Source organism: Tenrec ecaudatus, chromosome 16, assembly GCF_050624435.1.
Source record: "Tenrec ecaudatus isolate mTenEca1 chromosome 16, mTenEca1.hap1, whole genome shotgun sequence".
Lineage (NCBI taxonomy): Eukaryota > Metazoa > Chordata > Mammalia > Afrosoricida > Tenrecidae > Tenrec > Tenrec ecaudatus.
The window spans coordinates 104368852-104655159 of NC_134545.1; the positions used below are offsets into that span (position 1 = coordinate 104368852).

General features: G+C 54.0%; 1 protein-coding gene and 1 non-coding gene across 11 annotated transcripts; both read right to left on the reverse strand.

Moving 5' to 3' along the window:
• Positions 1 to 33794: 33794 nt before the first annotated feature.
• On the reverse strand, positions 33795 to 33958 carry LOC142430162 (U1 spliceosomal RNA). The gene has a single exon (XR_012780625.1). It is a non-coding gene; the product is annotated as a U1 spliceosomal RNA (small nuclear RNA).
• A 24469-nt stretch (positions 33959 to 58427) lies between these two features.
• FGFR2 (fibroblast growth factor receptor 2) lies at positions 58428 to 181748 on the reverse strand. 10 transcript variants are annotated; one of them, XM_075534921.1, is made up of 18 exons: positions 181312 to 181747; positions 176548 to 176811; positions 150416 to 150682; positions 149413 to 149490; positions 133448 to 133617; positions 117796 to 117919; positions 100395 to 100585; positions 97526 to 97670; positions 95323 to 95519; positions 85942 to 86093; positions 82714 to 82835; positions 79879 to 79989; positions 77410 to 77600; positions 70281 to 70403; positions 68795 to 68865; positions 65148 to 65285; positions 63233 to 63338; positions 58428 to 60102 (listed from the first exon to the last, which is right to left on the reverse strand). In XM_075534921.1, the coding sequence occupies exons 2-18, from the start codon at positions 176711 to 176713 to the stop codon at positions 59938 to 59940; spliced, it is 2517 nt and encodes an 838-aa protein (XP_075391036.1). In that variant the 5' UTR covers positions 176714 to 176811; positions 181312 to 181747; the 3' UTR covers positions 58428 to 59937. The 10 variants fall into 10 exon arrangements, with proteins under 10 accessions (XP_075391036.1, XP_075391035.1, XP_075391040.1 ...); XM_075534920.1 differs by having other exon boundaries at positions 85942 to 86092; positions 95316 to 95519; XM_075534923.1 differs by having other exon boundaries at positions 60058 to 60193; positions 181312 to 181748.
• Positions 181749 to 286308: the final 104560 nt, after the last annotated feature.

A 286308-nucleotide genomic window follows, 5' to 3' on the forward strand; every position in this document is an offset into this window, starting at 1 on the left:
GTTTCCGAGACTGTCACCCTTTACGGGAATATAAAACTACATCTTTCTCCAGAGGAGTGGCTGGAGGTTTAGAACCGCTAACCTTGTAGTTAGTGGCCCAAAGTGTGCCACCAGAGCCCCATTGGACAGCTGAAAGCAGAGGACTCTTCACAGCGGTAGCCCATAATGCTGGGCTGGAGGCTCTGCCAGAGCTGGCCGCTGAAAACACAGGGTGCCCAGTTCATTTCAATTCCAGATAAACAACACGGTACGTTTAGTACTAGTGGGTACCAAAGATTTCAGGGGCATGCTTCTACTTAAAAAAAAAACAAAAACCCAAAAACTAAAGATGGTTTTCTTCTGCTTATCGGTACTTTGCTATCAGAAAAGAGTAACGAGGTTCACCATCAGGGACTGTCCCCAGCCCCTGAATCACAGACGAACTAGGATCGAGAGGCTGCGTGGAGGGTCTTGGCCAGGTGTGCTTGGGGATGACGCTGAGACATCCTGTTTAAAAGACCCAAGGTGCCCTGGCCTCCAACCCTGTTTGAGATGCTAGCTGTCAACATCCTGTCACTTTGGGGTCACAGTTTCTCCAGCTCGTCTAAACAACCCCCACTCCACCCCACCCCATCCCCACCAGGGCAGGTGAGCTAAGCGCTTAGAGGGTAGAAATAACAGAGCCGGAACTTGAACGCTGGTCTTTGCCTCTGTCCGTCCCTGCCGATGGGTGTCCCAGTTCACACCCCCTGGTCCCACGGAGCAGGGCTGGGCAGGTTCTGCTGATTGTACTGCATAGGCGGTGACTGGGGCTGGAAGCCCCCAGTGGGCCCCCAGAGCAGAGGGCCCAGCCCCCGTCATGCAGGTGGTGCCAGGCCAGGTTTCCCTTCAAGGAGAGGTCTGTGTCTCTCCCCCCTCCTTGGTTTTAAATGTCACCACGCAAGGTGCCTGGAGCCCTCCAGGAATCGGGAGGAGACAGGAAGGGGCCTGGGTAAGGGGGCACAGCTAGGAGCCTGAGCCCCAGGCTCAGCAGGCTCCTGCCAGCCCTGGCAGGGACCACAGGAAAGGGGCGGAGGGACCTGGGGTCAGAGAGAGGTAAGACGGCCCCTCCTTCCAGCACTCTGCCAGGACACAGCCAGCCATCACCTCCCTCCACCCACGCCTCCTCTCCCCCATCTTGGTCCCAAGCCAAAGCCTCCACTCTGGGCGGAACGACAGACTTTCCCAAGGAAACCACCGTTGCCTGATCTCACTGGCACACACTGGCGAGCTGTGACTGGGGCACTTCACCATGGGCAGCTCCAGAAGGTAGCGAACCAGGAACCATCAAGAGGTGCCCTGATTTGGCTCTCTGACCCGCCCTTTCTGACCACCAAAGGCCACCTCCTCCAATGGTCAGCCCCACAACAGGGACAAGAGGAGGCCGCAAGGGCTTTGTCCCATCATCACCTCCACCTGTGTGCCCATGCCCCTCTTCTTGCCAAGGGCTCCTGCTTCGAGAGCCGACAGTTGACGTGTTTCTGCACATTGTACAATCACTTTGGAAAGCTGTTCCCGGGCAGCCCAGCTACACGAGGAAGAGCCGTGAAAACGATGACGTCTGGCTGGAAACTTCGGGGGCACGCTTCTGATTGCTCAATAATTCACTTATTAAACCAATGATAAATTCTTTTGAGAGTTTTTCAATTGCAACCAAAATCTCCCTGATTAGTACAAGCAGCTCCTTTCATCTCAGTTCCCTCGGGCTACCATAACACAAGCGAGTGGTTGTAAAGAATCAGAATTTATTTTCTCACAGTTGAAGAGGTTAGAAATCCAAACAGGAGGGGCTGGCTCTAGGGGCAGGCCTTCCTCATGAGAGGCGCCGGGAAGTCCTTGATAAGACTTGGCGTTCCTTCCCGCTCGCTGCCAGCCGGTCGATCCTGACTCAGAGCAGCCCAGTGAGACAGGGCGATCTGCCCCTGGGGGTTCTGAGACTCTGCTAACAGGAGTAGAAATCGAGTCTTACTCCCAAAGAGCCACTGGTGGTTTCAAACTGTTGACCTTGAGGTTAGCAGCCCAGCAACTGCACCACCAGGGCCGGTGTTCCTTGAGGTTGGCCCGTCTTCTCCTTGCACGTCTCTGTATCCATCCGGGTCTCTTAAGGAACTCGGAAGGGATTTGGCTGAGGATCCACCCGGCATACACTGGCTGTTAAGGTGCCACCGAGTCAGCTTCAAGTCACAGCAGCCCTGCGCACAAGAATGAAACGCTGCCTTCGTTACGGCCGCTGGGTCAGTCCAGCTCCTCGAGGGGGGCCTCGTCTTTCGCTGACCCCCCACTTTACCAAGCAGGGTGTCCTTCTCCAAGGACTGTTCTCCCCGGATAATAGGTCCCATCTCACTACCTTTGTTTCCAAGGAGCATTCTGGTTGCACGTCTTTGCAGATTCAATAACTTCCAACTTTCATTTGCTGTAACGATTGTGCTGGAGCGTGACAGATCCAAGGCTGGCTGGACAGCTCAACTGTACCACCCAGCCCCCCTCCCCCCTAGCATGATGCATCTTTTCCAAACAGAAAGGAAGCCCGAACGCCAAATCCTAATACCGTCTAGCCAATCCCAACTCACAGAGACTTAATAGGACAGCGGGACTGATCCATAGCTTCCAAGGTTTTAATGTTTGCAGACTGCCTCCTCTTTCTCCCAGAGTGGCTGGTGGGTTCAAGGCACCAACCTTTCCGTTAGCAGTGCAACACTCCGTCTACTGTACCTCGGGTTCCCTAGACGATGCTACAGGGTCTCCCTAAACTGTTCACCAGGAAAAGGGGCTAGGATTTCCACGACAAGGCCCCGGAAGAACAGAGCGTCGCGCTTGGAGAGGCCAGAAACTGCATCGACCACTTTGGCGATCCCATTATGCTACCTACTTGGAACCAGGGCTAGCATCGGCTGACAGGAAGAGAAAACGCCAGGCAGGTGAATTCCAATTTTCCCCAAACCAGGCTCAATGTTCTCCTTTGCCCTTAAAATAAGATCAGAATGAGCCGGAGGGAAAGGCAGCGGTGTTGAAAACTATATTTGGATCCCCTGGAGCTGGGAGAGGCGAGTGGGTGCCGGAGGGTTAGGCCTGGCCCCTGCACAACTCCATCTGCCCCCAGCAATGAAGTCTAAAAATATAGACCTTTGACAGGCTTCTTTTTCAAATAGCAAACTCCACATATATCATCTCCACTCCTTCCCTGCTACAAATTAATTTTTCATGATGGAGAAAGAAATGACAGCTACACTCTGCTTCAGCAGAACAAGTAAAGGTGACATTCTGAATCTTAGAGCTAGTGTATCCCAGCCGTGTGGCCTTGGGCAAACCAAATCCCTCTGCTCTGGGCCTGCTTCCTCACCTGCACTATGAAGATATGAACATACCTTCCTGTAGGCAAGAGTTTCAAACTGACACCACTCGGTGTGACCATTGCCAATGATGAGGTTCTTGGGGGCAAGTATCATTGACATCCAGTGGAGATGGAACGTGGCCTCCTTCCCATACCCTCCCTCCTAGGTGACAAGGCTCGCTACTTTCAGACTGGCTTCTGCCCCCAATACAGACGTGCCTTAACAGGCCGAGAGGCACAAACCTAGTCACAAAACCTGTTCTATAAACTTGAACAAGTCCCAACTCTGTCCTTTTAGGAAAAAGTCATCCAAGGTCAGTGTGACAGGATTTAACCACAGGCAGTCGGGATTCTCAAAGTACCGCTTCAGTCAGTTCACAACCCAACCTGGGGCTCTTCATGCTAAATGCCCTCTAAATTCTGATATGTGCTCCCATGAGGGGAGGATATCCACATAATCGCGCAAGCCAATCACACACGTTGGACACGTGTTACATGGATGGAAAGTAATGTCCCTCATCCATTATGCTACTAACAAAGCCCTCTGGTTGAGATCAGAGACAGAGACCATTAAGACCTGTGGGAGTCCCCTCTGGAGAGGGTCTCTCCAAACAATCTTCCCGGTGCCAGTTAATCACCTCCCTGCAGATCCTCCGAAAGGAGCAATGGATTGCTATGCTGTGGAATGGACTTGTCTGCAGTGTGGTTCATGCATAGACCGCAACTACCCACCCCCACACTCCTGTCTAATCGTCTAGGCTGAAGTGGTTACATTACATCACAGACCACAACCAAGGAGGCTTGTTGTATGAGGGATAAGAAACTGCCAGCTCACAGACAAGCAGAAAAGACATGGGGTGAGGACACTGAAATCTCCTTCCCTCCCTCCCTCCCTCTCCATCCTCCAATTTCCATCCTGGAATCTAGTTCAGGTCTTCGTCTTGAGTGTGTATTAAACACCCAGGTACAGTAAAGCAAAACCCACCGTCAGTAAGTCTCTCCTCACTCGGGAGGACCTGAGATTTCACCATCACCTGCCTGTGGAAGCATCCGTCAGGGAATCAAAGGACATATCGCATTGAGCAGATGGGCTGCAGGAAGCCTCTTGACGGTGTCAAAGAGCAAAGATGTGTCTTTGAGGACCGACGTGTGCCTGACCCAAGTCAGGGTATTTTCAATTGCCTCGGAAGCTTGTGGCAGCTGGACAGTGATCAGGGGGCCCGAGAAGAACCCACGTCTCTGCATCGCGGTGTTGACCAAGAATCTTGAGAGTGTTGAGGGTTGTGGGAAGAATAAACACATCTCTCTTGCAAGAAGCCCAGGTGCCATGCTCCTCAGAGGTGAGGGCGGCTAGACTGGGACTCCCTACTTTGGCTGTGTCATCAGGAGAGACCAGTCCCTGGAAGAGGACATCATGGTTGGTAGAGCGGAGTCGACACGGTGGCTCCAACAATGGGGCCAGAGATCACTGTGGTGAGGCTGGCACAGGACCAAGCAGTCCTCGGTTCGGTTGTACATTGGGTTCCCTTGAGCCAGAACCAAACCGATGGTGCCCAACAACAACAAGCGTTGACGACAAGTACTGCCCGCAGAGGGGTTGACGGGTTCCAAGTGCAGACTCTTTGAGTTTGCGGTCAAGTTTTAGGCCAATGTACCACCAGGGCTCCTTGAAGTACAGGAAGTCTTCATGGATTACATGTTCTTCCTCCTCCTTAGACACCCTCTGGGGCTCTGCTTGGCTTCTTGTTCAAGGCTCTCCACAAGGGGCTCCAGCTGGATCTCCTCCTCCCCCCGCAGTCATCAACGATCTATCTGAGCCTTTGCTCCTGTCATTTCCGCATCTCCTGTACCCCCGGGGTCCTCCCACTCTCAGATCAGGAATCCACTTGGCCTTCAGATGCTACTTCCTCTGAGGAGTCTTCCACCAAGTCGGTGTGGAGCGCACAGGTTCTTCCACAGTTTGAATTCCCTTCAGGTGAACACTTACCATTGACTTGCTCTCTCCCCTCTCCTGGAGCTCCTCCCACAGGACATACATTCCCTCTATCCTGAAAGGAGCGGGACACTTCTCGGTGTCACTCTTCCCAATCCAACTGTCCGATGAACGCTGCCTCCTCAGCGCTGCTGTGACGGTGCCTCACCCTCGTCACAATCACCATGGCGCCCACTTGCCTCCCTCAGCACACTGTCCGTCTAAACTAAGGGAGACCACGCCCCAGTGATACGTCCCTCCATGGTGTCAAGACTGTGGCCACATTCAGGAGATGGGCCTCTCCTCTCTTCTTCCCACAACTGCCCGGCTACTTCACAAAAGACCCCATCATGGAGCTGACTACACTATGGTAGATGCGCTCACGGGAGAATCCTGGCCCGGCCAAGTGGACCTAACGCCTCATCGTCACACACTGGGTGGGCTCAGGTAACATTTGGCTGCCCTGATCCTTAGTTCTTTCGGGAGTACTTGGGAGACAAGAACTAAAAAGCTACATCGCAAGTAAAAGTGCCTCCTGTCCTGTGGGAAGACCACCCGGGCTCGACAGCCCATGCTGTCTGGAAAGCAAGAGCACCACTGAGGACCAGAACCTGTGGAGTGCACATACGCACCAAGAGATGGAGTGGCTGCTCCTTTCCAAATAATCCTCATGAGTTCCCAAACGGGGGACCCCTGTGGATCCTTGAACCCCAAGGTCAACTCTCACCAAACTCACTGCCATTGACTCGACAACTCACAGGGACGTAACAGGACAGGGTAGAACTGTGCCTGTGGGTTTCCGAGACTGTAACTCTTCACGAGAGTAGAAAGCCCAGTCTTTCTCCTGCAGAGCAGCTGGTGGTTTTGAACTGGTGACCTTTCAGATGGCAGCTCGACTCATAACCACCGCGCCATGAGGACTCCTCAGACATCATTTAAAAGGGTCAGTCTCCAGGAATGGGCACTTTCCCCTGAAGACCTCATGCTGGTTTCCATGAACATCTTGGTCTTGTAGAATCTCTGGACTTACTGGAATTTCTCAGAGGCACTTCAGATGCCTCAGGGACAATGTCAGGAACCTGGAGCTGACTCCCCTGCTCCTCTGCCCCCACCCCGCCCACCTCTCAACCCTGGTTTGACATTAGGAGCACACTGTCAACACCCACCCAAGGAAGGATGACCAGATCAGCTGTTCCTCCCCGCCACCCCCCAACAAGGTCAAAGCAGTGACAGCTGGCCTGGCTGGCCAAGCGGGTCTGCGCTGAGACTGGCTGGGAGCAGCTCCCGAAACCCCAATTGGTCAGCCGCTTCCCAGCTCTGTTCAGTGGCAGGACATGAATAGCTCAAACTTAGCCACAAGGGAAACGTTCACGGGGTCACCTGTTCTTATCACTTGTAAGTCAGCACAAGTAAATGCATGCTTACCTGGATTACTGGGTGGTCCGTGTCTGTCCACACTCCCTCAAGTAGATTCTGACTCACAGCGAACCTACAGGACAGACCAGAGTAGCCCCATAAGACACCCATGCTTAACATCTTGATGAAAGCAGACAGCCCCGTCTGTCTCCTATGGAGTGGCCGGTGGGCTCGAACCACCAACTTTTCAGTTAGCAGCTGAGCACTCTCACTGCACTGCCACAGGGCTCTTCCTGTCTCTGCCAGAGACTGGATACTGGAAAGGAGCCTCGGATTCTGTAGGACGGGGCTGTGGGGTTGGGAGAGAGACCGATGCCAGTCAGACCTAGAAACAGAATCTTGGAAGTGGTGAGGGAAAAAAATGATATGTTTCACTACAGAACAATAAGTAAGCATGAGTCAGCCCATGCTTATGTTGGGTCTTGGGTCATCCGACACTTCAAATACTGCCAAACCAAACTCACTGCCTCCCAGTCTATTCCAACACAGTGACCCTATAGGACAGAGTAGAACTGTCCATGTAGAGGCTGTAAGACTTTATAGGAGCAGACAGGGGTGGCCTGAGACCATATTTCCGATGGTCTTAGGAACCCAGACACCGCTCCTCTATCCATCTCCAGGCGTGTCCGCCCACATGCAAATGTGCCCACATACGGGGTCACCACAACCTGAGGAACTGTATTAAATGGCCGAGGCATTAGGAAGGTTGAGAACCACTGTCCTGGAAGAACTCTGGTAGCACAGTAGTTAAGCACTAGGCTGCCAATGTTAAAAGTTCAGTGGTTCAAATCCATCAGCCACTCCCCGGGAGAAAAGGCTCGACTGTCTGCCTCAGTAAAGATCTTCAGCCTTGGAAACCTGATCGGGCAGTTCACCCTGTGCTGCAGGGTCAACGTGGACAGTTCTACCTTGTCCTGCAGAGTGGGAGTACATCGGAGCCACCCTGTGGCACTGAGTTTGGTGTGATTGGAATCTTAACAGGGCAGACAGCCTCGTCTTTTTCTACCAGAGAGGCTATTGGGTTTGGCTCTCTCACTAGGAACAGATTACCCGATAAGCAAGAATAGCACAGGCTTACCTGTGCTTATTTACTAATGCCGGTTTAAAAAAAAAAAGTGCTTGCCACTGGTTATCAAGTAAGCACAAGCTAGCCCGCGCTTACCTTGCTTACTGTGTTAGACTGGGTTAACTGGGGAAACAAACCCGGGGATACTTGTATATGTGGAAGAGAGAGCTTTAGATCAAAAAGTAACTGCACATTAAAGAAACATCCCAGCCCAGTCCAGCTCAAGTCCATAAGTTCGATAGTTGCTCATATGTCCAATACCAGTCTATAAATTCCTCTTCAGACTCGCGTTGTCACTCACAATGATGCCGAATGCAAGATCACAAGCCAGTGGGTGGAAAGTCTTGTGGATCCAGTGGTGACAGAAGCATCTTGGGGCTGGCTCCTCCTGCTCTCTGAGAGTGGCTCCTCAGCAGGAAGGTGAAGCAGAGAGAGAGCGTGGCCTGCCTCCAGGGAGAAAGAGCAAAGTTCCCAGAATCCTGATGAGAAGGTCCCGTCCACAAGGAGGCATCAGCAGGCTGTGACCCGATTGACAGGCTAGACTCCACCCCTTCACTCTTAATATCCTCAAGTTGACAGAGATTACGTAACTACCACACCTAGCGAATAATCCGACACTGAAGGCCTCTGGGTCAGCAGGCACCGCTCTACCAGGGCTCCAAAGCAAGTCCGTAGGAATAGTTTTTGCCAGGTGGACATCCATCCCTGTAGCAGGCAGTGAGGCTGGGGCAGGAGACAAATTAGGGCCCAGGCAACCCCCCAACACATCCAACCCAGTGGTCACCTTGTAGTGACGCTGTGTCCTCAGAACACAGTCTCTAAATCCTCCATCATGACAGCTATGAGGTGCGGCTGAGTGGACTTCAACTCATAGCGACCCGTGGGCAGCCCACTGAAAGACGGTGTGGTCCAGCTCCAGCCTCACACTGGTTACATTTGAGCCCATGGTGGCAGCCGCTGCACCACTCCATCTCATGGAGGGTCTCCCTCCTGTGGGCAGCCCCTCGACTCTACCGGGCACGGTGTCCTTCTCCAGGACTGCTCCCCCAATGACATGTTCAAATCGAGGTGGGAAAGGGGAGTGTGTACCACCATCTGCCCGAGGTTTGGGCTGGAAGGAGACCACACGGTTGTGGTCTTCCACATTTTCCCAACAGCCAGGCCTGAGCCAGGTCAGTTGGGGGGGAGAGGGGGGTGGCAGGGCAGAGGTGCTGAAGGCAGGCGGAGCTCCTGTGTGCACCCCTGTACAGGCATGTACACATGTAGACATGCGGGCGGACATGCTTCAATGCTGAAGCAGAGTATGTGTGGGCAGGTCAGGGGGCTGAGAAGATGGCTAGATGAAAGGAGATCCCCATCCCCCAGGAAACCATCCCAAGTTCGCACCACATCGGTGATCAACAGAGGTTGGTCAGGTGTTGCCAGGGTAACAAAAGCCAGCAGGGGCCTCAGCTTCGCTGGACGTCAGCCTTCAACAAAATCTCCTGCACTCCTTTGTCTCTGGAACCGCATCCAGCTGCAATGCCCCCCTGCCCCCCAAAGAATCCCCAAACCCAAGCCCATTGGCTGACCTCATTGGGACATATAGTGCATGTGTCAGAGGCAGCAGGGCCTCGTGCTGACTCCACACAGACACTTGATGAACATCCTCTGTGGTTTCGTGACTCTGTGTGAAAGAAAAGAAGTTTCTGACAGCCACGAGAGAACCCTAAACACGCACTGCTGCAAAACACTTTCAGAGAAACGGGGTAGTGACCGCTCCTGCCCATGGTGAGCATCTCTGGAGCCAAGATCACAGTGGACGCTCCTGGCTCAGCTCAGCCTGTAAGCCCAGCCACTCATGCTCACCTTGGCTCACAGTGCTCTGTTCTAGAAAAGCCCGCCGGCCCTGGGCCCACGGGGCTGCCTTCTCCTGGCTTCCACAGACCAGGCCTCTGGGATCTCAGCCTTCCCCACCGTGCACTGGCTCCTTGAGTGGACTCTGCTGTCTACTGACTGACCCCTGTGGTCGTAGGGGGCCACTCAGGCTGTACATTCTACCAGGACAGCCCCCAAGCTAAGTGAGGAAAATGTCCAAGCCACGGGACCGCTGGGGGCGACTTCTTGGGATCCTGCTGACAGCAGAGCCGGGCAGTACCGCACAGCTTGAGAAAGAACGAAGATAAATTCGGGTGCGCCGATGTGAGAAGGGTCGTGGGCTCTGAGGACCTGAGCGTCCAGCAAGAGCTGAGCCACACGGACTGTGATCTAGAGGAGGCTCGCCGGACTGACAATCACACGGTCCTCAGAATCCTCTCTCCTCCCCACCCCCACGGGCTCTCGTGGGCTGGCTTCATTCTCCAAGTGCCTGGGGGATTGGTCCCCTCCAGATCTTCTTAACCCACCTCAGAGACTGCAACACTGAGCATCAGGAACAATCCAGAAACTGTCCCATCTCTAGAGAAATGTCTTGCCCTGGTCTGGAGGGCTCCCTGGTCCTAATGGTTCGACGGTGTGGTGAAACCCATGTGGAATTGTCCACTCTAGATGAGCCAAGTATCACCCGGCTTGTTGGGTGACCCTCCGCAGGAAGACACACGACATAGCTGCTCCTTTGTTTTCTACGCAGTGAAATCCAACAGCCTTCCAGTTCTGAACCTTTGCCCAGTCGGAGGAGCGGAGACTTCAACCGAACTTGATCTCCCACGGGTGAGCAGAGTTGGATCCAAACATAGCCGTCCTGTTTGCCTACCGATGGAGATTGATGACCCACTGACATCCACGTCTGCACTGACAGCGTTTTCATAGTCCCTGTTTCACCAGAAACCATGCCGACCCAGATACTGCGGTTTTTAACAACGTTGATATTGAAAAGGAATATGTTATTTCTCCAAAATTGCTCTGGAATGAGAGCGCACATGTGAGTCTGTTTCTTATAAACAGGGAGGCTGCTGAATGGAATGAGGGTTTCACTCAGCCCCGTCCTTGGGCAAGAGAGGACACATGTCCCACATCACCCTTGTTGGCGGCAAAGGGCAGGAACTGGGTGCCTGCACCGGGCCCTGCTGCCCCAAGACCTGGGTGCTGTGTGGCGTGAAGTGGAGAAGACGGGATGTTCTGGAGGAGAGGCCTGGCAGAGAAGCCACTTACAAGTCCAGCGGGAAGCGCAGGATGGCCCAGGAGTTTGGCATCGCCTGTGCCAACACCCTGCTCCACACGGTGCTCCCAGCAACGTGACAGAGAACAGCAGAAGACTGGTGCTTAGAAGCTCTACTCTGCAGCCCTGGGGTCCCGGCGGACACGGAGGATGCGACAGTTAGCACGCTCCATTGTACACTGAAAGGTTGATGGGTCAAGTCCACCCAGAGGGACCTCAGAAGAAAAGGCCTGGTGATCTACTTGCCAAAAAATAGAAAATAAACCCATCCATCAGCAGCCGTGCAGAGCACAACTCGCTCAGACCAAGGAGAAGACTGCAGAGATCAAGGAATGTTTCCACCAGCGTTCGGTATGTGGGGATACCACCAGTCAGAATCGACTTGCCAGCAAATGGTTTTCCTGGGCATCTCTCATGAGGTGGGCCAGACACACTGGTGCTCCATGTCCATTCGGCTCTTACTGTGTGCAAATGTGAGGTGCCGTGGTTCAACTCAAGTGCCATCGAGTAGATTCCAACTCACAGCAGCCCCTGTGGTTTTCTGAGAGTATAAATCTTCAGGGGAGCAGGAAGCCTCACCCTTCTCCCACGTGGTGGCTGATGGATTCGTAGCTGATGGTTTTGCAGCTGGGGGGTCGGGGTCGGTTCCAACCACTGACCTTGAGTTTAGCAGCTCATAGTGCAAGAGGAGTAGTGACTAGGATGCTGGAAAACTACATTTCCCAGAATCCCCTGTGGCAGATTCTGGGTGTGATGGAGTGTCCACCAATCAGATGCAAGCACATGAATTTGTTGGTGCTGCTGTTGTTTTAGGGGGCTATTTGGTTTAAAGTGATAGCAGAGAGGGATCCCTCCAGTCCTCTGCTGACAAACTTGGCCACAGAGCCCTTTAGCCTCTCTGTAGCCATGTTTGCCCCTGGCTTTGAGGATGCCAAAGGATCCCTGGTGACATAGTGGGTAACTCGCTGGGCTACTAACCACAAGGTCAGCAGTTCGAAACCACCAGTCACTCTACAGAAGGGAGATGATCCTTTCTACTCCTGTCTGGTAGGATTGCTGAGTCGGAATCAACTGGACAGCAGTGAGTCAGGGGTTTCGGGTGGAGGGTGCCAGGAAGCTAGGTGCCGGGTATCTGTTTTGCTGGTGTGGATGGAGCAGGCCTGGCTGGCTGCTGGAGCTGATACAAGCATGCTGGCCCCCTGGGGTGGCCTCCAGCGGGCAGGGGCCAGCAGCTACCTCTCCATCAGCGAGGCCGCCACGTCACGGTTGAGCATCCTCTAGGTTTGGGCCTTCCCCTCCAACACTCAGCATCTCTCCTCTTCCCACCCCACTCCTCCTAACAATTTGGCAAGCCACCTCATCCTCTAAAGTATAAAAAAACATAATACAGGACACAATGAATAAACCATCCTTGGGGACTAACAACTGAGTTGCTTCTATTCTCTGCAGCTGTGACTTGGCTTACACTTGGCAAGAGAGACTGAGTGGCATGACCCAGGGACTGAGACCTCCACCCGGAGCTCCAAACTCGCTGCCAACGCGTCAATGCAACTGATAGCAACCTGACGGGCCAGGGTAGAACTGCTGCTGTGTCCCCAGACTGGAGGGCTCTTCCAAATCTTGTAACAATCCATCATTCAATAGTATTAAGCACACTTGTACATATGTTGCCATCAACATTTCCCAAACAATTTTTTTCTACTTGAGTTCTTGGTATCAGGTCCTCTTTCTTCCCCTCCCACCTTCATGAATCCTTGATCAATTATATATTATTATTGTGATTTCATTCTTGATGGGAGTAGAGAGCTTCATCTTTCTTCTGGGGAGCAACTGGTAGTTTCAAACTGCTGGCCTTGCAGCTCAGCAACCCAGTGAGATTCCCACTATGCCACCAAGGCTCCTTTGACACCCTCAAAGCTAAAGGCTCCACGGCCAAGCTTGTCAGCACAGTCAGCAGAGGGACCCTCTCTCTTTACGTAACTGCTTAACTAGACCGACCGTTTATCTAACCAGCTAGTTTCATCCTTTAGAAAACAGCTGCTGTTGAGTGGGTTCCCGCCCGTGAAGGCCTGCGTGTGCCAGAGCTGAGCGGTGCTCCTGAGGATTTTTACACACACACACACACACACCCTCCTGAAGGTTTTTAGTGGCTGACCTTTTGGAAATAGATCTACAAGCCTTTCTTCAGTGGCACCTCTGTGAAAACTTCACACACACACCACACCATACCACACCATACCACACAACCACCCCCAGCTCTGTTAGCAGCTGAGTCCCGCTGCTGTTTGCACCACTGGGGACTCACATGTAGTCTTTACAGTTGAAAAACCAAGGTCAAAGAGATGACTAATCTCCAAAGCCTCCAGGGAGCTGCTCTGGCCGGTTGGGGCAGGTGAGCTATCCCTTAGCCCCAGGCTGGAGTCAAAGCGGTCGCTGAGGACCCTCATGTGACCATCGGTGCCTCTCTGGCAGCCTGCCTGAGCCTGTGGGGAAGTGTCTGACTTGTTCTGTGTCTCAATTTCCTGGCTTCAAAATGGGGGCACCTAGTTCACCCCCTGCAGGATTGCTGGAAGGCCCCGTTGCTGTGACCGCTCTTATGCGGTGCCGGCAAGTCCATTCCAACTTCTAGCCACCCTGGTGGGAGAGCAGGGCCAGGGCTTTCTCCCCTGGAGCCCCTGAGTGGACCCAAACCACCAACCTTCCGGTTTGCAGCTGGGCCCTAACATGGAGACTGTGAGGGACGCTCTTGATGCCCTCTAAGGATGTTCCCGCTCCAAAGGGGAAAGTGGGTTTTGAGAGTCCTAGGGAGCCTTTCAAGCATGCTATCCCCTGTGACACCTGCCCGCCCCCCCCCCCACCCATCCCTGCAGGCCGATTCCCACTCCTGAACGAGCTGCCCTGCAGGGTTTCCCAGATGGCTATCATTATGGAAGCCACCCACCTCATCTTCCTCCTGGGGTTAGCAGCCCCAGCTTAACCACCACGTCTCCAGGGCTCCAACTTGACCTCCGGCCCCCGTGAAGTTGGCATGAAACTGCGACTGTGGCCAATGAAGGAACTCACCTTGGGTCTGCATGAGTGGATGACTCACTACCCAGAGAACTAACCCCTGCCACCCAACAGGCTGGGCAACAGGTGAAGAAAGCCAAGTGAGAAGACAACATGTCTCAGCTGCCCCCGGTCAATGAGAAAGAGAGGTTTCCTAGACGACCACTGAGAAGCGGGGTGGGGTGGGGCGGGGCTTGCAGAGGGGCTGATTCTGACTCACCCGCAATCCACAGGGCGGGGGCTGGTCTCATCAGGAATTAGAGCACCAGGCCACTTTTCAGAAGGACTTCCGTGTGGACTCACCCTTTGGTTAGCAGCCCAGCATGTTAACCGGGTACACTACCTGAGCATACCACAGAAATTGTACCCCCAAAACCAAACTCACAGCAACCAAGTGGATTTGGACTCACGGGGGTTCTGTAGGACAGAGTAGACCTGCTCCCTAGGATTTCCAAAGCTTTAATTCTTTACAAGAACAGGCAACTTCGTCTTTCTCCCTGGGAGCTGCTGGTGGGTTCAAACTGCTGGCTTTATGGTTAGCAACACAACTTGTAACCCATTATGCCACCAGGGAACCCCAGTCACTACATAGGAGCCACTCAAAGCAACAGGGGGGGATACCTGCACAGCTGTGAGGGTCCATTCCTTACCAGGGCTCATGTTCACTGGGCGGACGAAGAAAATGCTGGCAGCTGTGGGAGGGGCACGATCGCTGGGGGAGGTGCGGCAGGGCTTGAGAACACGGAGTTAGATCAAGGCCTGCTTGATGGCTCAAACAGAAGAACAATTTCGAGGACGGGGCAGGACCAGGCAGTGTTTCATTCTATTGTACACAGGGTCCCGATGGGTCAGAACCAACCCAACAGGGCCTAACAACCCCATGATGGCCAGGGTCTTACCCCATCCCCAGGGCCACCAGCCAGGGGGACCAGCACTCTACCAGAAGCTGAAAAGCGGGTGAGTCAAGCGCACAGCGGTGCCTCAGAACCCAGGACTGGCCATGTTCTGAACGATCCCAGCCATGAAAGTCCCACAGAGCACAGCTCACGCTGCACACGTGGGCCCCGAGTCATCGGAACCAACCAGGGGGAGACGCACAGTGACAGCCACACCAGGGTGAGAACAATGCGCCCTGGCAGGGAGCCAAACGCCCAGCCACAAAGCAGGCCTCACAGCTGGGGGTGTTGAGCCCTCGGCTGGTGCCCCCTCGCGCTCATGAGGGCAGGAGAATCGGGGAGCCCCTCATTCTGAGCTAGTCACTTGCCTCCAGATCCCGCGCTTCTCCTCGGGAACACTGCTGGGGAGAGAGTGACAAGGATCGAAGCCAATTATCCCTGCCGTGACTTTGAGCTGAAATTCGGGTCTGTGTCGGCCCAGGCCTGGCCGCCCTCATGCTACGCCTGCAGGTGCAGGGTGCCTCGTCCAAGACAGGCCCCTGCTGAGTGACTGAGGTCGCCCAAAGCAAGCCACGCAGCAGCCTGTCCCCTCCGTCGCCCTCCCAGCCACCGAGGAGAGAGGCCTGTCTTCTCCCCCTATCCCTTCCTGTCAGCTATCCTGCCAACAGGAAAACACAGCTGGGGCTCTTCTGCACCCTCGGATTCACTCACCCTTGGCTGGTCGATCATCAGGATGGATGGAAAGAAGGAAGGAGGGCAGGAGGACAATCAGCAGTTAAAGCAATCCCTCATCGGCTAAGAGGAGCAAAGGGCCGTGTGCACAGCTCTGTGTTGTGTGGGGTGTATGGGGAGTCATCCTAGAGCCGGTTTAAGATGCAGGGCAGGTTCGATGCAGGTTCCACACTGTGGCCAAGCTACATAAAGGACTCCAGCATTCACAGAGTTCAGACCTTAGCAGTCTCTTTTCTCAGAGGTCCCATTGATACAGAGGTGTGTTTCTCTCTTGTGAGAAAGAAGCTAGGAGTGAGGCCTGCCGCCCGGGCACAGCCATGGAAGCTGGAATGATGTGGAGTCAAATTTTGTGATCAAAGCACAATGCCCCCAGCAGTAGAAATGGACGAAGTAACCCCAAGAGCTGCCGTGGGGATGGGCATTCCATGAGCCCCCAGCTCCTCCCTCCTCCCCCCAGATGTGAGAGAAATCCCTGGAAGAACAGCTGTTCTGCTCCCAGCCTCCCCCGGCGAGAACAGAACCGGTAAGCTTCATCTCTGGGGAGTCACCATGCCCTCAAAGCCATCCTGTTTCCAACCCCCAAACTATCACCGTGTCAACTCTGACTCACAGCGACCCTATAGAGCAGGATAGAACCAGCCTATGGATTTCTGAGGCTGTCACCTTTTAGGGGAGCAGAAAGCCTCATCTGTCTCCCGAGAAGCAGCTGGAGGCTTTGAACTGCTGACCTTGCGGTTAGCGGCCCAGCACTTGATCCCCTAGACCGCCAGGGCGCCTGATTCCGTCCACGGATCCCGGCATCAGTGGACAAGCCCCAGATTATTCCTTTTCCCATCATGCCCTGAGCCTGAGGCTGGTTCTCAAAATCTCCCTGGAGCTGTTGTGTGGCACCGAGAGTGGGAATCTTCTAGAAGACTGGGAGCAACCAGCGCGTTCTTCATAAACCTGTGCTGCCCCACTTGGAGTCTACACTTCCGTGTGGTTTGGAAGCTTGTTTCTCGAGCTCTCCGGCAGCAGCTCCACCAAAATCTCACGGCAGCGCCCGGCTCCTCTTTTGGTAGGGCCGGTGGGCCGCTTCACTCAGCAGCCACTGGGCCTGCCGGGAGCCCGAGCTCTGCGAGGGTCCAGCACCCACCTCATAAGCAGAGGGCGCGCACATTTCTCTTGAAGGGTGCTTACAGCCGCCCGAACTCAGATTTGTGGAGGAGGGGAAGTGCAGGGGTGTTTAATTGGTCTGTTTGTCAAAAGCGTCTTTAAAAACACATCTTCAAAGACCACTCCAATACAGGCTCCCGTCTCGTCTGAAATGCCTCAAATGTCTTTATCGATGCCAAAAATGCGGGGAGGGAGGAGGGCTTTTCGGCTTAATTATTTCTGAAAACCAAAAAGAGGATTCCACGCAGACAGATAATGAGAACTGACACGCGAAATTAAAATGCATGTTGGGGCGAGGGAAGTCAGAGAAAGGCAACCGCTCGCTGCAGCAAGCAAGCCCCACCCCACCCCACTTTCCAGAGACAGGGGCCGGCCCGCCAGTTCCTCATCTCTGCCAACCGGACCTGTCTGCAAACTGGCGCCGATGGGGGTCTCGGAGGCAACTTAGCAACCGGCAGACCAATGGCATTTCGTTTTTAAAATGCCAACATCTGCACTGCATTCGGAGTAGATGTTTTTCCCCTTTAATTCCAAGCCTCCTGTCCGCAGGCAGGAAGACGTTCCGCGCAAGGAGAGAATTAAGCTGCCTTTCCTGGGGCTGTTTCTCCCCATCGGCAGCAGCCCGGGGTGCACACTCGTCTGTCCAGTTTCTGTTGTTTAGGTAGCAGTGAGTGGAGAGGAGGAGGCGGCGGCGGAGGAACTGGGGCCACGTCTTCAGGTGGCCAGGGGCAACACCTACATTCCACTGGAAACACACTGAGAAATGCTTCGAACAGACGCCAAAAGCATTTTGGTCCCCATCTTATGGCAAGCCAGGGTGGCTGCGGATCCAAGTTTCCACCCAGGTCAGATAAGACGTCGGATGTCTCGGTGGACAGCCGTCCCTGGCCGGGGTATTCGGTCCACCCTGTGGCATGATTGGTTTCCAAACGGAAGCTCAAGTCCCCAAGTCGATTCCAAGTGGACAGCCTTGTCTGCCTCCCGAACAGCACCTGGGGGTTCGAATCGCTGACCTTGTGGTTAGCAGTTCAGTGCCTAGCCCACCACGCTACCAGTGCTTAGTAAATTTATTAGCTACATCTGGAGAATTTAAGACGACTTCCGCCCCCAGAAAAGACCTGGACGGCACCCCTAACGTGACGCAGCAGCTAGCAGAGGCGCCCAGGCATCCAGCACCTAAGTAAGGGGTCCCTAGCTGAGCCCCAAGGAGAGATCACGCTTTGAGGACCTTCGACTCCAGGCCTTCAAATTCCACCTGCCTATAAGCCGTGCAGCCTGGCCTGCCTTGGCAACAGCCTCCGCTTCTTGCCACTCTTTAAACCCCCAAGTATCCATATATTTGCATGTTGTTTGGGCAAAACAATGCCATAGAAACTCCCGGTGGGAAATCAGATTGGGAAAGAACAGGGCAAGTCCTGAATAACACCTTTCCTGGAAAAAGTCCCAGTGGTATTGCAAACCGATGCTATCTTTCCACCGGCCTGTGCTTGAGTGAACGCATGAGCCTCCGCTCCCTCCGGCCGCAGGGACAGGTCAGATTACCTGCTGGAACGCAAAGGAAACCCTAAATCATTGGAGGCCAGGAAGAAACCGTTTGAACGAGGAGGGGGAGGGGCGTCAAAAGCCACAGCCCTCAAGTCATTTCACCTGGAGACCCCTCCCCTGTGTTACAGAGGAGAATATGGTGCGGGGAGAAGCAGATTACCAGGCCTTTCTGCCGGGGAGCCTCTGTGTAGATTAGAACCACAAGTCTCCCGGTCCATCTGTGAGCACTGAACCAACTACACTGCCCACAGGGATTTCTGTTTGGGGGCATGGTTATCAGCTATCATCAGGTGCATCCCCATGCAGGGGGACCCCGGATGTTTCAGAGTCCAGGCTGTGCCTCCCCTCTCCCTGAGAATGCAGCGGGGTGGGAGGGGGGAGAAATGCCAGGTATTTCTTCAAGGCATATCTGGGTAGATTCAAATAGCCAACCTTTGGGTTATCTGCGGCTTATGTCACCATTTGTGCTACCCAAGGACCACTGTGTTTTGGGTCCCAAAATCCACCACCGTTGAGTCGATTCGGACAGCTAAAGCAGAGAGGCCTGGTGGCTTGGGGATTATGTGTTAGACTACACAAAGTCAGTAGTTCAAAAACACTCACCCCTCGGAGCTAGGGAAGACCAGGCTTTCTGCTCCCGTAAACAGTCTCAGAAACCCCGGGGGCTGTTCTGCCCCATCCCTGGCAACGATTACAGAGCGGAACAGAACTGCCCTTGTGTGTTCCTGAGACTCTCCATCTTCACCGAAGCACCCACAGCCTCTTCTTTCTCCTGGAGAGTGACCACCGGGTTCAAACCACGGACCCTTCACACCACAGTCAGCCGCATAACCCACTTTGCCACCAGGGCTCCTTCTGCCTGGGCAGGTAACTTCAAAAGGGCTTTCACCAGGAGCTATCCTGGCAGGCAGGAAAACCACATGGTGCTATGATAAAGCACACGACCACATCGCCTCCCCTTTCAACGCAACAAACAAAAACACAAGCACACCCCCTCGCCTGGCGGCATCCGGCCCCAGCCAATTGTGAGGCTTTGGCCATTCCGTGGTGCCCAGAGCAGGAGGTGATTACTACTATCTTCGCTTACATAACTACAAATGTTATCGTTGCTGCCCAACAGATGGGGCTCCGTTTTACAAACACAATGGACGGCAGTGTGTACATTCGCCTTCTCACCAGACGGGCTGGGCTGAAAGCAGAAATTGGGGAAGAATGCAAAGGGGGGCGGGATGGGGCAGGGGACCCAGAGGGCCAGGCCTGCTGAATGAGCCTTTCAGGAAGAATTATGTGATAGGTTGTGTGTGTGCTTTTTCCTTACGAAGCGGCTGCCAGGGCTAAGAATTGAAAAGCATTCAACGGCATCATGTCAGAAACACAATGATTTATTTTGCTGGTACGTTTTCAAACAAGAGCCTTCTCCTTCTTCCCTGAAATGTGTTTTGGGCTCAAATCTTCAAAACGTGGGGACAGAGGTTAGGCAACGAGCCGGGTCTGGTTCAAGATAAACAAGGGTTAGATTATACATATGACAATGGCGGGCTCTGGGCCTCCAAGGAGTCTGCCCAGTCCACAGACTCCATTCAGGATGCACAAGAGGAGGGAGGAGGAGGCCCCTCCAGCACTCGCTGTGCCCCCCCCCCAGACCAAGGCTCTGGAAACTGTCCTCACCTGCAGAGTTGGTGGTCTGGCCATACAGCCCCTCGACGTCCAGTCCACCCTGACTCATGCAGAACTGTTCCTTCCAGTTTTCTCCAGCGGCTTTCGCAGCCGTAGATGGCCAGGCCTTTCTTCCGAGGCGTCTCCAGGTAGACAGCAACCTCTAACCTCTCAGTGAGCAGCCTCTAAGCCAGAGTTTTTACACACACAGCAGGGTGAAGTTCAGTCCTCGACATCGGTGTGTAAGAAATGGGACATCTTTCTTTTCCTGATCCCCATCAGGCTGAAGTTTCATCCTAGACAATTTCCAGTGGGATTTCCACTGTGTCCAGAATTACACCCCAGGTCCCGGGATTCACTAGCACAGGGATGGGAGGCAGCCTGGGGCTGGGACGAAGCCAGAATCCAGTGCCAGGGGTCATTTCAGCACATCCAGAGACAAGAACCCCCCTCGGCCTGGCCTACTATCCATTCCACTCTGGTGTCACCTCCAACCCCCAGGACTGGACAGGGGCAGCTATATATATATATATATATAGATAGATAGATAGATAGATAGATAGATAGATAGATAGATAGATAGATAGAGAGAGATACAATTCACATCCCATCACACTCACCCTTTGAAAGGGACAATCCAGCCGGCTTCAGTAGCTTCACCAAGTTGAACAACCATCCCACTCACCTTGTGTCAGTCTGGGTAGACTAGAGAAATAAATTAATGTGTGTATAAGAAAGAGCTTTACATAAAAGAACCATTGTATACTGAGAAAACATCCCAGCCTAGTCCAGATCAAGTCCATAAGTCTGATATTAGCCTATATGTCTGACACCAATCTAATAAATTCTTCTTCAGACTCACGCAACCCATGCAATGATGCTGAATGTAGGAAGATCACAGGCCAGTGGGTAGAAAGACTGGTGGATCCACTGGTGGTGGCAGCATCTCAGCGCTGGCATGGGTCTCCATGTGGCTCCTCCAGCTCCCAGGTTCTGAAGCCATCATTGTAGCTCCATGTGACTTGTCAACAGGAATCAAGCAGACAGAGTGTGTGTTGTCCCACCTCCAGGGAGGAACACAGGAGTTCCCAGAATCCTCAGGAACAAGCCATACCCACACAGGCCTCACTGCCTATGTCCTGATGGACAGGCTAGTCTGCACCCCTTCACAAGTTGACGGGAGATTATATAACTGCCACACACCTGAACATCAGCATCACCCGTCGACCTTGAGATTCAGCATCTTAGATTCTCTTATCTGAAGATTCCCAAACTGTATATGCTTCACACCCCAAATCAAAACCAAACCCACTGCCGCTGAGTCAATGCCAGCACAGAGTGACCCCACAGGGCAAAGCACTCTACCAACTCTACCAGCTGCCATCTTTGAGGAACCGGATGAGCCCGAGGGTTACCCACTGGGCTGCTGGCCACAAGGTCAGCAGTTTGAACCCACCAACAGCTCCGAGGGAGACAGAGAAGGCTTTTCGCTCCCCTAAAGATTTACAGTCTCAGAGTCCCAGGGAGTATTTCTGCCCTGTGCTCTTGGGTGTCTGCATTGGCACGGTCGGCTGGGTGGCAGCAGTTTGGGTTACTTTGTTGTCTCTATGGAAGCTGACTGTTACATCTTTCTCCCATGGAGAAGCTGGCGAGCTTGAGCACCTTAACAGCTGTGCCACCAGTCTGCCTTCCCTGTAAGCTTCCACATCATTCAAAACTGACAAAGGACCCCACGTCTGGGTTCCAAAGGCTCCCACAAAGCTGCCTTGGAGGAGGCCTGCTTAACATCCCCAACTAGCTCCCCTGGGTGGGAGAGGGCTGGGTCACCTAGAATTCAGACCTCCCTGCATGACCCCACTCCCGAAAAAACAACAACATCAACCGCCTGGTCTTTCTGGTTTGGCCACTCTTGGCCCTGCAACTTTATTTATGATCCTGAGAGGCCCCTTCTGGAAGATTCCAGGAGCCCTGATGGCCCTTTTTTTTTTTTTTCCTTCCTTCCTTCCTTCCTTCCTTCCTTCCTTCCTTCCTTCCTTCCTTCCTTCCTTCCCTCCCGGGAGTCTTCTCCACATCCTGAGAACCTCCCTGGGCAGGGTTGCCCATCTCCTCATCTCATTCTCCTTTTAGACACGAACGACAAGAATTTGGCTCATGTCCTAAGAACAGCTGTCTCAGGAGCACCCCACCCCCACCCCAATCACACCCAGTCATGGAGGCCTAGGATTCCCGAGTCCTGCATGGAGGAAGGCCTGCGAAGTTGAAGAGGTTTCAGCGGAACTTCCAGACAGAGGAAGATGAACTCGGAAGAAAGGTCTGGCCGTCCACTCCCCCCAAATCAGTCAATAAAGCCCTCCAATGGGCCACCAAGCTCCCATCTGAAATGCATCATGGAAACGGAGCCTCCGTTGACTCCCCAGCACTCCCCAGATGGTACAGCTCTTCAGAGGTGGCTCCAGGGGCCAACCGAGGGCCCTCCCATAAGAAGGAGCAGGGCTTGCTGTAAGTCACCTTACTCAACAAACAAATCAAGCCCGGGTCCCCTGGCCCTGGCAACACACATATCCAGGGGGGCAGTGGGCTGGGGACTGGGGGCTGGGGCTGTTTGGAGAGGCCCTGCTTAGAGAATCCGTGGTTTGCTCCCTGGTCGACTCCTATATTGTTGATTTGGGGAGGTTTCCCTTTCTCTGAGCTTCCGTTTAAGAAGGAACCCAACATAATTAGAATTCGTCATCTGGTTGATTCCAACTCATGCCAACCTCAGGCGTGCCAAGGTCAATTATGCTGCACAAGGCTCGCAGGGGCGGCACTTGGGAAGAGACTCCCCAGGCCTCTCTTTCAGGGCGTCTGCCGGTGGATTCGCACCTCCAACACGAGCCGTGCACCCTAACAGAGACCTACAAGCTTAGTTTCAAAACCAGAAGCCCAATCCATTGCCGTTAAATGGATTGCCGACTGACAGTGATGCTCTAGGATGGACCAAGTACAACCGCCCATTGAGTGTCTCGGGCTGCCATTGTCATGAAACTGATGGCTCCTCTTATCCTGCAAACCCTAGCGTCGCATCTCAGTGAGGGGTGAACTTGACTGACGAGCTATTTGGTGCTAGTTTTCCAGAACTTCTCAGTGCCAGCCCTTGGTGAGATCGCAGCTGCCTCGGGGCTTCACGTAATTTATGTTTTCATTATTTCAGCTAATTAAAACAATTGAGAAATGGATGAGACACAAAATAAGACCTGAATTCCCATAGAGTGGCCCAGGCCAGACTCCCAGGGGTCACTTGCTGCCCCAGAAGAAGACTGGCCGAAATAGGAGCCCACCCACATGGACTAGGACTAGCCCAAGCCCAGCTCCCTCGCCTGAGGAGAAAGAGGACGTGTCTTCCCAAATCTAGGCTTTTCCAGGCCAGAGGGGGCAGGCATGGAAATGGAGCCAGTACCAAGTATCCAGATTTAGTGATGGTGATGGATGGTGGGATGGTGATGGTGACCACAATGGTGATGGTGTGATGGGTTTGGGGGTGGTGATGGTGATGGTGGATGGTGATGGTGATGGTGAGACGGTCATGGTGACAGTCACAGTGATAATGATAGTGATGGGGATGAGGATGGTGACAGTGATGGTGATGGTGGATGGTGATGGTGACAGTGATGGTAAAGGTGATGATGTGATGGTGATAGTGGGATGGTGAGATGGTCATGGTGACAGTCACGGTGACAGTGATGATGATGGTGATGAGGTTGGGGATGGGGATGCTGATGGTGATGGTGGGATGGTGACAGTCACGGTGATGGTGATGGTGGATGGTGATGGTGAGACAGTCATGGTGAGAGTCACAGTGATAATGATGGTGATGGGGATGGAGATGGTGACAGTGATGGTGATGATGTGATGGTGATAGAGGGATGGTGAGATAGTCATGGTGACAGTCACGGTGACGGTGATGGTGATGGTGATGGTGATGGGGTTGGGGATGGTGATGGTGATGGTGGGATGGTGACAGTCACGGTGACAGTGATGGTGATGGTAATGGTAATGATGTGATGGGGTTGGGGTGGTGATGGTGATGGTGATGGTGATGGTGGGATGGTGACAGTCACGGTGACAATCACGGTGATGGTAACGGTGATGGTGATGGTAATGGTGATGGTGATGATGTGATGGTCATGGTGACAGTCATGATGACAGTGATGGTGATGGTGGGATGGTGACAGTCACGGTGATGGTGATAGTGATGGTGATGGTGGGATGGTGACAGTCATGGTGACAGTGATGGTGATGGTAATGGTGATGATGTGATGGGGTTGGGGTGGTGATGGTGATAGTGATGATGTGATGGTGATGGTGGGATGGTGAGGTGGTCCTGGTGACAGCCACGGTGACAGAATTGACCAGGACAGTTCATTCCTCACCACCACTCTCACCGAGGCTGTTCCCGTGTGGTAGATGAGGAGAATGTGCCTCGGAGAGCAGTTGAACATTTTGGCTGGGGTCATACAAGTAGATCATGAGGTTGCTAGCCTTTTGGCCTATCTGCCTGCTCCCAGAGACTTGCCCTTAGCCACTACCCTGTGCACCCTTACGCAGGAAAAGCCAAGAATGGGTTTCCCTCTGGTTCCATTGTCCAGAGATGCCCTTCCCAGTCTAGACCAAGCATGTTTGGGCTTCCCTTAGGTCAGAATTAAACAATCGCTGATTTGTTGCGGTGAGAAGTGAAAGACATTCAACCAAAAGCAATGCCCACACTCACACTCAGCTAGAGCTCGACTTCTCCGCGAGATATTCTCAGAAGCATTGCGTTAACTTTTGTACAGCAACCTGTGAATTAAAGCGGCAGAGCAGTATTTAACGAAATACCTTGGGAAGGGGTGTGGCATGTGGCAAGAAAACGTAGAAAATCAGCATTGTTCGCAGGAAGTTGAGTTACCTCAATCATCTCAGGAGTAAACGTCATCCCTACCTCACATCTTAGTAAACGTCATCCCTGCCTCACATCCCTGCCCCACATTAAGTTTTTAAATTAAAAATGCAGGTGTATCAAAGATTCAACAATTAAAATCAGAAACACGCTGTGCTAGTCTGGGTTGACTAGAGAAACAAATTCATAGACATTCATGTCTATATATAAAAGAGTAATTGTATATTAAGAAAACATCCCAGCCCAGGCCAGATGAAGTCCATAAGTCTGATATTAGCCCATATGTCTGATACAAATCTGTAAATTCCTCTTCAGACTCACACAACCTATACAATGATGCCAAATGCAGGAAGATCACAGGCCACTGAGTGGAAAGTCTTGTGGGTCCAGTAGTGGTGGAAGCATCTCAGTGCTGGCGTGGGTCTTCATGTGGCTCCTCCAGCTCCAGCGCTCTGTCTCCATCAGTGCGTCTCCAAGTGGCTTGTCAACAGGAATGTCTCAAAGAGAGAGTGTGTGAGTCTGGCCTCTAGTGAGCAATTTATCTCCTTCCTGCCTCCAAATGGGGTCATCAAGCTGGGACCTGATTGACAGGCTAGACTCCACCCTTCGCAAGGAGATTATGTAGCTGACACACACAAATAGTCATTGTACTGGAATGGGAAGGCTATTCTAAGTAGACACTTAACCCCAGAGTCTTAACAAAGAAAACGGAGGCATTTGATTGCGTGGATTTGAGTTTTCCTGCTAACAACGTTCCTGGTCAGGCTGAACCGTCAATAACAAGCACATTGCACGTGCCGGCCTCATCGGCTTCCCAGATCGCTCCAACGAAGCAAAGACCCAGAATCCAAGAGAAAATGTGGGCAAAGGTTCTGAACAGGTTCTAGCAAGATAAACGTTTCAAAATAGAAGCGGCTCTTGAATTGATGAGGTGTCCAACCCTGCTCACTAAAAGTGAATTCCACATCAAACTGCCTGCCTGATGGGAAGGAGCTACAAGGAGCACCCCTCAGCCTGCCCACCACCCGGCTCCATGGAGAGGAAGCCACCAGGTGAACTTGAACTCCACTACACCACTGTCAGGAACTTAGCCAACAAGCTGTCTGCATCCATATGTAAGGAGTGACTTTGTACAAGAATATTCACGTGTCACTGTTCTCAGTAATGAAAAGATGGAATACCTTGGTTTTCTCAGTGAAAGGTTGGAAACAGCTCAAATGTCTGAGCGGGAATGTGGCTAAATACATTCTGGAACAAAATGCTGTAAAGGAGGATGGCCCCCGTGCACAAGAAGGAAGGTGGACCTGCACATCCCAGGCAAAAATTAACACCTCGGAGCAACTCTCCGTGACCGCAGCGGATTCTTAGGTACGATTCTAGAAGCTCAAACAAGAAGGAGCGACCAGATTCGCTGGCCTCCATCCAAGGACACACTCAACAATGGGGACGGACAGTCCACAGGATGGGAGGAAATGTGTCAATCGTGTCTCTGATAAGGGCGACAACCACAACAAAGTGCAAACAATCCGATGACAAAAACGGGTAGAGGACGAGATTAGACATTGATCCTAAGAAGAGAGTAACCCAGGGTCAATCAACACAGACGGGATGATCAGCCTCCATCATAAGATACGTGCAATCAAAACTACACCATACCACTTCACACCACGAGCCCGCTGCAGGGAGGCTGCGTCTAACTCTTAGCTGCCCTGCAGGAAGGCCAGGGCAGAGCTGCCCCCATGGGGTTTCTAAGGTTGTAAACATTGGCAGAAGCGGATGGCCTCAGCTTCCCCCACGGTGGGGTAGCTGGTGAGTGCAAACCACTAACCTTTCACTTAGCAGCTGAGTGCTTTAATCACCGTCCCACCAGGGCCCCTTTCACATAGAAACTACCAAGTGCAGTCAAGGATGCAGACAAATTGGAACTCCCGCGCATTGCTCTCAACCAAATCCTCTACCACCGGGTCACTTCAGACGCACAGCGGCCCTAAAAGGATGCCTGGCGGCACTTTCAGGTGGGCGCTGACCTGTTTGGTTGTAAGGCTGGCCTTCCGGCAGCTCTGCAGCAGAGATGAGGCTATTCACTCCTAGGAGGATGGACAGACTCAGAAACCCTGCAGAGTCGTCCTGTGCTGGAATTGACTCTGTGGAGTGGATTGGGGGGGGAGTTTAGGCTAATGACCCTGTAGAACAGGGTCCTATAGCGTTTCCAAAGCTTTCATCTTTATAGAAACAGACTACTATAGGTTTCTCCTCCCGAGCAACTGGGGGGTTCGAACTGCTGACCTTTGGACTCCGAGCCAAGCTCGTACCCACTGGGCTCCCAGGGCTCCTATGCACTGCTAGTGGCGTACAAAATAGCACACGCACCGTGGAGCATAATTTGGCGGCTCCTCAAAAAAGTTCAAAGAGAATTCCCTATGAGGCCTCGATCTCCCACTCAGATAGATGAATGTCTTCAGAAGACTAGAAAACAGGCGTTCGACCAATAATCTGTACCTGAGTGTGGTAGCAGCAGTATCCATAATTACCAAAAAGTGGTGACAAGCGGAGTCTGCACCCACGGATGAACGGGTAAATGGAGCGTGGCAGACCTCCACAGGGGACTACTACCCACCAATCAAAAGGGCTGAAATCTGGACGACACAGCTCGAGCTTGAGTGAACCTTGAAGGCAATCCGCTACTGGAAAGAAACCAGATGCCAAGCGGCCTTCACTGGGATTGGAACACACCAGAGTCCGAAGTTCAAGCCCCCCAATCTCTCCACAGGGGGAGGCCGTGGCAGTCTCTTTCTGTAAAGACTTGCACCCCAAGACACCCACTGGATCCTTTTTGCTCTTTCCAATGGGCTCACTACGAGTCAGTCACCATCACCCCCTGGGCCGTGGGCTCTGACGGTATGAGTGTCTTAAATGTCCACCGAAGGCAAATCCACAGAGACAGTCGGAGGAGGGGCTGCAGTGGGACAGATGGGGTTCTCCTTGGAGAGGATGAAGCGTTCTGGAATTAGCTGTGGGGATGGTTGCATGGTGTTGGGACCCATATATAAATCCAATCTAATATTCACACAATTGATTTAAAAGGAAGAAAAGTAGTCCCGGAGACAGCCCTGACTCCTGGAGAGCCCTGTGTGTGGCCCAGCAGATCTGCGCTCCACAGGGGTGTCGATGGCTGATGTTTCTGAAGCAGGTAACCAGGTCTTTCTTCCGAGGCACTGCTGCATGGACTCCAACCTTGGGGTTAGCCATCGAGCACAACCATTTGAAGCACCCAGAGACTCTCCTGTCTTGATAATCACCCCAAACTCTTCTGCCTTGGAGTCCAGCCCTGTAGGACAGAGAATGCCTATAGGACAGGAGAGAGCGACTGGGTGCTAATGGAACCGCCAATCCATGGGTCAGCAGCCTGACGCTCAGCCTTAGCCCCTTCTGCCATCTCTATCCCAACTCTTGCTCATCGCCCGCCGAGAGTCAACTCTAGCTCACAGCCACCCCGTAGGACAGAGCAGAACTGGTCCTGTGGGTTCCCGAGACTGTACCTCTTCACAGGAGGAGAGAGCCTCCTCTTCCTCCCTCGGGGCAGCTGGTGGTTTCCAGCCACTGACCTGGCTATTCGCGGCCCAACGCATCACCACGGGCCCACCAGGGCCCCTTGTACCCTATTTGTCTAAAGGCAGAAGGAAGCTCTTTCCAAAATAGCTATAAATAGTAAGAAAGCATTCTATTGGTGGGAAAACAAGGACCTAAGACGTTAACCCAAGCCAAGTGGCAGAGGCCGCAGCGGGCCTGATTGGACAGCCATGCCCCAGCTCCGCCTGCTGTGCCTCGCTTCCTTCCAATCACAGGCTGACCCAGCTCACCTGCTTCCCAGCCCTTGTGTTAATTTACTTCTCCAATTCACACCCAGTCGGGTCTCTTCTCCTCTAACAGTCTTCTTATCTTCAAACTGGGTTCATTCTTATCTTAGAGCCCCTGGGGAGCGACTGACCGACCTGCCTACACACACACACACACACACACACACACACACACACACACACACGCGCACACACGCGCACACACGCGCATTCACACACGCACATGCAGAGACTTTGTTAAACAATAGATTCTGCGTCAGTCTTTCTTGCTGGGGTGAGGTGAGAATGCAAATTCTCTGCAGGGCTGGAACTGGAAGGAGGCTGCTAGGAAACCTTCCTTGCAAATACCCCAGTTGGGGGGCTCTTCCGATTACACACCCCCTGAAGTGTGTTCCCCGGGGCCCTGAAATGGAGCCTTTGCATGGGCATCACTTTCTCCAGGGGCTCCCCGGGCGCTCCATGGGCAGCTCTCAGCTCGGCCTCACCCCATGGCGTTGGAAATACTGCTCCTGCTCGCCTCCAAGGCGACCCGCGGTTCTGATTATTCTCCTGTCATTGATTTCGTGCTGGGCTTTCTAACTACCCACGACAGAGCCCATGCGTTCATTTCTTTTTCTGCCCTTGGAATCCAAAACATCTCCCCATTTACTACCATCTGCTACCTTAATTAATAGTCTATTTGCCTCCCCTGGAAGACCTTCCCTCCATTCTCCTGGACTCCGTCCCTCACTTGGTGCGCGGCGGCGGCAGGCTCTCATTAGTCTTGGTTTATAATCCAACTTTCAATCTATTTGACAGTTCTCATCTCCAAGCCAATTTGAATTACTTTTTTTTTCCCATGCTATTTCATACGACACAAAATATGCTTTAGTCGAGCCTGGGATGAATTACGCCAACTGCATTCCCTCTGTCCACTCCTTTTATCATGGGAAGGGAACTGAAAAAAGGGGAAAGAACATCCGCCTGGCTCGGCTGATAGAGATTCACCGGTCCTTTCTCTGTCTTCAACGTCCCCAGGCGGCACTGTCATGGAGGATTCCTCTCCTTTGTCCGATGGGTGCCTTCTTCGCCCAAGCTGTCCCTACGCGTCCCCAGCTCACTAGGGTGTGTCCTGACTAACGTGTAACCCTGCCCACATGCATAACCAACAAAATGTAAAGTGAATGCTCCTTGATCCGAGACTGCCAACATCCTTTGCAGGAAGAGGCGACGAATGTGTTGTTCAGACTGGAAAACAACTCATCGTTGGAACCATTGCTGAGACGAGACAGTCGTGGTTGCAAGCATTCCCCAGTGTAGTGCGCATGGTGAGCTTGCTCAACAGCTGGCTGCAAGGTTGGGGGTTCAAGCCCACCCAGGAGCACCTTAGAGAAACAGGCCATCAGCCTCCTGCTGAAAACCTGATGGTGCACATGTTGACCCCCAGGACAATTGCCCATTGGAGCTGACCCAAGCCAATGGGTTTGGGGTGCCTTAGAAGGGAAAGGACAGAGCGGGAGAGAATCGCCTTACCCTGGCAAAGATGTCCCAACCCCCTGTGACCCACAGAGAGGGTGCCTTTGATCAGGGTGGTCAGCAGAGGGGATGCTGAACTCCCTCAGGGTCCCAGGACCCTCCTGTCCAAAGACCAGCTGAGGGAGGCGATCAGAGAGAAAGGCTCCTGGGACAATCCATCCATGTGTTCGATTTGGCATGAGGAGGTCCTTGGGCCCATTTGTCCACCTCTGTGCTTTCTCGGGGTGACTGCTGTCTTCTGTGGAAATGCGATCGTACCCTCCAAATCAGAGACATCAAGAAGGGGGGCTGTCAAAGACGACGACTTCAGGGATGAGACCACAGGCCCGCACCCATGGTGACTGACACAGTACGCTCTCCGTGAAGATGGAGCCCTTGATTCTAAGCGGCCACTTGCCTTAGGTCGACTCTGAACTCTAGCGGCCCCCGGGCATGCAGCGAGGGACTGTGTGCCTTAGGGGCCTCAGGTCTGCGACCTTCTGGAAGCAGATCATTCAGGGACTCCTGGGTGGGTTCGAACTTCCAACCTTTCAGTGAGCAGTGGAGTATTTCAGCCGTAGCAGCACACAGGCCCATCCTGCGTTCCAACAGAATGAAAAAGGCGATGATGACAGGATCCCAGAAGAATCGGAACAGGGGTCCTAGAGACACAGAGGGTTCCGTGTCTAGCTGCGGACTCACCAGCTGTTCGGCAGGAGGAAACAGACAGCTGTCTGCTGCTGGAAGGTCTTACAGCCTCGGAAACTCTAATGAACAGCTCTCCTCTTCCTGCAGGGTCGCCAAGAGTCCCAGATGGCTTGAGTGCAGAGACTGGATTTGGGGTTATGTGTCTGAGTCAGCTTGGTGGCACCGGGTGGGGTTGGGTTTTTCTATTGAACAGGAGCCCTGGTGACACCATGGTCCAAGGGCTGCCCTGCCGTCACAGAGGTGGGAGGTTCGAGCCCACCAGCCACTCTGCTGAAGAAAGATGTGGCAAAGAGCCTGTTTCCGGAAAGACACCCAGCCTTGGGGAGCTGGTGGGGCGGTTCTCCCAGATCTTCAAAAACAAGGCAGAAACATCCTCCAGCTCATGACCATGGGATTGCTTCCAACGCAGAGCGACCTGGAGAGCCAGGTAAGTGCAGCTCCTGTGGGTTTCAGGGCCTGCAGCTCTTTACGGGAATCGAAACCCTGGCTCTAACGGACTCGATGGCAGCGGTTTCCTCTGGGTCGGGCTCTGCCGTCTGGTAGGAGTCTGAGCTCCGCAGACCTTGGGCTAGGACATCCATTCTGGAGGGTGGGAGTGAGCAAGAGAACTTGGCCTTGCAATCAGACACCGCGAGGTTAGTCTAGGCCGGGAAGTGGATCAGCTTTGGGTCTTTGAGGCGGGCCTGGTGGGCTAAGGGATGGTGTGTGCTTTAAATGAGCTGCGGGAGTTTCTGTCTCCTTTACGAGTTAACCGGACTGCAACTCCACTCCGCAGGCTACTGAGCAGCCACGCTGTTCCCAGAGAAAGCGCACGGACTCCTTGTCTTGGCCCAGCGGCCATGGCAGCAGAGCCGCTCCATCCCTCCGCACTTGCTCCCCGCAAGTGATCCAGACCCCCTCCTGTCTGATCGCAGGAGACTCGCTTCTTATGATTTCAAAACATAGCTTGGAAATGTCTCCAGCTTATCTCCGAGCAGAAGCGGTGTCGCCTCCCCTCCCCGCTAGGGCTCCCGCTGAGGTTAAAATACACCTCATCTAGGTCAATGATTAAGTGAAAAGTTATAATATTACCAATTCAGCCTGAGAAAAGAGAGAACCACCCAACACCCGCCCCTCCCCCAACTCCTCCCTCACACTTCAAGAGGGTCCCTGCCCGCGAGAGCCATATCCACCACCCCCATCTCAAAAGTGCAGCCTTCTGGAAGCAGTTGAGAAAAGCCACCCCCACCCCCACCCCGGCCTTGTCAGAGAGGTCTCCCCTTTCAGTCCCAGAACAACTGTGTATTGTCCCCTAAGCATGGTTTGATCTGAGAGGCTGGGCACTCCCAGGCTGTGGAAGAGGCCCGCCTAGCCAAGCCGTAAAGACAGAGCAGCGGTAAGGTGCATGCCGGGAGGAGCAGCCCAGGACCAGCCCTCTCCCAGGCTGTGTGTAGCTCAGGTGTGGCTGGGCAGGTAACGCAGTGGGGAGGCAGATAGCTATCAAGGAAGAGCCCTGCTGTGGGGCAAGACAAGGGGCGGCAGCTGAGGCTGGGAAGGAGAGTCTTCTGTAGATGTCCCTAGGTGCCTCTTGGGCCTCACCCTAGCCTGACCCTATGGACCTTGGGTGCCCCAGGGGTGCCCATCACCTGCCCTGTTCGCCCAGCATGGTTGTGTTTCGGCTCTGACTTGGTGGAGGAGGGTCTCTGGACAAACCAGAGCTTGTCTGCTTGAGGTGGCGCCCGGGGGCCTGCCGTGTCTCCCAACCTATGCCATCTTCTCCCAGCACCTTCCAGCTGATGAGGCGCCCACCAAAGGCAGGCAGGCAGGCTGCCCTGAGCGGCCAGGACAGGAGCATGGCTCCCCTTCCCACCAGCAGGTCACTGGGAACCTTCTTCAGGTGGAGAGAGTGTCTTCATTACGGTAGAAGGCCTATTATCCCTTTGAGGAAGGGCTGATGGTTCTCAAGTAATTAAACAACCCAGGAGTCTTTCAAACAAGCCTCTAATTACTAGTCTCACCCCTGGAATTACACCCTCCAAATCCCGGCTTAAGCTACTGCAGACTTTGGGGAGCTGAAGATGGTGAGACGAAGAATCCAAGGAGACTCGTCTGCGGCCATGTGCCAATGGGTGCAGTGTGGCAGCATAGACAGGGCCAAGACGGAGGGGGAAGGGGACCCCCCTGGGACCCTCCAGCCCCCAGACTACCAAAGACCCTCTGACTAAGGCCCAGGGTAGCTGGGGTGCTGAATGAACCCCGGTTTACTAGAGACCTAGCTAGATCTCTCCTGTTGCCTCGGAGAATGTAATGGTGGTGATTCATTCAGGTGATTGGCTTGCCACCAAGCAGAGCTGACAAGTTCCCACCAAGCCTGGTCAAGAAGCCAGCGTCTGTCCCTCTGGTGCCCCTGGCATGAGTAAGAAAATGCCAGCTATTGGCACGAGGTCTGTTCTCTCAGGTTGCTGTAACAAAAGAGCCACCGTGGATACCTTCCACTAACAGAAAGGTATTTCCTCTCTAGCCCTGAAGGCCAGAGAGGGGAATTCAAGGCACCGGTTCTGGGGGACGTCTTTCCCTCTGGGGTGGACTTTGGGTGATCTTCAGGTGACATCGCATCCATCTGCTCTTGTTGTAGGTCCAAGGTGATTGGCACTGGAGCAGTCTATTAGCATAATAGTAAAGCTGGTCCACAGATGGGGTTATAGCCACAGGTATGGGAGTTAATGTTTGCAACACATTTTTATACTTTATTATTATTTTTATGTCATTTTATTGGAGGTTCTTTCAGGTCTTATAACAATCCACAAATCAATTATATCAAACAAACTTGTACATATGCTGCCATCATCATTTTCTTTTCTTTTTTTCTTCAGGGGAGAGCACAAATTCAGTCCCCCACTAACACCAATTATGCAGGGGAGCTTCCTGCATTTGGGGAAATGGCAGGGGTCAGCGCACCCGCAGTGCAAAGGGTGAGACTTGCCCTGGGAAAACCACCTTCGTGATCATGGTGTCTCCCCTGCCAGGTGAGAAATACCATCATCATTTTCAAAACATTATCTTTCTACTTGAGCCCTTTGATATCAGCTCCTCTTTTTTCCCTTCCTCCCCCATCCTCCCATCCTCCTGAACCCTGAGTAAATTATATACTATAATAATAATAATATGTATGATTATATATCGTATATGTAATTATATAAATATATATATCTTGTATCTTACACCGTCCACTGTATCACACTTTGTTTTTTAAGCAAAACTTTAGTGTGCGTTCAGTGAAAGTTTACAAGCAGGTTAGGCTTCCGTTCAGCAATTTCTAATCCATTTGTCAATAACATTGGTTACATTTTATTTTTCAATCCAAAAGAAAGCAGGACACAATGCAAAATAGGACAAACTGAAGATGAGTTCAAGGTAAACAAAGGTATGGTGGTAAGTCTTGAACCTAACCTTATAACTCACCTTCTGACGCACTGCCCATGGGGAGGGCTTCCCACCTCCCTCATCAATGGTCCAAGGGGATCCGAGGCCGGCTTTTTCCCTGGGAGATCTCTGCAAATGCGTTTTAGGTGTGCACTGTCAGCGTGTCATCTGCTGCAAACCTGGGCTCAGAATGGCGAAGATCCAACCAGAGATCAAATGTCAGAAACCACCAGGCATTCTGCGGGAGAAGATGAGGCTTTCTATTCTCATCAAGAGTGACAGCCAATTTATACAATTGATGTATGTATATGTATGAACTGTGATAAGAATTGTATGAGCCCCTAATAAATTGTTAAAATTAAAAAAAAAAAAAAGAGTGACAGCCAAGGAGTCCAGGAGGGGAAGGAATGTTTGGAAACTGATTGTGGTAGCAATTGTACAATACTGTGTGATGTGATTGAACTATGGAATGATTTATGTATTAATTCTCAATTTTAAAAAAATTAGGCTTAGAAACTCACAGGGGCAGTTCTATAGTGTCCTTCCTATAGGGTCGCTATGAGTCGGCAGCGACTCGATGGCAGGGAGTCGTTTATTAAATTCAATGCTGGGCCAATAACCCGAGAAGCTGGACTCAACGAAGAAGAGCCCAGCACCAGGACCAAAGGGAACCATGACCCAGCCTTGCTTGCTGCAAGAGAGAATCTGAAACGCTGGCTGATAGAAACCACAGGCGGCAGCCTTCCGTAGGGATTGCAACTCAGAGTAGAACTCAGAAGAAACAAGTTCATGGCCTTGCAGTCCACCTTGACCCAGCAGCTTGGCCACACCGCACAGGTCTCACCCTCTGGGTTTGGAAAGCGGCACATTTTACAGCAGTAGCTCTCAACCCTCCCCATGCCACGGCCCTTGAATACACTTCCTCGTGTTGTGGTGACCCCCAGCCCCAACCATAAAATGAGCTTTGTTGCTACCTCATCACTGTCATTTTGCTACTGGGATGAATCGGGCGACGCCCGTGAAAGGGTCGTCAGACCCCCAAAAGGGCCGTGACCCACAGGTTGAGAACCGCTGCTTTACAGGGTTTGAAAGTCGCTTGCGCTGACCCTACATGCGATGGTTGGACACAGTGGCTACAACGGACTCAAGCACACAAACAATTGTGTGGCTGGTGCAGGACAGGGAGGTGGTTCCGTGGTTGTCTACAGGGTCACTGCGTCCAAACCAGCTCAGTGGCTCGAACAAACGCCCTAGCAACAACCCTGTGGTTCAGGGAGCGAGTGCATTTCTTCAAGGGAAGGCAAAGTCCCGATGCGGGTGTGCCCACTCATTTCCAGCGGAGACTTCTTGGGGGCGGGGGTGGGGGGGGGGGATCAGTACCCGGAGCTTTCCTCTGTAGGCACAACCAGAAGATAACCTAGGTCCCCCCCCACCCCCCCGGCTAGTTTGAGACCTGTAATAGGAATGCTAAGGTGTTCCCACCCTCCTAGATGAGCCTCTCTCCTGGATGCGAGCCCCCAGGGGGATTAGCTAATCAGGGCAGGTGCTCACGCCTTGCTGTTTGGCCTCTAACTATGTGCTCCAGAGGAACCCACCAGTGAGCACCGGTTTCTAGCTTTCTTCCCTTCTCTTTCTCCTGTTTATCCTGCAGATCAAGGGCCTGGAAGAGTCAGAATTGACTACAAGGAAGAGAGTTTCTCAAGATTAGGCCCAGGCACTAAAATTTCAATTTGTCTTTATTTTTCCAGTGAGTCCTATCAGTGAGTGATCATGATAGCCCTGATGAGATATGCATCCGCATTCTATCCACCACACAGAGCAGTATAGTAAGGTGTGGCGTCCTTGGGTGGTGAGCAGCTGGTAGCTAGCAGGTGAGGGGTGTGCGTGCACCCTGAGGGGCCTCTTGAAGTAAGGCCGATGGGCTCACACCTGGAAACCCAGCCCGGGCCAGCCCCGTGGAGTAGAGTTTCACTCCGACACACCATGACACACAGCTCACACCCACTGATTTTCTAGGCTTTAATTTTTTTATTGTAATTCATGGGAGTTCACAATGCAGAGCGTCCTTTTGTAGTGTACAACCCTCCGTATGGCTTGCCCTATTCCCATCTCACCCCCTCTTCCCCACTCCCATCTCCCTCTTTTATGATTCTGTCTCTGCCTTCACCCAAGCCTACCCTCCAGTCTACCCCCTTCCCTTTCTCTCCATCCCTCCCATGGTCATTGAGTCAATGCCAACTCACAGTGACCCTCTAGGACAGGGTAGAGCTGCCCCTGTGGGCTCCTGAGACTGTGACTCTTCATGGGAGTAGACGGCTTCATCTTTCTCCAACGGAGCTGCTGGTGGTTTTGAACCACTGGACTTGTGGTCGGCGGGTCCATGCGCAACCCACAACAGCAAACTAGCTTGTTTTCCAAACCAAGCCTTAGACTAGAAACCCAGAGCTGGCCCAGTGTCACACAGCCCTGAAGTGGCAGGGCTGGGCTTGACCTCCACTCCAGGTGAAAGCCATGCCCCTTCCAGGTTGTGCTGTGACTTCGTGCATGCAGCTGTGACTTCAGGAGGAGGTACGCCCAGGGCATGTGGAAAGCCTGTCAGAGCAGGTGCTTTGAGGAGTAAGAACTAGATGGTGGGCCAGTGATCACCAGGGGAGAGGGGTCAGACTTCAGGGACCCAGAGCTGGCTGGGTCCTTGCTCCCTCCCTGCCCAGGGCCTAACTGAGGAGGCAAGGCCCTGGCTCAATCCCTTTCAGCTCCAGCTGCAGGGGGGTGTGGGGGGCTCCTGAGGACACAGGTGCAGCATCCAGGAGAAAAAGCTGGGGCTGGAGGTCTAGGATGAGGGTGACAATGGGTGCACGAGAAAGTTCCTTTGCTGCTACGCCGGGAGGGCAGCCAAGGCCTAGCTGGTCACGTCACTGCCAGGGAATTTTTGAATTCTTAATTCCCAAAACCTTGGGCCAAGAACACGAGAACGCACGTGACACCAGATGGCATCATAAATATGCCCTCCTCCCGCTAATAAACCCACCTGCCAGCAGCACATGCAGGGAAAAAAGAGCCAGGGCCTAGCCTGGGAGAGCGCTCAGCCACCCAGGTGCACACCCACCCACCCCACTGCCTTTGCTCGAGGCCCTCTTTGGAAATCTCCTCCCTTGAGCTCTTTCGCCCCTGCCCTTGGTTCTCTGGAGGCAGGTGCAAGTCCTTGGGGCCAGCAGAAGGCCAGAGAGGAGGGAGCTGCCCGGTTGCCTGGGATAACCCTCTCCTGCAAGGCTTTATGATATACTGGTCTTCTTTCTTCCCCATTAGCTTACATGCTCCCTGCGGGTAGGGTTAGGTTTTCACTCCTGGAAAGAGTTAAGAGCCTTAGAAACACACAGGAGCGGGTCTACCTGTCTAAGGGCTCACTCTGAGTCAGCACAGATTCGATGACAGTGTGTTGGAGTCCAGGAAAGGGAAGAATCGGTACATGAGAATGAGGGTGCTGGCCAAGAAGGCGGCAGAAAGAGCCACGGACTGTGAGGAGAACTGCTCTGTCTCAGAAGAAGGACAAGCCAGAATGCTCCTTAGAAGCAAGGATGGTAAGGCTCAGAACTCACGTTCTTGGGACGCGCTGTCAGGAGAGAGCAGGCCCTGGAGAAGGACGCCATGCTTGGTAAAGCAGAAGGGCAGCTAAAAAGAGGAAGGCTCCCGACAAGATGATGGACACAGTGGCTGCGACCAGGGGCTCGAACATAAGAACAACAGGGAGGAGAGCGATGGACCAACCAGGATCGCTAAGAGTCAGAACCCACCCCCTCGACGGCACCCAAGTGTGCCCCAGGGCCTAGCACATAGCTGCCGCTAGCTACCATGGCGTCTTCCCCAAGCACAACCTAATGGCCGCTGGTCCTGCACCAGACTCCTGCTGTGAGTCACATGCTTGTGCTGTTCATTGGCGGGTTTGGGCAGTAGGCAACCGGGGTCCATCTTCCTTGGGCCACTCTGCAGTGCACACGCCTGCACGGACAGCCAGGCGTTAGCTGAACGTGATGTGCATTGGCTGAGAATGGAACCTGGGCCTCTGGCATGGGAGGCAAGAACTCGACTATTGACCTGCCCCTGTTGCCCACTGCAATTGATGGTTGACGAGCAGAGTGGCCAGTCAGAGGAGCGGCCTGACTGGGGTCCCCTCGCACCCAGTAGTGCAGTCATCAGTTGATGGGACCACTTCGGGTGACTTCCCTTCTCTAGCCCATAAAGTAACAAGGCTGGCATGGTTCATCTCTACCAGCTAGCTCAGCTCGCCCCATGAGAAGTCACCCCAGCTGTGGTTCTGGGCAGCAGAGGCAGAGACTCTTTTTGCCCAGCTCCCTCCTCTGCTGGCCTTCCCTGCCCCAGAGCTTCCAGGCAAGGTCACTGGCAAGACCCTGGTGGTAGCAGGCAGCAGCCTCGGGAGATTCAGGTCTGGGAGTGCAAGGCCAGGCCAGCTGGGTCCCTGGCAGGCACAGGTTGCTGCTCCAGCTCACTGTCACACTGGCCACTTCTCCAACCCCTGATTCAGGGACTGGTCAGCCAAAGCTGCCACATGTACACGCGTGTCCCAGACACTCAAAGGTCACAAGAGGGAGGAGCTTCCCCAATGCCTCAGGGGTCAGAGCTTCCCGGATCCTCACCAGATGCCCATTGCCTGTGCAGCTGAGCTTTCCGCCCCCCACCCACCCCCCTTTGAGAAGTACATCCTATGTTCTTCTTAGAGAAGTGGCCCCTTCCCATTTCTCCAAGGGAAGAGTTGGCTACCTGGCTTGGTCGACCGCACCTCCCCCAGGAAGCGGAAGGGACAAGTCGGGACGTGGTCTAGGCTCCTTGGTCCAGCGGCAGTCCCTGGGATAGCTGACCTTTAACCCACTTGCTCTGGAGGACGCCCAGGCAGTGACCTCCAGCCCTCAGGGCTTAGCTCTGCTACCTGCTTCATGGGTACTTCAAGCTGCCCCTCTCTTCTGAGTCCCTATTCTGGGGTCCTCGAGCCACTAAGCCATTCACCTTCCAAATTCTAGGTCTGCATCACCTAGTAGTAGCTGAGCTAGATCCCCACCTCTGCCAGAGATTACAGACCACCCTGTGTGAGCTCCCGGCAGGTCCTGAGTACCCACTCAGCCAGATCTCTCTCAACCTCGTTTCCTTGGCAATAAATGGGAACCTTTGCCTACCTCAGGGGCCTGGGGTGTGGGTTTCTATGGAAACACCCTTCGGGGCACAGGCAGGGCACTCCAGCACAGAAGGGATGTGATGGCCCTACTGTTGTCGTTATGGACACCAACCCGTCCCTGGGATGTTTCTAAGAATCACAGCCAGTGCCCCTTTGGGTTCCGGTGCATGGAAACTCCCAGCTTGCTTTGCGGTTGCCCCGAAATCATGGTTGCCAAGCAAAGCCTCCTGATGGCCCCTTTCAGGGAAAGGTCTCTTTTTCTCATTTGAAACAAAGAGAACACTCGCCAGACTGCAGCAGCACACCAACCTGAGAGCCCACAGAGCTGACTGGATTCTAATCTTGGCCCAAACTGGCAAGCAAGCGGGGGCAGGGGAGGGGCGGATGAGTCACAGGCTCTCGCCTTGGAGGGGGCAGCCTAATATGGCATTGGGGAGCCGCGCGAGACGACTTCGGTATGCCCAGACTCCAGACTGGAGCCACGGCCCTGGCCAGCAACCAGCTGGGCCCCCCACCCGGTCCCCATCTGCAGGGAGGGAGCCCTGGGGTGTCCAACTCAAACTGGGGGCCCAGACATGGTGGCAGCCACCTTCCTCCCAGCATGCTCTGGGACTCGACAAGTGACTCTGGAAGTAGGATGGAGGTTCCACCTTAGATAAGTAACCTCCAGGGGGAGGATACTTACCCACCCCCACCCTGACAGGGAAGGAAGGGCCCAAGTGGGACTGGAATCATTTCACAACGTACTGAAAACAAACCACTGCAAGAGAGGCTGAGTTCTGGTCCCAGCTGGGCTACCGACCAGCGGTGTGGCCTTGGACAAGTCCCGTTACACTTCCTTGGGCCTGTGCTTATTTTAGTCCTGGGGGTCCCATGAGTAGAGGGGCTGTTGTTCCACCCATCTGAGGGCTCCTTGCTTGATCCCCAGCTCAGAGCTCTCAGTGCAAGTGGTCCCGGGGTTCACGAAGGCCAAATCAGAGCATGAGGTCCACCTCACAGGGTCCCACGTGCATCACAGTAGCATGGTGCTCCGCGAGTTTGGGGGTGGCCGTGACTTTGAGACGCAGATGGCCAGGCATTTCTTCCGATGCCTCTCTGGGAAGATTGGAACTGGCCATCTTTCAGGTGGTTTGCACCTCCAAGGACAGCCTACTCTGGGGATTAAGAACTTGCACATCTGACAAGTCCCCAGGACTCTACGATTCCTCATCTGTATTTAGAGGGAAATGAGAATTGCATTGACCTGTATTCCAGCCAAAGTCCTCTGATGGGGCTGCCTCTGGTCCCATGGCCACTCCTCACCAAGATCTGCAGTCAGAGGGGCTAGAATGTGCTGCTTGGCCAAGGCCAGGCACTCCATGCCTAGCGCCCTAGAAGCACGTAGATCATCACATCAGAGACTGGGGGATGTTGGAAGGACCAAGGGTTATGCAAGGAAGCAAGAGCAGAAGCGGGCCAGGGTGGCAGTTAGCACTTGAACCAGGTGAGGTACCCCTCAGTCCCTGCTCTCTCTACCACATATTCCCATTCCCAAATCAGCCCTCAAGTTCAAAAGTCAATTCCTGGGGGTGTACAGAGCTCATGTCCCTACATCCAGGGAAGAATGGCCCTAAGACTAGCCAGGGCAGAAAGACACACTCCATCCAAATCCTTCAGGCAAGTATGTCATCCTCCCCACTCTCCTGCCTGAAGTTCTTGAGCACAGTGTGCTTCTGCTGGATCATCCCTGAGTAGACCCGTGCCCGGACGCAGGTGTGTGGGATTGCATAGAGTCCACTTACTGACTTGAAGGAGATTCCCTGACGAGGAAAATGCTGAAGAAGGCCGTGATGGTGATGGGGTGGTGGTGATGGGGTGGTGGTAGTGGTGTGATGATTTTGATGATGATGATTTTGATGGTAGTGCTGATGATGTGGTGGTGATGATGATGATGGTGGTGATGGTGGTGATGGTGATGATGATGATAAGGTGTTAGACCTGGTTGTCTAGAGAAACAAATCCAGAGACATTCATATGTGTATAAGAACGAGCTTTATATCAATAAGTAATGTTATAGCAAGAAGACACCCCAGCCCAGTCTAACTCAAGTCCATCTTCCCATGCCAGCGGGGGCCTCTTCAGACTCAGGTAGCTGCAGGCTGATGACAGAGAAAGGTGAAACAGGAAGCAGGAAGATCACATGCTGGTAGGTGCAAAGTCATGTGGATCCAAAGTCAGTGGAGTCATGGCAGGGCACCGACAGCTCTCCGGGTTAGGCAGCCCACATAGGTCCACCCCTGGAGGCAGACAGAGTCCCAGCCAGCAGGAAGGTCAAGGGGCAGTGAGAGGGGGAGTTTATAAGAAGGTCACACCCACAAGGAGGCGTCATCACGCTACCACTTGATTGACAGGTTGAACGCCAGCCCCAGTGAGGAGGGTCGGAGTGACAGAATAGCTCACCACCCCAGGTGGCGATGGTGATGGTCATAATGGCAGTGATGTTGAAGAGCAGGATGATTTTGACGGAGGTGATCAAGATGGTGAGCACGGTATGGAGATGATGGGGCCCATGCGTTTGCCTTTATCCCTAAGAGGCCTCGACATTTACCATGGGCATTGGTTTAGGCCATGAATGTAGGGTTTAAGTAATTATCTCCCAAAGACAGGCCCATAATTGATCAACTTTCCTTCCCAAGTCTTTTAGAACCCTCTGATTCACCCAGGTCCTGCAGCTAAGGCGATAAAGAACAAACACAATTTTGGCCTCAAATCTGAAATGCAGACCTCAGAGCCAGAAACGAATCCTGGCCTACTATGACTTCATCTCCAGGGGTTAACCAGAGCAGTGGAAAACAAAATAATGTAAGAACTCAGCTACCAGGTTCTGAACTTCAGCAGAATCGGATTCGGGCTGTGTGAGCTTGGGCAACTTCCAGAGAGTGTCTCACTGCATTCTCTCACTGGCCAAGTCCATCTTCACAGGGCTTAGCCCTCAAAGATGGTTGTAAAACCTTGAAACAGTGCCTGGGGCACAGTAAGTATTGGCTTTGTTGATGAAATTCCTAAGACATTGGGAGAACACCATCTATGTCAGCCGCTGTCCAAGGTGACATAAATTCAGGGATCATCAATAAAGATGCAGAACTTACCATCAAAGTGGACATCGTTGAAGGGAAGGTGAGAGCCCACGAAGGTGACAGTGTGCTGCTGCTCAGGGGCCGTGGAGCAGGCTGTGGTTCGTGATGACTGCATGTATCACAGAACCAACCTCGCTCAGTGCTGCTCCCTCATCGTGATCGCCCCTGATGATCATGAGCAGCGGCATACACTGAGCACCTTGTGGTACAGATGGTGTCCAACATCTCGTCGAAGGTCTCTCTCACCTCGACCTCAAACATGACCTCCTCTTCTATACAGTCATTCCTAAGGGTGCGTCCAAAGGATGCCGTCCTTGATGCATTGCAAGGATGGAAGTTATTGCTGAGCTCTGAACACGGTGCTTTTTCAATGGGAGAGACCAGAAAACCCTCCCCAGACACGTGTTGCTCGACTCGGGCTTTGATTAAAGAAGTCTGCCAAAGAAAGTGGTCTGAGGCCAGCTTTCTGAGGCCGATCACAGAGCGCTTAGGAAAGGGCCTGGTCGTCCATAGCAGGACGGGCTCAACTGGACAGGACCAAAAAGCCCGGAAGGGGGAAGATAGAAGAAGTAGTGATGGGGGGCCTGGAAAGTGGGGCGGCACCTGAGGCAGCTGAGCTTGAACTTGATTGTGAGGCAGCAGGAATCAACAGACTTTTTCTTCTCCTTTTTAATTTTTATTTATTTATGATGACATTGTGACTCTTTCTGGGCTACAACCGACAGCAGGGTTGAGTGGCCTGCATGGGGAGCGACGAAACAGCAGCTAAGTCAGAAGGCTGAGCTCAGACAATAAATAATGAGGATAAAAACCAAGGCTGCAGGAGCGGAGATGGGATGGATGGGATGGATCCCCAACAAGTGGACAGGAAGTGGTGTCCAACTGGATATGGGAAGGGGGCGAGAGGGAGCAAGAGTCCAAGGCCAACTCTCCAGTCGGCTTGGGAGACTCAATGGAAGGGATTGATTCCAGGGCAGGAAGGATACCCCTGAGTAGACCAGGCTGCGTGGAAGAAGTGCCATATGGGGTGAGCAACGTTCTCATCTTCTGTAGGCTGACCCTTCACCCTTAAAATGCCTAGTCATTCTCAAAAACCCCAAAGAGGACCCAGAGTGCCTTTTCTGAGTTTCCCGACAGCAGTAGCAGGCCCGGAGCTCCATTTGCCCAGGCTGAACCCATCTGAGTGGCCGCAGATCCCTGTGAAGGCCAGGCGGGTCTGGACGAGCGCGGCACACACAGCACACAGAGGAAGGCAAGCCCCTCTTCGCTCACGGTGAAAGCACATCACTGGAGTCTGATGGGTCAAGCAGATCCTGCCTGGGCCCATCTGTACTCCGACTGGGAATGGCGAACAGCCGCCTTCTCTGGCAGCCCTTTTCTGGGAGAAGAGCAGGAAAGCGCCCATTTTAACCACGGAAATAAATATCAGAGGCAAGGGCTACAAAATGAAAGGCTAGGAGAAAAAAATGTCAGGCGGCAAAACCCCAAACCCCAAACGTGGCCAGTGAGCCACAAACCACACATATTTGCACTTCAAGAGAGAGCGCGGTTTTGAAAGAGCCCTGGAAATTAAGATTCTCCAAGTTTCAGCCGGGACGTACCCATTCTTCATCCAACACACGTCTTTCCAGCCCAGGAAAGTGTTCCAAATGGAACTGCTGACCAGTCTCTTCACACAGCGCACCAGGCAAGGCTCAGCTGAAGGAAACAAGCCTTTCCCTCTGCACCTAGTCAACCGGGAGAGAACACCAGCGCTTCTTCTGCAACATCTGGGTTGCCAAGTGGATCCGGCAGCTGTGCTTTCCACGGAGTCCCGCTAGCTGGTGGGGAACAAAGGCACTAAGACAACCAAGGCCCTGTTGTCCAGACCTGTCGTCTGACTTGTGGCAGAGAGTCTGCTGCTCCTGCATAGTCAAGCTCTTCTCAGAAAGTCTGGGGGCGGTGTGTGGGAGGCAGTGGGGGTGGGAGATCAGTGCTGGAATCCTTGCCTTCCATGCAGGAGACCCAGGTTTGATTCTCACTCACTGCACTTCAGGTGCAGCCCCCACCTGCCCTTTACGGGTGGCTTGTGTAGCCATGGAGCTGAACAGGTTTGGTGGACCAGAAAGGAAGTCCTGATCAACCCGTGGAACTTCATAGACTGGGCCATCACCTGGTCTGATCCATAAGTTATCCTGGGAATGGCATGGGGCCAGGCAGCCTATCAAGGCCCCGTGCATGGATCACCATGAGTTGAAGGTCAACTCAAAGGTAGCCGATGACAACTCCGAAATCACAGGTTCAGGTGTCCACTCAGCTCAAGCAGGTCTATCCAGGAGTGAAGCTGACTGGAGGGGGGGGGATGACCAGGTGGTACAGTGTGTCCTGTCTAAAGGGGACAGACCCTAATTCATTGTCATCAACCGTGACCATGTGAGCATGTGGGTTAGTGCCGCCAACAATGCCTCCTTCTACGAGGAGGATCTTGGATCTGCAAAAACCCCGAAATCAGCCATGGAGAAGCCCCTGGAACAGAGATCTCCTCGGGAACCCAAAAGGTCATGCTGAGTCAGAATCAACTTGACCACCACCACTAAGGGCTTGTCTGCCTACAGCTTAGGTGTCAGTGCCTTCAACGGACAGGCAGGACCCAAGGCACGAGGAGGCATTTCGAGGAAAGGAGGGGCAACTTGATTGAGCCCAGCGGCTGCAGCCAGGAACTCAGGCACAGGACATGGTGAGGATGGCACAGGACTGGGCCCTGTTGTGTCCTGCTGGGCATAAGGTCACCACTATGGGTCAGAACCGACTCGATGGCATCAAACAACAACAGAGGCAACTTGACCCAATGATGCATTCAGAAATTCAGGAAGGCAGTACTTCCGACACACCTCTCCCCCCCCCCCCCCCCACTGGATAGAGAACGGAAACACAGGAGTCACACGGCCACGTCGGGGCTCTGTGGCCTACGTCCTCCACGTCTGCTCTCCTGGCTCCTTGGCGTCATCGGAAGGCTGCAAGACTCGCGTGACCACGGTGAGGCACCAGGACCTGCATTTTGAAGTTGCAGAAAGTTGGCCAAGGTCGCACAGCAAGCAGCAGACCCCAAGAAGGCTGGGGAAAACTGAAGCTGGCAGAAAGACCACTGGACTCGGGGCCAGGTCATCCCAGATACCACAGGAAGAACCGGCCTCTCCATGAACGACCTGGCCATTGTCGGTGTCTGTTCCCTCTGCCCCGTCCACGGGCCCCTGGAAGATACTCTATGATCACATGTCAAAGGCTGATGTCCACGGGCCACCTAACTCTGGACCACATCCCTGCTTTAAATGGTGCGAAGGCCATGGAAGAAGCCAAGTGACAACCTTCTCATTGGAAAATACATCAGACCTTTTTCTGAAATGGAAATGGAGGCGCAGGGGATAGGGGGGGGGGTCTTCTTTCCACCCCAGGTGTTAGAGAAGCGGCACTGTCCGTCTGTTTACACCTGAGGGACAGGCCCATCATCCAGAGGACACCCAAAGCACCTTTGTCTCCAAGCCAAAACCAAACTCACCACAATCGAGTTGAAGCCGGCTCGTAGCAACCCTATAGGACGGGGTAGAACTGCCGCTGCAGATCCGAGACTGTAACTCGTGACAGAAGTGGAAAGCCTCATCTTTCTCCCGCAGAGCAGCTGGGGGTTTCAAACTGCTGACCTGGCAGTTAGCAGTCCCAACACATCACCACTACGGCTCCTTGCCCGTGGGGACAGGTGCCCTGTCTTCTGCTCACTGTGCTACTGTTAGGGACCATGGAGTTGACCCTTGCTTCACACAACGGACCAGGGTGAGGGGAGGGACCAAAACACACACGGAAGGCTTAATAGGAGAATAAACAAGCAAACATGTAAATAAAATAAACCAAACCCTCCGGATCTAAACATGGGTCCGAGTGGCTGAAAAAGGGAAGAACAACCTGGATCCGGAGTCTCAGTGACATACGAGTTCATTTCAGATGCATGGAAAAAAGATGTCCCGAGGCCCGGCCAGAATTTCCGGTTGGACGCCCTGCTGGGGAGTTTACCCCCGAGACATGGAATCCGAGTGGACACGTGAGCAAGCTCCGCAGCGATTCTTGCACAATGCAGCCACCAAGATTCCTTGATGGGCCAACATGCAAACAGCACACACCCCCCCCTTTCCACTGCACAAAAGCACCTCCAAGCCAACTTCTCAAATTCCCTCCTCTGACGACTGCAGAGCCTCAGCTGTCTTCTGGCAAGTTCTGGAACCATCTATACCCCATCCCCACCCACCAGCAGCAGGTCTTCTGCAGATGTGGCATCTCGAGATGTCTCAGAGCTCCTAAAAGCCCGAAAGGCCCTGTCCAGTGGGCCAGCAGAGGCCCGCTGAATGTGCTCATTGTGTTGAGAGCTGCCGCCGCTGCACGCGCCCACAGCTACCCGCCTGTCCCTGCCCGGCGCCCTTCTCATGTTATCCTGGGTCCACAGGTGCCGTGTAAATCAGGTCAGGCCAACAATGTCTACCTTTCAAGGGGCATCACTTACATCCTCGCCTCCGCCTGCGCGCGCCCGCCCCAGACCTAGAAGGGTCTAGGCTTTCACCCCAGGGGAGCCGCCCAGGGTCTCCTGGTGTCCCTTTCCAGGGGTTCCCTTCATCGCTCGTCTCCTGCACTTGACTAAACTCACCTGCTTTCAGGTCAGAAAAATAAGGGCTTAGTGCTTGATTTGCTGGAAAGCTCCTTTAACAGGCAAGGGGGCGCCGAAACCAGACCCGGCACTTGGTTGCCAGCCCTCGGACCTGCTGGCATTTATTGTGTGTGTGATGTCCTCCCACCCCCCGCCCCCCTCCAGCTCCGCTCACCTGGGGAAGCAGTAGGTGGAATCGAGGGCTGAGCTGCTCTGCCATTCTGTTGCCTCGGGAACCGAAGCGCCCTGTTGTGGTGTACAGCTGTCCTTGCATTTAGCTGTCCTCAAGTCTGCCCTTGCTCGTGGGGACCCCAAGCACAACCCAATGAACCACTGCCTGGTCCTGCATCGCCCCCATGACTGGCTGGGGATCCGACCGTTGTAATCCGTAAGTTTTCCATTGGCTGATTTTCAAAAGTAGATCACCAGCCCTTTCTTGCTAGTCTGTCTTAGTCTGGAAAACTGGCTGAAACCTGTCGGGCAGGAAGGCCTCCATGGATGGTGAAATAGTCAAGAATCCAAGATGAGAATGATGAGAAAAAACAAAAACCTCAATGCCATCAAGCCGATTCTGACTCCTAGCGACCCTATATCTAGATGGCTTCCAAGGCTGTAATTCCAAGGCTTAACAGCAGCAGAGAGCCTCAGCTTTTGCCCATGGAGCAGCTGGTGGGTTTGAACTGCTGACCTTACAGTTAACAGCCCGACAAGGAACCCGCTATGCCACCAGGGGTTCTAAACTGAGGTTAAAACAAAACAGAGTAACTCACTGCCATCGAACAAATTCCAACTCACATGGAGCCTACAGGATAAGGTAGAACTGTCCCTATGGGTTTCCGAGCCTGCAACTCTTTACAGGAGTAGAAAGTCTCATCTCTCTCCCATGGAGTGGCTGGTGGCTTTGAACTGCTGACTTTGCCGTGAGCAGCCCAACATATAACTACTATGCCACCGGGGCTCATGAGGTTAGGAATATTTCAAATCCCAGCTCCTGGAAGTCTGTTCCGCAACCCCTCCCCCCACTCGCCCCCCCTTTGAAAGAGCCTTCACTGGACACAGAGCTTTGGCCGTTAGGTGTGGAGGATCAAGGAAGCCCTGCCCTTCAACAACCTTCAAGCCTTAAACCCAAAGCAGCTCCTGACTTAGCTTCAAAACCAAACAGCAATTTGGCTTAATGAGTGAAGAGTGTCTGCCTTGAGCACTGTGCTTCTTAAGATCCCTTGGCTTGGGGGTCAAATTGACAACAGCAATGCCAATGTGGGCAGGGACAGCAGGGAGCAGAGCGTCTACAGATGAGGAAGAAAAAACTCAGAAGAGGGCGAGGGTGGGTGGAGGGTCGCACAACTCCAAGCTTGGCATTGCTGTCATGGAAGGGTACGGGTCGAGGCCCGTGTTCTGTTACCTTCTCAACAACAACACAACATGAGATGGATTATTAACGAGACAAACAAGTGAGCCTCCATTAACTCAGTGCCACTGAGTCAATTACGATTGATAAGGACAGAGTAGAACTGCCCCTGTGGGTTTCTATCATTGTAACTCTTTACACCAGTAGAAAGCCTCATCTTTCTCCCTACAAGCAGCTGGTGGTTTTGAACCACTGACCTTGGGGCTAGTAGCCTGGAAGCAATTGTGAAGAGGTTACACAAAGCTGTTGGGGGGTGGGGGATGGAATTAGGAGGTGATGGAACTTTGCCAGGAATTTTTTGAACCCCCTCACAGGCATTGCAGTTACTCGAGTGTCCAGCCTTTCAGCGCATGTGTCCTTGACAGTGCTGTTGCGACCTGGGGGGGGGGGGGAGGAGGTGATCTGTGTCCTTGGAGCAGAACGCCAAGGATGCTGGTGCCCCATCTCTTCCATGGAAAGATGAGTGTTTGCAAGCACCAGCACATGGAAAATTCAACCCGGCCAACCAGACTGCCAAGAGGCTGCCCTGCCCCTGACCTTGGTGTCCCAGCCCTGCGGCGGCTGCAGACAGAAGGTTACAGTACAGGGGTGTCCCTGTGCCAGAGAGATCCAATCCCCTTCCTGCCAAACAGCCGTCACTCACACCCAAATGTTCGCCTCGCATGGCCCTCCTCCTGGAAGCCCCACGTTGTTTATTTAGCCTTTGGTTTGTGGATCTCTGTGGCAACCTGCGCTGACAGGGCCCCGGGCATGTCCCTGCATGGAGCTCCAGGGGAGACGGGGCGCCAGCAGGCTGGTTCAGACAGATCGCACTGGCCATTTCCAATCTCCAGCTCTTCAAACACCCCACTGGGCTGAAGGGCCTTTCCCCTGACTTTCAGTCCCACCCCACATATGCCTCTTCCAAGATAGCCCCGTTTGTGAAAGCCCCACCCAATGCCAGGACCTCATTGTTGGACGCTCTGCTTAACCCAGCCACCTGTGTGGACTCGACATCGGAATGGGACCTCAAGCCAGCGGTCCACAAACTTTGCTCCTGAAGGACATCAGACTAAATCTTGTCAGCTCTACCAAGACTCCACTCTGCCATTTTAGCACAAAAGCAGTCACAGACCAACAGATGTGCAACTGTGCTTGACACACTGGCTGGATTGTGATAAGAGTTGTACGATCCCCCAATAAAATGATTTTTAAAATAGCAGTCACCGAGGATAGCTTATTTATTTATCATAGGCCAATGCTACCACCCACCTGTCAGTCAGTCCGTCCATCTGTCTGTCCGTCCGTCTGTCCATTCGTGCTTGGGTGTTGCTGTGATGCTGGGAGTGATTTCACCAGGATTTCAAATACCAGGAGGGTCACCCATTTCAACAGAGTTCCCAGACTTCAGCAAACTAGGCAGAGAAACCGGGCTGACCATCCATCTACTTCTGAAAAACAGCCCACACAAACCTGTCGATCCCAACAGAGCATCATTTGATTCAATTGCTTTGAACCCGGCAACCAAAACAAAAACAAAACAAACTCACTGCCCTTGAGTCGATACTGACTCCCAGAGACCCTGTAGGACAAGGTGGACTTGACCCCTGTGAGTTTCTGAGACTGTAACTCTTTTCCGGAGTAGAAACCTCATCTTTCTCCTGAGGCGTGACTGGTGGATTTTGAACTTGTGACCTTGTGGTCAGTAGCCCAATGCATACAACATCGTACTAGGAGAAGGGCATGAAGTTCGGCGGCCTAGAGGGTCAACAAGGACAAAGGAGACTCTCAGTGAGATGGATCGGCACTGCAGCCACATGATAGACTCAAACTACAGGGACCGTGTTGAGCATGGAGCAGCCTGGGCAGCCTTTTAGTTTGTGTGGGTGAGATCACGAGTAGGAGTCAACACAGTTTCTCTCTCTCTCTCTCTCTCTCTCTCTCTCTCTCTCTCTCTCTCTCTCTCTCTCTCTCCCCCCCCACCCCCGATACATAAAGGAATACGTATGTCTATGTCCGATGGAATTGTAGATGGACACCAGATTGGAATTTCATGTAATCTTCCTATGTCAAAAATTATTCTTCACTTGCACCGGTTCAATAAAGTAAAAACTCTTCCTAGCAGATGGGCAGTACAAAGGCAGGTGATGAGATGAATTCAGTAGAGCCCTGATCTGGTGATCTCAGAGCAAGCCCCTCTCCATACCCACAGCCCATCCCCCTCGAGGGAACAGATTTAATTTAGCTTTCTCTTTTCCAGCCCTGCCGTCACTTGGGGAAGCCAGTGAGGAGCCAGAAGTTCCTGCATTTGGGGTTAAACACAAACTAAGCACCAGGCCACCAAAGGGCAGAGTCATGGCCGAGTCTGGGCGGTGCAGGAAGGGAAACAGCTGTTGCGACTTTCTCTCCTGCTGAATTAAAGAGTGTAAAGATCCCTCCACCTTGTCCCAGAAGAGCTGCTGGGCTCCAAACATGAGCCACGGAACCCCGGTGCACACCCTCGCAGACCACGCTGGGCTTATACATGCCTCTCCAGCCCTGCCGGCTTCCTGTGCCACGTTCCCAATTCCTGAGGATTCCGCAGCGGGGTGGCGCCTGAGCAATGCACAATCCTAACTCGTGGAGCAGACGGGACTTGGTCCCTGTGGTGCTTCCTTTGGTCGAGGTACCCATTTGCTGACCTAGTACCACCACCACGAAGGGGGCCACGCCTGCTTCCCCTGCAGACACCCCACCAGCTCCTGCTTCCTTTCCAAGCTGCCTCCTGGATCTTGGTACCTCACCCATTCAGCATCTCGGTCTGCAGCCTTCTGAAAACGTGTCGTTGTTGCCTGAGCCCTTACAGGGCATTGCCTGGAGGGTGCTGATGCTTGTTTCAGACCAGTTGAAGAGGATGTACGTGCAAGTTGTGATCTTAAACATTCCCGATCATTTTTCTTCAGCGATATAAAAACTCTTCTTGATACGATTAAATTACTGAGTTGTATGACCTGTGGATGAAGTGCTAAGAAAACTTGTTAAACAAAGCCAAAAGTAATAGTAATAAAATGCATCAAATGCTTCTTTGTTCAAAACTGTCTGAGGGTGGAGAGGTAACTGTGGTAAAAGTTGCAACGGCTTGGCGATTTCAAAACGGTTCTTCACCGGCATTGAACAGATAGATCCTATTTTGTCTTACATCAGTCTCTCCATCTCTGTCTGTCCATCTTTCTAAGGAGCCTTGGTGGAATCAAGGGTTAAACACTGGGGGGGGGGGGGGCGCTCACCAAAAGGGTGGCAGCTCAAACCCAGGCAGCAGCTTCGGAGGAGAAAGACCTGCGGATCTGCATCCCCAAAGATGAAAACAAAAAATCGTATTGCCCTCGCCAAGTTCAACTCACAGCAACCCCATAGCACAGAATAAGGCTGTCCCAGGAGGGTCTACAGCTGTAGATCTTTATGGAAGCTCACGGTCACCTGTTTCTCCCAAGGACTGGCCAGCAGGCTCAAACCACCAGGCAGCCTTTCAGCCAAGAGAGTATCTACTGCGGCATTCGAGCTCCTTCTGTAAAGACGGCAGCTTTGAAAACCCCATGGGGCGGTCTGCTGTGCCACGGGGGCTTACCACAAGTCGCAATCGATGCCACTGCTCTGCGGGCGATCGCCGCAGCCTCTGTGTCCCTCCGTCTCTGTATCTACAGTCTCCTTGACATCAGCTACTCTGTGAGAGCCTTGCAGGAGGGAGTGCTTGGTGCCCCAGATAAAGTCCCATGTAATCCTCACAATCATTCGACGAAGGGACCATTTTACAGAAAATGCCAACCCCCACCCCGCCCCACCTTACTTTTCTTAATTTAGAAACTCACCGAGGTTCTCTCTCTCAAACACGCTGCTCTACGGATTTTGACAGGTACCAGGTGGCTAAGTGCCCTTCCTTGAACAACTGGCTATGAGGAAAATGCAGAGTCAAAAGCTCTGATACCCAGAGGAGCCCATTAGCAGAGGGAAAATCACCTCCCACGTAGGTATCTTCAGCTAGTCTGTCCCCAGCCTGGGCTCACTCATGGGGCTTCCACCGTGCAGACGGGCAGGGACCAGCCGTAGTTATTCCAGGGAGGACGTCTCGGCAGCTGGAGCTGTAGGGGGCACCTGCTTCCCGTAACCCTGGGATGGGACCTGAAGCCATTCTGATCAGCCCATCCAAACCTCCGGAAACCTCAAAGGGGGGTGGGGGAGGGAGGCCTAAGAAAGGCCTTTACAGGACGTCACTTACAATGGGGAAGCATCTGCTGTCCCCGCCTGTGGTGCCCCGCCAAGTCATCTCAAAGCTTCCTGGGATGAAATATGAGAGAAGATAAACTCTGCTTTCATCTTCCAAAACATCAAAAAATAAATAACATCAGAACACAGGCGGGGTACGAACAGCGGCCTGCATGCATACAGAACAGCACATGAGGGGGGCGGGGCGTGCAAGCTCGCTAGGCTTCCTTTGGCATAGAAGGGGGTCTTTGGTATGCATTCGGGGGTCCCAGCCATGGACATTTTTAACCTCTCTTACATCATGTGGGAATGCTTCCTGCTATTTTCCACCAGGCGGAAAGAGATCAAACTGATCCCATCTAAACTCTTCCGTCCCCAGAGGCTTCCTCAGAAGTCTCTCAGCTCTCACGGCATTTTCAAAGGGCAGTAGCTGGGCCCATTACAGTGACGCTCCAATGGGTCCCTTAAGCCTGTGAGAGCCGGAACTTGACCAGGCAGCCTGATTTTCCCAAGCCTTGCAAGTTTTCTGCTTCTGACATTGACAGTTTCGTGTCAACTTGACGGGGCCAGGATTCTAGGTAACCTAGTAAACCCCCATGATGAGCTCTAACACAATGCAATCACCTCTATAATGGGATCTACAAGAAGCAGCAACCAGTCGAAATGATGTTTCCTTGGGGGTGTGGCCTGCTTCCAATATGAATGGATGCTGTGGGAAAGCCCACTTGCCTTTTGCTGGGTCTGGATCTTGTATCTGGCTCCTGCTTCTACTTCTGGCTCTTTAGGCTTGCGCCAATGACTAGCCAGATGGCCCTCTGACCTTGGAGGTCACCAGCAGCCTGACATCTTACCTGTTGACCTTGGATCCGTTTGCCTCTGCAGCCAGAAGCCTGCCTTCTGACCTGATCTTGGGTTCATCGGCTCCCGCAGCTACAGGAGTCAGGAGAAGCCTCCAGCCTGGCATCTGACTTGGAACAGCCCTTCACGGGAAGCTGCCCACTTCACAACCACTTTCTTTAGAGATGGACATGTAAGTAACCTTCACTGGTTTTGCTTCTCTGTATGACTCGGCCTGCGACAGAGAAGGTGCAATCATACCACTTTTGTGTCACTCCTTTGGCGGACACTATTTGCCTTTTCTTTCGCGGATGGATTTCTACCTTACGAGCTTCTGGTTTCACATGGTTTACAATAGTGCTTCTCAACCTGTGGGTCGCAACCCCTTTGGGGGGGAGGGGTTGAATGACCTTTTCACAGGGGTCGCCTGATTCATAACAGAAGCAAAATGACAGTGATGAAGAAGCAAGGAAAATAATTTTCTGGTTGGGGGGGATCACCGCATCACGAGGAACTGTATGAAAGTGACCTCTTGGACCAAAGAGCAAAACACTGCCTGGTCCTGCGCTGTGCTCACTGTCATTCTGTTTGAGCCCATTGTTGCAGCCCCTGGGTCGGTCCATCTCGGGCAGGGTCTTCCGGTTCTACGTTGGCCCTGTACTTTACCAAGCATGGTGTCTTTCTCCAGGGACTGGTTTCTCCTGACAACGTGTCCAAAATGTGAGACAAAGTCTCTTCATCCTTATTTCTAAGGAATACTCTGACCGCACTTCCTCCAAGATAGGTTTATTCTAGAAGTCCAGGATAGTTTCTTTTCTTTTTTTTTTGCAGGATGCAGGGAACATCATAATTCAGAGGTATCAATTATTTGGTAGCTTTCCTTAGACATTATCCAGCTGCCTCATACATATGAGACAATGGAAAAGATTATGACTTGGGTCAGGCACACTGTAAGCCTCTAAGTAACGTCTTTGCACTTGAACATTTTAAGGAGGTTTTGTGCAGATTTCCCCAATGCAATATGTGTTTGATTTACTGACTGCTGTTTCCATAAGCATTGCTTGTAGATCCAAGTAAAGTAAAATCTTTGACAACTTCTGTCTCTTCTCTGTTTATCCTGATGTTATCTAGCGGTCTAGTGGTAAGAATTTTTCTTTCTCTACACTGAGTGGTAACCGTGCTGAAGGCTGTGTTCTTTGGTTTTCATCAGAAAATGCTTCAAGTCCTCTTGGCGCTCAGCAAGCCTGGTTGTACATCTGCATACCACAAGTTGTCAATGAGACTTCCTTCGATCCTGTTGGCAAGTTTTCTTCATATATCCCAGCGTCTCGATTATTTGCTCAGTGTACAGGATACCACCCCGGGGCACACCCTCCTGATTTTAAATCATGCAGTTCAAACAACTGCTTTTGGTCTGTGTACAGGTTCCACATGAGCACGATGAGGTGTCCTGGAACATCCAGTCTTTGCATGTCATCTGTACTTGGTTAAAGATGCTCATACAAAGGTCTTTGAGCTGGCATCAACTCCCTAGGAGGTATCAATCAACCCAGCAAACGGACTGCCATCGAGTGGGCTCAGCTCCTAGAGGGCAAGTCAACCCCAAAAGTTCCAAGATTCACATCAAATCCTACTGGCCAAAAACGAATTTAAAGAAAGGGAGGGAGGGAGGGAGAGAGAGCAAGGTATGTTTCTTCTCGTGGGCTATATGGTTTAGGGTCTCCCCCTCCCCCCCTTTGATGACAAATTCTCAAAATGATACTAGAACTGAAGTGGCAATGTGCAGAGTGAGTAAAACACAAGTAAACATCTGGCATTCTCTGCTTCAGCCAAGCTCTCTGACATCAGCAACGATATGCCTCATGCCACGCATATTCTTCTGAATCTGGCTCGAGTTTCTGGGACCTCCTTACTGTACTGTTGCAACCAGTTTTGAATTATCCTCATTAAGTTCAGTTTTAAATTAAATGAGCACATGTAAAGTTTGACTTGCATGTGCTCCTAAGGATCTCGCTCAACAACTTTCACATTCCGTTGGGTCACCTTATTTGGAATGGACACAAATCTGGTATCTGTCAGCCCGCTGACTAAGTAGCTGCCCTCTACATCTCATGGCTCACACTAGTGAGTGCTTTCAACACAGCATCAGTTTTGGGGAACATCTCATTGGTATTCCATCAAGTCTTTGAGCCGTAGCTTCTGCTAATGCCTTCCGGGAAGTCTCAGATTCTTCCTTCCAGAGTCCTTGATGGTTATGAAAGATTGTCTTTGGAACTTGTTTTGGTTTGAGGCAGTTTGTGAGGGTCTCATGGGCCGCCAGGGGGATGGGCTATGGCCTTGGGGGTGCAGTTGTCCACTTGGGCTTCCATTTCATTGCCAGTAGCCCAGGGTTGAAAGACGTGTTAGCAGGCCCGGCCTACTTGAAACAGCCGTGGATCGGAACAGGACAAGCACTCTGAAAGTAAGAGAAATGGATCTTCTAGCTTGTGCTAGCTAATCAGGGCTCTAGAGGGGCTGGGTCCAGAGGACTCTATTATCGTAGATTAGGAAACTGATGCTTGGCCTGAGGTTTGTAGACGTTGGGAAACGGTCTTGAGCAAACAGGACACGATGGGATTGGACAGAGCTAGATTGCTGTTTTTCTTACAGCCAAGTGCTGATGGCAAGTCACAAACCCTGCCTGGATTTTCCTTCTCTCGACTATAAAGCGGGCTGTCCCTGCCTCAGAGTCTTGCCATAAGCCCAGCTTCTGGAAGATGGTATTCCATAAAGGTTCCTTTTTCTCTTGCTGAGATTGAAAAAAAAACCCAGTGGGTTTTGGTGCAGCCATAAGATTGTGTAACCATCACTACTCTGAGAATGTTTCTCATCCCCCTAAAAGGAAACCCCATACCCCTTAGCACTCTCCCTATTCTCCCTTAAGTCGCCACCACGCCACCCCCTGGCGACCACTAATCCGATCTCTGCCCAAATCAACTAAGGACATTAGTGGGCACGGGATTATGTAAAACGTGCAGTGACTTTGGTGGTTGTTTGGGGGTGAGCTCAGCTCCTTTTGCGTCTTCTTTCATCCAGCATGTTTTAAGGTTTTAGTCGTCTCCTCCATGGCCTTCCCCTCCATGTCCCATCTCACGCACCCCACTTCTTCCTGGTGTTTCCTGACCTTGTCCTTGGGGAAATGCTGCCCTTTTGATCTCATCTGGTCCTAGAGGGCAGAGAACAATGCCATTGCCCCCCCCCCATGTGTTTCTGAGAAGTAGAAAACTCTATCTTTCTCCCACAGGGCACCTGGTGGTTTTTGAACTGTTGACCTTGAGCTTAGCAGTCCAATGCATATCCCTCTAGAAAATTTGAGTCACTGGAGTGTGTTTGAAGAGAGGGGCTTTGGTGGTATAATGATTGTGTATCAGGCTGCTAACTGCAAGGTCAGCGGTTCAAAGGCGCCAACCACACCGAAGGAGAAAGATGGGACTTGCTACTCCCATAAAAAGACAGTCTCGGAAACTCACTGGATGCTTCTGTTGTGTCCAACAGGGTCAGCACTGACTCGATGGCAGTGAATTTGGTTGTTGTTTGGGGGTGTGTTCAGTTCCAGATCTTAAGAGTGAATAAGGGCCTTAGTCTTGGGGGTCTCTCTAGTTCCTGTCTGATCAATAAGTTTGGTCTCTTTTATGATTTTGAGTTTTGTCCCACATCTCTATTCCTACACTGTCTAGTACCTTCTGTTTTAGATCATAGTACTTGGGAGAGGTAGTCAGGTGCCATCTAGTAGTTCTGGTCTCGGGATCATGGAGCCTGATGTTGGTCTATTAGTCCATTGGACTCTTTGTTTCAATGTGTCTTAGATATTCATTGCTCTTCTTTCCGACAAGGGGCAGAGACACATAATTCTTCCTTAGGGGTCTCACCTCATGTACATCCCCTGTGTTTCCAGTCACATTCTCTTGGGTGGCATTATAGCCGATCTGCTCTTCAACCATTGCCATTGAGTCAAGACTGCCTCAAGAACTGTCCCTAGAGTTTCAGAGACGATGACTCTTTACAGGGACAGGCAGAGCGGCAGCTGGGTTAGAACCGGCAACCTTGTGGTTAGCAGCCTGCTGGGCCACAGGGTTCCTTTCAGCCCTGCTCTCCTGGTAAGGAAATGTCAGCCCAAGTGGACAACTGCACCCCCAGGATGATGGCCCACCCTCCTGATGGCCCCTATGAGCTCCTCACTCCCAGTCTTAAACCCACCAAAGGCCCCAAGGACAGCTCTTTATAACCCCCAAGGGCTCCAGAAGGTTCTGGGAGCTTAGCTGGGGTTCCAAAGTCTGTCTTCTCTCTTCTTCTTTCCTGGAATGGAAACGATGAGAACCAAAGTGATCATCCTGAGGTTCTAATAGACAGGCAAGCCAGGGCACGGACCAACCTCTGATTTTCCATCTGACTAACCAGCCCCGGGTACACCTGGCCCCAGCCAAGACTGCTGGTCCACCTCCCCTCTTTGCAGCAAGCTAGGGCCTCTCCCCAGGTGGGGCTTCCACGCCATCACGCAGGGATCCCAGAACTCCAAGCACAGGACACCAGTGGGTAGGACACACTTATTAGAAAAATAAGCTGCATGACGTTTATTTTGTCTTGTTAACATTAATATCGGTAGAAACATTTTATTGTCAGTATAAAAATTAACAGGATTTATTAAATACTTTCTCCAATTTCTGAGACACGTAAAGTCAGTGTATGTGCATTCACGTTGCACGGCTACAGCAAGGTGAGTGAGAGCTTCGAAGCCACACACGGTAGGTACATGGACACAGAACAACGTGGCAACGGTGGCTCACCTGAGGCCATCGATTACCGGCCTGGTCTTTCCAAGAGGCCCTGGAGGAATCTGACAGACACGATCCTTTGAAAAGAGGGGAGGGCAGCAGAACCACTCTGGGTGGGTTTGTTTCCAATTGTGGGTCGTAAAGACCCTTGAAAGGCTTCTCGAGGGACTGAAGATTGGACGCCACTGGTCACTGCTACGAGCCTGGGCCCATCTGATCAACGTGCAAGTTGGGGCAGAGGGCCAGCTGCCAGCACCGGGCACCCCACTCTCATCTCAACTCATCTTCTGAAGAGGACTCGGCGGCTCCCATTGGTCCTGGTAGGAGAGGTCAGCGAGCCCTGGGTCCCAAGAAGACCCACCCTTGTGGGAACGGAGTACCTTCCCCAGATGAGGGCTCTTTCAGGATGGGCAAACTCAAATAGATCCGAGCTACACCCCCCACCCCCACCCCGACCCCGAGCCTGCCAAAAGGGCCAGGCACTATCACTAGCTCTCTTTTCAAAGGATCCGGCAACCAGTTCAGTGTGAGCAACGATTCCCTAGGCCCTGGTACTGCCTGCATAGGAATGCCACGTAATATCATTATTTTTTAAAAACCACCAACCACACTATAAATGATTAATTGTTTTGTATATTACCAATTCATTAATAAATTAATGTTATATTTTTCCCTGAAAGCAAGAGTTGGTTTTTTTTGTTTTTCTTTTTTCCTTCCCACCTCTGCTGGGTGAAAATTAGAAGTTCCGTGTAAGAACGGCATTAAGCAAAGAGCTAGTTTAAAAAAAAACAAAAAACAGAAGCGCGAGACCAATTTCCTAGGTGCATCGGGGCATCCATTTAAAATCAATACAAAAAATAATTCATTGTAAATATATAATATATATTTATACATAATTTGAATATATTTACATACATCCAGCACCTATATACTGCATCTGTGCTCTGAAAGTATGTGCTGACATATATTTTCTCCAATTCTTACAAAATTAACACGGACGGCAGAACTGGCGTTCGCCTGGAGTCCCACGGGCCCCTGGCCAGTGCCTGCGGGCAGCGGGGCAGAGGGCTCACGCGGTGGGCCCACGGCAGTTCAGGGTCCCCTGAACATTCTTCTCTTCCGAGCAGAGGTTGCCTGGCAGAGTTCCCGACTGACTGTATAACTCTTTACACGCACGATGATGATGATGATGAGGAGGAGGAGGAGGTGGAGGAGGAGGATAATGGCGGCGACCGTGCCCATGATTTACTCCTCTGACCCATATATACAAGCGGAGGCCAGGCCTCCCTGCTCAGTGTAGGTGGCTCCCGGTGCCAGCCCGCGTGGGGACAGGAGGACAGTTCCGCTCATGTTTGAACACTGCTGTTTACGTGCGAGCACGGAGGCAGGCAGGGATCATAAGGCATGGGGTCCGCAGAGAAGACGGAGTCGTCTCCTGACGAACAAGAGCTCCTTGTGTCGGGGTAGCTAGGAGAATACTGTTCGAGAGGCTGCGTGAGGTCCAAGTAGTCCTGAAAGAGGGGAGAGAGATGTTTTATTTCATCTCGGGTCAGGATAGCAAGGTGAGTATGGTTCGAGAGGCTGCGTGAGCTCCACGTAGTCCTGGAAAAAGGGGAGAGAAGAGTTTTATTTCAGGCTCTTGGGAAGCGGGTTGAGAGAGCTGGGAATGAGGGAGGCTCCGTGGAAGCTTCAGGGGGAGCCAGCCCAGCTCAGCTTCACAGAGACCTCTCCACGGCCGAAACCTCATCCACCCAGGTGGGTTTTGGAACCCGCTTTGGACCAAGCAGTGGAGAATAAATGCAAAAGAGCCTCGCTGGGCCGTGGGTGCCAGGCAGTTACTCCACGTAAACCCGTTGCTGGGAGCTCAAGGCGACCCTGCCTGACAGTTGAATTGGTTCCTACCGGGTAGTCAATGGTTAATTGTTGGGAAGTAGATCACCAGGCCTTTATTCCTAGGTGCCTCTGCATGGACCTGATCCTCCACCTTAACCACTGGCACCTCCCCACCCCAGCCCCGGGGGAATCCCTGAACTCAGCGGACTTGGACCTGGCCCAACCTGCTCCCCACCCATATGGTCCACGGGTCCCATCCAAACCCCAGCAAAAGCCGACATCACAACACGTGAGGTTCCCAGGCCCCCTGTAAAGAGCCGAGACTCTGAGCGCCATGTTTCTAGGCTAACTCAGGGCAACGTGTCCTCACCAAGTGGGCAAGTGAATGGATACGATTCGCACCTCGCAAAAACTCTCGAGAGCTGAGCATGGAAACAGCCTGAGAAAGGGTCCCCGTGTGTTGAAGTCACAAAGGACTGCCGGGAGACGTAGTTGAGGGAAATGGAGGTTAGGGTGTAAAGTTTTGAGGAACAGAAATTCAGAAAGTCTGCATCCCTGGATGTTGCTGGAGGGGAGTGGGGACCTGAGGGGAGGGTGCTGGCACCCACCAACGAAGGGCAAGGCTCTTGGGGTCCTTAAGCAGGACCACCATATCTGACCTGCTGTCTGAATCACCTGTGAGCCAGGAATGTTTTTTTATATTTTCAAGTGTCCAGAAAGCATCGAGAAAATGACCATGTCAGGGCCCACATGTGGAATCGAATTACAGAACTTCAGAGACAATGATCTGAAATTCGAAGTGCAGAGTCCCAAAGGAGAGTCTTAGACACACACACACACACACACACACACACACACACACACACACACACACACTGCCTGGGGCTGATTGGGGTACAGCAAAGCCCGCCACTCAAGGGTGCTCGACAGGGAAAGCAGGCAATGCCGGCTTCAGGAGTCTGAGATTTCTACGCTGGGGGACTTCTGTGTCTCCCGGGCCCAACTGAGCTGGCACGTTGGGGATGGGGCTGCTCACCCACTCACCCCACCCCCTGCCGGAAACCAAAGATGCGTGGCTTTGCTGGGAAGGGGGCAGAAAGAGTAGACCACAGCACAAAGGGCCCCAGGCTACCAGAGGAGCCCTCGGGAGATTGGAACTAGACATTTCAAAAGCCAGCCCGCTCTTAGGCAGCACCAGGGTTGGCTGCAGAGTCCCTTTCCGAGCTGGGGATGTGTCGGCTCTAGCAGCATCAGCACGACCCGCAGGACTGGGAACAGCACGCCCACATCAAAAGAGCGCATTCTGCTTACAGTGATAAAAACGAAAGGCTGTCCTAAAAGCAGCCGTTGTTAAAATCCAGCATGTGGTAATGGTTTCCAGAAGGAAAGAAACTTCGATCTTTATATCCGTTAGACAATGTGGCATTCTGCACTCTCTCCCGAAGGATGCCAGAATGCAGAAATTCCAGGCGCCAGGGCCCACTTTACGTGGAAACCAACGGCCCCCCGCACCAAACGGGACCCGGGATCCTATTTTAAAAACCGGCAATGTTCCCAAACAGAGCCATCAACTTTCCAATCTGATAGGCTATCGGGGGCTCCCGAGCCCAGTGCTAAAGGAACTGTTTGTGGAAGCATTTTGGCAGGAGAAGAAAGTTTCGGGTTTTGTTTCCCGCTCCCTTCCTTTCCCCTCACCTCTTGAAGGTCCCTTCCCTTTCAACTTCCGAAGGTCGCAGAGGCATTCTCCCCTGGGACCGCACCAGCCGGCGGGACTCACCAGGCTGAGTCTCCTCCGGCCAGATTAAGCGCTCTCTCTTTTCTCTCAATCGCTTTTCTTCTCGAATCTTGGGGGTGGGGTGGGGGGGGTCATGCTGTCAGGCCTCTTGTCAGGGTAACAACTCTTGTTTCGTGGGGGGGTGGGGGTTGTTTTTTTTTGTTTGACGGCCGGCTGATCACCGTGAACACCGTTCCCTTTACCAGTGAGGGTCTCGCTCATGTGGGCCCTTACTGGTCCAGGCGACACTGAGAGTGCCACCGCTACTGGTAGTCCATGCTGACTCGGGCCGGCCCCATACCAGTCCGGAGGAACCAGAGTGCTTTCACTGGCTGGTGTCTGACGTAGAACACCAGCCCATTCTTCTGGGGCACCCTTGGGTGGGCCTGAACCTCCCACCTTCCGGTTAGCAGCTAAGCACAGCCACCCTGTGCGCAGCCACAATGCCCGGGGGACCCCCTTCGGGGCAGCTTTCCCTATCCCTAAAGGCTTGCTGGTGCAGCCACGGAAATGGGTGTGTCCCAGCAGAAGGTAAAGGCTTTCTACTCCCATGAAGAGTTACAGGCTCAGAAACTCCTGGACCGTTCTACCCTGTCCCACGGACTCACCATGAGTCTGCATCGACTTGGCGGCAGGGAGTGTTATCGGAGAGAGAGTGACAGTGAGAGACAGACAGAGCACAGGACCATAGGCCACATCCTTTATCACCCGGAAGTCCTGGGGGCGCATTGCATGGTTTATGAAGACCGAGCTTACAATGTCCGGCTCCCAGTCTGGCAAAGCTGCAGCAGCTTGCACACTTGGGGCCAGGGCGCAGGCACCCTGCTCCCCCCCCCACCTCCCCATTTCTGCCCCCACCCCCTACCCACAGTGCAGTGTACCCCGCACACTCCACCAGAGCCCACACAGGACAGTTCTGAAGCCATCGGGATTGAAAGGAACGTGCAGTTTAACTGACCCCAGGGGGAAATGCGAAAACCCCACCACAGACCCCAATCCGGGGAGGGGGCCTCCCAAGGCCTGTTCTCGCTTACCTCGGTGGTGGTGAGCGTGAGAATCCGATCCAGGTCTTCCACCAACTGCTTGAAGGTGGGTCTCTGGGAGGGCGCCGCGTGCCAGCAGTCTCGCATCATCATGTACCTGGGACAAGATGGACGGTGGCCCAGGTGAGTCCCCTCCTGGAGGTGGGGCCCTTCCTGGAGCTGGCAGGTGACTCTCGCCAGGTTTAACAAGCCATAGGAGGGCGTGCTCAGTCCCACAAAAAGTACCAGAACTTCCCAAGCCAAGATTCCCTAAAGATTCACTGCTGAGTCCCTCCGAAAAGCACTCTGATCCACAAAAACATCTCTTTACACAAAACGCCTTAGGGGCGCCCTGTGCCCTTGAAGCAAGGCGTGTTGGTCAGCTTCCAGTACCTCAGACACGGGGTGACCTCTCCCAATGGGATCCATACACCCACACCTTTTGGGCAAGTTGGGGGGCTCACGGGAAGAGCCAAGATCTGAGCAAGTCCTGTACATCTGCCAATGAGGGTACTGGTATCCCGTAACATTCACACCACGCACCTGCCCGGCTCTTCCTCCTCCTCATTCAGTGTGTACCTCCCAGCATTCGGCAAGGGGAGGAGGGACCCAATAAATAGGTCCCACAGCGGAATCCTCGAGGTAAGATGGGCCTATCTTGCAGACAGAGTGGGTTTCCTCCAGACCACCAAAATTAAGCAAATATAGCAATAAAGTGGGGTGTGGAGATCTTAGCAGGCTGGCCTCAGGTCAACACCCCCACCCCCCCACCTCCAATGTCAATTGAAGCACTTCCACCTTATCCGTCAGACACACTGGGTTTGGTTGGTTCCTTTCAAAACCAACACCCAAACGAAGCTTAGAGGGCACAACGTGAAAGTGCGGCTCCGATGTGTTAATTCCCCATCACCAGGCCCCCAAGGGACTTCCGGATTAACCCTTTGGTGAGCCGCCTCTCCCGGTCTTATCTTGAGCATGGGTTTCGACAGCCTTTCTCTGCTGGAAGAGGCCACTGGAATGCCAGGGAAGACAAAGGGCACCTTTATGTCACACACTATAAAACTTGGCCATTCACCCAACATCCACTCTACATCAAAAACACCCACGGGATTACGGGTATAAAATCCCCATGACCCAAGACACACAATAGGCATTGCCTCCTTGGGGACAATCTCTTCTTCATTAATCCTGGGGTGGGTGTAAATGAATGGGTGTGGGGTGGGGGCCCAGGAAAGCGGACAGACTCCTTCACAGAGCACTGCTGCTACTGCACAAGACACAGGACACACACACACATACACACACACACACACACATACACCAGCACGTTGCCTGGCATGGGGGTCTCGCTATTCTGGAAGGCAGCCTGGAGTTGGGCGCATGGCAGCTGGGCTCAGTTTCAGTCTCTGAGGTGGGACGTTAACCAGGAGGCACTAACTCATTCCCACAGGATACGTGGTTGAGACCAAGCTGGAACGAGGCTCGAGCTCCCGGGGACATCCATTCTCTGCTGGCCATGCCCAGGCTGGGCCCCACACCAAGGGTGGGGGAGTCACTCACTGGTCCTACACCCTAGCAGGGAGCACACTGCACTGCGCCCCCCAGCATGCTCTGACCCGTGTCTGAGGGTCAGCCACGTAGATCTTGATGACAGTCTGGAGATGGGCCAGCTCAGGGTGCGGAGGGGGACCGGGTGCCTCTGACGGGCAGCCAGACGCCCTGCATGAGTTAAAGGCTGCCCCTTCCGCCTCCGCTCGACTCTCTTTCAGAAGAGGGATGGTTGTTTGGGTCCATATCTGCCTCCCTGCTGGGAACAAGCCCAGAAAACCTCCGCCATCCTTCATCCGGGTGCATGTCTGGATAGTTGGGGCTCAGGGGGCCCCAAGGAGCAGAGATAGAAGGGGCGGAGAGGGCTAGGGGTTCTTACAGTTCATTGGTGCAGTTGGCAGGCTTGTCCATGCGGTGCCCTTCCTTCAGCAGCTTAAACAGCTCCTCCACGGGGATCCCTGGGTAGGGTGAGCCCCCCAGAGTGAAGATCTCCCACATCAACACCCCGAAGGACCAGCTGCATGGAGGCGAAAACACCAGTGTTAGGGAGGACATCCCGGTTCAGGAAGCAAACACTGCTGGCTCCTTGCAAGACAAATGTGGCGAGCCTTGTTGACCTCTATACTGTCCCCCCACCCCCACTCCTATATCCCATCAGAGCTCCAATTGGCGAGTCCCAGCCCCAACTTCCGCAAAGGCGGGCTGCTTCTCAGAGGCTTGGGTTTCCAGCTTCCAAGGCTGGACCAGATCCTGTCCCATTCTCCCTTCACCCTGTGCAGCCCCCACTTGGGGTCAGGTGACCACCCACAAAGGTGAGCAGGACTAGCTACGTCAAGAGCGGTGACCATGGTTGGGTGGGCCTCGGGTGGCAGAATGGGTGTCCCCCAGCAGAGGACTCTCATATACCGGAAAAAAGCCTGGGGCAATCCTGGGCTTTGGTAAGGGGATTCACTCCCTTGGGGACCGCAGGCATGGAGTTCCACACCCTGGAAGCCCACACTATTTATCAGGGAGCCCAGGCAGTGCTACGGTGAAGTGCTTGGCTATGCACGGAAAAGCTGGTGATTCCATCCCACCCAGAGGCTCCCAGAACATCTGCTCCCATGAAGATTCTTTAAAAACCCCACCCTACTGCCACCAGTTGTTTCTAACGCACAGCAGGCCTACCTAGGGTTTCTGAGACTATAAGGAAAAAGACGGCCTCATCTTTCTCCTTGAGAGCAGCTGGTGGGTTTGAACAGCAAACCTTGCAGTTAGCAGTCCACAGTTCCCCCAGGACTCCCTCCCGCAAAGATTCCAGTCTAAGAAAAGCCCACCGAGCAGCTCTATTCTGTCACCTGAAGCTGCTGCGTGCCAGAATTCGACGTGACAGCACCTAGCCTCTGGGGGACTGAGAGAAGAGCTGTCCCTGATCCTCTACACAGCAGGAGAAAACCAAAAGACAAAGTCATTGCCATCGAGTTAAACTGACTCCTAGTGAAACTATAGGCCGAGGTTGAACTTCCCCTCGGCGTTCCCGAGACCGGCATTCTTACGGGAGCAGAAATCCTCGTCTTTCTCTAGCGGAAGGTCTGTGGTTTAGAACTGCTGATCTTGCAGTTAGCAGCCCAGCATGTAAACCACAGAAGAGGCAGGCAAAAATAGCCTCCGTGCCTCAGTCTACCTATTCTAATCACGAGAATCACAGCACTGTCTTCCAAGGGCAGCTGACATCTCATTCCCTGCTGATGAGTGGATTCTGACCCATAGCCACCCGATCAGCCAGAGCAGAATCGCCTCTTTGGGTTTCCCATACAGTAAACCTCGACAGGAGCAGAAAGCCGCATCTTTCTCCAACGGAGCACCTGATGGGTTCAAACTGCTGACCTTGTGGTTCGCTGCCCAATTCATCACTCCCTATGCCACCAGGGCTCTAGGCCTATTGAATCAAAAATGGTTCTTCAACCAACATTTTCTTGAGCCCCTTCTTTCGTCCTGTCTATAAACTGTGCACCATAGCATAGAGAGGGGTGCCAGGCACCTCGAGCCGGCAGGCCCTCCCCCAATGTGGACATCGTTCACCCCAATGTCCAATGGAAGCCGCAAACCTATCAGTGCTCTGTGATAGAATCACAGCTCTATATCCTGAAGGCTGTCGAGGACGCCGAGTCGGGGCCAGAAGGGCCAACACAGGGTGAGGGCCCTGTAGAAATCAGCAGTGTGGACCATGTTATAAGTCTGTTCACGCCTGCCATTCAGACCGAGGCTCTCGGTCACTACCATCGATTTGATTCCAACTCACAGTGACCCTGTGCACTGCCAAGACTGTGACTCTTCATGGGGGTCGACAGCCTCACCTTGCTCCTAAGGTGGTTTCAACCCGCTGACCTTTCAGTTTGCAGCCCAACTCCTAACCCTTACACCACCGAAAGAGGAGAAGTACCACAGACTTCCATCAGCCCAGGCCCAGTGTCAGGATTTCTTCTCGACGAGCAGGCCACTAGCCTGTTCTAGCCGCACATCCATGAGTGGGTCTGGATGGGAGGGGCACGTCCGCTCTGGCAGGAGGAGGCTCGCCGCCCCTCCTCCCGTGGTCTTTGGAGCCGGGCAGATTAGTAACAGAGCATTGGGTGCCAGCCTTCCATAAAATCCAGCCTTTCCTCTACTCAAGCACTCCCTCAATGCATGAATACTTTCTTTTATTAAATTGGCACTCTACGATGCTCACCCTCCCGACACAACTGCTGAAGCCAAAGCGGGTGAAAAAGTAAATGTGGTGAAGAAAGCTCATGGTGCCCGGCTATCAAAAGAGATAGTGTCTGGGGTCTTAAAGGCTTGAAGATAAACAAGCTGCCATCTAGCTCAGAAGCAACAAAGCCCACATGGAAGAACACACCAGCCTGTGTGATCACATGGTCCTGAAGGGATCAGTTATCAGGCATCAAAGAACAAAAAATCATATCATTGGCTGCACACCTCCATGATAGGATCGCTGAAGACAAAGGGGTGCATAAGCAAATGTGGTGAAGAAAGCTGAAGGTGCCCAGCTATCAAAAGAGATAGTGTCTGGGGTCTTAAAGGCTTGAAGGTGAACAAGCAGCCATCTGGCTCAGAAGCAATAAAGTCCACATGGAAGAAGCACACCAGCCTGTGAGATCATGAGGTGCCAAAGGGACCAGGTATAAGGCATCATGAAAAAAAAAAATATGTATATGTATGTATGTATGTATGTATGTATGTATACCATAGTGAATGAAGGGGGAAGTGCAGAGTGGAGACCCAAAGCCCATTTGTCGGCCACTGGAGATCCCCTCACAGAGGGGTTTAGGAGAGGAGATGGGTCAGTCAGGGTGCGATGTAGTACCGATGAAGAACACAGCTTTCCCCCAGATACTGGATGCTTCCTCCCCCCAACTACCATGATCCGAATTCTACCTTGCAGGACTGGATAGGGCAGAGGTTGTACACTGGTGCATATGGGAGCTGGAGGCACAGGGAATCCAGGGTGGATGACACCTTCAGGACCAGGGGTGTGAGGGGCAATGCTGGGAGAGTGGAGGGTAAGTGGGTTGGAAAGGGGGAACTGATTACAAGGATCCACATGTGACCTCTTCCCTGGGAGACGGACGGCAGAGAAGGCGGGAAAGGGAGACTCTGGATAGGGCAAGATATGACAAAATAACAATCTATAAATTATCAAGGGCTCATGAGGCAAGGGGGAGCGGGAAGGGAGGGGGAAAAAAAAGAGGACCTGATGCAAAGGGCTTAAGTGGAGAGCAAATGCTTTGAAAATGATTAGGGCAAAGAATGTATGGATGTTCTTTATACAATTGATGTATGGATTGTGATAAGAGTTGTATGAGCCCCTAATAAAATGTTTAAATAAGTAAGTAAGTAAGTAAGTAAGTAAGTAAATCCGGCCTTCCTGAGGCTACCCGGAACCTCTGTGATCTGTGCCAGGGGTCCCTGAGGCCAAAGGAAGACCGAGTGGGAACCAGGCTTCCGCGGCTCGGCCTGATGAATAAACAGGCAAGGAGAGTCACTTACACATCACTCTGATGGGTGTAGACTCGGTCGAAGAGGGCTTCGGGGGCCATCCACTTGACCGGGAGCCGCCCCTAAAGTGTGGGAAAACGGGCAACAGGCAATACATTAGCAAGGAGCTCACTCAGCAGGCAGAACACAGCTGGGGCCCGACTCTCCAAAGTGCCATCGTCCTAATGGGTTTTATTGGTCCAATCAAGCAGAAGGAAAAAAGAAACCATGGCCACTGGGTCCCTTCCGACCCTCCAGGACTGGGTAGATCTAGCGGGTCCCTGCGATTATAGCTCTTTACGGAGTAGAAAGCCCCGTCTTTCTCCTGAGGAGCAGATGGTGGTTTAGAACTGCACACCTTGTGCTTAGCAGCCCAATACTGAACCACTACACTACCAGGGCTCCTTAGCAGAAGAAGCTCCCCTAAACCGTGGCCAGAGTGGGAAACGACTCATAGCAACTCCAGGAGATGGGGGACTTCCAAGACTGTCACCTCCACGGAGGCCGGCTGCCAGTTGTTTGGCACCAGGGCACCTCCCAAACAGGACTGTGGCTTGATTACTGGCTTTCAGAGGTCCTTCAGTAGGGCAGAGAGAAGCTCCCAAAGCTGCAAACGATGGGCAAGGTACGCAGGCTCCCACACCACACAGACAGGAAAAGCCATCGCCCGGTGGTGTCACGGCGCCTTGTCTGTGCAGTTCAGGCACACCCTGACCCACTACTCAGGGAAAACAGGAGGCAAGTAGCCCTCAAGGTCTTAGTCTTTGCTGTGGAAGCCCCCCTGCCAAGAACTGTATGGGAAGCAGAGGCTGCCGACGGTTACATATGCAAGAATGCTTCACTTGTGGTACCCGAAATTCTAGCCTTCCACGCCCGTCTGCCCGATTGATGTCCTGGGGTGGCCTGTACACTGCAGGATGCTGGGGGCATGTTGGCATACACTGGTGTTTAGAATACCAGCAGGGTTGTCACGGTAGACTGGTTTCAGTGGAACTTCCTGACTACGATAGATGAGGGGGAAAGACCTGCCAATCTATTTTGGAGAAATTAGCCAAGGAAAGTCCTGTGGGGGCACGAGGCGATTGTTCATAGAGTGTGGATTCCAGGAAGCACCTCACAGCTGTGGGCTCGGGCACAGCCACGTCGTGACGCTGCCCACGGGCTGGGCAGCACTCTGGGCTTGCATCAAAGCATCAAATGAAAACAGGTAGCCCACACTGCTTACTGAGATGACTATGGGTAATAAAGCCAAACTCCAAACCAAACTCACTGCCTTTGAGTTGATGCCGACTCAGAGTGACCCTGTGAGACAGGGTAGAACAGCCTGTGGGTTTCCAAGGCTGTAATTGTTAACAGGAGTAGAAAGCCTTGTGTGTCTCCCAAGGAGGGGCTGGTGGTTTTGAACTGTTAACCTTGCAGTTCATAGGGCAGTGTATAACCGCTATGCCACGAGGGCTCTGGGAAGCCAGGGCCCCCCGCCCGCCCCCAGCAGACTTACGTTGGTGGTCTTTTTGTAATAGTCTATGTTGTTGATGTCTCTAGCCAGTCCAAAGTCTGCTATTTTCATCACGTTGTTCTCTGTGACCAGGACGTTCCTGGCCGCTAGGTCTCGATGGATGCACTGAAATCGGGAGGGACGGAGAGAAAGAGCTCATTCCAAACTGCTCCGAGGGCCAGGAGGGAATACACGCCCAAGTCAGCACAATGCAAGACGGAACATGCACCCAAAGATGCAAGCAGGTACTTCCTTCCTAAATCAGGAGTGGGGAGCACCGATGAAGTCATTCCTACCAGCTAAGGCCCCACACCTCCCCAAAGAGAAGCAGTCCCAGCCCTCACACTGGGGGGGGGGTGTTAATGCAGTGTTTCCCAGCATAGCCCACAAATGATGTTATCAGTAGCCTAATGGTGCCAGGCAGAAGAAAACCACTCCCTGCCTCTGTTCCCAATGAATAAAATCCAGAGGAATCCAGAGGGAACACATCCCTTCAAGGAGCAAAGGCAGGTGCCATCCCTGGGCTGCTCTCCCGCTGTAGAACACCCCCGCAATGCCGCACCCCAAGGGCATCAAAGCACCCTAAAGCCTTTTCTTTCCATCCTGCCCCTCGACCACTCTCCAAACTCTCAAAGACTTGGCCCACCTCAACTGCCCCCTCGTTTTCACCTCCTGGTCACTTCTCAGGTAATCTCACCTGCTTCCTGCCTCTCACTCTCAAAATGTTCACGAAGCCACCCCGCGGCTGTGGAGTCGATTCTGGCTCGGGGCGACCCCAGGACGTGACCAACTTTTCAGGGAGGCAGATTGCCAGGCTTTTCTTCTAAGGGGCTTTGGGCAGCTGGGAACCTCCGGCCATCCCACTCAGTAGCCAGGCGTGCTAACCATTACCATCATTCAGGGAGGCACCGGAATTACAGAGAAGCCCCTGTCCGACTCTGGGGGAGTCTTCTGAATCTTCATTCCGCTCCACCCCCCCCAGCTCCCAGAGGACGGCTGGCTCCTTGCTTGTTCCTGCAAACTGCCTTTGCGTGATCTCTCAGGCTGGCCCCCTCTCCGGCCTGAGCCCCCTTCATCAGCCTTTAGCTGATCCTCCCTCTCGCCCTCGGTCCTTCAGGTAGTGGGGCTGGGGTCCCTCCCAGGGCCCCTTGACTGTTAATTCCACACAAATCCGTCATAACACTTGTTACTTCGGGTCTGAAACACCACTCCCTCGCCACCCCCGAGTCAGTGCCGACTTCCTGCGACCCTGCCGGGCAGCGTAGAAAAATCCCGGTGACTTTCCGAGACCGTAACTCTGCATTACCACTTTCATTAGCATTCCATCCAAGGTCACACAATTCGGCAATTCAGTCCTCTCAAGAAGACTTGTACAATTATCACCACAGTCAATGCTAGAATATTTTCTTCTGCCCCGTACGCATTGTTATTCGTGTAAATTTTTTTCTTTCTGAATCGTGGCAAAAACATACACAATAAAACATTCTCTGATTATAACCCTTTTGGGGGTAGAAAGCCTCATCTTTCTTCTGTGGAGCAGCTGGTGGTTCTGAACTGCTGACCTTGCAGTTAGCAGCCCAACCTGCAAGCACTGTGCTACTGGAGCTCCAGTCTGAACTCACCGCCCCCTTTTAGGAGACCTTAAGACCTCAAGGACCACACAAATGTCCCCGTCAGACACATGTCCACATGTTATTGAACCAGGGTAGCTGTTACTGAGGACTGCCTTCTGGTGCCCACCTGACATGGCGGAAGCCAGGACAGTCTCAGACAGACACTCCACGAAGCAGCCACCATAGACCGGTGAGCTGGCACAGCATGCTGCATACAAATCATTTCCTCCTGCCCCTCTGGACGCCGGGCTAGGAGGACGCCGTGCTCACGTGCATCTCTGGCCAGGCAGGAAACAGGAGACCCCAGAAGCTGGCATCCCCAGCCGACCGCTGGATCCCACTCTGAGGCCTCTCTGAATGGAACTTCCAAATACAGGCCAGACACCCTGTCAGTGTGCTCCCAGCAGCCTGCTCTCTGTGTCTGGCCAGCTGTGTGGTCGGAAGCCTCTGGCTGCCGGGATGCTGGGCTCCGACCACACATCGAGGCTGAGCAGACAGGCGCCACCGACGTCACCTCCATCATCTTCCTGGGTTCAGCATGGCCACCGTCCACCCAGGGGGCTGGGCACAACCCACCCCCCGGGCTGAACAAGAAGAAACTTGGAAACCAATTCCAAGAAACACAGCCAAGACAGCCTCCTGCCCTCCCCAGAAACCAGAGCTGTTCTCTGGCCCAGAGAAACAATCTGCTTGCACGATGGGGGCCCGGGTGGGTGCCGTCCCATCTCCCCACTAGCTGAAGGCCCTGGGGCCCCTAAAGACAGCAGCCCTGGACCCAGACCTTGGGCCGGGACTCTTCACGCAGTTGAGCACAGTGAACCCCCTTGGCAGCTTTATGAGAGGAGGAAATAGTACACCCATTTTACAGACGGGAAAGCCGAGGCTGGCTTAAAAACAAATCCTGCCCAAGTCTGACTTTGGGGTTTTGTTTTTGTTTTTTAAAGGAACTCAGTGCTGTTGTAAGTTAAATAGCAAAACTCTAACTTGGACAGGACAGGCTCACCTGTCTTCGTGGTCACATGATACCTGGGTCACGCGTACGGACGGCGAGGTGTACAAAGAGGCTTGTGTTTACTGGTACTTAAGAACCGCCTGGCCAGCTTCCGAGCGCTTAGATGTAGATTTGGAGTCTGCCTGCCCAGTCTGGGCAGAGGAGGCCTGGTGGCAGAGTGCATTATGCTCTGGGCTGCACATCTTAAGGTCAGCAGTTTGAAACCACCAGCTGCTTCCGGGGTGAAAGAAAAGGCTCTCCTACTCTTGTGAAGAGTGACCCCCAGTTCTACCCTGTGCTGTGGGGTCTCTAGGAAAATCATCTGGCTGGCAGTGAGGTTTTGTTGCTTTGCTTTGTTTTTTGGTTTGGGGAGGAAGGGCAAATTCTCAGCAAGGGGTGGAACCAGCATGAACTGGGTAAGAGCAGTTGGGAGCAGTTGTGGACAGATACTGCAGGCCCGCCTCTCCGCTCCCAGACTTGGCCAAGTTCAAGGCTGTCCAGTGTGGGGGTGGGGGCTGGGGACAGACCAGGACAACTATGCCCTGAGTCTCTCCCAGCGTCTGTCTTTACTTCAGTGCACCCCCAGAAGCAAACGGGCTCTGCCCAGGAGGAGCCTTCTTAAGATCCGCCTCCACGACCAGTGTAGAGTGGCGCCAGGTGGGAGCTCCCACCTGCCCTTCAGCCAGGCTTTGAACCAGGTAATTCCCTCAGGGCACCATCTGATCACAGCCTTCATCCTGGGCTCTTATGCAAAGTGGCAGTAATGGCCCCACTCCGCCCACATTAGGTGCTAGCACAGTTACCTCACTGCCCTCCCAGCAGCGAGGGGGCGGGATGAGCAACTGCACAAGATGACCCAAACATGCGCTCAATAACACCTGCTGAGACCTTACACCTAGGAGGTTAGGGATTGGGAGGGAAAGCAGCACAGGGCAGGTCCTATGTACTGGCTAACGAATAACAAAAGCCAACGAGCACACGGCAACCTAACATAGCAATGAACAAGTTAGCTTCATCAAGTCTATATTGCAAAAATGTAAGAAGGCAAAACCACAAAATCAACCCCACAACTCACTGCTATGGATTGTTTACTTCCGACTCAGAGTGACTTCCTGAGGACAGAACGGGACTGCCCTGTGGGATCCCGACCCTGGCACCTTTCACTGGAGAAAGCCTGGTCTTTCTCCGGAGGAGCGGCTGGTGGTTTCAAACTGCTGGTCTTGCAGTTAGTAGCCTAGTGAGTAACCCCTATACCACAAAGTTCCTTGGTAAAAAGGCGTGTGTGTGTTTATTTAGACAACTTTATAAATAATTTTATTGGGGCTTGTACAACTCTTATCACAATCTATACATCCATCCATTGTGGCAACCGCATTCATACATTTGTTGCCATCATCATTTTCAAAACATTTTCTTTCTACTTGAGCCCTTGCTGTCAGCTCCCCTCCCTCCCCCATGACCCCTCGATCATTTAAAAATTAATATTTTTTCATGTTTTAAACGGACCGATGTCTCCCTTCACCCACTTTTCTGTTGTCCACCCCCCTGGGAGGAGGTTATATGTAGATCATTGTGATCAGTTCCCCATTTCTCCCCCACCTTCTCCTTATCCTCCTGGTATCACTACTCTCATTATTGCTCCTGGAGGTTTATCTGTCCTGGATTCCCTGTGTTTCCAGTTCCTATCTGTACCAGTGTACATGCACCGGTCTAGCCAGATTTGTAAGGTAGACTGAGGTCATGATGGGGGGTGGGGTGGGGAGGAAGCATTGAAGAACTAGAAGACAGTTGTATGTTTCATTGGTGCTATTTCTGACTGGTTCGGTATTTGGACAATTTAACAACCAGACACACCCCATCATAAAATGGGCCAAGGACTGGAAAAGACATTTCACCAAAGAGGGCAGCCAACCGGCCACCAAATCCACAAAAAGGTGTTCTGTGTCACTATTCTCCACACCACCGCTGCTGAGTCACTTCTTACCCACGGAGACCCTAGTTGGGATTTCCAAGGCCGAAAATCTCAATGGGAGCAGACAGCCTCATCCTTCTCCCATGGACCGGCTGGTGGGTTTGAACCACCAAATTGGGATTGGCAGTCTAATAGTCCCACTTGGGTAGCCATTCAAAACCATAGTGAGATACCATTTCATTCCAACTATTGAAAAAAAATGTTCAACAGAAAATAACAAAAGGTTGTTGAGGGTGTGGGAGAAATGGGACCTGTTGCCATTGCTAGTAGGCATGTGAGGTGTTACAGTCGTTGTGACAAACTGAGGGTTCCCCAAACACCCCAAACACTCGGCAGCAGAGACTCAAACGGAGAGTGCACACTCATGTTCACTGAAGCACGACTTGCAATTCCCAAGGGGGGAGGGGTTTGCCATCTCTACACTGGACAGCAGATGAACGGACACGGGAAATGTGTCCACGCGGAGGAAGGAGAACTCCTACGGGACAGTGGGAAGAAGAGCCGGGATGCCTGCTTGCGCGGAGTTTGAAGGCATCTTACAAACCCCAAACCAAACTGCCTGCCCTGGTGCCGATGGAGACTCACAGCGACCGACGGACTCTTTACAGGAGCAGGGAATCTCATCTTTCTCCCCCTCCCAGCCAGCAGTCCAACTCGTAACCCACTACACACACACACACACACACACACACACACACACACACACACACACACACACACACAGAGCAGGCATACCGTGGGAGGGAAAAGGGAAGGTTACAAGTGACGAGGAATGGGTGGAGTTGCACCACCAATCTTGGGACTGAAGTCACTGAGTTAGTTGCACATCTGCCAAAAATTAAACCGGCAAAAACCGTGTGACAGATACATCTACAACAATGAGCTCCGACAACAGAATTGCTGCAGAGACATCCCCTGATGACGGGATCTGGTCCCTTGAGGTTAGGTCATGGTTTCATGGGCATCCATCAATGGCCTGCGAAAATGTGGAGTGCTTTTGTTCTACCTCCTAGTTTGCTGCGTGGTACCTGGGGTCTTAAAGGCACCACATCATCTAGCCTCTATTCACCTGGGTCCACGGGAGGAAGGGGAGGATGTGGAATGATGGCTGATTGTCTCCATGAACAATGGCCTCGTTGGTCATTAGACCTGAAGAATGGGATGGTGCTGGCTACCCTGAGTGAACATTTTCACCAAAGATCCCATAGGCAGATCCTGAACCAAAGGGGGGTAAATTCAAAAGCAGAATTACAAATCCTCAAGTACTTTAGATTTCTGGAGCCAATGAAGGGGGGAATGCATTCCTGAAGCTATTACCTTGACATCACTTTTCAACCTTCAGCCAAAATCACTGTACCCAGTGACTCCAAACCAGATGGCTCACTGTGTGCCCAGGGATGGCGGTAGATGGTGAGACCATTCCTGGCTTCCACGTGCCAGATCCAACGTACATACGCCTCTCCTCCGTCTGGACAGAACCCCAACCTCACAGCTGTTCTGGGTGCTCTTGGCCTCAGGGACCCACATCCTGACTCCTTGCAATGGTTCTCAACCTGTGGGTTGTGACCCCTTTGGGAGTAGACCGACCCTTTCACAGGGGTCCCCTGATTCATAACAGTAGCAAAATGACAGTGATGAAGTAGCAACGAAAATAATTTTATGGTTGGGGGCTCACCACCACATGAGGAACTATGAAAAGGCCGTGGCACTGACCTAGAACTTCTTGAGTATGGCTTCCAGACCCCGCTCGCCTCCTCCTCCTCTGCCAGGTGGCCTCATCCATTTCTGTGACTTTAAACCAGTTCTTCCCCTTTCCGAGTCTGCAGGATCTCACAGGGCTGCCTCATCAGAGAGGACCTGAGCCTGTCGTCCTCTAGGTGAGGACCCGAGCTTGTGTCCCTCTCAGATTCCGGCAGCCCAGGCCCCGGCTGGGAGGAGGCACACCTTCCCAGGGCTTCCGCCTCTTTGGGGACCAGAGGGTAGCTGACCCTGAGGGAGGCATCTCTAGTCCCCCTGGGTACCTGTGGCGCTGCTTTCCGAATACCTCCCGAGCTCCAAGTTCCATTGCAGAAGCATGCCAGGAATGCACATGATTCACCCCAGGAGACTTGGCTGGCTTCTCGGGAGGGTCACCCAGCCACTGAAGCCAAATAACCTTCCTTGTTCTAAACTCTGCAGGCTTCGAAGAGCAAATGCCAAGTCAGACTCAAAGTCCTCCACACAGACCCCAAGCTCCTGTCCCCCAAACCCAGGAACTACAACACAAGCATGCCAGAAGACCACCAGAGCTGAGGACCTCGCTCCCCCTGCCCCCCACCCATCAGCTCCCCACCTCCGGAGAGCCATCCCAGGAGGCCACAGCCCACCCTGGTCATCCCGGCATTATGGCCATAGGTTGAAGAGGTGGCTTGGCTTTCGAAGAGTTCATGAAGCCCACACCTGGATAAGCAAGACGTATTTTCCAGGTGGTACGGGGCACGCCGGCGCTTGATCTAGCCACCTTTCGCTCTTCCAAGGCATTCTTAGCTGGGCTGCACCTGGCCAAATCACACTCACTTTTTGGGAGGCCAGGTACTCCATGCCTCTGGCCAGCTGGTAGGTGCACGACACCAGGTCCTTGAAGGTCATCTGCTCCTCGGGCACCCGGTTGATGTCGTAGGAGTACTCCATCCCGGGCGGCCTGCGGGCGCGGAGGTACTCGCGGAGGTTGCCCTTGGAGGCATACTCTACTATGACATAGAGTGGCCCTGTGGGAGAGGACACAGGTCAGACATGTTCTAAACACACAGCATGCAGAACAGCATACTTGCACTGTCCCCAAATTGACACCGTGACTGCCTCACGCAAACAAACAAAACTCATCACCATGGAGTCGATGCCCATCATCACGACCCACCCCCTGCCCCCTGGTGGGTTTCCGAAGCTCTAAGGGTGGAAGGGACAGCCCTGTGAGTGGTCTCCAACTGCCCGCCTTGCCCACCGCAAGCAGCCTGACCCACAACCACTACAGCACCAGGGCTCCGGCGGCCTCAAAAGTGCTTAGAAAAGAAAAGGACACGGCCGGGCGTTCTCTTGCCGTCCACTCCATTGTCCCGAGCACGCCTCTCAACAGCAATCCCACGGTCCACTCGAGGCCAGCAGTAAGTTCGTCCTTCGAGGTGGGCCTCGCTAGTGTACATACACGTGTGCCTTTTGAGTCATAGACATGCAGAACAGAGGCGTGGCTCTGTAACGTGTTTCCTCCACCTGGCGCCCTTATGCCACAGTGGCTGCTTCCTTGGGCAGCTAACTGCCAGGTGGGCAGTTCAAAAGTACCAGCTGCTTTATGAGAGAAAGAGGCGGCTTTCTACGCCCAGAGTTTCAGTCTTGGAAAACCAAGGGGGCAGTTTTCCCCCATCTTCCAGGGTCTCTGTGAGCCATCACTGACTCGATGGCAGTTTGAGTACGATCCTTGGGGAACATAGCAAGGTAGACACAAGAAACCCGGCCATCCAACATCGGCATCTTTTCAGCAAATAACGCACGTGGTGCAGGGTTTCTCCAGAATCGCTCAAGCCTGTTTCCCATACGCAAGTTACCGGGAAAGAGAGAATAGAAACCAAGCTTGATAGTTCATTCCCCTCTTCACGAAAACTTCCCGGTGTGGGGTCACAGCCAGCGGTGCCCAGCAGACACTCCTGGACATGTTTCCCCCTGAGAATCTGCAATCATTTCTCCACCACGTGGACAAGGAGGTGACAGTGACTGGCCTGACACAGCCTACTGCCCTTGCTCACAAATTCATAGCCGGGATCACACACCCACGGCCAGTCTGTGGCTGCTTTTTCATCGGCAGGGGCAAAGAGCTCTGACCATGGTGCTCTGGTCTGCTAAACCTAACGGTGGACTAGCCAGAGGAGGTGAAATGGGATTTCTCAATGTGGCTCGTCTCCCCACATCTCTGTAACGGCCCCCAAATGACTCAGTGGGCGATGCAAATGGGGTGAAAGACCAACAGCGGGGACCGTCCCCGTTGGCCTTCCCTTGTTTCTAAGGGAGCCAGCTCAGAAGCAGAAACAGAAATCAAAGTCCCAGGACCAGCGTGTCAAGTTCCAAGGACTGTCAAACTATTTCTCGGCACCAGTGAGCGCTGGGACAAGAGAAGTTGGGGTCGGTCTCCCCCTAAGGAGGAATGACAAGCCCTTCCTACCACCTTCTCTTGGGAGCGTGGCCAGTTTTCCCGTAGCAAGATGCCCACGCCTCGCCCCTCACTTGCAGGGAGGATCCCTTCAACCGAACCACAGGACCTGATGTTGAGGGTCTCTCCCAACACCCATAAAGGCCTTTACAGCCCCGCTGAAGGCCTGGCCTAGAAAGGGCACTCACCCAGAGCCCTCGCCCAGCCACTTTTTGCTCGGGGCCAGAAACGCCTCCAGCGTTTTATTTATTTGTTTATTAAAAGATCATTTTATTAGGGACTCTTACAACTCTTGTTACAATCCGCCCATCGCTTGTATCAGGTGAATTTGTACCTATGATGCCTTCATTCTTTCCTAGACATTTGCTTTCTATTGAGCCCTGGGTATCCGCTCCTTTCCCCCACTTCCCCTCCCCCATGACCCCCTGCTAGATTATAAATTGTTATTATGTTCAAGTCTCACACTGACTGCTGTCTCCCTTCCCCCATGTTTTCTGTTGTTCTCCCTCCTATAGAGGGGTGCATGGTTATGTGTTGAACGTTACCATCAGTTCCCCCTTTCTCCCTTCCTCTCCCCCTCTGGTATCGCTAGTCCCACACCTGTTCCTGGACTCTGTGTCCCGAGGTCCCATCTCTTCTCAATATCTGTGTACATGTTCCGGACTAGTCTGAATTGAGAAGCCGCACTGGGGTCATGGCCGTGGGGGGTGAGGAAGCCTCAAGGAGCCAGGCCTCCAGGGGTTTCTAAAGGAACCGAAAGCGTGCATGGGAGACGCCCAGCACCCGCTGGCTTCCGTTCACATCTAGCCTCGGTCTCGGCGTGGCTGCAGGACCGCAGGTTCACTCACCGTCCTGGGTGCAGGCGCCGAGGAGATTGATGATGTTTTTGTGTTTGCCGATCATCTTCATCATCTCCATCTCGGAGACCAGGTCGGAAAGGTCTTTCTCGGTGGCGTCATCTACAAACCGCGGGGAAGACACAAGTTGGTCCGTGCCCTTGAGCTCAGCAGGAGTCCCTGATTCTGGGAGCCCTCTCAAGCTCAGGACGACCCCATGCGCCATGGGATCCAACCACCTCTGTGAACCACGGGGCTCTCACTGGAGAGACCACCTGGCCTTTCTTCCTCTGACTGATGATCTGGCCGGGATTCGAACATGGGTCTCTACCGGCTCCCAGGCCATCACAAAGCAAATCAAACCATTCCTGCTCCCAGTCACCCTGTTTCCAAGGCTGTGACACGTGCAGGCTGCTGCAGCTTCCTCCCGCGGAGCGCCTGGCTGGTTCAAGATGCCAACCACCGAGCCCTGAGCAGAGCGCCTAACCACTGCGCCACCAGAGCCCTCACCCCCGCCACCTCCGTTAGCTGCTGAAAACTCGGCTGGAACTGTGAGACTGGCGTTTAGCACCAGAAAAGACGCTCCTAGTCCCCTAGTCCTGCCTCCCTCATTTATCAGGAAAGGGGCGGGGCTCCCACTGTAGAGGGTTCTGCCTAAGACCCCTGGGGGTGTGTGTGGGGGGTCTATTCTTTCCAGTGACCTTCACTCATGTGGGCAAGTTTCCCTCTGCCAGGAAAGGGCTCCACCCACGGCAACCCTGAGGACCGTGGTGGGAACCTGTCTGTCAGGACCCATTTCCCCAGGCCCAGAGCCCCTTCAGAGGGCCCCAGGGCCACGCGGGATGTCTACTGGGCAGAAGGGAGGGGGTGCCACGCGTTTAGAGGGGTCAGTGGCTTCTCAAAGGGGCATCTGATCACCCTAAGAAAGGGCTTTAACCCTCTGCTTTCTCCTTGCCACCAGCAATGCCAACATCAAGGGGGCTCATGGTCACCTGGCAAGGCCAGACGCTTCCCACAACCCCCCCCTCTCCCCCGGGGCTAATTCAATATGGACTCTGTCTGGCTGACATTTATAAAAAAAAAAAAGAATGAAGCTGGGGCACAAACAGGAGCCATGTGGGAAAAAAGTGTTTTCAGCTTTACAAAGCAGACACTGATGAGCTTAGGGGGTGAGCCACGCAGGAGGCTCGCTGTGGCCACGACTCCCGGAAGATGGTCCTCTCTCACCACTCTCAGCCACCCCCTGGCTGCCCAAAAGGCCCTGATCTTAAGAGAAGGCAGCGCTGGTACCACAGGGCAGAGAGAGCCCCCAGCCTTCCCTCCCTCCAGGTAGCGCTGAGCTCCCAAACCCAAACCCAAAGTTCTGCCCGGAGAGAAGCAGAGGCCTGAAAGCCTGCCGGTGAGAGCAGGGAACTGCCTCATCTGGGCCAGAGGTGGCCAACATCCAACCCCAAGACGGGGTCCACCTTCAGCCACCCTGGTGCTCCTAGGGAGCCCTGCTAGGTTGGCAAGTGTCATTTTGACGATTCCGCCTGTGACTTCCCATCAGGAAGAGTTGTGACAACTCTCCCAGGAGAGGAAAGGAAGCCTGCACTCTTGCTGCGATGGGCGCCCCACCTCCCACGGGTGGGCTTCAGGGACAGCTCAGCCCAGTGCAGCGCTTAGCTCTCTGCCCAGGGCCCCGGAGCAGGCCTCCCCCCCCCCCCCCCCCCCCCCCCCCCCGGCAGAGGAGTACCGCAGGTGAGAGTGTTCGTGATGACAAGTTCCGCACGGTCCTGGGATGGAAAGGTTAGTGCAGAAACAGTCAGCCTCCCAAGAACGCAGCCTGACATTTACGCTCAGGGGTCGACAGCTTCCGTGTTCCAGAAGATGCTGCCCCAGGCCGGATCCTGCTCGGGCCTTTCGGACCTGCTCCGTGACCCGCCCCGGCCAGTGTCAACCGGCGGAGCTCCTCCAGCAAAGAGACGCCACGCCAGCCTCCCCCAAGCCTCCTCGTAGTAGGCGTTCGCTAAGCGGGGTCAGTGCCGATTCTCGGTGTCCTGCCGTACAACGCGGCAAAGCCCTGCCCGGGCCCGTGGCATCTGCAGCGTCTCTGAGGTGGCAGGCAGGCCCTCCAGCTTTCTCCTCATTCTTCCTGACCCCAACTTGATGAGACACGCTACCCTTTCTGGGCACAGGCCCTTCCTGACGGCGCCGGCCTATCCTCACACGCCTTCTTTTCTTAATCACTCTTTTCTTTGTAAAAAACCATTCTATTAGGGCTCTTACAGTTCTTATAACAGTCCATACATCAATGTATCGAGCATATTTGTGCTTATGTTGCCATCACCATTTCCAAAACATTTTCTACCCGAGCCCCCGGTATCAGCTCCTTTTATCCCACCTCTCTCCTCTACCTTCCCACCACGTGAATCCTTGATCAATTATATACTGTGTCCTGCTCACACTTCTAAGGAACATCCTGGCTGGGTAGCTTCTGAGTCTACAAACCTCCTGGTCTCCCCCTAAACGTCAGCTTTGCCAACTGAGAGAACTGAGTGAATCCCCCGGGCCAGTCCCGACCTGCCTTAGGCAGCTAGACGCCAGTCGGTGCTTCCTAACCATACAGGCTATGGCGGGAAGGAAGATCCGCAGGCTTCCCCCACCAGGAGGGGGAGAGGGCACAACCCACCTTCTCAAAGCTGGCTCCGCTAAGTACAAGCACAAGATGACCCGTCTGCCCAAGACGCTGATTGATTCCGAAAACTTCTCAACCCTGAGGTCAACTATGTGCCCTCTGACCCCTGCCATGCTGGAGATCAGATGCCACAGAGCAGTGCTCCTGATAGGAGGCTCCCCCCAGCTCACCTTTCAGCATCTTCACAGCCACGGTGACCGCTTCCTTGGGCTTCTCCTTGTCGATACCCATGGCTTCGGCCATGACCACTTGCCCAAAGCAGCCTTCCCCAAGGGGCTTTCCCAGCGTCAGCCTGCACGTGGAGAGGGGGATTAGCATACCGATCTGGTGGAGGGAGGGGTGCAGCGAGCGGAATTCCAGGATGGAATATAAAAACCTCCCAGCAGCCTGCCGAGACACGCAGCGTGTGTCATATGGAACCAATGAGACCCCCCACTGCCCACCCTCCGCACGCGTGCCCCAGTGCCTTCCGAGAATGCCAATCACTGGTGGGGCCACTATTGCTTTCACCTACGTAGTCTCCCGCTGTTTTCTTTCGGGAAGGAATGCTTCCTGGCCAGGGGGTTGGTCAGTTTCCCCAAAGGCCAACACTGCAAGGCGTCTTTGATCTGCAACCAGCGGACCATGCATGAAGCGAGGGGCTCCAACAGGAGAGTGATGGGGACCCTGGCCACCCAGACATTTCTGATTCACAGCGACGATTCCAGGACCGATGGGACCTTCTGGGTACACGTCCCTTGCCCAGTGGCATGGCCTGGACCTTCTTCCAAAACCCTTTGCAGGAGCCTGACATTCGTCTCCGGTCATGAAAACTGCAAAAGGCCGGACAAGGAGGACTCGCAGTTCAGAACCCTACAATGACCCAGTGCAGTCACGGAGAAAGCCCGCACCCCACCCTGCAAACGCCCCCCATCTCCCAGCTCAGAAGCTGCATCTGTGTCTCACAAATGGCCTCATGCTGGCTGTCCTAAGGCCCTCTGGAACACCAGCAGAAAGGAGAAGCCTTTGGAATACTTATGACTGCGGATTTGTAACGTAAGCCTAGCCCGGCCCGGCCGTGAGCTGCCATCGGTAAACAGTATTTACGGTAAGCATACACACGTGTGGAGAGGTTCAAGCTCAGGGTGGGAGGGGGGAGGGGGGAGCAGCGTATGCTATGCTGAGGTCATTCCGTTTCTCTCCAGGACGAAAATTAAATTTAACATCTTGGCAGAAAATAAACATTTGCATTGGAAAAATGGCTAATTTATGTCCTACTGCCCTGCTATACAAGCAGAACAATCCCTTCTTTGTGTAACTTTTGCCCCCGATCTAATAAACGGCTTCTAAATAGCCTTCATTCATTGGAAACCTGCTCTGCCTACGTTGTGCTGCGCCGTGTTTTGAAACGTCTAGCACTCAGATTTTCCACACTTGGGGCGCCCCTCGGGTGGGAGCTCCTGGTTTGCGCAGCACAGACAGACGTCCACTGTTGACTGAGATATCACAGGTGGCTGGAGCTACAGGCTGGACCTGGGGTGGCAACAACTCCCCAGTTCAGTCATCCGTATGTAGGGATGTCCATATGAGCTGGCCCTGCACGTGGAGCTGCCCAACGAGGGAGCTGGGAGGCCTCATGAGAAACATTTCTCTTTTCTCTCCAGCTCCCGCAGGCGAAGAAACAATGCCTTGTACATGCCGTGCAAGTGATCTTGGATGGGTGGACAGGTGGATGGATGGGTGGGTGAATGGGTAGATAGATGGATGGATATAGGTGGGTGGATGGATGGATGGGTGGACAAATAGGTGGATAGACAAATAAGTGGATGGATGGATGGATGGATGGATGGATGGATGGATGGATGGATGGATGGATGGGTTGGTGGGTAGATGGATGGGTGGATGGATGGATGGATGGATGGATGGGTTGGTGGATGATGGATGGAAGGGTGGATGGGTGGATGGATGGATGAGTAGGTGGGTGGATGGATGATGGGTGGATGGATGGTTGGGTAGGTGGATGAATGGATGGGTAGATAGGTGAGTGGATGATCTTTTCACTACAGTACACAAACACACTGGAGATCACTTCAATGAACTCCTTCACTGGCTGCAACCTGGACAATAACTCGGTTTAAGCATATGGTGTGTATTCAGATCTCCACTGGTGCCATGTGGATGGGTGTGGTGTTGTGTGAAACAAAATTACAGAGGCCACAACCTACAAGTCCTCTCCCACAGAGCTGGCTGTCCCCAGCTCCAGCGTCTGGGAAAGCTTATCTCTGATTTGCAAAGCTTGTCTCGGAGGTCCTTCTGGAGCCAGCCCTGCACTTCTCTGACAACTGTCAAGGCAAAGTGAGGCGCCGTGGACAAGGGTCCAGAATTTTCTCTGGCTTCTGCGATGCAGTAGTACAGCCAGCATCTCCACACCTGCGACTCTCAGACAGCGGCCTCTCACTCCCACAAGAGGTAGCCCACAAGTGAGTTGAGAGCCCTTGAGTGAACCCCCGACTTCATCTCGGGAGGTCAGTCCACAGGCGTCTCCTACCAGGAGGACAGTGGGCTCTGAGCCAAGATCTGCTCACTGTCTGTGTGAGCAGTGCATGCATCTTTCTGGGGGTTGCAGTCCAGAGCTTCCAAGTGACCGAGACATGATGACAAAGGGCAAAAGAGATGGATGAGCAGAAGCCAAGAAGTGTGCTTGGTCCTGGGAGGTCTGGACCGTGCCCCAAATGTACAGAACTGAGGACTGAGAATCAGGGGTCTCACTCATGACTGCCCAGGCACCAGCTGGCAGAGCCAGGAGTCCAAAGCACCAGGCGTTAAGCCAGACCAAAGCCTCCATAGGCCCCATGACCAACCTCAGCAGAGCTCCCGTGGCCATGCCCAGACTGAGCATCTGGTTTGAACACCTCTAGGTCATCCAATAAGGAAGAGCATGCGCTCATGGAAACAAGGTGACAGGTGACCCCTGGGAAGCTTCCCAGCCCAATATGACCTTGACCACCTTCGAAAACAGCAGCCCTGGGAGACTGTTCCATTTGCCAATATGTAGCCTGGACCGAATTTCTCTAGAGCAATGACCCACTGGTCAGCCACATTTTAATAACCAAGAGGTGGAAAGAATATCACAGCTGGATAATTCCAAGTTCACTCCACGCGCCTGGGCTTGGACGGTCAGGAATTCACAAAAAATGCTAACGAGAGACCAGCCAAGGCTCGAAGCGCTCTTTTAAGGAAGTTATCCACACGAAAGCAATTCTTCCATTTTCTGGGAGCTGGTTATTTCAGGATACAATCTCACTCCCCGCCCTTCACATTGTCCCAGCCAGACGTTTGCCGTTCAACAAAAACTGTCGATTCAATACCCTCATGCATCCCTCAGTCTCCACTCAGAGATGTTCCCGACAAGTACTCACTTATCTCTTGGAAACTCCCATTTTGGATCCTCCGGCAATTCATACTCGGAGACCCCTGCCAGCATGGGGGTGTCCGCCGTGGAGGAAAGGCGTGTCGTTATCCTCACCAACGGGGTGTTGGAGTGCATGGAGGAGCTGGACTCGGCAGACACCTGGATGCAAAATGCAAAAACGAAGATGTAATCCTGGCCCTACCGTCACAGGCTGGAAACCTACTGGGGCCCAGCCAGAGACTCGGAGGCGAGAGCAAGAGGAGGGAGGGTGTCAGCCAGAGTCACGGACACGGGCCCAAAGGACGACCACCCGGAAGTCCACGCAGGCAGTCACAGGATCCATGAGAATGCTGCCGCCTCACGGCCAGCTTTTCAGGAATCCTCTCTCACAGTTCTGGCGCCAAACGTCACTCTCCCTCTTTTAACTCCGCAAGGTGGTCACCTGAGGACCGTGGACAGACCTCCCTGGTCCCATTCCTCCCGTTTCACCTGCACACAAATGAGCCCACCGAATCCAGGAGTCCCGACGTCCATCCTGGACACGAGTCCAGGCCCAACTTGGGAAACGTGGTGAAATCTTTCAGAACACCCGATCCCTGGTTGTCTGTATGTTCCAATGTGAGCAGAGTGCCTGAGGACCTAGCATCTGAATGTCAGAACAGGTCGTAGCTGACCTGCTCTCCCCCAAGTCCTTTCAGTCACACACTGCTGACCTCAAACGGTGTCCCGACACACAGCCCAGACTGCTGGGCTGTCCCCAGTCCTTCCGGGAACCCGTGGGCACCCAGGCAGGGAGGTGAAGATGGGCCACCATTTGTGACTGTCAGCTTCCCACACCAGTGCTTGGAAGTGGGACAAAGAGTTAAGAGCAAGAAACATGCATCCTTATTCGGTTTCCTGGGAGGGCTCCTGCCCACCTAGCAGTACGCGGGAGTCGCTGAGCTATTTTCTCAGATTCTGGGATCTCACAGACGTTTCTGTTGGTCTCCGTGACCCAGTTTGGAGGCAACCAGTCACAGCAACCCTAGGGCCACTCAGCAGTATCTACAAGTGAATCAGTGGGATTTTTTTTGGGGGGGGGGGGTCCTAAGAAGTTAGTTTTCAGTATTAAATACAGAATTTCTATGATCTTTTAAAGGTACCCAAGTATATGTCTGAGCTTTCTAAGCTGCCTGGTACAGGAAATGGCATTGTGTGCCCAGCCCCCAGGTCCCCCTTGGGTGGAAAAAAACCATGGGAACCTGCACTTGGGGATCATGTGTGACAAGACCATGCCAATCGAGTCCAGATCTAGCCAAATGGGGAAGCATCAGTGCCGACAGAGTACAGACCCAACGTGCTGAGGTCCGACACCTGGGGCCCCTCCTGCACCCTGGCAGCGTGGCCCTTAATTGCGGGCAGAGTTTGCAGAACTCCACCTTGCGTGTGCATGGCATTCTGGGATCCACAAAGAGCAGAGGAAATGAACTGGAAGGCCAGAGGCGGGATGTGACCAGCCAGAAAGCAACACCCCCCTCAGTCAATGAGCTCACAGGACGATGCTCCAAGGAAAGGAGCCCCCACCCTGCTAGAACACACACCTTAACAAAAAGTGCCTGAAAGGGGGCCTGGGGTTTAGCAGCAGCTTCCTCTGGGGGAGGTTAGGGGTGGGAGAAGGGGAGAGAAAATAAGAGGAGGCTTCCCCTCTATTATCGTTTAATTCCATTACTCCACAAACTTCTTGAAGCCCACTCCGCTCATATTTCAGAAGTTCCTAGACCCTTTGGAGTCTGGGACGATGTACCTGTAGTCCTGTAGTCCTTTCGCATTGGAGAAAAGAAGCAATTTCTCTAAAAATATGGGGGAGGGGTTTCAAAAACATACACAGGGAAAAACAGGATTAAAAAATGGTGGGATTTCCCCCACGCACGTTTTGGGAAGCCCCCTCACAGCAGTTACCTTCGAAGCTAATAAGGATCTGAACTGAAGGCTGTGATGTCAGGGGCAGGGGAGAGGGGGGTCCTCACCGGGCTGTGAACCACAGGGTCGGAAGTTGCAAACCACCAGCCACTCCTCAGGAGAGAGAGGAGGCTCTCCGACTCTGGTGGAAACACGCTGAGGTCCTTCTACCCTGCCCTGCAGGGTCCCTGGGGTAGGAACTGACTTGGTGGCAGTGAGGGTTTTTGTTTTTTTAATTTAATGTTGAGGAGAGGGGATATGAGAGGGTCTTGTGCTTCACTGGGAGTGAAGTAGACTGATTTCTAAAATGAATGTAAAACTATTAGGAGTTTTCCTTTCACCCTTCCTCCTGGGTCCAGGCAGGGTGCACTGTCCCCTGGTGTCCACCACGTGCTCTCAGGCCAGCTCACACGCATGGTGCCTCACGTGTCACTCAACTCTGCTCCACGGGGGTTTCTGTGGCCCCTCAACAGGACTTTCTTCCAGGGCACCTATGGGTGTCATGAAGCATCAGCCCCCTGCTCGGTTAGCAGCCCATGTGTGAACCATTTCGACCCAGTAGGAAGTTCGAAAGTGGGCTGCAGAGTGTCTTGTTTAACAGCAAAAGGACTTAGTGATCCACCTAAAGGTGACTGCTCTGTAGTAACCTGTGAATCTTTACCCACAAGCCCTGGACAAAAGTTCACCCAGGCACGCTCGTTCCGGAGGGAATGCCAGCCAGGCTTTGGTGTGCACGCTCTTAATAAAGTGGACTGCCTTCACCTTCACAGACTTTGTTATTTAAAATAAGCGTGTTTACAAAAAGGATTACTTAAGGAAATTCTGTTCAGATTAAAAGCAGGGACTCTGATGAAGACTTAGAAATCTGGAAAACACTCTTATAAAAAGCAGAAGGGGGGAGGGGGCTGAAAAAATGCAAAACGTCTAAGGAGCCCCATTGCTCTGTCTACTGAGGTACGTCTTAATTTTTACCTCCACGCATTTTTACTATGCTTTTAAAATCCCCCCTGGGGCTGTAAAACACAACTGGCTCTCTGCTCATGGCCGTCTGCCTCCCAGAGCAGGCTGTTCTGAGGGCAGGCACCCTGCCTCTCCTCTCAGGCAAGGCCTTCGTGGTGGGTGCTCTGCTTCTCTTGTGCCCCCACCAAGCCCCTCTTGCCAGTCCCCCTGCCAGCCTGTGAGACCCCCTCTCTCCCCTTAAGTGCAAAGCCACAGGGTCCCGCCCCCGAGGAGGCCAACTTCACTCTTAGGTCTCCCCTTTTCCCTCCTTTAAAAATATTCCGTTGGTAGGCTGATAAGAGATCGTGAAGTTATTTATAAACACTCCAAGAAACTGTTTTCCCATTTCCAAATCCTAGCAGGCACCTACCCCACCCCCCTCTGGAAGGCACTTGTTTGCTGTCTCTCGTTCAGCTCCTGCACCCTCTGGACTCTCCTACCGGTACCATTAATCAAGCTTTTAACCCCATGAGCTTTCTGTACTCTGCCACACACGGGAGATTAAGCTAGGAAGGGGTTAATCACTCCACCCTGCCCTTAAAGGGCCACAAGTAACAGTTATCTCTCAGTCGGAGATTAGGTTTGAGTGTACCACCCAGAGGGGGGCTTCCAGGGAGCAGAGCAGGCCCAAGCAAGGATGCCTTGGAGCAGGGGACCCCATTTGTAGGCCTATTCCTGAGGGAGGGCTGCCCCTCCCATTCCCCCCCCCCTTGATAAAGAAACCATCTAATGGTTAGGTGGGGAGTCAAGTTCTGGCCTCCTCCCGAAAATGAGGCCCTGAGGTTGACAGCATCCTGCCTTGCCTTCCCCTGCTGCTCGCCCACATCCAAACAAAATACTTCTGTCACCCCAGGCGGGGGGTGGGGGGGTGGGGGGAGAGGAGATAAAGGCCCAAGAGGTTTCTGGGTTAGATTTTTGGGGGCAGTTTATTTATTTTTTTGCCCCATAACAAAATGTAGAGAATTAGTCAAGGCTGTTAACTGGATACTTGCTCTTCTCCACACTTCTTCCCTTCCCCCAGCCTGCCCCCTGGCCTGCCCCTCCCCACCCCCTAGTAAACCTGTGGGGACAGAGGAGGCCCTGGATCAGTGAGGTGGCCTTAGACCATTTGATTGACCAGAACACAGGGGCTGTTCCGAGATCCTCGTGTTCCCCCTGCTCCGTGGGGAACGAGCTACCAGAAGTGGAGCTCTCCTTCCCAGAACGGGGTGTGTTTCAACCCCAGACTAGATCCGTCACCCCGTGTGTTGTGGTGATCATTAATTCTCTGCCCCAGGGCCTGGCTCATGACTCCTCCAGCATCTCTGTCCCAAGAAACACATGCACAGCCCCAAAGACACTGCTATAAAAGAGGACCTTGAGTGCCCTTGGATTTTCTTCCTGGTGTCAGCCTGCCTGGAACTGCAGCCAAGAGAGTAAAACGGAAGCCTGGGGGGGAGGGGGCGGGGGGAGGAAATACCTGTGTACCTGCGGCTTGGGGAAGCAGTGGGCGCAGAAGTGTACGGCCTTCACCACCCAGGAGAAGCATCTGGGCAGAGTGAACATGGGAGACAGGGTGAGCTCCCACCCTGACTTATGGGATCTTCTAGAAAGAAGGAACCCAATGTGTTTGCCGAAAAGTTCATCCAACAAACCCAGCAAGTCCGCATGCCTCCTTAACAACCACCGCCCCTTTTCTCTGCCTACCTACACCCACACACACACGCACACACTCCTGTTTTGTGGAAAATCCAGGAAGATTCACCTTCTCTTTAATGCAATGGACATACCTGTGTAAGGGCTGTTCTATGGTTCCCTGTGGCTGCTGGGTAGCAGCCATGTACTTCGTACAAGAACCAACAAAGGGGGAGTGGGAGGGGCCTCTGCAGGGTGATGGTGACAGCTCCCACTTAACATGCTGTGGGTGGCAAAGGAAGGGAGGCAGGTGATAAGTGCTTCTCCTGGTGCTTGATACCCAGCAAAACAAGCCAGGGGCCCCGCCAAAGGAAGCGGGGCCCAGGTACCGTCCATCCTCCCCTCCACCAACAAGCTGCGTCTCTTTTTCCAAACCCCATAAAAGACATAAAAAATAACCTTTAAAAAAAAAACAAAATTCATGAGGACCGGGAAGTGATCGCAAGGAATTTCTTCTTGGGTACGGGAGAAAAATATTTTTGCTCCAAGAAGGAGGAAGGGAAAAAGACCCATCTGCTGAAATGCTGGCCCGCACTTAGGACACTCAGTGCAGACGAGTGGATGTTAACAGGCACAAGCCCCCGACCGGATCACAAACAAGAACCCCGATGGGCGGGTGGGTGAGAGGCCCCTGGGGCCGGGCGAGGGGCCGGGCCAAGAAGATAGACCTGGGTCGCATCCTGAAGGTGCCCAGAGCTGTCTGTGTAACAGGAGGCTGGGCCAGCCAGGGCAGCCTCCTCATGAAAGAGGAAGCAACCGCCTCCACCTCCCTTCTCCCCCCCGCCCCGCCTCCCCCTGGACATCTGAGTACAGACTCACCTGCCGCCAGGTAAAGGCATGCTAGGCATCCCTGTGGATACTCTCTCTGTCCTCAACGTAGCTCTTCCATCCCAGCCACAGTCCCATGACCCTCTTTGATCTGGAGACCCGATAGGTATCTCCCTGTCCACCCACGGGGCGCTGCTTCCTGAGAGGGGCTCTGTGAAGAAGGAATAACCTGGTCCCTTTGGACAGCTACGAAGACTGTAGTGTGCCAACAGTCCCCCAGGTAAACCAGTCTCCCAGAGACGTCCTTTCTCCTAAGAGTTGGTTTTCTGCCCACTTCCCTCTGCTCTGTTCATAGGGGTTGACCCTCTGGAAACACAAGGCCATCCCACCTCCCGCCTCGGCCCCCGAGAATGCCAGCCTTGGACCAATCCCTCAGTCAGTGAGGGTGGAGAAAGGGAGGCGGGACGGGAAGGAACACAGGGTGCTTTCCATCACGGGGAATGGGAGAGACGTGACCAGCAGAGTGGAGCAGGGCAGTGGAGAATGGCCAGAGGCCAGAGAGAAAGGTAAACAGAGAGGCCAGGGCTGAGGGCAGAGCTTGTAAGGGCCTCTGAATCTTATCTGAGGATAAGTGAAAAAGCATCGCTCTACAGGGTTCTATTCATACCCGGATGGGTTTATCGCAGCCAAGTGTGTCTACAGATGCCTCAGCGACGGGGAGCGGCTGCAGACAAGTCCTCTCAGGCGCACACTAGCCTTGGTCTCCCTCCTAAAAGGCCCTTACTAAAAAAGAGCACCTTGCTACACTTCCAAAAGTTCCGATGGAAACAGTGGCTCCCCAGGGGCTCTGCTGGGCCAGCTAAGGTGCAGGCAGAGGTACATTGCGGAGAAGGTGGTGACTGTGGCTGGAGAGGGCCGAGGTGAACCTCAGAGGACACCGGCTGACCGTGGCAGTGCATGACGGAGCTGAAAGGTGCACTGGTGGGGAAGAAGCCAGGGGAGCGTGTCCTTGGGTGTGCTAGCCCATTCTAACCACGCACCTGTGCTCACTCCTGGAAGAGCATGTTAGGGCTCTCCTAGGGGAATTCCATTGGGAAAGCTTACCCCGTAGGCCCTACAGCCCTGATCTTGCCCCATTCAGACTTATTTCTCTGCCCCCACCCCAAGCCCTCGCCCCACCCCACCCCAACTCAACATGGAAAAGAAACAAGATCCGAGTCCCTTAGGGATGCCAAACGTGGGGTTTTGATGGGGCGTGACTGGAAGAGCGGGGATTCTCCAGGAAGGGATAACAGAGAGACCCGGACAGAGAGCACGTTGAGAAACAAACAGCCTCACGTTTTGATAGTTCTAATGAAAACTTTCTCTACTTGTGCGAGCAATCCTTTTTGACCTGTCCTCTTAGGTGAAGGAGAACGAAGATTCTCTCCTCTGAATGCTGGGCCCAAAGAGAAGGGAAGAGCCGGAAAACTGTAGCGGGCTTGCACGCTGGTGACCGCTGCAGCCCCGTCCACCGTAGCCAAAGGTGAGAACGACCCACGTGGCCGCAGCAGTCCGTCCACGCGAGGGAGCATGACTCCGCCCCAGGGAGAGCAGAAGCCCATGGCGCACCATGGATGGACCTGGAAAACATCCCGCTGCCCACCAGGAGCCAGACCCAAAAGGATGGGCATGTCCCATCCCCCTTCTATGGAAGATCCAGCCCAGAAGTGGATTCCTGGTTGTGGGGGAGGGACCCGGTGGGGAGTTATTGCTTTGGAGGCTGAGTGTGTTTGGGGGACTACACTGTTTTGGAAATGGTGGTTTTAAAGGGGCCGAAAGGGAACGTTGTCCACAGTTGCAAGGGGAAGCTGGGGCGGAGTAGAGCCAGGCTAAAGGGAAGGATTAAAGGACAATGGCCTAGACTAGAGAAACCAAATTACAGGTTAGCTCTAGAAAGCACACCTATTGGGGGTGGTGGGGGGAGGGAGACAGGACTACCACTCCCACTTAGAACTCTCTAAGGCCAGACCCCCAGAGGCAACCAGCCCTGTATAGGGTAGGGAGCAGCATAAGGTCCCAGGCTGATTACTGTCTCCAGACATGCAGGAGAAATGTAAAACGACCCCAGCAGGCTTGGTGGCAGGGCTGGCCCAATGGGACCCCTTTCCCTTGCTCTTAGCACCTGGTCATTCACCGGAGCCTGACGCAGCCTCCCAATCCTCCCTCCGGTTCAGAAAACAGAACGGCTTGCAATATGGCATCAAGGAAACACACAAGGGATGATCCATTCATCCCTGGCTGAAAACCGCCAGCTTCATGCCAAGACCACAGCTGACCACCTGGCCCCCAACCCTTCCTGACACCTTGTCCAGAAAATGTCACCGCAGCCTGAAGTCCCCACTTCCTCAAAGTACTCTGCAGAATCACCCAGGAGCTTGCTTAACACCTGGCTTCCCAGTCCTACCCAGTCCTATCCAGCCACAAGCGCTGGTGCTAGGAGAAAGATTCAGGCTTGCTTATAAACATCTATTAAATCTACCGAGTCCACACGCAAACCAGGCCAAGGAACCAGCCCTCTCTGTGTGCAGCATCCAAAGAAACTGCCTTCGCTGACACCAAGGCCCCAACACTGTGTGACTTTGCCATCCACTGGCTCTCCACAGACAGCTTTCTGGGGAGGATGGGGTTCAGGTATCTCTTCCCCCCTCACCTCGCAGGCTCCAACTGACCCTCATCTATCCATCCTCAAGGGAAAATCCAACCAATCAGGTGCTTGCACACGAGCAGCAAGGCCCCAGCAAGACCCGAGCCCAGGGTTAAACACAATCCACCCCCAGCTCCAGAGAAAAGCCCCCTACTCCCAAGGCACTGCCCACACCTGTGACTCACCGGCCACAGAATACCAGGGGGCGTCCGTGCATAAAAGTCTATTTTTGGAACTGAAGGGGCCGCGGCGCTAAAATTCCACTTCACTTTTCAGAAGTCTCTCTCGGGCTGGTTTTAATTAAGCAGCAGCCCCGGATTCATCTCTGGGGTGTAGCTTTCCGACCTGGATTTTTAAAAGCACAGGCAGACCTCACTTGATCACAGTGAACCTTCTGCCCCTTGCCAGCCTTCTAGATTGCACATCAGTCTGTAACAGATGGATGGTGTGCAGCGCCCCTGTTTCGAGCCAGTGAATGGTGACGATCTTCTAAGGATGCGGGCCCGCTTCCTGTTTCTGGGTCACGCTTTGATCACCCTCACAAGACTTCAGGCTTTTCTGCGACACCATTACACGCTTCACAGAGACCGAATTCACTGATATCCAGTCTGTTCCAGCGCAGGGCCACCCTGCAGGACAGAGTTGAGCCGCCCCTCTGGCTGCCCTGGGCTTTGGACTCTTTAGAGCAGGTGATGGCTCATCTTTCTCCTGTGGCGGGTTTGAACCGCCGACCTTGTAGCTAGCAGCTCCACTGTGCAGCCCCTACACTGCCACGGTCCTTTATAGGCGGCAGCGCTGCGCAAACCTAACTTCCACGCGCACTGGGCACCCGACCCAACATTCATGTGCTTTACTGTGGAGGTCTGAAACTAAACCCACCATCTCCTCTCTGAGGTCTGCCTCCAGGACAAACAGAACTACTGTTTCTGTGTTGGCCGCTAACGGTACCAACGCCACCGGATAGCCCTGCCTGTCTCCAAACACCACCAGCTTGGGTCTCAAGCACCGGACGAAGATGCTTCAGGTTTTGACAAGAGAACCACCCAACATACAAAAAGGCACTTCCAGTCCTGCGGTGGGCTCTGGGCCATTCGCCCTCTGCCCTTCTGGGCTCCAGAGCACGACTCGGACTTCCCATCAGATACACGCCAAGACCTGGCTTGACAAGCTCCCAGTCCGAAGTGGGCGGCCACCCAAGGAGCCCGCTGGAGCTATCAGTGCCACCACAGCTCAGGGGAGCAGGTCAGACCAAAGTGGGAGGAGTCTGGCTGGGTCGTGTGGGGAGGGTAAAGCTCTTGAAACTCTTTATCTACTTTCTGTTACCTGTCTCCTCAGGGGGATGCGCTTGGTCAGCTTGTGCACAGCCGGCTGGCTGCCGAAGTCCGGCTTCTTAGTCGTCGTCTTCATGCGGCACAGGATGACGGTGACCACCATGCAGGCGATTAGGAAGACCCCTATGCAGTAAATGCCTATCTCCAGGTAGTCTGGGGAAGTGGCAATGTCCTTTTCTCTTACGGGAGCTGGATGGCAGGTCACAGGGCAGGGGGGACAGATAAGCAGGCCACAGAGTTAGGACACCGGACGTACACATCACTCCACATCAACAGGGATCGAGGAGACACTGGCCCATGCCCAGGACAAGGTGGGCTTCCCGATAATGCAATGCACTGAGAATGGCTTGGGCTGCAGACCCCTGCCCTGAGCTGCTTCCCACTATGGGCCCAGGGTCCCTCAATGCCCCAGGGCCCTGGGGGCAGCCTCAGTGGGCACCCGCGATCCAGAGAGTGGCTGCCACCACATTACGAAGGCGGGCTGCTGCCAGGTTACTCTCTCTGTTAGACAACAGCGTGGCGTGGACAACAGCCTCGCCCGCAGGCGGGGTAGAACCCTCGTCCAGGCTCGTCATGGGCCCAGATGCACCGAATTGGAAGTTCTACATTTTGACTGGTGCCCACTGAGGTTACAGCGCCTCCATTTTTTCAGACCAGCGTCTTCCCGGCGAAGACGTGGACAAAATGACGTGTAACCCAGATGAGCACATTTCCGCTCCACACGGGCATTCATCTAGCCAGCCCCTCCCCCAAACTGCTTCCGGATTCTTCATCAACTCCAGCGAAACCAGAACGCATCTGGTCTAAAACCAGTCGCTTCGTACGACTCAGAGCGCCCGTACGATTTGTCTTATTTTAACTTCCTAAGGAATAGAGGGATGCCGTGAGGTTAAAAGCGTATGACACTCCTCCATCAATAGGAAGCCGGGCTGTTAGTGCATCTGAGTCTATGGGTTGTCGTCATGGCAACTTTTCTCCGAATGCAAAACTTAATCGGCAATGGCGCCGCCCGTGTGGTATGCTGGCGATTCCTTAAGGCAGCGCATTCTTATAGAAGCGCCCAGCAACGCCCTCTCCTCCGTGCTCCAGGGTCAAGCCACAAGCAGTGTATTTCCAGGGAGCGCGTCTCGGCAAACTGCAGTCTCAGTTAACATGCCAGTCACTGCCAGGCAGATGGGTTAACAAGTGCCAACTGGGCACCGGCAGAGTGCGGCACTGCACGTAATAAAGCAAGCTCAACATAGGAGGCACCGGATGGTCTTAAGCAAATACATATTCACAGTGCAAATTCACAACAGGAGGGGGAAATAAATGAAGGCAATGGTATTCAAGCTGATACATTTTCGTCAGGACAGAAAAACAAAAACAACACACTTGCAGCAGAGCACACAACGCAACGGTGGGTCTATAGGGAACCAGGCGTACAACAGGCATGCAGGGAGGCACTGAACTCGGAAGCGGAGGCCTTCACAGCCGAGCTAGAGGCTGCGACGCAGACCTGCCCAGGAGGCGGCAAAGCGGCAGGTACATCAGAGCAGGCGGCGAGTAGCCAGAAAAGTCTGTTGAGGGCCAAGATGCCCACGGAAAAGCTCAGAGGCAGCAGCGTCTTAAGCAGGAGCGAGCTTTCTCGGATGTTGATTTCCGCAGAAATAACATCCAGCCCGAGACGGCAGGGGCATGCTCTGCGGTAAAAGCAAACCAAGTCTACTCCAAAGCAACATGCACCGATTCCCAAAGGTAGGCAACACACTGCTTCTGTACACCTGCCGGAGAGGTGCTGTCCCAGGCACCTGGACACACCCCGCGCCCCCCTGCCCCACGGAGTCACATCTGGTGACCATGAGGTGGGGGTGGGGGCAGGGGCGGAGGGGGCATGACTACGATGGAGAGGTGAGAGGCGTGGAGTGAAAATGGAATTTGGAGGGAGAAGGTGCAAAGTAATTTCAACTTTCCCTCCTTGAGATCAGGGGTTCTGAGCAATTGACTCGATGGCTCGCTTAAGAAGCGCGAGTCGGCCCCTTTGGGATTCCAGGGTGAAATTGTACGTGACCGTGGACGGGCGGGTGGTGGACTTCTTATTGTTGGCGGGTGGTTTTATCGTTAAAAGGCCCCTTTCTGAGAACAGAAGCTGTGTTCACTTGATAGCAATCAACCAGGAAGAAGGGAGACCCAAGGAGAGGAAGAGCGATATATACCTGGCAGAACGGTCAACCATGCAGAGTGAAAGGATATCCCAATAGAATTACCCGCCAAGCATGTATATTCCCCAGCATCCTCAAAAGTTACATTCCGAATATAGAGAACTTCAATCTCTTTGTCGGTGGTGTTAACACCCGCAGCCTAGAAAACAAGGAAGCAAGAGAAAAGGCTAGACGACACAGGGACGATTGTGGAGGGGGCCGTGGAACCACGAGGCGTCGCACCGGTGGGTGGGGGGGCCTCGGCGGTGCTAGGCCACCAGGAGATTCCGACTGCAGCCCAGCCACAGAGCCCACACCCGAGAGACGCGGACGGACACTGACCAGCTCATCTCCACCAGCCCGTCACCACACTGGCTTCACCACCTAGACATGCAAGCGAGATCAAGGGCATGGAAAAACCAACCACGGAGATTCATTTCCCTTTGCCTCCTCTTGAGTGTTTGGATTGAGGGACTGCTTTTCCGAACGTGGCAGCTGAAGTTCGGTGGGTTCTGGTCCTGTTGGCTGCAGATTTCCACCTTGACGGGAATGGGTGGCCCCGATCGAAAGGGCCGTGTTGCTCATCAACACAGCGGAGGAAAAGCCCAAGTGGAGATCTGGCAGGACCTCCTGCGCCCCGTGGGAACCAACCAGGGTGGAAGGTGGTCTTGGTTATCAGGCTCCGGTCTCTGCTTCCGCCTGGCTCTCTGGCCTCCAGGGCATGGAAGCAAACCAAAGCTAAGATGTCTCAGCAGCCACCAAACTGGACCCGCTTACTCTGAGGGGTTTTTTGGTTTGTTTTATTTTTAATGTTAGCATTTGAAAGAGAGAGGGTGACAGGCCAGGGAAGTCAGACCTTCTGACTATTATTGACTTGAGTGGAGCCCCCATCTCCACGGAAATATCAAAGTCAAGGGCAGGACCCCATCACCGTGTTCTGATGGGCAGATTCCTTCACACCACCTTGGGGGGTAGACACAGGCATGAAGCCTGCTGACAGGCCAGTGTCATGAACGCACCAGGCACACAGATGGACGTTTAAAGCGGTGCTCCTGTGCAGGAAGGATGGGAAATGTGCAGCCAAACAGGGTAACCCAGAACCCGACGCCGTCGCCGAGCCAATCTGGACTCACTGAGACCCTACAGGGCAGGGAGAACTGCCCTGTAGGTGTTCCCAAGGCTGTGAATCTTTCGGAGAGCAGACTGCCACGTCTCTCTCCCGTGGTGCGGCCGGTGGGGTTGATCCGCCGACCTTTCAGGAAATAGCCGGCTGCTCAGCCTCGGCACCACCAGGGTTCCCGGACCCACCAGAAGCAACCACATGCAAACTGGGTGGGGCGGAGCGGACTCCTGATGCAAAGAGCAAGCACTCTGAACGCCGTGGGCATTTTTCCATGGCTGCCGGCATCGCGCCAGCCGCGTCACCAGAGAAAGATGATTGTCGATACACCAAAGCCACCAGAGTTACCCTACAAGCTGCCTGCAGTCTCCCCAAAGCACCGGGCCTTTCCAGCTTCTCTACTCAGCTTTCTTTTAAAAAATAAAATAAAAAATGAGTAAACAAATATGAAAAGAAGCAAAAACAAAAAACATTGTTACCTTGCTGTTTGGGCAGGACAGTGAGCCAGGCAGACTGGTTGGCCTGCCCTATATAATTGGAGACCTTACATATATACTCCCCAGCGTCCGCCTCAGTCACATTGAACAGGGCCAGCACTTCGGCATTGGAACTATTTATCCCCGAGTGCTGGAACAGACACAGGAGAACAATATCAAGGCCCACCAGGAAGGGGGTCCCGCCGTCTAGGGTCCCACCACCAACACACCACAGGGGAACGACTTCCAGGATCTCTAAACAGCAGCAATCAAGGGCTGTGGGTTTAAAAGATAAAGTAAGGCAACTGGTAGGGGATGGACACGACCCAGGGACAGTCGGGGAATGGTGTGGTTGGGGCAGAACGTGTCGGGGGTCCCCCACGATGGCTAGCCTGTGACAGCGTTCTTGCTCAAAAACCATCTTCAGCTTGACTAGAGGGAGGATTCTGCTGGCTGCTGTTCTCAGCTGAGCAACCTGCGATTCTGGCGGGAGGGTGCTTTTTAAAGGGCCTCTCTGTGTGCCCAGAGGTCTAAGGGAGGCAGGAGGCAGCAGGGCTAGGGGGCAACGCAAAGATGTCACTGCTCCTAGATCCCATCATCTCAAAGAGCAAGTCGGCTTGGGGCTGGGTGGAGGGGAAGGGGAAATCGAGCCAGAGAGAGGTTGATGCTACTTCAATGGGGAATTCCAAGGAGCCAAGCAAGAACGACAAGGGAAAGAAAATATTCGGGTTCAAACATTTCGCTACCCCGTGCTGCCTCCACGGAGCGTGAGTGGCCCCAAAGGTGAAGGGTTTGGTTGCTGTTGCTGCTGGTGGTTTCGATTCAGGTTTAGAAACATCTAGATCCTCTCTAAAGGTGGGCAGGGACATGTGAAGCCAAGTGTCATTTTAATCAAAACCAACATCGGAGCAGAGCAAACATCGGCACAGGGCCTAGAGCTTCTTGGACTTTCTCGTGTACCCCATTCTCGCCGGCCCTGTCACCATCCCCACCCAGTCTGGGAGACCCGATCATCATCCCACCTTTTCATAGATGCGCAGCTGAGTCGGATGTCTCCTCCAAGATCTCCAGGCTCATAAGGAGCTGAACTCCTCAGCTTCCAAGCCTATATACCACACCCTCCACCCGCCCCCCCCAACACCCACCCCGAGTCTTCTGGAATATTCAACCAACGGGCCACCCCAACAATGCGACTCATCTCCTCCCAAGTTCAGCAAGAAAGCAAAAACCACATGGCCCTACATTTCAAGACCCCGGGTGGGCTCCTTGGAACCCAGGAAGTGCTCACCTTGAGAACCTTCAGGTAGGGCAGCCCGTCAGGCCCGTATTTGCTGCCATTCTTTTCAACATGCTTGATCCACTGGATGTGGGGCTGGGCATCGCTGTACACTTTGCAGACAAACTCCACATCACCTCCCACCACGGTGGACGCATTTGCTGGCAGTCCGGCTTGCAGGATAGGCCGGTGTGGGGACCGCTCTGATGGAGAGCAAGGAGAAAGGGAGGGGAGGGGAGGAGAGGGGAGAGAGATGAATCAATGAGCTATGCTGTCCAGAGGGCTGTTGGTGAACTCAAGCCAAAATGGCCTGCAGTCTGCTGGCTGACTCCGTAGAAATAACACCGCGGCCCAAAGCATAACAAGGACTTCAAAGGAGACCGCTGGAGTGCTACCCTTGTAAAAAGAGACTTATTTAGAAAATTGAGAAATGCACTTATTAGAACCCAAGCTGGCCGTTGTCCACGGCCACCTAACGAACAAGGGAAAAAGATCTTCTGTTGAAAATCTAGAAGACAAATGGCGGACCGCGCCCCCCCCCCCCCAACCCGCATCCATTTAGTATAACTTCACAGGCTCATGCTGACCTTCTTAGTACTGCAGCCAGGGATATAACTAACGGTCAAGGTCGACCTGGACAACAACACTGGCGCCTACAAGCACAGTGTCTCCCTGAGCATTCCTAAGACGCCCCCAGAAGGCCAGCGGATGTTGTAAAACTACATTAACCGAAAGCTAACCACCACAGCTACGCACAAATCCAACTAACAGTTTGAAGGCTCTCTGGACCGTGGTGTGGTAGTTAGACACGTGTATAAAGTCTGCATGAAGAAGTCTGAGAGTATAGGGCTGGAATACAACCTGTCAATCCAGTCACAGTCGGATGGCGCTTCCTGGGGGAACCTCCTCCCCTCTCCTGCCTGCTGGCCACCCTGAGAGCTGCCGGAGTCCCGCTGTGACTGCACCCACCAGCCCAGCCCACTGTGATCTCTGCATTCTGCACCCGTGCATGTGGCTGGCAGAGTCTGAAGAGGGGCTGATGGGGTGGGATTGGACTGGGCTGGGGTGCCTTCTTGATATAAGCTTACTTCTTGACAGGAGGCTCTTTCTTGTACATGTATGAGCGCCGCTGGATCTCTCTGGTCAGCCTGGCCTAACACCAGTGGAATTTATTCCACTTTGTGTAATTTTGGAGGCAAGAGCTAGGCCGTGTGAAAACTGATTGTATTGTATGAGCCTGCTGCTGATCTTTAAAAACTTAAAGAAAGGAAGAAAGAATGCAATGGTTCCCCTCAGCACAGTTCATTCCCAAATCCCCCATCACTTCGCAATCACCCACCTATTCACACAACAAAGATAAGCATTCCAGAGCCCCCAGTGAAGTCATTCGTTTGCCCCCGAGATCACCCACGGAGGCTGCACAATGAATCCAGACTCCAGGTAATTATGGGCAGAAAGCATCAAGGCTGAGGTCCCTTTGAAGCATCACCAGAAAATCCTCCCCATTTGGCTGATGCCCTGACCCACAGATGGGTCATGGGGAGCCTTCCCCGGGGCTGGCAGCCTGCAAGGCGTCATCAGGACTGGCTTGTAGCTGGCAGCGACCAAGGTCTGGTTCAACCAGGCTGGTCCCATCCACCTGGGAAGGACAATGGCATATGAGTTCTCTCTCTCTCTCTCTCTCTCTCTCTCTCTCCTTTCTCTCCACCAGCCCTTCAACCAAGGGGCTGAGCTGAATAACAGAGCTCTCGGCAGAGTCCGGGTGGCACAGGGGTGTTACACGTCTAACTGCTAGCCGCAAGGCTGGTTGTTCAAATCCAATCACTGCTTCTGGAGAAAGAGAAGTAGCAATCCAATCCTGTCAAGAGGACAACCTCAGAAGCCCGCTGGGGCTGCGCAACCATCCTGTAGGGCATCATGGGCTGGATTCGACCCATCACTAGGTTTGGCGTGGACTGTCTCTTTGTAGCCCACGGGCTACGAAGTTTCACTCCTTCCTGCAAAGAAGGGGACTGCAGGTACCACACCATGCCTTGGCTCAGCTTTCCAGTCTTGCACGGGGGTGACTGTGTGTGTGTGTGTGTGTGTGTGTGTGTGTGTGTGTGTGTGTGTGTGTGTGAAGATAAGTGTGGGCAGCGAACTGTAATATTGATCCAGAGAAACACAGGCGCTGTAAAAAGCCTGCGATGTCCTCCGTCAGGTCACCTGGATCCCCAGCCCCGTCCTTGGTCCTCAGCACACGGGCTTCTCATCCAACGAGTCACAAGCAGACAGCCGGCCTGGATACCAAACAACGATCCCTGAGAACAATGGGTGCTTTTAGGCCCAGCATCCCGGCCTGAGTCAGCCCTCCACGGCAAACTGAGTCACTGGGGTAATCCTGGCAGGCCCGGTAGGTATGGCAGTGCCGTCTTGTTTTACTTGTGGTCAACGTGCTGGGGAATGTGAACTATTAAGTTATTCCACTGCTATCATGACGATTTACACACACACATACGCACACACACGCACACACTCACAGCACCACCTTTGGAAAGGCTTCTGTGATTACATTTGCAAATCACTGCATACCAACTGTTCCCCATGTGCAGTCTTGAATTCATCTTTTCAAACTTTCTCACCTGATACAGAAGAACCCCTTAACCAATGAACGACCCCCAACCCCTGACACACCGCCCCTGGCCCTTTCTCACTTTGGGCACCAAAAAAAAAAAATTTAAAAAAACCTCAGCAAGCAGGATCACCACCCCATAAGAGAAACCTTACACCGTCTCCCCAAACTTATTACAGCTGCCTTCAGTATCAAATGAAACCTTAGAGAATGTTATTTAAAATGTTTTCTAAAAGTCGGTAGGCCTCATGTTTCGTTTTTCCACATCAGGCTTTGATTTCCTCTGCAACCTTATTCCCTGCCCTTAAACAAGTCAGAGAAGGAGGTCTGAGGCATCTTGGAAGGGGTCCCGGCCTGCCAGGGCTCCAGAGGAAGAACCCCGCTCCCCTCCACCAGGCCTTCGTGAGCGGTTTCCCCGGCCCAGTGACCTCTGAGTGAGTGAGTGTGCCCACACCTGGTGTCACTTCTGGAAACTCCCCGGCAAAAGATGGCGGCTGGGCGGCATGGACAATGGCCCCGTGGCCGGGTACTGCCAGCACAGAGCGCCTGTTCAGGCCCCCCGCAGACGCAGACCTCTGGTACGCGACCCTTTGGCCGCAAGTGGATCGAGAAAAAGAACCGTGCGTGAGTTATCTCCGGATGAAAGAAGCAAGCCAAGTACTGGCTCCTCTCTTGTTCTCTGATGTGATAACAAAAAATTCCCTCTTTCCCAGCATGCAGGATTTACAGGTTTAAGCTGGGACTTCTAACAGCATGTTGGACGCTCGGATATTATAGAAAACAGATTGCAAGCGGGGCGTGAGACATGGGCAGGGGATAGGAAAGCTAAGTAGCACGTAGGGAATCTCTGGGTTTGGGGAAATGGTGGCCTGCGCCCACCAGGTTACAGGTGGGACAACCCGAGAAGGGACATTCCGAGGCCCTCCCTGTGTGGACAGATACTCAGTCGCCTGCGAGGTGCAGCTGCTGCCCATGGGCCACCCATGGGTGCTGGCAGGAGGTGGCACCACCTTGAAGCGTGAGAACCGCCAACCGATGTATTTGACCCCCCACCCCACCCCCAACTCCCTTTTGGAAGAACTTATTCCAAATGAGCTCAGTTCACAACACAATGTAGAGGCCCCACCCCGTGTCTCAAGTCCTGCTCCATAGCTGAGCACCCCAAGCCAGGCCTAAGACTTTGGGAAGAAAGCTAACCCAGCTTTGTTCCAATAAGTCATTAGGAGTGAGAGAAAAGACCTGGGTGACAAAGAGGAAATCTTTGTTCTCTGACTACTGCACCCTTATAACCTGCCAGCCGTCCTGCGGATCTGGTCAGATGCTTGCTCCTAACAGATCCACAGCTTCTGCTCTGACACGGCAAAGGCCACTCGAAAATGGGTCTACCAGGCAGTGTGGCCCTCGGCCTGCGGGCTCCTGCGGCCCCAGAGTCAGAGGGGAACAGGCCCTCAAATTACGCCCATCGGGCCATCAGGCCTGGCATCCCTGCCTTTCCCAGCAGACCCGGGGCTCCTAAGGGCATCTCCACCCCAAGGCCAGCTCTGGCCCAAAGGGCAGTATCAAAAGCCGCTTTACATTCCCGGACAGCAGAAACACTGTGTGACTCCAATCACAGCGAGTGCCCAGCGCGGTCTGAAACTGACGGTCGCCGGCTCACAGAAGTGGCGTGGACAATCGCGCCCGCTCTGTCTTTAAATGAAAACCAACATTTCATTTCCCTGCAGCCAAACTGGCACTATCTCAGCGCCGCGGAGGGGCCGAATGGGGCAGGAAAGCTCGAAGACTCGGAACACAAGCAAGAACCACCACCAGTCCTGTTTCCTTTTTCTGAAAGCGTAGCCTTGCTTTTTATCACACCCCCCAAACCCCAACCCTCTCTCGCTCTACGGAGTGGGCGGTGGCTGCTTCCGTAGCGCACGGAACACACTCAACCAGTTAGCAGGCGTGCGGGCATTAGGAGCCAGAGGAGGATCAAAGGCCTGTGATGTCTGAGGAGCCCCATAACCTGCTAAAGACCTCACGCTAATTATAATTAGAATGAGCTCACTGCCCTGCGCAGACTCCGCCCAATGCGCACAAACCAGACAGACCACCTCAGAGTCCAGTCCGAGTTTTGTTGTGTTTCCCGAGGCTTTCTGCAGTCTGTGGGCATCAGCAGGAAAAGAGGGTTTGGGGTGGGGTGGGGTGCTGTAGATGGAATTGGGTCCTACACCCCCGACCATCCAAATATGCTGTAAATTCTAACACCCGTATCTGTGGAAAGGAATCCCGGGGACACAACTGTTGATGGCTCCACTGTTAACTGGAAGGTTGGTGGCTGGGATCCACCCAGCATCTTGGTGAAAGGCCTAGGGGATCTGCTCGCCATCAAAGTTACAGCCTCGGATACCCCAACGCTCACTGTCCTTGAGTCGATGCTGACTCATAGTGATGCTACAGGACAAGCTAAAACTGCCCTGTGGGTTTCAGAGCCTGTGACTCTTCCCTGGTGTAGAAACCCCGTCATTTCTCCTGGCTGTGACAGGGGGGTACTGGTTATTACTAGCAAGAAACCCAAACCCCACGCCACCGCCTCACCGTGGATGTTAGTCTCCTTTGGGAATGGGGTGTTCAGGTTAAGGAGGCCCTCCCCATCAGGGTAGGGGGAGCTCTGGTGGTGTAGTGGTTACACGTTGGGCTGCTAACGGCAAGGTCAGCAGTTCGAAACCACCAGCTGCTCTGCGGGAGGCAGACAGGGCTTTCTACTCCTGTGCAGGGTGACAAGTGCAAAGTGCACAAGCTGTCCCCCCCCCATCCCGTAGGGTCGCTCTGAGACGGCAGGCACTTGGGGCTGCTTTCCATTTGGTGTTGGGTCAGTGCAGGGAAAGTCCGTGGCTCAAACCCACCAGCCGGGCAGTAGGAGAATCTGATGGCGGTAGGTAGACTCACGGGGCCATCCCTGAGATGACGGCTGAGCACCGAGACCCAGACCCTCTCCCCGCCCCCCACCCCCAGCAGCCCACACCTGAATTCGCGGGAGTACGTCTCGTTTGTCACAACCACCCCCCTGGGGACACCTGGGGCCCAGCAGCAGGGGGGGAGGAAGGAGTGCTGCCCTTTCAAAAAGCGCCCAGTGGCCACACCAGATGCTCAGGCTTGTCCATCTTCTGGGACAGACACCCTGGAGTGGCGCTGTCCTCCCAACCTCCCAGCCTTGGCCTCCCTCTCCCTGTCTGACTGTGGTCCCCCTCCCCATGCCGCTGAATGTCAACGGCCCCTGCCTGGAAGCTGGACACTGGAAAGCTCTTGCAGATGTGGGCTGGGTGGGATTCCCGCTTCCTCGGAGATGCCCAAGTCTGTTCTCCGAGGAGCATGAAGGAGGCCGGGCCATGTGACACACCGGAGCAACCCCCACCCAGTCCACTGTCCTTGCCCAATGAGATGGCCAAGCAGAGTGGTCCAAGGCAGTGGAGACCAAGTGCCTCTCTAAGGAACAAACAAGGACCTTCTTTGGCTTGGGGCTGAATGGCTTCCACCAACGGGGGGGTCACTTTGGGTCTTGGGCAAGTGACAGGAGCAGGCTTACACCTCTAGGGCTGAAGACACCCTGGGCTCCCCATCTTCAAAAAGCTTGACCAGAACTTCCGGCCTGGGTGACCCGCAAGCTGCGCCAGTTTGGGGTTTGAAAACACCTCTTCCTTTGCCTTTGTTCAGAGGATACAGGGAGAAGGTCACAGTGTTATTGAGTGAGCGGGCAACAACGGACTCCCAGGGTCAGGAGAGCTGGCCTCCACCATTAGCAACGTCTATTTATCTTGTCCGGTTTCCTAAAGGAGAGCGCTGCTCGCTCCTCAAACAAAGGCCTCGCACCAGACCTCTCCCTGGACTTAGTCAGGGAGTGAGCTGACGCGGATGTCAAACTCAGACGTCAGGCTCCCCAGGCCCCAACCCGCGGAGCTGGGGTAAACACAGCTGAGCCCAGGCCTGCTGGGGATCTGTACCGCAGGCCTCAGCACCCCGCCGGCTGCCACGGGGGTGCAACATCTTTCAGGGACGCAGAATTATCAGCTGGTGCCTGCTCCGTGGGGTTCCCTCCACGGGAAGGGCATGCTGGAAACATTTAAACATAAAATAAAGTCCAGGGACTGTACATCAAACAAAGGCTCACGATAAAGGCTGAGCTCCTCATGAGAACATCTTCTCCTAAATGGTTTGTACAAAGGAAGCCCGCAACTCCCCCCGCCCCCCCCCCCCCCGCCCTCAAGACAGCTCTACTCCCGTACGAAGTTCGTGGGGCCTACGGGGTTCTGCTCGACAAGGGGGCTTCTGGGGAAGTGCGACAGGGACAGACCTGGCAATCTACCTGCAACACATGAGCCACTGACACCCGGCATGACTCAGCCGTGCACTGACACACACACGGTGCCACCAGCTTAAGGCCAAAAAGGGCCCAGCTAGTCTGCCTCAAGAAAGCCAAAAAAAAAAAAATCACACTGATCAATAGGGATCATCGAAGTTGATTTTTGCAGGTTTTTTTCCCCTTCTTCTTTTGCTATTGGAGAGCCAACACGGTGGCCACGGCTTCCCTGGCCACCAGAAGGGGCAGGCTGGGGTACATCCTACTCCTCCCTTGAGCGGAAAAGGCAGGGCCATTAATCAGAGGGTAGCAGATCAATAGACACTGACGCAGAAAGCCGTCCATGGTGATGTGATTGGCAGGCTGCATCAGCTCCAACCGTCTAAAAAGCCTCTCTCCTGAAGGAGGTCTAGAAAAGTCTATCAGGCCAATCTTGGGAGATGTGGTGTGTTGCTCCTGGGGTGTGTGTGTGGGGGGGGGGGGGTTGGGAGGGCGAGGGAGGGGTTCGAGCTGGAGTAAAAGCTTCCAGCCAGTGTAAGTAAACACAAAAAGGTCTCTTTTTGACACAAGCATCATGAGAAATTGGCCCAGAAACTCTTGTTTTGTTTTCTCGGAGACAGAGCTCAGACACTGAATATGCTCAGCCCAAACTCCCTTTTACTGAAGCAGAAGACGCATCTTCCTTGGGCGAAGCTCTTTTTGGTCACCTTAACAGCAGTGCCACCAGGGCTCGTGAAAAGGACAACCAAAAGTCAAAACCAAACTCACTGGAACCGAGTCATTTCTGAGTCACAGTGACCCTATAGGGCAGGGTAGAACTGGCCTGGGAGTTTCTTGATACGATTCACTTTTTATGGGACTAGAAAGCCTCGTCTTTCTCCTGCAGAACTGGCTGGTGGTTATGAACTGCTGACCTCTTGGTTAACAGCCCAACTCGTAACCATTATGCTGCCGAGGTTCCTTCAGGGAGCAACAAGAACTCTGAAAGGTGCCCTTCCAAACCCTATCACAGCATGGCCTTCTCCTTGCCCAGCGTGAGGCAGGGACTGAAGCTGTGGGAGTGTTCTCAGGGGAGAGAAGTGCACAGTCACAACCCTGCGAGTGTGTCCTTTATAGGAGGGAGCCGACAGTGGCCCCTGTGCATTCCCACACACCCTGATGGCTCACAGCATGCTGTGGAGTGACTGGCTGAGTGTGGGGAGGACGCTCCCTGCAGCTCAGTTGCTCCAGAATTTGCACAGGAGCCCTGGTGGGTCTGTGGTCAAGGGCTGGGCTGCAGCCGAAGAGCCAGCCGTTCAAACCCACCCACTGCTCCGCAGGAGGAAGAGGGGGCAGTCTGCTTCGGGAAAGCCCTGGAAGCCCACCAGGCAGTCCTGCTCTCTCCTGAGCTGGTGTCCACTCAACAGTGAGGGTGCTGGTTTGCAAAGGGCCCCGTGCACCAAGTAGAATACCCCAGTGAATGCATTCGGAGCAGAGCCTTGTTCAGTCCGGCCCGGTATCCAGCACTTACCCACCCAGGGGCTAGTGGGAGCAGCCTCTCTTTGCCCCGGTCCCCCGAGGGAACCAGCGCCAGGCCCGGGAAGCAGATCCTTTCCTCACAAAACCCCGTGAGGCATGAAAACGCAGCATCCTCTTTGCCCACCCCGGAGGCTCAATGCCAAGGACTCCACCAGTGAGCACCTCTTAGCCCACTTCCCAGCCACTTCTGGGGCCCTGGTGGCTGAAGAGACGAGGGCCTTCCTCCATAGCCGACAGCAAGAGGAAGGAGGCCTTCTCCCACTACTAACAGAAGGTCAGCGGTTCAAAACCACCGGCCACTCCATGGGGGTTAAACAAAGCTTTCTGCGCCTGTAAAGGGTGGCAGTTCTACCCTGTCCCACAGACTCGCTCGGAGTCAGAATGGACTCATATGGCATTGGGTTGGGTTTGGTTTTCCAGCCTCCTAGGCCAGGGCCCCTGGCAGACTCTGGGGTGATCAAGAATCTTCCCTTCTCCACGCTGGGGCACAGGGCAGTGGGTGACTTGCAGAGACCACGGCAAGCACGCTGATCGCCGCAAAGCACCAACATGTCCCCGAGCAGGCTGCTTTGCCCACTGTGACCCCACAGAGCCGGTACCCCGTGGCACCGCCCGCTCTTGGCCTCCAGGAGGAGGGACATCTTGCTGGGGCCAGGGCTGCAGAAAGTGTTCTCTGCCAGCTGCTCACCAGCCTTTGCTTGCTGGAGCTCTGAGTGTGAAACAAGTGTGAAAAGTGACCCTTTCTGGAAGCTGCCCCAGAGGACGGGCAGGACTGACCCTTCCCCACCGGGGCTGGGCTGAATGCCGCAAAAGAAAAGGCAACAAACAACTCCCTGACATCGGCTCAAATCTGACACGCAAGAGAGTGCAGGTGAGGGCAGCTGCCATTCAGAGGGAGCCCCGCCGGCAGTGTTCAGCACTGGTTCAAAGCCACTCGGCAAGAGAAAGATGCGGCAGTCTGCTTCCAAATGTTCCCAGCCTTGGAAACCCGACAGGGCAGGTGCACTCTGCTCTACAGGTTCACTCTCACGCAGACACTGAGTCCATTCCAACACGTGACGACCCTACAGGACAGGGGAGAATCGCCCCAGTGGGTTTCTAAGACTGTAACTCTGTAGGGGGTGGAAAGCTTCCTGCTTACCCATGAGGGCCTGGTGGCTTCAAGATGCTGACCTGTGGACGGCCCAGGATTGGCGCAGGGTGTAGCCTGAGCCCATCTGTTTTGAACTATAAGAGCGATGAGGCGCATGAGCACGGCAGAGATGGGGGTAGAGAGGCGCCACCACCTAGGAAGACTGCCCGGAAGTAGATGCTGAAGAGACGGGGCCGGCAGTGAGAGAAAGAGCTGAGCTCTGAATTGGAACGTCTAGCCTCCTACTGCAAGCCCAGCGGTTCAAACCCACCAGCGGCTCAAGAGAAAGATGAGGCTGTCTGCCCCCATGAAGATGGACAGCCTCAGACAGTCAAAGGGCCAGATCTACCCTATCCCGTGGGGTCTCTATAAGGAGATGGCAGGGGGGGCGGCTTCCAAAACATGAGGTCTCTATTTCTGTTGGCTGCAAACACTCCCTTGGATATTGCTGGGACAATTCCCATTTCAGGGAGGAGGGAATGGCCTCTCCACGAACAGATAGCTGAGGGGGTGCAGCTCCCTCCATGACCTCCAGGAGCGCTCTCCAGAAGACCAGACACCCTAGAAGGGTTGCCCCACCCCAGAGCCGCAAAAGGAGAGAAGGGATTGGCTTCCAAGTCACTTTCTGCCCCAGGGCTCCATGGGCCCCAGCACGCCCACCTCTAACAGCACTGGCATGGTGCCGTCTGCAACCTGGCAGCCACCTACCTCCATGCTACCCATCCATCTAGGTGAAGGGTATTCTGAAGCCTGCCACCTAGATTCCACAACACTGGGAAATGGCCTGACACGCAGTCAGAGATGGCGGCAAGGAATCCGCAACAGCAAGGGCATGCATCTAAAAACTCAAGAGAGACCTGGCCAGGAACTCTCCCTGTCAGAGAAGCCTTTGGGGTGGGCCCCGCAGGGCCCTGTGGGGCTGACCCCTGGGAGGGCCGTGGAGAATGAGGGAGCAGAGTCACAGGGTTGAGTCCCTGAACAGACAGGCAGCCCTCGTGAAAAATCAAAAACAGAACCAACCCCAGAAGGGTGAAGGAACCCAGGGCAGAGACTGGCTTCCCTCAAGAGCGGGTGAACAAGAATGGTCACGCTGGCAGCTCTGGAACAGAAAGGTGCTCTGGTGGCGATGCGGACTGCTGGTCGGCAGCTTCCCAGGAAAAAGATGAAGCTCCCTCCTCCCGTAAAGAGTGACAGCCTCAGAAACCTACAGGGGCACTTCTACCCTGCCCTGACTTTTGCTTTATGGGGTGGGGGTGGTGTGTGTGTTAAACTTTTGTTTGTGTGTGTGTGTGTGTGTGTTAAACTCACTAGCCACTCTGTTGTCACCTACTTAGATGCTACTTTTGTCAGGCCCAAATCAAAGCCTCGCGGTCCCACACAGAATGTGTGGTTGGCGTGCCTCGGTGACCCCGGCCCCGGACCGCTTAGCTCGGTTCGCCAGCCTCACTGGTGCCTTGGTCTTCCCAGGACGGAGCAGCCCCAACCAGCAAACAATTTACGCAATGTCTCCTCCCACTGGGGGCTGGGAGCCAAAAGCTGGGGGCCAGGTGTCAGCGGCACTGTCAGACTATCAGTCAGGGCCTGGAAGAAAAGGGCTCTCCATTCCTCTGCACACACACCTGAGGGCGGGCAGCAGCCGGGCAGGATTCCTCTGGTGTCAGGCCGTGTCCCGTCATGTCCCAAGCCCTCGGCGCTCAGGGAATCTCAGCAAGTCAGAGCAGATTCATGTCATGGGCTCACCGGCAGGGCCGAGCTGGGCAAGTCAGTGCTGGTAGCCAGGCCGGAGCGATTTCCCGCCCAGCCAGGAGGGATGCCCCCAGCAGCCAGCCCCTGAGCCTCCCTCTGCCTGGTCCAGCTCTCGCGCCTGGGGGGTGGATCTGTTTGGGAAGCCGTGGCCTACTTAGGTAAAGGCTCCGTCTTCACCTCCACTACACTCTGCTCTCTGAAGCATTAAATGTCCGCTTGAAAGCTCAGCCGCAGAGGGTTGAGCACCCCAGAGAAGACGAGGTCTTGAGTCAACATCAAAGGGCCCACGAGTGGGGGAAACCAGCCAGTCTTTTGAACGCCTCCATCCCCATCTCTTTTTCTCTTCGCTCCCCGCCTCTCGTCTGTCTCCCACAATAAAGAACGGGATGGTGGGGCTAACTGTTGTGTCAGTCGCTGCTGGTCAGCCTCACAACAACACACAAATGGAGCATGTAGTACCTGCAGGTTGAGAAACCCCAGGCAGAGGGCCCGGGTGGCTGCAGGGTTTCCCCTCTGCCTTCTGAGCCTGCGATTCCCTCAACTCCAAGAAGAGGGTGGGATCGGGGGGCCAACTCAATGCCCTCCAAGCACTAACACTCTGTGTTCTCCCGTGCGGCAGCCACACCGCATCCCTCTTGGGCAGCTTGGCGAGCACCAGCCATCATCCCACGTGGACACGTGAACGCCAACCACGGGCCAACTTTGTTGGTCTCCAAATGGGACTTGGTTTGTTTCCTTAAACTTCTCCACGCGCAGGGCATGTTACGAAAGATGCCTCTCAGCCACTCTCAAAGGAATGGAGTCTGGAAGAGAGGGAACCAAGCGCTTGGGGCCGGCCATCCAGATGCCAGTGGGGGGTCTCTCTCCCTTAACCTGAGGGAAAGCTCAGGACTCTGGTCATGGGTTGGATGGGGCCCTGGAAAGGTAAGTATTGTGTCCCCACACCCCAGGAGACCGGGAATTCGACCGTATTTGGAAGAGGGATCTTTGAAGATGTGACCCAGTTATACACGCCGAGATGAGCTCATCCCGGGATATCCCAGTGAGCTCCAAACGGCCTGGAAGGTGACAAGCCTCCAAGTAAGAGAAAGGCCATGGAGATGCACGGAGGGAGCGATCATGCTACAACTGGGGAGGCCCAAGCTGAAGGAAGCCACAGGTCACCAGCTCCCTCGGGGCCTTCGGAGGAACCTACCTTGCCAACACCTTGATTTCAGGCTCCTGACTTCCCAGAAATCAAACAAGTGATGGCAGCCCTGGGAGAAGGAGCTAGGAGGTCGCTCCAAGACCACCGAGGAGCAAACGGAGGCCGAAGAGAGCTACCTCCCTGACCAAGTTTGCTAGAAACTCCACGGCATGGCCTGAAAGTCCTGCTACACTTCCCCCAAGACCTCCCTCACACTCACCGTCCACGAGTCAATTCCAGCTGACAGCGACCTCGCCAGGCAGCACAGAACTGCCCCTGTGGGTTTCCAAGACTGGACATCTCTACAGAAGCGGAAAGCCTCATCTTTCTCCCATAAACAAAAAGATCTCATCTGATTCCTCGCACTGTCTGAACCCCACACCAATGTCTCAGCAACAGAAGTAAAAACCGTGGGAGAGTTTGCACAGAGAGGGCACAAGCTCCTCACGCAAAGCAGAGGACCTCCGCCTCGCCGGGAAGGCAGGACTCGGCTCCCACACTGCGGAGGCCCGAGGGCCGCCAGAGAGTCTTGTGGAAGCCCGAGCCCCTTGTCTCCGCTGGTAGAGAAGTACTTTTAACAGCCCTGCAAACCTCACTAGAGGCTCCTGCTTTGGAGCCTTGGTGGCATTAGTGGTTACACAAGGTCAGCAGTTTGAAACCACCAGCATGCTCCAAGGAGAAAGACGAGGCTCTCCGCCCCCATGTCACCATCTCAGAAACTCACAGGGGCAGGTCTGCTGTGTCGTAGAGGGGCACTATGAGTCAGCAGTGACTCAATGGCAGTGAGTTTTGAGTTATCTTGGAGCCCTGGTAGCACAGTGGTTAAGCCTTGGGGTCCACAAGGTCAGCAGTTTGAAACCAGCAGTCACTCTGAGGGAGAAAGGTGAGGCTTTCTACTCCTGTGAAGAAGGGCAGTTCTACCCTGCCCGTCGGGTTTGCTAAGGTCAGCACGGACTTGGTGACAGCAGTGAGTCTGGTCTTTTCAGTGGCAATGGCTGTAGCTCTTGTTCCACGAGGGGGCTGTCGGTTGGCTGCCTGGTGCTCTGCGCCAGCAGGGTTCCTTCAGAGCGCTCAGTAGGGCCCCGACCTAGCAAAGGGGAGAGAATCCCACCCCTCTCTCCGTACTGAGTGCCTTCTACTCCACGGACTCTTGGCTTCTATTTATAAACACGGTCTGGGGCCTGGAGAATGATGGAGGCTGAGCTTTAATGGATATTCCCAACCAGCATTGTCTCATTATTGGCCCACGTTTCGCTGGGCGCTCTCCCAACTCTGTGACATAATCAGACCTCTCTCTGCATCAGTCCATGCGCTCCAAGCTCCCGCCACTCTGCTCCCACTGAATCACCCGCTCTTTCCAACAAAACTGATGGTCAGGGGATTAACATTCGACAGCACAAGTCCATTATTCAGCAGCCCGACTCAATTCCCAACCCCACGCTCAAAGAGAGAGCTCAGGGCTGTGTGGGATGAGCTGCCAGACAGCTCGAGGCGGGTGGGGTGGGGTGGGGGGGGTATTAAGTGTTTTACAGAACCCTCCAGCTGAGACCTGCGGTTAGCGAGAGTCCTGGCTGGAGCGGCCCAGTGATGGGACTTGGTGCTCCCTTGGAAGGGCTCCAGTCGATCGTAATCAATGACTTGAGGAACCACGTGCCCAACGGGCTGATGCAGCCTAATTATTTTATCCCGGCCCTCACTCCGTTGCGTCTACGAGAGAGACTGAGAACTTTTAGCCAAAACGCCAACGTCCTTTGCTTCCATGAAAACATGCTCATGTTTAAGTCACGTGGGGGCCGCAGTGAGATGAAAGCCACGTGATTCTCAGTCGATGGACTCACACTGCATCGCCGCCGAGAGGCCAGAGGCAGCTGCCAGAATAGAACAAGGGGAGACTGTGTGGTTTCATTTCCGGGGTTGTCTTCTCTCGCCATACTTGTTCCGTGTGTATGCTGAGCAAACACACAGTCGGAGGCACTGGACCAGGTGAAGAAGAAGGTGGCAGCAGGCTCGTCAGCAACCTGTGATGTGCAGGTGACACAACCTTGTGTGACACAACCTTGTGTGGTGAAAGCCGAGAGGACTGGAAGCACTTGCTCATCAAGAGCAGAAACAACAGCCTTCACGAGGGGTGGAAAGTCTACTTCAATAGGAAGAACCAAAGTCCTCACTACTGGACCCACCGTTACATCGAGACAAAGGGGGGTGGGGGGTACAAATGAAATGGTCGATTCGACTCAATGGGGACCCGCCATCGATGCCCATGGCAGCGAGTCGTCACAAAAGCAAGCAAGCAACGTTATTACATTGGGCAAATCTGATACAAAAGGCCTCTTTCCAGCGGTCAGGAGCGAAGGGTCACTGTCACCTTGCTCCGTGGGTGGGTCCGACCCAAGCCGTGTACTTTCAGTGGCCGTACAGGCATGTGGGTGCTGGAGGCAGGCGAAGGGGTGCCTTGAGCAGAGGACACTGAGCACACCACAGTCCACCAGAAGGACAAACGAATCTGTCCTGCAGGAAGCCCTAGAGTACTCCTTAGAAGCGAGGTGGTGAGACTTCGTCCCGTGCACCCTGGACATGTTGTCAGCAGGCTCCAGTCGCTCAAGAACACATTCACGATTGGCAGAGGGTCGAGGTCTGAAAAGAACACGACCCTCACCGAGATGGATTGTTGCCAAAAATGGGCTCACACAAAGCGATCTTGTGGAAAAGGCGCCGGAGAGGGCAGTGCTGCCTTCTGCCGACGGCATGGGGTCAGCTGGATGTCCGAACCAACTGGGCAGCACTTAGCGATGGCCACGCCCAAAGAAACGCCGGCCATTGCGTGCTTCTGTCTGAACGCTCCTTCTCTGTAGGTTTGTTCTGCAAAGTAACTGCTCGTGGTAACCCTCACTAACTCTGCACTTGGTAAATCCTCGCTGAACACACCACAAATATCTCTATGAGAAAAGCAGGCTTCATGGCGCCTGGGCATACCCATACGATCCACATCAGACACAAACCTATAAATGTCGCACCGTGGCTCTGAGGGACAGAAGCACAGGATTCCAAAATAGTAGCACCTTTTCCGGGGGACACAAAGCCCATGGCTGCCAAGTTCATCGTGACTCCCAGCAACCCGACTGGCCGGAGCAGAACGGCCCCCTAGGGCTTGCTTCCAAGGCTGTGATCTTGACAAAAGCAGACTGCCACACCTTTCTCCCGTGGAATGGCCGGTGACTGCCAACACCAGCCTTTTGGGTAGCAGCCAAGAGCTTAACCACAGTGTCACCGGGCCTCCCTTTTCACCGAGCGCTGGCGCACAGGGGAAGGAAAGTCTATACTGCGCTTACTAAGTCAGGATGGATTGGGGGATTTAATTTAATTGAACTTGATAGAAAATCAAATTGCTTTTCTGCTTAATTTTCAGTGAACCTAACATTGCACTTAACTAAACCTACGCCATTTAATTAATCAAGCATTTTGGAAAGTTTCTTAATGGCTCTTCGGGTAATTGAAATATCTAGGGGGTGGGGCTCTCTCATCTAAGAGTGTATACTGAACTGAAGGAGAAGAGATGCCCCCGGGTGAAATAATACTTGGGACCCGTGCCTGTGGAATCACAGAGGAAGCCGGCGTTCAGCCGTGCGGTGGGGCGGTGGGCGGTGTGCTTGTGGAGTCACGTGAAGCAGAGTGGGCTCAGGTCTTCTCTCCAGCCAGTGAGCAGACACTGGGTGCAGAAAAGGGCAAACCGCACAGTAACCAGAAGCCAGGGCCCAAACACGGGAGTCCTGGGCGCATGCCTGGCTGCAGGACGGAAAGGGCCTCCCACAGGGAAGCAGTCTTGCCCTACCATGTCTGCGCTACAAAGAGGATCTGCAGCGACACGTCCCGGCACAGCTCTCAAACAAACACCCAAACTCACCGCCATCGAGTCGACGCTGACGCACAGAACCTCCCTCGGGTTCCTGAGACTCTGCGGCGGTTCTGCACCTTCCTCGTGCCGCGACCCTTTCATATAGTTCCGCATGTGGTGGTGACCCCCAACCATCACATTATGTTCGTTGCTACTTCAACACTGGCATTTTGCTACTGCGATGAATCGGGCGACCCCCAGGAAAGGGTCGTTCGACCCCCCCCCCCCAAATGGGTTGTGACCCACAGGTTGAGTAGAAAGTCCAGGCTTTCTCCCTCGGAGTTGCTGGCGGTTTCGAACTGCCGATCATGCAGATCGTAGCCCAGCGAGTTACCACGACACCACCTGGGCTCCGTAGGCATAGCTCTACCTATGTGCTCTTGATCTTCCAACCAGGCAGAGAAACCGCACCTTTCCTCACCCATTACAATGAAACCCATCGTAACAGGCAAGACCCGAGGAAACGATGTAAGCGTACCTGTGTCCGTGTTAGAGAACACGCAGGTAAATTTATTTGTAATTTATATCTTTCCACAGAGACCATTTCCTCCAGGAATGGACATCCTGGGAGCACTAGAGGGTCCCTGGACAGTAAGCGCTTGGTCCACCAGCCACACACTCAGTCCTGACTACACTTTGGCCTTGACTCTTGTGGCAGTATGATACAGTCGTCTCACCTCCCCCAGCACCCACGCACGTTTCTGAGAATAAAATATGGGCTTCCAGGTGTCAGCACAAGTCATCCCACATTCCCCTCACACCGGAGGATACTCGGGAACCCAGGGGCTTGTGCAAAGCACCCAAGATGCTGAAAGTCAGGAAACACAGCCCTGTCAAATGACAGACGCCTCCTTCTCAGGTGACAGCTTGTGTTTACCAAGAATGAAAACGAACCACCCCTCCTGAAGCTCCGAGGAAACACACGGCTCACGTTAGTGATTCCAAGTGAGTCGGGCTGGAGCGGGCCGCCGCACAAAGAAGCGGACACTCACCCACAACATCGAGGTGGTACGTGTGGTTGATGGACCCGTATTCATTTTCCACCACGCAAGTGTAGTTTCCTTTGTCGGACGGGACCACGCTCTCCATAATGAGGCTCCAGTGCTGGTTTCGAACCTGGAAAGACCAAAGCAACGGTGTAGTTAACAACCTCAGCGCACACTGAGGGGCACTGTGCTTTCTAGACTGGAAAAGACGTTTGGGGAACTGGCGTGGCAGACAAGAATCACAAGAGTTCAAATCTCCTCCTAGGAAGTACTCGGCATGGTGACCCAGGAAACCCCTCCTGATGGTGCTGGCGGGCAGGTGACCAGGGAGCTGCCGGCATGCTCAGGGAGGTGGGGCTGTGTACATAAAGCAACTGTCCCTGTCATGCATGGGAGGGTCCCTCCAGGAGAGGCCAGTGGTTGGAGAGCAGGAATCCAGGTCTGGCCCAGAATCAATGTCCTGGGTCCCGTGGCGCCCGACCTCTCTGTTTCCCACGCTGTATGGGAACCATCCAGAACAAAGCACCTTAAACAGCGGGTCGCAGCCCCATGTGGGGGTGTGAAACTGAATGTGGGGGTTGAGACGAATGCAATCACCCCAAATTAATTCGCAATCAAACACGTCCTGACTCAGGTGTTCTGGCAGCACCTGCCCGTGCTTCAAAGTCCTCGGAGAGAGGGGTGGAGTGTGGAAGCCACTGTTTAAGACACCCTGCTCTAGAACACACATTGGACAGTTTGTCAGTGGCTGCCGTGGAAGAGACCATGACTCCCGAGGAGCCCGGGTACCATGCAGTCCAAGGGTACTGGCTCCTGCACCCTCAGCCCCAGATTCTGTTGCAGATGGGACCTTTGTGATCGCATTGGCTTGACTTGGGGGGAGTAGATCACCAGGCCTTTGTTCCTGGTCCTTCTGAGTCCGGAAGTTCCACTGAAAACTGTTCGGCATCACGGCCACTCACAACCCACCACCGACAAAGGCGTGGAGGCTGAACAAGAGGTGCCCTGGCATGGAGGGCAAGCTTCCTGTCCCACCCCGAACAGCCGGTGCCCCCAGAACAAACACTGGTGAACACCGACGGTCTGCCAGGCACAGCGCCCAGCCCCTTCCTTCCATCTCTGCTAATTTTATTGTCTCCCGGAGCCCACAAATTCAGGCCATTTCTGCTCCCAGAGTCTTCCCATCTGAGAGCTCTCCATGTTGCACCCCATGGCCCTGGGTGCTGTCTGGAATCTCAATGGGGGAGGAGAGTCTGCCCCATCCACCTCTGGTGGGGAATGGACAGATACTGCCTGTTCCTGTGAGATATTCCCAGAATTCCAAATATGGGAGAAATGAGCCCTTGCGTAGCCAAAGCTGTGATCAATCTGTGTACAGAGCCCTTGAGACTTTTCAAAGATAAGCGGCACATGTAAAAGCAAGTGACGGGGATTCCTTCACCCAGATTCTGGCCAGACCCTGAGGTACCCGCTTTGCTCTCCGGCCAGCAGGAGGTTCCCCGAGGAGGCCAAAATTTGAGAGCTTCGCCTTCAGGGTTAGGGCTTCGATGTTTCTGTCCAGAGCCAAGTCCTTCAAAGAAGCACAATTCTGGACAGGGCATGCCTCCAAGATGGAAAGAAAACCCACTTTAAGTGACCAGAGCCCCCACGCATCTGAACCATCACTGCAGACAAGCCGACGGCCTTCTGAACGATGCCCTGAACTTTACAAGGGCTTTCTGTCTGGGCCACACAAAACCCCCTAATGCTCGCCGAGCCCTCACAAGTACACGAGTAAGCCAAGGGCCCAAAGTAGAGAATAAGGTGCTCGTGCCGGGGACGCGCCGTTACAAAAACGGGACAGCTGCTCTGTCCGTGTGAAAGAGCCGTGTCAGAGACGACCTTGCAGACCAAGGTCAGAGGCCATCAGGGACCCCCGCAGCACACCTGTCTCCCTATGGGCCGAGCGTCCAGCAAGAGCCGAGACTACAGGCAGGGCAGGCGACTGGCTCAGGGTTCAAAGCCAAGCTCCCTGCCCGTTGCTGGCACAGGGAGCATGAGCTGGCAGGCCGGGTGCTGGCCGGTCACTTAGCTTCAGCTGCTGCCTTCCACCGACTCGCGCGGCAGCCAGGGAGGTACCTCGTCGAGGGTCTGGAGTGGTGGGGATGGTGACAGGAAGGGGATTCTCGTTGCTGCAGGTGAGAAGCATAGTCGTGAAACGAATCTGCTGGATCCAGAGGGAGAGGGTCTGCCCTCAGGTCTGGGAGACTCCCCTTCTGTTGTCGGCTTGGAAGAGACACAGATGGAGAGGTGTAGTGCCCTCTGGGGCCCCTGGGTAGGGCAAAAGGCTTACAGATGACTACCAGTCTAAAGCGGCAGGTTGGTGGTTCAAATCCACCTCCCAGGGCTCCTCGGAGGTGATCTGCTTCCGTGACAATGACCCAAAGAAGCAGTCCCACTCGGTAGCACATGGGCGTCCAGGGAGAGTCTGCATTTTGCTGCCAGGAGCCAGTGTGGTTGGCTTGTTTCAGGGTCCTCTGACGTGGGCTCAGCAAGGGTAGAAAGGGTGTGTGTTAGTCCAACATTAGCCCCTAGGCCCAACAACGGCCTAGAAAGTCCTCCTCAATCTCACAGAACACATGCAATGATGCCGACTGCAGGAGGAAAGCCGAATCAGTGAACGTGTAAGCATCTCAGCGCTGGCAGGGGTCTCCACGCGGGTGCTCCAGCATCCAGGGCTGCATCAGGGTAGGTCCATGTGGCTTCTCCTTCAGGATTTCTTGCAGGAAGTGAGCCTTGCCAGCTGAAGCAGGGAACTGGCTGAGGCAGCTGCACCCTGGTTTGACCATCAGAAAGCAAGAGACCCAAGAACTAGAAAGGCGAGGCTCACAGAGCCATTTATCTCTCTGCCCTTCAGTTAATCCCGCATGTGTTTATCGGCCAGGTTGGCACAATAAACCTTAACTATCTCGGGGGTCTCCTGAAGTCGGCCCAAACCCCAAACCCACTGCTGTGGAGTCCGTTCCAGCTCACAGCAATTTTTGAGGACAGAGTAGAAGGGCTCCCCCAGAGTTTGCAAGGCTGTGGTCTTGAAGGAGGCAGACTGCCTGGCCCTGCTCCCCTTGGGGCAGGTAGTAGGTTCGAACCACTGATCTCTAGTCAGCAGCCCAATACTTAACCCACTGAGCCACCAGGGCTCCTGAAGTAAGTTCAACATTTCCCAGGGCCGGGAAACTTTCGAGCCCCCAGAACGCCACGCCGGAGCGGCTGTGTGCTACAGACACAGAAGAGGAAGGTGTGGGCTCCCTGGTTTGAACCATGCAGATGGGCCAACCACAAGACACTACCTGTCCTACCCCACGCTCTCAGAGGGAACCGCAATAGCACATGGGGCCAGAACTTCTCTCCCCCCTGGGAGTCTCAAGGCCTCTGAGGAACCTGTCACGTGGAGGGTAACTTAGGGATGAAGCCACAGGCACCCAACGTCCCAAGTCGGGTAATCCCGCCTGCAGCCCTGCCGTAAATATTCGGTTCTTTGAGCCCCTGCTCAGATGTCAGGCCCATAAAGCCCTTAATCTCAGCTAGTGCCTGGCCCTGGACCCCGTCCAAACTGTCAATGTCTTTCTTGTGCCTGTTTCCAGTTTTGGCACACGGCATAGCCAAATGGAGCCGAGCCTGAACTGTGCGGGGGCGGCGGGGGGAGGGGAGGGGACCGGCTGCCTAGGCCCCAAACATGCCATCTTGGCCTATTGGCATATGCGGCTGGGGTGCTGCTGCCATGTGGAATACCAGGGCAGAGGGCCAGCTCGCCACTCTCACGGGGGGGCCTGAATTCCACACAAGACCCTCTCAAGGGGACCTGCTCCCACATATTTACAAATATGAGCAAGCCAGCCGAGGACAGTGTTTCGACAGTGAGGAGTTCTCTTATGAAACAGGCCTCCTCTTCTGTCTTTCCAGGGACCTGGGTTCCCGGAAGACCAGCACAGACCCTGCTGTGGACAGATATTCCTGCTCCAGTCTCGAACTCGCTGACACGCAACAGACTGCAAACTCACCTCCAGACTTGTACCTCCTAGCGAGCCTGGAAGACAGGGTAGACCGAGACTGTAACTGTTTACAGGAGTAGAAAGCCTGTCCTCCCTAGAAGCAGCTGCTGGTTTCGAACTGCAGTCAGCAGCCCAGTGTGTAACCACTAAGCCACCATGGCTCCTCCCTGACACACCCAGGAGCTGTGAAACATCCCCCACAAGACCCACTCATGTTTTCATTTCACTTCCCACAAGCCCTGGAAGCGCCTTCCTACCACCAAGCCCCGGTTTTAGGAGCGCTGGCCTTCTCCACATGGATGGTCTCGGACACACCAGCAAGCAGGCTGCTAGATTCCTGCAGCGGCCGCCCTAAACGCAACCTGCTGCCACCAAGCCCCTTCTGACCCAGCGCCCCCACGTAGGGTTTCCACGACTGCACATGGTGGCAGAAGCACGCCGCCTCATCCCTCAGAGCGGCTGGTGGGTTTGAGTGGTCAGCCTTGCGCGTAGTGGGCCAGCACCCGGCCTCTCACCCCTTTACCATAAACCAGTGACTATTCAGCAGGCGCTGAGGGAAGACAGGCGGCATCTCTGTGAAGGTGGAAAACTAAGGTGGGAGAATCGTCTTTCAGGGGCTCTGCTCGGTTCCACAGGCTGATTGCAGATCAGCCTGGAGAAACCACCTTTCCAAAGGAAGCGCGAGCTGTACCAGGGACAGGTTTTCCTAAATGCCTCCGCCTGCGAGGGCCACCTCCCCCCACCCCCACCCCCAGCACTTAATTAGACAAAACACACTCCTGCGTTCAAAGTGGAAGAAATGCAAATGCCCAATAAACAGATGATGGAAAGATGTGTGACTCCATTAAGAAGAGGGGGTATGCAAATAGCGATAATGAGCCACCATGATTCCCAGGCTGATTAACCAAAACCACAGAGGTGCCCAACTTCCAGGGCTCCAGAGGAGGTGGAGGGCGGCTGAGGCTCAAGTGGGAGACAGGAGCTCAAATAGAAAGAAAAAAAACACCTTTGTGTAAAAAGATTTGTTGGTACCTATTAAAACCCAGCGTGCCTTTTCTGCCCATCCCCACTCTCCCACCCCTGTTTCCTTCCTTCCTTCCTTTCTTGGAGAGCCAGCTAATCCCTCTGCAAGAAATGTAGCCCACAGAAAGCACCACGAAACCTTCCAGGCAGAAGAACCAGGCTATTCCCTGAACCACTAGCTGGAGCAGGTGAACACGCAGGGTCAGCAAGCTGTCCCGTCAGCCGGGACAACGGAGAAGTGACCCAACAGACCTCCCCTTATTACGCTTCACAGGGGTTCAGGAGTTTTATTTTTTATTTGGTGGGGGGGGTAAGTGTAACACAACCGCCAGTGAAGGCTGGTGATCGAGCAAGTCTGTCGGTGCCATTTTTCCAACAGGGAGTTTAGGTGTGTCTGTGTCACACTGCAGTCACCCTGTCACTCTAACAAGAGTCTACGCCATTGCATAAGCCTGTTGCACACTTAACTAAGTACAGTCCCCTGAAAATATAACTTTCAGATGAAACAAAAAAATCTGGGTGGCTTGCTTGATTGCAGTGGTCTGGAATGGAGATGTAAGACCTCGGCCTGCTAAGCCGTTAAAAAGATAAGGAAGATTCTCACATTCCTACCTTGGAATGAACCAGTATAATTGCTGGTGAAATAAAACAAACCAATGGAAACCCACTGCCCTCAAGTCAATGTTAAAGCCAAGCGACCCTACAGGACCGGGTAGAACTGCCCTTGGGAGCTTCCGAGACTGTAACCTTCATGGGAGTGGAAAGCCCCGTCTTTTCCTCAAGGAGCACCTGCTGGTTTTGAACTGCTGACCTTGCAATTAGCAACCCAACACATTACCACTGCGCCACCAAAACTCCATGATAAGGGGGGCTGGGTGGATGAAAGTACGTTGAATCCTTATACGTGTGGCCCCCTGGATGAACCCTGAAACCACTGGGCTGAGAGAAGCCAGCCAGTCACAAAAAGGCTATTATTGTCGGATCACAACTGTGTGTTATCGACATCAGGTATATTCAGGCCAAAGCTTACTCACTGTCACCAGGAGTGTGCAAGCAAGGTGGGGGGCAGTAAGGCATGAGGCTGAAGAGCCACTGAGTCGCTGCTGGGGGTGACGGGAGGACTCAGGCCCAGTTCACGGTGATGGGTGAGCCACACAAAGACTGGACTGGTCTGTGCGCGTCAAGATTGCAGCAGTGACGAATGTTTTACCAACGAAACATTCACCACAGTAAAAAAAGAAAACCCCAATAGCAAGAAGAACTTAAAAAAGGAAACCCCACACATTCTTAAACCCCCCATCTGGTCTTCTAACGCTTCACCCAGTTCGCAAGAGAACGTGACATCATCATTACAGCGAAGGAGGCGCCGGGGAAGGGGATGAAGACAGATATGTATATTTGCTCCCATTTCACAGAGAGCACACGCAACACACCTGCCCCGAGAGAGGCAGGCGCACCTGGATCTGTTAGCAAAACTGTGTAAACACAAGCAAAAGCAGAGAGAAGAGATCCCAGACTGTGAACAATGCATCTTTATTCCACTGTCCACGTAGCTTACCCTCTCTCCTTTTCCTGTGGCGAATGCACACAAAAATCACACACACAAACCCCAAAACGCCAAAATAGAACAGCTCCCTGTACATCCACCCAACTAGCAGAAGAGCTGCAAAAAAGACTGGAATTTTCAGGGGGACCAAATGCAAAAGTCAGGAGAAAGAGAGGCCCCAGAGTCGACCCTGTGATCTTTATCCCGTGCCTCCCTGAGCCCAGAGCTTTGTGGCACTGGCCAAACCTTCACCTGCCAGGTCACAGAATTAACGAAGAGGGAGGCTCCCAGCGAGGTCCACTAAAGAGCAGTTCACTACTGAAACGAGCCAGATGCACACGACTAGCCTAGACATTCGCACTTGGAAGGTGCACACAGCAGCTTCCACAAACATTCCACGCCCTGGCAACACACAGACAAATGGCAGCCCAGACAGGTTTCCTCGGAATTCCTGTTACCCGACTACATCTCTAGGGTGCGCGTTCAACCCCGCAGCTACCGACACATGACGAACAGGAATGCGGAGGTCGTCCGTGTGGCGCAGAGAGACACATCGATGAGAGTCACCTGCCTGCCACCTGGCTGCTTCTCTGGTTTCCACATTGCAAGAAATTACAGACCTTTCCAAATACCCCGGTGTTCAGTAACATGTGCAACGCCTAAAAACTGGATGGAAAGTCGTACTTCATGGAGAGCCCGTGGGTGCTCTGGCCATGTAATGGGCAACGTGCTGCTACCGCCGCCGGTGGTCGCAGTTGCTATCCAATCCATTCTGACTCACAGGGACCCGAGTGTACCGTCTCCTGGGGTTTGCAAAGCTGAGAATTTGCAAAGTGGCTGCCAAACAGGTCTTCCAAGGCACCTCGGGGTGAGCCGAGACCACCAACGTGAAATTGATCGCGCGGTTGGCGGTGACCCTCAGAAAGAGCCCTACGCAGTGACAAGCACCCCAAGATTTCCTTACACTCCTTTCCCTCTTCAGGGACCCAGAGCATCCCTGTATGTGCTGGTCTTCCTAAACGCTCCCAGTGGGCATGGGCCAGCGGACCAGTGATCACTAGGTGTCCAATCTTGCTCTCTCATCCCGGCCCCCATGTCCCAGCAGGTTCCTCGAACGGGGGTGGGGGTGGATTCCAAATCACCCCCTTGGGTTGTTTGCACAACCTGTGCTGGCCCGTGTCAAGGGCCGGGCACCTGCTGTTGCTTATCACCACACAGACTGGAGGCAAACACCTGTTAATGCTTAAACTCTACGTCGATAGAAGAAGTTTGCCTTTCAGGAGGTACCCCGAGAGCAGGGCTGGGCCAGCACCGGACCTCTCCCACCAGAAACTTCCCACCACTCGGCACACAGGACCATTAATCTCTCCAGAGGGCTCCGGGAAGTGAACGACAGAAGGCAAGGCAGAGGAACCCCTTCCGAAGCGGCAGGGCCCCACGGAGGTCCACTGCACCCTGTGCCCCGGGCCGGGATCCACATGCTCTTGGGAAGCGGTTCTTTCACAAGGTGCTCACAGAGCAGGTAGCCACACGGGGAGAACACACAGCCAGTGAACAAGGGCTCGAAGTTCACACCAAAAGCACCCAGCGCCGCTCGCCAGCTCCAACACCACTACCACCCCCCCCCCCCGCCCCTTGGCTCAGTCCTGATGTGGGTAAGCAATCAATACACATCAGCTGATAAGAGCATATGTCTGCTTCCTCATCACGTACTGCTTGGGCTGGGACAACAGCTGATAGGTCTTGGCAGAAAAACACCTTCGCAAAGCCTACCTATTCTCATACGCAGGTGAGTCGTGATCTTTGCTCCACCCCCCCTCAAACACACTTGAGAGTTGAGCGTAAAATGTGTCTCAAAAGTCGTTAGAACACCCGGGGGGTGGGAGGGACGGTGTGACTTGCTGTTTAAGGGAATATTCATTGAGCTTCTGTGATGGGAGTCCCGGTGGCCTCTCGAGTTATGCATTGGGCTGCGAACTGCAGTCGGTGGTTTGAAACCACCGGCTGCTCCTCAGGAAAAAGATGAGGCTTTCTTACTCCCATAAAGATCCTTAATCCCAGAAATCCACAGGGTAGGTCCACGCTGTCTTAGAGAGGGTCCTAAAACTCAGTGGCAGTGAGTTTGGTTGGTTGGTTGAACCTCTGAACAGGGTGCCGGAAAACCCTGGAAATGGGGGAGGTTAAACAACACGACCCACGTGATGAAAGCCACAGCACGGTGCATGTTAAACATGTTAAGTGTCCCATACAACTGACATAAACAAACAACCGCTTCTCACAATTTTTTAAAATGTCTTCAGCATGGCATCTAAGAAACCTAAAATCAACACCCAAGCCCGCTGCCATCAAGTGGATTCCAACCCATAATGACCCCAGAAACACTGTCTGAGCCTATAAATCTTTATGTGAGCAGACAGGCTCATTCTCTCTCCAGGGGCCACTGGTGGGTTTGAACCTCCAATGCTGGGGTTAGCCGTCCAATACTCATCTGACAGTGCCACAAGGGTTGAGTAACCTAGAACATGTACATCTCGGGTCAAAGTCGGTTTGGCCTTCCAGGCCTACCCCGGATGTGATCTAGCATAATGTAATCAACTCTGGGATGGGATCCGCTATGGGTCGCCAAGCAATTGCTGGAAGATCATGGTGGAGTGAATCCCCCTGATCAAGTCATGGGTATGGTGTATCCCTATTGAATCCGACTCTTTGGAAAGGCTTGTTTCTTCCTGCTGGCCAGGATCCTGCATCTATCTCATCCATGTCTGAGTCTCCGGCCTTGAGTCAAGGGCCCACGACCCCAGGAAGGATGTGCAGCCTCTATATTCACGGCCAACCTTTGCTTCGTTTGGCTCTGCAGTCACAAGCCTGACCTGCTGACCTCGGCTCTGCTAACCTCTGCCTCCACCAACGTGACCTTCCTGCTCCCAGGTCCACCTTCCTGCTTCGTCAACCTCAGCAGCTACAAGAATCAGGAAAGCCTTCGGGTTAGCATCCGACCCACGGAATTGAACCCCTCTGGACACACCCATTTCTACAACTGTGTGGGTCGCTTTCTTGATAGGAGTTTCTCTCTCTATAGACAGATAAACACCTCTGGTTTGCCTTCTCTAAAGAGCCCAGCCGTGATAGTTGGGTTTTGTGTTAACTTGGTTGGCCCAGGATTCTCCCCTGATAGGTGGTCAAGCCCACGCTGATAGGATCCTCTATGAAGCAGTCCAGGAGCTGTGGGAATAACAGAGTGGAAGGCCACCTCCTGAACCTGGTCACAGGCTGGATAGACTTGAGAGAGGTTTCATTCATGGGCTGACACTGTGCTGGTTCACTTCCGCTGATGGGTCTGGATGTTGCACCTGGCTCGTCAACGTCCTCAAATCTCCTGCCAGCCTTGGCTTCACTCAACTCAGCATCCACCAGTCTGTGGTCTTCCTGCTTCATAGTGGTCAGCCCCTGCAGCTACCCGCGTCAGAGGCAGCCTCCAGCTGACATCTGGCCCCCAGGCTTGGACCCGACTGGACGCACCCCCGTGAGCAGCTGTCTGTGCCATTTCCTGATACAAGTCTCTTTCCAAAGACATATAAGCCTCACACCCCAGCCTCATACATCCAGTGAGCGGGCCCTTCAAAACAACCAGGTCAGTAGAGATTTGCAATGAAAATTACAAATACATTTCTAAAATGGGAAATAAATACACTTGGAAAGGGACCATCCATGCTATATGCTTCCGAGACGTTGCATGGAAATGTAACCATCCACAGAGTGCTCCGCGTAGCTGCCAAGTGGTGTAAAAGGCGCCTGCTTCTCATGTGCTTCCGGCACGGCGACACGGAGTGCATTAGAAAGGGTTCGCTCTTCTTCACATTCTCACTTGTCTGTAGTAACCTGCGATCATCGTTCAGAGCCCACTTTGTTTCTTATTTGTATCCTATTTATTATTTATCTGTGTGTTGCTGAAGGTGAAAGCGCTGCTTACTGGTGGTTTGAGCCCAGTTTTCATAGAGCGAGAGGCCAAGCATGAAGGGTGATGTATTTGGCTTTCTCGTTTCCAGGGTGAGGGCAGGCAACACAGAGGGAGGCTGATACAGACGCCCAGGTGTGTACGAACAATTAAGGGGAGAGCACTCCGGTTAAGTCAAGCGCTGCCGTTCTCAATAAATTTGCCCCCTCCACCAGCCTAGGCCTACATAGCATGAAACAACAGCCCGGCTCTCCATCCTGAGCATGGCTCAGCACGAATTCCTGGATGAATAAGGCAGCTCCGTGACGGCGGTTGGTCATTTTCATCAAAATGGCCTTTCTGCCCCCCCCATTTCATGTGTCCACTGAATTTCATAGAGTTCCACGCCCCTCATCTTCCGTCACTGGCCACGTACTCCTAGCCACTTCAGAAGGAGCTGCAGGGCAGTGGGCAGCGAGGGACCTCACCTGACCCCGGGGAGTGGGGGTGACTCGGGAGACCAGGGAACACAGCAGAATGACAAAGCGGGAGGAAAGGACATCACACATATGTGAGGGAACACTGCAGCCCTTGTTCTCTGGAAAGCTCGTGGGGAGCGGATGGAGCTGGAGGAGAGGGTGACTTCGATGACACCAACCCCCGGTTCTCTGATCGGGCCTCTTCTCCTTCACCCGGAGAACCGAGCGAGGATGCACCATCTGGTTCACAAGGTCCTCCGGCCAAATGCATGTCAGCATCCTCATGCTTTTGGAAGGAGGAAGGAAAACCCAACACATTGGGGACCATATCCCCCAAACTCTGCCCTTTGCAGGCACAGAGAGGCCCTGGAACTGTGAGGCAGGCCCAGCCAGCCAGGGAGCCTAGTGGAGCAGAGGCAGGGGCAGGGGGAGGGTCTCAGCCCCTTCAACCTCCAATGAGTCCATGACGTAGGACACCCGAGGGCTGGTTCCAACAGTCAGCAAAAGGCTGGCAGTTCAAATCCACCCAGATGCCTCCCAGGAGCAGGGCTAGTGATCTACGTGAGACCGGTGGAGCACAGCTCTCCTGAGAGACACTCTCGGGGCCACCAGGAGTTGCGGCTGACTCGGTGACAACTGGTTTGGCGAGAGGACCAAGCTTGCAGTTCTCCCAGCAGCTGAGAAGAGCTCTCCTGTCTTTTTTTCCAACGTCCCAGAAGCCTCTGGGCCCCCATGCAGCGCCTCTGCCGCCTCAAAATGAATGTCAAATGCCATGGCTGTTGTGAACAATTCTTCATCCGGTCCAGTTGGACGAGCTCTCTGCTTCGCAGGCTGGCCCCCAGAGCCACCGCAGCAGGACAAGACTTGCGTGCCTGGTTCCTGCATTCCGAGGTGCAGCGTACCTCCCCACTTTGCACTTTTCCATCTTTTTTTTTTCAAAGCAAAATATGTTTTAGATTTTTGTTCCCACGCATTCAAATTCCATTTCTCTTTCACTCCTGAAACAGCCTGGACACGAAACGATAAAAACACTCAGGGTACCTTGACCTTCTGCAGGGGCTGTCTGGGGGCTTTCTGCCAGAGGCACCCCGTTTTGCTTCTACAATGTGTGCGCCCACTTTTCAGGGGCACGCTGCCACGACTAATCAACACAGAGCCGCACCTGTTAGAAATCAGGCAGCAATTTCTCATTAGGCAACCTCCATTCCCCGCCTCCTTGTAATCACTCGTTCAGATCTGCATAAGCGCCGTCTGATTTGCATCCAACCGTCTCTGAAGGGTCTTTGAGGATCTTTGTACTGATTCGCGAGTCTGACTTAATCGGCAACATGAATTAACCCCCAGGATCTGAACCCCCGTTCTTGTGATGTATGTATGATGTCCTTAGGTGCCATGTCCGTTCTGAAGCACAGCAACCGAACAAAACGCTGCCCGGTCGTGCACCGTCCTCACAACGGTTCTGTCCGTACCCACCGTAGCCTCCCCGAGGGTCTGCCTCTTGCTCACTGGCCTACTCTCCCAAGCAGGCACTGGGCCCTCCTGACAGCGCGTCTGAAGTACGTGCAACAACGTCTCGCCCTTCTCGATGCTGAGGCACGTTCTTGTGCTTCCAAGACAGAGATGGGCATTTAGTAGTTCTTCGCCGGCACCATAATTCAAAGACATCCACTCTTCTCTGGGCTTCCTCATTCACTGTCCGGTTTTCGTGCACATGTGGAGCCGTTGAAAGCACTATAGCTTGAGCAGGGTCCACCTTAATTCTGGGGGACACAGCTTTACTTTGTAACACTTTAAGGAGGTTGTAGCAGACTGGCCCAAGGCAGAGCCTGGACAAAGTCCAAGAGGTAGCTATTTGAGCGGAAAGGGGATACCGAAAATGATCCATAGACAAGCCATTGGGTCGGCATCAACTGGGTGTTCCAGAGAGCACTCGGTGGTGTGAGCCATTCCAAAGGCCACAATTGGAGTGGCCTACTCTTCCTTCCCAAGAATCATTGCTGAAATCCCCCTTTATTTGTTGTTTAAAAAAAGAAAAAAAGGCCAACTGTTACTGATTTAACTGTGTCCCCCCTAAAATCTGCGTTAGAATGTCACGTCTAAGCCGGTGTCTGTGGTCTCCATTGGAGAATAGAGTTTCTGTGTGTGAACGAGATCATACTAGTGTGGGCGTGTCTACAAGTCATTCCAGAGGCCACTTGAAGATGGCCAGTACCCAGAGACACCAGGGCTAGAGACACCGGGGTTGCTACAGAATTTGGGTGCCAGCTTCTTAAACTGGGAGGGGAAAACAAATGGTCTGTTCTTCAAAGCCAGCCCCTTTTGGCATTCCTGTTCCAGGAGCTAGGTAGTAGAGACACCAACCATCTAATCACGCTACGCCTAGTCAGAGGGCAGAGAGGGGAACAAAGAAGCCAATGAGCCCTTCTTGAGGCCCGGAGGACCCCACCCCCACCCCTGAGTGTTTCCTCCACCTGCCTGGCTCTCAAGCACCCTTGCCTTCCCATAGACGGGCTTCACACCACATGCCCCAGGGGTACCTTAGAGGCTCACCCTCTGGGCTGTGCCTTGTAGACGTTCGACTGGACACTCTTACGGACAGAACCCTGGAAGGATGAGTCACCGGGTCAGGGGTTTCAGAGGACGGTTCCCGGGTGTGTGTGGAGAGGAAGGCCGTGAAGCACAGCATCTGAAGTGTCATCTACTCTGATGGCATTACGCTCGGCATTCCTCCAAAAGTCCTTCCAGGAGGCCCACGGTGGCTGCCCACAAACTCCTCCCCCACCTGGTTTGCAAGGACCTGGGTCAGAGCGGGCGCCAGCCTCTCTGATACCCAGTGTGCAAGCCCCTAAGGACGGTTCCCGGTGGCCGCCCATTTCCTGGGACTCATCCCCTTGAGTGTGGGCGAGACTTGCTTCAGGAATAGAATGCATCAAAGGTGACGGGATGTCACTTCCATGACTAGGCGACCAAAGACAGTGACTGGAGCTCATCCTCCTTCATGCTGTGCTGAGCGCCGCCGCCGTGGAGAGCCACACGGCACGAGTGGAACCCTCCGTGGGACAGTCTGAGGAGAAGGGAATCCTGGCCACCACACACCATGGATCCTGGAAGCAGGTCCTTCTCCAAGGAAACCGTGCACATCTCAGCCTCACCAGAAACCTTCAGAAGGATCCTAAGAAGGTCCCCACCCAAGCACACCCGGATTCCTGAGCCCTGCGAACAGTGTGATACAAACCTTGTCATAATAAGCCACCATGTTTTGGAACAATTTGTTACTTGGCAGTAAACAACTAATAGGCCCATTCCCATTCCAATTGCACCAAAGAATGTCACAGGGAATCTTCTCCCAACATTAAATTCCTGAAGTCTGCACCTTCAGCATTTTCAGGACACCTTTCCTTCAAGCCCAGCCCGGAATCTTTCCCTGGCCTTCTGGCCCTCAGTCTCCCAAGAGTCCGCACCACCTGTGAGATTCAGTCCAGGGCTCTGCTGGCTCCACCTACTTCCGTGTCCCCTGCCTGCCAGCGCACTTGCCCGCCCTCCCTGCCAGACTGGGAGTCCCTGCAAGCTGGGGCTGCACCAGCCCTGAGTCCTTGGCCCATGCGGAGGACAGCTCCTGCCACAAGGATACTCAAGCCACACCTGCTGAGTGGGCAGTTTATCTCCATCACAGGCATCTCCATGGGGAGGCTGTCGCGTCCCAGCTCTCCGTGCATGCTGGACAAGCCCCCGGGGTGCAGGCCTTACCCGCTGGGCTGCTAACGGGGAGCAAGGTCAGCAACAGGAAAGGACCAGGCACTCCGAGGGGGCAACATGAGGCTTTCTGCCCCCATAAAGAGTTACAGTCTCAGGAACCCATGGGGCCACCATGCATCTGAATCAAGTTGGTGGTAGTGAGGGTGGTGAGGGTGGTTTGGAGGAGGCCTCGTGGCACAACAGTGTGCTCAGCTGCCAGCCGAAAGGTTGGCCGTCGGAGGCCCCCACCGCAGTTCTGCAGAAAACAGCCGGGGAGCTGCCTCCGCACAGATTTCGCCAAGAAAGCCCCACAGGCTGTTTTACTCTGCCAGCTGGGGTCACTGCAAGTCACAATCAATCCACAGGGCCCCACCGACAAAGCTGCCCAGCCTCCTGTGATGGGCCCTTACACCTCCTCCATGCTGGAAGCCAGGGCATGGCCCCTGACTCTCCGAAGCTCTCCCCCTTCATAAAACTCAGCCTCGTCTAAGGCCTCCCCCTTAACCCCCCCCCCACCCCTAGACAACTTGCCTTCATTGTTTCAGTACATACACACAGAACCCCCCTGACGAGTCAACCGTGTCTAGGTGCCCAGCGTCATGAAGTCAACTTGTCAAGTTGACTGGTCGCTCGGACGGTTCTGCGCACTTCTGCAATTGTGCTCCAGTTTTAGCTTTATAGACGACAGAGCGCAGACTCTCAATGTTCAAGACTGGCGTGACCCAACTCTCCCCTTATCAGAAAGAAGCCCGCTGACAGGGGTGGTACTGAGTCAACAGGCCATGTGGCTGAGAACCCATCAGACACTGCAACTGGTCCCGATCAGATGACTCCAGACACACAGATCCCCCTCTAGGTGCTGCACACCTTGCAGTGCTTCGAACTCACAAGTGACTAAAAAGGCTGGTCCTACCTTGTAGCCGCCAATGCGATGCTCCTGCTTAAAATCCTTCCCGTTTTTCAGCCACCTCATGGTTGGCGTGGGATTCCCACCCGCTGGGCAGCGGAACTTGACGGTGTTGGCTGCGGGGACTGCATGCAGCCGCTTCTCCATCTTCTCCGTGTTGGTCCAGTACGGAGCCCCTGTTTCGGAAAACAACATCACCTTCAACTCCACCATCACCGAAAGGGGCCCCCGTCAACGCCTGGGGAAACTCCACCCGGCAGTGGCAGTTAAGATTTGACTTTGGATGTGCAAGAGCTGACAGTGGGCCCCTCCCTCCCCAAAAAGAACTTTTCTCAGAGGAAGGCCATCCATTGGGTGATGTTTACTAAAGACGCACTTCTGATGCATAGTGACCTCATGGGATAGGGTAGGACTTCCCGGAGGGTTGGGCAGACTGTAAACTCTTCACAGGAGGAAAAAGCTTTCTCGCTCGGAGTGGCTGCCAGATTCAAACTGCTGACCTTGCGATGAACGGCCTACTATAACACCATCAGGAAAATATCTCCAACTGTCGAACCCAGCTGGCTGTTGGCTGGTTTGTGTCCATGAGGAAGGAGTGGAGAGTGTTTGAACCATTCTCTCTCTCTGTCTATTAGCAGCATCTGAGCCCTCTACACCCAACAGCTTCCAATCGCCAAACCCATTAAAGGATCACAGCGACACGCCAGTGTCCCATCAACAAGATGACCTCAAAGCCACCCCAACTTCTCCCCTGGAGCTTAAGTTTACAACAGGCATCAGTGATCAATGAGCATCAATGATCGTCCTCCTAGGATAAACCACTCAAGGGACATCACACACTCCCCAGCACCGTACACGACAAGGGGAGGCTTTCTGCTCCGGGACAGTCACAGTCTCGGAACCCCCCAGGGGCAGTTCTCTGATCCAAAGACAGTTGTGAATGCCACGACCCTACTGCCATGTCCAGACTTGCTCACTTCAGGGGAGGCCACCGATCATTATGCAACCCTGGGGCTGCGGGCTGATACAAAGTCAGCAATGCACATGCGTTTTTGAACAACAGAAGAGTTCAACTTTGAAATCACCAAGAGGGGTATATTTGATCTAAGTCAAACCGCAGCACCCTGTGAAAATACCGGTGAAAGCTCTCGGCTGTGGTTGGGGCCATGGAATCGGTCTGACGCGTAGCGGCCCTCGGTCAACAGGATGAAATACTGCCCGGTCCTGACCATCCTCACCATCAGTCCTCTGAACGACGGGGTCAACGCAGCTCCCGGAGGGGGCGTCCTCTTTTTCTCTGACCCCCTCCACCAAGCGTACCCTTCTCCAGGAACTGCCCCTCCAGAGTGTGTGAAGCCAAGTCGAGTCACCCTTGATTCTAAGGAGCCAGGGCGACCTTCTTCCAACACAGATTTGATCGTTCTTCTGGCGACCCATTACATAGAAGCAATATTCCTCATGGCAGCCTACTTCAAGTGCTTTAGGCCTGCTGCTAAGGACTCAGACGGCCATCACAGACTGCACGCACTCTACTCCCCAAGCTCTGCACTAAGAGTCTTCACGGTTCAACTCGCTCCTCTCTGTGACAATCCAATGAGAATGGCACTATTGGAAGCCCCACTTTACAGCGGGGGAAACTGAGGCTCGGAGCAGTTACCTGCCCAGAAGCCTTGTGGCTTGAAAGAGGGGGTCTGGGGATGGGGGCAGCCCAGATTGGAATGGACTCACCTGGACTCCAGAGCAGAGCCCTCCAGCTGTCAGCCCCACTAATCAGAATCTGCTTCTCCCCAGTTGCAATCCAACGGTGTCCAGGAATGAGCCAGATTCCAGACTGGTGGCTGGGCCAGTCAGCCAACCAGGACCCCAGTCCTCCTGCTGCCCCTTTGTGAGGGTCTAGAACAGTGGTTCTCAGCCTGTGGGTCATGACCCCTTTGGAGGTTGAATGACCCTTTCACAGGGATCACCTGAATTCATAACAGTAGCAAAATTACATTTATGAAGTAGCAACAAAAATAATTTTATAGGTGGGAGGGGTCACCACAACACCAGGAACTGTATTAAAGGGTGGTGGCATTAGGAAGGTTGAGAACCACTGGTCTAGAACTTCAGCAGAATGGCTTGTCAGGTTTTAGTCAACAAACATCAATAGACGAAATCTCTGTATTTTCTAAGGCACCCTCCCCAGGTCCTGGATCCTTCTAGAAATCGGTTCATACTGCCCATGGCGCTGAGGCACACAAGCCCCACAAACCAGAGGGGAACCTGGGCGGAGGCTCCGTCTCTGACTCAGACAGCTCCTTCCCTCCTTTGAAGGAACAGCTGTGCTCCGCATCTGCACTCAACAGGTGGACCTGCAGGGTCCAATTAGGAATGGGAGTGACTGCCTCCCAAGCAGCTTGCCCCACCCTCGCTCCAGGGCCCACTCCCCTCCGGATCCTTGGGCTCCTCGCAGTGGTGGGGATGGTGTCTCTCGGACATCAGGAGCCTGGATGGGGCAGGTGGTTAGTGGACTCAGCTGCTAAGAGAAAGGCCAGTGACTTGCATTCACCCAGGGGCGCCCTGGAAGAAAGTTCTGACAATCTATGTCCCCCACAACCTCTGCCCCCCACCCAAAAAAACATCCACTGAAAACCTATGGGCACAGTTCTACTGGGGCCCACGGGGGTGGGGTCACCTGGAGTGGGACTCCATTCAGGAGCAATGGGTGGTTGGGGTTTCCTGGTGGCACACAGTGGAAAGGGGTGGGGGGAGAGGAGGGAGAGAAGCAGGGGAGGCGGGGAGACTGCCAAAGGGAGCAGTGGGTTGCATTTTCCAATCTCAGTAGCCCGGGCATTGAGTTGGCAACCTACATAGCCATTTGGTCCTGGATACTGAATGCCTATCTACTGACCATCACGGAGCAGACTCTGCAGCTGGGGTGGGGCACATGGGCGGGGGGGGGGGGTGCTGTACGTGGCCTGAGGGGCCATCGGAGCTGCTAACATCACACATCTCTCCACGGAGAAGCAGTTCTAGCCATCACACTGCTCCCGGTCATCTGTCCATGCCTGTTCTGGCCCCTCTCCAAATCGTTGCAATCCAGGCCAGCTCTTCAAAATGCCCCGAGATCATGCTCACACGCTCACTTCTAGTGTATTCTAAAGCACAGAGACCCTACTGGGCAGGGTAGACTGCACCTGGGAGTTTCTGAGACGGTGATCTTTAAAGTAGAAAGTCCCCCATCTGTCACCCGCAGAGCGCAGCGGCCAGTGGTTTCAAATGTCCAACCTTACCATTAACGGCCAGACTCGCAACCGCTACGCCACGACCAGGGCGCCATAGCCACCACATTCCGAAACCAAACTCACTGCCACGGAGTTGATGCGGACTCACAGCGACCTTACAGCCGACACATAAGGGGCGAGTTAATTCAATGTCTGCCCGGACAAAGCAGGCTAACTTTTCAGATGATGATTCTGTATGGCCCTTGAATGGGGTGATATACCCAAATGCCGCCCCGCTCCTGGCAGAAAAAGTCCCCCTACCCCTGCTGTGCAGGGTTTCTGGGGCTGCAAGTCGTTGTGGAGCAGAGCCTCCTCTCCACACACCCCCCACCCCCAGCAGAGGTGACCTGACAGCAGCCCAATGCTTCCATGAAGGCAACACCAGGGCTCCTTGGGGTACCCTTAACTTGATTCCTATCAGGGCCAGCCTCCCGGGTCACCCTCAAAGGTGCTCCAGCCATCTCGGGAGCCTTTCATTTTCAGCGCTTTTTGCTGGGGAAGGCCTAAGCCTTCCACCCCCAGAGCGCAGGGAAGAAGCCATTGAGGGCCAGGAGCACATGAGGATCTTTGTTGCCAAACAAAGGCGCTCAGAAATCTGACCTCAGTGAGAAGCCTCCCTCATGCTGTCAGGTGTCTTTTGTCCTGTCATTTGTTTAAGTAAACACAATAGCCCATTCAGGGGCATTAGCTAAATATTAACAGAGTAACTCTTTTGATAGCATTCATTACAGCTAAGCTGCTCCTTTGCCACCCCCTCCCCCCAGCTTCTCTTTCACAAACAAGAAATCAACATCTATGTGCGTAATCACCATTGCACATGATTTCCCATGGCTGTAAACCATCCCCAAGTAGGAGGACTGGGGAATGTCTTTTGGGAGCCCTCTGGCAGGACTGAGCAGAGAGAGTCTGCACACCGCCCAGGGTCACTCCAGAGCAGCCGGGCTTGTGCGGTCCTGACCCGGGGCCCTGGCACGTTGGCAACCAGGACCTTTGCCTCGGTGCCTGAGGAATGATTTAAGGGCTCAGGTGAAAGAATGCTCGCTGGAATTTCTGGCAGGTCGCCACCTCTCCGCGGCCAGATTTCAATGGTCAGAAAAACAGCACTACCTACATGCAGTCTTGATCACGCACAACAGATATGAGGCCGTGTGGGGTAGAGGTGCGAGAGGGTTATCCAGAAACCCCAGCTCGTGTGGGTGGGGCCAACCATCAAATACAGTCAACAAAGCAGAAACAGATCACGACCATGGCTACAGCTCAAAGCCCCAACTTGATAGCATTCCTTCACCCAAATAGCTGCTATCCAGGCCAAGCAGGCTGAGGGCTTTAGCCTCCCCCACACCCACGACCGCCCCCCTTCTCCATGAGGCAGTGATAGACCACCCCAACCCTCAATACCTTTGCCTGACCAACTCCAATCTCAGAAAGCACTTTTGCGGAGTCAGTTCTGACCCATAACAACCCCGTGCACAACAGAACGAAACACTGCCTGGTCCTGCGCCCTCCTCACGGTTCCTAAGCCTGCGCCCACTGTGGCAGCCAGGCTGTCCACCCAGCTCATCGAGGCCCTTCCCGGGAACCGGCCTCTCCTGACAACGTGTCCCAGGATGTATGTAAGACGGAGTGTCGCTACCCTTCCCTCTAATCTACATAGACATGGGCCGAGCATCCCGGGTCTCCCTTGAGGTGTCAAATGTGTGTGTGTTTGTTTGTTTTTAAATAAAATAACAAGCAAGGTGTAAGAGGAGACGGGGATGTTTTATTATCGTACAATGGCTCGTTCTGAAATATATTAATTTTGATGTGAAGCTGGAAGATTTGTGTTTTTTTTATTAACATTTTCTTAGGGAGGAAGATTTGTTAAGAGCAAGGTTTGCCCTGCAAGCACAGCGCTGCTGCTGGGTCTCCCCCGGGCTGTGCAGAACTGCCCCAGAGGGTTTCCAAGGCTGAATCTTGACCTCAGCAGCCTGCATTCGCAGCAGTCTCCCATGGAGCAGCGGGTGGATTTGAACCAACGACCTTCCAGTTAGTAGACAAGTGCTTTGGTTAATAGACCAGGTCCCTTGATCCAGCTCTCCTACCTCCGGGACCCCTTCATATCCCTGCCCGTGCGCAGCGTTACCAACATCCATCCAGCGAAGGAGCTGGTGCAACAAATTGCTCCGCTACAAGGTGCTCAGTAGATGCTTACTCAGCAGCACTATGTAAACCAGAGCTGCAAGCCAGGTACATCTCAGGTGGAGAGGAGACGCCTGAACGTGTGTGAAGGAGGAGAGAGGGAAGGAGCGGGGAATGGTGTTGCGAACCTCAACAGCATGGGGAAAATGAATTATTCCAAAGCCATTAGCCGCTATGGCATATCACAACACCATTGACCTACATGAGAGGGACAGTCCTTCTGTACTGACCTCTCAGCTCTTCGGGTCAAATGTGTATCCAAAGGGTGCTGTTCTCTTACCCATGAGGTTTAGCTAATCACAAACAAGTTAAAGGAGCGGTAAGATGCGGTCACAATATAAATAAACCCAAATGCAGCATCAAGGGCGTCCTTGCTGCTGTTCGGTGCCCGTTCGTCAGTTCCGACGCAAAGCGAACCTACATGCCGAACACCGCCTGCTCCCGTGTCACCCTCCCAGCCACTCCTCGGCGAGGCCCTTGTTGTAGCCCAGCTGCCGATCCATCTCCCTGAAGGCCTCCTTCCTCTTTTCCACTGACCCTCACCTTGAACAAGCATGAGGTCTTTCTACAGGGATCGCTCCCTGCTGATAACCTGTCCAAAGTCCCTGAGGCAAAGTCCCTGAGGCAAAGACATCACTCTCCCTTCTCAGAAGCAAGCTGAGACATCTCTTCGGACACCGCAGGTTCTTTCTCTGGCAGCGCATGGTACATTTCATATTCTCCGTCAAAGCCCTCGCCCAGTTCTGCAGTCCTCCCCATTCACTGCCCAGCTTGTGCAGGTGGACGAGAGGCTCCCTAGTCATTAACGCGAACATTTTCGACACTGAAGCAGTTACTGCATATGCATGATCATGTTAAGAATCCAGAATCTCACTGTAATATAGCAGAAGTCTCTTAAAATGCAGCTAGTTAGACAGATTTACAACCCCACAGAAACTCCCCCCAACAGACAGGCAGTCCCCAGGTCGTAGATTTACAGGACAACCGTACATGCCCTTAACGTTCTATAAGGTTCCCCTCGCTTTGAAACGAATGAACTCACCCCCACTAGCAACAAATTCTTCATCGCAATCACCTTCACTGGCTGCACCTTCAGCTCTTAAATCATCGAAAAGGTTTCAAGTCCTTCCTTGCACTAACGTCAGGCCAAATAAGAAACATATGCACTGGTTCCAACCTACCCACAAACTCGACTTCAAGACTCAGCTGGGAACAGAAATCCTCTGTAAGCCAAGGGTTGCCGGCGCAGCACCGGGGTCTTCCTGACCTCCTCCTCGCACACACCCCACCCCAATAATGAGCCGCTATTCCTTACTGAGCTGCATTTCGGCATCAGGACCAAAAAACAGTCCTTCCACTGTCTGCTGGTCAACGGCAGGGCCACACCTGCTGGGGCGACTTGGACCATTTTCCATTTATGGAGTCTGCATTAGAGTGTGGGATGGAGGAAGGGAGGGATGGAGGGAGGGAAGGAGGGATTGACTGATGAATGTAAGACTGGTTAAAAGCTTTAGCTATTAAATGAGGATGTCTAACTGAATGTTCTGATGAAGGCCCCTCCAAGGTCTCACATTCTCCCCAGAATCTGTGTTTCAGGCAGATATTGATCTCGTCAACAATTGATAGGCTTGTGGATTTCTCTCACCTCTGTGATTTAAACCTGATGAGAATGCACAGGCTGCTGAGCTTGCTCCCATCAACACCCAGATATAGTCCAATACCAACAGCAAAGGCATATAATTTTGTTTGTTACAGAAGTAGAAAGCCTCTATTTCTCCCTAGGGGTGGTTAGTGGGTTTGAACCACCAACCTTGTGGTTAGCAGCCCAGAAGGTAACCTATGACACCACCAGGGCTCCTTGAAACGGAGGGAAAATCCTGGACTCATGCCACCTTGGTACCAAAAGGAACCTTGGACTGCTGTGACTAATGCCATCTACCCAGGAAGATTAAGTGATCTTATCAAGGTCACGCTGCCAGAGGCAAGGCCACCTGAGGCCCTTGGCCCCAGCTCCTAGGGCAGTGCTCTCTGAGCCACACCAAACTGCCCTTTGAACTCTCCCATGGTCATTAAGTCAAAAGTTCAAGATTTATGTGTGCTTTGGATGTTAGTGACTGCCAATTGTATTTTTATGGATGCAAAAAATTGAAAAAATGAAAACACACACACACACTCACAGCCCGTTTCAGCTCTTAGATGAAGTCTCCCAAACTCCCTAAAGGCCGACTAAGGGCTCTGTCTGAAGTCCATGATTAGGGCTCTTAAAAATATCACTAATCAGGACATTTGAATGCATTGACTCCTGGTTGGAGTGGGGTGGGGGAAGGTTCGGCATCTCTTAGAATTAGCCCCCAGCCTGGCAACAAACCGGAGTTCATCTGTTTTTGGTTTGGGGCAAATGAAGAGAAGGCCTGCTGGGGGTGGGGTGGGGAGTGACGTGTGTACGTGTGTAGGGAGGGGTGGCAGGGGAGTGGTCCTAGGTGAAAAATCCCTAGGAGGCAATGTGATGATGGAGGCACCTCCATGGACCCCACAGGCTGTCCCCGGAGAGGCGCAGTTCCCTGGGGGAGTTCCCAGTATCTCCGCTCACAGCAAGGCCCTCCTCCACTTGTCCTCCACCAGGGAGACTGTACTACCTGCCTGGAGAGGAAGCCAAGATGAAAAGACACCGAAACCAGCTACCCAGAGGGCACCAGGGCTGGCCTTAGGGACCAAGATGATGTTCCCATTACAAAGGAATGTCCAGCAACGCCAGCATCTCTGTGTGCCTCCAACCTCCTCTTCCTCCAAATCACCTTGATTCTGCTGTCGAGAATACACACGGCACAGCATGTACCCGCCCGAGCTCTGTAGCGTGGGGGACACTCCATTTGACACTCCTTTCGCTCTCTGATTTAAGGAGCCCTGGTGGCACCGTGGTTATGGGCTGGGCTGCTAAGGACAACGTCAACAGTTTGAAACCAGCAGCTGCTCCGTGGGAGCAAGGCATAGCCTTTATCCCAGAAATGAGTCACAGTCACAGAACACAACCGCCCCCCCGCCCCCCACCAGCCACCCTGTCCTCCGGGCTCACTGCAAGTCAGCACGGACTTGATGGAAGTGAGTCTGCTTCTGAGTTTCCTCTGATCTAGGGACCCTGGTGGGGTAGTGGATTCTGTGCTGGGCTGCGGACGTAAGTTCAGCAGTTCAAACCCACCAGTCACTCTGTGGGAGAGAGATGAGATTGAGGGGCTCAGCAACCGAGACAGTTCTATACGATGGATGGATACAAGTCAGAATGGACTCTGAGGCAGTGAGCTTGGTTCTCGTGCCATTTGTTTGTTGCTCTGGCTTGTTCTACTAGCAGAAACTCACTGTCTCTACATTCCTATCTAATCTTTGCAGATGTCCATCTGGTCCCACTGAAATAGTGCTTCAAGGTCGCACAAGGCTCAAGCAAAAGCTGTTTGACAAGACAAGCTGAATGACCCTTCAGGGTTAAGAGGACTTCAGGGACTGCTTCTTCGTTTGAACTTTAAAGATTCTCTCAGGACAACCAATTCAGGAGAAATTTGAAATCTGTTCAACATTTCCCCTCTTTTGATCAGGACTCTTCTGTGGTATCACTGATCAAAATATTCACTCATCATATCCAGGTACCCTTCGAGTTCTGGTCTCGTGGCCAAGAAGGTCACTGTTCCCAGAGACAAAGTAATGCCCCATCCATGTCCTCCTCCTCCTCCTCTGTTGATGCAGGTGAATAGAGGCCCATGATGTGCCTTGGATAGCTGCTTGCCAGCTTTGAAGGTCCCAGGTCCCAGGCCCCACACAATGCACTAGGAGGTATAGGTCAGAAGCACGCCACGGGTGGGTAGGCCAAAGACCCGGGGTGGCCCAGGAAACCGTGACCCTAAACCTCCAAACCAAGAGACCAAATCCTTGAGGTGGGTCTTCCGTGTTACACAACCACTATTGGGTGGTGACAGTGGTGGTGGGGTGAGATGAGATTGTTGTAAGAACAATGTCACACAACTTTGGCCAATTCAACTTATGCAGCTTTTTGGCAGTATTCCCAATCACTGGCTGTGCAACCCTACCCGGAGTCTGTTATTTTCTATCACCCTTAACCCCCTTCTCCGCCCTTCCCATTCCTGGTAACGACTCACAGACTTTGGTCTCTGTAAACATAAAAGCCAAACTCGCTGCCATCACACCGCTCACAACTCACGGCCACCCTACAGGGCAGGGCTGAACGGTCCCCATGGGCTTCTGAGACTGGAACTCCGGATGGGAGTAGACAGCTGCATCGCTCTCCCAAGGAGCGGCTGGTGGCTTTGAGCTGCTGACCTCGTAGTTAGCAGTCCAATGTGTAACCACTATGCCACCAGGTTTCTATACATCTGCCCTTTCTTCTCTTTTTATTGATGTGAGTACATACAATCATTTGTCCTTTGGTGACTGACTCCGCTCAGCAAAATGTCACGCCGCTCTCGCCACGTATGGTGTACGTCCAGACTCCTCTCTCCCACCAGCTAAGCACAAGGGTATTGGCTGTACCGACCGCAGTCTGTCTCCAGTCATCTGCTGACGGGCATCTCAGGGAGTTCAACCTCTTGGCGTCTGTGACTCGTCCGGCCAGGGACGTTGGTGCGCCCGTCTCCGAGTCTCCGTTTTCAAGTCTGTTGGGACTACAGCTGGGTCCCTGTGCTTTTCTTATTGTTTCCTATTCCTGGAAACTCAAACACAGCCGAGACACCCACAGTCGCCGACTCGGGTACCATCTCTACCAGGCAGAAATCCCAATTAGAGCAAAGGCGACCGGGAACTCTTCCTATCAGCAAGTTGATCCATGAGATGAGTCTGCAATCTCAGGCTGCCCGCCCTCCTCCTCCCTCATCACCGCCAAAAACAATAGCCTCCCTCGCCCCTGCACGTGGTGCAGACATCTGCAGGTCTCTACGGGGAACGAACCAAAATAGAAAATTACCTTGTCTCTCTCCTCACTCAGTTGCAAGAGCGACTCCAGAAGCCAGAATCGTGATGGGCTGTCCTATGATCAATTCCCCGCAGGAAAGGACTTGTTGTCAATCAAGAGCCCCCCACCCCTCCTCCACAAGAAGCTTCAAGCTCTTCAGAAACACTGCCCGCTGACATGCAAGCTAGAAGGGATTTGCATGCCTCCAACAGAAGCACCTACCTGTTTACAGCCAGGGCCCAGGTGCCCAGGAAAGGCCAGGACCAGCCAGGGTGTAAGGTGCTCTGGTGGTGCAGATGCTTAAGCATTCAAAAGCTAACCCCAAGGTTGGCAGTTTGCATCTGCCTCATAGCTGCATGGTAGAAAGAAGCGGGCCCTCTGCTCCCATACAGATGGTCGCCAAGCAAACCCAGTAGGGGGTTCTGCTCTGCCTCATGGGATCACCTTATGTCCAAAGCCCCTGGAGGGGCCCTAACACCACCGGTTCCCTGATAATTCCCTACATAAAAGCATCAAATCCAAACGTTTCAAAGCCTTCCATCTGGGTGCATTTCAAAACTGAGCACTGGAGATGCCAGCTTCCTGCCTGGAGGAGGGCTTCACTGGGGGCACAGCGAGCAGCACTTCCTGGCAGGCTGGCCAGCCCGTAATGACATCACAGGGCTGTCCCCTCCTCGGGAAAGGCCAGCACATCTAAGGTTGAGGTGTGAGGTCATCGACGAGTCAGTGGCTATATCACATGACCGACCTGAGACTATCCTGCACATCTGGAATGGGTGGACTGGACTTAGACGTGTCGGACGGAAAGAAAGCAGTGCCCAGTGCAGGCTGTCGAGGTGGGTGTGACAGAATGGGCACAGATGCCGTGTGCCACACGGGCCTTTGAGTAGGCACACTTGAATGAGTGAGCAGAGACTAGCTTGCACAGATGGGCCACTACTAGGAACCTCTGGAGGGCACATGGACACAGGGAGTCCCCGAGGCTGGATCACAGAACCCAATAATTTCCAAAAGGTTTAAACCAAAGTTCACTCTGGGCAGACAGTTACCACAGAGGAGCCCTGGCGGGCGCACCAGGGTCACACACTCAGCTGCTCCCCAAAAGGTCTGCATTGGACCCACCTGCTGCAGGGACAGAGGGGAGACAAAGATGTGGCCCGCCTGCTCTGTAAAGATGAAGGCTCTCCAACACTCACTGAAATCTAGTTGACTCTCAATCACCCCCTTGGGACAGAGCAGAACTGCCCCTGTCGCTCTTCCTGGGAATAGAGAGCCTCGTCTTTCTCCCTCGGAGAGGGCTGGTGATCTGAACTGCTGATCTTGAAGTCAGCAGCCCACGTGGAAGGCATGCTGGGGGCACCCATGGAGGATGGTAATGTGGTGGAACCAGCTCCAAGGCCCAGGGCAGGCTTCCTAAGGGTTGTGCTTTGGGAAGCACCTGCTTGCGTTCTAAGCGGGAACATGATCGGAACCATTCCCGGGCAGGGAGGGCGTGCCCATGAGGGCCAGATCTGCTCCCCAGGGGGGGGGTGTGAGCACTAAAATCAGTAAGGCTCTCACTGAGTGCCCAGGCGGGGCCCAACCAGCCACCAATCCACCAATGAACAGACTGCTGGAGAAGGCAGGCCTGAGCTGCCCCAAGAGAGGCGAACCCCCAACAGAAGGGCGGTCACCCCAATCTGGGGCAGTGAGAATGAGGGCATAATCTATGGAGAAGCCCCCTGGGGAGCCGGAGCTGGAGTCCTGGCCGCAATCACCCTGAGCCTCCATTCAGGAAGACCTTGATGTCAGGCTTGGGGGCCAGCAGACCCCGGTTTCAGGGCCAGGACTCCGCACTCCACCACCCTGCCCTGATTCCTGCTCACGATTGCTGTCATCGTCTTTGGCTGCCTTGCTTTCAGGACTCTGTTAAGAGACTCCCAACGTCAAACTGGAACACGCAGACAGGCTGGCTTTCTTGTCTGTAACCATCGAAATTAGAGAAGCTATAGTTTCAAGGCGGGGCCAAAAGAAATAGCCAGCATGGAATCTTGCCGGCCGGCCGGCCAGAAGATGCGGCGCCCAGGTCTCCACCCCCAAATTGGGGACAGTCAGCAGGCCACAGCCGGCCCAGGGCCACCGGGTCACTGAGTGTCCTGGGGGAACATCACACACCCCGGGTGCTCGCCAGGCCATCAGAAGAAGGAATCCATTTGGATACCAAGGTGCTTTCCAAGTGGCTGGAGACGCACAGAATCCCGAGCTTCTGCGATTTTCCCGATTCAACGGGTCAGGCATTTGACACGAGGCGGCAAAAAATTGTTTTAATGGCAACATCCCCTTTCCCGCCTTGCCAATTACCCTGGTCTCGGCATTCCTCGGGCAGAGAGGCCGCAGCTGTTTAATCTCAGCCGGCCCAGGCTGCACCTGTGAGTCAGACCGGCCTAATCACGGGAACAGATGGCAGTGGCCAGAGTCAGCTAAGAACTGCTATCACTTTAAATAGCATCTAACGTTTCACGGACCAAGCCGGGCAGTTCCCGGCAGCAGCATCTCTCTGGTACAGCTAACGCCGGTCTCTAATCGCTGGGAGAGCCAGCACCCGTCACAGGGCAGGGCCAGTGCCACCTAGCAGCGAATTACAAAGAATCATATTTGCCAGGGGGAAGGCCTGGCACCCGCTCGCTGTTGGTCAGCCCGCACTGAAACCCAGCAGGCCGGGGGTCCTGGTGGCACAACAGCGGGGTGCTGGGCTGCAAACCCAAAGGCCAGTGGGGTTCACACCCACCAGTCGCTCTGAGGGAGGAAGATGAAGCCGCCGACTTCTGGAAAGATTGGCAGCCCCAGAAACCCTGAGAAGCAGATCCCTCCTGTCCCACAGGATCACTGGGAATGGGTTGAGTGTTTGGGGCCACCTGGCCCTTCGGCTCAGCAGGATCACCTGGAGAGCCGCAGCAGGCAGGGCTTCTGAAGCCACTAGAGCATCTCCTCACTCGGCCTAGTCAGTCGTTGGTCATTGGCCTTTATACACCTTGCTGCTAGAATTCATGACTCCCCATGTGTCGGGAGGTAACCTACTATAGATAGGGCACTTGATCGGCAGAAGAATCCAAGACTGAACTGGTTCGTTTTGGTTCAGCGCTCTGATAGACTGCACCAGCAGTCACACAGTAAGAAGGCCCTCAAGTGATCTACATTGTAGCAAGAGTGTTGTAAGTGTGTGGGAGAGTGACGGTGGGAGGGGTGATCCCATAAGAATATCACTAGGCGACTTTGTTACAATGTAGATGCTGATTCAGTCCTAGGTGAAAAGCCAGGTTCAAAGCCCCCAAACAGTCCAGTTCCCCGGACTCCAAACCAAACCATGCTGATGGAAGACGATGTCCCCGCCAGCATTCTCACAAACCACACAGCACTCAGTGCCGTCGAGTCAAGGTCAATGCTGGGCAATCCTATTGGGCAGAGTGGGTCACTGCTCATGGGCGGTCACTGCTCAAGGGAGTAGAGAGCCCCGTTTTTCTCCTGGCCAATAGCAAAGGCTAACTGACACAAGCTATTCAAAATCTGAGTAGAAAAGTGGGAACCTTGGGGGGTGGGGGGGGCACAGATGCCACCAGTGTCCCTGAGCGGTCCACGAAGGCACAGTTGAGGTGGCACATGGTTTACTGTGTGTGCCACAATAAACACAGAATAAACTACAGAGCCAAGAGAGCCCACCCGTGAGGACCAACACAGAGCTGAGAACTAATCACAACAGTCCTCCCGAACTCCCCGACCTTCCCCGCCGCCCCCACCCCCACCCCAGGTCATGAGCCAGGGAACAGGCAACTGGTGGAATCATAGTTCCAGTCTTTGCACACCGGGTCACCACTCTCTGATCTATGAAATGGGACCTGCTAGCCTCCCCGCTTCCCTTGTCATTGGGGGTGGGGGGGTGAGGGGAGGCGGGGCCTGGGCTGCACCATGCCTGGTCCCTCCCTCCCCTGCCGGGAAAGAGACTACGAAGACACACCTCTGACCTCCCCGTGTATGACTGCCCCATAATCATAACCTCTCCGGCAGCAGGTTCGAATCACAGGCACACCTTCTCACTCGCACAATGGGCAAGACCCGCAGTGAACGCCAGCCCCGGGCACACAGGGGTCTTGGTGGTGAAGTGGGTTTCACGTTGGGCTGCTAACAAGGTCAGCAGTTCAAACCCACCAGCTCCTCCCCTGGAGAAAAGGTGAGGCTCCCAATTCTTCTCAAGATTTACCACCTGCAGACCCACAGGGGCAGTTCTACTTGGCCCTGCAGGGTTGCTGGGACTCAGAACTGACTCGATAGCAGTGAGTGAGTGGCAGCGTGACTAAGCATTCAACTGCAAACAAAAGGCCCGCGGTTCAAAGCCGCCAGCCCCTCAATGGGAGAAAGATGAGACAGTCTACTTTTATAAAGAGGGCAACCTTGGAGCATATTGGTCACCCCTACTCTGTCCCAAAGGGCCAGGGGTCAAGCAGACAGCAATGAGTTTGGTTGTTCATTATTATTGTCGTCGTTGTTTGAAATGAACTTGTATGTCATTAAAGATCCCAAGTCCACCTCAATTTTCCTTTTGCTTATTTTAATAACAAGCAGACGTATATGAAGCCACGATTAAATGTCCTCACGTGGACTGCAAATGCTTTGAGGAACATGTGGACGCCACACCTCAGCGGAGACCAACGTCCAGTCTACTGAGGACCATCCTTTCTTGTCGCTGGACAAGGACTGGTCCCTGCCTGGCCCTTTCTGTACTGAACTGCCTCGTGCACACACCAGCTCCTCCCTCGGAGCCCCGTCCTCACGGCAGCCCTGTCGGGGGGGGGGGGGGGTCACCCTCAATCTACAGTCGAAGAAAAGGAGGCTCTGAGACTTATCAATTGCCTTACCCAAAGCCATCCAGCTTGACATGCAGGGCAGGATTTGAACCCCAGCCACCCACTTACCCCCCACTGTGAGTGCTCAGCATGAACAATCCTTAAAGACACAACCAGCCTTTTTGGCCGCTTTCGAGCACCCCTACAAGGGAAGACCCTCCCCCCTGCTCCCACGTAGCATGCAACGTGCCTGCCTGAGGAGGTCAGGGTTGTTCAACAATGGCACCACTGACATGTGGAGTCAGACCGTGCTGCTTTGGGTGTCTACAGAAAGGGGTGGGCAAGGTCCAGAGCACCCCTGACCTCTACCCACCAGACACACCCCCTCCATTCTCACAAGCATTACCAATGGTCCTGGGGTGTCGGGAAATCACCCGCAGTTAAAAACCTCCGGGTTACGGTAAGCACCACCCTCTGGTATCAAGAAGAAGAACGTTAGCGGCTTCTACAATTTGTATCCATCTCCAAGTACAGGGAAGGCCAGAGGAAAAGGAGACCCCAGGAAAAGCGAGGGCCACAGACCCGAGAAGGAACGACCATGGAGAGGGAGAAGGGTGCGCAGGAAGACTGCTTTATTCTCAGGTTTGACCGTCAGAGCGCAGACAGTGCAGGCGGAGAGCTCGGCGCGGGGTGCAGACGCACGCGGCGTCCAGAGGAGAAGCCAAGAAGACAGCAGCCGCGCGTCCCTCCACTACTTACTCTTGCTGTCACTGTTCTCACTGACCAAGTCCTCGGGGCCATCGGGGTCATCCTCGTCATCTCCAGAGGAGATTGCATCTGTATTCAAAAGAACAGATTCGTGGGTGTGTGGGTGGCGGGGGCAATGCTACCAGAGGGCAACGATCCCGAGACCTGGGGACCAGGACAAGCCGCCTGAGGCCGCTCAGGGAAGACGCTTCCGAAGGCTGGGATTCCCCTCGGGAAGGAGCCTCAACCAGGGAGGCCCCATGCTTTCTGCTCCGACATCCTTCAAAGGGGCCTTCTCGTTGGGTCCTGGGGCAGCTGAGGTCTCAGTGGCAAATCCTGTTCAAATCCCCGAGTTGACCGATGACATAAGACCCCAAGAGTCTTCCCAACACAGCCTTTCAGCGTTTCTGTGTTTTGTGCTGTTTGGAGGGGAGGGGTGCTTGAGGGTTCCCCTTCAAGAAAGAAATTCATCCCACACAAAACTCGGCCCCCTGTGTGGCCTTCCAGCCAGCGGCTACCATGAGGGGCTTCATAAAAGTGATGGGAACATGGGATTCAAAGATGATGGAATCTCCCCATTGACTTTCCCAAGCATGCCCTCCCCCCCACCCCCTCCCTCCTTTGTATTCCTGAAAGCAAAATTCACAGCTGGCCCTAAAAGAAGGGCGAGGGGGAGGCTTCGCAGCACCCTTCCCCCTGCACGAAGGAAAACTCAAGGAGAGAAACTCCCATCTTAATGAGAAATCAGAAACCTTGAGCTTCCAAATTTCAATGCTACGATAGAGAAGCCAGGGATGACAGTGCACTGAGGGTTGGGGGTGGGGGGGGAGTGGCTTACTCTACTGAACACAAGAACTCAGCGTCTGAGGACACTGGGTCTCCTGGGAGACCCTCGAAGCCAGATCTATAGCATCCTGACAGCTGTGTACCTGGGCCCAAGGGGCTGGTAGCAATATGGGTTCACCCAGAAGGCAGCTATGAAGAAGGGAGAGCAGAGGGCACCAGGCCCACTCACCTGTGACATTGACCATGAAGTACAAGGCCTCACTGTCTACTGTCCTAGCCGCAGTACAAGCATAGAGGCCGGAGTCTCTAGACGTGGTGCCTTTTATCTGCAAGTACTCCCCAATAAGCACTGTCCTATTGTTGGGCCCCAAGTGCACCCCATCCTTAGTCCAACTGATCATGGAGGCATCTTTCAATAGGCAGCGCAACTCTAGCGACTCCCCGGGCGCGGCCACGTGCACTTCCGGTGGAGAGATTTGGTACTTGGTTGGTGGCTCTGCAGAGAGGCGAGAGAGGATGGAGACGGTTGGGAAGGAGAAGGGGGAGAGAAAGTCCAAGGTCAGTGGCAGCCCGATGGCTCCCAGGACAGGCTGTTCTTGTTTTCACAAGGGGCCCCTGCGGGTGTTCTGTCTCTGACCTGCGCCCCAGGAAGTGCCCCTTAGGTGAGGAGCAGACTGTCTGAAAGGTCAGTGGGAGGGAAAGGGATGGGAGGGAAGCGCATGGCCAAAGCGACCCCAGCTTCACACCTACAGGCGGCCTGGCATTTTAAACAAACCACAGCCCGGCTTGGAGAACCACCACCAGGCAGAGCCGGCTCACGAGGCAATGTGCTGTGTCCCTAAAGTTGGGGGGTGTGTGTGTGTGTGTGTGTGTGTGTGTGACAATGCATCATCTGTTGCCCTCCCCATTCAGCATGACTGGTTCTCACACCAGCACATACATGTACACAGGTACATATACACACTCACACATGCATGTCCCTGTGCAGACATGCACACATTTGTGTGATCTATTTAGTTGCTGCTGTCACAAAGCCACGTTTCTGAGAATACACACCCCTCCTCCCAAGGTAAACAAGTGGACACCGACCCACAGTGTAGGAGCCCCAGTGGCGCAGGGGTTAATTGCTCTGCTGCTAAGGGGATGGAAGGGTTGGTGGTGCAAGCCCAGCAGCCGCTCAGCAGGAAGCGGGTGCAGCAGCCTGTGTCTATAGAACTGACAGCCTTGGGAGCCCTCCGGGCAAGCTCTCCTTTCCCGTGGGCCACTGTGAGTGGACGTCAACACCATGGCACTGGTTTGGCCACTTTGTTTCATTCTGGGGGGTTCCTCCGTGGTGCCTGGGTTCTCAGCCGGGGCTCAGGGAGGCGTGTCACTGGAGGGTGAATTCTGTGCTGGTGGGGTTCACTGTACAGCCTGCAGGCTTTGTCCCCACACTTCACAGAACAGGAGCCAGGACACCTCCACCCCTCCCTGCCCAGCGCCCTACCACACACGCCCTGGTCTTCACCACCTAGGGCAGCAGTTCTCAACCTGCCTCACGCCAAGACCCTTTCATACAGTGCCTCCTGTGCTGGTGACCCCCAACCAGAAAATGATGTTCGCAGCGACTTCATAACTGTCATTCTGCTACTGTTATGAATTGTCATGTCAACATCTGCTATGTATTTTCATTGTTACAAATTGATCATCATTAAAGCATAGTAATTCATCACAAAAATAATATGTAACTATATATTGTGAAATATTTATTGCTAATGACAAATAAGTGAAAGTTTGTCTTGAAGCATGGTGTAGCATGGCTAACAGTCTTCATGCAGGGTACTTATAGGTGGGTGATCTGCACATGGGCGGACCCGCCTGGAGATGGAGAGGAGCGGTGTCTCGGTTCCTAAGACCATCAGAAATGTGTGTTTTCCAATGGTCTTAGGTGACCCCTGCAAAGGGGTGTTTGACCCCCAAAGGGGTGGCGACCCACAGGTTGAGAACCACTGACCTAGGGTCTCCTGTGCCTTCCCCTGCTTGGGGGACAGCCCTTCCTCCTCTCCGCCCTATTCAATGCAATCCCCCCTCAGACACCCAGATCCCACCTGGCCTCCTCTGTGACATATCCTCCACCTGTCACGCCCAGAACTCCGGGGGACACGCCACTCTTTCTAAGAGCAGGTTCTATCGTTAATGCCAGGGTCCAAGAGAGAAGGCTCAGGCTGGTTGGTGGCTGGGCCCTACCCCCAGGGCCCAACTGACACACACATAACCCTGTGACCCCTCCAACCAAAGGGAAGGAGAGAGAACCCCCACTCCCACTCACCACCCCCACCAGGCCTCCTCCCCTCGCAACAAGGCTGCGAATGGTACCCAGAGCCCCGGGCTGGAACACAGAGCGTCCTGTCTCAGGGCCAGCTCCAAGTCAGGGCAGCATCACAAGGCCATTGTTGTCCCTAGACCACAGGAGATCAGAGTCTTCTCTCAGTGTTAGCCCCACTGCCGAAGGTTGGAGAACCCACCTCCTGGCACCAGGCCTGCAGGCTTCACCCAGAGAAGCCCCCTCTCCAACGACCCACAAGGCCCAGACATGGAGAAGCCTTCAACTGAGCTGAGGACCCAGAGCATGCGCACAGGGAGAAGCCGGAAGTGGGCTCTGACCTGGCTGTGCCTGTGAGTCACCCCGCCCCCCATCTCCCTCCACCAGCACGTGCTCACGGGAGGAGCACCTCCTTTCTTCCAGCTCAGCGGTTCTCAACCTTCCTGATGCCACCACCCTTTCACTCAACTCCGCATGTGGGGGGGACCCCAACCATAAAATGAGGTTCGTTGCTACTTCATCGCTGTCATTCTGCTACTGTGATGAATCGTCATGTCAATATCTGATATGCAGGACATATTTTCATTGTTATAAACTGAACATCATTAAAACATAGCGATTCATCACAAAAACATGTAATTCTACACTGTGAAATATTTATTTCTAATAACACATCAGTAAAATGTTGTCTTGAAGCACGGTATAGCATGGGTAACAGTCTTCACACCAGGTATTCCTAGGTGGGTGTATCTGCATGTGCGCAGACCTGCCTGGAGATGGATAGAGGAGCGGTGTCTCGGTTCCTAAGACTACACCATCGGAAATACGTGTCTTCCGACAGTCTTCGGCAACCCCTGTGAAAGGGTCCTTCGGCCTGCAAAGGGGTCCCGACCCACAGGTTGAGAACGGCTGGTCTAGCTGCTGGGCAGCAGGCGGGGACCATGGCAGAGCCACAACTCACAGGGGCAGGAGCTGGGCATGTCCAGTGGCTGAGTGACAGTGAGAAATGACAGAGTATTTTCAGTGTCTTCGAGCCACCAGGAAGAGCCTGCCAGCGACAGGGAGCAGGGGCTGGTTCGTGGCAGTCATAGGCAGGGGCTGGGGCTCCATAGCCCAGGCCCCCCTGCAGCCATCCTGCCTGTTTTTGTAAACAAAGCCTCCCTGGACCCAGGCCAGGGCTCACTGTTGACATTTGGCCTGTGGCGGCTCTCTCCTGGTTGCGACAGAGTGCGCAGCCCCCAGAGCCTAAAATCTTTACCATCTGCTTCTTTACAACAAGAAGATGTGGCAACAGGCGCCCAGCAAGCGACAGCCTTGGAAACCATAGGGGACCCCTCCACCCTGCCCCACAGTCCTCATGAATCAGCCACAGACTTGAGGGCAGCGGGCTCTAAGTTAACCTGGTTCTTCTCCCCATGGTCTTTGCTACTCCCTCCCCCACCCCCCAAAAGACCTTGGCTTTCCCAACAGGTCTGGGTAAGAAGGCAGAGGGTGTGGGGAGATAGCAATAGACTAAATGATTCCTTGTCCATGATGGTACACAGGGTAGCCGGTGCTTGCCCCTGCTGGGTATAAAAGCAGCCATCTCGGCAAAAGGTGGGGTCTGACTTCCCTGAAGAGAGAAGCCAGCCGGGGGAGGGGCCCGTGCTCCTGACCCTGCAGCTGGTTCACCTCGCTTTCTGCGGGGCCTCCGGTTCGTAGGCCTCCGGTTCTTGGGACTTGAGTTGGGACCTACCCAATTCAAGTAGGTCCGAGTTCAGCAGCTTCCGAAGCTCGGGGGATGAGGAGGTCCCTCCAAGCTGAAGTCTGAACTTCGGATTTCTGTGACTTCCCACCTACATGAGCCATGCTTCCCTACATGGGAGTTCTGCATGGCCATGGCGGCCAGTTGCAGAAGCCTGGGGGGAGGGGGTGGTGGTGACGGGAGCAGGGATAATGGAACAAGGCAGCATTTTCAAAACATGGACCTTGGTCGGCGGGGAGGGGGACACACTTAACCTCCACCTTCTTGGGACTAATCTTGGATGAATTTTTCCCAAAGGAGTTCTTTCAAGAACCTCTGCCAGGGGACAGCCAAAGAAGTGCAGTCCCTGGGTGGTCACTCACAGAACAAAGTTGCGTTGGAAACTGGGCCGAACAGTTCTCAAGCCGGGTCTCCAGAGCCCCAGAGCAGCCAACCCGAGTCACCCTTCAAGTGATGTGGAAGCTGGGATCCAGAACAGGAAGAGAAACCCAAGAAGGAGGGCATGGGGCAGCAGGATGAGGAACTCCAGTTGGCGTAACATGTGGGCCTACCTCCCTCACCCAGGGCCTTGCTGGATCCCACAACCTCAGCACTTGCAAAGCCCCCATCAGCCACCTGGTCCAAACCCTTTCACAGCTGGGGAAACCAAGGGTCAGAGGTCATTTGGGTCCCACGCCTGTCTCCAGCATCTAATGACAGAAGCAGCACCCACGGTGTGGGGACAAATTTACCTGGGATGGGTCCGAGCCAGAAAATAATTAATGTCACGATTGTGTCAGACCATCAGCAAATCACCAAGAATGTAATGGAATGTGCTTTCCTCTGGGCCAGCATCAGCCACCGAGAGATTACTACACAGCCCAGCTCCCCTCCCTGAGAGCCGAGCCCCGGACCCACAGCCAACAGGCTCTCTACCACCCCACCTTCCCACAGATAAGGGGAAGCCGTGTCATTGTTTAATGGAGCAAGTGGAATGCTCTTAAGACTGGGGGGGGGGGGGAGAGAAGATAAGCAAAAGCATTTGCAATTTCGATGCAGAAAAAACTCTCCACAAAGAGAGTTGAGCCAATGTAACGCGAGGATGCCCCAACTCAGGGCGGTGGGGGGAATGCCCTACAGTGAGGTCTGAAGAGCAGGGCTAAGCAAGAAAGCTCAGGTCCCTCCAAGGGAGAAAGATGGGGCTTTCTATTCCCATAAAGATTGATAGCCTCGGGGTCCCCAAGGCCAGTTCTCCCCTATCCTATAGGGTTGCTAAGAGTTGGAATTACGGCTATCTAGCTGAGAAGCAACAAAGCCCACATGGAAGAAGCACACCAGCCTGTGTGATCACGAAGTGCCGAAGGGATCAGTTATCAGACATCAAAGAACAAAAAAATCTTATCATTGTGTGCTCACCTCCATGATACGATCGCTGAAGACAAATGGGTGCATAAGCAAATGTGGCGAAGAAAGCTGATGGTGCCCGGCTATCAAGAGATATAGCGTCTGGGGTCTTAAAGGCTTGAAGGTAAACAAGCAGCTCAGAAGCAGCAAAGCTCACATGGAAAAAGCACACCAGCCTGTGGGATAATGAGGTGTGGAAGGGACCAGGAACCAGGCATCAAAGAAAAAAATCATATAATTGTGAATGAGGGGGAATGCAGAGTGGAGACCCAAAGCCCACCTACAGGCAACTGGACATCCCCTTACAGAAGAGCAACAATGAAATATACAACTTCCCTGTAGTTCCTAAAGGCTTCCTCAACCCCCCCACTATCATGATCCCAAGTCTACCTTACAAATCTGGCTAGACCAGAGGATGTACACTGGCACAGACAGGAACTGGAAACACGGGGAATCCAGGACAGATGACCCCTTCAGAACCATTGGTGAGAGTGGCGATACTGGGAAGGTGGAGGGAAGGTAGGGTAGAACGGGGAACTGATTACAAGGATCTACATATAACCTTCTCCCTGGGGCATGGACAACAGAAAAGTGGTGAAGGAAGACATTGGACAGTGTAAGATATGACAAAATAATAAGAATTTATAAATTATCAAGGGTTCATGAGGGGGAGGATGCGGGGAGGGAGGGGAGAAAGTGAGGAGCTGTTACCAAGGGCTCAAGTAGAAAGCAAATGTTTTGAGAATGATGATGGCAACAAATGTACAAATGTGTTTTACCTAGTTGACGTATGTATGGATTGTGGTAAGAGTTGTATGAGCCCCCGATAAAGTGATTAAAAAAAAGAGAGTTGGAATCGCCTTGATGGCATTGGGTTTGCTTTTTACAAACATGTTTTGGCCCCGTGAGAGGAGAAAACCTTGAGTTCCAGCCCTGCTTTCTCCCCGCTCGACGTCAGAGAGTGGGAATAGACAAGGGGTCCCGGTGATGGTGGTGCCAGCCAGTCCACGAGAACCTGACCTTCCACGGAGGACAGTGGGCACCCATCCCTGTCATTCCCAAGGTGGAAAATCCTCACTGCCATCTTGAGTTTTGCTGTCTCTGGGACAGCTAGGCCTTGCTGAGTTATCCCGCTCACCGTGAGCCGGATGTATCAGAGTGGAACTAATATGCTCCGTGGGGTTTATCTCCCACCTTTCCTAAAGCCTGGTTGAGAGGGGGGTGGCAGGTCACAGAGCAAGCGAACGGGTTTTCCATGGGATCATTCTGGCAGTCGTTGTCCGGGGCATCAGTTGTGATCGCCCACAATGTAGCTGCACTGTCTTCACCTCCTTCTGTGTCAACGTTTCCACTGGCCCCTCCCTCCTCTCCTTTCTCCCTGGGCAAAGGTGATGGCTCTGAGGAGCGCCAGCATCCCAGTGTCCACGCTCATCGCAGACGTCTGTCCACAGTCTGGACAAAAGTTGAGCTAAAAGCTTCCGTTTCAGGTTTGATGAGCATCGAAGGGCCACAGTTCTCAGGGGTCTGACCACTCAGAGAGCTTCCAAAAGTCTGGAAGCTGACCACCAGGTCTTTATTCCAAGGCCCTTCTGGGTGGGGTTTGAACTTCCAACCTTTGGTGTTCGGGCGTTGGCACTGCCTGGGCCCACCATTTCAGGAGAAATCACAGCGGCATCAGACCTGTGGCCCTGGGGGAGCAGGATGTCAGTGAAGGGCTCCCGTTTCAACGGGTGGAGGGCATGTCGGGTGGAATTTTACAAATGTGTTTTCTTTCCAGGACAACCAGGTCACAGCTGTCATCTGCGGAGACAATACACTTCAAGGAGCGCGAACGGACTCGCAGCACACATCAATAAAGTAAGACGTGCACCCAGAAAGTGGATTCGGGTCCTAAACCAGTCCCCCTCCGCCTTGGGGATTTAGAAAGCAAAGAATGTCCCCCCCAAGGGAGGGGAGGCCTCTACTCTGGCAATACCTCTGGGTCACTTAGGGAGAATCCGGTGCACCTTCGCGAGCAGGGAGAAGGGGCAAATAAAAGCAAGAGGACCGGTCATCCTCATCCAGTGTTCCAAGCCCCACTGCCAACAAGTTGTGTCCCTACAATGTCCACCACCATGGACCGTGAGCAATCTCACACGGTCTCCCAGCAACGCATTCCCTTCTGTGATTGTGATGGGGGCTGGTGGGCTGTCTGGGTTTGGTGTTCTTCGACGGTTCAAGACACACTTCCCACATATTAAGAAAAAATATGTTTAAGCAAACGCAAGGTCACGCTTTCTCCCCAATTGTAATAAAAGGTTAAAAATTAGGAGAGTGTAAAAGAGAAGGCGAGCTCGAAGAGAGACCCCAGAAGAGAGAAGGGATTTCGGGCACTGGAGGCCGGAGGGGGGGGGCTGCGTGGTAAGTGGAGGCCAAAGCCATGACACCCCCCAACCCCACCCCCGCCAAGTCTCCTGGGTAGCCCAGCTCACCGGCACATGATCACGATGTCCCGGGCCAGGGGACCCAGCTCCTAGGTGCTTTGGCCTGAAACCCAATCAGCTGACTCCAGGGAGGCAGCCTTGTCCCTGTCCCTGTCCCTGTCCTTGCTCAGGCAATGCATCCTCTGAAGGGCTTTGTGTTTGAAAACTCAAAATGACCTTGCTGCCGCAAACGGTGCCCCCCCCGCCCCCCGGGTCCTCTGAGCACATCCCCACAGCTGTGTTTTTCCACCTAGTCCCCTCAGGGACACAGCAGTATCCCAACTCCCTGGGCGGCTGCTGAGGCTGCATCTGCTGGGCCGGGCCTTGCCTCCCTCACCTTCCTAGACACAGCCAGTCCCTCCCCCTGCCCCCGCCTGCCAGGTCCAACGCGACAGTTGACGCGGGGCATCCCGTCCCTGGGAAGCTCAGACACTACCTTTTATAGTCATATTCACGTTTCCTGGATTGTTTCCGGGATGATGGCAGGCTTTCAACCTTTCTCCCGCAGAAGTGGGAGACTCACGGGAGTGCGGCGCCCAACGTTTCCCTCTTCTCTTCCACACAGGGAAGTTTCCAGAAGCCACGTTGCTGGCTGCCACCACAGGGAAACGCTCCCACTTGATTTTCATAGTATCAGTTATAATGAAGGGGAAAAGGCAAATTGAGATGAACGAGGCACGGGCCTCTGTGAGTGGCGAGAGGAACCAGTCCTTTCTGGTTGTCAGCTGACGTGGAGTAGGGTCCCATCCCACCTTCGTGGGACACCAGACACCCATCCCGGCCCCAAGACCAGTTGCAGGTTTATAGGGTTTGCACTGGCTGGCCTGTCTTTCTCCTGCGCTTCATGGTCAATTCAAACAACGGAGCTTCCTGCCATGGAGACGCCACCGCCTCTTAGCAAGAGGTAGAGACAGGGTAGCGCTCTCTCTACTCTCCAAGACAGGGTAGCACAGCCCCTGGGAGTCTCCAACCTTGTAACTCTCTAGGGGAGTAGAAAGCCCTGTCTCTCTCCCCTGTGAATGTAGACCCTCCTCTGAAACCTCCTGGGCATCGTGGCCTCTACAAACAGACAGGGACTGGCTGCACATAAGGCCCGCTGGCCAGGAGTCAAACCCAGGTCTCCTGCCTGGAAGGGGCGGCTTCTGCCACTGGGCCTTACCAACCGTCTGTAACCCTATAATCCCTGTTCTCAACAGTCTTGTGTGTGATCCCTGGCCTGGCTGTGGGTGTCGGGAGGGGAGGGGTCCCTGACTGGGGAGAGAAGGAAACTGAGGCAGGAGCTGCCAGACCCTTTCCAAGTCTCTCCATAGATGCAGCAGAGGTCATGAACTCTCGTCCCCACTGCCAGCCCAGGGACGTCCCGACTGCCAGCTGCATTAGAAGTTTACCTCTGGGTCAGTAAGCACAGTGGGAATCTCCTACATGGGAATGGGGCCCTGGGTTAGGGGGGCATGAAAGGGTCCCCAGAATGACCTCACTGACCAAGGCTGTCGGTCAGAAGGCCGTCCTTAGCCCCAACCTCCTGAGGCCCTTGGGAACAGCGGGCTCTCAGAGTGGCCGGCTGTAGCAGTGCCTCAAGGCCGTCACTCTGTATCCTATTTACCTACAAACCTTTCCTGAGGGAAACAGAAGGGGCCTGGGGGGCAGGGGATGCAGAGACTCCTAGTCCACTGGCTTCACAGGACAAGCGGCAGATTCCCGCTGGTCAGGCAGGATGGCCGCTGGTGCCGACTGATAGTCCCGTGGCAAAGTCTCCAAGGGGCTTCCCCACAGTGGTCGCAGGCCAGCGGGCCAGCAGAACAAGGAGGCAGGGGTCACCGAGGGAAGCAGACCCCTCAGAAAGCAGAGGGACCCATCCCTAGGTGGATTTCTGCGGGGAGAGGGAGGAGGGAAGGGAGAGGGAAGAAGGAGGGGTGGGGAGAGGGAGGGGGCGAGGGGAAAAGAGGCAGGTATGGGCTACAAGAATGAACCTGACCCCTCTCTACCCATAGCTCTGAGCTAAAGGGTGGGGGTCAGGGGAACAGGAAGCTAATACAGCATTGGTGGCCAGAGTAGTGGGGTACAAAACCAAGCCCTTTGCCACTGAGCCAATCCCAATGACTGTGATGTGACAGGACCCCCTGTGGTACAGTGGTTAAAGCGCCTGACTATGAACCAGGAGGTCAGCAGTTTAATCCAGCATCTGGCTCTTTGGGAGAAAAGATAAGGCTGTCTGCTTCCCTAAAGATTGACAGCCTTGGAAACTCTGTGGGGTCAGCATCGAGACCAATGGGCAGCAACTGGTCATTATCGGCTTTTTTTTTTTCTTTTGGGGAGTGGCCAATCCACAGTCCTAATGAAAATCCTCACCTCACGGGCACTGAATCGGCCCCGACCCTGCAGGGCAGGGTCGAGCTGCCCCTGTGGGTTCCCGAGGCTGTAGCTCTTCATGGGAGTCAAAAGCCTCCTCTTTTTCTTGCAGAGCGGCTGGTGTCTTTGAACCGCTGACCTTTTGATTAGCAGTCCATCGTGTACGGGTTGCCTAATTAGAAGCTTTGACCGGCAATTACCAAATTTTTCTGTCCAAAGGAACAGAATGCAGAAATGGTCACGCACAGCTTCCCTGAAGGTTCTTTCACACGCCCTGATGGGAGGGAGTCCAGCACAGACCCCGGGAAACTCCGAGATGACACAGGGGCGTGGGCGAGCCAAGCCTCCTGCTTCTGAGGCTGGGGCTCATTCCAGCTGCTCTCAGGCCCTACCCATCCAAGGATTTAAAAGTCCCAGGCTCCCCGTGAGGCCCCTGCTATGGGTGCCCTCCCCTGAGGGGACACACACACACACACACACACACACACACACACACACACGAGAGCCGGCTCTCCCGCCTCCGGCAGCCTCAAAGACCTGTGCAGCTCCCCTGGACAAGAGCTGACTCGCAGAGACGAACTCCTGGCGCCGGGCGAAGGCCTTATAAGGCATGGGCTCTCCGCTCTCCTTGAGGGGAGGGGGCAGGTGGGACGACACTGCGTAATGTCAGGAAGACAGCCCCCGGCCCAGCACGGCTGCCGCTCGGGAGCAGGAAATGGCCTGCAGGCACGGAGCACAAGCCCAGTGTTGGCTGCAGCTCGGCCCTTGGACCCCTTCTCTCTCGGAGCAGTGGCTGGGCATGCTGCACACACCCCTAAGGGTGCCACTCGGGTGCTGGTGGCAGTCTCTAATAGCCACCTCTGCCACCGAAGCTCCCACTGTTCAGAGAGTCTAGACCAGCTCGCATTCCTGCCATCTAATGAGACCATGGCTAATGCTCCCGGTCGGTGATCAGTCCACCTTGTACATACAGGCACAGCCCTCCCAGAGCTTCAGTGTGTCAGTGAGAAGTGCGGCTGGTGGCTCCCTGAGTCGGAAAAGAAACCACGGTGTCGCCCATGAGAAAAAGCCCAAACACAGGGGCAGTCAGGAAGCCAGCCACCTCATGACACGTGGACTTCGGGATATCGTCCATCTCCGTGTGGTCAGCATCCTCTCTCCATTTCCATCCTGACACCACAGACTGTTAATTATAAACCAAAAAACAAAACTTACTGCTTACGACTCACAGCGGCCCCTCGAGGACAGGGTAAACGGCCCCTGTGGGTTTCCGAGACCGTAACTTTTTTTAAAATATATAAATCATTTTATTGGGGGCTTGTATAGCTCTTATAACAATCCTTTGTGTCAAGCACATTTATGCATATGTTGCCGTCAATGTTTTCTTTCTGCTTAAGCCCTCAGTATCAGCTCCTCTTTTTCCCCTCCCTCCCACCTTCATGCAACCCTGATAAATTACAAATTATTATTATTTTCATCTCTTACACCGCCTGCTGCCTCCTTTCGTCTGAGTTACTGTTGTTCATCCCCCTGGGGAGAGGGGGTGGAGTTATCCGTCACTGTAGCTGATTCACCATCCACCACCACCTCCCCACCACTCATGGTACCACACTCCCGCCGCTGTTCCTGAGGGATTTATCTGTCCTGGGTTCCACATGTCGAGAGCTCACATCTGTACCAGTGGACATGCTCCAGTCTAGCCCGATTTGTAAGGTAGAGCTGGGGTCATGATAGGGGGGGAGGAAGCATTAAAGAACTAGAGCAGCGGTTCTCAACTTGTGGGTCGTGACCCCTAAACTGACATGATGAAGTAGTCACAGAAATAATTTTATGGTGGGGTCACCGCCACATGAGGAACTGTATGAAAGTGCAGAGGCAACAGGAAGGCTGAGAACCGCTGCTCTGGAGGAATGCTGGCTGCCCTCAATGCTGTGCTGCACCCCAGCTGCTGAGACCGTAGCTCTGGACGGGAGTAGAAAGCCTCGTCTCTCTCCTGCAGACTGGCTGGTGGCTTCCAACTGGTCACCTGCAGTCAGCAGCCCAATGCATAACCACGAAGCCAAAGGGGACCACCAAGGGAAGGAGGAGCCTCCTGACCAGGCTTTCCGGCTGTGAAAGAGTGGGGTGCTCGAGATGAGGAGAGTTCTCAGCTGGATTTCTAAGACCCCAACACAGGGCCCTGAGCTGACACGCAGTGTGTGCCTGCGTGTGCATGGATGCGCAGGTGCATGCACGCATGTATCTGGATGACCATACGTGTATACATGCGCAGGTGTGTGTGTGTGTGCGTTTCTGTGTGTGAGTCACAGAGAAGGTTGTGGAAGTCCCTCTGCCCTCTGGGGGGCCTCCATTCCCGTGGGCACAAGCAGCATTCCCAGCGGACTCTCCTTGCTCCCTCTGCTCAGACCTCCTCCCTCCCTGCGGCCTCCCCACCCCACACCCCCCCCACACACACACCTATGGCTGCTGACAGCCAGCACTCCTGTCTCTGCTTGTGGGTTCAGATTCCTACCTGCCTGAGGGAACACCTTACTCCCTGGATGTCTATTGAGCTCCTCTCCAAACACCCGCACTGACCTCTACCCTCCACCTCCAGTGCCCTGAAGCTCCTAGCACCCTGAGAACCCTCTCTGCCCTCTGACCTCCCATCCAAGCCTTCACCTGCTGGCTCCCTCCCTCAGGCCCACTCCAAGCCACGCAGCTCCCTGTCCAAAGGACCCCTGGCCCCAGCCCATCCCCCATGCCCGCACATCGCCCATCCCCCACAGGCCTGCAGAAGAACTCCTGGCCTCTGTTTTGGGGAAGAAAGGACACAGAGCAGCACTAATCAAGCCCAGAAGCTACCCACTGCCCGTTTGAGAGTGCTGGTGGCCCGAAGTTCCAGGTCTCTTTCCACTGTGCTCTTCCTGTCCCCCTAGGCTTGCATGTGCCCACATGTGCTGCGCCCTCGGCCTGCAATTCCATGCTCTACCCACGGGCTCCTAGGCTGCCCTCAAAACCCAGCTCACACATCACCTGGTACACACAGTCTTCTTCCACCACCCACAGCAGTACCGCTTCCAGGAGGCCAGCGCACAAGACCGCTCAGACGTAACTGGCATAAAGAGTCCCTCAATGCAGCTTCTCGGGCCCCATTTCAGAAGAGCCAGAGATCATGGGGGCTTGGAGTTGGGTGGAAAGTCTGAATCTTCAACAAAACCCCCGGGGGAAATATACTATGAGATCCACGTTCAAATAAACCGTCCAAGCCGCTTCGGCTTCTGCCACGAAAAGGTCTCCAGGTGCTGCAGTCTGCACTAGATGGCTGGCCTAACGTCTCCAATTCAGACCCACACCACAGTATTGCGGAAGAAAGACCTGGCACCCTGCTGCTGTACCGCTGACAGCCACGAAAACCCTGCACACCAGGGGGTCGCGGTGAGTCAAAACAACAAGGAGTTGGCTCTGGAGCTTTGGTGGTTGTGTGGCTGGGAAGTGTGTCACACGGGCCTCAGTGAGACAAGGAGGCACCTCTAGCCTGCCTGCTCCTGGACAAAGCCGCGAGGAAAACAAGAGAAGGCCTCCGAAGGCCTCTGATCTTCTGTAATCCCTCTGGGCAGCCTACAGCACAGGCGGGGCGGGTGGCAGAGAAAGCCCACCCACCCCCTTGGTCTGGCCCTCCCACTCATTTCGGCCCTGCCCGGACTCCTGCTCAGGAGCTGTTGCTGCTGATACAGCCCACTCTGCGCACTGTTTTTTCCACCTCCTAGTGGCACCATGGGTTAGGCCTTGGATTGCTAACCATAAAGTCATCAGTTCAAAATATCCAGCTGCTTGCTGGGGAAAGAGGAGGCTTTCTACTCCCCTAATCTGGAGAAATTCTAGTCTAGACTCTAGGGTTGCTGGGAGTCAGATCGCCTGGATGAGGGTGAGGTTTTTATTGTTTGGGTTTGGTTTGGTTACAGAAGCCTTTGTGTCCCCTTCTGGCTTTAGAACAAGGTTTTCTTTCAAGAGAATAAATCTGATTTTATATATATATATATATATATATATATATATATATATATATATATATATATATATATATATATATATACACACACACATACATACACACACGTTACCAAAGTAAGGCTTTCTGCTACATCCCCAAAAGGAGGCTCATGAGATTCATCTTGTCCGCCACCCACAGACAACACTAGTCAGGTAATGTAGTCAGAGAAGTGGGTTGAAGCTCATACAACATTCCTCTAGTTCAACTGTTCTCAACCTGTGGGTCGCGACCCCTTTGGGGGGGGTGTCAAACGACCCTTTCATAGGTGTCGCTCGACTCATAACAGTAACAAAATGACAGTGTTTAAGTAGCAACTAAAGTAATTTTATGGTTGGGGTCACCACCACATGAGGAACTGTATGAAAGGGCCGTGGCATTAGGAAGGTTGTGAAACACTGCTCTGGTCCTTTAATACTTCCTCCCCCCTACTATCATGACCCCAGTTCTACCTTACACATTGATAGACCAGAGCATGTACACTGGTGCAGATGAGAGCTCTTGACACACAGAATCCAAGACAGATAAAGCCCTCAGGACCAATAAGGAGAGTAGTGATACCAGGAGGGTAGGGGGCAGGTGGGGGAATGGGGAGAAAAGAGGAGCCGATCGCAATGATCGACGTACAACACCTCTAGGGGGATGAACAACAGAAATGTGGATGAAGGGAGATAGGGTAAAATACGAAAATAAAAATAATTAATAAGTTATCAAGGGTTCACAAGGGTAGAAACGGGGGTCAAAAAGAGAAGCTGATACCAAGGGCTCAAGTAGAAAGAAAATGTTTTGGAAATGATGATGGCAACGTATGTGCAGCTGTGCGCGGCACAATTGATGTGGGCATTGTTAAAGAGCTGTGAGAGCCCCTAATACAGTGATTTATTAAAGTAAAAAAGTACCACCCCAGTGACACACCCCAAACCTCTCCAGAAGAGAGGGACCAGCGGGGCTAGGAGCAGAATGGCCTGTCACCTCCCCCACAGCTTGCTGGGAGTGAGCCCACTAACACTAACCCAGGGGCACACACACTCACAAACCTTGCCATCCAGTCCATGCCCACGGGCAGAACTGCCCTTGCATTTCAGCTCTCTACAGCCAGTCTTTCTCCCACGCCAGGGCAGGGAGCCCCAGGGGCCTGTCTTCAGGCCCTGGCCTCCCCATACCTGGTTACCTGGGGCTGCTGCCCAGAGGGATGCCCCACCCCTGCCCCTCTACACACACAGACACCTGCATTCAGATCCTGGGGAGCACCTTCCTGAGCACCCACTCGCCCTGGAAATCCCTTACAGGTCTGACCGATGCCAGATTCTAGGGAGCTCTCCCCTGGGGCTCAAAGCAAGCCCCTCCCCTCTGCAAGCACTTGCCAAAGCAGTATTGACTCGAAGGCAGTACGCTTGGTTTGTGTTTTACTTACATTCATGTCTTCTCTCTCCCGCCACCCCCACAAACGCACACCAGCTATAAAAGAGAGCCAGTAATAATAACCACAGTGATCAGCCTGCCGTGGGGTAGATGCTGCCTCACGGAGACCCCATCAGCCTGAGCAGAACTGCCCCATGGGGTCCCCCGTGCTGCGTATATTTACGGCAGCAGATGGTCACGGCTCTCTCTCAAGCACTCAGCAGCTGGTGGATTCGAACTGCCAGCCTTAGCAGGCTGTTAGCAGGAAGGCACTTTAATCATGATGCCATTAGGCCTCCTTTATCAAAATAAAGGGGTCAGGCGAAAGGTGAGGAGTTATTCCACCACCAGGGCAAGGCTGCCCCAGCCCTCCTTCAGCTCCCCCCACCTTCTGGGGATATTGTTCAGCAAGTTTACTTAAAGGGCTCAGCCCTTTTACTCCCAGCAGGAGCCCCGCTTTCTGGCTAGCTCAAGGGCTGCAGATGTGTAGGATCATCCCCTCGGAAGCCTCCCATCCAATTGCAAATGAAGGTGCCTCCGCCACTGGAGCTGAAAACAGATGGGGAGCTTATTTGAATGGGTTTGATCTGGCCTACCAAGGCTCAGCACGGTCCCTTGGCCTCCCCAGCTAGGCCAGCAGCTGGCTCCGAGGGTGACCACGGCAGAGGCTCCCCAGAGTGGAGTCCCTGCCGGCCCCCACAGGATGCCCAGAGAGCGGGGCTGGGCCGCAGGGATAGCTTCCCTCTGGTGTTGGGCAAAGAAAAGAAACCCCCACCTTCGGCGAGGCTGTGCCTGTGGACTACAACCCACAGCCGGCCAGGAAATTCCACATTAAGATTCGGCGCCACTGCAGCTAACCTTTCTCCCCTGCCCAAAGCCACGGATTTGAATAGAGGTAAAGGTTGCCCCAAAGCAAACAAACTTTGGCAAGTCCCTCCCTCTCCCAGCGCCCCCTGGGGACCTGATGGAAACCCAGCTCCTCACCCTCAGGGCTCCCTGCGGGGAGGGAGCGGGCACGCGTGCCTGTACACACACACACACACACACACACACACACACACACACATTCTTCATGCAGTCACCTGGAAGGGTCCCATTTGGATATGTCCTTTGGGCTCCCAGAGTCCTCTGCAATAGGCTGCTGTCCCTTCAAGGACCCTTGATGGCGCAGTGGGTTACAAATTGGGCAGCGAACCCCAGGACAAGCAGTTCAAAGCCATCAGGCTGTCAAACCCCCCCCTGACACCCCCCCTGTCAACAGTCAGTCTCAGAAGCCCACAGGGGCCCTGCTACTCTGCCCCCACGAGTCTGAATCCACTTGGCAGCAGTACGTCTGGTTTTTTGTTTGGGGTGGGTGTTCTGTCCTTCTCATTTGGGGGGCTGCTCCCTCAGGGTCTCTGCACACTGGACAGGAGCTCACAGGCACTCGTTCTATGGAATCTTTTCACAAAGGCCGGACTCCCAGCTCCGCAGGACAGACACCAGGTGGTTGGTTGTGTTTGCGGTGGAATCCCCCAGGACCTGGCACGTGGATGTGGTTAGGTTCCGTCGGGTCCAGTCGGACTTGGAGAGACCCTAAGCACAGCAGGACCGGGCACTGCCCCCACCCGTCCTGCACCACCTTCACAACTGCCCTTAGGCTGGGGCCCACGGAGGCCGCCATGGTGTCCAACCAGCCTGGGTCTCCCCAAATGTAGGCAGAGACTAGATGGTGGGATTCTGGTGGCACAGCGGGACTGTGAGCCCAAAGATAGACTGTGAGCCCAAAGAGAGTACTGAGGCTGGATTCTGCTTCCCTGAAGGCCACAGCCTTGGAAACCCCCTGGGCAGCTCTCCAATGCCCATCCTCCCTCAAACCCTACCCACTGTCACGGAGTCACTTCTGACTCATGTCTGTCCCTGAGCCATCGTCAGCAGGTTTACGCTAGTGGTTGGGTGGCACAGAGGGTTATGCAGCCATCCTTGGAAAAGGGCCGGAGGTTCAAATCCCCACCCACCCAGCTGCCTCAGGAAACAGGTTCATCCATCTGCTTCCAAAAGGTCACAATCTTGAAACCCTCTGGAGCAGCTGGAGCAGGGATCGGTCTCACACCAACAAGAGGAGGACGAGGAAGGAGGATCCCAAGGCCACCTCCTCCCAGGAAGCCTGTACAGGATCTCAAATCAGCTTGGAACCTGGTGTTGAGTCTGCACAGCCCAAATTCCACTCCCCACTGGAGCCGGGTGCTCCGTGCCCACTGCCCAGGGGTATTATGCTCACAGTGACCCATTGATGGGGGCACCAGGGCCAAGTTCAGCATCACCAGGCCCAACTGGGGCCAACCGGCAGCATTTCATTTTCCCAGACCATGAAACTGAACTTTGCTTGCGTTCAGCGCGGGCTCCATCCCTGCCCCGTCCCCCCAGGACCCAGGGCTGGAGGCAGAGTGGGTGCTACTGCTCCTGTCCTTCTGTTCCTGGATTTCCCCCTTTTAACCTTTCATACCACCCACTCCTGGTCTCTGCAGGGAAGTAATGGGGAAGCTTGTCATTCCCAAGACCACAAGTTATACACAACCTTGGGGTGGGAGTCTGTTCAGGGGGTCCTGGTATCTCACCCAAAGGCCAGTCGGAAAAGCTGGCCCGAGCACTGAGGGGGCTACAAACAAGGGGTCAACGGGAAGGACCACCCCCTGGGGGCAGACTTCGGGAGGTACTGGGGGACTGGCAAGAACCAGGCCAGCCTTTCTCAGCTCTGCATGACTGCCAGGGACTTAGCCTGGACCCAGTCAACGCCCTCTGTCCTCCTTGGACAGGGACAAGGAGTGACTTCTATCTCTATGCAAAAGACCACTGTCAATAAAAGGAACCAGTTACGCCAGCAGTCCGTTCAAAGCAGAGAGACCCTAGCAGACGGAGAACTGCTCTGTGGGGCTCCAAGGCTGGCATTTCTACGGCAAGAGGAGGCTGCCACATCTTCCTCCCGAGGAGCAGCTGGCTGGGGAGTGCAAGCTGCCAGCCTTCTGGTTCACAGCCAGGTGCCTAACCACTGCACCACCAGGGCGGCCCTTGCCACCATGGGCAATTCAGACAGACTGACACAGGAGGAACGATCGAAACCTTTCTGCTGAAGATCACCTATCTTCACGTGGCTTTAGAGCAGTGGTTCTCAACCCGTGGGTCTCCACCCTTTGTGGTGGCCTGTGAGCTTCCTGCATTTGGCATCATTGCATGTGCTGCATGAGTCTGAAGAGGAATTTATAGACTGGTATCTGACATGTGGGCTAAAATCGGACTTACAGACTTGATCTGGACCGGGCTGAGATGTTTAATCAGTACACAATTGCTCTTTTATATAAAGCTCTCTCTTATACACACGAGTGTATATGTATTTGTTTCTCTGGTCAACCAGGACTAACACATCATCAAAGCAAGGGCCAGGCTAAAGGAACATGGCTCACCCACACGAACACACATCCCTCCCCACCCGTCATGCAACTCGCCCACAAGGCGTCCAAAGGAACCGCTGCCCTCCTTCCCAGTTTTGTCCTGTGGGAGACCCAATAAGCGCTCTGTCCACGTCCACTGGAAGTCCAGTGCTGTGCACGCCCCGGCCCGAAACAGTCAGCAGGTGGACATGACAGCCTCCCCACAGCCAGTCCATCCCCCAACCTCCCTCCCACCACCCTTCATCAACCCCGGCCCCAACCCATCGGGCCCAAACACTGTTGCTTTCCTGCCAGAAGAGACTGGTGCTCCTGTAGGAGGTGTCCCGTGGTGGCTGCAAACTGGAGCTGACTTATCTTCAACAGGGACAAGAAGAAATGTCAATCCCGGGCCATTTGGACAGCAAACCTCAGGGAGGTCTTGAGGCCTGAAAACCAGGAGGGCGGGGCCAAGGCAGGGCACAGCACCTGCTGCATCCACAGCGATATAAATGGCCCTCCTTGGACAGGGTAGGGTAACCTTTCTGTTCCTCCTGAAATCCAGGGGTCTCCATTCGCCATCTGGAGGTGGGGTATGGCTTCAGGGAGCCCCTTCCACAGGCGGAGAGCTGTAGGGGCTTCACCTCCCTTTACCTTTAATCTTAACCCTGACCCTGAGGCATTGAGAGATGGAAGAGGGAGATAGAGCCTTCAGTGACCTCCCCCCCCCCCCAAGGTCGAAGAGCCTGTGGTTTCCTGGAGAGACTCCAAGCTCACCTGCCTCACTCCAAACATCAGGTCCCTTTGGGAAGTGCGTTGATTCCTTTAATAAAAACAATGTCCGCCTCACGGCCATTGAGCCAATTCTGACTCCTAGCGGCCCCTCTTTGGGTTTTCAAAATTTGAAATCTGTAGGGGCGCAGACGCCCTCCCCTTCAGACAAAGAGCTGCTGCTGAGTTCCAGCCACGGACCCCACTCTGCCACCAAGGCGCCTCGGGTCACTCTAACTGTACCCACTGCCCACGAGTTGATGCCGGTGCCGTGGTGACCCTCTAGGGCAGGGCAGAAGTGCCCTGTGAGTTTCCAAGACCGCAAGTCTTTACAGGAGTCGAAAGCTCTTTGTTCCAAAGAGCTGCCAGGGGTTTCGAACTGCTGCACTTGCCGTCAGCAGCCCCACACACAGCCACGAGGCCACGGGGGCTCCTTAAGGATGAAGACAAGATCCTTAGTCTTTAAATAGGTCAGTGATGTCTCGTTTGAAGTGCCGACAGCATCCAGGAGACACAGTTCCGTTGCACTCCGCCCACGGGGCTCCAGGAGGCATGGCAGCACCAAGGGTTACAACTCACCTGACTACGAACTGAAAGACCAGCAGTTTGACCACACCCAGGTACCTCGGAAGCCAGGCCTGGCGGTCAGCTTCAGTCAACACCCCCTCTTGAACAGACCAAAGCCGCGCCAGGCTGCCCTGCGCACAGGAGGTCCCCCAGTCGGAGTCCACTGAGCGGCTGTGGTGGACCGCAGGATGGGAAGGAGGTGGTGTAGCCACAAGGCTTTAGGCTGCTATCTCTGCGGTGAGCAGTTCAAAGCCACCAGCTGCTCTGTGGGGGAAGAGCAGGCACGCCACTCCCGTGAAGAGTGAGGGGCTCCGAACCCCCCAGGGGCAGTCGTTCCCGTCCTGGTCCTGTAGGGTTGCTCAATGGCAGGGAGTGGGGTTGGGTTTGGTCTCCAGGCAGTTCGCTTGTCAAATTCCAATTTGAAGCACGAAGGTGGTTTCGAAAGCTTACACCCTAAACGTGCCCACTGTAAAGATTTGTATATTTCCCAGCCACTAAGCATTTTCTCTCTCTCTCTGTCTCACACACACACACACACACACACACACACACACACACACACACACACGTTGGCCCTTTCCATACCTGGACACTCAGAACTTTAAGACAGTACAACTGGCCACGTAGAAAGAAACGTAACAGGAATCTGCCAGGTGCGATATTAAGCCACGGGGACCTCTAATGTTTTTTTAAAAACAGGTGTCTTAGAGGCACCGTAGGTAAAGCACAGGCATGGCCATCCGTAAGGACAGCAGCCCTGAAACCCTGTCGGGACAGAGCCAGACCCCAGGGCTGAGGGCTTGGTTTGGGGCTGGAAACCATCGTAAAAAGATGCAGTTTGCTTTCCTTGAACTAGCGCTCAGATTTGAGCACATGCAAGACCAGATTCCATCTAACTCCCATTAACAAGGAGCTCCTCCTGTAAGTGACGTCTTCGCCTTCTCATAAAGCACTTCACGGCCTCTGGGGTCCTCTGTGCCTGCTCCGGTCGGGAACGACCTGGAATTTGCCAACGAGAGTTGGGCCAGCTGCTTGGCTCTGGACAGAAAGAGTCCAACGGTTGATATTTCCACAAGGTGGCACATCCACACAGACCGTGGTGCCATTACGCATGCTGGCCCTGGTGGAATCCATGGTAACGGCTCATCAATACCAACACCCGACACCACCCTGCCGTGGGCTTTGGGACGCCCATACCTCATAGCCCCTCGGGCTGTGTGCAGGACAAACCCACCTTGGGCATCAGGGTCTCGGGCCTAACTGCTCAGAAACCCAGCTCTTCAGCCAATGCCAAACTTTGCCGCCGGACACCTGGCTCACTGTGTAACCAATGCTGCCATGACAGCCACTGTTGCTATCCCTCGAAGGTCACAGTCAGGGGCGGCCCCGTGTGGCACTCGGGCCATCTATGGATAAAGTCCTCCCACAAGTAAACATAACAAAAAGACTGAGGAGACTGCCGCTGGGCCCCATGAAACTCCCTGGATCCAACTCATTTGTGGGATAGGTTGAACATTTTTCAAAACCCGTAATTTCTCAAACTGAAGCTAGACTCTGACGAAAGGGTGTCTGTGTGTGAGTGGGGGGGGGGAGTGGCTTTTGACAACCACGCTCACTAAGCAAACACCCAAACAAGCACATCTGTAGATGGATAGCTAAGGGAGGCATCCTGGTAGGGATTCGAACCTACAACAAAACTCGTTCTGTTTAAACCACCCCTACCCCCCGGTTATTTCACAGTGGCCGTGTAATTATTCATTAAGTCGGACACTGGAAACATCTATAGGATTTGCCCTGCTCAGTCTCACCCCCAGCTGAGCCGGAAAGACTTGAGAGAAACACATCTCCGTCTTCGTCTTCTTCACCGTGGACAGGGTGAGGGGGCTTTCTGCATAGTAGGTCCTCAGGGTTTAACTGGCTCAAACACACAGGCCAGGGGGTGGGGGTGGGGGTGGGAAAACCAAAACAAAACCCGACTTGGATCAGAGAGAGCCAGTACAGAAATTACACAAATACCAGTTCTCTGGGCCTGCCAGGTTTTTGTTCAAGAAGTAATATTAAACACAGCTCTTTGTCTATGACTTGTGAAATACTTTATATACTAATAAAGAATGTGTACTTCATTGTGTATTTAACTGCATAAGCCTGCATTTGGCTTAATTGACCAAGAGTAAGTCCTTGTTCCGAAGCGAACGATCAAGTTACAAGTCCACTCCTAAACATTAGCACTCGTGTTGGGGAACCGAGATGCAGATAATACACAACAGAAGATTATTTTTAATCATTCCCTCGTGGTATGCGGATATATTCTTTCTTTCATTCTTCTTGTCCTCTGTTCTTTTAACGTGCAATTAACTACGTCTGGCTGATGGACGAGGCAGTCACAACCCTTGCATCTAAGGACTGAAGAAGGCATTCTAGAAAAATACAGCTCAAGGGGGTCTCCAGGTTCATCCCTCCTTCCACGGGGTCATAGAGACATGCAGGGAACACGGGGCCAGGGCAGCATCATGTCACAGAAAACCAGACAAACTCCTTTGTCCCTGCCTCTCTAGGTTACTGCTTTTTCCCCACTCTCGGCCCCCACCCCACCCCACCCCCGACCCCCTGGGCAGAGTAGAGGGTGGGGGAAAGTAATTAAGGGTTTGGGATTGGAAAAGCCCCTACTGGGTGGGTGTAAACAAAGATGCCCCTTGTGTCAACAATGACTTAATTAACCAGGGTAGGTGACAATTTGGGGGAGGGGGGGACTTGAAAGTAAGAGTCACCTCCTCCTGGGAGTCATCAAGTTTGACTCTTCTTGAAATAATTAGAATGCTTAATAGCATTACAGTTCTTGGCACTGGGGACTGCCCCCACCCCAACAATCCATAACTGGATTGACACGGTTCAGCTGGTCCCCTAAAGCAAGGAATGAACTAACTGACCACGGCCAGACTGAATCTGTGACAGTGACAACTTCAGAAAGCCATCGTCGACGTGGCGACTCAACTTCAGAGACAGTGCCCAGAAGAGCAAGTCTATGCTATAGAATCCGACAGGGGAAAACAGGGCCCCAAGATGAGGCAAAGTCCCCCAAAGAAGGGCCCAGGCTCCTGCTGGGAACCTCTCAGGCCCGTATTTCTCTGTACACATTTCCCTCCGGTCCAGCCCAAAGGGAACATTGCTGAAAGCAGGCTTCCAAAGCAACAAATCACAAAGTGTTCCAAGCCAAGGCCTTGTGTAATAGAAGGTTAAGGTTGAACTTATTGTTAGCTATGGAAAACACACACACACACACACACACACCCCACCCCACCCCCGACTTGTCTGGGCCAGAGCCTAAACCGAAGCTGTCCTAGTTAACTGGTTCTCGATGGTTACATGCTCATCTATAATCGGATCACCTTCCAACTAACCCTGGGCCACAGCAGAGCTGCTGGAAGAACCAGTCTTGGGGCTGACATTCATTGAGTCCTAGATTAACCGTCAGGGGTACAAGGGGAACAGACCCTCAGAGCGCGAACGCACACAGCTGCCTGGGAACAGGCAGGACCTCCTCCGGCAGAAAGCACTGCCTGCTCAGCTCTCTCCCAGAGTGGGGCTGCTCCCTGACATCCTGCAGCTGACAGGGCCAGCCTCCCAAACCGGTAAGGCCTGTGTTCCCAGCAGGCTGGGGAAGGATGGGGATGGGGATGATGGTTACCTACTGGGTGTTTGTTAGGTGCCAGGGCCTATGCTAATCGCCTTTTCAACCTGGGTCTAATTTCCCAAGGTTAGCGGTTCAAACACCCTGGCTGCTCCCCACGAGAGAGAAAGACGAAGCTGCCTGCTTCCAGACGAACTGGACAGTCTTGGAAATCCTATGGGAGTCAGATCAGACTCAGAGCAGTGCATGTGGTTTAGAGGTAAGGTTTCTCACCAGCTCTTTGAGGTGTGTCCTCAGACGCCTCCAGAGGGTACCAACACTCACTTCATGTGAATGCCAGAAGGGACCCGTATGAACCCTGCCGGTGACAGTGAGGGAAACTGAGGCCCATGGGCCTGAATACTTTTCAAAAACCTCCCATTGGCAAGCTTTTTGATCCTGCCGCTAAATCTTTTCTTTCTGAAGGTCTCACAGTCCTGGGCATAAACCATAAGGAAGCAAGGAACCCCAAAAATGCACAAAAGAACCTTCATAGAACATCACCCACAGTTTCAGGGGGGTTCATGAGGTGTCCATCCCCCTCCCCACCCCAACTGCACCCACAGACCCCAGGCTGGGCAGACCCGCTTCTCTCTGCAAAATCCGCATTGTCAGACCAAAACTTCTCCCCAAATAATCTGTTTTGGGGACTTTATCCCTCTTGCCCACCGTTTCCCCTGCCTGCCCCGCCCCTCCCCTTCCTGCATCTATTATAAACTTTCTCCGGTCATTAAACGCAGCCACAGAAATCCTCCAGGGCCGTTTAACACTTTGCGTTGACATCAGCTCCCAGAAAGGCTGCCTGGGACGGGCAAATGAAAAATGACAGCTTGTCCCTAACCTGGGCCGGCTCCGGGAGCCCACGCCACAGCAAAGCCAGGCTCCGCTTCCCTCGTTTGTGCTGAGCCAGGGCTCAGGGGAGAAGCGGCAATTAGGGAAACATCCATTTTAATTATTAGCAAAATTAAAGAAGTACAGGACTGGCTTTTAGAAGCCAGGAACCTTTAAAAACACGCATCGGCACTGAAAAGTTTGTCCATCCATCCCGCAGCACAGCCTTGGGTCTCCAGGACACAGCTCCTCAAACAAAGCCTGGGACACAGTTCCAACCAGGCTCCCTTCCCAGGAGACCGCGGCACCCCTGGTCCTTACAGAGTCCCCCCCCGCAAGTGTGTAACCAGAGTTCCCCAGTCGGCTCACACAACTGCTCCGGGCCAAAGATCTGTTTACATTCCTAGGGTCCCATCTCTCCGACAACCCGTGCAACCTGTCCTGACGGGCCTAGGGAGCTGGCCTTTCTGGCCTCCTCCAGCCAAGCGTGCTCTGGACCTCGGTGGCAGGCTCCCAGGCCCGGCAGGCACCAGGTGGGCTCTCAACAAACAGGTTCATTAAGTGGCGAGGAGTGCCAGGATCTGCCGCGTTTGTCTCGGATTACCACTCCAAAGCTAACTCGGCTCCCGATATTCCCTGCCGCTGACAGATCTCAACGCTACACCGAGTCCAGCCTGGGCTAGAGGTCTCTGCAGGACCAGGCAGGGGAGACTTCAGATATGCCCGGCTCCGATGGCCTGCCCTGCTCCTGGCCTGGAGCCTTCCGCGGTTATGTCCAAAGCTGGCCCGCCAATGCACACCCTGGTCATCTTCAAATTCTCACCCAGAGGGGAGACCTCCTGGCAAAGCCAGACTCCAATACACCGAACAGAGGATGGGGGGGGGGGGGGGTTGCTTTTGGAGGCATGGCTGAAGTGTGATCAATTACTATAGCGTGGCAAAAACAACACACAATAAAAATACCCAATGCGTTAAGAACCCCCACCCCGAACTTCGGAAGCTTCTTTCTCTCCTTAGACAATGAAAATAAAATGTCAGCATTTCAGGGATTGGCCATTTCCCTTCCTGCTCCTTTGCTCGGAAAAGAGCAATTCTCTCCACTGCAAGCAAGCGCCACCCTCCTCCTGCAGGCGTGCGGTGCAGGAACCTGCGGCTGGCATGCCCCGGGCTATGCAGCTCCCACCCAGCACAGAGGACCCCTTCCGCAGCTCCCACCCAGCACAGAGGACCCCCCTACAAGCCACCACCTGGCTGCCCCGTCCCACCCACACTGCCACTGCCAAGGGCCGTGTCTCCTCCCCTCGGACAGGGGCGGTATACAGCCACCGCTGCCCACGGCCCTCACGCAGCCTCAAGTGACCACGCAAGGGCAGCTGATGCTAAAGCAGGCCACCTCCACAGACAATCCCAACACACACTGGGGAGCGAAACGAAAGGCTTAGTCGCTTACCTTCTGGCTCCAAGGTGGACTCTTCAACTAAATTGAAGGAGGGCCGGGCCAGAGACACGGTTGCCAGGGTGACCACGACCAGGCAGATAAAGCGACCCCAGCTGACCATGGTTACGGTGCCAGTGCCCGGTCCTCTTCCATATCTCCATGTGGACATAAATCCCATCTGCACACTTCCGCCACGGGCATGGGCCGCCAGCAACGTCTTCAGCCTGCGGTGTGCTCAGGAACCGGGGGCCGCTGCTGCTACCGGTGCAGCAGCCACTGGAGGAAAGAGATTTGGGGAGTCAGTGACAGCGTTCCCGCGCCAATCCACTCAAACACCCAAGTAGGGTCCCGCGGCCGTGCAGCTCCTGGACGGACAAGGGGAGTCACATAGTTCAGCATCATCTACAAGGCCCCGGGGCTCCCGGGTAATCCCTCCTACAAGCTCCGCGGGAAACGTGTCTGGTGAGTCTTCTCAGAAGCGCATTTAAAACGGCACAGATGCAGGACCCAGAGGGGCAATATCCCCTCAGTTAGGTTCTCCCCTCAACTGCCCCTCTGTACCCCCTACCAAAAATGCAGAAACCACACAACCATCATTCCAAGGGCCCCTTCGAAATGCTCGGGATTGCCCTCAGCAGCCACACTATCTTCTCTTAGCTGACCTCTGGCCTCTGTGTCCAGCCAGGCATTTCTACAGGGCTGCCTGGGTGAGGTTGGCACCCCTCCCGGGAGTTCAAAGCCAAGAAAAGGCCAACAAAGGCAAACTCATCCCAAAACAGTGACAGGAAACACCCGCGGGTAACCCTGTCGGGCTCCATTTGCAAACACAGAGAATTCCATTTCAATCTTTCGCCCCACAGTTACTTAGAAGGAACCCACAGAATGATATTCCATCTGCATCAGCTGAACCCACAGGGACTGGGAGTCTGGCCACCCGTCCACGTCACCCAGGTCGCGGTAATGGACCCCACCTACACAGCACCCACCGTCGAGAAATTGAACAGATGCCAACTTGGGTCTTCAGGAGCACAAGGAGCAGGGCTGGGGACAGTATGCAAATGATTGTCCTGGCACGTGATTGGGCCAGTAACTTCCAATGGGCTCGCTGTTGGCTAAAATTTCAGAAGCTACCAGGGGGCGCTCAAACCTAGTTAGCGGTCCACCCAGGAGACCCAAAATCATTTCAAGGCAACGATCGTTTCAAGGAAGGTTTTCAGCATCCAAATAAGATCTCTATGGGCCTACATAAAGGAGCCCTGGTGGCACTGTGGGTTAGGCAATGGGATGCTAACCCCTGGGTGGGCGATTCAAATCCACCAGAACACACCTCCCAAGAAAGATCAAGCTGTCTACTCCCATAAAGGTTTACAGTCTCGGAAGCTCCCTCTCTGGGGCCATCTCGATGAGTCGGTGTAGGCTTGATGGCAGTGGGTTTGGTCTGATAAAGGCGCCCAGGGCGCAAATGGTAAGCCACGCGGTCGATTACCAAAAGGCAGGCAGCTGGAACCTACCCAGAGACTCGAGGGCCAAAGCCCAAGCAATCTCCTCCGGGAGATGACCCAGTGCTCAATTCCAATTGGAAACAACCCTGCAGGGCAGGGGAGAACAGTCCCAGGGGACTTCCAAGATTATTATCATCTTAATGGAGACAGATTGCCGCATCCTTCCCTGTGGCTGGTGAGTTCAAATCTTCCAATTTCACAGTCCAGCACCTTAACCACCGGGCCACCAGCGCATCTGCACTCATACGCGGTTCTGCTCCATTACTCAGGATCACAATGAGTTGCAATTGACCCGAACGCCCCCAGTGAAGGCAAATACCTCACTGCGTGATGCTTGTTCCCAGTGGCGACACTCGGATTTCCACACTGCCCCAGGTCGTGAGGAAAACCGATCCTTCTGGTCCTAAGCGGAAGGCAATGAAATGCAGACACTTTTTCCAAAGGGGAGAACCATCCCTGTGAGTTTCCGAGATTGGAACTGTTTACAGGAGAAGAAAGAAAGCCTCCGGGTCTTTCTCCTGGCGTGCAGCGGCTGTAGGTTCGAACTGCTGAATTGAGGACTGAAGCCCAACACGTAACCCTTTACGCCACGGGGGCTCCTAGGCAAATTACAGGGGCTTCATAAAGCACGTGGGAAAATGCCATGACCTTTACATCTCATTTGCCCTTGAATGTTCAGAAGCCCTCACTTTCTAAGAAAGTACTCATGGAACTGAAATGCACAGAAGGGAAACACCTATTTTGAAATTGCTGGACGATCTCATCCATCCTCCCACCCCACCCCACCCCAACTCCTTCCCTCTTAAAATTAAGCATCCCCAAGACAATTCCGAATCAACTTCTACAAATATGTGGGAATTTAGGCCAACTCCTCTCTCGATTTACTAACTAAGCAATTCCAGAATTCATGAAGACTTGCTGCCTCTCATACAACTTTACCCACAGACCCGCTTGACTCCAGCCAAGAGATACATGGCTGCTCCCCCTGCTGCCCCCACCACCTGCCCCTCCCTCTCAGGAAGCCATTAGCTATGAGCTGGGAAAGTTAGCCTCTCACAGTCCACCAGTGCCAACCAGATCCCGCAGCCACACGTGGCTCTGACCCATAGCTACCCTAAAGGCAGGGTGAAACTGCCCTGTGGGTTTTCCAGGGCTGGAAATATGATGGAAGCAGACTGCCACCTCTCTCTCCAGCAGAACAAGCAGCTGGTGGGTTAGAACCGCTGCCCTTTGGATTAGCAATCAGGCCCCACCAGGGCTCCAGTCTCCCCCAGAAACCTGCATTGACGCCATTCCGGGCCCATGCCCCAGTGAAGGCCCCTCCCCAGGTCCCTGCAAGGCTGGGGCCTGGGGCAGCAGGTCTGTGCAGCCCTGCAGCAGAGTGGACAAAGGTCCAGAGTGGCCCCCTAGGCGAGATAATTAGGTCCCAAGCTCGGAGTTGGGAACACAGGCCCAGCATGAGGCTGGTGGCCACAATCCGGCTTCCTGCCTACAAAACCATAATCCTTCTCCGAGCCCAGCGCCAGGGAGAGCCCGGCTTGTTTATTTTTCCCCTTGAAAAGGGAGCTCCCCTCACTGGTGTCAGCCTGGGCTGCAGAAGAGTGGTCGTTACCCTCCCTGATGGATGGCTCCACATGGCCACTGCCCCCCACCCCCAATGGACAATTTTCACCTTGGCGCAAGCTGGCCCCAAAGAAGGGCCAAGTGACCAGTGAGAGAAGATTCCCACAATGATCCCAAAGACCCATCTCCGAGATGAACCTCCAGGGCCAGGGCAGGCCTCCATGAGGCACCCACCTTAGGGACGGGGCTCTCTGCCCACTGCTGGGTCACCCTCAGTGAACACTTGGGCGCTTGGCTCCGTTGTAAATTTCATATCAGCCAGGCCCACCAGGTTGGGGATGCCTGGTTTTCCCTAGGGAGCACACCCACCTCCTGGCTCCCTGCACACCCCCAGAGCTGAGCAGAACAGGATAGGGAACCTCCAGGGTACACGACTCCGGGTCGGGAGGAGCCAGAGAGGAGTCTTCTGAACACATTGCGATTGTGAAAAAGAAGGAACACGGGCTGCTCCTGGGCTAAGTCTCTCTGCCTTTGGCAATCAAGCCACAGTAGCCTTTTGGGCAGCTTTGGGGTGTCCCTCACCACCACCACCCCGTTTCACCGTAGCTTTCCTTTCCTCCGCGGGCCTGGAATATCCAGTTTTTCTCGCCGAGCTCCCGCGAAAAGAGCGCAGGGAAATCTGCATTTTAATTGACATTCCAGGGAAAGGGGCGCCTGATTGCTTTTCTATTCAAACTAAACAGGCTTTTCAGATGAAAATAAGTCCGAGCGGGTGGAAGATTTGCTGGGCTTGGAGACGGTGGGGGGACAGACAGTGAGTGAGTTTTAAGTGTTGATAGCGTTTCACACCAAACATAATGGGTGCCCGAGTTGGAAAGCAGGTTCTCCGGGAAGAGTCGGCTGCACCGAAAGGGCGAGGGGAAGGCAGAGCCCGGGGAGTTGGAGCCGGCAGGCTGCTCCGGGGCCAGGCGGGCTCCGGTCTGCCGCCAGCGCCCCGCACGCCGGCCGCGGTGGCCGGACTGGCGCCTCGCGCGCCCCGCCGCCGGAGAACCAGCGCGCGAGTCAAGCCCGAACTCGCCGCCGGCGCTTTCGACATCTGCGGGCGGGCCAAGCGGAGAAAAGTCGGTGCAGCCCGCCCCCTAGCCCTCGCCGTCCGCCCAGGCTCCCGCGCACGCGGGCACCGAGGTCGGGGAACCGGAGCACGCCCCTCCCCAAAGTGGCCCCCCAGCACCACGGGGATGGCCACCGAGCTGGCAGCCCCGTCCCCGAGGCCCCCACCACCCAGGCAAGGCTCCCCACCGGAGCTCCGATAGGATGTACGAGCGCTCCCCGAACCCAGACTGGGGCGCCCCAAAGGTGCCCCGCGAGGGCTCCGCCTGCGAGGGTGTGCCACCAGGGAGCAGCCTCGGTGCCCGCCGGCTCAGAGGCCTGGGGAGCGCGGCTCTGCGCGGGCCGAGCTTGACAGGGAGGGGGTGTCGGCGCCAGAGGCAGATGTCAGCATCTGGATGGGGGGTGGCGATGGCAGGACGCCCCAAACGTCAGCCGCGAGGAAGCATCCACCTTCCCCAACATCTAAGCAGCAATCGGGAGGCAGCGGGCCCCTTCCCCAGGGCCAGCTCTCCCGAGCCCTCCCCGCGGGGGTCGGCCCGAGCCCCCGCGGCGCCCCACACCCGCCACGGGGCCACCGCGCTCGGTCCCGCTCGGCGATTACCTTGAATGGCAAGGCGGCTCCGCGAGCGGTCGGTCCGGTCCCCGCGGCCGGCGTGGGGCGGGATGGAGCGAGCGCGGAGTTCGGGGGTCCCCCGGGGCAACTCCAGCCGAGCGTGGACCCAGGTCCTCGGCGGCGCGGCGGCTCCGGCTTTACGCGCACCCCGGGCTGCGGGCGAGCGCGGGCATGACGCCCGCGGCTGCGCTCCGGTTTGGGGAGCGAGAGGAAGAAAGGACTCGGCTCGGCGTCTCCGCTGCCAAACTTTGCTGGCCGCCGGCGAGCGGGCAGAGCGCGCGCGGGAGCTGCGGCCTCGGGGGGAGTCGCCGCGCCGGGCCGGGTGCGCCGCATGCAGACCCGCGGCCCCGAGCTTTGTGCGGCCGCCGCCCGCGCCCCGCGCTCCGCGCTCCGCACCCGCCGCCGCCCGTCTCTCCGCGGCGCTCTGCGCGCTGCCCGCCGCCGCCCGCGCCGCCGCCGCCGCCGCCGCCGCCGCCTCGGGCGGGTCACGCCCCCGCTGAAACCCGAGCCGTTTCCTGGACGGCGGCGCCCGCTCGGCCAATCAGCGCCGCGCGTCGCGGCCGCCCGCACCCGGAGCGGCCCCCGACGCCTCCGTGCGCCCTGAGAGCCCGGCGGGGCAGGCGAGGGTCGCGGGCGCGATCCGGGCACGGAGATGCCACCGAGCCCTCCAGCGGCTGGCGGGGCCCGGCGCCTCCGTCTCCTCCCTCCCTTGGGAGGTAAACCGACGTTTCATTTTGGTGACGCTCTGTTTCAGATCGGAAACCATGGAGCAGGGTACCTTCCCTGCCCCAAAAGCAACTTTAAAACAGGGACAAGCTACTGCGGATGTGAAAGGTCATGCGGATGAAACTTGGGGAGAAGGTCCAGAGACCTGGGACCTGTGCCCGCCCGCAGGACATCGCGTTTGCGTGTCCAATAGAAGTGAAAGGAGGAGCTACTGTGGAGGGAGGGCCACCACCTGCCAGGTGCAGCGAATAGGTTATTCTTGCCTAGCCACACAAGCACCGGGCTGCGTAATAGTCCCCGTTTCTGAAAAAGAAAGGAAGCATCAGAGAGCTTCAGCAACTTGCCCAAGGTCACGCAGCTGGTGACTGGAAGAGGGGACCTTGAACCCGAAGCTCTTCAAAAAAGTGTAAAACTGCACCAACTACAACCAACAATGGTTTGATGAGGCCAATTTGGGTTACTAAAACTTGTTTTTGTTTTTTTTAGAAAGCACAGCCACCGAGAGCTGTTTGAGAAAAATCCATTACTTTCTCTGGACCTTAGATTCTTCGCGTGCAAAACCAGGGAGTTTCAACCAACTGCTTAACGTCCGTATTTCCCATTTACCTTGTAAACCAGGCAGTGCCTGTCAGACACTTTATTTTGTCATATACTTTCTCCCCCTCCTCCCTCAGGCAGCAGCAGATCATAGTGTCATAGATTTAAAAAAAAAACCTTTAGGTTTTTGAGGCCTGGAAAGGGGTGGAGCTGGGAATGTAATTCTATTCTCTGGAGATGGACTGTCCCTGCATTTCGCAGTGTATTTTCACGTGGTCCCCTAAACAGCATTCTCCACATTCACAAAAATATTCTTAAAGGACATTCAGTGGGTGATGTGTCCTTTAGCCAGACACTCCCATCTAGACTTGTCCCCGGACATTGTCAAGTTCTCAGCCCTGAATCCCACAGGCGATGTGGCTGCCTCTGGGTCTGCTAGGAGTTGGATACTGAGGTCTTTTTATTCCCCATCCTTGGGGAGCCCAGGGGTCGTCCTGTAACACATCCATCAGGCTCTGGAAATGCTGTTAACACATTCTCACATAAATTAATGTCGCAGGAAGCCACAGCCCCTGTCGCCCATTCATCGATAGCTTTATGTGTTCTGAATGGAAAGGAAGCTGTCCGCGGAAAATGACCAATACGAACCCCTACTTTAATGTCCAGGCCAAGTTTCCAGCCTGCATTCTTCATCGGGATGAAAAGACACCCATCCATCCCACAGCCCCGCCCCCTGCTTGATGAGTGCTCCTCATTTTGAAGTGAGTGAGTCCCCTCACCTCCCACCCCATGCCTCTGCCCCAACCCCACAACAGCAAACTCTTCGGTTTTGAGAAAAGAAAAAGAAAACATGTTTGGAATTTTTTTTCTTCTTCTTTCAAACCAATTCTGTCTTCTTCAAGTGACCTCAGAGGAACTAGACAGGCTTTCACACCAGCGAGACATCTGAATGAGAATATAATCTCTTTACAGTTTTTTCTCTTCCCTCTTAGAGTGGCTGGAACCTCTTTTGTCAACGGCCTCCCCGTGAACGGTGTTGCTAATAAGCCTATTAATGAGCTTCCACGGCCGAGTGTGAATAGGTAAATAAGCTCCAATCTGCTGAGGTTCAGGGCCAGGGCAGAGAAGCCATCAAGAACTGAAGGTGACGGTTTGAAGGAACAAGGCACGCCAGCCCAGGTTTCAGCTGAAAGGGCCTCCAGACAGGCCACATTCAGAGCCGGCTCCCCCCACTGATCCCCCCTTTCTTCCCTGTGTTCCCTCCTTCACAAAATGCCTGCAGTAGTCACCCTTCTTTTATGTCAAAAGCCCTCCAGACATGCTTCTTCGTCTTCTTGTTCTTTCTTCCTTCCTTCCCGCTCCTAATGATACAGCAATGGGAAAGGGAGAGAGACAAGGACACTCCAACTCCGAAGCTTCCAGAAACAAATTGGGCTTCCAGCCCATTGGCGATGGGAAGAGACAAGAGGACCGACCGGGTTGGAGACCTTGGCTGCCAGAAGGCTCTCTCCTTTCCCCAGCGTGGCAGTTTTCTTTCACTGGTTTGCTATTTGGATGGGTGGCTGTTCCTCCGAAAAAGGTAGTGGAAGAAAAGCGACTGACTTATTAAAGTGCTAATGAGTCCCTGTGAGGTGAATGGGAACTCCAGGCAATCCCCCACCCCCAGGTCTTTCTTCCAGTTACATCTCAATCAGGAAAACGGCACTGACTGGAGGAGTGCTTGCTCCTGAGGATGAAGGAGGTGCCAGGCCCCCAGTCAGCCAGGGCCCGGGGTCTCCGAATCGGTGGAATTCATCAGAAGCACAGTGGTTGATCCCATCACGACACGCCACCAAGAATTCTCAACTTAAGGTCCGCCCGAATGTCAAAACCAAGGCAGGTCTGAGAGCAAGGCCTCTTTCTAGTAAGGGAGCATTGCTTCCTTGTGAGGGGCGACAAGACTGCTTCCCCGCCGCAGTCGGACCTGTGAGACGTTGGGCAAGTTACTCGGTTTCTGAATCTTCTGTTTTCTCCTCTGCAAAAGGAGCCACAGCATGTCCCCTGTAGTATGGGGGTTCGGCCCGAGTGCTGAAAATGGCCATGGGCCTGTTCTGCAGCTTATGGGAAGGTTGGAAGTTCGGGTCCATCCAATTCATAAGAAAGGCCTGTGTGCTACCAGCTGCCAAAGGTCCCCGCCATGGAGAACCCAACGGAGCGCAGTTCTACTTTGGCACCCTAGGGGCACCGTGAGTCGGGACTGACTCCACTGAACTCACACCCTCCCACTGCCATTTCAGAAGTTGTGAATGAATCTTGGCAGGAGCACAGGGCTGCTTCTCTCTCCTACTGAGCAGCTAGTGTGCTTGAACCACTGAACTCGTGGTTAGCAGACCAACCCTTACCCAACAGCGCCACCAGGGCTCGATTCGGGGTACTGAAAGGTGCGGCATGAGAAGTGTTACCTGGTTGACCTCCTTGTCATGTGCCTTCTGGCTAATTCGGACCCCCAGAGATCATTCTTAGGACTCTGGGGAGGTTCAAAGGAAACAGTTTAACCTATAGAGCTATACCTGCAAAATTGAACATTGACTAAGTGGGTCGGTGAAAGTTGCATATTGACAAAGGAAGATCAAAGAAGCCTTGATCCTTTCGAAAGACGTGCAGGTGAAGAATGCTGAAAGTACAATGGACTTAAGAACAGACAAATCTGTCTTGGAGGAACTATAGCCAACCTGCCCCTTAGAGGTCAAGATGGGGAGACTTCATCTCGCATACTTAGGACATGTTATCAGGAGAGACCAGTCCCTGGAGAAGGACATCATGCTTGGTAAAGTCAAGGTGTGTGGGGGGGGCTGGGGGGAAGATGAGGATCTTCGACAAGATGGATTGGCACCGTGGCTACAACCATGGTCTCACACATTAGAACAACTGTGAGGGTGGCGCGAGGGCCACTGTCATTTGGAACTGACTTAGTGACAGCTAACAACAACAATGACAACACAGCGCTACAAGGAGCCCCGCGGAGTCGTGGGCTACACACTGAGCCACCAAGGACTATGAGGCAGAAAGAGGAGGCTGCCTGCTCGCGTGTTAATCTGGGGGGGTAACTTTTACAGAAGCAGCCTGCCACATCTTTCTCCCACGGAACGGCTGGTAGAGTGGAATCGCTAACTGGTGGTCAGCAGGAGAGCACTTAACCACTGTGTCACCAGGGTGCCTCGACTCCAAGCTAGCTTTGAAGATCATGGACCTGGTTTTAGCCCAGCCTCCAGTCACCGTCCTGCTTTATTCACAGTGCCCCCCAGCCCCAGACCTGCCCAGGACCCATCTAAGACGGAAGTGCCCCCGAAGGCCAGCTGAGCCCAATGGATGGCTGTTGAAATAGACAACATGGCAAGCTCTCCAGTCCCCTCTGCTGCCTTCCCAGCAGGCCCTAGGGCAGCAAGGGAAGTGCAGGAGGTGACACCATGCAATGTCACAAACTGGAAACACAGTGGCCAAGAAAGAGCATCGTTAAGGCCAGGAGCAGCCCGTAGTGATGTGTGAGGGACTCCCAGGTGTTCTGAGAGACACAGGTAGATCTTTTTAAGGAAACTGGGGCCAAAGGTGGGCATCAAAGCCAAAGCCACACCTGCCCCAGCCAATTCCAACTCAGAGCAACCCGTTAGGTCAGAGTCAAACTGTTCCCCAAAGTTTCCGAGGCTGTGAATCCAGGCAGGCTCATCTGTCACCCTCAGGGCAGCTGGTGGTGGGGTTGCAGTCCCAACCAGGGCTCCTTAAAGGTGAGGAAGTGGTTGTTAAATCCTGAAGAGACCACAGATTGACCCCTGCAGGTTAGCCACAAAGATGGGAAGTGAGAGGCCCAGGGGAGCCTGCTGTGCCGCTTGGTGGTAGGGGAGACCCAGAAGTGTGGTCTCCTGAGCAGCTGGGGTGTGGCTGAGGGGCCACCAGGGCATGTCACCCACTCACCTATTCCACGAATTCTGGTGACTCAACTTGGCATGGATCCAGGAGAGTGCATTGATCCTCCCCAAAGGTTCCTCTTCCCCATCCATCCCCAGTCCAGCCCCTTCCTGTCTCCTCAAGTGCTCCCAGAATTCATGAGAGAGTGACCGTGGCTGATAATGTTTCAAAGAACCTTCAAGTCCAGGGGCAGGGGGTGGTTAGACAGCCCTGCTTCACAAGGTCAGCAGCTAAATTATCATCGTCTTCGAGGAGGGGAAGAATTCAGTGTCAACACAGGTGAGCCAGAGAGTGATCCTTATCAGCCGTGTTCCAGTGGACATGGAAAAATTCTTTAAAAATAGCTCAGGTCCCTCAAACTCTGCCATCGAGTCGATGCCTTGCCCATTTTGGCAGAATGGACTGGCCTTTGTCTACATTGTTGTTAGGTGCTGCCAGGCTGGCTCTGGCCCGTAGGGACTCTGTACAACAGAAGGAAACGCCGCTCCGTCCTGCCCACCCTCGCCATTGTTCTTACGTCTGAGCCCATTGTCCCGGCCACTGTGTCCATCCATCTTGAGGAGGGCCTTCACTGGTCATCTATTTTACCGAGCATGATGTCCTTCTCCTGACAGCATGTCTAGAACACGGGAGGTGAGGTCTTAAAGATGCATTTTTCTCTTCGGTCTATCTCCACTCTGAGCATCCCCTGCCTCCAGGAAGCAGGCCAAGGAGGTGGTGGGGCTGTCCATGGACCCCTCTCCCCCCACTGAAGGGTGTGCCTGGCGCCAAGGGAAGCCAACACCCATGTCCCAGTATTTTGAAATCATAGTCTAGGAACCCTGCTCTTGACCTCTGTCAACTGGTAACGGTCTCTCTCCCGGAAAAGCCCTCTAATCCTTGGCCCGTTGCTGTTTAAAGGGCAATTTATGGCCTGTCATTGCTGGGCGACAACCTCCCTCCCCTCCCCCTCCCCTCTACCCTCCATACAACCGCCCCCCACACCACACCACAGACTCCCAGCAGACTGAGCACAAAGCATGCCTGTGGCTTTAGCCTGTGAGGGTTACCCATGATGCTCTCCTGCTCCGCCCTCCACCCCACTCACCGTCACTGCCGATAACCCAGGTCTGGGTCACCCAATATGGTTGCAAAGTGACTATTTTATGAAAATCAGATAAAGTTATAAAGCCTGGGTTCTTCAGCCACACTAGTCCCATTCCAAGTGCTCAGTAGCCACAAGAGGCCAGTGCCTACTGTGGATGGCAGAGCTGAGAGTAGAATCGATTTCCAACATCGGACTGAGCCCCTGCCTTCCACATCCCCAAACTCATCAGACTCCATCCCTTCCTCCTATAAGGTCACTTTAGACAGGGGGTCCCAGGAAGTGCCTTCCTGCCCCCCAACACACATGCACTCAGAATCTCTGAACTGCCTCTTGGGCTGAGAGACAGGGGCTCCCAGTAGATGGGCGAGGCCACACATTGGGAATGAGAGCATCTCTGAGCTACCACACTGCCCCTGGCCGGCCGAGGACGGCCTGCACTCCACACAGCCTCCTGATGTGGGGCCCCTGGGAGACAGCTCCCTCGTCTTGGCCGGAGTTCTTGTTGGCCTTCAGTTCCTCCCGGCGAGGATCCGAGGCCTCCTGAGTTCTCCAATCTTTCGGGATGCTGAGTTGTGAACCCAAATGGAGTAAACCCAGCAGAAGCAAGCTGGCCAAGGCCCCAGACAAAGCCCAGTGGAATTAGACTTTGGGCACCTGACAAATTGGGGAACCGCTAAATTCTAACAGCCAGGCCAGGCAAGCAGACCTGTGTCTCTCAGCTCTGAATTCCCTGGGCCTGGGTGCTGCCCAGAAGAAACCCTGCTGGTGCAATGGTTAAGCCCTAGGCTGCAAAACAAAAGGTCAGTGGTTCAAACCTCCTTGCCAGTCCCTGGGAGAAAGCACCGCAGACTGCCCTGTAAGGAGGGCAGCCTTCGAAACCCTATGGGCAGCTGCATGGTGTCCTGCAGGGCTGGCCCACTGTAGATGCTTGGTGACCCATGGCAGTTATAACTCAGCCTCTGGAGTCCTGGTGACACAATGGGTAACAGGTTGGGCTGTCACTGCAAGGTCACTGGTTCGAACCCACTCGTTGCTCCCAGCGAGAAAAATGAGGCAGTTTGTCCCTGTAAAGATCGACAACTTCAGAAACCCTTAGGGGCAGTTCTACTCTGCCCTACTTACGGGGTGGGGTGGCTGTGAATTTGAATCAACTTAGTGGCGTAAGTCTTGTTTTGTTTTTTAATTAAGGCGCCTGGTAAGTCAGAGGAAGTGGGGGCTTGTCCATGAGATGGGTCTATTTGGAAGTCAGGGATACAGGCCTTCAGCAGGAAGTCACTTTCCCTGCGGTCCAGGCGCATTCCTCCCTCTGTTGATTTCTGCATTTGGTTTGTTACAATCGGTCCCTGGGGTGCGCGTCCGCGCCATCCAAACGGGAAGAGAAGTTCACGTTAATAACCCATAGGGGAGAAAAATGATGCTGCCGGATCCGGGTAAACTCCGGGAAGGACGCAGAATGCAGAGCAGGGCGCATCGTAAAACCACCAACCCGGGGCGCCTGTTGGAGTCCCCCAACTCTCGTATTTTGTCCCCGGGCTGCGGAGAAGGGAGGAGGGAGGGGTGGTTTCTGTAACAGCTTTCGAAGAGCAGTGCTGAGCACAAGTTAACTCCTTGCGGGGGACCGGATGCTGGCCGGCTGCGCTCAGCCCGGGAAACAGGTGGCCACGGGTGACCAGAGCCACAGTCCGGGGTGCCTTTGTTCTCGGCTCCGGTCCGCGGGCGCCAGCGACCCCGTGTGGTCACGGGTGGGAGCGCCCAACGGGGCCCATGCAGCCTGGTAGAGAGGCAGCCGGCCCCTAGCAGACCCCAAGCCTCCTGGGGCAGCGCAGGTCTGGAGTGCTGTGTCTGGCGAGTTTTGCCTCAAGGGCTGCAGCAGCGACGGGTCCAGTCTCGGGTCCCCACCCAATCCCACTTCTGCGGGGGTGAGGAATGGTTGCAGCCTTCCAACCTAGCCTTCACAGACACCCCTGCCCCAGGGGTTCTTTCTCCCTCCTGTTGCAATCACTTTTCCAGTTTGCTGGGATATCTCTGCCCTGGGCCCACAAAGAGGCCAGATGCCCTCTCTGTACCCTTAAGCCAGCATCCTCTTTGGGCATCTGGTCTTACCAGGTACCTCACCCCGGCCGGCCCTTACCCCTGCTCCTGCCTCAGCCTCTGCCCCATCCCTGGGCTCTCTGTTCCAGGGAATTCCTGAGTCCTGCTCACCGACACCCCTCTTCCCTGGGTTAGGAGGGTACCTGGGGGGGGGACAGTTAAGCCTTGGGCTTCTGCTAGTGATTCAAACCCACACAAAGGCACCTGGAAGAGAGCCTGGCATTCTGCGTCTGAAAGGCCACGGTCATGGCAGTTTCTACTCTGCACAGGATCAGAAGCCTCCCCGTGGCGGTGGGTTAGGGAGCCCTTGGGTGTTACTCGTCTCTAAGCAGGCACAGTCAGAGCCACACGCAGCCATTTGAAGCCAATGGAAAAAGCTGGGTGGATTCAAACCACCCACCTCCGAGCTGAGGTACCTCCTCCTATTGCCCAGCAACTTCGCTGGCTGGAGCCAGAACCTGTCCTCTCGGAGATGCAAAAGGGAAACTGGAGATCGAGCAAGGTGAGGCCTCTCTCCAGCTGAAACAGTCACGCAAGAAACAGCCCCCCCTGGTCCACTCCTGTAGCCCACATCCAAATGCTTTCACTGTTGACCTTGCAGGGATATCATCGGGGGCCCGGTCTGACTGCCTCCAGGAGCTCTATGGCATAGTGAGTGGTGAGTTGGCTGCTAACCACAAGGTCAGCAGTTTGAGCCCATCAGCTGCTCCTCAGGAGACAGATGAAACGTTTTGCTCCCTTAAAGACTTACAGTCTCAGAAGCCCCCAGGGGGAGTTCTTCTCTGTCCTAAATGGTCACTTTGAGTCGGACCGGACTCCATAGCAGCGAGTGTGTTTGTTTTTGACCCTGCGGAGGGCTGCCCTGCTCATTGCCGCTGCTCGATTGGTTTCCCTGCAGACGTGAGGCCAGAAGGCTTCCTGGCTTGCACCCACAGCCCAGGCAACCATCTCCACTGTTTCAGGGTTCCCCAGCCCCGCACGGCATGTGGAGGGAGCGAAGGCCTTGCCACCTCCATCTCTAGGATGGCTTCCCATCTCTTCAAGACCTTGACCTCCCCTCATTTCCGGAAATATCCCTCATTTCACTTCCCCCATCGTAGATGGGAACGGGGCTGGGAGGGCAGCAAGGTGACCAGACGTCCCGCTTTTGGTGGGACAGTCCCAACTTTTAACCATTTGTCCCATGTCCCATGGCGTTTTTAAAAAGTCCCGAGTTTTGGAAGGAATGCACGACAAGCTAGGGTATATGGTTTTCAGCTGCCATGTGGCTGTTTTGCCAGAATATGAGTTTTATCAATGGTGTCCCGCTTTACCAATGTTAAAATCTGGTCACCTTAGACAAGAGACAGCTGTTTGGGAGAGAGAGGCAGGCTCGCCAGGGATTATGTAAACACAGCCCTGAGACCTACTGCCCCTGGGCCATCTCCACTTCATGTGGAGGGGCCCCCTGAGGCTGGGTGGCATCCCCGAGGTCCAGCCTACAAGGGAGCATGAAGGAAGGCCCAGAAGTGACTTTGGGCCAAAGGAGAGGCCTCGGAAAGCCAGCCCACCTGCCGTCCAGGCTCTGGGGAGGCCCAGCCTGCTTTCAGGGGCAGGCTTCCTTACCTCCCCCACCCCACCCCACCCTACCCCACCCCAAGGCCAGCTCTGGGCCCAGCCTGAGAACACAGGGACCCCCTTCAGGGCCAGGCGGGAGGCCGGCTGCAGCTGTTTATATGCCGTGTGCCTGGTAGATAAATAAACCTCATTTCCCAGGGCTGCCAATCTCTCACCGAACAGAAATATACATTCGCTCAGAAATGTAAAGAAAATAAACAAGTGCGGGCTGTTTGACCGCCTCTCCAAGCCTCCAAGCCCGTGCTCCCCAGTCCCGTCCCGCCTTTCAGCCAGTTAATAAACCTGCTTTATGGGACCCCTCCTGTGAGGAAAAATTCCATGTGGGGAGGGGCCAGGGAGGGGGATGGTCCCTGCTAGGGAGTGGGGCAGGGGAGGACAAGCAGCTGATCTCTCTTTTCCAGGGCCAGGCTTGCCCCAGGATGGCCCACAAGGGCAAGCCAGCCCCCTGTCTTCGAGCGGACCCCCAGTTCGTGTCCCCAAGGACAGAGTAGGGTAGCCCCGCCGGCGTTCCAAGGCCTCATGGTTTCAGAGGCAGACTGCCTGGTCTTTCTTCCGCAGAGCCGTGGGTGGGTTCAAATTACCAACTTCTCCCTTAGCAGCCTGGACGCCTTTACCCCAAGGCTCCTACCAGGCAAGCCAGGAGGACCCACCCCCAAGAGACCCCAGCCCAGTGCTGTTGAGGTAATGCCCCCCCCACCCCAGTGACAGATAACAGCACGGTGGGCTTGGCCTGGCTATGATCTCTAAGGAAGCTGGGAGCCTCCCTTTCTTTCTCAGTGCATCTGGCCGGGTTTAGATTCAGAGCCAAGTGTAAACCATCCGCGCCACCCAGGACGAGGGCCAGTGAGGCTCCCAGTGACCGCGGAGGTGGCCATCCCCACACACTGCTGTCAGCCTCAGCTGTCTAAGGCACCTGAGGGTTGGTCAGCCAAGTGAGAAGGGGGCATCTGCCGCCCACCCTCCTACCCTCCTCCTGGGGATGAGCAGGTATGGGGGCTGGGGAGGAAACAGCTCTGAACTTCACTCCTCCGCATTCATGGGCAGGTGGGGGAGTGGCCATCCCCTCCTCCCTGTGTCCCAGCTGTCACAAAAAGGGGTGCACCTGATCCTGTGTGGGTGGCAGTTCCTTGGTGCTTTCCCACAGTCCCCCCTCCGCCCCCTGGGCAGCCCAATAAGCCAGTCCTCCCTTCATTTACTCAGGCATTCACTCATTCACAGGTGCACCAAAAGGATCCAGAGAGCCAGCGTGGGGCCAGGTGGCTGCCCTTGCTGTCCTCCATACGAAGGCGAGCAAGACAGTGGGGGAGCCCTCAGACCCTGACAGTCCAGGCGCCACAGAGGGACAGAGACTTGACCAAGGTCTACCCGTGGGTGACAGAGAGACCCAAGCTGGCTCTGAGGCTCCCAGGGAGGGCCTTCCTGCCCCCCCCCCAGGGTGGGCGTCGCATCTCACCCACACATGTAGTACTCAGGATGCTGTGCTAGGGGTGGCAGGATGAGGGTCTGGCAGAGAATGTATGCAGTCAAATGCTTTACGCTCCTAATCATGGAGCCTGGAAGGCCAACTCTGGTGCAGGAAGGCCTTCCCATTTGTGGGACAGAGATGGCTCCCCGTCACATTCTCCAGATGAAAAATCATCCCCACAATACCCCCCATCCCCCAATTAACAGCGCTATTTTAAGGATGCCTACATGGCTTCTTCCTTACCCATCTCTGAGAGCAAACAAGGTCTATTGTCCTCCCCGCTCAAAGGCCAGTGGACCTCCAACACTGGCCATGGGTCACTCCCCCAATGAGCTCAGGGGCATCTAAGGTTAAGACACTGTCCACTCTGCTACGTATGTGATTGACAGGGCTTGCATGCGCCAAACTAGATGAACCTGTTGGGAAATCCATTCGGGCTCTTTTTCTTGATCCTGATGTTGGGGAAGGCCAGCCCCCGACCCCACTGTCTGTCATTCTTTTTTCATTAATTGCACAGCTGCTTCCCAGGACCCGTTCGGTGGTGGGGCCAGACCCCACAGCCAAGGAAGCTGGAGGAAGGGAGGGAAGATGGGGACAAGGTGCTTGCTGCTCTAGACAACACACCTGAGGTCAGAGTCGGGACTCAAGACGCCTGTCACGGGGCCAGCACTGCACCACACTAGATGAACTTTATATTATTATTACTGACACAATGGCTCCAGGATGGGAACTAGCCACTGGACCCACTGCGCAGAGATCTCGTCTATGCCCGGGAAGCACCCTGGCTGTGGAGGGCTTGCCAGAAGCAGCTCCCAGTCTCCTTTGGGTACCTCCCAAAGGTCATGTTGAAGAATGAGGTGTTCACCTTTAGGGCTAACCTTAGACCATCCTGGCCTCTCACCACCACCCCCAGGCTGAGGGACCAGCCTGCCCCTCACCCCAGAAAGCAGGTGGGCGCGTGACAACTTCACCTGCCTGCCACCGGGCTCTCCGCGGCACTGACAGCCACGACCGTGATGGCTGCTGGAGAGGCTGCAGTCTCCCTGAGGACTACTGAGGACCCTCGGCCAAGACCCTCTGCTGCCGAGAAATACCTCTGCCCCCATTGCTTCTTCTGGGCCCACGGGCTGCGTGACTATAGGCCGGGGACTCGGGTGGACTCTCAGCAGGCCTCTGGCTCTGTGCTCCTGGTCTTCTCACAGCTGAGGTCGGGCTGCTGGGGTCCAGCCTGGACAGTTACAGAGCGTCCTTCCACCACCTCCTACTCACCAAGGCAAGTCAGAGGTTGGCCCCGGCACAAAGCTCTTGGAAAGAGACTCTGCCCCCTGATGAGAGGAGGACCAGCAGAAATCCCTTGTAATCATCTGTAATTCACCATGAAGAATTAATTAAAAAGTAATTGCCGGGCCTTTATTCTGAAGTGCCTCTGGGAGAGCGGAAACCCCCGACCTCTTTGTTCCCGACAGCATGTGCCAAACATGCCCATCATCCCAGGACCCAGCGAGTCTGTGTTTCATAGGAGCCATCGAGCCCCGCACACTGGCCTTCAATGGACAAGCCAGGCCAGACTTCCAGAAAGAATTTCCCACCAGTAGCCAAAAAGAAATGATTACAACTATTTGCCATGGACCGGGTGGCACTGTCGAGTAAACATTGGATGGCTAGCCACAAGATTGGCGGTTCAAAACCACCAGCCGCTCCTCAGGAGAAAGATGAGGCTGTCTGTTCCCATGAAGATGTATAGCCTCAAGCTCTCGATAGGCCACTGTGAGCTGGAAAAGGAGCCCACATAGTGTACGGAGCAGCTAACTACAATGTTAGCAGTTCAAGCCCACGAGCTGCTCCGTAGGAGAAAGAAGAGGCTCCTGGAAAGAGTGGCCGTATCAGAAACCCACAGGGGCAGCTCTCCTCTGTCCTGCGGGTTACTGTGAGTTGAACTGACTCAACAGCACTGAGTGTGGATTGGTCTGAATGAGTCGGAATGAACTTGACTGCAGGCTGTTGCCTTGGCGCTGTGGGCCAGCCATCAGGCCTTCGGGTGTTCTGCATTCTGTCTGGTATTACCTGTGTGCCCTTCATCTTCTCCGCCACCCACCTGGTCTCTCACAGGGCTCATCTGGAAAGTGCTCCCTGCAGTGAACATGTCCTGGCCTCTCCCTCGTTCAAATGCAAGCAGCCCGTGTGCAGACCTTCGAGGACATGCAATCTTTTAGGGGCGAGAAGAGCATGTCTGACAAAGGAAGGCAAGGTGAAAATGAGTGCTAATGGCTTGGTGATGAGATAATCTGCTTCCAGATTTCACAGGAAACCAAGGCACGGGGGTCGTTACGGACCACTCCAGACAGGCGGACTAGCACACAGCTTGGGAACTCCACGTCAGTTCATTGAGATATTCTGTATGACTCCGTCCAACCCCATTCCAAACATGATGCGGACTTGGTGACAGCTGTCCTTTCTGGTCTGACTTGCAGAGGCCCCATCATCAGCTGGACGGAGCACTGGTGCTGCCCCCTGGAAGGGTCCCATGGGCCACATTTCCACACTGCTCTACCTGCAGGTCTCCCTGCCCTGAGTCGACGCTGGCTCACAACACCCCCTGGGGGTTCCGAGACTGGAGTAGAAAGCCCAGCCTTTCTGCTGCTGGTTTCAAACTGCCAACCATGCAGATCACACTCCAATGCTTAACCACTACACCACTGAGGATCCTCTACATGCATGTATATGTGTATGTGTATTTATATACACATGCATACCCTTATACAGATATGCATGTCTGTGTCTGCCCTGGTGGCATGGTGGTTACACACTGGGCTTCAATCCACAAGGTCAGTGGTTCAAAACCATCCGTCGCTCCTCAGGAAAAAGATAGAGCTTTCTACTCCCAGAAAGAGTGGCAGTCTGGGAAACTCACAGAGGCAGTTCTGCCCTGTCTTGTAGGGTCTCTATGCGTCCGCATTAACTTGATGGCAGAGAGTCCTTTAGTTATGCAGATGTGTATTCATATGCATATACTTTCACTTACATGTGTACACATACATATACATTTACTTATACATATACTTGGGGAGCTCTGGTGGCGTAGTGGTTACATGTTGGGCTGCCAACCTCAAGGTCAGCAGTTTGAAACCACCAGTTGCTCCTCAGGAGAAAGATGGAGCTTCCTAATCCCACAAAGAGTTACAGGCTTGGAGACCCACAGGGACAGATCCTGTGGGTCACCATGCATCAGAATTGACTTGGTGGCAGTGAGTAAATGGCACATATACACGTTTCTTCCTACATATACTTATATATACCTCTGCACACACTCATACCTATCCATAGACTTACATCCTGGACACGTGCATACATTTACATGTGCATTTACTTGTACAAAACATGTATCTGTTGTCAGGCCGCCCCGACCCTGGTGACCCAAGCGCTGGGCAGGGAGCCACCCCCACAAGGTTCCAGCGCTGCCATCTTTCAGAACGGGGTCACCAGTCACTTCTTGCAGGACTTGAGTCACTTTGGGTTCATAGTTGAGCACTTAGCTGTCAGCGCTACTCTGGGGCTTTATTACACCTCAGGGTCCATCCTGGGGCCTGACACTCTGCTCTGGCCAGACCTTCATGGACTGGGGACCCCTATGATGGCTGGCAGGGGCCCCAAAGGCCTGGGACATGAGGCCATGGCACAGAAGCCCCTGTATGTGTGAAACGGCCAGGGTGGGGGTGCGAGGTTTTGAAGACAGATGTCTTGCTTTTCTCCCTTTAGGGGAACATTCCCAGAGCAGGCAGGACGCCCTCCTGGATGCCAGCCCTGAGACCAGACCCACTTCCTCTCTGAACCTTTCCGTTCCAAATTCCATGTGCGTCTTCCGACACTGCCTCCTTGAGAAATGACAGTGGCAGGAGCTACAGGCGTGAACTCTGATCCTAGAGCTTACAGCCTGCTGGTAGGTTAAGACAGAGCCCCAGCCCACCCTCATCTGACAGTTTGTGACACTGCGGTGGCTTGCCTGCTCCTGTGGTGCTGGAAGCTATACTAGTGGTGTTTTGCATACCGGCAGGGTCATTCGTGGTAGACAGGCTTTAGTAGCGCTTCTAGACTAAGAGGAGGAAGGAAGGCCTGGAGAGCCACTTACTCCTGAAAAGTAACCAATGAAACCTCTGTGGAGTACAGCAGAGCACGTTAATGTGGGTCCAGCCTTGTTCTAAAGGTGAGCCGCTATGCTGGACGAACGCAGCATGCGCAACAGCGGACTCCAACAGACCGACGATTGTGAAGGTGGCACAGGGTCGGCACGTGCCTGGCTTTGGAACACGGTGACCATGACTGGAGGCAGCCTGAAGGCACCCAACAACAAGTTAAGATGAAAAAAGAAAGAAACCAGTTAGGGTGACATACGGGGGGAGTCACACGCACACAAACACAAGGAAAACACACAAACACACACATGTACAAGCACACACAAGAACACACGAACAAACATGCATACACACACAAGAACACACACATATACAAACATACACACATAAAGAAACACACTCGCAAATACATAAACACATACACCCACAGACACACGCTCACATAAACACACAAGAACACACACATACAAACACACATAACCACATACACACACACACACATTGACTTTTTAACTGATCTCTCCCAGCCCACTCTGATTTCACACACAGACTGCAGCGGGGTCCGTGAGGTAGACCTCTAAGGACCCGCCTCAGTCCTCAGAAGACCAAGCCCATCAATTTCTTGGGAGAGCAGGGGGGTGGGCATGGGTGTCCAATGCCTCTCCTGCCAGTGACGTGGAGACCAGTCCAATGTCTTCTCCACAGGACAACTCCAGGGTGTGGGACGCTAAGCTAGAGGCTGCAGCCCAGCAGCTTTGGGCAGGGAGGGCGCCCTGGGACCCGGTTCCAGCTGGACTGGGTGCTGCAGCCTAGCTGCTGCTCCCAGTGCTGTTTTCAACTGCATCTTCAAGGGGTCCCCAAAACCAAGTCAAAGCTGAGCAAGTGGGTCGAGCAGGTCAGCAGCCCAGGAGGGCAAGATGTATGGGGAGGCCCCGGATGGATCACCAGGTGACTCCAGACCAGTTCCCCAGAACTGTGGGTGTGTTTAGCCACACATGATGTTCACGGAGCCCATGGTCCCCCAGAGCCGAGACAGCAGCAATCTCAACCAAGACCCTGCGACGTGGTCACGCGCAGCTACCAGTGGGTGAAAACCTCCATGAGAAACAGGCTCCTACATCCGAACGCTGACCATGCCATTGTCCCACGCACTAACAGACGGGCACCATGCTGATGTTGAGACGTCGGCCAACAGCCTCTCAGGAGAAGCGGTGTTCCTGCTAAAACTCCAGAAAGAGGTGCTTACCCCCTCAGCTAAAACTTCCCATCAGCACTCCCTGCTCCCACGCGGATTCACTGTTTCATTCCTGGATGGATCGATCCAACAGCCTGTCCATGTTTGGGAAGACATCCCCTGAGCTCGACAGACGTCCTGCGGAGTTAAGCATTGGGATGCTAACCAAAAGGTTGATCGTTTGAAGCCTCCAGTCACTCCGAGAAAGAGAGAGGAGGCCAATTGCTTGTGTAAAGTTTTACAGTAGGCATGGGGAACGTCCGGGCTTCGGGCCAGATACTCCAAATAAAAACAAGGCAAAACTCACTGCTCTCAAGTTGATGCCCACTCATGTGACAGGGCAGAACTGAGAGTGTAACTCTTTATGGGGTGGAAGACCCAGTCTTTCTTTCTCCTGAGGAGCAGCTGGTGGTTTTGAACTGCTGACCTAGCAGTTAGCAGCCCAAATGCATAACCACGACACCATATCAGGCCCAGGACATCAATATCAGCCAACAACACCTGCCTCACCAAAGAGAAGCCGCCCCTGGCCATCACATTGGGGATGAGTTCGTTAATCCAATGTTTGACAAAAAGAACCAGCAGGTTCATTTTAAGCTGATAATTTAATATAGCCCACGAATGATGTGATAAATACCCAAATTGTCCTTGGCAGGAAAAGACCTCGGCCATCCCTGATGGTGAAGTTCTCGCCCGCTCTCCAGGGTCGCTGTGATTCTGAATGGATCTGACCGCAATGGCTGTTTGTTCCCACACCTATTTGGCCTACTGCTCCCTTTTCAGGGAAAAAAAATTTACTGGTCATTAGCAATTTTTTTTGCACTATAGCCCATAATCGGGGATAAAGTGTAGGTGTATGGTTTCCAGGCACCCCCTCCCCACAAGGAGACGGCATCACCCGCTGTGAGAAATGCCGGTTTAGACTTTGTGGTGCAATGGTTAACTACCCAGCCCTTAACCCAAAGCCCAGCTGTGTGAAGCTGCCAGAGAGAATGTGGAGCTGTCTACTCCAGCAAAGAGGACAGCCAGAAACCCAGCTCCTCTCTGTCCCGTCGGGTGGCCGTGTTCCAGGTCCACCAGACAGGGCCCAGCCTTGCCTTGTACTAGGAATGGGGAGGGCGAGGGTGTGCTTTGGGAGCACAGACAGCAGGTAAGTGCACAGAGAGGGGCACAAGCGGGTTACAGATCACAACAAGGGTCTACAGCAGCAGTTCTCAACCTGGGGGCCAAACGGCCTTTTCACAGGGGTCGCCTAAGACCACCGGAAAACACCCCTCCCTCTATCTGTCTGCAGGCGGGTCGGCCCACATGCAGATACGCCCACCTAGGAGTCCCCGGCTTGAAGACTGCTACCCATACTACACCATGCTGCAAGACAGAATTTCACTTATTTGTCATTAGAAAGAAATATTTCACAATATAGGATGACATATTGTTTTGTGATGAATCACTACGCTTTCATGATGTTCAATTTTTAGCGGTGAAAATACATCCTGCCTATCAGATATTTACACGATGATTCATCACAGTAGCTAAATGACAGTGAGGAAGTAGCAATGAAAATAATGTTATGGTTGAGGGTCCCACCACATGAAGCCCTGCATGAAAGGGTCGCAGGGTCAGGAAGGTTGAGAACCACTGGTCTACCGTGAAGGCTGCTGAGCGCTCCTGACAGGACCCTTTCAGGTGACCTCCCCCCATACCAGGACCAGCCTTGGGAACGGTGGTTCTCAGCCTTCATCGCTGTCATTTTGCTACTGTTATGAATCAGGCAACCCCTGTGAAAGGGTCATTCGACCCCCAAAGGGGTCAGGACCCACAGATTGAGAACAGCTGCTCGGGAAGGTCTGGGTGCCCGCAGAGCACTGGGGAGTCTTATGGAAAGTCTAATACAGGCTGTTTGGGGTGCAGGTAGGGGGCAGGCTCCCAGGGGATGCTGACGCTGCTGGCCCCAGACTCCACTGTGTGGGGGTGGGCCAGGGATCCCAGGGGGGCACCCTGCAGGGCCAAGGTGGGCAGGGTGCTCTGCCTTGCACACCTGACCTGCCGCCTCTTGGGGAACTGAAATCAGCTCTGAGATGCCTGGTCCAGCTTCCTGGCGGGACTGTTGGCAAACTGAAGCACATAACCCTGGCTGGGGAATAAAGAGCTCCAACCAAGCCGCTGGCATGGTGTGGCATGGCCAGGGCAGCTGGAGGATGAGAGGTGGTTGGAGAAGGCTTGACCACAAGCCACAAAACACAGCCCCCACTGGGTCCTCCCCAAGCCCACCTCTCTCCACCCTCAGAGCTCTGCCCACAGCAAACGGTGACACTCCAGTCCTCAGGCTGTGGCCTCAGTGCTTCCATCGGTGAAACGGGCCCATAACGACCGCCTCATTGTCTGTGCAGGACCACGGTGCCCATCTGCGTGGCGGTCCGGAGGCCTCAAGTGGGCACAGTGAGGTGACAGGCAGGTGGCCCTGGAAAGTCAGGGCTAGTGTGGGGTGTGGAGGGAGTCCAAGAAAACCTGGTGTAATGATCACTCCACTCCAGCCAGTCTCTAGCCCAGAGCCGGGCACCCGGGGGACCTTCCGCATTGCCGAATCTCTCATTCACCCCGTCCTACCAAACCCCAAACCAAACTCACCACCACCCAGTCAATGCCGACTCCTGGCCACCCTGTAGGACAGGGTAGACCTGCCCCGGTGGGTTTCCAAGACTGTAACTCTTTACAGGAATAAAAGGCCTCTTAGTTCTCCTGGGGAGAACTGCCCACCAACACCTAATCCACAAGGCCACCAGGGCTGCCTCCCCTCCCCATCCCCCCTGCTGTCCGAGTCCCTGTCTCTTTAAGTCCTCCAGGGACCTTCCTGGCTTTCCCACAGTCGGGTGGGTGCCTCGGAGAATGTGCCCCACGTGTGAGCACAACGAAGAACAATTCACCAGCCCAGACATGCCCCACGCCCAGCACACCTACCTAATTGGTGCTTTGCTTAAGCTTATGTTTCAGATGATCCGGGCCTCCGATGCAGCCAGTAAAGAAGGCAAGGCTGGTGCGGGAAAGTATCCTGGGTGCAAGCGCCAGACGTGCCCCAGAGGCCAGCTGTGCGCGGTGGGCAGGGGCCTGACGAAGGAGGCTAATTAGCAGTAACCAGCTTCAGAAGCAGAGCTTTCTTGAACTTGCTTCTGGAAACCTGCTTGGAAGCATAAGACTAGATCAGAACAGCAGACTCCTTGATATTTGTTGGACGACACTGAACGTCACTCAGGTTGGCGGCCCAGAGGAGAAAGGTGCTGGCTTCAGACCCATCTAGGATCTGGGTCTCAGTCACACAGTTCTGCTGGTCACCAGTTGTATGACCTCAACTTCTCTGAGCTCATGTCTTCATACGTAACACAAAACCCAACTCCCAGCCCTCGAGTCAGTGCTGACTCATAGCCACCCGCTGTGGGTTTCTGTTGCAGATGGGAGTAGAAAGCCCAGTCTTTCTCCCTTGTAGCTTCTGGTGGTTTCGAAATGCCAACCACGTGGATCGCAGCCCAGTGATTCACCTCTGCACCACCAGGGCTCCTCTGCATGGGGAAAGAAATGGTCATTTATAAAGCACATTCTCTAGCAGGTAATAGCCTTTTGAAAACTTATCTATTGAAGGTGACATACAACTATTGCCCAAACAGCCCATCTGTAAAAATATGTGATTGTGGTAAAACTGACATGTCACCAACTGCTGCCATTTTCACCACGCTTGCGGATCTGATTCCGTGGCAATGACAGGTTCCGTGCTGCCTGACCATCACCATGATTCCCAACTTCTTCCATCAGTCCACACAGGACCTTAGCACACTCTATGCAAGAAGTCCCTCTGCCCTGCTGCCCCAGGTCATGGCAGCTGGGGATAAGCTTGGCCTCTGTGCATTGGCTACTCTGAAGGTCCGACTTCAGGGGAGCATGCCAAATAGGGCTTTGTGGGTTGGACTCTGTGTACTTCCCTGACTAACGCTTCTGAGGCTCCTCTGTGTTGTGGCGTCTATCAGGACGCCACTCCTCTCTCTGACCAGGAACCCTGCCACTGGGTGGCCGGGGGATCATGCTCTGCTGATCCCATCACCCACTGGTGGATCCTTGGGTAGTGTGTCCCTTTACACCCTGGAGAATGATGCTGCAAGGAACACTGGTGGACACATAACCTGTCAGAGTGCTGCTCAGAGGCTCATGGTTCAAACCCACCAGCCACTCCATAGAGAAAGACAAGGCCATCCGCTTGCACAACCATTGACAGCCTAGGAAACCCTGCGGCAGATTCTACTCTGTTCTGGAGAAATACCAAGAATCGGAATCAACTTGGGGCCACGGGTTTGGTTTTGGGATTCACTCTCTTGGTATATTCCCAGGAGTAAAATTGCCGAGAGAGCCCACAGGGATACTTTGGCTAGTGAATGGGGTGGCATGATAATTACACCAGAGGGGCAAGCACAAGCCAGGACCGTCCTCGATAATCGAGGGTGTGGGGTCTCCTCATGAAAGAGATAAGCCTCAAAATCTACCCTCTCTGGCCAGTGCGTTTGGACTCACAGCCACCTGCTAGGACAGAGTTGAGCTGCCCCAGGGGGTTTCCAAGGCTGGGCACTTTATGAGAGCAAGCCGTCACATCTGTCCACTGCGACATGGCTGATGGGCTCGAAACAACGGTCTTTGGGTTTGAAACTGAGCTCTTTAACCCCCAAGGCGCTGGAAGGGGTCATTGAGGTCATCACACTCAAGCCAGTTGTTTGACCGCAAAGCAAGTGAGCCCTGCAGAGGGTCAGACTGACCTAGAACACCGACTGCCCCAGGTTCAGGGTCACATGGTGGGTGGTCATGAGCTCTCATCCCTGCCTGGAGGCGCTGCCTCTGACTTTGACTCTGCCAGATGCTGGATGAGACCCCCACCCAGCCATCCATTCACAGTGGCCATCACTGAACCTCTGAGGAACTTCACAGCCCGTGAGTGTAGACGCCAGGTCAAAGGTCACTAGCCATCTCCCCCACTGCCTGGAAATACTGCCACTGAACGTGCCGGGTCACTGATTGTACCTGCAGGACAGGTGTGTGTTCTCCTGCGCATTGCTCCTCAGTGGTATTTTCGTTCCCATGATTGGACATTTTGAAGCTAAGAGTCCATAGAAGACTCTTGACCCAAGGGGGGATTTGGAGAATCGAGTTTTAAATTTCCATGGACTCTCTACTTTCTGGAGCAGTGGGTCCTAGAGGAACCCCAAACTATTACCCAGATAGTCTTTAAAGTCTTCTTGAAACCCAACCAGAGTTGAGCTAAACCAATAAGAAGGCTTGCCTCCAGGATTATGCTCTGTGGGGAGCTAGCCCCGTGGGATCGAATTGGCAATAAAACCCTGAACTCACGATCATCGAGTCGATTCTGACTCATGGCAACCCGACACAACAGGGTAGAACCGTGCCTGCCAGTTTCTGAGACAGTGACTCGCTATGGGAGTAGAAAGCCTCACTATCCTCCCCCGCGCGGCTGGTCTCAAACTGCTGGCCTTGCACTTAGTAGCCCGCCAGAGCCCACTGTGCCACCAGGGTTCCTAAATTGACAATTAAAAAAAAAGCCTCACTGACATCAAGTCGGTGCTGACTCATAGCGACCTTATAGGACAGGGGGAACTTCCCCTGACAGGAGTCTACAGCCCAGTGTGTGGCCCTCAGAGCTGCTGGTGGTCTCACATTGCTGACCATGTGGCTCACAGCCCAATGCATAACCCCTACACCCCCAGGGCGCTCTCTCTGCATACATAATACATAGTTACATATCATGTACATGTATGATATATACATCTGTCTGATGGACAATGCTTCTACATCGTCTAGATGCTGAGGATATAGGATATAGAGAGAGAAATCCTTTTGACTATAAGCTTAGAAAATAAAGCGGAAGCCATGGGGACAGTGTGGTAGCATCCGGGACCGTAACACATAGGTGCGCACAGTGGATAGGCCTTCACACGCGCACGCACGGCTGTCCGTAAAGGCGCGGACCTTTGGGAAAAGGCCTGGGGGAACTTCTGACTCCTCTCTCCGTGAGCCGGACTGGGAGCTGATCTTTCTCTAACACTTGAATCTGGCCTCCTGCGTCCGTTTTAACCATGAAAAAGAAATGTTAATGTTACGAAACTATTTTTTAAGATTTAAAAAGAGAGAGAAAGAAGCCACTAAGTGGTTTCTAAGAGCAACCTGATGTCTGAGAGGACAACGACTTATTTTTAGCCCGCGTCTTGCCTCGGCGTGTTTGTGCCTGTGCCGGTTGATCCGTCCTGGTTACTGACCTGGCGGCGCAGATGGTTCCGTAAGAAGCCTCTGCTCCTTCACCTGCTCTCTCTCACGGGCGCGTGGCTCGTTTATAGTTCTGTGTCTACTGAGGCTGCTCTAGGGACGCTGCCACCCTGAAGCGCGCTTCAAGCACATGTGCTGGATTGAATGGGTCCTCGGCATCCAGCACGTTGCTCACGGTTCACCAGGACCCACAATGAGTCAACGCGTCCCACAAAGACATGGGAATGCTCAGAAAGGGCCCCCTAAACATTCCTGCTGAAACCTCCTACCTCCACTGCCCCTCCTCCTATGCAATCACTAGGCCAAGTTCACACCAAGGAGCCCTGGTGATGTAGTGAGTTACACACTGGGCTGCTAATAGAGAGGTCAGCAGTTTGAACCCACCAGCCACTCCGAGGGAGAAAAATGAGACTTTCTACTCCTGTAAAGAGTGACAGTCTTGGAAACCTACAGGGGCAGTTCTGCCCTGTCCTGTGGGGTCGCTGTGAGTCAGCATCGACTCAATGGCAGTGAGTGTTCTGAGTTCACACCTGGTAGGGTTTGCATTCGGGACTACCTGAGTGCAAAAGGGGGAGATGCTTGCATGTATCTCTGAATTCCAGCAGAAGGATGGGTGTGCTGCTGCCAGTTCCTCAAGCTCTCAGGCTGATGGGAGCTGGTTATAAACTCCTCTCCTCAAGGTCAGCTTAGTGACGTCATGGAGGGAGTGTTTACACCATCAAATGGGCGAACACTGTAAACCAAGTCTTTTCTATCTCACCCCCCTTTGGAGAATGATTTGTTAATCATTAACAACGACACCAGGGCTTATATGGCCCCCAATCCTTCTCAGATCCCTTCGCCTGTTTGTGCATGTCATGATGAGCTCAATCCATAAATCCTCCTTCCAATTGTCTACCCATTAGCCACTCTCACCAGGGACCTGCCTGGGAGTTTCTCTGTTCTTCTGCCCTCGTGATCTTACAGCCAGCTCACGGCCTCTCAAAACCTGGGCAGCCTTCAGCAAGGCAGAATCTTTTCCCACCAAGCTCCCCCAGCCCAACCCCAAGATGAGTCAGTTCAACATGCTGCTCATAAAAATGTGTTTACAGAACTTCTCTCAGATCTATGTTTTATATGCGCCTTTACTTGCTGGGGGTGGTGGGGGGACGATTCAGTTTCCCTCCCCTCGCCCGTGTCCCAAGCAAAGTGTGATCCTCACATCCTTGAATCACCAGCATGCCCCGATCTCCTCTGTTCCCCACAAATGGGCCAAGATTCTGTTGAACAGGCTAAAGTTTCTCATCTCTCAATTTCGCCTTTGTGCGCCGCCCCCCCCCCCTCACCACCACACACCACTTCTGAGCCTGGCCACCAAGGACAAGCGCCACAGATCCCTCCAACTGGAAAAGACCCCCTTTGAGACACATTGGCACCCAGCCTGAAGTTTCTGCTGGTCCCAGAGGTGGCCCAGACTCCACAGCTGAAACCTGAGCTGCCACTTTGCAGTGGGCACAGGGACGCCAAGCAAGCCCAGCTCAGTCTGGACCTCTCATCTTCCTAGCATGACCTTCTCGTGGCCCATTCCCATACCCCGTGGCCCTCCCCCTCGGGTGGAAATTGTCAGTGGACATCTGGTTCACTCTGATCCAGGGTGACACCATGCGTCTGAGGCAGAACGGAACCAGAAGGGTCTTCAAGGCTGTGTGTGACCCTTCAGGAGCAGATTGCCACGCCTGTCTTAAAGGAGCCCTGGTGGCGTCGTGATTATGTGTTGTGCTGCTAACCGCAAGGCCAGCAGTTCGAAACCACCAGCTGCCCTGTGGGAGAAAGACGAGGCTTTCTACTTCCGTAAAGAGCTACAGTCTCAGAAACCCATGGGGGCAGCTCTACCAGCCTGTCCCGTCGGGTCATTATGAGTCGGAATCAACTCGATGGCACTGAGTGGGTGAGTCTTAGAGCTTCCTCTGGGTGGGTCCAAACAGCCAACTTGTTGGGCAGAAGTCTAAGGCTGAACCCTGGCATCATGTGAGGGTTACTTTTTTTAGGTAAGGCCAGCTAAGGGCTGGGATTTCAATGACTTCCCCCACCAACACTTTTTCCTGATGGTTTTAAGACCAGAGACTGTTTTACCTGCGTTTAGAGAGGTCTTACGTAATGCCACTGCCCTCCTTGCCTGCTTTGTTCGACCACTGGCAACCGCTGGTTTGGGTTCGCAGTTAATTTCCATGAGAGGATGCAAGCTCATTACAGCCACAATGTGATCATGCCTTGTTAATTTAGAGATGATCCAATTATTCTGTAAACAAAACACAGAGCCTGTGGAAAATCTTGCTAAAAATAGGAAATCACTTCAGTAGGGTAGTTAGTTTGCCTTGGGAACAATGGTCTGAATTATCTCTGAAGGGAAAGCATCTGCTCATGAGCCCAGAAGAAGGCAAGCCGAGACCCCACCAAGAGCTCCCTCCCGTGCTCGTCGAAGCCCGAGGGTGCGCAGCTACGCAGCTCTCGGTCTCTCCTCCTCTGGAGCCGAGCAGAGTGAAGAAAACAAGAGACCGGAGGAAACGATGTCTCCAAAGGACTCATGGACTATGAGAGCCACAGCTCCGGCTGCCCGGAGACCAGATGAACTCACTGGTGCCTGACTCTCACGACTAACTGCTCTGGTCAGGATCCGACTAGAAAGTCCTGGAACATGTAGAACAAACGTAAACAGACCAGACCTCTTAGTCAGATCGAGATGGGTGGAACCCTGAGACGGTGACTCTTAGATACCTTTCAAGCCTGGAACTGAGCCCAGCCCTAGGGTACAACTTTTAGGCTAAGAGCCGACAGGCCTGTAACTACGTCAACAGTAACGCGCTCCTCTGAGCCATCCACTGCGTAACCGCGAAGGGCAGGATTTGCTTGAACAGGAAGCTCAGAAGGCAGGAAAGGACAAAGAGGAACGGGAAGCCCTGAGAAAAAGGGCGGGAAATGTGTTAATCAAGGGAGAGGCAGGCAGTGTCCCCAAACACATTCTGTATAAGGTACATTCTCATCAACGATTCTGTAGAAGGCTCATCAAAAGAGGGGCCTGCAGAGCAGAATTTTAGATTACCACGGATTCTGGACTTCCGGGAATCCCAGAGGCTGGAGGGACCCCTGAAACGATTGCCCTCAGCTCATCTTGAAAGCTTAAAACTAAACTATCTCCTGATGTCTCCTTTTTTAAAAAAAAAACATTTTATTAGGGGCTCATACAACTCTTATCACAATCCACACATATACATACATCAGTTGTATAAAGCACATCTGTACATTCTTTGCCCTAATCATTTTCAAAGCATTTGCTCTCCGCTTAAGTCCTTTGCATCAGGTCCTCTTTTTTCCCCCTCCCTTCCCGCTCCCCCCTCCCTCATGAGCCCTTGATAATTTTAGATTATTATTTTGTCATATCTTGCCCTATCTGGCGTCTCTCTTCACCCCCTTCTCTGTTGTCTGTCCCCCAGGGAGGAGGTCACATGTAGATCCTTGTAATCGGTTCCCCCTTTCCAACCCACTCACCCTCCACTCTCCCAGTATCGCCCCTCACACCCCTGGTCCTGAAGGTATCATCCACCCTGGATTCCCTGTGCCTCCAGCTCCCATATGCACCAGTGTACAACCTCTGCCCTATCCAGCCCTGCAAGGTAGAATTCAGATCATGGTAGTTGGGGGGAGGAAGCATCCAGGATCTGGGGGAAAGCTGTGTTCTTCATCGGTACTACATCGCACCCTGACTGACCCATCTCCTGCCCTAGACCCCTCTGTGAGGGGATCTCCAGTGGCCGACAAATGGGCTTTGAATCTCCACTCTGCACTTCCCCCTTCATTCACTACTGACGTCTCCTTAAAAGCAATGAATAATCTAGTTTAATGGCAAAGAAAAAGAAAAGGTCACTTGGAAACATTATGGTCTTTAAAGACCCAGCTATATGGGATGAGAGCTCAGGGCAAGGGACAAATCCACACATTGGGACCAAGACACAACAGGACCAAAGGAGGGAGGATGGAAGTTGTCAGGGATGACATTTTTCCTTCCAAGCAATAGTCTGTGCTCAAGGAGGCGGCAGTCAAGAAGTCGGATGACAGCCAGCCAAGTGTCCTGGGGCTGGGATTGAGCCAGTCTGGCGAGTAAGACCTATTGGGGCAGGGGGGAAGCACCGGGCAGCTAACCAAACGTCAGCAGTTTGAATTCCCCACCGGCTCAGCAGAAGCTAGAAGTGGCCGTCTGCTTCTGGGACCAGACAGCCTTGGAGACCCTGTGGGGCGGCTCTGCTCCATCCTTTAGCCTCTCGCTGCAAGTTGGAATTGACTTGCCGGTGATGTGCCTGGGGCTTGTTAGCTGTTTGTCGCTGTCGGGTGCTGCAAAGCTGGTTCCAGCTCACAGCGGCTGTTTGCACAGCTGGAGGGAAGACCGCTCAGGCGCGTACCCGCCTCGCAGCCGCTGTTACATTCGAACCCACGGTCGCAACCATTGTGTCAATCCATCTCCTTGCCGGTCTTCTCTTGTTCTCTGACCCTCCACTCTACCAAGCACCCCGTCCTTCCCCGGGGCCTGATCTCTCCTGACAGCATGTCCTCCGTGGATGAGATGAAGTCTCCCCATCCTTGCTTCCAAGGGGTATTCCGATCACACAGCTTCTAAGACGGGTGTCTCTGCTCTTCCGGAAGCTAACGGCATGTTCAACATGCTTCACTCCATTCCACAGCGGCCATTCTTCTCCGGTCTTCTTTGGTTTTGCTTTCTGGAAATGGAAAACAGTCAAGCCTGCTCCTTCGGTCAGTGGCTCACCAGAGGAAGACAAAAGCACCAGCTCCTACCGGCGGTCTTCTGCCCGGCACAGCAGACAAGCTTGGTGCTAGGGTGCACGGGCTGGTAGACGCACTTTTCAGGAACTGACCTGTGTGGACTGAATGAGCCTCCCAAATGCCCATCCACCCTCTGATTGTGAGCATTCCCTAAGTCTTCACAGGACTGTGAGGTCAACTCGTCACTGCACAGGTGACCTGCATTGAGTCCTGGCTGCATTGTGGGGGTCTCTCAGCGCTTTGTCAACATCTGCTCCTGATTGTGATTTTATTTTAAAGAAAATATTTAGTATATTCCTCAACAGGACATGGGAAGACAAAAACATGTTGTCCACGTGGGGGAGACCATTGGCATGGATCACACTAGTGCCCAAGGGTTTGCTGAGATACAGAGCTTTGGAAAACATGGGCGTCCCATGGGATGGCAGGAAAACTGTCCCACATGCAGGGCTTGTGGCAAATCAAAGCATCACAGCTACAGGTGGGGTTACCAGAGCAGCAAAGGGGTCAGGATTGGGGTAGACCAAGGAGCTTAAAAAATTGGTCGAGGGGCTTCCCCAAGACGGTCAGGGCATGATCCCTGTTTATGAGACATCCTCCCCACCCACCCCCACCTCATATGTTGATCCGCAATAAGGACACATCCAGAGAAATACCCAATGGAAACTGCCCATTTCTGGGTTTATTGAGTGAGTGGAAGTAATGCTCTTTCCAGGACACCCTGTCTGAGCATCAATATCCCCGGTCGATCTTCAGAGGGAATTCAATGGAGGTTTTAGCCATGGGGCAACTCTGCTGATTCACTGTCATCCACAGCCTTCTGTATACCGAGCACTCAGAATTTAAGCTCTAGTGTATTTTGCTCCTCTGATCATGGATTTTATTATTTATAAACCTTGGATCACACAGGCTGGTATGCTGTTTCTGTGCAGACTTGACTGACCCTTCAAATATTAAATACGTGCTTACCACTGCCACGTACAGGAGACCTCTTCAAAGAATTGAAAACCAAAGAGGTCGCTTGGAAGACTAAGGTCTGCCTGGCTCAAGCCATGTTACCATCAACCATCTCATACGTGAGCATTGGACTCCAAATAAGGAAAAGTGTGGAAGATCCGGTGCGCTTGAGTTATGGTGTCGTGAGGAGTAGTCGAAGGACGACGGGCTGTCAGAAGGACACAAACAGCTGTCTTGGAAGGAGTACAGCCAGAATGCTTCTTAGAAGCCAGAATGGCAAGGCTTTGTCTCATGTGTTTAGGCGAGAGACCAGTCCCTGGACCAGGACATCCTCCTTGGTAAAGTAAAAGGTCATTGAAAAAGAGGAAGATCATCAAGGAGATGGATTGACACAGTGGCTGCACCAATGGGCTTAAGCATCACGTATGCTTGTGAGGATGGCGTAGGCTCACACAGTGTCTCAATCTGGTCCAGAGGGTCACTGTGAGTCGGCACCGTCTCGACAGCACCCGGTAGCAGCACTACGTGCAAGTGGGGAAACGGAGCACCCGGGGTGCCAATGCTTCATGCATTCGGCTGCCAACCAAAAGGTTGGGGGGTAGGGGTTGAGTCTACCCAGAATGCCTTGGGAGAAAGGCCCGGCAATCTATTTCTGAAACATCAGCCATTGAAAACCCAATGACACACACTAATACTGTCATGCTCACGCGGTCCCCCCAGTCAGAGCTGGTTGGTGTTACACCGCCCCAAGCCCACACCTTGGATTCTGGTGAGCCTGAGTTTGGGAGGACCACAGCCACACTTCCACGCTCTGATGGAAAGCTGTAGCCCCGGAACTCTGCAGAGAAAGCAGTGTGTTTATGACCCTGTACCTGTAAAGGACCAGCTAGCGTGTGTCCATGCTTTCCCAGCCACGTGGTCTCTGCCTCAGTTCTCAGTGTTGGAACCACAACCACCACGGCCATAGTTGCCACGTCCGTGAGCTCACGTGGCTGAACGCCAAGAGAACCTCCTTTGTGGACACTGAAATGTGAGTTTCGTCATTTTCCTGGATCTGGAAATAGGCTCTCCCTTTTTATTTTCCTAAGCCCTGAAAAATGCCACGCCCTTCCTTAGCCCCTGGCCCGCGCCTGTGCTGGTCTAGTCTGGGGACCCCTGCCGGAAAGGAGGGGCTCACGGTGCAAGACCCACCACCTGCTGTTTGCCATTGCTTACACGAAGACTCAGAGAAGCCACGCGGCTGGTCCCCAGCGCCGCCACGGTGGCCATGTTGAAGTCAGAAACCAGAATACAGGCTCCAGGCCGGGGCCAAAGACGAGTTTTGTCTCCCAAGTGGCTCCAGTGGCAGCTTGGCTCCAAGACACCATGGAAGCTGGTGAACACACCAAAGCCATTTCCAGCAGCGGCCTGTGCCAGCGGCGGGATTGGCACAGCACTGGACACTCCCCTCAGAAGAAACGCCCAGGCCACCCTCAACGTCGACCCCCTTCCAGGCAAACAAGTCGACCAGACGGTGAACAAGAAGCGTCCTTCATCCAAACCCGCCTTTCTCACGGGGACAGGCAAGGGCTTTCTAGGCGGCGATGCTCCAGGTGCTTAGAAGACAGAGGGAAGAATAAGAAACCCAGGGCATCGGGGTTGACCAGGCAGCACACACCCAGCCAGGCCCTGTTTCCAGCTACCCTGTCTGCTGAGCCTGCCCACCGGCCTGTCTGCAGGCTGGCACGGCAGGGGCAGGGGGAGCCTGAGGGAGGGCCTGCCTGAAGCGAGCAGGTCTGGGCAGGGATGTCCAGATGCCCGTCTTCTGGACGGGACCCTAAGCAGTCCGTATGTGTAGACCCGGGCCAGGGTAAAGGGCCGCCCGAGCTGTGTGCCGGAAAGAAAACTGTGGCCTTTGGAGCCGGGAAATTATAGGAATGGGAAGTGGGCACAGGGGAGTGGGGCCCTGGGGAAGGTATGACATAGTCCCACCGCCTCCTTGTACAGCTTCCTGCCAGGAGCTAGGAGCCCATTGCTCCCCGGGTCTGGGTCGGCCTCCTTAGTTTGAGGGTATCATTTGGGTCTTGGGTGCAGTAAGTTTATACGAGCTGCTAACCACAAGATCAGCAGTTCAAATCCACCAGCTGCTTCATGGGAGAAAGATGAGGCTGTTTGCCTCATCTCAGATAACGAAGGGACAGTTCGACTGTGTCCTGTCAGGTGGTGATGAGTCGGAATCAACTCGATGGCCATGTGTCTGATATTTGGGCTTTCTTTTCATGGCATTATCACCAAGTGAAGTAGTGCCCAGGGGGCCTCCACTCTGCAGAAGCCGGGACCCCTGCTCCAAGTCTCCTTTCAGACCATCGATCCTTCATCGATGGAGGGGGTAGAGAGAGCCCTGGTGGGCAGCAACTGCTGGACATTGGTCTTGAGGGAAGTCAACAAAAAAGTATGAGTTTGAATTGGTTTCTCATCATTGATAATAGCAAACCCTGATTTCTAACATGCCTTCTTATCTTTGGGACAAAAATGTTTGACGAAAAAAGCCCCCAAACACCGCGTTTCTTCAACCACACTATCGCTTAGTCACTTCCAAACTGAACGGAATGCCACCGCATTATAATCCACTTTGGGGGACCTTGTGAATGAGCACAATGAGGAGAAGGCAGGAATGGGAAGGCAAGGAGTCGGGAGAAGAGGAGGAGTGTCTAAGGCAAAGCCAGGGAAGCAGACGGATGTGCATGTGGATGTGTGTACGTGCATATACGGAGAGCAAATTATATCAAGAAAATGGCTCACGCAGTTGCAGAAGTAGAAGTGTTCATGTCCAAGTCCAGGCAAGTTCCAAGTCCACAGGTCAGATGTCCGGCTGGAGTCTTCTCCTGACTCTCCTAGTTGCAGAGCAGATAACCCGAGATTTGGCCAGAAATGATGGGCTAGAGATAAATGGATCCAAGGCCAGATGTCAGGCTGTTGATGCTCCCACGATTGGTAGGCAATACGACAGGCTGCTGGCTCAAGTCTAAGAACAAGAAGCCAGGTTCAGGGTCCAGATCCAGCAAAACGCAGGCAAGCTTTCCCACCACATCCATGTATTCTGGAAGCAGGCCACACCCCCAAAGAAACGTCTTTTCAGTTGATCGTATCAGGCTGTGAGCTGAGTAAGGGAGAGACATCCTAACGTCCTTACAACTGACTGGCTGTTCACAGAAGGCCCATGATGGAGCTGACTACATTGAGTTAGGTCCCATCATGGGGTCTTCAAGGCCAATCCACCGAGAATCCTGGCCAAGCCATGTTGACACAAAACCTTAACTATCACAGAAGGAAGAAGGAGGCGGAGGAAGAAAGTTCAGTAACGATAATATAAAAACGGTCACATGTGCCAATGTGAGATATTCATGCTGCAGGAACCACAAGTCAAGTGCAATTGAACCTTGACAGCACGAGTTGGAGCTAGGGGGATCCACTTAGAGTCAGGTTTTTGTTTGTTTGGTTTTTTTCAATAAATGTAGACAACACAAACGTATGGCATTGATAATACAATGCTACAAATGTATTTTCCTTATCATTTCTTTCATCTGTTCTCTCTAGCCTGCTCTGGGTAAAAACGCAGAGTATAACAATACACATCACATGCAGAATCTGTTCTCACCGACTGTGTTATCTGGAAAGCTCCTGGCCCACACTAGGCCGTTAGCAGTACATTTGGGAGAGGCAACAGTTGAGCCCATTCTGGCTCATGGTGACCCAGGCAGGACAGTGGAGTTGCTCCATAGGGTTTGTGTACAGAAGTAGATCTCCAGGTCTTTCTTCCATGGAGACCGCATTAAGGAGCCCCTAGGGCGCAGTGGATAGAGCGTTGGGCTGCTAATTGCAAGGTTGGCCGTTTCAACCCACCAGCCACTCCATGAGAGAAAAATGAGGCTTTCTGCTCCTGTAAAGATGAGCAGCCTTAGAAACCCTATATGGCAGCAGTTCTCAACCTCTGGGTGGCAGCCCCTTTGGGGGCCGAAGGACCCTTTCACAGGGGTCGCCTAAGACCATCGGAAAACACATGTTTCCGATGGTCTTAGGAACCAAGACACCGCTCCTCTATCCGTCTCCAGGCGGGTCCGCCCACATGCAGATACACCACCTACGAGTACCTGGTGTGAAGACTGTTACCCATGCTACACCGTGCTTCAAGACAACATTTCATGGATTTGTCATTAGAAATAAATAGTGCACAATATATAATTACATACTGTTTTGTGATATATCACTATGCTTTAATTATGCTCAATTTGTAACAATGAAAATACATCCTGCATATCAGATATTGACATGATGATTCATCACAGTAGCAAAATGACAGTGATGAAGTAGCAATGAAAATAATTTTATGGTTGGGGGTCACCACACCATGAGGAACTGTATGAAAGGGTCGTGGCAGGAGGAAGGTTGAGAACGCTGCTGTATGAGGTCATTATAAGTCAGAATCGACTGGATAGCAGAGGGGTTTTGTTTTTAATGTACCATATGATCCCCTAATGCATTTTAAGAAAATTTTGACAAATTTGTCTGGAGGAAAAAAATAACAAGAGAGGGCTATACTCAAAATTGAATACCAAACCAGGAAAATGATTTAGAAAACATATCATAAAGAATTACCATCTTTCCTACACACGGAGCCCTGGTGGCATAGTCGGCTTCACATCAGGCTGCTAACCACAAGGCCAGCAGTTCAAACCCACCAAGGGGGAAAGATGAAGCTTTCTTCTCCCGTAAAGTCTTTAAACCCACGGAGGCAGTTCCATCTCAGAGTTGCTATGAGTTGGAATTGACTTGATGGCAGTGGGTTTGGGAGGTTTTGTCATTTTTGTTTGTTTCTTCTGTTTTTATCTTTAACATAGACAAGTATTCCAAAACAATAAGATGCCTACTTTTTAAACGGCCAAATTGATAATAATCATAATGGAGGGATTTTTTTCCATAAGAAAGAAACAGAAATGAAAACGCAAGCTCCCTAGTAATCAGAGAACCTCACATTAAAGCAACCTTCAGATATAATTCTCCTTTTATAACCAGAGTTAAGGAATTAAAGAGTTGCCTTTTTAATCATGTTGCAGAGAACAGCTGCAGTGACGGAATCGTGGCTAAGCATTGGGCTGAGATCCCCAAAATCTGTAGCTCCGCTGGAGAAAGACGGGGCTTTCTACCCCGCAAAGACTTAGAGCCTCTCACACTCTCCCAGGCCAGTTCTGCCCTGCGCCGACTCAACGGCAGCAGGTGTGGTTTGGTTCTCTTTCTGGTATCCCACCACTGACAGCACTGGACTCAAGATGCATCCCAAGTGTTATTTTTTTACTAAGGATGTGATGCCATTCCACGCCCTGGTGTTCTCAGTCGCCTCTTGTGCACGGGAGAGCCGGACAGCGAATCCGGAAGACCCAGAAGGAGGGATGCATTTGGTGCTGAGAAGCATATTGGGTACCAGGCAGTGCCCCAAGAACAAGCAGACCTGTCTTAGAAGAAGTACAACCAGAATGCTCCTTAAGAGCAAGGGTGCCGAGACTTCTCCTGTGCTTTGGACACGTGCTCAGAGGAGACCAGACCCTGGAGAAAGGCTTCGTGTTTGGAAAAGCAGAGGGCAGTGAAAAAGTGGGCGAGCTTCCAGGAGATGGTTGACACGGTGGTTGCAACACAGGGCCCACACGTGACCACCACCCTGAGGGTGGCGCAGGTCCTGAACGTCAGTCACTGTGAGTCAACGCCCACCCGACAGCGCCTAAGCAACAACGCACAGTACTGGTGGTGGGGCTGCAATGTGGCCGACCTTCCTGGATGGCAGCTCTCAATATCCGTCAGACATCTTCCCAATGCATCTCACATTGCCTGGGCCACTTGACATTGGTCCGCCTGAAAGGTGTGAGCCTCCATGAAACACTCTTTCACCAGAGCTATTCCCTGCCTTCTGTGTTATTGGGCGAGAAACAGGAAACCGGCCAAATGGTCCATCGTGAATTAAGCAAGAGTCAAGAGGCAGACAATAAAACAATCCACAGCCTGAAACTTTCGAAAAAGCTTACATTTGGCGTAAACTTTGGAGAGGAGAGCAGTGTAATGACATACAAAGATGTTTGCAGTAAATTCTCCCAAGAGAGTTAAACGTTCACATATTGCAAAACAATCTATTCTGTGATAAGGTGACTTTTTTTTGTTGTAAAAAAAAGACAAGAAAACAAATCTCAACTGGTATTTACATAGACAAGCATCTGGAAATATATACTTGTAGGTGTTAATAGAAGTTGATTCTGAGTACGTGGAATGGTATGTGGCTCTAAAACACTCTGGTTTTCTATTTATTTATATTTTCTGACTTCCAATAGTGATCACATGCTTCTTACAAGAAAATAATGATTACTTTAATAAAGTAATTGTGTCCCGAAATAAGATGGGGCAAGGGGCGGGATTTGCCACAAGACGGGCATTGACGAGCGCACATGTAGAAAGAGCAGCTACAAACGCGTGTGGAATGGAAAACGGTACAAAGGACACTCCAAGCCAGAAAGACATTCCGGGGCTACAGAGACAGGAAGGGGGAAAGAGACCAGAATTCTCAGTAATGAAAGATGCGAACGTAACAAGTGGAACAGAATCATCTCCCAAGTTCTCCTGAGTGAAACCATTCTAGTTTTAAAAGCTAGAATCATTTTAAAGGACGATTTTTGTTTTTATTGAAACAAGTTATCCCGTGCTTCATGAAAATTAAAACACGTAATGGAGAGTGTTCAAAGGCACTTGCTGTCCCCAGAAAGGAGAGCACTCGTTTTGTAAATTTTTTTAGTAATCAGCATTTTGGAATAATGTTCTTGTCTTTTTGTTCTGTCCCCCGCCCCCTTTTAGCTTCCTGAGTACCCAGAACAGTGTCTGCGTATTGAAGACTCCAGGTCGGTGTTTCCTAAATCGCAGGCAGGCAGGGATGGCTCCGCCATGAGTCCAAAGGTTGGCAGGTTGGAAGCACCCAGGGGAGACTTAGGAGCATGGCCAGACAACTCGGGGTACAGTGCTGCCCTGCAGACGTGGGGCCACCAGGAACGGAAGTTGACTCAGAGGCAATGAATAGTAACAATATTCTCTCACAGTGCCATTATGAAACGAAAATGTTTTTAAATGAACTCTACTTTCATTTCATAGAAGATTTTAAAAGCTAAGGAATTTCTGTCCCCAAATAAATGTCCCCCCACCAAAATATTACCTCTTCTAAGATTCCTCCCCCGTGGGAGGACAATGGTGCTGATCAGCACTGAGGTCACCGCCCTCATTAAGCTTTGTTTTGGGTTTTTTGTTTTGTTTTTTTTGTGTGTGTTTTTTTTGTTGTTTCGGGTTTTTACGTAGCAGTTTTGATTTTCGATTCTTAAAACTTGTTTGTTTTGTGAGCATACCTGTACTTACCTCCTCCCACCTCCTCTTGCCCACTTCCTGGCTTTTGTTTCCCGAGTGTGCACCTTTTTAAATGGTTCCATTGGCACATCCCTGACGTCGCGCACACGTGGAGAGTTCAAGCCTATCAAGGCTGCTTTCTGGTGAGTGCAGTTCATCTCCAAGTTCTCCATTGGAGTTCATCTCGTGGCAGGCTGGGTGTGTCCAAGCCCCCAATCCCTTCCTGTCTTGGGGCCTGCTGGCTGCTCTCCTGCGTGGATGACTACTTGCAGCACCTTAATACGGTTGGATGTGACATTGCCCATTGTCTTGTGTCAAGTTTCCTTGGACACCTGCCTTGTCTTCTCCTTGCAGGTCTTTTCTGACTGAAGTCATAGTTTATCCTCCAAGGTCAATAACTCAGCCAGGATACAGCTTAATGTCAATCACTTTGTAACTCTTTTTTCTTTTCCTGATGCCTTTTCCATAGACATTTGCTGCTTCGGATGATTTAGCCGAGTGGGTGTGTTATCTTTTTCTCTTTTATTTGTTGCCTGATTCAGAAGCATCAGTTATCATTATATTGGATCATCTTTGTCCTCCAAGGCTATCCTGTCCTCTCCTTCAATTGCTGCCTCACGTCTGTGCATGCACCGCGGATGCATTCAGCAATTCTTCCATGGTAACAGTTCCATCCGTCGCAGCATCTTGATTAGTCCCCACTCTTTGCAGTTCGTGGGTGAAATCGTTGATGTGCTCATGGGTTTATTTCTGGATGAGTCCCCTTGCTCTGAAGCCTCTGCACATCTCGCCCTGGCATGCCATGGAACTCAGCTCGCAGGTGAGGTCTTGTTTTACTGAACTCACCATTTGATGAAGCTCGTCGGTAGCCTCAGTGTCCCTAGGTCATCCCTGGAATAGTTTCTCTTCCAGGTTCCGTTCCCCTCTTCACCAGCCAGACCCCCTTTGGCTTCGTTTCATGCAGTGGGTGTTTGTCACAGTGTGTTCACTGGGCTGGTTTTCCACAGACTACCCTCCTGCTCAAGCTCACTGCGTTCAGAACATACACATCTATCCACTCTCAAATTGTGGGATGGTTTTCCTCCACACCTCCTTACATGATCTGGGAGGCACTGTTTTCTGGACGACAGACTGGGAGATAATTCTATTAACTGTCCCCTGTGCTACAGCCTGGCGACACGGGCAGCAGCGGGCGGGTCATGGCAGCAGGATTTTGCCCAGGCCTAGGCATTGCTTTCTCTTTTGGGCATCCCTCTAAATGTCGCACCTCAGGGTTTGTTCCATTCAGCCAAGGCTGTGTCACGCTGCTGTGGGTCTCGGCTTCCTGTCCACAGGCAGGGCTTGGAAGTCTCTCCTCCCTCCACCAAGATTTCCACTGGCATTTAGGATCTTCCAAAGTCAAGGAATCCCTTTCCCGAGTGCTTCTCTTGGCTGCCCAGTCATGTCTAGTTTCCCTCTAAATCCAGCAACCTTAGTAAAACTGCTCTGGATTTCATCAACTGTCCTCTTTTAGGAACCACGGCGGTGGCATGGGCTAAGCATGGGCTTGCTAACTCAAAGGTTGGCTGTTCAAACCCACCATGCACTCTGTGGGAGATGGGCTAGGCAGTCTGTCTCTATCAAGGTCTGCAGCCCTGGAAGCTCGACAGGGAGAGTGCCCTCTGTCCTGTAGGGTCGCTGTGAGTTAGAATTGATGGATGGCAGTGGGTCTGGCATGGGGTGGTCTCTTTCTTGTCCCTAGCTCACACGTTTGCACGTCAGGCAGCAGGAGTTGCACCATGGCGTGTGAATGCTTAGAGACATGCGTTCCTGGAGCCCCATCTGCGAAGGGCCTTGGCGGGGCATTGCCGACAGCATCTGTAGGGGAATCTCAGGATTCGCTGCTGGGCAATGGGGGTGAAGATGAGGCAAGGGGACACACAGGGAAAGCACATGTCCCAGGGAGATTCCTGTGATTTTTCCCTCTCCAAGGGATTTCTCCCCCTCCTCATCCTCTCCCCTCCCTGCCCATCTGCTCCTGTTAAGAAGGCCACCAACCCTTTCCATGGCCTGCAGGCTCCACACTGGCCTCTCTTCTGCCTCCCTTCTGACACATGAAGGGGGCTCCTGTGGGCCTTCACACCTGTACCTGCACGGGCAGCATCTGACCCTCTGCAGTGTCCCAAATCCACGCGATCCCTTCTGCTTGTAGGATCTCACAGCTGCTTCCCCGCCGTGCACAGTCCCTGTCATGCACAACACCAGGTGTGTCCTTCAGCACCTGGGGGACTAGATGGTCCCAGGATACCCGCCCCCCACCCCCACCCGCATGGTGCAGCCCAAATAGTCATGGAGACACACCAACAGCTTACACATGACAGAGGCTCAGCAAGATGGCACCTCCAGGTCAGGGCTGCAGACTGCAAGGGGCGTTTGAGACCACAGGGTCACTGTCTGGGGGCCACGGCTGCTTCTGCTCTTAGCTCAGGGTGGTCTCACCTCAGCCAGTACCCCGAGTTTCTATCAATGGGCAGCCAAGGGGCCCTAGTAAGGGTCTTCTAGAAGCTGTTAGAAGCCAGCAACTGCACTGCCTAAGCACAGGGAGACGGTACCAATGGCCATGCTCCCCCCTGGGGTGGTCTCAGGCAGCTTCTACCTCACCCAGGAGCTTGTAAGAAATGCAAAATCCTGGCCCTGCCCCACACCTGCTGGCTCTCCTGGCTTGGCTTGAGGGCACTGACAGGACTTGAATATTCAGTAAAGATGGAGATGCTCCTGCTGATGAGGCTTCTTGCTTTGCGGTCAGGTAGCCATCCGCTCTGGTTTGACTTCATCCTCAAAGCCACTGCTGATGCTCTTGGAGCAGGAGAGCTCGGGGGGTACTGTGTCTGACTGGAACCCTATAACTCTGGGCTACGCGCAGAGTCCCTGTTCTTCTGGAGGCCTGGAGCTGACCCATCAGAGGGCCAGGCTGGGGTCCATCCCCAGGGGAAGACTGGGGGCTGGGGGCTGGGACCTGTGCTGACATGGGCCCACAGTGCCCAGCCAGACCCTCAGAGAGAAACTGGGGCAGACCACCCAGCAGACAAGAAAAAGCCAGTTCCAGTTACATACGGCTGTCCCCACTCACTGAGAGTTAGCTCTGATGACGACTGTCACGGCCACAGCATCACAGCTGCCACTGCTGAACACCAACCATGGACCAGAGACTGGGGGAACCCACCCCTGCAACGCCCGGGGCCCTGTGCACCCACAGACCCCTCGTCTAGCATGCCCCAAGGAAGGTTCCATTGTGCAGGAGAGGTTCCCCGTGGCCCAGACCAAACCAACATCAGTGCCAGCAGGGCGATGTCGACTCAGAGCGACCGTATAGGATGGGCAGAACTGCCCCTGCCCCATGGGTTTCCAAGACTGGGAATAGAATGTCCTATCTTTCTCCTGCAGAGTGACGGATGGTTTCGAACTGCTGACCTTGCAGTTAGGAGCCCAACATATAACCACTATGGGTGGACCCAGTGGAGGGAAAAGCTCCGATTGTGGATTGGTCAGCACCAGAGAAGGAAAACAAGTTTTCAAACCCAAGGTTGGTGAACTTCTTTCCCGTGGCATTAAGGGTGGGGTGGTGATGGTGGGGTGCAGATGCAGGCCCAGGTGCTCAGCCTGGGGAGGGGTGGGATAGATGGAAACCCATGGGGCAACCCCAATCCAAATTTTAAAAACCAAGGCAAAGAGGAGGCCTGGCAGTGCCAACATGGCATGAGATGAAGACGCTGCCCGGGTGGACGCATCAGTCACATGATCAGATCCCAGGAGAACTGAGTAGGTTAAGTGTCTTCCACAACCAAGCCACCTTTTCTCTGGGTTCTGAGGGCCCCTAATACAGGACTGGTGGGTTGTGAGGTGGGGGGGGGAGGGGGAGGCAGGTTAGGCAAGGATAACGGGCAGGTACAGGAGGGTGGGAGTACTGGCCAGAGGGGGGATGGCAGGAGGTCCAGGCACTCAGAGACGAAGTATGGAGACTGCAGGCAGGCAGGCATCTGCTGGAGAGGCTGGAAGGTTGGAGTGAAAGGGAAATGAGAGACGATGGGAAAGAGGGACCAGGAGAAGGAGAGGAAGGAGGGAGGGAGGGAAGGAGGGAGGAAGGGAAAGAGGGAGGGAGGGAGGGAGGGAGGCAGTGCAGAGGAGTAGATGCTTGGCTCCTGAACCCAGAAGCAGCATGTGTCAGCCCTGCGCCATCCTTCTTGGTCCTGAGCCCCAAGCCTCGGCCCCAAGACATCAGGTCTTCTTTGTTGACCAGCCCCAGCCCTGGTGGCTCCTCAGTGGCTCTCAGGGCTCTCCAGCACCCACTGCTGGCCCGGGGCAGCCTCTCTCTCACTGGCACCAGAAGCTGCAAACAAACAAAGAATCACTGCCTCTTTGTGCAGGGACAATGGGGCCCCCAAAGAGAGCAAGTCTGGGAATAATGCCCTCCTGTCTTGGCGATGTGGGCATGGAGGAAGCCCCCACATAGCCTGGTCTCAGTGCTTTGGGCTCAAGAGGGGAGCCAGGCCTCACCAGGAGGAGTCAGGCACCCCTTTAGCCATACCTGCCAGGCTGGCCCTCACTCACTGTCTCCAAACCTGCTGACTCCCGGGTCCCCTTGTCCCATGTCCTCCACCCAGGCCTAGGTGTCTGTTCTGCCTAGCGTCTGGGTCTGGCTGCTACCTCCTGGGGGGAGGGGTGCTGGTGCTCCCTCTGTGTCTGTGTCTCACATCTGTCCCCTGCTGGCCACCACCCCATCTAGCAATCAGCTGGCCTTTCCAAAAGGCAGGTGACTTTCTGCTTCAGCCTCAGCTCTTCCTCACAGCCCCCCAAGCTTCTCAGGGAGTCCAGGCTCCACACCGCAGCCCTGACCCCTGCTCTTATTCTACCGAGTGCTATCCCACTGGCAGCCCCCCCACCTGACTACACGGTTGGGGGGGGGGTGTGGAGGCGAGGGGAGCTCCACTCTGAGGATGCCTTGGGAAATCAGCTTTCATATAAATCAATTCAGCTTTTTTATTCCTCCCATTTTATTCGTGTCTTTTTTTTATTATTATTCCCAGTGTCTGAAAATCTTTATTCTCGGTATCTTTCAAAACCTGAGAAGGCACATGTCACCTAGTGACCAAGACAGCATGCCAGACGGGACCGGCAGCACGGCGATCTGCGCATCCCTCCCGTGAGTCCAGGAAGAAAAAAAACACATTTGGAAACTGATTGTGGAAGCAGTCGTACAGTTCTACTCGACATGATTGAACAATGAAGTAATATGATGTATGTACAAACTCCCAATTAAGAATACATTCTTTAAATTAGATTTTTTTAAAACAGAAAAAAATAATAAAAGGTGGTGAGCAAGCAAACATTACCAGAAGGGCCTGCAGTTGATACTGAACTAGGTCTTGCATCTCAAGCATGTTACAAGGAATAGTTCTTTCTACTCTTTGCTCTCGCAATTCCCTCCATGATTTTGTCACAGTTCAGCAGCTCGGTGCTTACTGGGCACTCCCTCCCTCCCTGAGTATGCATCGCTAACACTGAGATGTACCCAACCTTTCCAAACATAATCAGGTGAATGAATCGCGTCTTTCTCCAATCATTGTGATGCAATGCAGGCTTTGGTTGTCTTTAAGCAGGACATTTGCATTTTATCTTCTACTAATGAACCATTCAAGCCTGAGCCCAGCCCCACCTCCCCAAAAACATAGCCCAAGGCCATCAAGCGGAATCTGATTCACAGAGACCTTCCCTACATAGCATGTCTGAGACGCGGTGAGTCTTCGCAGAAGCAGGTTGCCTGTCTTTCCCCTGAAACGCAGCTGAGCAGCTGGGTTTGAACTGCCGACCTTGGGGTCCAGAGCCCAGCGCTTCACCCACAGTGCCGCCTCTTTCTGAGAGCTGTAAACTTCATCCTCGTGTAGAAGCAAATAGTCCCACTTCTTTGTAAAGGTCAATATTGAAGCTATCAGGACAATCCTGTCCTAAGGTCTTGGTTATTCTCCATTTTACTAACCTCTAATGTAGTAGTTCTCAGCCTTCCTGATGCTGTGACCCTTTCATACAGTTCCTCATGGAGTGATGGCCCCCAATCATAAAATTACTTTCATTGCTACTTCATAACTCATTTTGCTACTGTTATGAATCGTCATGTAAATATCTGATATGCAGGATATATTTTTCCTTTGTTACAAATTGAACATAATGAAATCTTAGTGATTCATCACAAACACAATATGTAACTCTATATTGTGAAATATTTATTTCTAATGACAATGAAATGTTGTCTTGAACCATGGTGTAGCATGGTGTAGCATGGTCTTCATACCACGTATTCATAGGCAGGCGGATCTGTATGTGGGCGGATCTGCCTGGAGATGGATAGAGGAGCGATGTCTTGGTTCCTAAGACCATTGGAAATATGTGTTTTCCGATGGCCTTAGGTGACCCCTGTGAAAGGGTCGTTCACCCCCAAAGGGGTCGAGACCCAGAGGTTGAGAACCGGTGCTCTAATGACGATCCAGCATTCCCATTAGTGATGAGCCTAGGAACCGCCCGGCACAGCCACAGGAGTGTCAGCAGTATTTTCCGGCCACGTCGGAGCTGCGGCAGACCTTGTCAAATGCCCTTTGTCTTCCTCACTGCCTGGAAGCGCTAGGAGCTAAGTGAGCTTGAGCTGGACATGTGACAGTGGGGGTGGAGGTGGATTAGGCCCCTGCAAGCTGAGTGGGGGCTGGGGTTTCTCCTGAGAGTCGTGGCCAGCACCGGAGCACGTGGGGCCAGATGAGTGCCCACTACCTGCCTTCAGGTGGTGATGGAAGGTGGCTGGTTCGGAAGCCTGTGGTGAAGCTCCAGCGTGGAGAGGCTGGTGCAGGGCCAGGTGGGAGCTCAGCTTTCTGAGGGGCAGAAAGCAGTGGAGGGACACGTCCCATTAATGAATGGAGCTGGAAAGCCTTCTCGCATGCTACTCTAGGGAGAGGGTACAGGAGAAGTGAGCTGGATGGGGGGGGGGCGGTTATAAGAAAGGGTGAGGTGAGGCCCTTGTTTAGAGTCTGAGCCCCGAGATGGAGAAGCTGGGAAGTGACAGTCCCACCTCCTCCTGCCCTGCCCCCGTGTCCCCGCCAAGCCCTCTGCTCACTTCCTCTTCTCCTCCAATTCTGAGCCCCCCAACTGGCCCTGAGAAAGCCCGGCTCAGTCCTCCTGATGGCATGGCAATGCCCTACCCCCGGCACCCCTGCACTGGCAAAGGCCCCTCGTTTGGTACTGGGCACATCCTGCCTGCTTCACTGGTCCCCATCTCTCTCCACATGTGACATTTCTCCAGGGCAGACACAGCTCCCTCTCAGTCCTGCCTCCCCGTCCTGCCAAGCTCGCAGAAGGCCACTCTACTGGATGGCTTTCAGCTGTGGTCCCACGGTTTATCTGGGCACGCCCCAGGGGCTGCCGAAACCCAGAGGCACGGGTTTCGAAATCTTCCCTTGGTTGCCTTCCCAACTTGAAAATGTTTTTAAAAAGAAACTTAATTGCATTTAAAAAGATCTGTGAAGTTCTGAAATTCTCTTAAGGATGTCCTGGAGCCTTTAAATCGGTAAAGCCAGTGCCAAGCTGCCAGTAGCGAAGCCGGCTGGCTTCAAAGTCAGCTCATGGCTTGGCTGAATGTTCTAGATCAGTGGTTCTTAACCTTCCTCATGCCGCGACCCTTTCATACAGTTCCTCGTGTCGTAGTGACCCCCCCCAACCATAAAATTATTTTCGTTGCTGCTTCATCACTGTCATTTTGCTACTTTTATGAATCGGGCAACCCCTGTGAAAAAGGTCATTTGACCCCCAAAGGGGTCGCAACCCACAGGTTGAGAACTGCTGTTCTAGACTCATCTCAGGGGTCACTCGGCAAGGGTCCTTTGTGCCTGGGAGTCTCCGGTTCCTGCGGGGCCAGCCTTGGGCTAGCCGGGCCTCCCCATTGCAGGCCTGCTGGGTGCGCCCTCTCTGCTCTGCCCTCCACAATCCCTGCACCGTCGCACACAGCACACATGCAGCGGCTGCTGGCCAAAAGGCCGGCGATTGGAGCCCGCAGGCAAAGGGGGCCTCAGGAAAAAGGCCCGAGGATCCGCCTCTGCCACGTCAGGAGCCGGTTCTCAACAGGCACCCATCAGAATCAACACGACAACAATGGGGACTCAACGACCTGGGCTCAGCACACAAGTCCCGGCAGCCCAGTCTGGGCTTCAGCATACACCAGCTTCCCCTGGCCATCACCAAGGCTGGTCCATCTCAGCCTCAGGTACACCCCGGTCAGTCGCCTGCCAGGTTAGCAACTCACAGCAGCCCAGGTGATTTTAGGGGGAAATGCAGCCTGCCCTAAGATTGGGGTGCTTTCGGGGAAGCTGTATGTTGACAAGCACCTTCTGTCTGTCTCACAAAAGCTCCTTCCCATCCCACGTGTCCTTTGGGCTGGCTCTGCATGCCACGATTCCCCAACAGCGCTGCCATCCCGTGAGGGGGGCTCATCTTTGCAGGGCGATGGGGTTATTGGACCGGTGGCCTCAGCCGAGGGTTTGATAAACATCGATGAAGCCCTTAACCACAGTCCGCTGCCAGAAGCCGGGTCTTGCTCCCCTCCTTCCCCTGACACGTACAGACTCTGGCGGCCCTGCATGGGGGAATAGAACTGCCCCCCATGGGGTGTTCAATGACCGGGGCCCAAACCTCTAGCTTTCCCATTAGCGGCTGAGCATCAGCCCCGTCTACTCGTCACCCAGCGCCTTGGAGTGGATCCCAACCGGTAGCAAGCCTGGAGGCCAGAGGCCAATAGCCCCATCAGCGGGTGCCAAGGCTGGAAGGGTTCCAGCTCTCTCCACCAGGGCAACCCTGGGTGTCTTCTGCCCTAGCTCACTCCCTGCATCAGACCCTGGAGGACAGAGCGGAACAGCCCTGAGGATTCCTGAGGCTGTCAATCTTTCAGGGGGGCAGAAAGCACCCCCCTTTCTCCTAAGGAGAGACTGGTGGGTGTGGCAGGTGAACATGAACCAACTCTTTCTAGGGAGACATTCCCCCGCCTCTGCTTCTAGGGGCGCATGAGGCACCGACATTACGAGGCTTCTGATAGCGGGGTGGTTGCGGGCTTTTGAGAAACAGCCCGGGGATGTGGCAGATGCAAAGTTTGGGTCCGAACTCTTTCAAGTCTCTGCCCTGGGCCAGGAAGCTGGGCTTCTGAACGGAGGAGGCCCCATTTAAGCCACTGCCACTTTCTGACTTGGGGTGTGTTAGTCTGGGTAGACTAGAGAAGCAAATTAATAAACACACATATGTGTATAAGAAAGATAAAATTTAAAAAAATTTTAAAGAAGAGAGTGATTGAAAAAGAGGAAGACCATTCATGAGCTAGATTGGCATGTTGGCTGCAACTATGGGCTCAAGCCTAACTACCACTGTGGGGCCAGGTAGGGTCTCATTCAGCTGTACAGCGGGATCCACCACTTGAAGCCAACTCGATGGCCTCGAACCACAACCAGAAGGGAAAAGGGTTTTCTGAAGTCAGAAGCCACTAGAAATACCTGTTAGATGTGTCTTAAAATACATTAACATAAATAAAATTTACCCTTTTTTTGGTGTACAAAAGAAAGAGCTTTATATACAAGAGCAATTGAATATAGAGAAGCCATCTCAGCCCAGTCCAGATCAAGTACGTAAGTCTGACATTAGCCCATATGTCTGATACCAATCTATAAAGTCCTCTTCAGACTCACAAAGCACATACAATGACGCCGAATGCAGGAAGATCACAGACCAGTGGGTGGAGAGTCTTGTGGATCCAGTGGCAGTAGAGGCATCTCAGCACTGGCAGGGGTCTCCACGTGACCCCTTGGAGCTTGGCTCCATGTGTCCTGTCAGCAAGCATATCTCCCATGGAGTGAGCCTGTGTCCTGCCTCTAGCGAGCTATTTCTCTCCTTAGCGCCTACAAATGAGGTCATCAAGTGCGACCTGATTGACAGGCTAAACTCCACCCCCACACTCTTAAGTCTCAAATTGACACCAGATGATGGAACTACCCCAGGGTGAGTGTGTCACCTTCTCCAGTGTCCCGTTTCCTCATTTACAAAACAGGTTTAGCTTGTAATTGCAGATCTGGTAGAAGACAAAAGAGGGGGTTAAGTGGTTCTGACATTCAAAGAACCGTGCCTGGCACACAGCAATTGCTCACACGTGGTAGCAATTAGTATGATGGACGGGCTGCGGTGGTTCAGCGTGGAGTTCTCATCTACCACCAGGAAGACCCCAGTTCAATCCCAGCCATTGCCCTTCATGCAGCGCTACCTCCTGTCTCCAGAGGAGGCTCTCTCGCTGCTACGATGCTGAACAGATTCCAGCAGAGTTTCCAGATGAGACAGACTAGCAAGAAAGGCCTAGGGAGCCACGTCCAAAACGGTCTGCTCTGCCACTGGTAGTGGGGACGGCAGAGGACTGGGCAGTGTTTCTCTCCACTTGGCAGGCGGGGTCGCCATGACCGGGGACCCCCTCAACTGCAGCTCATAACCACCACTATCATAGTGAAATAAGAAATGAACTCACTGCCATTGAGTTCATTCCGTGGAGATGCTGTCGAAGAGGCTGGAATGGCCCCTGTGGGTTTCCGGGACTCTGTGTGGGAGCAGAAAGCCTCATCTTTCTCCCGAGGAGCAGCTGGCGGTTTAGAACTGCTGGCTTTATGGTTAGCAACCCAACGCATAACCCACTATGCCACCAGAGCTCCTTAACAAGTAAGGAGTCCCTGGAAGATGTTCACACTCGGAGGCCACACCAGAAAAGGGATGGCGGGTTCTTCCTTGCTGAGGGCTGCCGTGACGATAAGCCAGGCCCTGAACTATTTCCAAAGATGGTACGTGCTCAGCCTTTTTTCCCACCTGCCAACTCAATTTTTGACAGATGTTTAATTGTCGATAGCCATGACAGTCATTGAACCGTGTGAACCCAATCCTTAGTCGGTATGATTTTTTACATCACTGTAAAGGAAACTCAATTTTCTATCAATAATAACCCCTCTTTTTGCACCCATCCCCACCCAACCACCCCTGGTAACGACTCATAAACTTCAGTCTGGATGCAGTCGCCTATTCTTGTTTTGTGTAAGTGGGGTCAAACCGTATGTGTCCCCTGCACTGACTTGTTGCACGCCGCGTGTCTTCCAGCTCCAGGCACACTGCACCACCGTCCAGACGCTGTTTCTGGAGCTGAGGGCTAGTCTGCTGTCCGTATGGGCCACATTCGCGTGTCCGTTCATCGGTTGATGGGCTTTTAGGTTGTTTCCACCTTTGCTAGTGTGAGTGGGTGCAGTGAACACAGGCGGACGAGCCTCTGTCTGAGTCCAGCTGTCCAGTCTTTGGGGCAGGCAGACACCCAGGGGTGGCATTGCTGGGTCGGACGGCAGTTCTAGGTTGCATTGTTGGAGGACAGCACACTGTTTTAGGACCGCTTTGCCTTCCCATCAGACGCAGGTCAGACCTCCAGTTTCCCCACAGCATCATCAGCTTGTGCTCGCTCTGGGCTTCTCTCTCTTGGGCTTTGGTTTCATTTAATTGGCCCGAGTCTGCAGCCGTGTCTCAGCCTGCCACCCCCAAGCAAGCGGTGTGGGAGAGAGGGACGTTTGACTGCCGCCGGGGGTAGGGGTGCGGGCAGGCGGGGGCAGTGATGGATGTGCAGGAGACCCAGGGAGACTTTGCCGGCCACCTAGATCTCTGCAGCCTATTAGTTTGGGAATCCTGTTTGGGAATCCTGTGAGGACCTGACCAGGAGCTCCTGCGTGGTGCCTGGGGAAATGAAACAGAACACTTGCTCATTCCCCCCCCGCCGCCCACCCCCTCCGCCCCCATGGCTCTGAGACTGCCAGTCTTGCCAGTTCTGCTCTGCCAACTACAAGCCTCACCCCACACCTGCCCCACCAGCCTCTGGAAATGTTGCCTGGGTCAGCCAAGCCGCTGCCCTTGTGACAGAAACCAGGGAAAGTCCACACTTGGAGAAGGCTTTGATGTCCGGTCACGTATCCTACATTACACCGAATTCCAAGGAGCCCTGGTGGCTCAACAGGTAAGCATTTGGCTGCAAAGAGGAAAGTTGGTGGTTCTATCCCAGGCAGTGACTCTGTGGGAAACGATCCAGTGAGCTGCTCCTGTGAAGACTGCAGCCTTGGAAACCCTATTCCATCCCCTGGGGTTATGGAGTCATTGTCACGGGTGGAAGTATATGTCCCCCAAAGAAGTATCAACTCCGCCTGGCCAGGTGCTCCACGCTGTGCTAGTTATGTAAGGATGCAATCACCCCCGGGGGGGATTTGATGTAATTGTCCTCCCTTGTGGTATGCTGTGAATCCCAACCTCTGCATCAGTGGTTCTCAACTTTCCTAATGCCATGACCCTTTCATACAGTTCCTCATGTTGTGGTGACCCCCCAACCAAAACATTTTCATTGCTACATCATCACTGTCATTTTGCTACTGCTATGAACTGTCATGTAAGTATCTGATATGCAGGATGTATTTTATTGTTACAAATGGTACATAATTAAACATAATTAAAGCATAGTGATTAATCACAAAGCAATATGTAATTATATATTATGAAATATTTAGGTTTTCTGATTGACTTAGGCCACCCCTGTGAAAGGGTCCTTTGACCCCCAGAGGGGTCGTGACCCACAGGTTGAGAACCGCTGCTCTATGTGGTGGGAGGCAGGGTTAGGTATGTTCATGAGGAGGAGGCTGCACCTGCTGTGTGGGTGAGACAGGGTTCCCGTGTGGAACCACATCCTACTCAGGTGCCAGCCTTACCTGAGGTAAGGGGACTTTGTTGCTTCAGGAGAGAAAAGCAAGCAGAGAGACCTTAGTGCCACCAAGGCAGAAGACCTGGAGTGGACCCAGGACCCCCCCGGGAGAAGATGGAAGCCAGGCCTCCTGGAGACCTCCACGGAATGCAGGGCCCACAAAGACCTTCCCCCAGAGCCCACCGACACAGAGAGCCTTCCCCGACAGCTGGTGCCTTGAGCCTGGACTTCCAGCCGCCCAAGAGGATAAATCTGTGTATTTACACACTGTCATCACACAGTCATGCTCCTTCGTCCGTGGGGTTGCAAGCAGAATTGGAAACTATGTAACCCACGAAGCCTAAAAAATGCACTCTGACCCTTCACGGAAAGGCGTCGCTAATCCCTGACTTAGAATACTCACCTTGTTGCTGCTCTTGGGGTCGGGTGCCATCTAGCCCGTGGGATCCTGTGCGCCACAGCAGGAGACAGGGCCCGGTCCTGGCCCAGCCTCACAACTGCTCCTATGTTTGAATAGCATAAAATAGTAGCGGTTTTATACTTACTACAGTGATCCTTTTCGGCTTATTTAGACGTGGAGTTCCTGGTTGGCGGGTCTGAGCTGGCTGGTGTGTCACCGAAGAACCGAAGTCCGTTTCCCTTTTCCTTTCCTCCCTTGCAACCACTCAGACCAATGCTGAGTCCGGAGGGGTCGGGAATGGGCCGCGTTGTTAAGGCTGTGACACTTCTCCCTCTCAAATTTAAATGTCCCCCTCCCGCTTATTTGTGGAACATAACCAAACCCCCAAACCTCTATGTAGCTTCCCAGTCGCTCTCACCAAAGGAGTGGCAGGGTCCCAGTACACCCCACTGTGTCTACAGTTCCTTCCATCCTCTCCCTCCCACCCTCCCGCCTTCCCTGCGGGCCCCTCCCCTCCCCTCCCCTCTCCTTCAGTCGTCAAAGCCTGTTCCCTTGTTGGGACACCCATTTCCCCGCTTGGGACCAGTGGTCTCTATGCGATTGACTAGCCCTGTCCCTGGATGCGGGCCTGGTTGGGCAGGGGGTTGACAGCCTTGTCCTTATTCTTTGAGGACACACAGACATCGATTTCCCCACTTCATCGTCAACTGACTGGGGACTGGAGGGGAAGCACACAGGTGGAGGCATGTCTAAAGCATCTTCTTACCCGGGGCCTCGTGGTCCCCGTCCTGGTCTTAACCCAGAGCGCACACTCGACTTTCCACCCTCCAGCCAGGCCAGGCTGCCCGCCGGAGAGCCCTTCCCAAAGTCCCTGGTATATGTGGTGCTCTTTCCCACGACGATCTCTGGGGCTTGGGACAAACCGCAGCCTGGCTGCAGGCTTCAATGCCCCCGCGCAGGCGGCCATTCAAACTGGATTTCCACACAAGATGGGTATCCAGGAAACGGCCTCACTCATTTGTTTTCTTGTTTTGTTTGTATGTGAGGGCATAGTGCATTTGGAGTTCATGTCACCAGGTCAGACTGTTAATCAAATTTCCTATTTAGACATTCTGAAAAGATTGTGTTAACAGCGTGTGACCGAAAAGGCCTGGTTTGTGGCAGACGGGGACAGGTTTTGCCACCATGACTAGGTACCTACTCACACGGCCATCTCGGTGTGCCAGTTTGGAGCAATAAATGGCATGCCTCTCTTGCCCCACACACCTTACTCACCTGACCTTGCTCTGTACAACTTCTTTTTGTTCCCTGCAAATGCAGAGGGTCATGAAAGGACAGGGATTTGACGACATAGAAGAGGTGAAGAAAAAAATGAGGGAGGTGCTGTCAGCCATTCACTCAGATGAGTTTGAAAAAGGTTTCCAAGAATGGAATCACAGATTTGACAAATGTATTAAGTGTCATGGAGAGTGCCTTGAAGGTGACAAGGCTTTGTATGAAATTTTAAATATATAGCTTTGAAAAAAATTCTGGTTGTGGGGGGTCACCCCCTCTTACAACGCACCCAAGTAAGTAACGTGTGCACATGCAGAGAGCGCACACAGAAAACTCATGCTTGAGAGGGTGGGGTGGCTTGCATAGAGCCTGCACAATGCACACTGTTTGCATGAAAACGGCGCCCTGCTGTGGCTGGCAGCTCTGAGGGAGGAGCACTGGCTGGGCTGGGAGGGAGGCATCGCAGGTCCTTGGAGAAATGGTCCTGGTGGGTCCCTGGGGTACACAGAAGCTGCTGAGTGATGGAGCCCATAAGATTGGACGAGGAACATTAGGGGCAAGATGCCAGGCTCCTAAGTCACTCGTCAGGGGTAAATACCACCACTGGGCACCGGGGACCCCACAGAGCTACCCGCCGGGGTGAAAAGAGCCCCCCTGGCCTGAACCAGCTCCCCTACCCCCCCCCCCAGTTAAGCTGCCCAGGGTGTCCTCTGAGAGGAAGCTGTCTTCAGGCCTCAGCCGTCCCCCACACTGCCCTCCCTTCTCACATCGTGCTCGCCCCATGGGTGGGCCCTGCCCCCTGGGCTTCTCTGGGCACAGGGACTGGGGGAGTTGTCTCTGGGTCGCTGTGGAACTGGGAGCTGAGAACCCAGCAGGAGGAGCAGCAAAGCTGCCAGCAGCGCAGGGCTTTGGAGCCGGAGGCCGAGAATGCCCTGAGCTCCCCACGGAAGACAGTTAGGAAGGAGGGAGGCAGCAGCCGGCCCCCTGGGAAGACTCCATTCACTCAACACCTTCTGGCGAGGCTGCAAGCTGCACAGTTGGCAGTTCGAAACCACCCGCAGCTCCTCCGGAGAGAACCTGGGCTTTCTACAGGTAGTCTGGGAAACCCACAGGGGCCTCTATGAGTCGGCACTGACTCGATGGCGGGGAGTTTGGTTTTCCCCACAAAGGAGCCCTGGTGGCACCGCGGTTAAGCAAAAGGGGTCAGCGATTGGAACACAGTAATCCCTCGTAGAAGAAAGAGGTGGCATCGGCTCCTGTTGAATGGACAGCCTTGGAACACGGGGGCCTTTGACTCTGTCCCACAGCAGCGCCCTGAGTTGGAGTGTGACCTGATGATGATGGGCCCTGGGGGGACAATGGGTGCTGGGCTCAAGCCCACCAAGTGCTCCCAGGAGAAAGACTGGGAGACAGCAGCCTGGGAAGCCCAATGGGGCAGTGGTGTGCTGCCCCACAGGCTGGCTACGGTCAGAATGGACTCTTGCATTAGGTTTAGTCATGTGCTGGGGCCCCTGGGACCTGGAGCCCTGGTAGGGTAGGGTTTTAACCACAAGGTTAGCAGTTTGAAACCACCAGCTGCTCGACAGGAGAAAGAAGAGACCTTGTACTTCTGTAAAGAGCTACAGTCTTGGAAACCCACAGGGGCAATCCTACACTCAGCTTGACGGCAGCTTAGGTTTGGGGTTTTTTGTTTGGTTTGGGGTCCCTGGGATTTATAAACTGTCCAGATAGTGGCCAGGAAGTTTACAGTACAAACACACCCAGTGGGTCCTTGTAAGAAAGACTGGGTGACCTCCTTCCGGGTCATTATAGTGTGAAAGCCCTCGGGGGCTTATCCTACCCAGAGCCCAAGCCGCACACAGCAGCTGGCGGAGGTATGAGCAGCTTCTGGAGGCTCTTAGGAGGAGCTGGAGGAAGTGCCCAGTTTGAAGAAGCTGGGTCCTGTCCACAGCTCAGGGAGGTTTGCTCCGTGAGCCTGGCCCAGCTGGCTTGGCCTGCTTTGGCCAGCTCCCTGGGTGCATGGCCAGAGGCAGTCTCAGTGACTCTCAGAGGTTCCTGGGAGAGCTGGGGAGACCCCCAGTGCAGCCCTGATGTCAGTCTTGTAGGAGGAGTGTGTGGGTACCCCCTTGATGTACAGCTCCCGAGGCAGTGAAGGCAAGGCCAGGATTGGCCCCGGGAAGGAGGCCACCGGCAGGGAGGTGGCTCAAAGCACCTAGAATTTCCGTGGAGAGAGCCAAGCATGGCAGCGGCTCTCGGGGCGGGTCTTCCAACTGTTGGAGCAGCTGGGGGTGTGGGGCCAGGTGCACACTCTCAAGGTGGCCAGAGGAGTCAACACTCTGCCTGGGGGGCCTGGCCCCAGCTCAGCAACCCCAGGGGTAGCGGGCAAGGCAGGAAGGGCCACTGGGGCTCCAGCAGGGCCCTGGAAGCCACTTGCGCTGAGCTGGCAGGTCAGCACACGGTGCTTACCGGGAGGGGGACAGAGGAACGGAGGCAGCCGCTTTCCTGGGAACAATGTCACCTTTGTGCCGCCCCAAGAGACATGGCTGCTGGTATGCACGTCTTCACTGGCTCCTCCGGGGGGTTAAACTGCTGGATGGAGCAAAAAGACAACATGTGTTGGTCCAATTCAACGAAGCAGTGAGCCATCAAGGTGACCCTGGCTCATGGTACCACCAGGCCTAGTGCCACAAAACTCTGGCCCTGCATCACACCCCTGACTATGGCTCAGGCCACGGAGACCCATATGGTCATCACAGGCCGATGTTCAGTCGTAGATTCCCAGGCCTTTCTTCCTCGCCTGGTGCAACCTGGAAGTTCCACTGACGTCTGTTCCGTATCAGCCACACACAGTGGCTGGTGGCTGCATGCGAGCTATGTCGTGTGGCATCAAACTGGGGTCTCCCGCATGGAAGGTGGGGCTTCGGCCACTGAGCCCTCATTGCCCCGTGAGAGCTCTTGTTCTTCCATGTCTGTGCTCTGGGGCATGTCAGTTGGGGGGCTTCTGTGTAAGGCAAGGGCCTGCAGAGCCCAGGGGAGTGGGGTCAGCCACCTGTGCAGCTTCCTGGTCTGACCGAGCTGAGTCAGCCGAGGAAGGCGAAGGAGGCCACGCCTCTCGACCCAGCATCTTCGAAGAGCCCATCAAACGCTTCCCTGGTTCTCGGGAAACATCCCTCCAAGCGGGGTCCTCTTCCTGATTCCCCAACTCAGCTCACTATGGTCAACCTAACAAGCCTCAGAGAAGCTCCTACTGTGTGCACTCTCTGTTCTGGGCTCCTGAGAGGCATCGGTGAGCCAGACCAATGAACGCCCCGGCCTAACGGCTCACAGGGAGGCAAGAGCTTGGGGAGATAGAAATGAAACAAATAGCAAGTCCAGGAGGCGGCATGCCGAAGGACGATCAATGTTTCTTAAGGGGGGAGGGTGTGGGATAGAGCCAAGGTGAGGAGACCTGAGGGGACGGGAGGCGCGGGTTGTAGTCTGAAATAGGTCGAGAGGCAGACATGGCGATGGCGTTCCTCGCTGTCCCCATGCACAGCAGAATGAACCCTGCCCGGCCCTGCACCAGCCCCACGAAGGGCGGGCCGCTGTGATGTGCAGTGATTCTGCAGAGTCTGTTGTCCATCCACCTTTGTCTGGAAGCTCTGTTGAAAGTTGTGTCGCATCCTGGCAGCATCAACCCTCCACGGACAGATAAGTGGTGGCCGGGCTGGAGGTGTCCTGACTGGGAATCGAACCCGAAACTCCTGATTGGAAGGTAACAATTCTACCACTGAGCCAGCACGGCAGGCGCTCGTTGCTGGGCGCCATCGGGTTCATTCCTGCTGCTGCCCCGAGTAGCTAGAGCAGAGCTGCTCATGGGGCTTCGCAGGCCGACAGCTTTCCAGCCATCTGTCTGCTCCCGGACAGATTGACCATCTCAGGCCTGACTCTGTGGCAGTGAGTTGTTTTTTAAGTCTTTACAGATTCCACCGGGTGGGTTTGAACTGCCAACATTTTGGTTCTCAGCTGGGCACCAGGGCTCCTCGTTGCAGGCACAGTGCCATCGAATGTGTTGGCAGCTCTGATACTGAATTGTATGGGTAACTGGCCAATGTCCTCATGTGCTGGACTCTCATGTCCACCTAGGTTCAAGGTGACCATCCCACAGGGCCGTCTGGTAGACCATGTAGGCTCAAGGACTTGCCTGTGACCCTGCTGGACGTCCATAACACCACCTGCACATGAAGCCATGCATCCGAGCCTTCCTTCCCTTCTGCCCTCCTCAGGGTCCAAGCCCACCACAGGCTCCTCTCACCTCTCCTCTCTTGCCATCTAGCGCCATCTTGGCGTCTGTTTCTTGGAGGACCTGATTAATATGGAAGGTTAGACTGTATGGAGACGGTGAGATTTGAGCCCAGGCCCGGAGGGAAGGGATTCCCGGAGTCAGAGGTGACATGTCCCCCCAGCCACAAGCCCTCGGTCTCACCTTGGAAGCTCTCTCCATCCTTACTCCGTCTCCCCTTAGATGCCAGATCTGGCTAGCATGTTGGAAAGGGTGCCCGCCTTTAACCCCACCAAACCTATCTCACATCCCAGCAGCATTCTATCCCATGGTGGTCGTTGGCTTCTATGCCAACTTGGCTGGACTAGGATTCTCGGTAGTTGAAGCCTCTCTGACCTAACAGAACATAAGCATCTCCAAGACGGGATCTGCTGTGAGCCACCAAATAGTGCTGGCAAGATTGGGGTGCAGTGTAACCTGTTACTCAGGTCACAGCACGGTCAGCTTTTCCTCAGAAGTGCCGCCTACTTCATACTTACTGGAGACACAGGGTCATCTCCTGGCTCCTTGCTGGTCTGGGGCCTGTATCTGGTTCACTGATCTTCAGTTCTTTAGACTTGAGCCAACGGATTGCCATGCTGCCTGCAGATCCTGGGAGTCATCAGAGCCTAACCTCTGGCCAGCTGGCTTGGATTCATCTGCCTCTGTATCTACCAGCTGTGGTCTCCCTGTTTCCTAGTTCATTGGTCTACAATATATGAACTTAAACTGGACCAAATTTATACAACAGTGTAAGCCACTTCCTTTATATAAATTTCTACATATACATACATATGTATATATAAATCCAAACTCCCTGCCATCTAGTCCATGTCCACTTACAGTGACCTTATAGGGCAGAGTAGAACTGCCCCTGTGAGTTTCTGAGACTCAAACTGTTTGCAGGTATGTTAGACAGCATTCTCTAGAGAAGCAGGACACTTATGATTTTATATATGTTTATATAGATAAATATATATACAACATAAAAATAAACAACTAGTTAGTCTATAGAGCAGTACAAATGGCTCAGTGCAGCTCACTTCCGTGAGACAGCTGTGAAACACTGGCAGTCCTTCAAGTCTCGAGGACCGCTGGGTGCAAGTGAAGGAAGCAGACAGCTGAGTCCTCTGTAGAGCAATTCAGGCAATCCGGCCACAGGCAGCACACAGCAAGGCAGGTCACCAACAGTCGGCCACAGGCAGCACACAGCAAGGCAGGTCACCAACAGTCAGCCAGATGACAGGGTCTGACAGTCCCCAGCTCAAGTGATGTACACACCAGCAGTGTGGCAAAGCAGGCCTTGAAGGAACCTCAAACTACAGCGACACAGTCCATGGGTTGAGGCAGAGAACAATCTAAGGCAGCTGCACACTGGTCTGATTGTCAAGAGACAAGAAAGTCGAGACTCATCGAGCCATTTAACTCTCCGCCTTTCGATTAATCCCACATGTGTTCATTGGCCAGAGTGACACAACAGCCTACTGATCACAACAGGAGTAGAAAACCCTGTCTTTCTCCCAAGCAATGACTGGTGGTTTCGAACTGTGGACTTTGCAGATCATAACCCAATGCTAACCACTACCCACCAGGGCTCTCTGTGTGTGTGTGTGTGTGTGTGTGTGTGTAGGGTAGAGAGGTAAATGTATATATATACTTACACACACACACACACACACACACACAACAAAGTCACTGTCAATCAACCAATGCCAATTCAGAGAAACCTGTAGGATTTGGGAAAAGAGCCTCTGTGAGTTGCTGAGGCTGTAGTTTTTTATGGAAATAGAAACACCAGTCTTTCTCCCACAGAGCTGGCTGGCGATCAGCCCGACATGTAACTGCCTTGCCACCAGGGCTCATATATATGAGCATCATTGATTTTATTTCTCTAAAGGACCCACCTATCCCCTGGGTTACCCCCCACCCCCCGGGCACTTGTAAGCCATGCTGCTCAGAATCTCCAGGTGACTCATCCCAAGCAGACCTCCGACCTTGGCATCCCCCCAATTGGACATCTCCAGCAAACAGCACCGGCATGTGGACACCACACTCTGAGTGTCCGGAGTAGAAGGCTGATGGCTCAATGGCCACCCGCTGACCTGTCACGCACAGCAGCTCTCGGGAAGGGCAGAGGCAAACACTGTGAGCCCTTAGGCTGAGGGTCCCAAAGAGATCAGGAAAGTGACCAACATCACCCAAGGATGCCAGTGCTGGGCCGACCTGCAGAAAGGACAGAATTTTCTAAACTTCCAGAATCAGCACGAAGTGGAGCAGCTTCCAACCTGCAAGGATGCTAAGCACTGACACTCCTCTCTGTTCCAGAGCAGCCCCTCCTGGGGTCAGGGTCACTGCCTGTCCTCCCTGAGGGCCAGGCCTATGACAGCCCCACCTTTCTGCTCAGCTGGGGCCCCACCTCCTGGGCAGCATTCAGGGCAGCAGCACGCACATCTGAGCCACAGTTGACAGATGTCACCTCGCCACATGGAGTCTCCCTGGTTACCTGCACACCTGATTCCTTCCCTCCCTAGAGGGCTGGGGCTGTGGGACCCACACCCCTGACCCTATTCTGTCGTGGGCAAGTGGAGGCTGCTGGTAAGGCACCTCATTCTGAAACTGGGTCAGGTAGAATCACTCGCTCCAGTTTTTCCAGCGACATCTCCCGCTGTGACCCAGGGATGGCAGCGAGCCCTCTCTACTCCTTTCTCATGGCTGCCTCCGCCGGCCCAGTTTTCAGCAGAAACTGAGAACATAAAAGCCAATTACTACTCGCTTTTCCAAAAACGGCTCCAAGATGTGAAACAGCTACAAAGGCTGGGAACCAGCCACAGGCATTAAAAAGAAGAAGCCGACACAGAAGATTAATTGCCGTTGGAAATCAAAGATACTCATCGGAGCGGTGTTGCCGTGGGTGCCTGTGGGAGCGTTGTTATCAGTTCCGTATTCTTGTGGAGGAGCCTCCTCGGCCTCCATGGTGACATCGAGGGGCCGAGCCACACGGCTGATGACCGAGACTGGTTTTAAAAATCCACATCCAGCTCAGGTCGATGCCGGACCTAGAGGATAGGCTAGAACTGCCCCCAAGAGTTTCCCTCCGTTTTCCTCCCGTGGAGGGGCTGGCGGTTTTGAACTGCTGACCTTGCAGTTGGGAGCCCAACTCATAGCCATTATACCACCAGGGCTTCCAACTGGGACAGGTGGGTAAGACACAGTCCAGTCCTTGCGTGCTCCACACAGGGGCTTCACAATGTCCCTACCGGGCGCAGCCCCTGGAGAGGCTGACCAAGGGCTAGGTGGCTCTCGCTAGAACGATTCTTTAGGTTCCAGGGGAGGAATGTGTGCTAAGGCGGGGGTCCCCGGCTGAGCGTGCTGAGAGAGAGAGAGAACACATGTGCTTGGCTCCCTCCGGATCTCCCCATCTGGACCAGCTGGCCGGGCCAACCCGCGCTCCAAGGAGAAGGCGGACAGGAAGCACAGCAGGTTGGCGGCCGGGTGCTGGGCAACTGGGCAGCGGGAGGAAGTTTGTTTTGGATGTGGGACCCAGATGCGGCAGGAGGGTGGGGAAGATAAGAACCTGGTCTGATGCAGCTGGAAAAGGAGGCGGGAGCTCTGAGAGGGGCTTCTCCCATCGACTTGGGGAGAAACCACCTGACCTCCCCTGCCCAAGCGGGGTCTACCAGCACCGCCCCTCCCTGCGGTGATCGAGCACCATAACGGGAGACGCTTCCAAGCCCAAGGGGGACCGTCCTGGGAGATGAAGTCCTCGCGGGGCCGCAGAGAATGAGTTCAAACTCCAGTGCAGACGACTGCGTCCCTGGCTGTCCCCGCAGTGACAACCAGTTGTCACAGCCACACCTGCACACCTCAGATGACCCGGGGCCCCGGCACACACTCAGGTCACCTGTTCCTTGTGACTTTCTTCAGGCGGTGGGGAGGCGATGGGAAATGATATGCTCCGACGTGGCTCCTTTCTGACAGTCCACTGGCGGTGTGGGTTCCTCTGCGCCTCGCTCCGGGCAGGCCATGCAATGTGCCTGTGGCACAGGGCTTCACTGCAGAGGCCAGGAGGGTGCTCAGACTACTGTCCCCCATAAGACTCACACCGAGGTCTTTCACACCTTCCCCGCCCCTGCCTGGTGGTCTCCCTGCCCCACTCCCCTCCCCCCGCCCTTCCTCGGTTCTGTCGTCTCCAGGCAAAGGGCCCAGACTTCAATGCTCACTTACAGCGAGTTGGGGAACGCCAACACACCCAGTCAGGGCTGAAGTCATGGTATTAATACAGGGTCCTCACCCAACTATCTCAAGGGCTTCATCAGCATGCGGAAGTTGGACACGGAACAAGGAATGGACACGTTGGAAGGACGGTGCAGGTGAAGGCTGGGGAAAGCACCAGGGACTGACAAAAGGACAGGCAAGTCTGTCTTGGAAGAAGGACGGCCAGGATGGTCCTTAGAGGCAAGGATGGCAAGACTTTGTCTCACGTACCTCGGGCGTGTTGTCCGGAGAGGCCAGTCCCTGGAGAAGCACAGCATGCTGGGTAAAGCAGAGGGGGCGGGGAGGGAGGCCCTGAATGAGGATAGGCCCAGCGGCTGCAACAATGGGCTCGGCATGGGAACCATCGTGAGGACGACGCAGGACGGGCCGTGTTTCGTTCTGTTCTGCAGGGGTCACTGTGAGTCGGAACTGACTCAATGGCATCGGACAACCCCCCACCCCCAGGGGGCTCTCACAATTAAGTGGGAGAGATTGGTGGAGCTTCAGTGGGGCAAGTGATGGAGCTGCTAAGGGAGAGGTTGGAGGGTCCAGCCCACCCAGCGGCACCTCAGAATGCCACCGGCTGGCATTGACTTGAGAAATCAACCCCCTGGAGCCCAGCTCTACTGTGACACCCAAGGGCGCTAAGGGTCAGGGATCAGAGAACCGCAGGTGGGGGCACAGGTCATGGAAGAGATGGATCGAGGAAATGGTCCCATGTGGGAACTGGTCATGGGATATGCCCTTGACTGGGAAGCACCATAGGCCAAGATGGGCTGAGGGTCCCATGGACTTTGTGCCCAGCTGGGAAGACTGGGAGCCCCTGAGTCTTGTGGAATCCTGAGGGAAGAGAAAGCTTTGGGGAATGGGGTGGGGAGAATAAATGGGGGTACGATACTTGAGATCAAATCCTGGAAGAGCCTTAAAAGCCAGGCTCGGGCTGGGGGAGCACTGAAGTGGTCCATCTGACCAAGTGGTGACTTGGAGGGGGCCGTGGGAGCAGAGGGGACTGACAGGGTCTGAAGGGAAAAGGATGGAGCAGATCCACCCAGCCTGGCTCTCCCATGGGACTCTGGCACTCCAGGGTGGCCCTGCTCTCGCCCACATCTGAGGTGACCCTTCAAGCACTTGGGGAATGAGTCAAAGGGTCACAGCTTCAGGGAAAGGCCACCAGTCGACCTCTGACCTGTCCACTAGAGGAAGGAGAGATGTTGCCCAAAGCCCTGCTTCCTTTCCCTCCAGGAAGCAATTTCTGAGTGCCTAGGAGTTTCCACATCTGGTGCCCAGTAGCCAGGGCCTCGAGAGAGACCTGAGGAGACTGCCCGGGCCCTGGACACTGTGGCTCCAGTCCACATCTCCTCCCTCTTGGAGCCCTGAGTGTCCATTTCCAGAGGGTCCCTGCTTGTCCACCTTGACCAGAATCCTCGACATTCATTCTTAGGATTGAACTGGATCCTCAGAGGATCCAGCTGGTATCCTCACCCCTCGCCCTGTTATGTAATCAACCTGGGTCTTAAGCCAATCGCTTCTGAGATCAAAGGAGAACAGAGACTGGAGCACAGGGTTAGGGCTCGGCTTAGCATTGGGGTTAGGGTTAGATACACTGGACCATGTGGAGTTTCCAAAGGGACCGTCATGGAATGGAAGCTCTACAGAGCAGGATATCCCACCCCAAGGATGACCCAGAGGGGGCCTTCCCCTCCACCAGGTGCCCAGCAAACCACATCCCAGTGCCTTAACTATCTGCGCTATTTCCCTTGGGGCACCGTAGATACAGACATTGTGGAAGGCCCTGAGCCATGGCCTCACAAGCAGGAGCATCTTCTCCCCCATCATGCAGACATCCGAGGTCTTTCCTGCCCAGCCATCTGGGGACGCTGTCATGAAGCCAGGAAAGCACTTGTTTACTTCAACTGCCAAAGCACAAACCTGGGCACCTGCCATGTAAGGGTCTCTGAGGGTGGTCCTAATGTCCACCTCCACCTGCAGACTGAGAGCGGGCTCCTTGGACAGACTCAGTTTGTAGTGTCCCCGATGGCTAGGATCCTGTCCACCCTACACCCCCCAAGCACAGGGGGGCTGTGTTAGTCTGGGTTGACTAGAGAAACAACTCCAGGACACTTGTATATATGTAAGAGAGAGCTTTATATCAAAGAGTAATTGTGTATTAAGAACACATCCCAGCCCTTTTCAGAATCAAGCCCATATGTCCGATACCAATCTATAAATTCCTCTTCAGACTCACTCAACACATGCAATGACGCCGAAGGCAGGAAGATCACAGGGCTGTGGGTGGAAAATCTTGTGGATCCAGTAATGGTGGAAGCATCTCAGCGCTGACGTGAGTCTCCACGTGGCTCCTTCAGCTCCAGGGCTCTGGCTCCTTCGGCACAGCACTATGTGGCTCGTCATCAGGAATGTCTTGCAGGGTTTGTGTGTATGTGTGTGTCTAGCCTGCAGGGAGCTATTTATCTCCTTACTGCCTATAAATGAGGTCAGCAAGCTGTAACCCAATTGAACGGCGAGACTCCACCCCTCCACAAGTTGACACCAGATGATGTAACTAACACACCCCCCTGAACAGCCATGGGGAGAAAGTAAGACAGTGGGGGAGACTGTCACCCCCAGCTGCATCAGGCACAGAGAGGACCTGGTGACCTCACTGGCCCACTGCCGAGCTGAGGCAGGAATCTACAGATAGCAACCAGGAGCCAGGGAGCTTGTCCAGCACAAGAGACCGCCCCCACTCTCAAGTCCATTCCGACCCACAAACCTTCAAGCAACGCTTTGGAGCAGAGCTGAATGGCTCCCATCACCTTTCCAGGGCTGTGAGCCGGCCCCAAGTGGTCTGCCGTACATAACTGTCTCCCGAGGGGCAGTTGGCGGGTTCACCATGCTGGCCTGTCTGTGGGCAGCGGAGTAGAGGACCCCTGCACCAGTGGCATTCCGTGGGCAGCTTCATGAAGCATTGCTCAGACCCACAGATTCAGACTTCGCAGCCCCCAGGAAGGAGTCTATACGCAGTGAGAATCTCAGGAAGACAGTGGGCCCATTCACCTGGCAATATTTTTGCCACCAGGGCCAATGATGACTCTCATCTGACAGATGGGGAGTCAGTCTGCTGGGAGAGGGGAGAGCGGTTTTGCTGACTTGACTCAATACCAAGAGCTACCTGGCCAGCCATCCAAGGAGCTCCGATCTGCGGACGGAGGTCCTGCAAGGCTATTCCTCAGGCTTGTCCCTGCTCCATTCACTCAATCCATATCCTCAGAGCACCATCTACATCTGCGGTTCTCAACCTGTGGGTCTCGACCCTTTTGGGTGTCGAACGACCTTTTCACAGGGGTCACCTAAGACCATCAAAAACACATATATCGGTTTTAGGAACCGAGACACTGCTCTATCCATCTCCAGGCAGGTCCACCCACATGCAGATACGCCCACCTATGAGTACCTGGTGTGAAGACTGTTACCCATGTTTCACCATGCTTCAAGACAAAATTTCATTTATTTGTCATTAGAAATAAATATTTCACTGTATATAATGACGTATTGTTTTGTGATGAATCACTATGCTTTAATTATGTTTAATTTGTAGGGAATTCCGGGAAGATGGAGACAGAGTAACACATACCAGAGGGACTCGCAAAATTCAGCCCAGGAGAGTTGGTTAGAGGGAAATTCAACACTGCTGGAACGCAGGAGGCGCATCATAAAGATAAGTAGGCACAGACCCACGGGGTTTTCAGGGGCTGGGGGCTTTGGGCTTACCTCGGTGGAGGCCGGCTGGGGCTTGACCTTGGCTCCACCACTCTCTCTGCTGGATCCCGTAGTGGGTCTTGGTCTCAACACAGCCACAGTTTGCCACTGACTGCCTTGGGGCAGGGACTGGACCCTTGCAGCTCCACGGGCAGGGATGGGGTTCAGCTATATTGTTGCTTTTGTTTCCATCTCTTCTCTTTGTTCCCCCCACAGTCTTGGAGGGCTGGACAGGGGCTTCTTGTCAACACAGCCATAGCTTTCCCTGCCACCTCAGGGAAGTGACTAAACCCTTGAAGCTCCACAGATGGGGATTGGGACTCACCTACATTGTTGCTCTTATTCCTCTCTCTTCTCTATATCCCCACAGGCTCAGAGGGCTTACTTTTTAATTTTTTTCTCCTTTTTGTCTCTTTCCTGTTCTCTCACACTCCTCGGCTGACCTCCAGACCACTCCCCTTAGCCCAGGGCATTTACGCCTGCGCCATACCCAGCTAGGTGAGCTCCACCCTGTATAGCTAGCCCTGGGCTGAGGAAAGCCCTATGGACCTCCACCAGGGGATACTCTGCCCAACTTCTTACCTGGGAATTCCTGCCTGTGTGCCTGAGGGCCTAAGGCAGCTTGGCCAACACTTCTCAACGTTCCAAGATGCTGCAGGAACCTCTGCCCAACCTCCACAACACCAAAGCAGGCAACCCACCAGCCTTCTGGGGCACAACCCTGAGAGGAAAGCCACAGGAGGATAAAGTGATAGGTTAATTCCATATACAGGGACACATATGGTAGACAACTAAAAAGGAGGTGGGGAAAGGAAAAAAATAATAATAATAAAGAACTGGGTAGCAGGGGCACAGGGCACTAATCCACCCAAGAGGAGGGTATTGTTTATATCTCCACAGGGAAAGAGGGACCAGACTTCAACCCAGTGCTCCAAGATGTGAATGCAACATGCCGGCGTGGAGTAGGGAATCAGTGGAGAGGTCTGAGGGGCCGGCCTCAATCCCAACTACTAAGTGGACACCTGCCCCTCCCCCCAGAAGAATTTATTTCAAAGGATGGCATTGAATCTGCAGCTCTGGGAGAGGGACACATCTGATCAGAGCACACAGGAGCAGATGAAGGGGGAAGAGGAGAGAGTGGAGCACATCCTGGCCCCCCAGACCGTGAGGATGATGTTCCCAATTAGAGCAGCCAGTCCACAGAGAGAACCACATGACTGGCCCCACTATGAGACATGACACCCTCACTGACCCATAGCCCTACAGGGGACAACACCGAGACACAGTGTGAGAATTGTACCCAATCTGATCCTCCCACATCAAGGCAAAACACTAAGGGGTGCAATAGAACAGGAAGGGAATGGAGTGGCGAGGTTCCCAGGGAATGCTGAAGGTAGACTTTGGGGTCAGGGCATGGTGCCCCAACAGACTGGACTGGAAAACATTCCTAAAGGCCAACAAACAATCCTTGAACTAACTATACCCGTTTCTTTCTTGTTTTGTTTCTTGTCATTGGATTGTTGTTGTTGTTTTGTTGTATATTGTTGCTTGGTTTTGCTCTGTCTTGTTTTTGTGCATGTTATTATCTCCGCAGGTCTATCTAAATAAGATAGGCTGGATGAACAATCTGGAGGAGAAAACAATGGGACCAACAGTTCCGGGGGGACATGGGAGAGGGGAAGGTTGGGGAGGAAAGCTAGTGGTGTTAACAAACTCAGGGACAAGGGAACAACAAGTGATCCAAATCAGTGGGGAGGAGGATGTGGGAGGTCTGGTAGGGCATGATCAGGGTAATGTAACAAGAGGAATTGCTGAAACCCTGGTGGGGACTGAACATGATAGTGGGACAGGAGGAAAGTCAAAGGAAATAGAGGAAAGAGCTGAGAGGAAAAGGGCATTTATACAGGTCTAGATAAAGACATGTACATATGCAAATATATTTATATATGAGGATGGGGAAATAGATCTAGGTGCATGTATTTATAGGTTTAGTATTAAGGTTGAAGAAGTACATTGGGCCTCCACTCAAGTACTCCCTCAATGCAAGAATACTTTGTTCTATTAAATTGGCATTCCATGATGCTCAACTTTCCGAAACAACCGCTGAAGACAAATGGGTGCATAAGTAAATGTGGTGAAGAAAGCTGATGGTGCCCGGCTATCAAAAGATATAGCATCTGGGGTCTTAAAGGCTTGAAGGTAAACAAGCAGCCATCTAGCTCAAAAGCAACAAAGCCCACATGGAAGAAGCACACCAGCCTGTGGAATCACGAGGTGTCAAAGGGATCAGGTATCAGGCATCATCAGAATAAAAAAATCTTACCATAGTGAATGAGGGAGGGTAGTGTAGAATGGAGACCCAAAGCCCATTTGTAGGCCACTGGATATCCCCTTACAGAAGGGTCTCGGGGAGAAGATGAGCCAGTCAGGGTGCAATGTAGCAACGATAAAAAAATACAACTTTCCTATAGTTCCTAAATGCTTCCTCCTCCCCCCACCCCCACCCCACTATCATGCTCCCTATTCTACCTTGCAAGTCTGGCTGGACCAGAGTATGTACACTGGTACAGATAGGAACTGGAAACACAGGGACTCCAGGGCGGATGATCCCTTCAGGACCAGTGGAGAGAGTGGCAATACTGGGAGGGTGGAGGGAGGGTGCGTTGGAAAGGGGGAACCTATTACAAGGATCCACATGTGATCTCCTCCCTGAGGAACGGACAATAGATAAGTGGGTAAAGGGAGACGTCGGACAGGGCAAAATATGACAAAAATAATAATTTATAAATTATCAAGGGTTCTGAGAAAGAGGGGAGTGGGGAGGGAGGGGAAAAATGAGGAGCTGATGCCAGGGGCTTAGGTTGAGAGCAAATGTTTTGAGAATGATGAGGGCAATGAATATACAAATGTGCTTTACACAATTGATGTATGTATGGATTGTGATAAGAGTTGTATGAGCCCCTAATAAAATGATTAAAAGAAAAACAAAAAAACAAAACAAAATGATGTTCAATTTGTAACAATGAAAATACATCGTGCATATCAGATATTTACATGATGATTCATCACAGTAGCAACATGACAGTTATGAAGTAGAACGAAAATAGTTTTACGGTTGGGGGTCCCCACATGAGGCGCTGTACTAAAGGGCCGAGGCATCAGGCAGGTTGAGAACCGCTGATCGACAGGCTCCCAGGGAGCCGCAGGGTCTGGTGGCCAGTAGTTGCTCAGTAAACGTGTTTGGAATGACCCTGGGGCCACCAGACCTGTGTTCCTGAGGGTCCCTCCCACCACCGGCTGCTATCATGTCAGGTCTGACTCACAGCAACAGGGTCCCTGAAGAAGAGGGGTGAGGGAGAAGGCCCGGGCTGGCTGAAGCCTGCACTCACCAGAAATAGAAACGGTTGCCCTGGAACTGAGTGCCTCCCAGAGCCAGCTCTCTGCCCATCTTTCTCCCCAGAACGCCACGCACCAGTCCACCTCCGCCAGGAGCCCGCCAAGGTGTTCACTCTCAGTTCTTCACCGTGTGTTCTGGATGGAAAGCATGCCCTCCCTCAGCCACTGTCAAGATGCCTCCTGAAGGGCATACTCCACTGAGGAGCTGATTGCTCCTGTCGCTCCCTCCCCTCCTCTACTCCCCACCCCTTTCCCTCTCTCCTTCCCCTTGCAAAGCCCCCCCCCCCCCCACCTCCTGACCACTTTAAGCAGCAGAGGGACAGGAACTGGCTCAGGACTGATGACCTGCAGACTCATTCTCCGTTGACCTGGTCCTAGGAGCTGCGCTGTCAGCAGTCACTGCCCTGGAAATTGGAACGCAGAGTCCTTGGGTGGAGCAGAGGGTCCGCCTGCTCTACATGAACGGTTGGAGGGTCAAGTCCACCCTAGAGGTGCCTCAGAAGACAGGCCTGGCAGTCAGCTTCTGAAAAACTAGTCCCTAAAAGTCCTGGGGGTGGAGGGGGAGTGAATCAGAATCAGCCAGAAGGCAAGGAGTTCTAGAGCGACTCTGAGGGTGCCAGGAAGGCAGCTGGCCCTGCAGCCTGAGCCCCCGCCCTTCCCTCCGCCCAGGCTGGGTGGGGTACGCTCTTCTGGTAATCTCTTCCCCCAGGTCCATCCCCGTGACGTGAGCAGACAGGAGGGGCACCTCTGCATGAGAGGCCACTGGGGCTGAGGCTATCAGAGCTGACAGGAGACGCCAACTTGAGGCTGCCTGTCCCCCGGCTCTGGGCTACCCTGTGTGTGGCAGGAACAGCCCCTCAATCCAGGGAGAGGCTCCCAAGCTGGCTGGAATCCCCTGACTGAGTCACACCACAGCCTGGGTGGAACTGGAACATGCCAGCACCGGGCAGGGTCCTTGAGCTCAAGCTGGGGCAGGCTGCAAGGGTCCTCCTCGCTCCTTTGTGCCGTCCCCAGGCTGGGCTCCCCCTGAAGGCCCTGGAGGCAGGGGTGGGGTGGGGGGCTGGATCCAGGCCTGCTCTGGGAGCAGTACCAGGAAGCCCAACTAGCAGATCCTCCACTGGCCAGGCAGGAATGGGTCCAGGGAGGGTAGGCCAGGCTGAGCCGGAGCCTGGACCCCGGATGCCGGTGTCCTCACTGCAGGAGTAAGGCCGCTCCTTTGAGGACCGTCACTGGCCAGCGTGGCCCTGGACGGAGAAAAGTGGCTCCCTCTTCCAGCCGTGGGGCCAACCCGACTTAGGCTGTCCTCACAGGCCACCACCACAGAGCTGTCTCCACAGGGCATCTGGTGGCTGAGGCTCAGGCACTCCAGCCTCTAACCTCCCAGTGTGTGTGTAAACTCTTTGCTGGAATGGGGTGGGTCCCAGACCGGATTGCTTCTTCTCACGCAGAGCCACCCTCGGGCCGGAGTAGCAGTGGTCCTGTGATAACACCTGGGGACAGAAAGCCTTGCCTTCCTCCGGAGGGGCAGCTGGTGGGCTTGAACCGCCCACCTTTCAGTTTGGTGCTCAGCGTGTCCCCACCCACGCACAACACTGCCAAGGCTCCTGGGCCCCATCTAAGGGGTTGGATAGATTGGAACAGAGATGAGTAAGTGCCCAGCGGCCCCCCGTGTCGCTGAGCTGCACTCCTGGGGTGCAGGGTGCTGTCACCTCCCCATCTCAGCAACCTTCCTTCTCCCCACACCAGCCCATGGTCAAGTTGGTCGGTGGGCGAAAGGCCCAGGTTCTCCCCTGGTCCCTCTGTCCTCCAGGAGCCTCAGGGACTGCTGGGGACACGCAGCCTTCCTCAGCCCAGTGGGGTGGTGGCCCCGGGGGGGGCACCTAGAGATCAAAAGGAGGCCCCCAGATGACTTTGCAGGGCTTCAGACGAGCAGGCTGGGGATGCATCCAGCAGCTCCCTGAACTCAGTTCGCTCAGGGCCCAGGACAGAGATGACCTTGGGGAAATACTCCTGGCTTCAACCTTCCCTCTCCCAGTGACCCAGGACCGCAGCCTCGGTCCGGAAGCTTCCCCAGAGCCACCTCGGAGGGCCCTCTGCTGGGAAGGGGTCATAAAAGAGACAGTCCGCTGGGCGGGGCGGGTCAGAGCCTCCATGTCTGCCCACCAAAGGCTCCGTGGACAAAGTATTGCCCCCAACGGGGCGAAAGAAGGATGAGCTCGATCCAGGCACCAGGTCGGAGGACGCTGGAGCGGGACTTGGGGGGCTAGGTTGCTTTTCCACAGCACCAGCCACCTGCCCCCCCCAATCTCAGCTCTGGAGAGAAGGGACGCCTGGGGGTGCCCCTAATCCCTGACCTCTGGCTTTGGAATCCCAGGCTCATCTCTCAGGCCTCCTGGGGGCCTAATCCAGAAAGGACTGTGACCAATTGGCTCTAAACTCAAAGGCATTCTGTTCTGCAGCTGAACCCCAACGCAGGAGGTTGGGGGTGCATTGCGGGGATCAAGGGGGTTCTCCTCCGGTTTCCTTCCCAGCCCGTGAGTGGGCCCAGCTCCAAATGCCAGGGGTTAGCAGACAAGAACTGAGGGTATAGATATTTGGGGAGTTTGGGGACTGTCAGGCCAGGATTATAAACACAGTTCCTCCAGCCACAGAAAAGGCTGTTTACTGCCTGTGCCAGGTCGGACCCGGGTGTGCTCCACAGAGTCTCAGGACAGTGACTGCCCCAGCTGCTCAGCTCGCCAGCCTCTCCAAGGTGCTGCTGGGTATGTTAGAACCACTAGCAAGTCGTTGAATGCTTAATCCTTTGTGTGTGTGTGCGCTCGCGCGCGCGCACACACACACACACAGAGTCTTCTGCAGACACAGCAATAACCTTTAGAATTGAATTGCCCTACAGAGTTGCCAAGGTTGCCAAGCCTGACGGAGGCAGATGGGCGCACCTTTCTCACACACAACAGCTCAAACATGTGCCCAAACACCTGGCCTTTCTGCCATCAGTGCCGCCCTGGACCACTGGGCCACCAGAAATAAAGCTCCCCACGCCAGGTGTCGAGTCGATTCTGACCCACAGGGACCATGACAGGTCAGGGTAGACCACCCTGTGCGTTTTTGAGACTAACTCTCTGTGGGAGTAGAAAGCCCCATCCTTCTCCTGCACAGGGCCTGGTGGTTTTGAACAGCTGACCCTGCTGTCAGCAGGCCAACCAACATGTCACCATGCTGTCACCCAAAATCAGAGAGGCAATCTCATGGGCTTCCCGGGGGCTGCAGAGGTGAGAGCCCTGGGCTCGGCAGCCCGGAGCCCAGAGGTGTCTTTTTCTGCTGCTGACGGATTTGCCATCCACTGCCCGAAGAGAACAAATCCTACAGCACCAGGTACTCCTTAGGAGTGAAAATGGTGAGACTTGGTCTCATGTACTTTGGACATGTTGTCAGGAGAGACCAGTCCCTGTGGAAGGACATCATGCTTGGTACAGTGGAGGAGCAGCAAAAGAGAGGAAGGCCCTTGATGAGGTGGACAGACACAGTGGCTGCAAGCACGGGCTCAGACACAGGGACAGTCGTGAGGATAGCACAGGATCCGGCAATGGTTCATTCCGTTGGGCGTCGGGTGACTGTGATGGGAACCGACTCAGTGACACCTAAGGAGAGCAGCAGCAATGAGCTCATTGGTGGACGGTGGTTGAGTTTGAGAACCAGTCACGCTGGAGACCGTGGTGAACCACGTTCTCCATCCCCGTCCCTGACCTCCTCCCTCCTGGGCCTACCAAGACCTAACCGTGCAGGTACTGCAGGGGCACCAAAGAACGAGCTGTTACTGCCTCCCTTTGAGTGAGTTCTGGTTCACAGCAACACCCTGCAACAGACCGGAACAGCCCCGAGGGTTTCTTTATGGAAACCCAACCCACAGCCCTGGAGCCTACTTCCACTCATGTTGTCAGGTGCCATCACATTGGTTCCGACTCCCAGAGACCCAGAGACGCCATGGACCACAGCACAAAACGTTGCTCGGTCCTGTGCCCTCCTCAGCAGTGTCCCTTTGCCTGCGCGCGGTTACATCCCCCGTGTCCGCCCACCCCCCTGCAGATCTTCCTGTTTTGGGTTGACCCTCCACTTTAGAAGCATGATGGGCCTGCCCAGGGACTGGCCTCTCCTGATAACGTTTCCAAAGTATGCGAGATGAGGTCTCGCCAGCGTCGCGTCTAAGGGGCGTCCTGGCTGTACTTCCTCCCAGGAGGTGTGTTGTTCTCCTGCGGTCTGTGGTACTGACCACAGTCTGCGTGGACACTGCTGTGGTCCTCCTCTCTCGCTGCCCAGCTTTCGGTGCACACGAGGCGATTGAAAACACCATGGCATCCTTGCTCCTTGCCACTTTACAGAGCTCCTGTGCGGCAGAGCTGCCCGGTGCCACATGGCTTCTTTCCATTGGCCGTGTCTCAGGTGTGCGCCCGCCCATGTGGGCAGCGCTGGGCGACGGTATTGTGTCTGGTGCATCCAGAGAGTAAGGGTACCTAAGCCTCACTCTAACAAGAAGAATGAAAGATGGAAAAGATACACGCCCCCTAAGTCCACACAGATTAGATCAGAAAAGCCCAATAAACAAAGTGTGTTCACGCACATCAGATAAACTGAGCGCAAACCTTTTGGTTCAATTTATTCCTTTGCCCATCTGGCTCTGAGGCTCGGGCGTACCACCTCATGCAGGAGGAGAAGTTCTGGGGTTCACTGGGGTTCACTCAAAGCCTATAGGGTCTGACGCCTGGGTCCTGGGGGTTTGGAGCAGGTTGCTGGGGCCACAGCTGGGCAGCAGGGCCCACTGTGGGGACTCCACACTGTCAGATGAGAGCGTCACCAGTTGCCGTCCCACCCGGCCAATACTGGCCAGCCCCCGGAGGGTAGAGCCTGTGGAGTGCACACACAATGCAGCCTGCTTGCTCTCACATATCGCTCAGCCCGCGAGCCACTGACCAGGCAGCCTGTTGGGGAGGCTTTGAAGGGGCGCCACCGCTTTGGGTGACTGGAGTGTTGCGAGGTGACTGGCCCTGCACTGGTTTATTCTCACTCTGGCTGGACCTCCTCAGCCAGGCCCTCTGGTTGCTCATTAACGTGGAGGGCCGTCCCCCCACTCCCCCGCCCCCTGGGCCTGTGAGGTGCTTTCAAGGATGGGGTCGTTGGCTGATTTATGATCCTGCTTTTTCCAGTCCCGACTTGGTTTCATTTTCCTGAGTTCCCCCTCGGGGACAATGCACAGATTCATCACGGATCTCGGTGAGGGACAAAGGAGCCCCCCGCCCCCAAGAGTTTGTCTTGCCCTCCCAGCGTCCTCGCCCGAACACGGCCACAGAACACAGAACTGCCCTCTATGGGGCGGCCGTTGTCACAAGAAGCCTTTGTCCCCAGGTTGCAGATGGGGGGCTTCATGTGGCAGTCTGGGCAAACAAAAGACTCAGGGGAGCGTGGGGCCCCCAACATCCACGGCACGAACCCGCCGTGAAAAGCCAAACCCTCTTCCCCACCCCCAGGAGGATGTCGCTTTACCTGAGCGCATCCCCGTTTTCTTCTCAGACCCCCGATGCCCGCACCGTCACTAATATTTCCAAAGGGGAGTGAGAAACAAGACGGGGGTTTGAGTGGGGAGCAGCCGTCACTCAAAGATCCTTCCAGGTCAAACAAAACCGTGAACATGAGCGAGAACCGAGTCTGAAAAGTTCCGGCCGCACCCTGCTTCCCACCACTGCGGGCGAGACTGATTTCCTAAGGCCCAGGGGCCCGTGACCTCCTGCGGGCTTTCTAGAAGTCCTGGGGTCACACCAGGTCAACACCTGGCTACTAATCGAAAGGTGGTGGCCCCCATCCACCCAGCGGCTCGTGGGAGAATGCCTGGTGGTCTGCTTAGGTAAAGAAGTCGTACTGATGCGACTGTCCTATCAAGAAGACTCCTACATAAAAGAAACCGAACTTGACCTAGGGTTATGGTGGGCGAAGGAGGTAGAGTTTCTGCCTCACGGGCATTGAGCGTACGTTCAGGGTGGTGGGATTGTTTGGAAAAGGCTACCAGTCGTGGTATCATCAAAGGCACCAAGTGACACATGCAGACATTGTTGCACGGGAGAACGTTCTGTCGGGAACATTCTTGCAGTCCGTAAAGTAATCATCATGGCATGACTAGCCATGAGCACGGGGACGGAGAAAAAGTTCTGAAACGGACTGTGGTGATGGTTGTACGACTCTTCTTGACGTGAGTGAGCGAGGATCTGTGGATGGAGTGCCGTAGACCGTTTAAAAAGGGGGGGGAATATTGCTGTCATTGGGTGCCCCTGAGTGGAATCTGAATCAGGGACCCCACGTGGCTGAGTAGAACTGCCCCACTGGGTTCCCCAGACTGACATCTTAAAGGCGCCGAGCCCCCACTAAGCGCTGGATTGCTCACTTTCAGGTGGGGAGTTCGGACCCTCCAGCGGTTCCGTGGGAGACAGAAGAGACTGTCGACTCTAGCACTCATGGGTTGTCTGGGAGCACCGTGAGTTGGAATCAACACTGTGGCCCTGGGCATCTTCTTCCTTAATCAGTTCCTTGGGAGCCCTTCCAGACGCCATAATATTGCGTAGTCCAATCCCATCCAGCAGAGCCTGATGGCTGTCAGGGCCAGCTGCAAACGTTTTCTTTCTTCTTGAACTCCTTGATATCGGCTCCCCTCGATCCCCTCCCAGCCCCCGCAGTGGGAATCTTTATGGAAGCTGACCTCCAGGAAGAGCTGGTGGATCTGACCTTTCGGGGGTCAGCAGCCGAGTGCTTAACCACTGTGCCACCAGGCCTCCTGTGGGGCAGTTGTCCCCGTCATTTAGGATCTCTGGCTCCGACAGAGAACAGAGGTGTTTTCATGGGTCTCCTTTCCCCCAGCTCAGGGGTGGCCAGGCTGGACGGGGCTACGGAGGCAAATGCCCTCTGCTGTGCACTGCTTACCCATGGCTCCTGGCACCTGGACGGCGGGGGCGGCGGAGGCCCAGGAACAACGCTCCCCCCTTCCCTGCGGGCGGCCTGGGTGTGGGTTTCCAGCCGATGCCCCCAGCTTGGGTGGTGCTCTGGTGCTACACAGATTTCAGCAGAGCTTCCAGACTCAGACCAAGTAGAAAGGCCAGAGCACTTCGAGAATCAGTCAGTGAAATCCCTGTGGGTCACAGCGGTCTGGGGCTGCGTCACGGTTTGTTGTGTGTGCAGGGGTCCCGAGGAGACATGAGCAGCTGACAAGGGTGGCTTCTCCCCCGTCCGCCCCGCCCGCCAACAGTTTTATTGGTGCATAATCCACATATCACACAATTCAGGGGTTCCGTCGCATCAAGGAGAGGTGTGTCGTCACCACCACAATCCATTTTAGAACATTTTCTTCATCCTTTTCCTCCTCGTCATTGGCTCCTCATTCTCCCCAAGCGTCCCTGCCGTGTCCCCAAAGAACCAGTCATCCAGCTACCATCTGTATAGGTCGCCTACCTGGGTGTCACATACAGGAAACCGTTTTTAAAAACAAAAACCTAACAATAGCAAAGTGAAACAGATGAAAGCCGCAATCGAAAAGAAAGGAGAAATGTTAAAAACCAGAACACATTGAAATGGATTGTAAGGAAGACCCGATGATGGGGTGCTGAATTTTAGCCTAACTGCATCTGCAGCCATCCACCTTCCAGTGCATTCTGCATGTTAGCCAGGCTACGCACGTCCCTAGCCCATGGCAGAGGGGACTCTCAGGACGCTTAATCCACATGTGTTTCCCCATCACTGTTTTGGTAACAGAAACAGCTTTAAAATGGGTCAAATGATATTACATTTGACCAACTACGCTTGTCATAATTGACTTTAGCACACCCTCTGAAAACAGGGCCATTCACCTTCCTCAACCGTGATCGAAGGGGATTCGCTGGAGGTTCAGTGGATCCTGCAAACGGATTTGGGCTTCCACTGCCATCCCAGGTGCTCACAAGTTAAGCTCTGATACCGTTTCCTCCTTTGGATCTGGATTATATTATTTACAATCCTTGGATCACACAGGCTGGTGTGCTTCTTCCACGTGGACTTAGCTGATGTCTCACTTAGGTGGCTGCTTATTTGAAAACAAACCTTTAAGACCTCAGACGCTACTCTTTCCTGATAGCCCCAGGCAAACGCCAATCATGTTTCCATGGGAGCGGAGCCCCAGTGCTCACACACCATGGGACACATGGGGACCTCTACCTAGTTTTGTATTTAAAATAAATACATACATAAATGAAATCAGGCTTTGAGCCAACACACGGAAATCTAATTCCATGTCAACCCATGAACACAGCTACTGACCACAGCCCATCTTGGTAGGAAGGGCTCGCAGCAGCTGAGACCCTGCTGTGACATACCCGTTGCCGGAGGACTGGCTGTGTGTATGTGTGAAGCATCCGTTTCACAGGTGGGCACAAGAGGAGACACACATGGCTGCCGGCATGGTGGGGACATGGCTGGACCACTGCACTGCATACAGAGAGCTGGTCAGGGGTGGAAGGCTCCCAGAGCAGACTGCAGAGGCGTGAGGGAAGACCCCCCCCCCAACCTTCACAGTGCCCATCCATGTGAGGGGAGAACACAGAGGGGCCGGGGAGGGCAGTGCGCCTGGATGAGAGACGTGGATCCAGAAGCTGCTTTCTCAGAGGGCCCCAGACAGAGGCCTGTGTCCGATGATGGCTTCCTACAGCAGGCTTGCTCTCTGCCTTTTCTATTCTGAGCTTTTCCGTTTCTTCTCTGCCTCCCTCCCCTTGTCCTTTCTTTCTGTGGATGATGATAGATGCTCCTGTTCACATTTCAGGTGACATGTGTCATTCAGAAGGGGCGAAATTGTCATGGTACCAGGGACCCGACACCCAGATGAGAGAGCTGAATGTAGCTGCAGCCAGGAATCAAGGTAATGACGCTTTCTAAAGTCCCCCTGGAAGTCATCATCTTCCCAAACAAGGCGCCTAGCCAGTGCAGTTGTTGCAGCTGCTAACTGCAAGGTCGGAGTTACAAACCCACCAATTGCTCCATAGGTGAAGGATGAGGCAGTCTGCTCCCATAAAGACTGTCGGTCTCAGAAACCCAGGGAACCAGTTCTACTCTGCCCTACAGGGTAGCTATGGGTCGAAACTGCCTTGGTGGCCAAGGCCACCTTTCCCAAAGGAGCTCTGGTGCCGTGTCACTGCTAACTGGAAGGTTGGGGCTTCAAACCCACTCGCAGTCCATCTACAGGAGAAAGAGGCGGCAGTCTGTGTCTGGCACGACAGCCATCTACTCAGTCCTACAGGGTTGCTGCCACTTGGGATGGATTCGAAGGCCATGGGTTTGGTTTGGGTCTCTTACAAAGGCATCTTCATCACCTGACGGCCATGAGTTCAAGTGAAACCGCGGAGAAAGGCAGCCACAACTTCATAGGAGCCAAGGGAAGAGGCTCATTCAGAAAATTAAAATAAAGTAGATATGTCTTTGGACAACCCCCTCTCCCCTCCCCCCATTGCTACAGCAAATTACAAAGGCCTTTCTAAACTCAGATAGCTCCGTAGCAAGGGCTAGAAACCAGGCTCCCTAATCGTTAGGGTCCGAGGCGACAGAACGAGGATTACATGCTAACTGTAAACAAAATAGCATGGAGCACATGGAAAAGCCGGCGGAGATGGAGCTGCGTGCTGCAGCCTGCCACGGCGCCGAGACAGGTCCGAGATGGGAGCACGGCTGGCCCGTTCCCGCGGTCCCGGCTCGATGACGTCTTTCTTATCCTCCCGCTTGTCTGACTTGCAAGCTAGCTGCCAGTTAGTAGCCAGCAGCTCAAAGCAGGGCGCAGCTTAGCTGGTTTGAGCGAGTTGCAGATGACACATGCAGACGCCTTAGCACACGTTTCTGCGAGGTTCTCGGCTCCCGGTAGCATACCTGGGGAAATCTTTCTTTGGATCATTTGAAATGCTCCGCTCCCTCCCGAAGGGCCCACCCACTATCTCGATCTAATTAAATCCACAGGGAAGCTTCGTCCGATGCCCTCCTGGAGGGCTCTGCACCCCTGGGTGACGTGGCATCCTGCTTACCTGGTGGTCTTGTCTAAACTGGAGGAGCCCCCACCTGCGGTAATTCTCAGGTGACGGATAGCCCTTCTTTCTGCCCAGCAGAGTCTTTGCTTAAGACCTCGCCTTGCACACCCACTTTGCACGCGGGGTGTACTTGACAACGGATGAGATGGCGGTCACTCTCTTCCCAGCAGGGCCTGATGCCTCTTCTCACCCCACGGCCAGGAAGCCACCTCTTGCTTCTTCACTGGTTCCCGGCCGGGCGGGAAACTGGGCAGCAGACCTGTGGCCATTCACAGGTGAGAGACGGGCCAGACCCACTCCAGAGGGTTTTCAGGTGAGATCCTGGCCAGGCCTTTCTCCCGCCCTGTCCCTGGTTCCAATCGGCAATCTTTAGCAGTCAAGTAGTCAAGGATGGACCATCTCGTCTATGCCACCTGGGGTCTCCTCCAGGGAGTCCTTTCCAGCTCATGGCGATGCCCGGGGATGGAGTAGAAGGGCCCCACAGGGTTTCCAGGCTGTGACCTTTGCCAAAGCAGACTGCCACCCCCTTCTTCCTCGGGGCAGCTGGTGGATTCAAACTGCTGGCCTTCTGGTGAGCAGCTGAGTGTGTAACCCCTGAGCCACAAGGACCCCTCCCTTAGAGCCTGTCAGATCATTAGCCCTGGCATTGATTGGTTCTACCTCATAAGGACCCTACAGGACCAGGCAGAACTGCCCTGGGGTTTCCAAGGCTGTCAGTCTTTACAGGACCAGAACCTGCTTTCTCCCGTGAAGCGGCAGGTGGGCCTGACCCACCCACGCATAACCCACTACGCCACCAAGACGCCATTTCCAACGTGCATGAAACCTCTCCACGCCAAGAGAGCCAGGCACGGTCGTCTTCTCCTTCTTCCTGGAGCTTGAGGGATACCGCCTGGCTGGGGCAGGGGGGTCACCGAGAAAGAGGGCCCTTTCTCCGCCGCCTCCCTGAAGTGGAGCAGTGCCCTCTGGCCTGGCACAGGCAGGTGGGGACTTGGCTCCTGTGGCGTGTTCGTGCCAGGCTGAGCGCTCCTCTTACTCTGGCCAGCCCTGGCCCCAGGCTCTGTGCAGCAGCAGCTTCCTGAGCCGGGGAGGGAGGGAGCATGTCTGGACTGAGAGTAGGCGTGTGCAGATGCTTCCCTGGGGGCCTCGGGTCCCAGCAAGAGCCGGGATCAAAGAGTCAGACACAGTCAGGCTGTGTGCTAAGCAGGCGGCAGCACGCAGGGCCCAGTGGGGCCACCTGGGGCAGGGCACAGGGACACGGGTGCAGGGCCCACACCGCGGGCTACTCAGGGGCTGCTGAAGGTCCTAAGTAAAACCCTAATTCCCTGATTCACAGGGACTTTATGGGGGTGCCGACGCAGACCCAGCTCTCTAGAAGGACAGCTCTGGCACTTGATTGAGATTTGAGGCACCAGCAGAAGGGAAGCTTCTTGTAATGAGCCTTGTCTGCTCCCCAGCGCTGGATGCACGCCCGCCATCCTGAGCCATGAACAGGCCTGCCATCTGCAAGGCTGGCTTCTTTATTTACCTCCAGAGGAGCCGGGCGGGGGGAGATCGAAAGTTCCGAACACGGTCACAGGTTTGAAAAGCCAGACCGTGTCTGCCTGGCACACAGCTCACCTGCCCGGACAGCTCACCTGCCCGGAAACTCACCTGCCCGGAAACCACCCGGCCAGGCGCAGGTCCTCGGTGACCGGGCCTGGCTGGGTGACGGACATTGCCATGGGTCTTAACGCTCTCACCTCCCAGCTCCTCAGGTGTGGTCTGCGGAGTCTCTCAGTGGCTCCGTTGCATGGCTGGTCCAGATCCCAATTCCTGCCCTGCACTCGGGCAGCCACGGTGTCGCCTGCTGTCCTTGTCACTCTTGATCTGGGCATCTCAGACTGAAGGTGACCCGGTGAGGGGGCAGGGTGGTGGTGGCAGGAACTTGACAGGTGGAGAGGCTTCCCTGGATGCTAAGGGCCCTCCTGGAGGTGGACATTGGTGGTGGGGCAGGTTGCCCACCAGTTGGTCCAGCTCCTGCGCCCCCTTCCCATGTGTGCAGGGTAGAGCTGCTGCCTGGAGCTTTCCAGAAGGCGGCCTTTCAGCCTCACAGAGGTCCAGCCCACGAGCGGTCTGCGGAGGGCACGGGCCTGGGCAGTAGCTCATTTTGCTGTTCATGGGGTGGCCGTGGGTCGAGCCTGACTCAATGGACAATGGGTTTGCCTGACACCCCAGCTGTGGCTGGCAGACGCACATGCACCCAAACAGTGCCAGCATGTGCAGGTGAGCATGCAAGCCCACACAAGTTAAACGAACTCTAGCACGGCTCTGTAGACAAGCACAAGCACACACGCACATTCACACTGGCCGTAGACGCTGCTACCTTAGGCGGGGATGAATCCAGATTCCAGCAAGGCCCAAGCAGAACTCGGAGTTGAAAGGATGACTAAGTGAATCAGGTGACATCACAGCCCATCTCCGCCCCAGGGCCTGATTCCCTAACAACCAGATGTCTCTACCACTAACAACTGGCCCACAGGGTGGATGTCAGGGCAAGTGGGGTACATAGCGTCTCTCTCCTCCAGCCTCCTGTGGATCGGCAGGTGAACGTGATGGCAGGGGCTTGCGCGGTCGTTTGGGACCAAGAGGTGCCGAGCTAAGGTTGGCAGATCCAAGAAGGGGCCGTAATGATTGTGGGGGTGCCATGGAGGCCTGTGAGAGAGAGAAATCATTTTCTGCCACAGACCCCTGTGGTGTGGGTTTGTCACTGGTTCCCTCGGGATTTCTCCACTCCGTCTCCATTTTTCACCCTCTTTGTACACCTGGTGGAACCATGTCCAACCTCGATGGCCACTCTCCCCCTACTCAATAGGTCATCTCCTTTTCTAGACCATCTTCTCCCTCACACACACCAAAGGCCTGCCTTGAACTCAAGATCTTAAACTCCAGCTGCAGGATAGGAATGAGCTGGCCTCCTGGCAGTGGGAAAATTGCGAGGTGGGGCATGAGGAAGGGTTGCACGGGGGACAGAAATCCCCATCTTTCTTCCTCTCTCACCCTCTTCTTGCCTTCTTGCCAAACAAGCCCGTGTCCAGGGGAGCTTGCAGAAGGAGGGCTCCGCCTGGCAGCCTTTCTCCCTGGAGTGGGCGTTAGTGAGGGGGAGCTCTGTAATTGCTCAGGTCCATGCCACCACAAGGGCACTCTGCCCCGCAAGCCATTCCGCCCCTTCTCCTACACCCAAAGGAACAACCCACTGCCCCCACAGGCCGCCTACGGGGACACAGTGTCTGGCCTTCTCCCCAAAACCTGCCTAGATTTTTCCTCTAAAGTACTGCCAAAGAGATGTTTGCAATGTTCCAAAGTGCAGCTGACAGGAATTACCAAAGACACTCACCAAAGTAAACTAAACAGAAAATAAGATGTAGGAGCCGAAGACATTCCAAGAACCACAACCATTTATCATGGACCGACTCTGCTCTGAAGGAATAGGCCCAACAGCCCCTCAGGCACTCTTTCCCACCGCCCTTAAACATGTGTGTGTGTTGTTGTTGTTATTGTTGCTGTTGATGATGATTACTGCCATCCAGTCGATTCCAATTCCTAGAGACGCTGTAGGAAGAGGGAGAAGTCCCCCCGTCCCCTCCCCCCACCCCCACCGCCCAGGGTTTCTGTGGCTGTAAATCTTTCCCAGATGCAGACTCACTTTGCTGGTGAGTTTGAACCACCAACCTTGTAGGTAGCAGCTGAGCACTATAACCAGTGTGTCCCTAAGGACCTTCCGTTTGGACTTTCCTGGTACCTAGCCTTAGGGGCCCTGGTGGCATAGTGGTTACCTGGTGGGCTGCTGACCACAGGGTCCGCAGTTTGAAACCACCAGCTGCTTCAAGGGGGAAAGACAAGGCTTTCTCCGTAAAGAGTTACAGAGTTACACGAGTCAGTCTCAGAAACTCACCGGGGCAGTTCTAGCCTGTCCAGAAGGGCTGCTATGAGTCAGAATGGACTGGATAAAGGGTGTTTGGTACCTATCCCTAGTTCTACCTTGGGCTCCGAAATTATTCTACAGTTCTATCATCTAGTCCGCCCTGACTGACCTGGGAGCAGGGTGGTTGTGGCACAGAGCGGAGAGTCTTGGGCATTCCCATAGAGAAGGCGGCGGTGATGACGAAAGGGTGGGAGAACAAGGCCTAAGAATACAAAAGCCCTTAATCGCAAGCTTCTGGCTGAAGGGTTCTGGAAAGAAGTCTCCTTGTCCGTTCTCCACTTTGAGGGGAGATGCTCACGATACGCATTCCCCTCACTCACTATCACATCATCCGCGTTTGGTGGGACCACCATAAAGGCTCCGCTCTGCACAGTAGGCATGATCTTCTGGCGGTAACGAATACTGGGGTGCTAAGTGATGGCCGTGACAGTGTCAGCTTGGCTGGGCCAGGATCCTCAGTGTGTTGGCAGTTGTGTCGTGATGTCCTTTGACAAGTACATAATGATGTCATTTGACAGTTATGCCATGATGTGGTCAACCTCCATCTGTTGACCATGCGATCTGTTGTGGTCATCCTCTGTTTGTTCCACGCAGTCTTCTGGTCTTGGGGACCTCTTTCTGTGGATAAGGAAGGAGAGCATGGCAACGATTGGAAAACCCAAACCAAACTCACTGCCCTGGAGTCCATTCGGACTCACGGAGACCCCAGAGGACAGGGAAGAATTGCCCCTGTGTGTTTCCAAGAGCGTAACTCCTTACGGGAGTGGAGCGTCTCATCCTTTCCCCGCACAGCGGTGGTTTCTAACTGCTAACCTCGAGGTCAGCGGCCCCACTTACAACCACAACACCTACAAGGGTTGACATGAAACTTTGCCTGTTTGGAGGATTCAGTCTTACCAGACCCACTGAGGCTGGGGGAGGCCCCAAGCCTCCTGACCTGGTGATTCAGAACCCCTTGAAGCAAAGCAAATCCCCCAAGTCACCTTTCACCACGCTTCAGCTCAGAATGCCGATCGCCACCCTGGCTGGTGCACCATTTGAAAACATTACCTATGTGAAGACCATTTGAAAACAGTGCTCTATGGCGCACCCGAGAAGGCCAGCGGGGGGGGGGGGGGGGAGAGAGGAGGGGGAGGGGGAGGGACAGGCAGGACGTTTGCATTAATAGGAGTGAAACAGAAAAGAAATAACAAAAATGTACACACACCACCAACAACGTAACCGACACCATTGATTACTACTGCCGCTCGAACTTATCAACATGGTTGGGTTGCAGAGACCAGGCTGTCGTGTGAAAAATCGGTGGCAGATTAAAATAGGAGGTGAGCACAGCCTCTCCCAAAATAGAGGATGACTACGTCGTTACCTGGCGGTGAAGAATCACATCGGTATATGACTGAGAATCGTGGCCCAGCCAAGTTGACACCTAACCTCGGGGATCACGTCAGCATCACTCTCATCTCAAACCCCGGCGTCCCTGACAGCCAGTCAACCACCACCTGTGCACAGCACAGTCCGGTAGTAGGTGGTTCACTCTTGTTGGAGATGTGAAATGTCGGGAAACGAGACCATCTAGAAGTGGGGATTGTGTCTAGAAACTGTTGCAAGGGGGTGGGTTTTGTTAAGTATGGCCTCACCAACAATAAGATATTAGAATTTTCCCAAAAGGTTGGGAGCACGAATGAAGGATTCGGGTGAGAATGAAGGCCTCATGCAGCCATGAGGCGTGGGACAGGGCCCCTGAGAGAGGGGCTCTCTGTTCTTCTCTGCCCTTCTAAGCCAAGAATGGGACCCATGGCTCGCCAGAGGCCAGAGGACCAAGCTGAGCGTGTTGGGAGCGCTCTCCGCTCTGGCTGAGACGCTGGAAAACCACCTCCCCTCTCTTCGCCTCCTCAGGGCCAACACTTCTCCCGAGATCCCCCGCACCGTTTCAGAAGCCCAGAGAGACAGGTGTGGGAGAAGCACAAGGCACTCTTCAGAGTGGTGTGTGCTCTCTGCCATCAGTGCGGAGCCGTCGACAGCCCACGCTGTGGTGAGAGCCCCGTGGCTGAAAATGGTGATGGAATGGAAAATCGACCTCATTTGGTAAACCCAAACAAAATGATGCAGTAGGAGGGAAACAGTCCACGTATTCCGATGTCTTTCTGAAAACAGCCACTTGGAAAATTGGCATAAAGACCTAGAAAACACAGGGGTGGGGAGGGGAAAGGAGGCGCTTCTTCCCCGGTCTTCCAGGTACCAGTGGCCCGGCCCGGCACGCAGCGGCGGTTGATGTGGTGAGGAAAGTCAAAGTTATGATCCCACCGCCGCAGTAACTGCAGCACACCGTACAAGCCGTTTGTGCAGTGCACTACTGAGCGCCGGGTGAACTTTTATGGTCTCTGTTACATATGTGTGATGTGAAAAGCTTATAGTGGGAGAGGGAGCCGTAATTCCGAATCGTCAGACAGTTATGACTTTAAAGTGTGCTTGAAATGGCTACTTTCTTTGTTTGCTTCTTCTTGTCGGGCTGGGGCTGCGTGCCTTTGGACTTGGCGTGCTCAGCATGTTCTGGCTGATTCTTCCATGCAATGCAGAGGCCGGCTATTTTACTTTGGTTCAACAAATCTTCCTTCAGTGATCGTCACAGGCGGAGAAAGGCGCCCTAGTGGTGTAGCATTAAGCCCTCGGCTGCCAAACAGAGGTCAGGATTCGAACCACAGCGTGGCAGTCACCTTCCTTCAAGGTGAGAACTGTGGAAACCGTGGAGCAGTTCCACTTTGTCCTATAGGGGTCTCTATGAGCCAGAATGGAATGGGCTCAGTGGTATGCACAGGTAGGAGATTAAAACCAATCAAATCCACTGCCATCGAGTTGATTCCAACCCACAGTGACCTTCGAGGACAGAGTCGAGCTGGTTTCAGAGGCTGCCAATCTTTACGGGAGCAGAGCCTCCGTTTTCTCCTGCGGAACGGCTGGTGGGTTCAAACTGCTGACCTAGCAGTTAGCAGCCTGACCCATAATTCATGATGTCGCCCAGGCTCCTGTAGGAGAGTAAACGGTGGGCCAGTGCCCCCCAGGTCTTGATTTTCCCTTGCAGTTGGGGGTGTCCCTGTAAAGACAGGTGATGGCTGTACCCAGCAGGGAGTGGCAGTCACACAATGGGAAGACAAGCTGGTCCCTGGTAGGCCCTAGGCTTTATGCAGAAAGATAGCGGAGGAAATGAAAAGTCTACTGAACCCTGGGACAGAGCCAAGTGCTGTCAGTGATAAGGACTGGGAATAAAATTATACTGTTTCCTGTTCGCTGATTAGATTCTTGGTTGAGACCAGTTTCAGGCAAGCGAAGCCCACGTCACCGTCCTGAGGCAGGTACCCTCATTCAGCATGCGCTTGTCACCTACAGGGCCTGGCGGAGTGTCTGCAGGAGCACACGCAGCCGCAGGGTGCACGTCCCTTCGTCCCTACAGCTGGGACAGAGACACCAGGGCACCATGGCACAGGACACTGGACTTCACGAGGACTGCATGTGAGCGCACAAGGGGCCGTGGCCTCGGGACGTGTGTCTGGCTGGCAGCTCCCATGGGACTGCGGGGATTTCTGTCATGTGCCAAGCACCCTGTTCCCTAACATTGCCGCGTCATTGCCCCACTCTGCCAGGAGATGCTGGCTTCCCCGAGAACAGAGACCATGTCTGACGTGCTCTGCCCACTTAGCACCACACAAGCAGTGCAAGCCCCGAGAAGGCAGTAACTGGGAGAAGAGTGTGTGTCCGTGCGCGTCCACACCCACACACCAGAGCCTCCAAGAAGTTCCCCGGGGTGGAAGTGGGGTGGTAATTTCATGATCTTTTTGTTTCATGTTCCCACCAACTTTTAGAAGCCTCTCCTTGTCCATGCTGGCTCTGGTGAGGTCCATGCCAGCGTGATGCTTGAAGCGAAGCCTTGGGTGCTTTAAATATCAGCAGGGCCCCCCAGGGTGGACAGGTTTCAGCGCAGCTTCCATACAAAGGAGAACATGAGCTAATCAAAACCCCACGGAGCACAATCCAGTATTGTCTGCTGGGGCGCTGGAAGATTCTCCTCTAGGTTAAAAGCACTCAAAACACGGCACCCTCAACCCTGGACTCAGGCAAACCAACTATCGGGGGTTGGTCAGTGCAGATTACGCTTGGGACTGTCGTGAGTTGGAGCTTGCTTGACAACAATTAGCGGCAATAATAATACTATTCCTCTCATCAGCCTAACCATGATCAGTTTAAGAAGGGGCGCACGGTCACCCACAGTGCCTTCTCCTGTTACACAGGTAGCCCTGGCCGAATGCAAATGTTCCTGGAAGAAACTTCCCACACATCAGATGGTCCTGCGTGGAATCAAATTCTAAATCCAGCTACCACACAGACCTGTTGGGCTGTTCCTGACTCCAGGAGGCCGTAGGGGACAGGGCAGAACAATCTCCCGGGGTTTCCAAGCCTGGCATCTTTATGGAAATAGATGGCCACATTTTTTTCCCCGATGGAGCAGATGGTGGGTTCAAATGGCTGTCCCTTCGGTTCCCTGTTGAGCTGTCTAACTGCCCTATCGCCCTCGCATCCCCGCTCCGACGAGGGCTCTCTCACATCACACGTTCTTCTCACAGACACACTCTGCACCCTCCGCGACATGGCCAGGTCTCGAGGCCAGGCCATCGTGTGAAGATGGAGGGCGGCGACATCCCGGTGTAATCGCTTAATTACAGAACTGCCAAATCGCATCTTCCCAGAGCTGCCCAATTCCACCATTACCTGACTGCCAAGCCACAGAGAACCAAGGCCCGGCCAAGGTGACACACAACCTTCACCATCACAGGTAGCGGTCATCTCCCCTTGAGCCCCGGCGTCTGTTACTGCGGACACACGTGGGGAATGTGCCAGGAAGGCTGTGTGAGGGTGTGTGTGTGAGTGTGTGTGAATGCAGAATGTCAGGTCACAAGCCGGTCGCTAAGTGGGGAGGAGGCTTGCTTTCACAAAGAGAAGGGTCATCTCTAAGAAGGGACTCATCAGCCTTTTGCCCATGTTTACCAGGGTCTTTTCAAGACCAAGTCTGGTCAACCCTCTGGGCAGCCCTCTGGACCGTTTGAGATCCCGCTTGTGCTCTGTGGAAGAGGCTGCAGGTTTTCCTCACAGGCCCATAGGGGGGTGGGGGGTGGGTGCAAGAACAGGGAGCTGGCTGGAATGGAGCACAGGATCCACAGTGCCCCAACCTCTCGACTTCCGCTGACACATGGTAACCATGGAAAAGGATCAAGCATCGTGTGGACCATCGTTGGCCCAGCAGTTTAAAAGCATCATCTGAAATCTTTCAACATCTGCCGTCTTCAGCATGCCAGCAACGTGCAGCCTGAAAGAGGGGGCGTGATGTGGGGCCACGTGGTGGGGGGGGCGCACGTGGAGGGGTGGGCTGTCGAAAGGAAGCCGACAGATGCGCACCTAGCCTTGGTCCAAGAGGGAGGTTTCGTTTCTCTGCAGAGGACTGGAGCGGGCGGGGGGGAGAGCACAGCGGGCGGGTCTGGTCTGTGGAGAGAGGTCTTTGCAGTGACTTCGGACAACTGGACAACTCGTCGGAGGCCCGGTGGCCACGACATCCCTGGAGCCGCTGTGAGCGCAGGGATACGTCGGTTGTCAAGCGGCTCCAGGCTCGGAACATGCCACCGCTCCGACAGGACAGCAACGCTCGTCACTCAGCTCGAGGGGCGGCTCCACTCGCTCAGTCCTGGAACCTCTGGGTGCTGGAGCGCAAGTTTGGAGCCCACCAAGTTTGAGGACCGAGGTCTCGAGGGAGTTTGGAGCAGTACTTTGCACAGCCCGGAGCCCTGGTGGCGTCGTGGGTCACGTGAAATGCAGGCCGCTAACCACAAGGTCAGCCTTTCAAAGCCACCGGCTGTGCCACATAGCTGCTGCAGTCTGCGCCCGTAAGGCCTCCTCAGCTCACTGCCAGCGGGTCGGGGCCAGCGATGAGCGGTCCCGTGGGGCAGAGTAGAACTGTCCCCGTGGGTTTCCTGACTACGCTCTTGATGGCAGAAAGCCTCCTTTCTCCCGAGGGGTTCTCCCTGGTGGTTTCGAACTACCCACTTCAAAGTCAGCAACCCGACTCATGAGCCACTACCTCACTGGGCCTCCTCCTGCACAGAGTTACAGCCTCGGAAGCCCCTGTGGGGCAGGTCTAATCTGCCCTGTCCAGTGGCTATGAGTCAGAATGAGCAGTGAGTTTAAGTTTGAGAACAGCCTCCTGTCTAAGTCATGCGGAGGAGCCCTGGTGACTCAGTGGTTCAGGGTTCGTAGAGCTCAGAGGCTCCATAAAAGAAATACAAATGCCTGCCTGGTAAACCCTCCAGGGCAGTTCTACCCTGTCTCCTGGTCCCTGTGAGTCAGAGCCCACTCAAAGGCACCCAACAGTGACCACAGGTAAGTCCAAACTGAACCTATCGTCTTCCAATCATTTCCAATTCATAGCAGTGCTGTGGGTTAAGCGTGGAGTTTCTGACCACAAGCTTGGCGGTTCAAACCCGCTTGCCGCTCCACGGGAGGGAAACGAGGCCGTCTGCTCCCATAAGATAGACAGTCCCAGAAACCCCTGGGGATCCATCCTCTCCCCCTGAGGGGGGCTGCAAGCATGTGGAATTGGAACCAGAATTCCACCTCCCAGGTCTTGTCTCTCTCACCGTAACCAACTGGATGGAGAAAAGTTTAGCCCCCAAGTCCTACTCATCAGGGGGTGGGAGGGGTGCTGCGAATGCTCCCCAGATCTGTCCCCAAGATAGCAAGCGTGCCAGGAGGGAAGACCGTCTCTCATCTGCCCGTGAAATCCATTCTCCTCGCCCAACAGAGAGCCCAATCATTCCTATTGCGTCCTCACTCCCCCGGTCTCCGGCTGCTCTGAAGGGCTATTATGCAGCTCCCTGGATCCATAATTCAAAATAAACCCATCAAAACATTTGAGCTTCCTTTTCACCCCATTGTCCCCCGAGTGGACGTGTTAAGACACCACAGCAGAAAGAAATATGGCAGACAAAGGTGTTCCCACAGCCTCTCGCCCCTTCGGCCCTCTAATCCCATTGAAGAACTTTCTCCAGGGGCCAGAGTGGCCACTGGGGAAGGAGGGGTGGCGGGTTCCCGCTGGCTGGCTGGCTCCCACCCCCACCCCTCACCCAGAGCCCTGGGCCCCTGGCTTTGTGGAGACCAGCTGCCTGTTGCTATGGCGATTTGGTGATGGAAGGGGCAACCCAGGGCACCTGACCGAAGTGCTTTTTCAACCAAACCACATGTTTATTAAAAGAAAGGAGAGAGTTGCCATTAGACTATCGGGGCTGATTACATTTGGAAACTTAATAACATGTGTTGACTCAAATAAGTCCCATTGAACAGAACCCCAGCAGGGCAGAGGGTTCACCAGGGGAACAAATCTCAGATGAAGCTTGGCATGGAAACGCCATTTAACATTTTAATTAAGAAGGGAAAATTCGGTGTCATTTGCTTTTCTGCCGTCTCCAAGAGAGGAGGGGAGCTGGCTGGGGAATTTCTCCAATCGTCAGGAGGGCAGAAATACATGAGCTAATTAGAGGGGGGGAATGCAAAACCTCCGTGTACAAGGTCCAATATGCCGCCTCTTTGTTTCACTGCCCAAATGAGCGACTCTCTCTTTCCAGTTGAGTTTCTTAACAGGCTTCTCTGCACCCATCTTCCTATTTTCCCAGTGCTGCTCACTGGGAGTGAAATTGCCCCGCGAGTCTTTGATCCTAATGCAGGGGGGAGGGAAGGCCAGGCAGAGGCATTGGGCTCAGAGCCTGCTCTGTGGGAAATGCCCAGGAGGGAGTTCCTTTTGGAACCCCAGTCCCGAACCTTTCTGTCATCGGCACCCACCATGTCCCTGAGCACATCTCCTTTCTGGCCCAGCAAGCACCTGGGGATGCTTTCTTATGGTGGCCCAGTTTAGGGGTGGGGTGGGAAGACTATTCTTTCCCTGTTGTGCAAATGTGCTTGTGAAAAGGAGTTAAAAACAGCAGAGAAAGATGTGGGGCCAGGGGTGGGGAGGAGAAGCAGGGGTGCTGGGGTAGCGGTTGCGGCTGCGGAAACACGTGCACGCACCCACGTGCACACACCCACGTGTACACACACACACACACACACACACACACACACGGCCAGGTCTGCCCCCATTCTGGAAAGTACAGCAAGCTGAACTAGGACAGTTGAAAACGAATGTCATCAGAGGGAGTATAGAGGTGTCCCAGGTGTGTCCACACGGCTTTGTTTAAATTTGCTTTGTCACCCTCAGGAGCCCCGGTGGCTCGGTGGGCTGCCACCCAAAGGTCTGCCCTTCAACCACCAGCTGCTCTGCAGGAGAACGGCTGGGCTTTCTCATCCCATAAACGGTTAGTCTGGGAAACTCACGGGGCGGTGCGACCCTATCCTACAGTTACTGTAAGTCGTTGTCATTGACCTGATGGTGGTGAGGTTGCTATTATTTTTATTGGCTGGTTTGACACCATCAGCCTAGGGTCCTTCTCCTGTCGAGCCCTGCCCTCCCTCCTCTGGCTTTCCTGAATCTGCAATCCTTCCCTGACCCTTGGGGTCCTCCCAGCCCTGTGGGGCTGACTGTCCCCAGAGGTGGGGGTGGTCCCGGGACAGCTCTACGTGCTGCCCCCCTCCATCCCAGGGCCCAAAAAGGGTGTGGAACAACTGAGCTATGTGTTAATTGCGTTAAGGCGTTTTCTCTAATGAAATAGAGGCGTTCTCCATAGCAACGGTGATTAAAAGATGCAGAACAGCGGGTCCTCCAGGGCCGCCTGTCTGGGAACTGATTGCCACTTTACAGAACAATTCAGTCCAGAGAGAAGTGCATTGTGCTTGTCCCGCCTAAGCTGACTGCTCAGGTCACCCTCCCCAAAGCCCTCTTTCGCCCCCTTGGAGCAAAGCCTCCCTGTCTTTGCTGCCTGAGTAGGGGGTGGTAAATGAGACCTGTTTGGAGATGGGGAGGGGGCCAGAGGTGAGGGAGGGGGAGGGAGGAGGAGGAGAAAGCCAGTGTTGGCAGCTTGAATGTAAGTCCGCTCTACAGAAAGCCCATGCTTCATTAGGCATCTTTAGGAATGCTCGCTGAGCTGCCCAGAGGGGGTACGGTAAATTCCCTTTGCATTTGGGGGCCTCTTTCCACAGCCCACAGCATCCCTGTTTTCTACACCGTCCAGGGAAGTGATTTTCAAAGTTGGAGGAGGGCGGAGATAAACATGATCTAGAGGCAAACTTGCCAGTGAGTTAAGAGGCAGGCCTGCTCCCTGCTCTCACTCCCTGGCCCTCTGCAGGAGGACATGGACTGAGGCCTAGCTTGCCCACTGAAGTGGCAGCAGGGTCTCTAACATACCCAGCAGCCCAGGCTTCTCTGTAAGGAGAAGCTGTGAAAGACTGCCGGTGCCTAAAGACATCTCAGGGAGTGTTAAAAGAAGCTGAACGCTGGGGTGATGTCAAAACCCAGGTTTGCTTGCGCATCTCAAATCTCGTTTTCTCGCCTGAATATCAAGGCAGAGTTAAAGGAGCCCAACGTAAGGGCCCAGGCTCCGGAGTCTCAGGGCCTCGGTTTCAGTCCTCGACACCCCCACCTCCTACCCTAGTTAAGAGAATAAAAGGGGAGCGTTACGTAACCTGTTTATTTCCTGGCACAGCGTAAACACTTGACAGTTATTAGCAACATCCTGGTTATTCGCAGCGAACCCCCCGGAGGTCATCGTTCCATGCTCGGGTGCTCCACAGTGGGGTCTAGGACCAGCTGACCAGAAGGGCTTCCACCAACCTGGGTGGTGGATGCAGCTGCTGTTGAATGGGCCCTGACTCATGCCAACTCGGTGCCCAATTGAATGGAATTGTTGTCCCACCCTGGGCCAGGCCCATACTGCACCTGTGCGATGCATATTCATGGCCCCAGTGGTGACGTGGGTTGGGCTGCTCAACAAAGGGTTGGCAGTTCAAATCCACCAGCCGCCACTCCATGGGGGAAAGATGAGGCTCTCTACTCCCATCAAGATTTACAGAAAACTCTGAGAAAGCCACTGGGGAGTGGGGGTGGAGGAGGGGGCAGTTCAGCCCTGTCCCGTAGGGTCAGTCGCCATGAGTCGGAATGGGCTCAATGGCAGTGGGTTTGGTTTGGGTTTATCTTCCCAGCCTGCTTGTGTCTGGAAGTTGTGCTGAAACCCATCTGGTATGGTGGCCACATGGGAGCCTCCAGGGACAGAGGTGCACGGGCTGGGAATCGAACCCAGGCCTCTGACATTAAAAAATAAAGCAAGAAGACCCTCCTTGTCCGTGAGTTGGTGCTGACTCACAGCGACACTATAGGAGAGGGTACAACTGCCCCTGTAAGTTTCCAAGACTGTAACTCTTTATGAGAGTTAAACGCCCTGCCGTTCCCCCTCGGAGCTGGCTGGTGGTTTCAAACTGCTGACCTTGCAGTTAGCAGCCCAATGTGGAATCACTACTCCAGCAGGGCTCTCAGCCTCTGACTGACGTGGCAGATGAGAATTCTTCTCATGGGGCACACTCACCTCATCCTGTAACCCTTCCATCCGCCAACCGAGTTGATGCCAATTCATGGCCACCCCTCGCGGGCACGCACGCACACATCACTGAAGATCAGTGCGTCACAGAGTTCTCATTGGGCGATTTTTCTTCCTTGGCAACTCTGGGGACCTTGATGCTCTGTCTTTCTTACCCTCAAAGGACCCCAATCTTCCTAACAACTCACCCACTGGAGCTAGTTCTGCCATCCTGGGCTGACCACTTGGGGCCACCAGGGAGGCAGAAGAGGGGCAACCAACCCAGGTCCAAGAGCAAGGAGAGCGTCCCGAGGATAGACCGTTTCTTTTTATTACCAACATCTCCGAAGTACCCACTGATAGGACTTCGAAGGACTCAGATGGCTCAGGGAATGAAAATGCTGTTTATGCTGGCACAGAATATAATTTTTCACACTTTCAAGTATTGGAAGAAAATGGGGTGGGGGCCACAAATCTAAATGTTTATAGTGCCAAGGAATCCTGCTTTCTGCTTTAGGAAAATAACTCGTTTGTGTTATTAACGATTATTAGACTAGCAGTACTTAGCACCCACACTGCCTAGTCCTAAGGAAACCCCTGAATTCTAAACAAAAGCTGACATCGAAATGACTTTTGGCAAAGAGCCTTCTAATGAACCACTGTGCACTGGCCTGATGGTCAAAGTCTACATTAGGAAAGATCACAGTGGCTGCTAGGAACCTCGGTGGTTCTGAGCTTAGGTGCTCGGCTTTGAACCAAAAGGTCAGAGGTTCCAGCCCACCCTTAAGCCCCACAGGAGGAAAGCCTGTCATTGATGAGCCTGGGAAACGCAATGGGGTAGGTCTACTCTGTGCTGTAGAGAATTGAGTTGGCAGCAAACCCCAACCATGGCTGTGGGGAGGGGTCAGTGGGAAAGCACACGGCCCCTCTGCCCCAGGGCTTTGCCTACATTCTGGGAGAAGGCCAATTCGCTCTTCTCTGCTCACCTGCCCAGACCCTCCCCTGAAACACAAGCTCCAGGTAAACACAAGCTCCAGGTGAGTCACATGCACCCTAGAGATTGAGAACGGATGATCAACCCAGAGTTTCCTCCTAGCAGAAGGGACACTCGTGTGGTCTGGTAGTTTAAAGACACTGCCAGCCTCCCCTGCAGCCAGGTGCGGCCACGTGGCTCACCTCTGGCTGTTTGCATGTCTGCAGAAGTGATGCGCGCCCCTTGCAGGGGCTGCCCTGGGGCCCACAATTCCCACCTCTCCTTTCTCACTGGGCGTGAACAAGATGGCAGAAGACAGAGCAAAGACAGCTTCCCATGTGAGTGACGACAACCCCGCCCCACACCCGCACGCCCTCTCAAGACACTTACTCATGATCAAGTAAGCTGAATTCGATATGCAGGTTTGCTACATACATGTAAGGCCCTAATCCGCTTTGAAAGAGAATTTAAATCTAATTAATTCATGGCTGTGGTGAGCAACCCCAACAGTTCAAAGAGAAGACAAAAAAGCATAAGATGCAAAATTAAAAGCTCATTTCCCACTTTCTGCCCTCCACACACGATTATCTGCGGCTCCATGGGTATCCCTTCGGGTTGCTTCCCCACAGTGAGCACGTGGCACGCGGGCTGCTCTTTTGTTGTCAGTTGCACCCTGGTTGGGACCGAGTCATGGTGGCGCGTGGGCACAGGACAAACAAGGCCCCGTCCCTGGGCCGTCCTCACAGTCTGTGGTCTGCTGACGGCCATGGCTGGGGCCACGATGCATTGGAGTACCTTCCCGCCTGGGGGATGCGACTTCCCGCACGGGATCAGTGTTCTGACATGGTCCCTGGTGTTCACTGGCCCATTGTCTGAATGAGATCTCCGAACCTGCCTACTTTGGATGACCCTCTGGCATCTGAAACACCCCTTGCCTGGTGAGATAGTTTATTGTGCCAGCCTGGCCGATAAACACAAGTGGAATTAATTGAAGGGCGGAGAGATAAGTGGCTCGGTGAGCCTCGCCTTTCTTGTCTCTCGCTCTCTAGTCATTGGACCAGTGTGCGGCTGCCTTGCTTGTTCTGTGCCTCAATTTAAAGGGCACACTACCTGTGGGACGCCTAGCCTGTGGACTGTGTCGCTGTAAGTTGAGGTCCCTTTAAGACCACATGATTGGAATTTACATCTCTGGAGCTGAGGACTGACAGTTGGTGACCTGGCTGACAGTTGGTGACCTGCCTTGCTGTTTGCTGCCTGTGCTGGGATAGCCTCGCTCTCTCTACAGAGAACTACCTGACGGCCCTCAAGACTCGAAGGACTGCCAGTGTCTCACAACTCTCTCACGAGATTGAGTCGCACTGAGCCATTTGTACTGCTTTATAATTTAACTGTTCATTTCTTGTATTATATATCTATTTGTTTATAATTTAACTGTTCATTTCTTGTGTCATATATCTATCTTTATAAATATATATATAATTATCAGCAATCTGGTTTTATCTCTCTAGAGAACCCTAACACACCAGATGACACGCTGACAGATGGGGACGGGGGTGTCTGCAGTGACACTCAATGCTATGAAGGAATTCCTTGGAATTGCAGGAGGCGCCCTGGTAGGGTAGTGATTACCTGCTGGGCTGCTAATCACAAGGTCCGCAGTTCGAAACCACCAGCTTCAGAGAGAGAGAGCGAGAGAGAGAGAGAGAGAGAGAAAGAGAGAGAGACGGGGCTTTCGACTCCCTTTATCAACTCGGTGGCAGTGAGTTGGTTTGGTTTCAAGATTGCGACAGATTAGAAGTGTGGTGAGGAGTGTTGGTAGTTTAATGGTTAAGCATTAACAACAGGCATACTTACTTGCTGACTCCTAGTGACCCTATAGAATGGATAGGGACCCTATAGAATGGGGTAGAACTGCCCCTGTGGGTTTCTGAGACGGTAATTCTCAAAGGGAGTAGAAAGCCCTGTCTTTCTCCCTGGAATGGCTGGTAGCTTCGAACTGAGGGCCTTGAGGGTTGCCGCCTTACGCATAAGCGCTATGCCACTGGGGCTCCTCCCCAAACGAACAAACCACAAAGAGGGTCCTGTTGAGTCCATTCCAGGAACTGCCCGCAGGGCTGCGAATGGTCCCCGCAGGAGACTGGCCCTCACGCCCTCCAAGCGACGGCCCTTAGGCCTTTGGGTGGGCAGCCGAGTGCTCTAACAACGCACCACCACATTCCGTTAGTTATGTGAACAGCCTGTCTTTGAGCATGGAGCCTTGGTGGTGCAGTGGTCACAAGGTGAGCAGTTCAAGGGCACCAGCCGCTTTTGCAGGGAAGAAGACGGAGGCAGTTCCACCCTGTCCTCTTTGCCTCGGTGGCAGTGAGAGAAGAGTGATTGATGGGTTTTTTTTGGTTTGTTTTTTTTTCTCAAAATGAATTATAGAGGAGGGAAGTTGGGAAAGGAGGGAAGAGAGGAGCCAAGATTGGCCAAGAGCTGGCCATTTTGACTGTCTAATAAATACAGAGGGGACTGTGATTCCTCTCCGGTTTGCCGAAGTTTGAAACTTCCCATGGTAACGTTCACTTGCCGATGAAGGCCCCGCATTTCCAAGGGCACGCCCCCACTGACTGCTCCCAGAGATCTGGAGATGAGTCCGATGGTCACAGCTGCAGCGGCCACATCTCATCCAAGGGGCCTTCTGAAGCCCAAAGGCCGGTGCCCCAGGGGAGACACACAGCGCTCTAACAGCCATGCCACACAGGGTGGTTTCAGCAAACGGAAATGTCATGGCTCACAGCACAGGGGGCTAGGAGGCCTGAGAGAGTCAGGGTCCTGCCTTCAGGGGAGGGCTCTCCCTCTGCGCCCGTCTCAGGGGAAGGTCCTTCCTTGGCTGTCATGTGGCTTGGTCTCTCTCTCCATTGCTGCTTGCTTCTCTGAGCCTGAGCCTCAAAGGAGAGGCCTTTCAGGTCAAGCCCACACCTGTATGTATGGCCTCATTGACATAACAAAGCAAACACAATTCCCGAATGGAACCATCCCCACAAGAATACCCTTTATTGCTGTGAACCTTATGCAAACAAACAAACACAAACACACCACCATGGAGTCCATTCAGACTCAGCAACCTCCTCATCTGTCAACCAAAGGCAAACTCACTGCCCTCGAGTGGACACTGACTCATAGTGACCCCACAGAACAGGGTAGAAAGCATGTCTTTCTCCCAAGGAGCGGCCGGTGGTTTCGAACTGCCAACCTGTTGGGTAATAGCTCCACGTGTAACCACGACACCACCAGGGCTTGAGGGAACCTGCCCGTAAGGTCCCCTAAGCAGTAGCTTCAAAATGTTTGTGGGACGTGGAAGGAAACGGTGATGGAGATGTCCCACGGCTTGTTGAAGGCCCCTGCAGGCATGGCGTCCGAGGGCCAGCACTATGGTGGCAGCCTTGCTCCCTGGGGTGGGTCAGCTGAGGACAAGGAGTGTCCCGGTCCCTGGAGGGGAGGTGAAGGGGTTCCTTTGAAGGGGCAGCGAGGAGTGAGCCGTGTCAGAGGGGAGGGCCTTCAGCGCTCTCGGGCCAGATGCCTGGGGACTTTTATTAGCAAAACAAACTAGCAGCAATCCGAACAAAACAAATATTCTGTACCGTGGAACCTTTATTTTTACAGGCGTTGGCAGGAGCCGGAAGGTCTGGGAGCGTGGGGCTTTGAGGGCGCTTGGTATTTATTAGAATGGTCTGGGCGCTCTTCTTATTTTTCTTTCTCTCTTTAGAAGGGGGCTGGAAAGGCTCCCAACAAGGGAGAGAGGCGGGCCTGGCAACTTCCAGTGCCTTCCTCTCTGGACTCCTTCCGGAGCCCAGTCCCAAAGGGGGCAGCGATGGCCACACAGGACCGCCTCAGGAGTCTACGTCCTTCTTCAACTCCCTAAACATAGGAGTGGGGAGGGGGGGGGGAGGAAGGGGCGTGTTTTCATCTTGATCTGGGTGAAAGTTGACAGGACAGAATTCACTTTCCGTTCAGCAAATTACCCATAGCTCGCTTTGTGGCACGGCAGGGGTGCAAGCCCCTCAGGGAACAGCACTTGCCCGGTCTTCCCCAGGCTCCCCATTTCCATGTGTCCTTCTTTGCTGCCCTTTGAGCTTTGTTTTGGGGCGAAGGCTGCCTGCACTCCCATCAGTTGACTGCTGAGCAGAAGGTCCCTCTCCAGGCTATCGTCCTCTTTTAGGCCTGTCCGCTCTTAGGCTGCAAGGGGTCCCTGGGTGAGTTCAGGCATCGAAGGGCCATGGTCTCGGGTTCCGCCGGTCTCTTATCAGAGATCGGTCTTTTTTTTTTTTTCTTCATGATTTTGAGTTTTGTTTAACATTTTCCTCCGCTTCTGTCCAGGATCAGCATGCTAAACATGATGAGCAGGCTGGGCCTCATCGGGCACAGGAAGCCTTGGTGTAGAATGGCCTCTAGGAGCCGAGAGAACCAGTCTGACTTCAGGGGGCACGATGGGTCCTGTGTCAACCCACGGCTGCTTCCTGTGAGGCGGCTATCGGACGGACGCACCGCCACAGCAGGGCCTTAGGACTCATCCTGACACCAGCTGCTCCTCCCAGGACTCTCAGCCTCTCGGCTGGCTTTGGCAATGCCCCCACACAGCCCACAGACCTCACCGGCTCACCGGCAGGGGGCTTATCCAGGAAGGCTACGATGGAAAAGCAAGAGCAGAACACACGTGGGCAGAGGCTCCCTCTGCAGCACTCTCAGCCCCCCCGCCCCCCGCCCCAGGATGGCTTCCCTCGCAGCCCCTTAAGATCGCAGGCTCCTCACAGTCCCCTGAGGACAGGCTGGCTCTCAGGCTCTGCAGGATAGGGTCCCCTTGCTCTGCCTTCTGCTTCTACCACTCTGCTGCTGGGCCCCTTCCAGGCCTCCCATGATTTTCAGTGATAGCACTTGACCAGAGCTATACCATTTTTAGGGGGTGCCTTGCTTCCCTGACCCCCTTTCTCTCTCCTTCTTTCTTCTCTCTCTCTCTCTCTTTTTTGCCTCAAACCTTTATGGCAGTGGTTCTCCCCCCCCAACCATGAAATTATTTTCATGGCTGCTTCATCACTGTCATTTTGCTGCTGTGGTGCACCAGGCAACCCCTGGGAAAGGACTGTTTCACCCCAAAGGGACTGAGACCCACAGGTTGAGAACCACTGTTCTCTGGGATTGGCCACAGACACTTCATTTGCATAGCAGACATGGCAGGGCAGCAGCTCATTTGCATACCCTATCGGCCAATTGCTGCAAAGCACTCAGGAGTCCGACAACAGGCTGTGGGGAGGGGCCAGGCAAAGCTGTTTACAACTGACCCAGGAAATGTCCCTTCAACTGGACAAAAGCTAACAAACCCACTGAAGTGGAACACCCGGCAGAAGTAATGCCTCTGGATTCAGGAGAGAAAAACAGCAACAAAGTTCTCTTCAACTGCTTTTCCAAAGAACCAAGAACAACGTGGCAAAAGGCCACAGACCGGCGTCCAAACCAAACTCCCTGCTGTCCGGTCAGCTCAACTCCTGGAGGCCCTGCAACAGAGCCTTACAGAAGCCGATGGCCCGTCTTCACCCTGGGCAGGGGCTGGTGAACTCCAACTACGCACCTTGCAGCTCGCAGCCGAGCAGTTGGCCTCCTGAAGGAGCTCGTTTTTGGCCAGTCAAGGTCAGTCAAGGTCAGATCAGGGATGCCAGTGAGCCGCTCTGTCTAAAAGAACGACATGACTGCTATCGGTCTCCATGCAGCGTCTCATTCATCCTTCTGAGGAGACCACGAAGCCTCTGCCTTTCGAATTCATGGCTTGTTATTCCGCAGCGTCTGCATATTTCCAAAGCTAACTTCTGCCAAATGCCGAAGTTCATCTTCACGAAACCGCCCAACATTCAACCACGGCTCGATGTCCTAATCCAGTTTCAGTTTCTCACATAAATTACACAATCAAAAAAAGCCCAAATCAGAGGCAGTTTGCTGTACTTTTAGGGAGGGATGTACTTCTGCTGGCACTTTGCAAGACAGGCTGGATTGGCAAGAAGAGACTGACGGAAGGTTGAGAGGGCAGGCACTAGTGAAGCTGACAGCTAATGGGGGGCAGGCTCAAGCCCAGCACCGATGAAGGGTACAGATGCTAACGTTACTTTGAAGATGGAATTGACAGGGCTTTTCAACGATTTCACATTGGACACAAAAGAGGGAGGAGTCAAGGACTGCCCCAAGGCTTCCGATTCAGACAACGGGGGATGAATGCCATTCCTGGGACCACACGGTGCCCCTGGCAATGATTTCACACACAACCGCTACCCAGAGGGGGTGGTTTGGACCCACCCAAGAGCTCCTCCAGAGAGCGACCGGATGATGCGCTCCCATCAAGCACACCCCTACCAGGTGCCTAACGATGTCATCTGGCAGCTATGGGACGACCGCTCGGCTCCCATTTTCTGCATTACGTCCATTTCCATGTAAGGACCTAGTCTTTGGAAGCTGTTGATGGGTGAAAAGCGAATGCCACGCATTCACTCCCAGGCTGTCCTGTGAGATTTCAGTACGCTCATGTCAGATCCTTTTACTGAAAGAGAGCACTGCCTAGGGACTCCAAAGGGGCCGCCATCTGATCCTTTCCCAGCATGCACTGTGTCATTAATGATGGCATTTTATGAGATTTAGCCTATCTCCAGTCAATGGCCAGGGAACCGGCAGGGCGTGGGAGTAGGGAGGGGGCATGTACACGCTTGTCAATGCAACGACAGCAGATTGACCACCAGCTCTCTACTCCCGTAAAGAGTCACCATCTCAGAACCCCACCGAGGCCGTCCCGCTCTGTGCTACGGGGTGTCTGTGCGTCAGAATGAGTTTTCCAGAATAAGTGGCCTTGTCCGCTCCTCCAAATAAAGCAATCGTAGGCAGGCATTGGTGATTATGGCGAGGCTGGGCAGTTCTACTCTGTCGCCCGGAATGACAAGCGTTGGCAATGACTGGCCAGCAGCCAACGACAGCAGGACCCAGGGGCCGAGGGTCGAGACGGAGAAGCTGGTGTTGGCAGACCGTGCCGAACGAAACGAAGAGGTCGAACAGGGCGTAGAACGTGGAGCTTGGCGCCGAGGGGAGAAGGCAGGCGGAGGAGATGACAGGCAGCCGCTGAGGTGGCTGACTCCATTGCAGGAGATGAGTGGAGAGGTCGGGGAAGCGTTGCTGGAAGAAAGGTATATTTTATTATGCTATACTACAGAGGGTGTCTGCCAACTATTTCACCCAGAGCACAGCCCCAAGCCCTCCCTGACACTGGCCGGCGCTTGGAAAGGATCCACGGAATCGTGGCCGGCTCAGGAGAGAGGCTCCACACCGCAGGCTTAGCCCGTATGCCACCCCTGAAGAGGCCTTCGCAAGATAAAATCCGTCTGTCACAAGAGGGCTTCTCAGGAAGAGAATTTGCATCTCTGGCGACGGCTGGAAGGCCAGCTGTCCTTCCTCTCTGGGTAAGGAGGCCCTGTGTGCCCTGCCACGTAGCTGAGGGTGCATCTCAGAGGCGACCCGGAAGACACGGTGACGTCCAATCCCAACATGGAAAACGCTTGTCAGCTCACGTGGACGCAAACTTGCCTTGTGGAAAGGACCCAGCTGTGCCCCGCTGAGTATAATCCGGCCATCAAGGGAATGCTTTTCCAGGCTCAGCAGGGAGGCAGGAATGGGATGCTACAGAGGCTGTCCACAGCCTTCTCTGCAGCCACACTAACTGACCCTGACCTAGCACGCCGAAGTGGGCCTGCGAAAGTTGTATTATTATCGTTTAATATGTCGATGCAGGCTGGCATGCAATGCAGGTCCACTTAATGCCGACACTTCTTGGTGCGCTCTGGGAACAGTCACCGACCGGTTTTTCCTGACGATACCACCTGGGTAGACTCGCCAATTCTCCAAGCCCAGCACATGGACTCAGTCTTGGGTCTCTTGTTAGAGGCAACAGGAGCCGGGGAGCTCTATCCTGGAAGTCTGGGAAAATGTGGCCCTAAAACTCAAGGAAAAGGGGGTGCTGGTACCAGATCTGGTGGAGGGAGCAACCTGTGGCAAGCGTCTCATTCCTGGTCAGGCTTCAGGTCATCCTGGGGTGAAGGTCCCACTCGGCCCGTTCCTCCAAACAGACCTTGCCCGGTGCTGTCAGAGGCTGTCAGTCCGCTCCGGTTCATGCCGCTCCCGCACACGAGGGAGAGAAACCGTGCCCAGGCCTGTGGCACACTCACAATTGTCTTCACGCTTGACCCCACGGAGGCGGCCACTGTGTCCATCCATCCCATGCAGGGACTTCTTCTCTTTTGTTGGCCCTCTACACAACCAAGCAAGATGTTTCTTCTCTACAGGGACTGGGCTCTACTGATGACGTGTCCAAAGCATGTGAGATGAAGTGCCACCATCCTCGCGTCTCAGGAGCACACTGACGGTCTCGTCAACCGGCACTCCATAGCTGTGTCAGAGGCTGGCTCCGTACGTATGTTGTCACATGGTAGCACATGAATGGAGGCGGGAAGCAGTCCAAGGGTGCATCCCACCAACAGACGACCGGTGAAACAGAGCTCCCTCCCTACCGGGGAATGTGACCTGGCTGTAAAGAGAAAGGAAGGCCTGGTGCGAACCTACAGGACAGGGTGGAGCTGCCCCTGTGAGTTTCTGAGCCTGTCACTCTGGACCGGAGTAGACAGTCTCGTCTTTCTCCCTCGGCACAGCTGGTGGTTGCAAACTTCAGACCTTGAGGGTTGCAGACCAACATGTAAGCACTACGCCACCAGGGCAAATGTGCATAACAGAACCCGTTGTTTTAGTCACTTTTAGTGTTCGCTTCGGGGGTGCTCATTGTACCCACATGCCATGCAAACACCCACACTGCTGAGTCCCCAAAAAGCCCGGGGGGGCACACCATTGACAAGCTTGGCTGCTCACCCGAACACTGGGGTTCTGAGTTCTACCACCCCTCCACTGACCCTGGAGCCACCCCTCCTGGAGCCACCCCTCCAGATAATGGCCACGGTGGAGTTCTGCTGTGGGGCTCTGTGGCGATTCTCCGTGCAGGTGGCTGTGCAGGTGGTTCTCTCTGAAAACCAAAGTGCCAACTCCTGGCCATCGAGTAGAGCCACCCCAGGGGCTCTCTGAGGCTGAACATCTTTACAGAATCAGACAGCCTTGCTTTCTCTCCCCGAGAAGCCGGTGGGTTTGAATCATCGACCTTGTGGCCAGCAGCCTACAGCACCACCAGAGCTCGTCCTGAGGGTCACAGTCGAAGCAACCCATCCCGCGCCTTCAGGGCTCCCAGGGTCTCCTTCCCAACACCCCGGAGACAAGAGGATTCAAGACCAAGGAAGGAGCAGAACGCAACAGCAGTGAAACCTTTGCTCCCTCCGCTTGTCTGGAGCCTCTTCCAGGAGCCGAGCCGAGGACCAGCACAACCCTGGAAGGAAGCTGAGACCTATTCTGAGCAGCAAGTACCTGGGTGCTTGGGGCGGAGGCGGTGGGCGTGGCTTCTGCTCCAGCAGAGGGTTGTTTGCAGGGGCTGCAGAGTGCACTCCCCCAGTGCGTTCGGCTTTGGGGAGACTGTCACCCCTTCCCTGAAATGGATGTAAGAATAGGCGTCCAAATTAGTTGAGGATGACACGAATCCCCTTTAGGAATTTCCTGGCCCCGGTGGCCGAGTGGTTATGAATTGGGCTGAGATCCATAATGTCGGCAGCTCGAAACCACCAGAGCCTCTGCCCACAGGTGTTCCCTCCACCTTTTGAAAGGAGACCACGCCCCTGGCCATCCCACCCAACTGCCCGCTCCTCCCTAGCAGGCCGAGCCAAGGCTGCGGTCTTCATCAGGCAACAGGCCTTCTGCTGGGTTATAAAGCACAAACCTCCCATGTCACAGGCCTCCAATTCACGGCTCTCCCTTCTGGGCGCTCCACGTGTTCCTAATGTGTTAAGAGCCTGCACATTTCAACATGGTCCAGTTTGGCCTCGCTCCTCGGGAATGCTTCCCACACATTCCCGCTGAGTGTGTAAAACTAAGCCCGAGGCAACTGCCCGGCCAAGAGCCCAGTGTCCACGGTCGTGGAGCCAAGCTTCGCCAGCCAGCCAGTGGGTGGCTCCGTTGACGGAGACCAACGAGCACCATTCCCGGGCCCCTGGTTGGGCTGCTGGTTTCTAGAGCCTTCGGAAAAAACCGTCAAGGGGAGAAAAGGTACTTTGGACTTTGTGTTAGTCCAGGTGGACTTGAGAAACAAATCCAGGGAGACTCGTATGTGTGTAAGAGAGAACTTTATACCAAAGAGCAGTTGTATATTAAGAAAACATCCCAGTCCAGATCAAGTCCATAAATCCGATATTAACCCATATGTCCAATATCAGCCTGCAAATTCCTCTTCAGACTCATGCAACACATGCAAGGATGCCGAATGCAGGAAGATCACAGGCCAGTGGGTGGAAAGTCTTGTGGATTCAGTGACCGTGGAAGCATCTGAGTGTTGGCATGGGTCTACACGTGGCTCCTCCAGCTCCAGGGCTCTGGCTCCATCAGCATAGCTCCACGTGGCTGGTCAACAGCAATGTGAATCAGAGAGTGTGGGTCTGGCCTCCAGTGAGCGACTTATCACCTTTGGCCCCCAATTGAGGTCCTCTAGCTGCGACCTGATTGACAGGCTAGACTCCACCCCTTCGCAAGTTGACAGGGCATGGTGTAACTGCCACAGGCCTGTTGTTCAGAGAGCCCAGTCCCTGGAGAAGGACATCTTGTTTGGTAAGGTCAAGGGGCAGCAGAAGAGGAAGCCCCTCGACACAGTAGATGGACATGGCAGCTGCAGCAACAGCACAAACATCAGAACAATTGGGAGGATGGGGCAGGACCACATGGTGCTTCACTCTATGGTGCACAGGGCCACGATGGGTCAGAACCACCTTGAAGGCACTGCCGCCACCACCAACGGCCCCGAGATGGACGCCTGTGGTCCTTGAGGGGGCAGATAAGTGGCTGGTGAGGAAACCCTCCCAGGGGAGAGGAAGAAAGAGACAAGAATGGCTGGGGCTGGTGGAGAGAAGAGATAGGGAAGAAGACTGGAAAATCGGGAGCTTAGGGAAATGGGGAGCTGAGTGACCTCCTCTACGGAGAGAGGGCCAAGGTCGGATGGGAGGTCCGCTGGGAAGATGAACCGCTGGTACTTGGGGACCCAGGTGAGGGGACCCAGGGAGGGAGATGAGGGCAGTCATCCAGCTCTCCCGGACCCCTCTAGCCAAAGGAAGCCAGTAGCCGGGAGAAAATGCCGGCCCTGTGAGGAGCCCCCTCTCACCACTGCCTGAACAAGAGGAGAGAGGCTGCTAGACCACAATAAGAAACAAATAAATATGCAAACCGAAGGCATGGGGAGATATAGTTTATATGGAAAACACAGGCCGGTGCGCCCCAAGAAAGGCCCCTCTGTGCTCTGTTAGAACTCCGGAGAGAAAAACAAGGGAAGGCGAGCCAGGAGAGGCAGCTGCTCTCCGCCCCCTGCTGGTGTCCTGGGGAACTTCAGGGCAAGGGCCCCAAAAGGGAACGGGACCAACTTCCTCCTCTTTGAACCCCAAATACCAACAGAACCAACAGCCCTGGCCGGCACCGACACCCGAGGCCGGCCTCCCATGGCCGGCTCTTCTCTACTCAGTCTGAGCAGGGTCTCCACCCACATCCTACCTGGACGGGGAGTCGGTGGCCGGGGCTCAACTTGACGTCTGGGGGGTGGCTGGCGGAGACGTCGCTAGAACCTGAACTGTGAGCAGAGAGGTTCTGATAAACTCAGGAAGCAGCCCTGCGGGCCCTCTAGTCCAGTCATGACACACGGACCCGGGACCGGGCATGGTTCCTCACACAGCAGGCCTCTCTGCAGAAAAAGCACTGCCAACAGACGCTTTAAAAAACAGGAAACCAGGTGGCCAATCTATTCCCACGTCTTAGCGTCCTCCTCCCATCCCACATCCCAGGAACGGACACGCCTTTCCCACGTTACTCAACCTGCTTCAGGTGGGGCGCTACCCCGGACCGCACTCTCCTGCTGGCCCGTGAGGAAGAAGCCCACTTGGCGACGTCTTATTTCCCAGAATTCACTTCCCCACAGAGGACTCCTGCGGGAGGGAGAGGGTGGACACAGCCCGGCATTGTCGGTGAAGCGGTCACTGGCTGTGCAGACCTGCTGAGCAGGCCGGCAGTGGCACCCGGGAAATGCCGCCTGGTTCCCGCACTGCCTATTGGTTTCAATCTGCACGTCACGGAACAAAGAGAAGTATGCACAATAGTCTGGGCCGGGGAGGGAGGGTCTCGAGACCCATTTTAGTCCCTCGTTAGACCCAGGAAGCCCTGGATAGCAGCCCCCCAGGCCCCACATCCGGGCTCCTGGGAATAACTGTTTATCCACATTCGATCAGAGCAGTGGTTCTCAACCTTCCTTTCATATAGTGCCTCATGTGGTGGTGACCCCCCCACCCCAAAACCATAACATTACTGTCGTTGCTACTTCATCCCTGTTGTTTTGCTACTGTGATGAATCTGGTGACCTCTGTGAAAGGGTCGTTTGACTCCCAAAGGGGTCGTGACCCACAGCTTGAGAACCACTGTATGAGCACCAGGTGGCCATTGGAAGATTCCTACCTTTTATGGGGGGGCATCTCAGACAGATTCCCATCCTCTAGTCTCGAAGCCTGGTTCCGGGGCATGAGTTGTGCAGACAGCCGTGACTGCTCCTGCCCTAGAACCTGGAAATCTCGTAGACGGCCGCCAACACGTTCCTGAAGGAGAAGACACCATGGCCAGCGCCGAGGGGCATTTAAACTGTTTCCTTGACAGGGCAGGCGAGCCAGCAGGTCACTTGATGAGACGCCGAGATGCTGTGGACGATCAGGGCGCTCCCTGCTTAACATTTTGTTCACTGTGATTT

Excerpts from the sequence above, each read along its gene's own strand:
- FGFR2 (XM_075534920.1), bottom strand. The coding sequence starts at position 176,713 with ATGGGATTTATGTCCACATGGAGATATGGAAGAGGACCGGGCACTGGC. Across the intron at positions 100,586-117,795 it reads GTACCACCTCGATGTTGTGG|AGCGGTCCCCACACCGGCCT; the intron begins GTGAGTGTCCGC and ends GCTCTCCATCAG. Across the intron at positions 77,601-79,878 it reads CGGCGCCTGCACCCAGGACG|GGCCACTCTATGTCATAGTA; the intron begins GTGAGTGAACCT and ends CCTCTCCCACAG.